Source organism: Globicephala melas, chromosome 1, assembly GCF_963455315.2.
Source record: "Globicephala melas chromosome 1, mGloMel1.2, whole genome shotgun sequence".
NCBI lineage: Eukaryota > Metazoa > Chordata > Mammalia > Artiodactyla > Delphinidae > Globicephala > Globicephala melas.
This window is the reverse complement of record NC_083314.1, coordinates 74,909,761-75,133,950: the sequence shown is the minus strand read 5'-3', so window position 1 is coordinate 75,133,950 and position 224,190 is coordinate 74,909,761. Positions and strand designations below refer to the sequence as shown.

General features: G+C 49.2%; 10 protein-coding genes and 1 pseudogene across 23 annotated transcripts; 7 read left to right on the top strand and 4 right to left on the bottom strand.

Moving 5' to 3' along the window:
* The first annotated feature begins 1,725 nt into the window (after positions 1 to 1,725).
* LOC132593643 (large ribosomal subunit protein uL23 pseudogene) lies at positions 1,726 to 2,185 on the top strand (annotated as a pseudogene).
* A 7,632-nt stretch (positions 2,186 to 9,817) lies between these two features.
* SLC25A44 (solute carrier family 25 member 44) lies at positions 9,818 to 28,273 on the top strand. 4 transcript variants are annotated; one of them, XM_060298128.1, is made up of 5 exons: positions 9,818 to 9,979; positions 11,300 to 11,486; positions 15,233 to 15,870; positions 22,004 to 22,131; positions 25,651 to 28,273. In XM_060298128.1, the coding sequence occupies exons 3-5, from the start codon at positions 15,246 to 15,248 to the stop codon at positions 25,840 to 25,842; spliced, it is 945 nt and encodes a 314-aa protein (XP_060154111.1). In that variant the 5' UTR covers positions 9,818 to 9,979; positions 11,300 to 11,486; positions 15,233 to 15,245; the 3' UTR covers positions 25,843 to 28,273. The 4 variants fall into 4 exon arrangements, with proteins under 4 accessions (XP_060154111.1, XP_060154121.1, XP_060154117.1 ...); XM_030842275.3 differs by lacking the exon at positions 11,300 to 11,486 and having other exon boundaries at positions 9,819 to 9,979; XM_060298138.2 differs by lacking the exons at positions 11,300 to 11,486; positions 22,004 to 22,131; positions 25,651 to 28,273 and adding an exon at positions 21,493 to 21,977.
* A 207-nt stretch (positions 28,274 to 28,480) lies between these two features.
* PMF1 (polyamine modulated factor 1) lies at positions 28,481 to 55,610 on the top strand. 3 transcript variants are annotated; one of them, XM_030842276.3, is made up of 7 exons: positions 28,481 to 28,659; positions 48,900 to 49,005; positions 49,758 to 49,858; positions 51,076 to 51,271; positions 52,795 to 52,921; positions 55,312 to 55,350; positions 55,555 to 55,610. In XM_030842276.3, exons 1-5 carry the CDS (start codon positions 28,499 to 28,501, stop codon positions 52,846 to 52,848), a joined length of 618 nt encoding a protein of 205 aa, XP_030698136.1. In that variant the 5' UTR covers positions 28,481 to 28,498; the 3' UTR covers positions 52,849 to 52,921; positions 55,312 to 55,350; positions 55,555 to 55,610. The 3 variants fall into 3 exon arrangements, with proteins under 3 accessions (XP_030698136.1, XP_030698137.1, XP_030698138.2); XM_030842277.2 differs by lacking the exons at positions 48,900 to 49,005; positions 55,312 to 55,350; positions 55,555 to 55,610 and adding exons at positions 36,471 to 36,488; positions 43,224 to 43,312; positions 45,921 to 45,925 and having other exon boundaries at positions 52,795 to 52,920; XM_030842278.3 differs by lacking the exons at positions 55,312 to 55,350; positions 55,555 to 55,610 and having other exon boundaries at positions 51,137 to 51,271; positions 52,795 to 52,920.
* BGLAP (bone gamma-carboxyglutamate protein) lies at positions 54,941 to 56,061 on the top strand. Its single transcript, XM_030842279.2, is given in 5 exon segments — positions 54,941 to 55,078; positions 55,312 to 55,350; positions 55,555 to 55,624; positions 55,778 to 55,895; positions 55,897 to 56,061. Coding segments are annotated over 5 exon segments (447 nt in total). The 5' UTR covers positions 54,941 to 55,014; the 3' UTR covers positions 56,053 to 56,061.
* Positions 56,062 to 56,742: 681 nt separating this feature from the next.
* PAQR6 (progestin and adipoQ receptor family member 6) lies at positions 56,743 to 61,290 on the bottom strand. 3 transcript variants are annotated; one of them, XM_030842272.3, is made up of 8 exons: positions 59,977 to 60,279; positions 59,521 to 59,596; positions 58,947 to 59,074; positions 58,609 to 58,814; positions 58,357 to 58,483; positions 57,866 to 57,962; positions 57,509 to 57,659; positions 56,743 to 57,165 (listed from the first exon to the last, which is right to left on the bottom strand). In XM_030842272.3, the coding sequence occupies exons 2-8, from the start codon at positions 59,569 to 59,571 to the stop codon at positions 56,891 to 56,893; spliced, it is 1,035 nt and encodes a 344-aa protein (XP_030698132.1). In that variant the 5' UTR covers positions 59,572 to 59,596; positions 59,977 to 60,279; the 3' UTR covers positions 56,743 to 56,890. The 3 variants fall into 3 exon arrangements, 2 of the variants coding, with proteins under 2 accessions (XP_030698132.1, XP_060154078.1); XM_060298095.2 differs by lacking the exons at positions 58,357 to 58,483; positions 59,521 to 59,596; positions 59,977 to 60,279 and adding an exon at positions 61,043 to 61,290; XR_009563703.2 differs by lacking the exons at positions 56,743 to 57,165; positions 58,357 to 58,483 and having other exon boundaries at positions 57,519 to 57,659; positions 59,977 to 60,982.
* Positions 61,291 to 61,439: 149 nt separating this feature from the next.
* Positions 61,440 to 91,697, bottom strand: SMG5 (SMG5 nonsense mediated mRNA decay factor). Of its 5 annotated transcripts, none has more exons than XM_030842266.3 (22): positions 91,676 to 91,697; positions 85,823 to 85,921; positions 85,175 to 85,298; positions 84,652 to 84,808; positions 82,682 to 82,771; positions 81,642 to 81,731; positions 80,852 to 80,930; positions 77,182 to 77,307; positions 77,008 to 77,076; positions 76,338 to 76,546; positions 75,497 to 75,634; positions 74,732 to 75,331; positions 72,836 to 73,011; positions 71,615 to 71,690; positions 70,733 to 70,908; positions 69,574 to 69,732; positions 66,404 to 66,463; positions 65,843 to 66,002; positions 65,329 to 65,419; positions 64,409 to 64,483; positions 63,837 to 63,975; positions 61,440 to 63,655 (listed from the first exon to the last, which is right to left on the bottom strand). In XM_030842266.3, the coding sequence occupies exons 3-22, from the start codon at positions 85,271 to 85,273 to the stop codon at positions 63,572 to 63,574; spliced, it is 2,853 nt and encodes a 950-aa protein (XP_030698126.1). In that variant the 5' UTR covers positions 85,274 to 85,298; positions 85,823 to 85,921; positions 91,676 to 91,697; the 3' UTR covers positions 61,440 to 63,571. The 5 variants fall into 5 exon arrangements, with proteins under 5 accessions (XP_030698126.1, XP_030698125.1, XP_060154046.1 ...); XM_030842265.3 differs by lacking the exon at positions 91,676 to 91,697 and adding an exon at positions 89,857 to 90,083; XM_060298063.2 differs by lacking the exon at positions 91,676 to 91,697 and adding an exon at positions 89,857 to 90,083 and having other exon boundaries at positions 76,338 to 76,453.
* Positions 91,698 to 91,783: 86 nt separating this feature from the next.
* On the top strand, positions 91,784 to 97,480 carry TMEM79 (transmembrane protein 79). Its single transcript, XM_030842269.2, has 4 exons — positions 91,784 to 91,918; positions 92,712 to 93,514; positions 93,795 to 94,008; positions 96,437 to 97,480. The coding sequence occupies exons 2-4, from the start codon at positions 92,755 to 92,757 to the stop codon at positions 96,648 to 96,650; spliced, it is 1,188 nt and encodes a 395-aa protein (XP_030698129.1). The 5' UTR covers positions 91,784 to 91,918; positions 92,712 to 92,754; the 3' UTR covers positions 96,651 to 97,480.
* On the bottom strand, positions 95,624 to 100,724 carry GLMP (glycosylated lysosomal membrane protein). 3 transcript variants are annotated; one of them, XR_009563709.2, is made up of 7 exons: positions 100,595 to 100,724; positions 99,842 to 100,099; positions 99,438 to 99,638; positions 99,095 to 99,313; positions 98,365 to 98,621; positions 97,937 to 98,250; positions 95,626 to 97,636 (listed from the first exon to the last, which is right to left on the bottom strand). XR_009563709.2 is itself a non-coding variant. In XM_030842270.3 (6 exons), the coding sequence occupies exons 1-6, from the start codon at positions 100,670 to 100,672 to the stop codon at positions 98,085 to 98,087; spliced, it is 1,179 nt and encodes a 392-aa protein (XP_030698130.2). In that variant the 5' UTR covers positions 100,673 to 100,724; the 3' UTR covers positions 95,627 to 98,084. The 3 variants fall into 3 exon arrangements, 2 of the variants coding, with proteins under 2 accessions (XP_060154103.1, XP_030698130.2); XM_030842270.3 differs by having other exon boundaries at positions 95,627 to 98,250; XM_060298120.2 differs by lacking the exon at positions 99,438 to 99,638 and having other exon boundaries at positions 95,624 to 98,250.
* Positions 100,725 to 108,321: 7,597 nt separating this feature from the next.
* CCT3 (chaperonin containing TCP1 subunit 3) lies at positions 108,322 to 123,272 on the bottom strand. Its single transcript, XM_030842074.2, has 14 exons — positions 123,116 to 123,272; positions 121,183 to 121,244; positions 120,414 to 120,464; positions 120,262 to 120,324; positions 119,470 to 119,566; positions 117,057 to 117,174; positions 114,687 to 114,873; positions 113,626 to 113,775; positions 112,726 to 112,858; positions 112,464 to 112,545; positions 110,788 to 110,968; positions 109,784 to 110,029; positions 109,377 to 109,508; positions 108,322 to 108,652 (listed from the first exon to the last, which is right to left on the bottom strand). The coding sequence occupies exons 1-14, from the start codon at positions 123,144 to 123,146 to the stop codon at positions 108,548 to 108,550; spliced, it is 1,638 nt and encodes a 545-aa protein (XP_030697934.2). The 5' UTR covers positions 123,147 to 123,272; the 3' UTR covers positions 108,322 to 108,547.
* TSACC (TSSK6 activating cochaperone) lies at positions 123,145 to 146,860 on the top strand. Its single transcript, XM_060292520.1, has 7 exons — positions 123,145 to 123,274; positions 123,427 to 123,564; positions 128,093 to 128,215; positions 129,153 to 129,194; positions 133,199 to 133,250; positions 135,083 to 135,163; positions 145,549 to 146,860. The coding sequence occupies exons 1-7, from the start codon at positions 123,145 to 123,147 to the stop codon at positions 145,568 to 145,570; spliced, it is 588 nt and encodes a 195-aa protein (XP_060148503.1). The 3' UTR covers positions 145,571 to 146,860.
* A 3,501-nt stretch (positions 146,861 to 150,361) lies between these two features.
* Positions 150,362 to 162,000, top strand: RHBG (Rh family B glycoprotein). Its single transcript, XM_030842078.3, has 10 exons — positions 150,362 to 150,564; positions 155,614 to 155,800; positions 156,298 to 156,448; positions 156,571 to 156,718; positions 158,778 to 158,944; positions 159,247 to 159,384; positions 159,468 to 159,601; positions 160,162 to 160,283; positions 161,286 to 161,359; positions 161,558 to 162,000. Exons 1-10 carry the CDS (start codon positions 150,378 to 150,380, stop codon positions 161,624 to 161,626), a joined length of 1,377 nt encoding a protein of 458 aa, XP_030697938.1. The 5' UTR covers positions 150,362 to 150,377; the 3' UTR covers positions 161,627 to 162,000.
* The last annotated feature ends 62,190 nt before the right edge of the window (positions 162,001 to 224,190 follow it).

The following is a 224,190-nucleotide window of genomic DNA, read 5'->3' as shown; positions in this document are numbered from 1 at the left end:
GCCACATCCTTCCCAATATCTGACAAACACTCTGTCCACGCCCCCTTATCACCTTCCCCCTCTCCCTCCTGTCACGAAGGCACATGTCCCTCCTCCAACGAAGGCTAACAGGTGCATTTGCCCCTTCCGCTGTGCCAAGACCCCCTGCATCGCCCTCCCCACTTTATTACTCCCTCATCATTAACCTCCCTTCTTCCACCCACAAGTGTGCTCTCTGTACCGAAAAAGAAAACAAAGCAATAATCCTTCCCACAGCTCCACCCTTTCAGTCTAGCCCCTCCACCCTCACTAACTCTTGCCTGTTACCACCAATCACCAGGCAGGGTCCGTTCTCGCTGCCCCCCACCCCACCCCACCCCCAGTGTCGCCCTCACCCTCTTTAATGCCCTGTGGTCTGTCTGGCTTTTCCCCCACCTCTCTGCTCAGATGACTCTCCACAATTTCCCAGAAGCCCCTCCACTGGCCTTGACCTCTGTGCAGTCTTTACACCTTGGCCACACTATTCTTCTTACAACTCTCTTCTACTATGGCTTTTTCTTCAAAAAAAAAAATTTTTTTTTTTAAATTTTCAATTGTGGTAAAAAGCACAAGGTGATATAACATTTGTCTCCTTAACCGTACAGTTTAAGCATACAGTTCAGTATGTTAATGATATTCACATCGCTGTATAACAGATCTCTAGAACTTTTTCCTCTTGCGAACCTGAAAGTTGATGTCCATCAAACACCATTCCTCCTCCTCCCAACACTGGCAACCTTCTGTCTATTAGTCTGACTACTTTAGGTGCCTCATATAATCATATAGTATTTGGCCTTTTGTGACTGGCTCATTTCACTCACCATACTGTCCTCAAGGTTCATCCATGTTGCTGTATATGACAGGATTTTCTTCCTTTTTTGAGGCTGATTAATATTCCATTGTATCTATAGACTACAATTTCTTTATCCATTTGTCTGCTGATGGACATATGGGTGGTTTTCACTTCTTCACCATTGTGAATAATGCTGCAGTGAACATGGGCGTGCAAATATCTCAAGATCCTGTCTGCTAGGTCTCCTTTATTGGCGTTATTTGGCTTCTCTTGGTATTTCTCCCCTTCTGGTTCCTTTTCTTCCTCCCATTACCCAATGCACTTTTACCCTGAGGCCTGGCTTTCACTGTTCCAAGCACCCTTTCCAGACCTTCTCTCTTGTGGCTCCCCATGACCTCTAGGCCAACGGCTGTGGGGTAGTGGAAAGGGAATGAGGCCAGGGTTGAGCTCCTGGGGCCTTCGTCTGCTGTTAATAGACTTGGACAGCTCTTCCTGTCTGCACCTCAATTTCTTCACCTCTCAGAGGAAAAGGATGCACAGGAAACTTCCTGCTTTAAGCATTATGGATCCCTCACTGTCAAATACATAGCTCCAGAGCTGAACTTTCTCCTGTCCTCCAGCCAGTTCAAGGACAAGCCTGCTGGACATCTTTATCCAGGTGACCCAAAGGCTCCCAGAACACCTTTTCTCTGTTTCCCTTCTCAGCCTCCCACCAGCACCACTCTGGAATGTACTCTTTCCTCATCTCCCTCTAAGGTATAATTTAGAGGTTATCTCCTCCGTGCCATCTTCCCAGCCTGCCGCAGTCCTGGCTGATTAGTCTTCTCTAAGATTTCCCCAGCACTCACTGTCTACATCATTCATGAGGTACTTAGATCCAACCATAAGCATGTAAAACACAGCTTTTCACGAAGATGGCGCTGAAGGCGAAGAAGGAAGCCCCTGCCCCTCCCAAAGCCGAAGCCAAAGCAGTCTTTAAAGGCCAAGAAAGCAGTGTTGAAAGGCGTCCACAGCCACAAAAAAAGAATGTCTGACGTAATCTACCTTCCAACGGCCCAAAACACTGAGGCTCCGGAGGCATTCCAAATATCCTCGGAAGAGCGCCTTTCAGAGAAACAAGCTTGACCATTACGCCATCATCAAGCACCTAGTCAGCCATGAAGAAGAGTGAAGACAACAACACATTGGTGTTCAATACGGATGCCAAAGCCAACAAATACCAGATTAAACAGGCTGTGAAGAAGCTCTATGACATTGACGTGACCAAGGTCAACACCCTGATCAGGCCTGATGGAGAGAAAGAGGCATATATATGTTCGACTGGCTCCTGACTATGATGCTTTGGATGTTGCCAACAAAATTGGGATCATCTAAGCTGAGTCCAGCTGGCTAATTCTAAATATAAAAGTTGTCAGTATATATAAGAGAAAGAATATAAAACACAGAAGGGGATGACACATGCAGTTACCCCTGCTGGACTCTCAACACCCTGGGGGCAGGAGGTATCTCAAGCCCATCTCCACAGCCTAAAGCGTGAGGCACTGTGCTCTAGTGAGAGGAGGCACCTGGGAAATGCTTACTGTTTATGAGAGCAAAACCTTTTCAGTCTCATCCTACCTGACTTCTCTGCAGCCTTTGACCCTGGTGACAATTCCTTCTTGTAACACTTATGCTTTGGTCTCTGGCTGCAGTGCTCTTGCTTACCTTCCTAGCTCTCTAACCACTGCTCCTCAGGTCTTTTAAGCACTTCTCTTTTCTTATTTCCCTTGAAAATTCCCCTTGGACAATAGCTTCTGTGCTTATTGCTTCCACTCTCACCTCTCAACCAAGGATGCCCATTTATTCATTCAGCAAACATGCACAAAGTACTTGCTATGGTTCAGAATCTGGCCTAGGGACTTCCCCGGCAGTCCAGTGCTTCCACTGCACGGGGCTCAGGTTTGATCCCTGGTCAGGGAACTAAGATCCTGCTTGCCAGCGCAGCATGCCCACCCCCGCCCCGACCAAAAATAAAAAAGAATCTGGCCTAGACAGCTGGGGAGAAACCTGAATCAGACCTGCTTCCTACCCTCACAATCTGGCAGTAGGGACAGACCAGCAACAGTCAGAGCCCAGGGTGGGGTGGGGAAGAGCTATCGTGGGGGACAGAGTACTGCAAGCTCAGGCTTCCTGTCTTCCCCTCTAGCTACTGGTTACAGCCACCTGGATACGCCACAAACATCTCTGATGCAACGTGTCCCCAGCTGAATTTATCAACCCTTTCAAACCTACTTGCCCTCCCTTGTTCCCCAGCTAGTTAACCTCACTGCGATGGAGAAGCCTGGGACCTCTTCTCTCTCACCCCTCCACATTTAGTGGGCCACCAGTCTCATCCCCCCTTCCTCCTCTCTCTCCCTGGAATTCCTCAGCACCTCTCCATTCCCACAGGCCCAGATCACTGACCATGACGGCCAGAGCTGACCCCTGACCAGCCTCTGCCACCTTCTCCTGCTCCCATCCTGCATTCCACTCTCTGATAAAGGGTAGTTTACTTAAAAAAAAAAAAAGGGTTTCCCTGGTGGCGCAGTGGTTGAGAGTCCACCTGCCGATGCAGGGGACACGGGTTCGTGCCCCGGTCTGGGAGGATCCCACATTCCGCGGAGCGGCTGGGCCCATGAGCCATGGCCACTGGGCCTGCGCATCCGGAGCCTGTGCTCCGCGGCGGGAGAAGCCATAGCGGTGAGAGGCCCGCGTACAGGCAAAAAAAAAAAAAAAAAGAAAGGAAAAAAACCTGCCTAAAACTCTAAATGGCTTTTCATTAAATCTAGAATTAAAAAAATGAAAACCCCTTGGTATGGCATGGCTTGCCTCCAGCTCCTCCATCCACATCTAGGCACTACTTGTAAATCCTGAGCCCCTCTATACAGCTTTCTGGAAAGATTTATTGAGTGCCTAGCACTATTCCAGGCCTTGGGGACACAGAGATGAATAGACATTCTGTGTAGAGGAACCAACAGTGAGGTTCTTTGGGTATGCTGTGTCTCCCTTCTAGAACAGCATCTTATCTATGTGTTCTTCTCTACCCTCCCATGCAGAGTGAGTGACCTATGCACACTTCAGTATAACCGTTTTCATACAGTGCTGTTTTTTCATTGTGTTTCTGTGAGCCTGACATATGGTAAACACTCTCTCAGTGCTGAAATCCATTCATTTATTCAACAAATATTTACTGAACACCTACTATGTGACAGGCACTGTTGGGTGCTGAGGGCAGATCAGTGAAAAAAACAGACACTATTCTTGCCATCACGGAGCCTACATTCTAGTGTAGGAGAGTGATAAATAAGTAAAATAAATAGGGTACTTTATAAACAACTTTTTTTTGTTTTTTTGGCTGTGTGGCTTGCAGGATCTTCCCCAACTGGGCCACAGCTGTGAAAGCCCAGAATCCTAACCACTAGGCCACCAGAGAACTTCTGATAGGGTACTTTATTTTATTTTTTTTAAATATTTCTTTATTTGGCTGCATCAGATCTTAGTTGCAGCATGTGGGATCTTTGTGGTGGCATGTGGGCTCTTCATTGCAGCACACGGGCTCTCTAGTTGTGGCATGCTGGCTCAGTAGTTGCAGCACGTGGGCTTAGTTGCCCCACGGCATGTGGGATCTTAGTTCCCCGACCAGGGATCGAACCCACGTCCCCTGCATTGGAAGGTGGATTCTTAACCATTGGACCACCAGGGAAGTCCCCTGATAGAGTACTTTAAATGGAGATGTGCTATGGAGAAAAAAATTTGAGTTGGAGAAAGAAGGTTGAGAGTGGAAGGAGTGTCTACAAGTTTAAATAGGGGATTCAGAGTAGGTCTCATTGATAAGATGATGTTTGAACAATGAAACAATGAAGTAAGTGAAAGTAGGAGCTACGTGGATGCCTGCAGAAAGAGCTTCTAGGCAGGACCAACAGCCAATGCAAAGACCTTGAAGCAGGAATGAGATGAAATGAGAAAGATGCTGTGTGTGCATGGGGGAAGATTGTAGGACCCTGTAGGCCACTGTAGAGACTTTGGCTTTTACTGTGAATAAATGGGGGAGCCATTGGAGGATTTTGAACAGAGGAGGGACATGATCTGACTTAAAGCTTAAAAGTATCACTCTGGCTGCTTTATTGTGATTGGTACATAGCAGAAGCAAGGGTGGAAGCAAAGAAACCAGTGAGGAAGCTACTGGAATAATCCAGGTGATAGATGATGGGGGCTCTGATTAGGGTGTTAGTATGTTGGTGATGGGAAGTGGTCAAGCTCTGAACATTTAAAAAAATTTTTTTAATTGAAGTATAGTTGATTTACAATGTGTTAATTTCTACTGTACAGCAAAGTGATTCAGTTACACATATACATACATTCTTTTTCATAGTCTTTTCCATTATGGTTTATCACAAGATGTTGAATATAGTTCCCTGTGCTATACAGTAGGACCTTGTTGTTTATCCATTCTATATACAATAGTTTGCATCTACTAATCCCAAACTCCCACTCCATCCTCTCCCCACCACTCCCCAGCAACCACAAGGCTGTTCTCTATGTCTGTGAGTCTGTTTCTTTTTTGTAGATACATTCATTTGTGACATATTTTAGATTCCACATGTAAGTAATATCATGTGGTATTTGTCTTTGTCTGCCTTAGTTCACTTAGTATGATAATCTCTAGCTGCATCTATGTTGCTGCAAATGGCATTATTTTGTTCGTTTTTATGGCTGAGTAATATTCCATTGTATATATGTACCACTTCTTTATCCATTCGTCTATGGACATTTAGGTTGGCTAATTATAAATAGTGCAATGAACATTGGGGTGAATGTATCTTTTCGAATTATAGTTTCCTCCAGATATATGCCCAGAAATAGGATTACAGGATCATATGTCAACTTTATTTTTAGTTTTTTGAGGAACGTCCATACTGTTTCCTATAGTGTATGCACCAATTTACATTCCCACCAGCAGTGTAGCAGGGCTCCCTTTTCTCCACACCCTCTCCAGCATTTGTTATTTGTGGACTTTTTAATGATAGCCATTCTGAATGGTGTGAGGTGATACCTCACTGTAGTTTTGATTTGCATTTCTCTAGTAATTAGTGATGTTGAGCATCTTTTCATATGCCTATTGGCCATCTGTATGTCTTTTTTGTAGAAATGTCTATTTAGGTCTTCTGCCCATTTTTGACTGGATATTTTTTTAAATTAATTAATTAATTATTTTTGGCTACATTGGGTCTTCGTTGCTGCACGTAGCCTTTCTCTAGTTGCGGCAAGCGGGGGCTACTCTTCGTTGCAGTGCGCGGGCTTCTCATTGTGGTGGCTTCTCTTGTTGCAGAGCACGGGCTCTAGGTGCGCAGACTTCAGTAGTTGTGGCTCGCGGGCTGTAGAGCACAGGCTCAGTAGCTGTGGTGCATGGGCTTAGTTACTCCATGGCATGTGGGATGTTCCCAGACTGGATAGAACCCATGTCCCCTGCATTGGCAGGCGGATTCTTAACCACTGCGCCACCAGGGAAGTCCAGGTTGTTTGTTTTTTTGTTATTGAGTTGTGTGAGCTGTTTGTATATTTTAGAAGGTAAGTCCTTGTCGGTTGCATCGTTTTCAAATATTTTCTCCCAGTCTGTAAGTTTGGACATATTTTTAAGATAAAGCCAATGGTATTTGATGATGGATTGCATGTGATATACAAGAAAAAGAGAACCTTTAAGGATGGCTCCAGGAACTATACTCAATATCTTGTAACAACCTATAATGGAAAAGAATCTGAAAAAGAATACATGTATATATAGTTATCTGAATCACTTTGCTGTACACCTGAAACTAACACTAACATTGTAAATTAATGATACTTCAACTTAAAAAATCGGTTAAAATTTTTTTTTAATAAATAAAATAAATAAAAAAGAAAAGGATGGCTCCAAGATTTTCAGTCTGGGCAGCCAAAAGGATGGCGTTGCCAATGAATTGAGATGAATAAGAGAGCAGGTAGGTCAGATTTCAGGGACAAACAAGAGTTCCATTTCTGACATGCTAAGTATCAGTCAGGATTCTTCAGAGAAGAGAAACAGAACCATTAGGATATATATATGTATATATAATATATATTATTTATATATATAATGTATATTTTTTCATGGCTGAGTAGTATTCCATTGTATGTATGTACCACATCTTCTTTATCCATTCTTCTGTTGATGGATATTTAGGTTGCTTCCATGTCTTGGCTATTGTAAATAGTGCTGTTATGAACATTGGCGTTGATGCTGCCGTCTTTATTTATTTATTTATTTATTTATTTATTTATTTTTGTCTTCATTGGATCTTCTTTGCTGTGCTCGGGTTTTCTCTAGTTGTGGCGAGTGGGGGCTACTCTTGGTTACACCGCACAGGCTTCTCATTGTGGTGGCTTCTCTCGCTATGGAGCACGGGTTCTAGGGGTGCGGGCTTCAGTAGTTGTGGCACGTGCGCTCAGTAGTTGTGGCTCAGAGGCTCTAGAGCGTAGACTCAGTAGTTGTGGCGCACGGGCTTAGTTGCTCCGCGGCATGTGAGATTTGCTCAGGCTAGGGCTCAAACCCGTGTCCCCTGCACTGGCAGGCGGATTCTTAACCACTGCGCCACCAGGGAAGCCCTATTTATTATTTTTTACCATTTAAAAATTGAAGTATAGTTAATTTACAATGTTGTGTTAGTTTCAGGCATACAGCAAAGTGATTCATATATATATATATATATTCTTTTTCAGATTCTTTTCCATTGTAGGTTATTATAAGATAATTGAATATAGTTCCCTGTGCTATTCAGTAGGTCCTTGTTGTTTATCTATTTTCTACATAGCAGTGTTAATCCCAAACTCCTAATTTATCTCTCCCCCCACCCTGGCCATGCTGAAGTCTTTTTTAAAAAATTAATTAATTAATTTATTTATTGGCTGTGTTGTGTCTTTGTTGCTGCAAGCGGGCTTTCTCTAGTTGTGGTGAGCAGGGGCTACTCTTCGTTGCGGTGCGCAGGCTTCTCATTGTCGTGGCTTCTCTTGTTGCGGAGCACGGGCTCTAGGCACGCAGGCTTCAGTAGTTGTGGCATGTGGGCTCAGTAGCTGAGGCTTATGGGCTCTAGAGTGCAGGCTCAGTAGTTGTGGCGCACGGGCTTAGTTGCTCTGCAGCATGTGGGATGTTCCCAGACCAGGGCTCGAACACGTGTCTCCTGCATTGGCAGGCGGATTCTTAACCACTGCGCCACCAGGGAAGCCCCATGCTGAGGTCTTGATGCAGAATTTCTTCCCAGAGAAACCTTAGTGTTGCTCCAAAGGCCTTTCAACTAACTGGATGAGGCCCACCCACATTATCAAGGTAATCGTTACCTAAAGTCAGCTGATTGTGGATGTTAACCACACCTACAAAATACCTTCACAGCAACACCTATTAGTGAATAACTAGTTACTTACTATAGCCCTAGCCAGATTGACATAAAACTAACTTTCACACTAAGCTTGAAATGTCCATTAGATATTTTGAGGCAATTGTCAGTACAAATCTGTTGTTCAGGAGGGACCTTTCCTAGAGGTATCAAATTCTTTAATTGCAGTAAAATCACATAACATAAAATTTACTATTAGTGATATTTAGCCATTCACAGTGCTGTACAATCATCACCACTATCTAGGTCCAGAACACTTCCATCACTCCAAACGGACACTCTGTACTAATTAAGCAGTCACTCCCCACTCTTCCTCCCCCCAGTCCTTGGCAACCACTAATCCACTTACCTGCTTTTTGTCTGTATAGATTTGTCTGTTCTGCATATTTCATGTAAATGGAATTACACGATATGTGACTGTTGTGTTTGGCTTATTTCACTTAGCATAATGGTTTCTAAATTTATCCACATCATAGTATGTATCCATATTTCATTCCTTTTTTTGTTTTTTTTTAATTCACTGTGTAATATCCCATTGTATGGGTATACCACCATTTGTTTCTACGTTTTGCCTATCGTGAAGAAGACTGCTGCTGTGAACATTTCTGTACAAGTTTTTGTTTGAACTCTTGTTTTCAACTCTTTTGGGTATATATTCAGAGCGAAACTGCTTGGTCATATAGTAATTTTGCTTAACATATTGAGGAACAACCAAACTGTTCCCACAGCAGCTGCACCATTGTACATTCCCACCAGCAATGTCTGAGGGTTCCAATTTTTCCACATCCTTGCTAACACTTGTTACTTTCTAGGTTCTTGTTTGCTTGCTTGCTTGCTTGAATTTTAGCCATCCTCGTGGGTGTGAAGTGGGATCTCATGGTTTTGATTTGTTTTTCCCTAATGATATTGAACATCTTTTCATGTGCTTTTTGGTCATTTTTTTGAAGAAACATCTATTCAAGTCCTTTGCCCATTTAAAAAAATTGGATTGTTTGTCTTTTTGTTGTTGAGTTGTAGAAATATCTATTTTGAAATGAATCTCCACCCCCAGCCTCCCAGTCCCTTATTTAAAAGGCTCTGCCTCTTCTTTTAAATCCATGCAAAAGCAAATAGTTTTAGAGCTGGAAGAGACCACTCCGCCTCCAGGATGTTCCCTATTCCTGCAGTTTTTTGAGTTCCCAAACCTTAAAATTGGTTGTCTAAACTTAGTCCTTCCTGCTGCACACTGGCCTCTGTTTTGGCTCTGTAGATGAGAAAAATTACACAAAAATTTACAGATTAGATTTGAATTTAAGGATTCCAATAGATCGGAAACACAAGGTGACCCATTTAGAACAAGATCTTCAAGAAGCGCCGGGTGACTTTAAATTTCCAAGAATTAGAAAGACAACGCATGCGCTGTAGAGCTAAGGGCATGTCGAAGCCAATGAAGGCGTGGCCTCTGCCCGCATTCAAGATGGTTCCCAGGACCTTCCACCCTTGCTGCGGGGGCGGGGCGAAAGGCTAAAGGCTCAGAACGCCATTGGTGGAGTTGCACACCGTTCATCCCCGCCCCCCGCAGGGGGCGGGAGTGACAAAGTCCCAATTTCCGGTTCCGTCAGTACCGGGAGCCCGGTCGAGATGGAGGAAGATGCGACCGGAGGTCATCAGTCGCCCGAAACAGAGGATAGAGTGGGAGCTGCGGCCTAGAGATCCGCGCTTGGAGTTCACCTCAGACGGGGCGGAACCGCCCTGATGTGAGAAAGTAAGAAACCACCGGCTTGGGGTGCCTGAGGAGTTTGCCACGCAGTTTGGGGAATGAGGGGCGACTCTAACGAGTCATCTTTTCCTGTCGGAGGAGCATGAGTTTCGCTGACAGCGAAAGAAGCATGGCGAGAGGCATCTCGGGGGCCAGGACAGAAGCAGCTTAAAGGGGGTGTCATGTGGAGTAGGTGAAAAGGACTGTCATGTGGTGTCTGTCATGAGGGATCACGTGGGCACCTATGGAAGACCGAAGGAAGGCTGGATGGAAATCGCTTCATGCCCCAGAGGGGAGGTTGTCTTGAAGGGAGAGGTTAGAGGCATGCCAGGGAACTTCCCTAAGGAAATGCATGTTCATTAGGACAGGTGGGCAAGCATGTAAATATATTCACATTCATGTGGTAGATAGCTCCCAGGATGCAAAGCCTTGATGCAGTTGCAGTAAGAAGTACAGAGGAACAGAAGGAGGAAGCAAAGATGTTTCCAGCACAGAAGAGGGGACCAAACCCCACGGATGTCTTGTCAGGAGTTGTAGGTGGCTATTTGACTTGGGGGGGGTTGTTGACTGAAAAGATTTGAATAAGTCTAGAAGTCATCACTGAGCCCAGTCCTGGTGACAAGTCAGGATGGAGTCAGAGGGCTCCTAACCTAGTCATAATGGTCTGGACTCCTAGAGTAGTTGTTATTGTTATAATACTGACAATCCTTAATATTTAAGGCAATACTTTCCAAACTCTGATATATGTATTAACCACCCAGAGATCTTGTGAACGTGTTGGTTCTTATTTAGCAGGCCTATGGAGCATCCTGAAATTTTGTATTTCTAACAAGCTCCCAGATTATGCCCATGCTGCTGGTCTGAGTAGCAAAGATTTAGAGCAGCACTGTCCAGTAGAGCTTTCTGAAATGGTAGAAGTGCTTTGCTGTTAACAAAGTGCTTTCACACATTAGCTCATGTGAGTTGCACCACAGTGACATAGCTATGGCAGGCTTTACTAGCCCCATTTCACAGATGAGGAAACTGAATTTCAAAGAAGTGACTTGGTTCCAATCCTACTAGTAGGTAATGGAAGTGGAACTCAGACTTGGCTCTCCTGACTACTAGTGTTCTTTTCATCAAATGACCTTACATTCCAGGTGACACTGCCTTGTCCTGAACCAGAATCTTATCTCAGAACCTAGTGAACAGTCTGGTGTGGTTTTTCTGGTACAGGGAGAGGGGAAGTGGAGAAGGAGGTATACCTACTTGGGCCAGTTTGTCCCTTTCCTCTGATGGGCTCAGCAGTGGGGGTTCTGCCTCTGACATCTCATTTGATGATTTCAGGACATCCTGGGTCATCTGTTGGGTCTCCATATGAAGCACTTTAACCTTTGTGTCTAAGCTGTGTTAAAAGATGGGGGAAAATTCAGAATTGGAGCCATGAACACAAATAAGGATCTGGGAAAGAGCCATAAAGAAGCTGGGCTGATTGAATTGGAAGAAAGGAAGGCTGAAGGAAGTGAGCATACAGGTATCTGCATGGAGGATTTTCCAGAGGGTGAAACACAAGGAACTGGTTTTGATATTTCAGCGGGAAGTTTGGAGGTTAAATAACAAGGATCAGGTTGAGATCCCAACTTTTAGGAGCAACCCACCTTTCAAAGGGATAGAGGGGGTGGGTGCAGTGCCTTCCCCTTCAACTGTAGAGGCTCAGCCCTCTGTGGCATGACCTTTAGTGGCTTCTTCTGTCACCATGGTAATGATAGAAATTACCTGCTTTGGCCGTGGAGAGTCCTCCCTTCTTTCTGGGAATTTAAAATAGACTGGCACATGTGAGAGATGGAGGAAAGTGGGGAAATGGGGCGCTGGGTGCTGCTGTAGAATTTCTCATCAGGAGTTGTTGGCACTCTGTCATTCAGTTTGATAAGTTGAGACGGTGCCCAGAAAACCAGGTCCTAGAACAGAGTCCTTCGTGGCTCTGGCTCTCTGCCCTGCTCAGCACACAGTATCCATGAGCTGGGCAGGAGTCCTTGCTTGAGCCCTGCCGTATTTGTCCTGTGATGACAACAGGCCTGCCCAGCCACTCAGCTCAGTCACTCCACAAGCACGCTGGGAAAGCAGAGGCAGCTCTTGGTTTCAGTGGAACAAAGCGGAGAGAAATCCCTGGGCATCTGCTGCCGGGAGCTTATGCTTAACCCTTGGGTGACTGGCAGTCATGAGGGCATTAATTCTGCCTCCCAAGGGTGGGAATGACCTGGCTTTATACTGAACAGAGTGATTTGTGCTGGAACTCCTCAACTCCCATGGAGTAGAGGGCATGATGGAGTAGAGGAGCAAACTTGGCTCATATCCTGCCTCCGCTAACCAGCTGTATGACCTTGGGCTTGTTCCTTTTAACCTATTTGTTGTACCTCAGTTTCCTCAGCAGAAGTGTCTTAACTGTGTAGAGGTTAAGTTGTAAGGATTACTTGAGGTAATAGGTGTCTAGGTGTCTCTCTCTCTTCTCCTCCTCTCTCAGTGGAAATGGACACATAACCTTGGGACCCTGGATGCCAAACACCCTGTTTGTCAGTGATACAGTGATCCCCTTCTCTTGAAGGACCTTAAAGGAGAAGTTTGCCACACTGGACTTGATGGGTGTCCTGGGCTGAGGCTGGAGGAAGGGCCACTTTTGCCCACAGCAAGTGGCACATCAGTGTTCCAGGGGTTCTCCTCCTAGAACCCCATCTCTAGCTCATTTCCCATGGCCTAGATTCTCTGTTCTGGTCAACCCAGTTGTTTCAAGCCATTGTTTTCTCCCTTTCACTGTCCACATGTATTCCTCCATTCAAGCTGCTTTGTCCTCCTCCAGGAAGCCTGTCTTGGTTACATGTGCCTCACCCATGCCTCACCTTGAAGCTGAGGTTTTCCCTCAGCTCACATGTACTCAGTTTGCACTGCAGGTATCTTATACTTTAATGAAAGTGATGCAGTCCAGCTCAGGAAATTCCAAAAAGCTAACCTTGCTTCCCCACTGACTTATATGGTAAACCAAGAAGCTACTTAGGCTGGTTGGGACCTTTGGTTGGGGAAGGTGGTTGAGGATGAACTCTGGTTATACACTTGACATGAGATTTGTCAAGGCTTTGGTGCTGGGACTGCCTGTGTAGAACACTTCACCTCTCTAGAGTTGTCCTTTTGATGTGGCCACCTCCTTTCCCATCCCTTAAGGATTTCTCTCAGAGCTTAGGGAGGCCCTGATTTCCTGCTTCCTGGACTTTAACTTCTCACTTTCCCCTTCTGGCTGAAAATGTCCAGTATCCTACACAGGAGCACATTACATTGTCACTATGTGTATGTCCAATATATGATGTCCTCTCATTTGACATTTCTTTTTTTTTTTAATTATTTATTCATTTATTTAATTTTTGGCTGCATTGGGTCTTCACTGCTGCACGCCGGTTTTCTCTACTTGCTGAGAGTGGGGGCTACTCTTTGTTGCGGTGCGCGGGCTTCTCATTGTGGTGGCTTCTCTTGTTGCAGAGCACAGGCTCTAGGCACATGGGCTTCAGTAGTTGTGGCACACGGGCTTCAGTAGTTGTGTCTCAAGGTTTCTAGAGCACAGGCTCAGTAGTTGTGGCGCACGGGCTTAGTTACTCTGTGGCATGTGGGATCTTCCCGGACCAGGGCTTGAACCCAGGTCCCCTGCATTGGCAGGCGGATTCTTTCTTTCTTTTTTTTTTTAAAATTAAGTTAATTTATTTTATTTATTTTTGGCTATGTTGGGTCTTCGTTGCTGCATGCGGGCTTTCTCTAGTTGCGGCGAGCGGGGGGCTACACTTCATTGTGGTGCACGGGCTTCTCATTGTGGTGGCTTCTCTTGTTGTAGAGCACAGGCTCTAGGCGCGCGGGCTTCAGTAGTTGCGGCATGCGGGCTCAGTAGTTGTGGTGCACAGGCTTGGTAGTTGTGGCACACAGGCTTAGCTGCTCTGTGGCATGTGGGATCTTCCTGGACCAGAGCTCAAACCCATGTCTCCTGCATTGGCAGGCAGATTCTTAACCACTGCGACACCAGGGAAGCCCCTCATTTGACATTCCTTAAGTTGAAAGCTCCTGATTTTATGCAGTTATTACAGTTGTAACCTTATTAGTTTTGTTTGAAACTTTAGTCAGTGGATACACTTAACATGAGGGCCACATGTACATTAATTTGCCCTGGTTTCTTTATCTCTGTGTCTTATATCCGTTCCCCAGACGGATACTGTGTCCCCTTGAAGAGACTGAGTTTCTCAAAGGCAGAGTCTCTATATCTTTTCTGTCACTTGAATCTCCCTTCGCTACCTAGGGGCTGAGGTTATTATTTATATGCTTGGGGATGAAAGAGGCCAAGCACGTTCTCTACCCTGTAGTTAAGACTCTTCAGGGAAACTGCTTAGCTCTCAGGTGGTTCTCTTCTTTCTCTAGAGTGAGTTATCTAATAACCAAAGAGGACTCTGACCTTTGGCTTGTTCCTAAATTTCTAACTCCTTTCATTAGAAGGAAGGGAGGTGTGGGGGGGTTCCTGTGGAGTGAAAGCCCCACTTGTCTTCTTCCTTGCACTTTCTTCTAATGCAGACTGGAGAAGGTGTAAGTGTAGTGAATGTGGGTCAGGAGGAGCTCGGAGGGGCCAGCACAGGAAACCAGAAATAAAGTGAGGTGAGTCAGCTGGTAAATGGTGGTAAAAGAGGCACCCTGCTGAGGCTCAAAGGCCCAAGGCCAAAGGCCATGGCTCCTCAGTAGGCCCAGGAGTGTCAGAAATGGAGCACTTCCCTTTAGCCTTTAGGAACCTCCAGAATGTCACTTAGTGACATCCCATTAGCCCACTTAAAGGCCAGGTGGTTGGTTTGCCCACAGCATCCTGAGCTGTCTGGGTGAGCTAGAGAAGGAAAGGGAGAATGGGCCGTGACACCAGGGCCTGGGCAGAGGCAGAGAGACCAGAATAGCTGATCTGATAAGCTGGGGGTAGGGAGCTGAGGTGGGAGTGGGCCCACGGGAGTCACTGAGGTGAGAAACAATTTTCAGAAGAGGGGTCCTGAATTGGGACAGACTGGTAAAGGAGAGAGAAGAGGGCACTATCCCGATCCATGAAGGAAGAATCAGGCAGGGGTTGGCAGAGCCAGACTGGGTGAAGTCTAAACTTTGGAGAAGTGAGTACCCCAGGAGCTGAAGCCTGAGAATGGGGTTTCAGAGCCCATCCAGGAGGGGAAAGTGCAAATTCTGATCTCCTTCACATTCCTTCCACCCTGCTTAAATCCGCAGGTCTCCAGACACAATGGAGGACAAACGTAACATCCAGATCATCGAGTGGGAACACCTGGACAAGAAGAAGTTCTACGTGTTTGGTGTGGCAATGACAATGATGATCCGTGTCAGTGTCTACCCATTCACCCTCATCCGCACTCGCTTGCAGGTTCAGAAAGGCAAGAGCCTCTACCATGGGACCTTTGATGCCTTCATCAAGATCCTACGGGCAGATGGTGTGACTGGCCTCTACCGGGGGTTCCTGGTCAACACCTTCACCCTCATATCTGGCCAGTGCTATGTTACTACTTATGAGCTCACCCGGAAGTTTGTAGCTGACTACAGCCAGAGCAACACAGTCAAATCACTGGTGGCCGGTGGCTCGGCCTCTCTCGTGGCTCAGAGCATCACAGTGCCCATTGATGTGGTCTCCCAGCACCTGATGATGCAGCGCAAGGGTGAGAAAATGGGCCGCTTCCAAGTGCGAGGGAATCCAAAGGGACAAGGGGTAGTTGCCTTTGGCCAAACCAAGGACATCATCAGGCAGATCCTGCGGGCTGATGGACTTCGTGGCTTCTACCGGGGCTATGTGGCTTCGCTGCTTACTTACATCCCAAACAGTGCTGTCTGGTGGCCCTTCTACCACTTCTATGCAGGTAAGCAGGGACCAGGAGGGTGGGGGTGGAGGATGGTCACTAATAGTCAGAGATGCTTTTGCTCTGTGCATGTTGGAATGAGTGATTTAATGGGAGACTGGACCATTCATACAGCAAACATTTGAATCCAGGAGGATTCAGAGATGAGTAAGACATGGTTCTTCCCTTCAAGGAGCTAATATTATAGTGGAGGGAATCAGACAAGTAAAGTATATGACTGTAGGACGTTCTCGATGAATCAGGATCAACTAAGTTTAGTGGAATATTGGCAGAGAATCATAAGGTGGGGAGGGACAAAATCCATAGGATTTAAAGATGAAAGCAATGGAGCAATGGGTAATAGCTTTTGAGTTGGATGCCTTTCCTTACTATTTTTTTTTTTTACATTTTTTTCTTTTTTAAAAAAAACTATTTTATTTATTTATTTTTGGCTGCGTTGGGTCTTCGTTGCTGCACACGGGCTTTCTCTAGTTGCGGCAAGTGGGGGCTACTCTTTACTGCGGTGTGTGGGCTTTTCATTGCCCCGTGGCATGTGGGATCTTAGTTCCCTGACCAGGGATCGAACCTGTGTCCCCTGCATTGTAAGGTGGATTCTTTACCACTGGACCACCAGGGAAGTCCCTCTCCTATTTTTCTAATTGTACTTTTTTTTTTTTTTTTTGTGGTAGCTCTGTCTCTTCTTCTGTTTAACACAGTCTTTCATCTGGAGTATTTGGTAAAATTCAGATACATGGACTCCACCTCGACCCTTTGTATCAGATTCTTTGGGAATGGATGCTGGCAATCTTAATGTTAGAGAACCTTCCAAGGAAACGTGAGCATTTTCTCTGGAGTCTGTCCTCACCCCTCTCTCCTCATTTGATTTCATTTACAATTAGAGTTGTCCTTTTCTAATATGTCCAAAATTTCTATTTCTGTTCCCAAACTTACGTGTCCAGAGCTCTGGACAGACATCCTGGCTGTTGGACCTTTTGACCTGGAGGCATGCACTTACATCTGAAATTTGTTTCAATTAACCATTTTTCATCCCAAGCTGGCTTTCTCTTCTGACTTACTTTCATGTGTCAGTGGCCATGTTATTCTCCAAATCACTGAAACCGAGGCCTTGGGCATAGTGCTTGGCCCCTTGTCCTTGTCCCCACATCTAGTCCTAGTGACCCTGGAATGTCTTGTCCAACTTTCTGTCCATTCCCACTGCCTTTCCTGAAAACCATTCTCTGTACCTACCCTCTTGGACCATTACATCAGCCTTCTAGCTGTTCCAAGTCTCTTCCTTCCTATCTACACACAAGTCCCTAATGGATTAACTTTATTTATTTATTTTTAAAATTTTATTAATTTATTTATTTTTGGCTGCTTTGGGTCTTCGTTGCTCCGCGTGGGCTTTCTCTTGCTGTGGTGAGCGGGGGCTATTCTTCATTGCGGTGCGCGGGCTTCTCATTGTGGTGGCTTCTCTTGTTTCAGGGCACGGGCTCTAGGCGCGAGGGCTTCAGTAGTTGTGGCTCGTGGGCTCTATAACACAGGCTTAGTAGTTGTGGCGCACGGGCTTAAGTTGCTCCACGGCATGTGGGATCTTACCGGACCAGGGCTTGAACCCGTGTCCCCTGCCTTGGCAGGTGTATTCTTAACCACTGTGCCACCAGAGAAGTCTCCCTAATGGATTAACTTTAAACTCCGGTTGTGATGTTCAGTGGCTCCCACTGCTTACTCAATAAAATCCAAACTCTTCAGCCTGGCTTCACCTTCCCTTTTCAGTGAAACATCTTGCTGTTTCCCTATGTATAGTCTATGCTGCAGCCAGGCCAGTTCACACACCGTTCCTCCACCGTGCATCATCTCTCCCACCTCTGCTGTATTCATATCCCTCTGCTAGATGCCTTCCAGGTCCACTTACCCTGGTGAAATCATGACTCATTGCCTCCTCTCCCATCCTCTCCATGTATCTCTCAACTCAGAAATGATCTTTCCCTCCTTCCAACTCCCATGACATTGCTTCAGTCTTTCTTAAGGCAGTTAGAACATTTGCCTTGATGTTATTTGTATGTGCCTATCTCTTCTATTATTTGCACAGGTTCTTCTTTTTTCTTAATACTTTTTTTCCCCCAGCTTTATTTTGATATAATTGACTGGAAAGTTTCTTGGAAGGGGGTGGAAACTAACATTTACTGAATACCCACTGTGTACCACACTCTGTGACACTGTGTGTCTCAGGGCCTGGTGAATTGTAAGTGCTCAGTAAATATTTGTTGAGAGAGTAGACTGGTTTTTGTCACTCCATTTTGCTTAAAATCTACCAATGCTGCCTTATGGGTATTTACAATAAAATCTAATGCTTCTCACGGTCAATACAGGTCTATGTGATCTGGTCCCTGTCTGCTTCTCCAGCCCCATCTTGTGCTCCTCTGCCCTTACTCACTCTGGTCCATTCTCACTGCCCTTCTCTCAGTTCCTGAGACACACCAAGCTCTGTTCTCACCTCAAGGCCTTTGCAGATACTGTTCTTTCTGCCTGGAATAGACTTTCCCCTGTTGTTTGTGTGTCTGGGTCCTTCTCATGCTTCAAGCCTCAGCGTACATGCCATCTTTGCAAAGAAGGCTTCTTTTTTTAAAAAAAAATTAATTAATTAATTAATTAGTAAATTTTTGGCTGTGTTGGGTCTTTGTTGCTACGTGCGGGCTTTCTCTAGTTGTGGTGAGAGGGGGCTACTCTTCGTTGCAGTGTGTGGGCTTGTCATTGCGGTGGCTTATCATGTTGTGGAGCATGGGCTCTAGGTGCGCAGGCTTCAGTAGTTGTGGCACACAGGCTTCAGTAGTTGTGGCTCGCAGACACTAGAGCACAGGCTCAGTAGCTGTGGCGCACGGGCTTCGTTGCTCTGTGACATGTGGGATCTTCCCAGACCGGGGATTGAACCCCTATCCCTGCATTGGCAGGTGGATTCTTAACCACTGTGCCACCAGGGAAGTCCCAAGAAGACTTCTTTACCCAGTTGGAAAGAGGGCTCTTCCTGTTTTCTTTTTTTTAATTGATTTATTTTTAAATTTTATTTATTTATTTATTTTGCCTGTGTTGGGTCTTCATTGCTGCGTGCAGGCTTTTCTCTGGTTGCGGCGAGTGGGGGCTACTCTTGTGGTGTGTGGGCTTCTCATTGCATTGGCTTCTCTGGTTGTGGAGCACAGGCTCTAGGCGCGTGGGCTCAGTAGTTGTGGCTCATGGGCTCTAGAGCGCAGGCTTAGTAGTTGTGGCGCACAGGCTTAGTTGCTCCGTGGCGTGTGGGATCTTCCCAGACCAGGGCTTGAACCCGTGTCCCCTGCACTGGTAGGTGGATTTTTAACCACTGCGCCACCAGGGAAGCCCTGTTTTCTTTTGTAGCACCTTGTTTTCCAGATGCTGCCTTCCAGTGGTTGTGAAATGTTTTCTTCTCAGGAGCAACAAGACACCCTTGAGGCAGAGCCACCAGTTCACTTTGTTTCTTTCTGTATGCTGACCCTGGGGAAGAAAGTGATTAGAAATCCAGGGGAGAGGTGGTTCTGGTAAGGCTTAAGGAATTCTGTCATGCCTTCGGACTTGGAAGCCCTCGCTTCTGTCCTGCCAACCTCCACCATCCTACTTGTTTCCTAATCTTTAGTTGCCTGGCGGTAAATTACCAAAACTAGGAGCATAAGAAAAAAAAAAAATATATATATATATTTTTAAATTGAAGTATAGTTGATGTATAATAGTTTATAAATTACAGGTGTACAATATAGTGATTCACAATTTTTAAACGTTATACTCCATTTATAGTTATTACAAAATATTTGCTATATTCCCTGTGTTGTATAGTATATATCCTTGTAGCTTGTTTGTACCTCTTTTTTTTTTTTTTTTTGAGGTATGCGGGCCTCTTACTGTTGTGGCCTCTCCCGTTGCGGAGCACAGGTTCCGGACCCGCAGGCTTAGCAGCCATGGCTCACAGGCCCAGCCGCTCCGCGGCATGTGGGATCTTCCCGGACCAGGGCACGAACCCGTGTTCCCTGCATCGGCAGGCGAACTCTCAACCACTGCGCCACCAGGGAAGCCCTTGTTTGTTCCTCTTAATCCCCTACCCCTATATTGCTCCTCCCCGCAAGAAGAAATTCTTAAAGGTATTATGGTGACTGAATTGTACAGAGAAAAGTGAGAGGGAACCTTGGAGATGATAAATCTATTTTATATCCAGTCTCACTCAGAGTAAGAGCCAAAGTCCATGCAATGGCTTCAGGGCCCTACCTCTTAGACTTCATCTACTGTTCTTTCCCTCATTCATTCGGCTGCAGGCATACTGGCCTTGGTGCCAAAGACCTCAGGCATGCTCATGCCTCAGGGCCTTTGCATAGGATGTTACCTCTGCTTGGAAAGTTCTCGCCACAGATCTATAAGGCTTATACTATCCTTTAGGGCTTTGCTTAGACTTCACCTTCTACCCTTTCTGCCCTTGGCATTCCTTATCTCCTTTTCCTGCTCTATTTTTTTCTATAATTAGCACACAACATGTCTGACATAGTTGTATATTTTGCTCTTTATTTATTTATTGTCTGTTTTCCCCCACTAGAATGTAAGTTTCATAAGGACAGGGATTTGAGGCTATTTTATTCACTGTTGTATCTTTAGAACCCAAAGTGACTGGCTCGTGGTAATCACTCAATAAATCTTTGTTGAATAAATGAACGAACTCTTGTCTCTCACCTCCAGAGAGGGAAAAGCAAAATAATTCAATTGCAGGTGAACTTCCTAGTGACACTGGGATTGGGTGGATCGGGGTATTATTACATCTTCTTCATCAGCATTTTGAAAAATGAATTTTCCTTTCTTTTTTTTTTAATTAATTAATTTATTTATTTTCGGCTGTGTTGGGTCTTTGTTGCTGCGCGCGGGCTTTCTCTATTTGGGGCGAGCAGGGGCTACTCTTCCTTGTGGTGCGCCGGCTTCTCATTGCGGTGGCTTCCCTTGTTGCGGAGCACAGGCTTTAGGCGCGTGGGCTTCAGCAGAGTTGTGGCACTCAGGCTCAGTAGTTGTGGTTTGCAGACTCTAGAGCTCAGGCTCAGTAGTTGTGGCGCACGGGCTTATTTGCTCTACCGCGTGTGGGATCTTCCCTGTCCAGGGCTCGAACCCATGTCCCTTGTATTGGCAGGTGGATTCTTAACCACTGCGCCACCAGGGAAATCCAATTTTCCTTTCTTGATATAGGCTGAAGAAAAGTTCTCACTGTAGGATATGATTTTCTCTTTTAATTGTAATTGTTTTTATTTTTTAAAACATTCATATGGTTCAAAATTCAAAAGGTAAGAAAGGGTATGCAGTGAAAACACTCCTCACCTACCACAGTCACCCAGCTTCCTTCCTTAAAGACAATTAGTGTTACCGATTTTTAATGTATCTTACCAGTTATCCAGTGCATGTATAAGAAAATATGTGGTGTGTGCTTTTCTAGCCAGTGAGTTGTGAAAAGTAGAGCATAAGCATAAGAGTTTTACATCAGGAGTGATTTCTGAAAGGAGTCAGCAAGCAAAGAGGTTTTGAAATCCCCTTCTCCAGAGGAATTTTTGTCCTATGCAAAATGACTTCTGGAAGGGGCCTGAGATTTAAAAATTTTTGTTGGTTCAGGGCTTCCCTGGTGGCGCAGTGGTTAAGAATCCGCCTGCCAATGCAGGGCACACCGGTTCGAGCCCTGGTCCAGGAAGATCCCACATGCTGCGGAGCAACTAAGCCCGTGCATCACAACTACTGAGCCTGCGTTCTAGAGCCCGCGAGCCACAACTACTGAGCCCACGTGCCACAATTACTGAAGCCTGCATGCCTAGAGCCCGTGCTCCGCAACGAGAAGCCACCGCAATGATAAGCCCGCACACTGCAACGAAGAGTAGCCCCCACTTGCCACAACTAGAGAAGGCCTGCGTGCAGCAACGAAGACCCAGTGCAGCCAAAAATAAATAAATAAATTTATTTAAAAAATTTTTTTGTTGTTGGTTTAGATGGAAGCAAAGATGGGAGTTATAGGGTCTAAGGTGGCTAAGGATGGAGGGTTTGTCATCGTTGGGCCAACTGGTAGAAAAGGTTTGGGGCCGTGTGGAGTGGAACCTCATGTCTTGAGGCATTATCTTTCCCTTGATTCCAGAGCAGCTCTCGTCCCTCTGCCCTAAGGAGTGCCCTCACATCGTCTTTCAAGCCATCTCGGGGCCTCTGGCTGCAGCCACTGCTTCCATCCTCACCAATCCCATGGATGTCATCCGAACCCGAGTACAGGTAAGACCAGTCTTCTCCCCTACCCTCCTCCCAGATAAACCATTAGAAGTGTGATCTTGAGGCCCTCCAATATTTCCTGACCTCTTTGTGTCATGGCCCTCTAGTCTAGCCAGCCTTCTCCTGGTCATCCAAGCCTCTTCCTTGTGGTTATGCTTACCATCTGCAGAAACCAGCTGAGCACTTTGAATCACCTAGAATGTTTCTGTCATCCTGTCTGCTACCTTGCATGCCTCTACTCCTTTCCTTGCCCATGCATCTAGGAATTCTTACTGCTTTCTTCTAGGCTTTCATCATAATAGCATAGCCTATCAACCACCTTTTCCTTACCTTGTAGCTTTGTGGTTATTAGAAATATGATTTTAGTTAATTTCGTAAGTCTATCTAGCTTCTCCACTTGGCTATGTGCTCTCTACAGTGAAAATGACTGTCCTTGAACAGGTTTCACAGATTGTTCTGTGTGGACTCAGCACAAACACAGACAAAGCCCTGGGTGGTGTTGTCCAGAAGTTATAGTCCCTGTCTTTAGTCAGCTTAATGACAGTTTCACAGCCCCGAGTCCAAGGAAATAAAATCTGAATGATAATGTATAATATACACATGGTAGGTTTTGCTATATAAAGCTTTAGGTGGAGGGACTTCCCTGGGGTCCAGTGGGTAAGACTCCGCGTTTCCAATGCCAGGGGCCTGGGTTCAATCCTTGGTCAGGGAATTAGATCCCGCATGCATGCTGCAACTAAGAAGCCCGCATGCCACAACTGAGAAGCCCACATGCTGCAACTAAGACCCAGTGCAGCCAAGATAAAAAAATAAATAATAATAAAATTTAAAAATAAATAATAATAAAAGAAAATAAATAAATAATCATAAAATAAATAAATAAATATTTTTAAAAAAACTTTAGGTGGAGAGAATGGGGGAATTTTAATATCTGATTTGAGTAACTTAACAGGACAGCTGTCCAGGAGGGTGTGGTCATTGAGTTACAGTGAGGAGAGGGAAGGAAAATAACCTTAGCAGATGGAGGTGAAGTCAGCTTCCCTGATACCAGGATGTTGGGATGGAGGTGGCTGGTAAATCTAGGTACAGTTGACTCTTGAACAACATGGAGTTTAGGAGCACTGACACTCCGCATAGTTGAAAATTTGAGTATAACTTGGCCCTCTGAATCTGTGGTTCGCCATCCACAGATCGCATAGTACTGTAGTGTTTTGGGTTTTTTTAAGTATAAATAAAAATGAATTTTTACTTAAATCATTTTGGTATAGATTATAGTCAAAGATATTTAAACACATTGTGGGTAATATAAGCAGGCAGTTCAATTTTAAATTCAATTTTTTATGTAGTAACTCTGCTACGTATGTACAATTTTTTTTTTTTTTTGTGGTACGCGGGCCTCTCACTGTTGTGGCCTCTCCCGTTGTGGAGCACAGGCTCCAGACGCGCAGGGTCAGTGGCCATGGCTCACGGGCCTAGCCGCTCCGTGGTGTGTGGGATCTTCCCGGACCGGGGCACGAACCCGTGTCCCCTGCATCGGCAGGCGGACTCTCAACCACTGCGCCACCAGGGAAGCCCCCTATGTACAATTTTGATTTATTTCCAGAGAAGTAAAATAATCTCTTTAAATTTAATGTTAGCGTAAGCATGGAATTCTTAAATTAACCAAGTGTGTACTTTAGAGAAACAGGAATATATCTTGACATGTTTAGAGAGATATGCAATCCATAAAGGTTAAATAGCAATGGTAAAGTCTTCCCGGTTATTATATTTATTTTATTTATTTATTTTAAAAATTTTTATTAGTACTGTAGTGTTACTTGTTACTGCTGGAAAAAAACATACTGCATATAAGTGGACCCATGCAGCTCAAACCCGTGTTGTTCGAGGGTCAGCTGTGTATTGGTCCCTAGGAAAGTATGCGCCCCCTCCACGACCCACACATTTGAAAATGAGTGGCATCTGATTGGTTTGCAAATAATAAAGTGTATAGGTTCCATCCTTATTCTCTCCTGAGCCTTGTTCTGGATGTTCCATGAGGAGATTCAAGGAAAAGGACAGGTCCTTACTTTGAGGAGTTCCCAGGCTGGAAGAGACAGCACATATGAGGACCAGGGCCATAGCTAAAAAAGCCCTTGACGTGGCTGTGGATAAGTGGAGGATTAGGGGAGCACAGGTGGTCAGAGGAAGAAGGGAAAGGGGGAATGTGGAGGAGGGCGCTAAAGGAGGCAAAGAGGAATGGGGAGACGTTCTTAGTCAGAGATGGGACCACCTTGTGAATAGAGGGAAGTATAACAAGGAGTGTGTCTGTCCTGCATTGGCTGAAGGTCTGAAGGGGGTAATCTCTAAAAGTGTAATTTGGTGGTAGGTATGGGGGTGGGGGGGAAGAAGAGGGCAAGACTATTAAGAAAAAAGAGAGAAAAGATTCCAGTATGATAGGGAAGACAGGTCACAGGGTGTGTGGGAGATGACAGGGTTGGAGGGGGAGGACTCTAGCCATGGGGCTTCAGAGGGATTGAGATGATCAGAATCAAAATCACTGGTAGAGAGAGCTGAGACAGGCTGGGACCTGGGCCCCTTTGCTGCAGTGCTGCAGGGCTTGCACATGGACACACCTCTCCTTGAGCAACGGAATATAAAGAAACTATATGGGACTAAAAACAACTGTGTGCATGCCCAGTTGGGGCAAATTCTGGACCCAAAACATACAAAGAAACCAAAAAACCCAACTGCCACTTTTGAAGTGCCGGGAGCAAAAGCAGGGTACTGTGCATGCTCCCTGCACACACCACCACCTAAGGGGCGGCGAAATACCTAAGCCACCCCTCTGGCCAGACTCCTGGACACACCCCTACCCTCACCCCATATAAGAAACAAGCTTACCTCCCTTTGGGGAGTGAGCAAGCAAAGGAAGCTCTTGTTTGTTCTTGCTCCCCTCTTGTGCAGCAAGGGCCCCAGTAAAGCCTTGCCTGAATTTCTTGTCTGGCCTCTAGTCGATTTCTATTGCTTCGGGAAGGCCAAGAACCCTGGCCCGTAACAGAGCTGCAGAGGCCCTTAGAGGTGATTTAATCCAGCCTCCCTGAGACCAGAGAGAAGCACTTGGTCCAAAGACTCATCACTATGTAGTTTATCTAATGATATGAATTATAACTACCATTTATTGAATACTTACTGTCTGCCAGGCACTGTTCTCAGCATTTACAAGTATTCTTTTGTTTACTTCGTAGAACAACCACACAGGGTAGGTATTATCATTACTATTTTATATTTGAGGAAACTGGGGTGCAAAGTGTTAAGTAAAGTACCTGAGATTATGCTGTTAGTAAATTGTGGAGCAGAATTCATACCAGGCAGTCTGGCACCAGAGCCCATACTCAGTCACTGTGCTGAACTGTCCCGCAGAAGCAGAGTCCAGCCCTCTGACTCCCAAGTCTAATTCTTTCCACTTTAGCCTAAGGCAGAGGGAGATTGGGTAGAGGGGCTTTGACTGCAGACCGTCGTCCTCCAATGCGTTGACTTTTCCAGGTTGAGGGCAAGAACTCCATCATCCTGACCTTCCGACAGCTGATGGCAGAAGAGGGGCCTTGGGGCCTCATGAAAGGCCTCTCCGCCAGAATCATCTCAGCCACGCCCTCAACCATTGTCATTGTGGTGGGCTACGAGAGCCTCAAGAAACTCAGCCTCCGACCTGAGCTGGTGGACTCAAGACACTGGTAACGAGTGATGGGGAGAGAAGCCTGCTGTTTCCCACACTACTCTGAGTCAGGGGCAGAGAGGAGAGGGTAGCACCCTCTTCAGGTGCCCCACCAGATACCGAGTCCGGCCCTGGATCAGGGACAGAGACTTTGAACTGCTCTTGCTGAAGAGGCTCCACGCCTGGATCCCCTGCTCTCATTTTTAAATTTTCTTGCCAAACTCGGCTCACTCATTCAGTACAGGTACTGTCCTGCCCTAAGGAAATCCACTCTCCCTGCCAATCCCACTCCATCTATCCCCTGCCAACCCTTCTCTGCCTTCCCCCTCCATCTGTGTCCCTGAGATCCTGAGAAAAGCTGCACATAGAACTTGCTTACTACCACTGGTTCTTCCTCTTGGGCTTTCAGCCCAGATTCCAAGCAGTTGCCATCAGCCCTTTCCTGCTTCATCTCTTAGGCTTGCTTATTTTTATTTTGGGACTGAGCTGCCCACCAGACTACTCTGCTTTTCCCTGCCACTGGGGGCAAGGTGCCAGGCACTTTTGCACAGGGAGTGGGAGCAGCAAAAACCTCTGGTTCTCCAGAGCACTCATCCTCTGTTTGGAGAGTTATTAGGTTGGGGAGAAATGTTGATACTTTATTTTGTGTGTGTATTTTTCTGTGAACCAGGCTACTGTCTTAGTCCTGCTAAAGCACCAATCCTGCAGTCAGAGCCCACCCCTTCCTCAGACAGGTGGAAAAATATCATGTAGCTTTTCCCTCAGTCCCAGTTATCTATCCCTCCCAGTCCCTTCAGTCCCAGCAGCCTCAGGATATATAAGCTGTTTTTTTCCTCCTGGCCCAGATGACTACAGTGGTGGGCACAGCTCTAAATAGATCAGACTGTCTGGGACACACTGGACTTGGAACACTACCCTGAAAAGTCTGGTTTAGAGAGTAGTTGGTTTGGAAAGTGACAGGAGTATATGTGTGCCCTAGTGCATCTCCCTCGACCAGCTGAGCCAAACCTAGGAGAGGGCAGTGGAGGTTCTCAGCCCCAGGCAGTCATGACACACATATATACCCCAATCACTTGGGACTCACAGAAACAGATGTTGTCTCATCTCTGAGATGTGGAACTGTTTGTGTTTTTCTTGTCTCCGATCTGAGGAGTCATCCCGGTCATGGTACCCTCTGGAGGGATGCTTGGAGGCGGGTAAAGGGCGGGTCAGGAACTCACCCAATACCAGGACCACTGCATTTACCAGCCTGATACTGCCGAGATGATCTGTTGAAGCTCTCAGGAGCTAGATGATGAGTGCTCCTTCCCTGCCTCATCCTTCCCCCACAACACACACCTCCTCTACCAAGCTTGTGTTGCAGGTGAGGAGAGGTGCAGTAAATGGAATGACAAGAAGGCATATCAAACCCTGCACTTTTACTTGAGACATCTGGCTTGGATGACCCTTCAAACTTTCTTATTGGTCCCACCCCCTGGGAGAAGCCATGGTGCCAATTTGAAAGGTGCTAGCTACCTGAAGCCTTGATATTTCTTATGGCTGCCCCACATTCTATCCCCCAGGCAAGATCAGAATCTGAATTCTCTACCTTCACCACCACCACTGCCCATCTTGGGCTCTATCTTTGAGGGTTATTTTCTCTTTCACTTATTTTTATTTTTGACTGTCCCTTCTTGCGCTTTGTCAGGAGTCCTCCAATTTCTATTCACAAATGGTCATCCAAAGGGTTGGGCCCACAGATCATGAATCTTCCTGCCTCTCAGTCACTCCTTTACCCTAAGAACCACCAACATAATAGAAGCCAGGGGTCCCTCCTTTCTCTTTAAACTCATCCTAGTGAGACCTTTGGAGGTTGGTTTTCTCAGCTCCACACCTTCCCCTCCCTACAGTCTTGTCTTCAGTCCTTCCCCACCATTGCAAAGTGGGTAAAGTATCAGGGACAGGAGGTAGTCTCCTGCTTCTCATGTCTTAGGTTGTTTCCATCCCAGACTCCTCCAGACTCTTTCTTCTGTTTTATTTTATTGTACAGTATTTCAGCCTTTCACCTGTTTCCTCTGTCTGTCTCTCTGTCACACACACAGTTTTAAAGGACGATGGGCATTTACTAAAAGGGACCCCTGGCCCCTACTTTCCCATCTAATATTTTAGGGACTGGGATTGGGTTTGGTTAAAATGCCTTGGTGGGGGTGGGATAGTGGGCTTCCATTTTCCCAGGACCATGGATCGGGACCAATTGGAATTTTTGATACATTGGTCTGTAGCCAAAATTGGAAGAAACTTTCAGGGGACTGGGCAAGACGGGAAACCTGATGGGAGTATTTAAGGACAGGGGAATAAAGTGCAGATGCAGTTAACATTTGATAAAATGGACTCGTGAATATTAACAGCGAACATTCACTGTTGCACTGTATGAAGTCTCCGAAGTGTAATTAAACGTTTTTATTGAGTCCTTGAGCTTTGCGCTTATTTTGCCCGCTTGCCGAGAAAGTATGTTACGTAAGTGTATCGTTCTTGTATTAATACGTGTGTAACCCTCCGCCTCGGCAGTTTCCCCGGTGTTTGCTCGGTGATAGACATTCGCTGCTTCCAATCGGAGGCGCGCAGTGCCGGGAGTGGCCAATCGGGGGCTTCGGTGGGCGGAGCGGCCGGGCCAGTTAGCTTTGGCGGTTTTATTTCAACATGGCCGAAGCGAGCGGCGTCAACTTAGGCAGCGGCTGTGAGGAAAAAGGGCCTGAGGAATTAGCTCAGGAATCTGCGCGACCCGGCACTACCATCTCGAGGGTGAAGCTTTTTGACACCATGGTGGACACTTTCATCCAGAAGTTGGTCGCTGCTGGGAGGTAAGGTGGAGGAAGTGAGGCTGAGTGCCAATCTCGCAGTAGGTTGAGGCGGGCGAGAGGCAAAAAGAGGGTTTGTCCCGCCAGAGTCTAAACCCCGCGAGACCAGGACGGCCCCAGGGAAGCCAGCCCAGTCACGTGGGTCTGGGGGGGGGGTCTGGGTTATTTATCGGCAGTCATATTCTACCCTCAATTCCTAAGCCGCCGGAAATCACGTGATGTTTACTAATACATAATTAGGTAATGTGGAGCACATTTAGGAAAAGTAGCTACTCCTTCCAGTAAACCTAGTTTTTGTTTTGTTTTTTTTGTAAATAATGGATGCACTTATAAATTTATTTATTTTATTTATTTTGGGCTGCGTTGGGTCTTAGTTGCTGCCTGCGTGCTTTCTCTAGTTGCCACGAGTCCGGGCTGCTCTTCATTGTGGTGCGCAGGCTTCTCATTGTGGTGACTCCTCTTGTTGCGGAGCAGGGGCTTCAGGCGCACGGGCTTCAGTAGTTGCGGCATGTAGACTCAGTAGTTGTGGCTTGCGGGCTCTAGAGCGCAGGCCCAGAAGTAGTGGCGCAGGTCTTAGTTGCTCCGTGGCATGTGGGATCTTCCTGGACCAGGGCTTGAACCCTTACAGTTTCTTAACCACTGCACCATCAGTGAAGTCCCCAGTAAGCCTAGTTTTGATTATAGGTGGTTGAGAGGAAACACACTGGCTTTGGAGTTAGATTTAGGGTTCAAGTCATGGCCCAACTTAAAGTGAGCGAGACTTAACTGCTCTGTGCCTGCGTTCCTCATAAATAAAATGGGAACAATAGTACTTTTCTCATAGGGTCGGTCTTTCTGAGGTTTAAATGAGTAAAAACTCGGAAGGCTCTTAGAACAGTGCCGGCTACGTAGAAAGCATTAGACTTCTAGCTGTTGTTATGGAAATAGTAATAACCTTCACTGGGTGGTTGTGAGGACTAAATGTATTGCCATAGAAAGAAACACTTCCTCTCTTGATTTCTACTTTATATGCACAATATTCTGACAATGCTGTTGACCTGAATTGTTGGATACTTTAATCAATAGAAATTGATATGGGCTTCCCTGGTGGCGCAGTGGTTGAGAATCTGCCTGCCAATGCAGGGGACGTGGGTTCGAGCCCTGGTCCGGGAGGATCCCACATGCTGCGGAGCAACTGGGCCCGTGTGCCACAGCTGCTGAGCATTCTCAAGCCACAACTGCTGAGGCCCGCATGCCTGGAGCCCGTGCTCCGAGGTGGGAGAGGCCACCGCAGTGAGAGGCCTGCCCGCTGCAGCGAGGGGAGGACCCCGCTCTCTGCAACTAGAGAAAGCCCATGTGCAGCAACAAAGACCCAACACGGCCAAAAATAAATAAAATAAATTAACCTCCCCCCAAAAAAATGAATAAAAGAAAAAATATTTTTTTTAAAAAATAGAAATTGATAAGAGGCCAGAGGAGAAATTCAGGCAAGGCTTTATTGAGACTCATGCTGCTGCATGAGGGAGTGAAAACAAGTTACAGGTGTCCTTGCTCATTTTTCTGAGGGGGAGTGAGCTGGTCCCTTAAATGGGGTGAGGGTAGGGGTGGATCCATTGGTCCGCTGGAAAGGTAGCTTAGGTGGTCTGCCCACCCCCTCAGTGGTGCTGTGTGCAGGGATCATGGGCAGTACCCTGCTTTTGCTCCTGACACCTCGAAAGTGACAGTTGGCTTTTTGGTCTTTTTGTATCTTGATCAGAATTTGCACCAACTGTGCATGTATGTAGTTGTTTTTAGTCCCTTATAGTTACTTTGTATTGTTGTTTGAGGAGACATTTGCCTAGGTGCAAGCACTGCAGGAAAGCGTCCCAGGTCCCAGCCTGTCACAACAGTATTGGACACTTTAAAGGAAGAGTTTTGTCCATGGTCCCATACCCCAGAACATTAATGCTGAAACACTGTTATCAGAACTTTAAGGGGTCTGACCACAGCCTGTTTTCCATCCACCCTCTATGTCCCCACTACCCCTGTTCTTTAACATCATCAAGACTCTCATCTGCTCCCTATTTCCTTCCCTCCTGGTTTTAGGACTTTACCTTTCCTACAAAAACCTTATGATACATCTCTTCACTCACTGATTCACTCAGCAAATATTTGAATGACTATTCTGTACCAGGCGCTGTGTCAGGTGCTGGGGATATGATAAAGCAGACAAGGCCCGTCTTATATTCAGTGGGTAGAGACATGAAGTAAACAAAATAATCATAGAGTTTGGTAAGGTAATGAACGAGCAACTTGAGGGAAAGGAAAACACTAGATAGGATAGTTAGGGGATTCCACTCTGAGGAAGTGACATTGATATGAAAAAAGAATAGGAGGGCACCAGCTTTTCAAAGAACTAGAGAAAAAGCTTATAGGAGGGAAGGACAGCTTGTGCAAAGGTCCTGAAATGGTCAGGGCGTTCTAGGAGCTGGCAGAGTGAGAGGAAATCAGAGGAGGCCGCACAGGCAGGTGACAGCCTTATCAAGCAGGGCCTAGTTTCCATAGTAATAAATTTGATAAAATAATTTGTAATCATTTTTATGGCCCATTCATGACACACCATCATTTTATGTCCAGGCAAGATTTCTCCATTGATTGATTGATTGGCTTTCCCTTACTCATTCTTACCCTCCTCTCTCCTCCCCACAGGCCCTGCTTTCTGTTGGCTATATGTCCTCCATTTATTCATGTATTCATGTACAAATGTTTTTTGGACATCTCCAGTGTCTCAGGCTCTGTTTTAGGAGCTGGAGATACAGCAGTGATCAAGATAGGAAGGTCCCTGCTCTTGTGGAATAGACTTTCTTGTGCCACAAAGAAAAATAAATCAGCGTGAAGGAACAGAGAGCAATGGGGAAGTGGTCTGGGTTAGTGTGAGTGCAGGGAGGTGACATTTGAATAAGTCTGCATCCTTGTAAAGTGTGTTGTTTTGTCTGTGTATTTTTTTTAATTTGTTTATTTATTTTTGGCTGCGTTGGGTCTTCGTTGCTGCATGAGGGCTTTCTGTAGTTGAGGTGAACAGGGGGCTACTCTTCCTTGTGGTGCGTGGGCTTCTCATTGTTGCAGACCACGGACTCTAGCTGTGCAGGCTTCAGTAGTTGTGGCCCATGGGCTCTAGAGTGCAGGCTCAGTAGTTCTGGCGCACGGCTTAGTTGCTCCGCGGCATGTGGGATCTTCCCAGACCAGGGCTCCAACCCATGTCCCCTGCATTGGCAGGCGGATTCTTAACCACTGCGCCACCAGGGAAGTACCCTGTGTATGTTTTAAATTTATATGAATGATAGTTGTGCTGCATATGTCTTTTTTCACTTAATAGATTTTTTTTTTAAATATCTAACCATATACTATAAATGCATATGGTTCAGAGCTCTCAGTGCTGCTTGTCATTTCATGATATGCATCCAGCACTTACCCGTTCCCTATCATGGCACCTGGTTGCTTCCAGCTCCCTCCTCCACAAATTATGTCAGGGTACATCCCCTCACAGACTAGTGCTAGAATTTCTCTGAGGTATATAATGGATTGGAATCACGGGATCCAAGGGTTTATATTTACCTATGTTTTGTCAGATTGCTTTCCAGAAAAGCTGTTCCTTTCTCCTGTGTCCTCACCATCACTGGGTATCTACCATTCTAATATTTGCTATTCTGAAGGTGTGAAAGGGGTATTTCATTATTATTTTAATTTGCACATTTCTAATTCCTCATAGGTGTGGGCAGTTCCTTATATACCTCATTAGTCATTTGGCTTCCTTTTCTGTGAACGGCCTACTTATTTTCTGTAGTGTTTTTTTTTTTTGGACCTTTTTTTTTTTTAAATTGGGTTTTTTATCTTGATGATTTGCTGGAGTTCCCTGTATAGTCTAGATATCAATCCTTTGTCTGTTTCAGACTGAAGAGGAAATAGCTGTCTCTATTAGATGTTAACTTTGTCTATGATGTCCTTTGAGTAACAGAAATCCTTAATTAAATAAAAAATTACACAGATTTTAGTTGCTTACACTTTACCCCAGGAAGATGAAGCAGAAAGAGAAATGTAGTCATCCCAAGGGACCTTCTCCCAAGCAGTATGGATACTCATGACTCTTCTCAGCCTTTGCACTAACTTCGCATCCTTCAAACAGTCATAATAAATTGCTAAGTATTGCCTAATCAATTTGTATTTTAAAACCCTTAATTTTCATGTAATTCATGTTTTTCATTTTATGGCTTGTGCTTTTGAGGTCTTGTTTACAGAGGCTATACCAATGCCCAGGTCACAAAGATAATCTCCAGTGTTTTCTTCTATTGGCTATTTTATCATTTTACTCTCTGCTCTAAATCTGTGATCTGTCTGGATTCAGGTGTAAAGTGGTCTCATTTTTTTGTTTTCCCAATCATTGTCAGCTAAACAGTTCGTTCGTCCCCATTGCTTTAGGGAGCCCCTTTTATCGTATGGCAAGTCCCTCTGCCTATTGTGTCCCTGGGTCTCTCTTCTGCCCCAGATCTATTCACCTGTCTTTGTGCCAGTGCATATGGGTTCTTAATACCAAACCTTTGTAGGAAACCGTAAATCTGGTACAGCAAGTCCCTCTTCTCTCTTCACTTTAAAATTGACCCAGCTATTTGAGAACCTTGATTTTTTTCCTTGTAAACTTTAGAATGAATTTTTCTGGATCCTCAAAACATTCAGCTGCAATTTTTGGTATGTATTTTTGGCAAATTAAGGAAGTCCCTGTCTCATTCTAGTTTTCTGAGAATTATTAAAAAGATCATGATTTGGTGTTGAACCTATCAAATGTTTTCTTCCCCAGTTAAGAAGATCATATAATTTTTCTTCAGTTCATTAACGTTGATGATCTACATTGGTAGATTTTATGGAAGTTAAACTATCTTTGCATTCTTGGAATAAATCTACTTAATTATGATGCATTTAAAAAATACAGTTGGATTTAGTTAGATCAGTGTTTGTATGCCATAAGTGAAATGGGCCTATGGTTTCTTTTCTTTCACTGTCCTTATCAGCTTATAGAACCAAAGATATATTAGCCACATATATCCCTCTTCAGGAACGATTTATATAAAATCAGGATTATCTAGTCCTCAAAAGTTTGGAAGAGCTCATTTACGCCTATAACTTTCTGGGGTTGTCGAGGACTGCCAGTATTATGTTAAAGAGCAATGATGCAGTAGGCACCTTTGTTTTGTCCTCAAAGTGTCCCCATAGTGTTTGTTGCAGATTTTTGGTGTTTCTGTTCTTTAACGGCTACAAGTCTGTTTAGATGTTATTTCTTCTTGCGACAGATTTGCCATTTTACAGGTTCCCCCCCAGAAATTTGTCTCTTTCACCTGTTATATTAACTTGTAACTGTTTGAACTGTTTGAAATTATTAATTTAATTTTCATTATTTCCCTTTTTTCCATTATATGCTGTTTATTTTGGACTTTATGTAGCCAGAGTTCTATCTTATTAATCTTTTTAAAGAATCAGCCTTTTTTTTTCTTTAATTTCTGTGTTTTGAGGTTACTATTGGTCTCTTTGTCTTTGTATCTATCCTTATTTTTTTAAATTTATTTAGATTTATTTTATTAGTCTCTTCACAAATTCTTTCTTTCTTTCTTTCTTTCTTTTTTTCTTGGCGGCGCCATGCAGGTTACAGGATCTCAGTTCTCAAACCAGGGATTGAACCCAGGCCACGGCAGTGAAAGCCTGGAATCCTAACCACTAGGACACCAGGGAACAGCTCCAAAATTCTTGAGTTGAACATTTAACTCTTCTTTTTCAATCGTTTTTGTTTTCTGAACAATGTGTTTAAAACCATAAATTTTCATATAATTACTGCTTTTGCTGGTTTCTACAAATTCTTATATCTAATATTTTCATAGTCATTTATGTTTTTAAATTGAGATTTAATTCATAAAACATAAAATTCACCTTTTAATGAGTGAAATTAGTATATTCAAAAAGTTGTGGAACCGTCACCATTATCTAATTCCAGAACATTCTTTTCACTCCAGAAACGTTGTACAGTATTCATTAGCAGTCACTTCCCATTTCTCATCCCAGTCTCCCAGCTCCTGGTACAGGCCTCTCATTGTTGTGGCCTCTCCCGCTGCCGAGCACAGGCTCCGGAAGCGCAGGCTCAGCGGCCATGGCTCACGGGCACAGCCGCTCCGCGGCATGTGGGATCTTCCCGGACCGGGGCACGAACCCATGTCCCCTGCATCGGCAGGCGGACTCTGAACCACTGTGCCACCAGGGAAGCCCTGGATTTGCTTTCTCTGGACATTTTATATAAATGGAACCATATAACATGTGGTCTTATGTGTCTGGCTTCTTACACTTAGCTTAATGATTTCAGGGTTCATCCGTGTTATAGTATATATGAATCCTTCACTCCTTTTTATGACTGAGTAACAATTCCATTGTACGGATATACCATATTTCATTTATCCATTCATCAGTTGATAGACATTTAGAGTTGTTTTTAATTTTTTTTGTCTATTATGAGTAATGCTGTTATGAACATCTGTGAACAGGTGTTTTCAGTTCTCTTGGGGATATACATAGAAGTGAAAATGCTGGAGTGTATAGTAATTCTATGTTTAACTTTTTCAGGAATTGCCAAACTATTGTCCAAAGCAAGTGTACCAATTTACATTTACACCAGCAGTTTCTGAGGGTTCTGATTTCTCCACATCCTCACCAATACTTGTTAGGTCTATCTTTTTAATTACAGCCAATAGTCATCCTAGTGGGTGTAAATTGGTATCACATAGCATCTTGGATTTGCCTTTTCCTAATGATTAATGATGCTGAGCATATTGCATGTGCTTATTGACCATTTGTGTATCGTCTTTGGAGAAATGTCTATTCAAATTCATTGCTCATTTTAAAAAAATTATTTATTTATTTATTTATTTTTATTTAGTTGTGCCAGCTCTTGCAGCAGGCAGGCTCCTTAGTTGCAGCAGGCAGTCTCCTTAGTTGTGGCTCACTGGCTTCTTAGTTGTGGCACATGGGCTGCTTAGTTGTGGCAGGCATGTGGGATCTAGTTCCCTGACCAGGGATCGAACCCAGGGCCCCTGCATTGGGAGTGTGGAGTCTTAACCACCGTGCCACCAGGGAAGTTCCTCATTGCTCATTTTCTAATTAGGTTATTTGTTGTTTTATTGTTAGCTTGTAAGAATTCTAATTTTGAGAAGTCCAATTTAGATTACTTATTAATTTTATTTATTTAGGTTAAAATTGAGAAGAGTTTTTTCTTGGGTTGCTTGAGCTTTTAGTGTCATATTTAAGAAAACATTGTGTAATGCAAGATCACAAAGATTTACACCTATATTTTCTTCTATATAGTTTTAGCTCTTACATTTAGGTCTGTGATCCATTTTGAGCTAGTTTTTGTATGATATGAGAAAGAGGTCCAATTTCATATTTTTACATATGGGCATTGTCATTTAATTTTATGTACTTTGTAATTTTCCTTACCATTTCCTCTTTAACCCAATGATTATTTAGTAGTATGTCATTTGGTTTCCAGACATGTAATTTTTAAAAAGTTTTCCTTTTGTTGCAATTTCTAATTTTATAGCATTATGGTGAAATAACAGTTTGTGGGATGCTGATTTTTTGGGAATTTTTGACACTGGCTCTATATGGCTAAGTCTATGGGCAGTTTTTGTCAGTGTTCCGTGTACACTTGAAAAGAGTGCAGTTTCTGTTTCTTGGGTATAAAATTCTATACTTATTTATTAGTTTGAGCTTTAAAATTTTATTATTAAAACATTTTAGGAATTCCCTGGCAGTCCAGTGGTTAGGACTCCATGCTTCCACTGCAGGGGGCATGGGTTTGATCCCTGGTCCGGGAACTAAGATCCCACATGCCACGAGGTGTGGCCAAAAAAAAAAATATATATATATATATATATATATATATATTTTTTTTTTTATATGCTCATTTTAAAAATCTTCTTGATTGAGCCATTCATTTCTTTTTAAAATCTTCCATCACAGTTGTTTATATCTATTTTTCCCCATAATCTATCTTTGTTGCATTATATAGAGAGGTTATTATTTTTACTAGGTGCAAGGGAGTTTATTATTCTAAGAGAAATGGAAAGCCATTGATATTTTTTAAGTCGTGACTGATCTTTTTTTTTTTTCCGTGTGTGGGAGATGGCTCTCCACTGGCTTAAAAATCTATTTATTTGAAATGCTCTGAATACAGTGACTGATCTTTAAAAGGTACTCTGACTGCTGTGCAGATGATCGATTGTTGATAGGATTCTTTTAAGGTCTTTCTAGGCTTCTAGACTCTGATTTTTTTGAGACCCCAGCCCACATCATGACAAATTTATTTATTTAAATTTATTTATTTACTTATTTATTTTTGGCTGTGTTGGGTCTTCGTTGTTGCTTGCGGGCTTTCTCTAATTGTGGCGAGCAGGGGTACTCTTCATTGTGGTGCACGGGCTTCTCGTTGGGGTGGCTTCTCGTTGTGGAGCACAGGCTCTAGGGCACGCAGGCTTCAGTAGTTGTGGCATGCAGGCTCAGTATTTGTGGCTCACAGGCTCTAGAGCAGAGGCTCAGTAGTTGTGCATGGGCCTAGTTGCTCCACAGCGTGTGGGATCTTCCTGGACCAAGGATCAAACCTGTGTCCCCTGCATTGGCAGGTGGATTCTTAACTGCTGGACCACCAGGGAAGTCCGACAAATATATTTAAAAAGCATCTAGTATCTTGACTGAGGTGGTGGTTACACATGTGATAAAGATACACAGGGGCTTCCCTGTTGGTGCAGTGGATAAGAATCCACCTGCCAATGCAGGGGACACAGGTTCGGTCCCTGGTCCGGGAAGATCTCACATGCTGCAGAGCAGCTAAGCCCGTTGCCACAACTACTGAACCTGCGCTCTAGAGCCCGTGAGCCACAACTACTGAAGCCCGTGTGCCTAGAGCCTGTGCTCCACAACAAGAGAAGCCACCGCGATGAGAAGCCCGTGCACCGCAATGGAGAGTAGCTCCTGCTCGCCGCAACTAGAGAAAGCCTGGGCGCAGCAACGAAGACCCAATGCAGCCAAAAATAAATTAAAAAAAGATGTACACACACAAACAAATGTATGTGTAACTGTTGAAATCTGAATGAGATCTTTGGATTGCACCAATGTCAGCTTCTTGGTTTTGATATTGTTTTATAGTTGTGTAAGATGTTAATAACATCGGGGAGGATACATTTCTTTGCAGCTTCGTACAAATCTATAATTATTTCAAAAAAGTTTACATACAAAAAATATTCATCGTAGCTCCATGTTCAGTGGAAAATAGTTGAAAACCACCAAAAATGTCCAATATTTGAAGAATGTGGTTATGTAAATATAATAACTATCTAATAAAATACTACGGGGACTTCCCTGGTGGTGCATTGGTTAAGAATCCGCCTGCCAATCGAGGGGACACGGGTTTGATCCCTGGTCTGGGAAGATCCCACATGCCACGGAGCAACTAAGCCTGTGTGCCACAACTGCTGAGCCTGTGCTCTAGAGATCACTAGCCACAACTATTGAGCCCACGCGCCCTGGAGCCCATGCTCCGCAACAAGAGAAGCCACTGCAATGAGAAGCCTGCGCACCGCAAGGAAGAGTAGCCCCCAATCACTGCACCTAGAGAAAGCCCATGCGAAGCGAAGACCCAACACAGCCAAAAATAAATATAAATAAATACATTTTTTTAAAAAAGGTTAAAAAAAAAAGAGTGGTTTGGAGGGGAAGATGAGGGAAAGGGGAACTCCAAGAGGATGCTGACTCTTCATGATAGTGGTTTAGTGGAGGGTTTTACCATCTACTGAGATGGGCAAGAAACACTCCCTGCTGAGAGCTGCGGGAGAGAAATGGGTCTGGGGTTGGAAATCAAGACATCTGTTTGGATAGGTTCAGTTGGAGATGCAAGGCAGCCACACTTCTGTTTCACAGCTCTTTTGCTCCCTCATCCTTCCAGCCCACCGACTGTCAAACCGAACTTCAGTATCCTGTCTGTACTCCTCTGCCCCTACACTCAGCCTCCGCGCAGCACTGTAGAGTCTCACCCATGGTGGAAAACGGTGCCTCCACAAAGTCATGTTCTTGGAATTCACGTGGACCCTCAGTGAGCCTATGATCCTCGTGTCTCCAACCAGTTCTCTTGCCCTTCTCCACAGTAGCTATTTAAAATCTTCATCATGTCCCTCAGGCCCTTCCTCTGCTCTGCTCCCTGTACCCTCTCAGTGAAAATGACCCCAACACCTGGTTCATAGAGAGAATTGAGACCACCAGGCAGGAGTTTATACATTTACAAATTTGGCTGAGAGATGCCCAATCCTGCATCCTCCTAGCGACCTCCGCATCAATTTCCTTCCCTTTACCTCCCAGGTTGTGGCTTTGGGTCTTTGCATTCCCAGGTTCTAGTTCTCCATCTCCAGTTTTTTCCTCAGCTTAGGGCAATTTGCCACCATTCCCCTAAAACCTTCCTTTCAAGGTCACTAATAACTCTTTGTTGCTAAATATTTTGGATATTTTTTCATCTTTAACCTACTTGCTTTCCTTGCAGCATTTGACTGTTAACCACTTCTCTGTCCTTGATATTTCTCTCTTGGCTTGCAACACCATTCTCTGTCCCTTTACCTCACTAGTTAGTTGCTCCTTCTTGGGCTCTTCTTTCTCCACTTGTCCCTTAAATGTGTGAGTATTGCCCTTTCCTTACTTCACCTACACATGTTCATGATCACATCCCATTTGATATCTTGCTGCTGCTGAAAGTCCTTTGTGACTGTTCATTGCTCCTTACCGTGGCTTCCAAGGCCCCACATGTTCTAGCCCCTGCCTACTTCTTGTTCCCCTCTCTAACTATACTTGGTTATACTAACCTCATTTCCTAGAATGTCAAGAGCTTTCTCACCTCAGGGCACTTTGCACTTGTTGTTTGCTCTGCCAGCAATGGTTTTCCTCCATCTCTTCCCTGACCTTCTCTAAAGCCACCTTTCTCCCCTGGTTATTCTTTATCATGGCACCGTATTTTATTCCTTCATAGCACTTATCACAGTATATAGTTCTACTGTCTGCCTGTTTGTTTGTGGTCTATCTTCCCCACATAAAACGTAAGGTCTTTGAGGACAGGATCTTATCTGTCTTGTTCACCACTCTCTACTCATTGCTTATTATGGTGCCTGGCACATAGTAGATATTCAATAAATAGTTTTGGAATAAATGAGGGTTCCCAAGCCACATCTTCCTCCTGAGCTTCAGACCTCTATCTCTAACAGTCTACTACTAGAAATCTCCACTTGGTGTCCCTCAGAACCATTAAGTTCAGCAAAACAGGATTTCTCCTCCCTCTGTGGTCCCAAACTTGGTTGAAGATACCACCATCTACTCATTCTCTAGGCCAGAGATTTGGGAGTCCTCATTGACCCCTTACTTACAGTCAACCACCAAGCCCTGTTGGTTCCAGCCTGTCTCCTCAGTGTCCTCTCCATCCTTTGCAAATGTTTTAGTTCAGCCCCTCACTATCTCTCATACGATTGTTGCACCAGCTTCCAAAATGGCCCTCCAGCTTCAGTCCTGCCCCCTCCAGTCTACAGCTCAGATTTGAGCGTGTCTTTCTCCTGCTTAATTGGCTCAGGGTTGCTTCCAGAATCAAATGTCAGCTCCTTAGCTTAGTGTAAAAGGCCATTAACTCCTTGGCCCCTCCTGTCTCTCTAGCCATGGTCAGGGCCATGGGTATGCAGCATATGCACACTTGCGTGCAGGTGCAAACGTACACGCACATAAGCTCTTCTGCATTGAGTGCTGCACTGTCCCCCCACCCTTGCCACCTGCTCTTTCCACTTACTGCTTCTCGCTAGAACAGCCTTCCCCTCATTTTGTTAAGTAGGAACTTATGGCTGGTTTCCACATAGAAAGGGCTCAGTAAAATGTCGTATGAATACAGACTTTTAAAATGTATCCAAATGCTTGACCCTCTCCCAAGTCATTAGAAGTCCTCAGTCCCAAAGACCAAGTATTTATAGCGAGGACAGGAATCTTTACATAGTAAAAGCTAGTTTATTCACATGTCATTTATCCAAACGGATATTTTAAACCGCAGGTTGGTTTTCCCTACAGCTCAGCATATTTTTCACATTCATGTTAGCTTAACTAGGGGGGCAAATTATATGATGCACTCCACAGTGACTGGAAGATTATTGGCCTCGCTGGGCTATCAGATCTCACAGACCCACAACCCTATCTTCAGTTAGGGTGTCTTCATTTCATTGGACCAGCTGACGCAAAGACGCCTGAATCTGTCCTTTCTCAGGCTTCAGAACATAGAAACGTGGCCATGTTGGAACTTACCATTTGCGACCTCTCCCTTGTCCTCTGAAAATGAAGGATTCTTTTCTGTCCTTACAGCCTCCTGGACCTTCTGAGAAACAGCTATTCTCTTAAAGCAAGCAGATGAGGCTTGCTATGTTTTGTTATAAATCAGGACCCGCCAAGAGAGGCAGTTGATTAGAGTTGGTGTTGGTGGGGCCCCGGTTGAAGTTTGCACTGTTTGGGGTACCCGTGGCACCTGGCAGCTGTGCCACATGTGTTGTCAGTGCTGGGGGGGCTGAAGGGAGTGAGAGGTGATTGACAGTTCCTAAGTTCTTAGATGCCAGACTGGTCCAGTGCCTTCCTGGTCCAGTCTTGCAGCCTGAGATGTGCTGCAGAGTGTGATTCGTGTAAACTGACTTAAAGCCTACGTCTGACAGTGACCAAGGAAGGAGAGCTGATTGCACTTGTACATGAACTGGTAGAGTTTTAAACTAGTGGCAGAGACTGTTGGTGTTCATAGGAAACAGTTTTTCACAGGAAAGAGTGGTTTGATATATAAAATGTTCCGATTAAATAAGTGTTTCAGAAATGTCTCACCATCTTTGAATGTGCAGATGATGCGTGCTACTGGCAGTGATTAGTTTCTGAAGTGTGGTATGACTCACCAGACTGTGGTGTGCGGCTTCAGCCCCATCATGCTGATTCTCTCTTCTTTGTGTGTTTCCAGGCCATCTACCTCACTCTATCCCCACTGTGTCTGCCTTGCTCAAGTCGGCAATCACCTCAGCTGTGCCTCCTGAGTCTGCCCTCACACAGCAGCCGGAGGGAGCTTCTAACATACAAATATGATCTTGTCCCACCCCTGCTTAAAACCCTTTTCTAGCTCTTCCCATCATGATATGGTCTAGACTCTATGTGTCTGGCCTACCAGCCTGCAGACTGTGTGTCTTGGAGGTCAAGGCACCTGATCCAGAGCAGATGGTTCCACATGTCCCAACTCTGTGACCTTCGATAAGCTTCTCTCTGCCTCAGCATTCTCATCTGAAAAATGGGCATGGTGATAATAGACCCTACTTCATAGAGTTATCGTGAGGACTAAATGAGTTACTTCACGTAGAGTGCTTAGAACAGTGCCTGGTTCTAGTCAGTGCTCAGTACACATTTCTTGTTATTACATCTTTATACACAGGCATGTCTGTGCACTCTTCAGCTGCGCTGCCAGGGCCTTCTGTCCTCTGACCGACTCCTGCTACTCTCATAGGTCTCAGACGTTGCTTCCTCCAGGAAGCCCTTGTTGGTTGCATCACTTGCAAATATTTTCTCCCAGTTCGTAGGTTGTCTTTTCATTTGGTTTATGGTTTCCTTTGCTGTGCAAAAGCTTGTAAGTTTGATTAGGTCCCATTCGTTTATTTTTGCTTTGATTTCTATTGCCTTGGGAGGCTGGCCTAAGAAAACATTGGTACAATTTATGTCAGAGAATGTTTTGCCTGTGTTTTCTTCTAGGAGTTTTACGGTGTCAGGTTCTATATTTTAAGTCTTTAAGACATTTTGAGTTTATTTTTGTGTATGGTGTGAGGGAATGTTCTAACTTAATTGATTTACATGTGGCTGACTGATCTCTTATTTTCATCAAGGAACACTTCTGCTTTCTTTTCCCCTCTTGCTTTCTCAGTCCTGGGGCTGAGAAAGGGGGGAGGGGGAAAGACCAAACAGAGAAACCCCTTCCCTCCCCTCCCCTCCCCTCCCTTCCCTTCTCTTTTCTCTGCTTTCATTTTTTAAATAAATAAATAAATTTATTTATTTATTTTTGGCTGTGTTGGATCTTTGTTGCTGTGCATGGGCTCTCTCTAGTTGCGGCAAGTGAGGGCTACTCTTCTTTGCGGTGCGTGGGCTTCTCATTGCAGTGGCTTCTCTTGTTGCAGAACACGGGCTCTAGGGTGCGCAAGCTTCAATAGTTGTGGCTCGCAGGCTCTAGAGCGCAGGCTCAGTAGTTGTGGCGCAGCATATGGGATCTTCCCTGACCAGGGCTCAAACACATGTCACCTGCATTAGCAGGCAGATTCTTAACCCCTGCTCCACCAGGGAAGTCCGAAAAACATTTCTTAATGAAACAGGGCAGCTGTACAGGTGGTGGTTGGAGGGTGGAGAGCATGAATTTCTGTCACTGCGCTCCCCAGCTTCTATCCCCAGCTTCTATCCCCAGCTTCTATCCGTCTTGGTCTGTCTTTGGCCTCCACTCCTTTACTGGTCGGAAACGCCAGTTCTCACCCGCCCTCTGGCGGACAGTCTGTGGAACATGCGTTCAGTCGGGCAGCAAGCCGGTTACCATGGAGAAGCCAGGGCTTCCTTTGCACTAGTACATGTGTTTACTTGTCTGTGCCTCTGTCTTTCCATTCTTACACAATTTATCTGCGTATATAAACTGACAGATTGACTAGCCACCAGAGTTTGATTCTGGCCTTAAGTACTTTAAGTTAAACTTGTGTGATAATTCAGTTTACAATGAGTTTTTAGTGCAGTAAAAGACATGCTTTATCAGTGAGTTCAAAAACAGTGATGGGGCTTCACTGGTGGCGCAGTGGTTGAGAGTCCGCCTGCTGATGCAGGGGACACGGGTTCGTGCCCCGGTCTGGAAAGATCCCACATGCTGCGGTGTGGCTAGGCCCGTGAGCCATGGCCTCTGAGCCTGCGCGTCCGGAGCCTGTACTCCGCAACGGGAGAGGCCACAACAGTGAGAGGCCCGCGTACCGCAAAAACAAACAAACAAACAAACAAACAAAAAAAGTGACGGTATCTCAGATATTGCACAAGAAGTATTTAAGAGAAAAAAATAGGTTAAAATCAGTTAATGTAGTCATCTCTGTTTTGAAGCAGTAAATGCAGCTTTTAAAAGTTACTTTCGGGAGGGAGACGCAAGAGGGAAGAGATATGGGAACATATGTATATGTATAACTGATTCACTTTGTTATAAAGCAGAAACTAACACACCATTGTAAAGCAATTATACTCCAATAAAGATGTAAAAAAAAAAAGTTACTTTCATTGATGACAAATGTGGTCCTTTTTGTGGGACCACAGTGTAGCCTTTTCTTTGTAGTGGGGGCCAATGGGTTCTTCCTGCATATGCAGTTGCAACCAAAATGCTTTTACTAAGCCCCTGCTTCTGCAGACTTCTCAACCCTGGGAAGCCAAGTTACTGACTGTGTTCTACACTTCTCAGGGGGTGGTGAGGACTGTTCCTTTGAGAATAGTAATAATAATTGTAGCTAACATGGAGCATTTCCGGGTGTGCTCTGCACTGTACTAAGTATTTATATATGTAACCTCATTTCATCCTCACAGTAATTTTGTGACTTATGGATAGTTATTATCTCCATTTGACAAAGGAGGAAACTGATGCTTATAAAGGTAAAGAAGTTGTCCAGGATCACTCAGCTGATGAGGGGTAGAGGTAGGATTTGAACGTAGGCAAAAGGACAGGCAGTCTTTAGAGCCGTACACTTACCCAGCACAAAGCTGGATGGCCCCTTGTGTACCCTTGGAAGGCCGAGGCCAGGAGACCGTTCCAGCAGAGGGCAAAGGGGGGCTTGGCAGAGGGACCATTGGGGATGCTCTGTGAAGAGGACTGCTCTGTCCAAGTAGCCCAGGCCCTGGTACCCTGGAGTCCAGGGTAGGGGAGGTGGCTGGGAATGGACCAAGCCTGAGGCCAGGCAGCCCAGGTCTCAGCTCAGCCCCAGTCGCCTGGTCTACAGCATGTCTTGAGTGTGCTATGTATCTAACACTGTTCTGGGTACCCTGGAAATCCCAGCACCATTGCAGATGGCGTCCCTATCCACAAAGACATTAGAGTTTACATGAGAAGATAAAAGTTGACATTTGGAGGGGGTGGCAATGAATGTTTTCTAAAATGCATCACTTTTCCTGTTTCTCTGTGAATGTATGTTTTCAGGAAATTCACAAGGGCATTCACAGCATTCCCAGGTCTGCATTGTCTCCCAAGAAAGGAATCCCTGGGGGCTGGGGGGAGAGGGAATTGCATGAAGTTGATCAAAAGATACAAACTTCCAGTTATAAGATAAATAAGTACTAGGGATGTAACGTACAACTTGATGACTACAGTTAACACTGCTGTATGGTATATGTGAAAGCTGTTAAGAAAGTAGATCCGGTCTTCCCTGGTGGCGCAGTGGTTGAGAGTCCGCCTGCCAATGCAGGGGACATGGGTTCATGCCCCGGTCCGGGAGGATCCCACATGCCGTGGAGCCGCTGGGCCCGTGAGCCATGGCCGCTGAGCTTGCGCGTCCGGAGCCTGTGCTCCGCAACGGGAGAGGCCACAACAGTGAGAGGCCCGCGTACCGCAAAAAAAAAAAAAAGTAGATCCTACGAGTTCTCATAACAAGAAAAATCCTTTTTTTTCTTTTGTTTCTTCTTTTTTGTTTCTATTTGAGATGATGGATATTAACCACACTTATTGTGGTAATCATTTACCAATATATCTAAGTCAAATCATTATGCTATATACCTTAAACTTACAGGGTGCTGTATGTCAATTATGTCTCAACGAAACTAGAAGAAAAGAAAAGAAACCTAAATGTCCATCGATAGATGAATGGATAAAGAAGATGTGGTAAATATATACAGTGGAATATTACATAAAATATATACAGTGGAATATATATATAAATATATATACAAATAAATATATACATATAAATATATACAGTGGAATATTATATAAAAAGAAATGAAATTCGGTCATTTGTAGAGATGTGTATGGACGTAGAGTCTGTCATATAGAGTGAAGTAAGTCAGAAAGAAAAACTAATACCATATATTAATGCATATATGTGGAATCTAGAAAAATGGTACAGATGAATATATTTGCAGGGCAGGAATAGAAACGCAGACGTACAGAACGGACCTGTGGACACAGTGGGGGACAGGGAGGGTAGGATGAATTGGGAGATTAGGTTTGACATAAATACTCTACCATGTGTAAAATAGACAGCTAGTGGGAACCTGCTGTATAGCACAGGGAGCTCAACTCAGTGCTCTGTGATGACCTAGATGGGTGGGATGGGGGGGAGGGAGGTCCAAGAGGGATGGGATATATGTATACATATAGCTGATTCACTTCACTGTACAGCAGAAACTAACACAACATTGTAAAGCAATTATATTCCAATAAAAAAAGAAAAGAAAAGAAATCACTTTCCTCCTGGCCTCCAACCTGGCCGTTCTCCCTCCATGTCCTTGGAGCATATGTTTCCCATCTTGCGTGTTTGTAACAGTGTACATGTTTCTGGGTCCTTCACTTTCACTGAAGTCTCAGAAGGGTTGACGGCAGCACTGGTGGGCAGAATTATCCTCACCCCTGCCCTGGGCCCTGTCTGCTGCCAGCCGCCTGAACTGGGTGGAGATGCACCCAGCTCAGATGTGCCTGGCGAGTGGGCTGGGAGGAGGAACAGGATCTCCCGTGTTTGAGCCAAACCCATTTCAAGCCACAATTACCCGGTTTCAATTCCAGCTGTGCTTTGTCAGGTGTCATGTATCCCTCCACATTCCTCCATGTAGCCACATGGCTGCGTGGCTCGTGGGGTCAGTGGCAAAACAACAAGATGTCTGGGGCTCTGCTGCAGGTTGAAATGATGCCTGTCATCTTTGTATTGTCCTTTTGGTACCTAGGTTTAGCCTCCAAGGGGTACTGATGTCTAATGTGTACCCTCAGAAGGATGAGAGACTGTCACCCTTACCCAGAGGTGTGCTGGTAGGTGCATACAGCCAGCTCTCCTGAAATAAAGCCCTGGCTTGCAGTGTTTGCCAGTTTCTGAGGTGTAAATACTCCTAAGCTTACCAGCGTAGCATCACTACACACAGTAGAGAAGAGATGGGCAGCAGCACACCTGTTTCCACAGATCGAGACCATAGATGGAAACAGCTTCCAGAGCAGAGTAAAATGTGTAGAATGATTAGGAAGTCATATGTTTTGAGCAGTTAGTATCTTTTTTTTTTAATAAATTTATTTATTTAATTTATTTATTTTTGGCTGCGTTGGGTCTTCGTTGCTGTGTGTGGGCTTTCTCTAGTTGTGGCTAGCGGGGGCTACTCTTCGTTGCGGTGTGTGGGCTTCTCATTGCGGTGGCTTCTCTTGTTGCGGAGCACAGGCTCTAGGTGTGCGGGCTTCAGTAGTTGTGGCACGTGGGCTCAGTAGTTGTGGCTCGCGGGCTTAGTTGCTCCGCGGCATGTGGGACCTTCCTGGACCAGGGCTCGAACCCGTGTCCCCTGCATTGGCAGGCGGATTCTTAACCGCTGCCCCACCAGGGACGTCCCGGTACCTTTGTTTTTAATATAATTGATTGTAACTTTGTATAATTTAATTTTCAGTAATGGCTGTGTTTAACAACTGGCTCACAGATTTCCTGGAAATTGAACGGTTATCTCTTACAAGCCACAGTGAGCTGGCCTTGGCACACCACTGCTCTCACACTGCACCTGTTTCAGAAGACATTGTTTTGGGGGTAGGAATTAGGCCAGGAGGCCCAAAGAGCCATGAGAAAGGGAGGACCCAGTAGTGACTCCCTGGGTGTGGTGGGGGCTATGCATGGGGTTCCAGGTACCTAACCCCCTGTTTGTCCAGAGCCCAGCAGCCTGGCTCACATGGCTGAGGGGTATCTGGGCCCATAGCGAAGCGTCAGGGTGGGTTTTTTGTGTTCCAGGACTCCTCCTCAGACACTTTTTGCAGGTCCCTTGAACATTGCTTCATCAGAGAGGGCTTCACCGACCACCTCCCCACTTAGAGGTGATGCCCATGGTACACCCTCTCAGCCCCATGACCCTGGTTCTTTTCCTTCCAGGCACTCTCCACAAGTAATCTCCTCCACATTCACATGTGAGTTTCTATGTTTGCTGCCATCTCTTCCTCTACTGGAAGCTCTAGGAGGGCCGTGCCAGTCTCACTGACCCGGAGCACCCAGCACATAGCAGGTGCTCAGTGAACACTTGTGGAAGGGAAGGGCCTGAGAGAGCAGGCTGAGAGACACGCACAAAAACGAGGAGGGAGAGGAGACAGCCATTTACCTTATTTGAGTTTCTTTTTCCAAGAAGAACAAGCTGTTGGCAGTGTACTGGGTACCCTTTGACCTTTCCAGCTACAAGGGGTGTATCTGCTGCCAAGTGACAGAGACCTGATTTTAAATGGTGTGAACAATAAGAGAAATCCATTAGCTCACTAACAAGAAGCCCCAAGGTAGGGTTGCTCCAGGTGGGTGTTTTCAGCAGCTCGACGATGTTCTCAGAGACCCGGCTTCTTTCCCTCTTTCTGCTCTGCCTCCTTAGGGTAGAAACTTTGCTCTCAGACCAGGCCCTCCATGGTTGCCGGGAGCTAGAGGCATCACCTGGATATAGTCATGCCCTACAGACATCAGTTCCTTCCGGTGTGGCTCTTTTTAGGAGTAAGGAAACCTCTCCCAGAGACCACATGTCCTGTCTTAACGCAGCCCTGCAAGGGGACTAGGATGACCAGAGATTCTCAAAGTGGAGTGCCCAGACCAGCAGCACCAGCAGCACCTTGGAGCTTGTTCAAAACTGAGGAGGTGGGGCCCAGCGATCTGAGTTTTAACAAGCTCTCCTGGTGATTTGGTGCTTGGTAAGGTCAAGTTGAAGAACCACGGCTGGCCCAATTGTGACCCACCCTTCAGAGGGTGAACTCAACTGGGGCTCTGCTGAGAGGAAGTGGGGAGACTGGTGGGGCTGAGCCATCCTCAGAGACTGGAGCTGCAGATGAGACACTGCATCTACTGCCTTTAACCAGCACCATGAAGGAGACAAGGCTCAGAGTCCTGTGATGAGGGGCAGGGCTGCCCAGGCAAGAAGAGCCTATGACTCTGAACCCCCCAACCTTTGCCTTCTCTCCTTACCCCCAGCTACCAGAGATTCACTGACTGTTACAAGTGCTTCTACCAGTTGCAGCCTGAGATGACACGGCGCATCTATGACAAGTTTGTAACTCAGTTGCAGACATCTATCCAGGTGAGTGGCAAGAAGCCCAGCAGGTACTATTGGCTCGGGTCCTGCCTCCAGATCGTCAGCCCCCTGAAGGCAGGGACCCTGCCGTCAGCCCCTCTCTACCCTCAGTCCCCGAAACTGTCCTCTGTGCCCCCAGGCTGCAGTGGCCATCATCCGTTCCCTCCAAATGACAGGGGTGTCTTGAATGCCTCTTGTCTCATTGCCCTGTGTTGTAATTGAGTTTATAGTTGTTGTCCCACCTGACCTTGTGAGCTCAGCGAGGGCACGCCTGGGTCCACTCCTCTGTGTTTCTCCAGCACCTGGTGCAGAGCCTGGCACAGAGGAGGCATTTAGCAAATTGTTGAATTCATTGGAACTGCATACCAGAGGGGATACAGAAAAGGACAGGATTCCATTCCTGTCTTTAAGTGATCCCTCTTGGGAGTTTAACTTCCATGCTGTCACACTCCAGAATGGGCTTCGTTAGGCATCAGAATGTATGTGTGCTGTCCGCAAAGGGTGCTCAGCTGTGGGGACAACAGCAGGGATGCAGCCTTCAGAGATGATGTGCAGGAGGAGAGGCTTGCTGCAGGCTCTTTTTAAATGTATTCTATTTTATACTTTATTTTCTTAATTATAAAAGTCACATGTAGAAAAGTTGGAATGTTTGTATAGAGACAGAACTTAAATTAGCTAAAATTTTACTAAGTGCCGTTAGTAGTTCAGCGTCTGGAGTTGTCTGGTATTACTATAGCTCTTTCCTCTTTTCTCTTCAGGAGGAAATCTCTGAAATCAAAGCGGAGGGAAACCTGGAAGCTGTCCTGAATGCGCTGGATGCGATTGTGGAAGGAAGCAAGGACTGCGAGGAGCCGGCTTGGTGAGAAGGGTGATGCCTGCCCCCCGGCACGGACAGGTGGAGAGGACCAACACCAAACAGTGACCCAGAACAGAGAGACAAATGCATAGCCCCTCTGGGGCAGGAGAGCTGGGGGCAAGCGCATGTAGTCCAGGGGGTTGAGGTGACTGGGATGAGAGAAATCTTCCCAGGGAGCTCATTTCAGGACCCATCTGGCCTGCAAGAGAGAGGGTAGAGGGAGTGGGATGAGGCATAATAGTGAGGTTTGGAGTCTTATGTCGATTAGTCTGGCCCAGGCATCTGGTTTTTATTCATTTGTTCATTCAACAAACACTTAGAAGCACTTACTATACGCCTAATACTGTTGTAGATGCCAGAGATTCAGCAGTGACTAAGACACGAAAGACCTTCTCTCCCGGGGCTGTCATTCCAGTGGGCAGCCCTGCTGCCAGGTTGTTCTGGGCAGGATGGAGAAGGAGGCCCTGGGGACAGGAGTGGAGAGTTGAGGCCACCGAGATGGCAAGTGGCCTGAGCTCCTGCCTCCTGCCTCCATTCCCTGCCTGAGTAGAATCCTAGGTCAGGAGGAGTAAAAACCTTTTTTGTGCTTTTCAATTTGCTAATGCTTTGTGACATTCATAACTTAAGAGAATTAACTTTTATAACTGAGAAAGAATTTTTAAAGAACCTACAGTGGCTTCTACCCCACTGCCCATCAGAACTGGCCTATCTCCTCACTCTGGGCACTCAGCACCCCCTAAACTCTTGCCTCCTCAGACCTGTCTTTCCTTTATCTTCTCACATTAGCCAGCCAGGGCCTCTTGGGGTCTGGGCCTGCTCTCAGGCCGCCACCTTCCCCATCTCTCCAGCTCACAGTCCCATGGTGTGGATGCACCAGCAAGGCACATGGTCACAAGGACTGAGGAAATCATCTCCAGCCCTGGAGGTTTACAGCTGGAGGGAGTGTCTGTGGATGAGGAGGAGGGCTAAGGTGTGGGTTGGTGAGAAGAGGAGAGATGGGTTCCTGGGAGCTGAAGCTAAGGGACAAGGGGTTAGCGTCCCCTCAGGAGCAGGAGCCATGCGGTTGGATCTTGGGAGTGAGAGGGACTACAGGAGAGTCCTGGAGAGCCAGCCAGCTGGAGGCTGAAGGTGGGAATGCCACTGGCTGGGTTTGGAAGGAGAAGCCTTACCCCACACGACGACTCTCTGTCCCCACCCCTGCGCCCCCTGCGGCCCTGCAGGCGCCCTAGTGGGATCCCAGAGAAGGACCTGTGCAGTGCTGTGGTGCCCTACTTTCTGCAGCAGCGGGACGCCCTGCAGCGCCGTGTGCAGAAACAGGAGGCCGAGAACAGGCAGCTGGCAGATGCCGTCCTGGCCGGGCGCAGGCAGGTGGAGGAGCTGCAGCTGCAGGGCCAGGCCCGGCAGCAGGCCTGGCAGGTGAGTGTCCCGGCCCTGCCCTCAGGCACGTGCTCCCCTGCTGCAGCCGAGGAGAAAACGGGCCCAGGGAGGGCAACTGACTTGCCCAGGGATGGCTCCTCCATGTCAGGATCAGGGTTAATCCTCTGTAGCCATGGTGGTTCTACTCCATGTGATCACTGCCCAGTACTTTTAAAATGTGTACAGAGAATGACTTCTAGAGCCGTCAACATACCTAAGATATATCCTCCATGCAACAAATACGTGTCCTTTGAGGGTGAACTCAGTTTCTGAAAGTGGCCCACAGTCACTTGGGGCCAAGTTGTTGAATAAGGGGGAAGAGAGTAATCAGGCTGGGTGACGCAGATAGCACGTGTGGCTACAGAGTGATGAGATGGACTTTCTCGCCGGCTCAAAATGTAGTTCCAAAAGAGGGTTTCTAGTGGGGCTTGAATGGTGGCCCATTATTGGGTTCTGCTCATCATTTAGATGTCCAACTTATGTTTACCTGTGGCCACTCGACAGCTCCCTTCCTGGGGCAGACCCTCCTATTCCCAAGGGGGATAAGTCCCCAGATCCATGGCTCTCAGGTCCCCTGGTCTTCTTCCCAAGACCAGTCAGGGGCAATCTGAAGGCCCTGCCCCAGCCTCAGCAAGGCCCCAAGCCTCAGGGAGGCGGCAGCAGGAGAAAGGCTGGTGCCTTGCTCTGCTTCCTCTTATCTTCACCCCCTCAGCCTCCTCCTGTAACACACTGGCCCTGGGGGTGTGTAGTGTAGTGTAGTGTAGTGCAGTGGCCCAGGCTCTACACAGCAGACACCCAGGTGGTATAACCGAGGCCTCAGCCTCGTGCCGTCTCCTGGGACAGGTTCCACAGTTGAGAGTTGTGTCTCGGGTACTCTCGGGGCTGCCTTGCTGAGTCCTCCGGCTGCTCTGCCATTGGCGCTTCATCACCATGAGGCCAAGGGTCACTCCCCTGTCTAGGCTTTGGCTTCCAAATTGGCCAAGTAGTGATCCCCAACGCCCTGCCAGCTCTGACATTCAGTGCTTCTATTTTAAGAGGAAGAAGGAAGCCCTCTGCTCTTATAGCCACACCTCTCCCATTACAGCTACAGATGCTAACCATTGTTTGAAGTGGGTCAGCTGGATTGAGTGTTGAGTGCTGAGCCCTGTGTGGGCTCAAAGAGCCCTTTTTCACTACAATTCCCATGTCTGTAGCCCAGCTGCAAGTCCACTTAATTTAAGAAAGTTTCTCTGCTAGAAATCTCCAGTGAGGTCAGAGGATCGGGGGACACTTAAGGGGCCCTTTTTGAAAATCGGCTCTTCTCTGGGGAGGCCCAGCCTAGGTGGCCATGGCACCCAGCCTGCCATAAACAACTGCTGAGTGGGGCGGATTTCCTAATATGCCCTGCTGGGCCTGTGATATGAGTTTCAGACCCCTTCCTTATCATCCTGGGGGAAACCCAGGCCTGGAGTCAAGGACAGTGGAGGGAAAGCATTTGGATTTTCTCATCTCCCAGTCTGTCTGTTCTCTCTCATTGGTGTCAGGCTCTACACAGAGAACAGAAGGAGCTGGTGGCCGTGCTGAGGGAGCCTGAGTGAGGAGGAGAGGGCCCGGCCTAGGAGCAGAGGGCAGTCAAGGTCAAGGGCCTGTGGTCCAGGATGCTGAGCCTGAGTGAGCTGCCTCCGAGAACAGTCCCTAAGCAGTGATGAAATTTGCCGGAGAAGGAGGCCTCAGCTGTCTCCACTGCCGTTGTGCCTCTGGGGCTCCTTTGGGGTCAAACACACACACTACCTTCAGATTCCTCCCTGTTTTCTTCTAACTTTAGGATTCTTGGCCAGCTTCCGCCCTGGGAATTAGGCACCATGCTGCCTCTCCTTTAGGTTCAGGCCAACCCCCCACCCTACCCCCATCATACATATTGCCTATTCCTGAGCCCTCCCTAGGACCTGGCTTGGGGAATCTGTATTCAGTTTCCACTGATTGCCCCCTTGCTGGCCAGCCCAAGGGCCCCTGCCATGTTCTCCCCACATCCGCAAATAAACTTCCTTCACTACACTGTAATCTGTGAGGATGCTCCCTCTGCCTGGGCCTCTCCCAGGACTCTCCTAGGCCAAGATCCCACCCTGGACTCCAGAGTCCTGGCTCCAATCGAGGCCCCAGTTGCAGGGCTCTGAGAGCCTCCAGGCTGGGGAGGATTGGTGGGGGGTGTATCTGACCATCTGTATGGAAGGGCAGTGAAGCCCCTTGTCACAGAAACCAGGAGCCTTGGGTTCCCTGAGGCCAGGACAAGCTGCCGGGGGGGGGGGTGTCACTGTCCATGCGCCTGCCCTTCTCTTTGCCTTGGGTTGATTCTGAGAGGCTCTATGGTGGGCCTCCCTAGGTGTTTGTTTGCGCCTGGTGAGTGCTCGAACATGGAGCAAGTGGGCCCTCCAAATGGCTGGGGCTTTGTCCTCTGGCTTCTCACAACCCCCTCTTCCCCAGCCAGGGCCACAGGGCATCAGGAGTGACTTAGCCAAAGGCAGGGTGGGTGTTTCCTCCAGACTGGAGGGTGAAAGGAGTGGGTGTGGGTGGGGGCAGAACTTTCTTCCCTGGCGAGGGCTTCACCCTAACTCTGTAGAGAGAGGCCTGGTTGGGTCTGTCTAGGAGCAGCGGGGACACTCGGGAAGATGGCAGGGTGGTCCCTGATCATCAACCCCACCCCCCCAAGTTGAGCCTAGTGGCTCCTCTCTCCTCCTGGACACGCCTAAACATCCAGCCACCGGCCGTGGGGTGGAGGCAGCAGTGCTTCGTCTGGCAGGTCTCCACCTGGTGAGTGGGTGGTGGGGGAGGACACCCTCCCTCTTCTCCAGGCTGAGCTGAGGCAGAAGTGGCTTTCAGGTCTGGGGTGGCGCTTTTCAGGCTGGATGTTCTGCCCCTCGGAGGACAGGTCCCCAGGGTTGTTGGCAGTGGGGAGGCTGTGAGGGCAGGAAAAGGATCGGGGTGGGGCGGTCAGGAGCTCAGAGGTGCGAGGGGCATGGGGAAGGGGGTTCCCACCTCAGTGCCCACCTGGCCAGTCGCAGACAGAAGGGCTGTCCTTACCTCACACCTGGCCACACCTGTGTTGGCTTTTGGCTCTTGGCCCTATGCTGCCCCAACCCCTTCCCCCGTCCCAAGGCTCAGGGCCTGAGCAGAGTCGAGCCGCCCCCATGCCAGGCCTGCTGTTGAGGTCTCTCTGGGGCAGAGGCCCTCGGGGTGAATGAGGGCATTGGCCCTCCCTCACTGAGTTTGGCTCCTGCCCACAGGGCTGACAGTGGAAATCAGCCTGTGGGAGGCTGTAGCCCAGCTCTGTGCAAATCTATTTTGGACCTCTGGGCCCCCCTTCCTCTCTAGGCTCCCCCTCCTACCCCTCCCCGTCTGCCCCGCTGGTGCTCAAACTGAGGCTGGGGCTCCGAGGGAGAGTGAGTAGGGGCTGGGAGACCTGGGGCAACCCCCTTGAGGAGGGGCTGGGGACCTTGTCTGGAGGCTGGCAGTCTTGGACTGAAGCCCACCTTCCTCCATCACTCCCAGAGGCCTGCCCAGGCAGCCGCAGCTCCAACCACAACATCCTTTGGGGTTTGGCCTAGGCAGTTGACCCCCAAATAGCCCTGGTAGATTCCCCCAAGACCCGCCCGCACCCTTGCCTCTGGGGCACAGCCCAGAGAGTATAAAACAGTGCTGGAGGCTGGGAGGGGCAGACCAGCTGAGTCCTGAGCAGCAGCCCTAGCACAGCCGCTGACAGACACACCATGAGACCCCTCATGTTCCTCGCCCTACTGGCCCTGGCCACACTCTGCCTCGCTGGCTGGTCAGGTGAGTGCCCCTACCCCTGCCCCAGCCCGCGGGAGCTGCGAGGGGAAAGCACCATGGCCTCACCTCTCCTCACCCCTTCCACCGGCAGTCCCTATTGGCAGTCTAACCACCTTTCTGTGGGCTCAGTCCATTTGCCCCCACTGCTGTCCTTGTGGAGGGAGAGGAGAGGAGAGGGGAGGAGAGGGAGAGCCCTAGGGATGAGCAGGGGTGAACTGGGCTCCTTTTTCTTGCAGATGCAAAGCCCAGAGATGAGGAGTCTGGCAAAGGTGCAGGTATGAGGCAGGGCCTGATGGGAAGCTGTGCCCTGTATCACTCAATGGTGCTGCCCACTCCCAGCACCCCTGTCTCACCCTGGTCCCCTCAGTCCCATTCTCCCCTCCTGCCCCCTCCCATCTGGCTCTCAGGAAGGCCAGCCTACTCCCCACCTTGTCCACCCAAACTTGGAATCACCTGACCCCTGACCCTCTGCTCCACAGCCTTTGTGTCCAAGCAGGAGGGCAGCGAGGTGGTGAAGAGACTCAGGCGCTACCTGGATCATGGGCTGGGGTGAGAGAAAAGGAGGTGCTGGGCCAGGGCCCTGCATCTCCAGGATGGGCTGGGAGGAGCGGCCGCTGTGGGAGGACTCTGGAGCCCCAAGTGCGGTGGGAGGAGGGGCGGGCATTTTGCATGGAGGCTGACGCCAGTGTGTTGGGCTCTCAGAGCCCCAGCCCCCTACCCAGATCCGCTGGAGCCCAGGAGGGAGGTGTGTGAGCTCAACCCCGCCTGTGACGAGCTGGCTGACCACATTGGCTTCCAGGAGGCCTATCGGCGCTTCTACGGCACAGCCTAGAGCTCTCAGCCCCGCCGGCCTGGCTGGCAGCCCCCAGCTCTGGCTCCTCTCCGGGACCCCTCCCCCTCCCCTCTCCCTGACCTCCCTGCCCGGCAAGTGTGAGATCCCAGCAGCTGGGAGCATCATCCCAGCTGCTCCAGAATAAACTCCGGAAGAGGAACTGGTGGGGCTGTGATTCTTTGTCCATCTATGGAGTGTGAGGAGGAGGTGTTGGGAGGATGGGGAGTGGAGAGGTTTTATCTTTTTCAGTCCCAGAAAGTGCTTCCCAAAATCTGTTGTTGAGTTATTTATTTATCCCTGCCTCAGTCCAGAAGCATTGAAGGTGGCTTCCTAAAGTCTAAATAGGGTTCTCCTCTCTAGCCCAGCACCCTCCCCCACCTCAACCCACTGCCCCATCCGTGACACACCCAAATAGACCAGATCCCAAAGGCCTGGACGCCTGGAGTACACGGCTGTGACCAGGACAGACAGCCTCATCGCCATAGGCAAAGAGCTTCCGGTAGATGGTACTGCCTGGTTTGGGGGTGGGGGCAGTAGCGGGCCTCCTGGCCTGGTTAATAAGCATTCAGGATGGGCCTGGGTTAGTCATGTTAGTTCTTGCCTGGGCTGAGCAGAAACTCCAGGAGCACCAGAGATGGGACCAGATGAAAGGGCCCAACACCTCCCCATCCCAGCCTTCAATGGCAGGTGGGGCAGCTCCAGCCTGGACACACGCACCTCCCCTCTCAGACCCTCAGCACTTCCCCCAGCCCCATCAAGAGCACCCTCCCTGACCCTCCTACTCTCTACCAGCCTCCCAGCCCCTCTCCTCTCCTCTGCCTTCTGATCTCCGCACTCTCTCCTCAGCCACTCCTCTTGGTTCCAGGCTCAGAAGTGCCCCTGTCTTATCAGGCCTGGGTCTGGGCTCCTCCCCAGCACGGGGCGGGGGCGGGGGGGGGCACCTGGCCTCTGCTTCCCTCCAGGGCAGGCTCAGAGCTGGGGCCTCACTGTAGTTTGGCCTTTGTATTCCTCTCCAGCGGGCCACCCTGCAACAGGGGGCACGTACTGGGAGCCTGAAATAGGGAAGCTGTGAAAGCAGCAATGATGAGCAGGTTCCCAGCCACTGCCAAGCCCAGTGTGGCCACTGTGCCCGCCAGGCCCAGCGGCGGTTCCTGCATGGCCAGCCAGGCTCGGCGAGATCCCATATCAGCCAGCACCGCCTCCAGCTGGAAGTGTGTGCCCAGCACTGCACAGATGTGGAATAGCTGGTGGCTGTGGCCTGTGGGGAGGATGGGCGTGTGAGGGCACATACCCCATCCCCAGGGCTGCCCCAACTCATCCTGTGACCCATGGTGAGCACCACATCCTCTGGGCCTGCTACTCCCCTAAAACTGGGAATAAGAAACCCAATTCCCAGAGTTATTGGCAAGAGTGAGTGAGCTGCTGTGCACAGAGCCCCTGGCCTACAGGCTGCTGGTTTTGTTGTTATCTGAGGACTGGGGCTGGGCCTGGGCCTGGACCCTGAGGGCCCTGCCAGGAATACTCTCCTTTACTCAGTTCACTCTGTGCTCTGGGGAGCTGTCTCCCCATCCCCTCCTGGGCCAGGCCAGGTCTGCTCTCACCGATGTAATCAAAGCGTCCTGGTGCCAGCCGCTCAGGCAGGTGGGAAGCAAACAGGAAGCCAGTGAGCAACGCGCAGAAGAGGTGGTAGCCGTGGCTGGTGCTCAGTGCCTCCTGCCCACAGCTGTGGCCCCTGCCCCAGCACAGTCCGAGCTGGCAAAGGAAAAGCAGGGTTGACGGGGAGGGGCTTTGGGGGTGGACATCATGTGTCTGGGATCTGGTGAGGATGAGGAGGGGGAGGGCACAGCTGGACTGGGTGCTGGGCTAGGAGGGTGGGCAGCAGGGCTGAGTCAGGGATCGAGGGGGCAGGGCTGGGAGTGGGCACTGTGAGGGTCAGGACAGGAAAGCAGGAGCCTTACCCGATAGAAGAGCGGGAGGTTGTCGAACAGAAAGGGATAGGTGAAGGCAGCCGTGCGGAGGATCTTACTGAGCGCAGGGCTTTCTAGCTCTGGGAACCTGGGAGGCGGGAGTGAAAGGCTGGTCACCATCCTTATGCTGGGGTGGGGGTCAGAGGAGGGCAGGGGACCTTTGGCCAAGATGGAATGTCAGTGTAGCTTAGTGGCTATGAAAGCCCTTAGGCCACATGACTCCTCTGTGAGTGACAACAGCTGTTAGACGGGGATAGACACCTGCCTCTTAGGTGGCTTGTGAGAGTTAGAGACAGCGCAGGGATGGTGCTGGTGCACAGGGTCTGGGCACAGTAAGTCCTCAATAAACGGTCCCATTGTTACCAATGTTGTTCAAGAGCAGTGAAACGCAGGCACACCCCAGTGGTCCTGGGTGTCCAGGTGTTTGTGGGTGCTCTGTCCTGTCCCTCCGCCTTCCCCTTCACCACTGGCCGAGAACCCACCGGGAGTAGCAGGAGAGGCCGGTGCACAGGAAAGAATTGAGTGCGGCGGCGGGCACAAATAGCTGGTGCAGGCGGCTGTGCAGCCAGGAGGCCGGCATGGAGTAGGCGGCATAGGGGAAGGCGCAGCCTGGCGGGGGGGAGGGGGGAGGGGAGCTGAGGCCCCGCCCCGGAGACCCCACGCCACACCCCCGCCCCGCCCCGGAACGCCCCCGCCCCCCTGCCCACCGCCCCAGCCTCCGCCGCGGGGCTCACCCAGGCTGTAGAGGCTGAGCGCGCCGTAGTCCAGGAAGTAGCAGATGTGACGCGCGCGGGGTGACATGGAGCTGAAGGTGTGCGCGCAGCACGACGCAAACGGGTAGAGGCAGGCGGGCAGCAGGAAGACGAGCAGCGGCCAGTGGTAGGGCTCCGACCGGAAGCCCTGGCCTCCCGCCAGCGCCAGGAGGCGCCACAGGAAGTACCTGCGGCAGGCACGTGCTCAGGCCACCGGACCCCCAGCGACTCCCAGTGCAGCCCGCGGGCCCGGACGGTCCCGGTCCGCCTGAGTACCCCCTTGAGCTCGAGGCCCAAGCCTGGGACAGAGCCTCCCTCACCAAGTGGGCAGGAAGTGAGTCCAGATGTTGACGGTCTCGTTGGTCATCTGGAAGGAGCTGAGGACACAGTCCAAGGCCGAGCTGGTGGGGCGGCGGTAGCCAGACATGATACCATCTTCCCAGAACACCTGGGGTTGTGGGGGGCAAGGGAGGAGAGGAGTCACTGTGTCCCACCCTTTCTCTCCAAGGGACTCCACTGTGTCCCACCCTTTCTCTGGAAGCAGGGTGGAAGGGAATGGGCTGGAGATCACAATGGCCCCAAAGTCAAACTAAATCCAACCCCATCTCACCACAGTTTCCAGTACCCAGAGAGCAGGTGAGAAACAGAAGAGGCAGAGTAAGGGGACAAGATAGGATGGACACAGGGTGCTCTGAGGAAGCCGACTCTGGATAAAAGAGTGTTCTGGGCTCTAGGGAGCAGGTCACAAGCCTGTTCCTTAGAGAGCAGAAGAGTCCCACACTGAAATGGCAGGGATAAGAGTTAGCCTAGAGCAGGGACTTCTGCACTTGCAAAAAGAGAAGAAACTTTGCCCCAGCCAGTCCCCTGAGAAGTAGGAGTTGGTGACTCCCTCACCCTGGGGACCTGGTGGACGCGAAGGAGTTGGGGCAGCTTGAGACTGAGCATGGTGGCCCGGCACCTCCACGTTGACCTAGAGACAAAGGGCGGGGGGGGGGGAAATTAGGTATCTGCCCCCATCCACAGGTCCCTTTTCGCCCAGGTCCAGGCTGAACCTGGTCACTGAGTCCCAGGGTAGGCTGTGTACCCGGGCATGCATGCGGGTGGTAGCTGGCCACCAAGCTGCTTCCTTCAGGCCAGGGGAGGCTGGCCCAGCTTCCCCAGTGGTCATAACCCCAACCCCTCCCCAGCCTAGCCTGGGGCTATTTAGTTCCCCCATTGAGAGGGGCTGGTCAGCCTCGACTCAGCAAGGAGTGGAGGGTCCTCCTCAGCCAGAAGGCTGCCTCAGTAACCCTGGACCCTGGAGCCAGGTCCCCAACCCCCAGTTTTTGTCTCAGAAGAACCCTGACTTACGGAGGCCAGCACAGAGAGCGCCTAAGCACACACCACCACCGCCATCGCCAGCACCAGAAAGCTCCTTGGCTCACAGTGCCTGGGCTGAGCACAGAAAACTTAGGGTGCTCAGGGAGAATTCTTGGAGAGGCCAGATGCCTACCGGTGGGACAAGGAATTAGGGGGATGCCTGGCTCTTCTCTGAAGACTACACGTGTGCCCCGGGGGGGGGCATTTGGGGTCCCTGCCCCACCTGAGCCCCGGCCCCTCAGCCTCAGACCTGTGTGCTGCCTCCGGGTGGCCGCAGCTTTGCTGCCCCGCCCGCCCGCCTCCCAGGCTGCCTCTCCCAGGCACATTCCTTGGCACAAGTGGATGGGCTGGGCCACCAGGGCGGGTGGAGCTGCCCCAGGAGGAGGGAGAACAGGACACTCCTCCCACCTCTCCAGGCCAAAACTTTCCAGCCCCGCCCCGTGCCTCTTCCTGTCATCGCTTTGCCTACTCTCTGTGTGCATGTTTGCTCCGCACACACTCTGGGCCCTCACACCGCCAGCCTGAACCCCAAGCCTCTGTTCCTGTCTTTCAACATTTTGGGGGCCCTCTGCCCTTGAGCTGGGTGCTGGGGACCCTGCTGGGCACAAGGCCGACCTGGTCCCTAGTCCCTGCACCCTGGCTGAGATTTGATAGATGACCCCGGGAATTCCCTGGCGGTCCAGTGGTTAGGACTCTGTGCTTTCACTGCCGAGGGTCTGGGTTTGATCCCGGGTCGGGGAGCTAAGATCCCACTACCACAAGCCTCGGGGCGCAGCCAAAAAACAAAAAGAAACTAAGATAGATGACCCCTCCCGGAAGTGGGATGGGGGTATTCTGACCTATCCTGAGTGCGGCCCAAGCTGCCTGGGGGAGGGGTGGACCAGGAAGATGCTGGCGTCTAGCTCCCCTCAGGGTCCCTTCCCTCAGCACTGGGGTTCAGAGGTCTCTGAAGTAGTTTGTGCTGGAGCCATGGAAATGGGGGAGGGGCCGGCCGGAGCAGGCGAGTGGCCTCTAGTTCCCCAGAACGGGCGTCTTGGCCCCAGGTGAGCTTCCTTACCCAGAGTTTGATGGGCGCTCCTAAGCCGGTGGGTCGGCAGGCCCCGGGCTCCACGGGTGGAGTCCCTGGCTCTTGCCAGCCGGGCCAATGGGAGGGAGAAGAGAGTGGCGGGCAGGCGGGCCAGGCCTGGGCGGGGAGTGGGAGACAAAGGGGAGCCAGAGAACAATCCCAGCCTTGTCCAGCCTCCAGAGCGCCGTGCGGGGTGGCCCAGCCCCATTAGCAGGCAGCTCACTCGGGCTCCAGCGCACAGCCAGCCCCTTCAGCTTGACCCCACCCCACTGAGAGCAGACTGGCCGGAAGAGGCCAGGGCCCTAGCCAGGATGCAGCCAGGGTGGTGCAGAGCGCCCCCCTCAGACCAGGCTGCCCCACGGCTCCAGGGTTCCAGGCTCTCCCAGGAGCTGAGAGTGGCTCTGCCTCAAGCTGGGCAGAGGAATCCAAACCCTGAATATGAATTCTCCAAAACCTCTTCTCACTGTGCTTCGCTGCCTCTCAGCGCCTGGTGCTGGGCAGAATCCAGAGCAAATGCATTTGGTAAATGTTGGTTCAACCTCGAGGGGTTCACCAAGCTTCTCCACTCCCCAGACACACTTGAGGTGTCAGTGCTTGCGGAGGGATGGGGTTGAATACTCAGAGGCTGGTTTCAAGGTTCACCCTCACCTCTCCACTGAGGAAGTTTCTCCCTGATTCAGAGGACCCAGCTGAAAACCGCAAACCACCCCCAGGGAGCAACGTAGCCTTCAAAATAGTTGACCCTTGAACATAGGTTTGAACTGCGTTTATATGCAGCTTTCTTTCACTAAATATGTACTCAGTACTACACGGTCCCCAGTGGGTTGAATCATGGATGTGGAACTGCAGATACAGAGGGCGGACTGTAAAATCAAGTGCAGATTTTTGCTTGCATAGGGGTCAGCGCCCTAAAACCACATATTCTTCAGGATCATCTGTATATTGTTTTCACCTATCACCCTTGTGAAGGCAGCAGCTCAGTTCAATGAACTTCACATCTATCAAAACCGTCTCTGGAGTTTGTGCTCCAGCTGCTGGTTACTTGCTTCAACTGGGCCACCTCAAAGAAACCTTTCCAAACTGCCATTTCAGTATGTAATCTCCAATGTCCCAATAAAACTGTACAGAAAGGCACCAGGAGACAAGGAGTGGGCTTCTGGGGGTCTTTATTAAGTGATGCTTTAGTCTCAGCCTCTGCCAGGGACTGGAAGTGGGGGTGATCCCACTCCCCCCAGGTTGTCCCAGACTTGCTGTCTTAGAGGAAGGAGGCAGGCAGCCAGTTCTCCTCCGAGAACAGTCTGGGAAGCTAGGCTAGTGCTCTGGGGTGGGGAACAGCAGAGCTGAGATCCCCGACCCTCAACCCCCAGCCCGAGCTGTATGTGCAGCCCGAGCGGGAGGGGCCGAGGCAATCCTGGCCAAAGCCTCCCACACTCAGCCCCACTCTTGCTGCTCCACTCACTGCCCTGAGCTATTCGTGATCTCCGCTCTCACATTCACCTCAACACTCCAGAAGCTAGCCCCATGCTCAGCTCCTCCAGGCCTTTAGTCCCGGGGAAGGACAAAAGTAGGGAAGCCCATCAGGGCAGAGGGTCCCTGGCCGGGCAGCTTCAAGAGCCTCTCCTTTCTGCTGTCCATCCGAACACAGGCCCCTCCCTAGGTAGTAAGGGGGGTTGTGGCCTCAAACTTCACCCCTCTCTCCTCTTACTGGCATCCCACTCTGTCCCAGCACAGCAGCCCAGAGCACAAAGCGCAGTGACCATGGGGCTGGCAGGCACAGAAGCCCTCATTGGCATATAGGCCAGACTGCCTGCAGCCGTCGTGGGCCTGCTCCCTGCCCTGGAAGCTAGACGAAGGGAGACAGAAAACAGAAGTGGGGCAATGGGTGTGCATCCCCTGCAGCAGGAGGAGGGGATCTAAGCCCCGCCCTGCTACTGGCGCAGGCAGCTCCAGGCCCCTCTTCCTTAAGAGTCCCCAAGGCTCCAGAGCTGCCCAGCCCCTGCAAAGGGAGATGAGAGGGGGATGGGTGGTCCTCAAGGAGAGGAAGGGTCTGCAGAGAACCACCCAGACACCTGGTGTTACCCAACTCTACCCCCAGGCCCAGAGGGCCCAAACTCCTGGCACCAACCACCCTGCGTCTTGGGTGAGGAAGAAGGGCCCCTTCTGCTGTCCCTTCCCCTCAAGAGGTCCAGGAACCACTCCAACGAAATGCAGACACCCGTGCCTGCCACCTGCCCCTGGGGAAAGCAGGGGGGCTGAGGCAGGAAGGCTGGCTAGGGGCCAACAGGCCTCTCCTGCTCCAAGCACTTTCCTTGCTTTCCTGACGTCGTCTTGGCAACAGGGGGACCCCGCCCTCCCAGCTGGCTCCTGGGCCCTCCCTGCAGCCTGTGTGCAGCTGGGCTTCCTTCCTGTGTGCGTGCGTGAGTCTGCGTGTGGTGGGGTGACTACAGGTGGTGGTCCTGGCTGCCAGGGAGGGCAGGAGAGATCTGGAGTCAGCCCCGCTGCAGGGCCTGGGGGTCGGTCTCAACCAATCTCCTTCCACTGCTTGTAGAAGTCCAGAACATTCTTGATGTCCACACTGGCATGTGCAGCGGCCTGCAAGGCTGCCTGTAGAATTGGGGGGAGGACAAATGGAGGAGGGTCTGACCTCCCAAACTCTGGGACAAGTCGTTGAGGGGCTGGGGAAGGGGTGATGGAAGAGGAAAAGGGCAGCTGTCTGGTCTGAGGGAGTCGACACCGGTACCTCCTCCCCATTCCACACTCTGCCAAACATCACCCCATGACCCACCTGCATAGGGCCTGAGAGCGTGCTGGGGTTGTCCAGTGGAAGGCCTGTGATGATGGTCACCATGCCACTCGGGTCCTCCTCACCTGCCCCCTGGGCCAGAGTCAGCTGTTTGCAGCTGTCCAGGATCTTATAGAGCGTCCTGGTGGGAGCAGGGGGAAGGCGGGCCAAGCCCCAGCATTAGCACAGCCTGAACACCAGATCTCCAGGGCACAGGGGAAGCTGGGGGTGAGGAGGGCACCAGGAGAGAGCGAGAGAAACCAGGCAGCCCAGAGGAGAGGGTCCTGGAAGCTGGCCCCAGAGGACATGCTACAGGGACTGGGCAAAGGTTCAATGAGTGAGGAAGCTGAGCCCAAGGATCTCAGGGCCACGGGGGCTCAGATGCTGGAGCAACTTCTCACTCCATCTAAGGTGAGACCTGCAGGAGGCCTCCGGCAGAATAAGCCTGGCCCCGCGCTGGTCCTGCTGCCTGTTACGGAATTCTCCGGCCTCGTCCCTCTGTCCTGGGGAGTGCCCACAGAGGAGCAAGGTAGGCAGCCTATCTGAGGTTCTAGGGGTGGGGGCTGAAATTTTACCAGGCATCTGCATCCTGCCTCTTCAGCTTATGCCGCTCAAAGCTCTTCCCCACCTCTTTCTGGCAGCGAATGTACCTGCAAAGGAGACGAGAGAGTGAAGGTTGGGGGCAGGGGAGAGGGAGGGCACCTCATACAAAGCAGGCCATTGTGGCGCAGGGGACCCAGTTTTATCGGGGGGGGCACGTCTCCCACATCACAGGTCTGTTTGGAGTCATTCTGAAGTGGCTTCCTAGCTGCTGAGCCCAGCTTGCTTTTCCTCCTGATAACATCAATTCTTTGGTTCCTCCCTGGGGAGGAGCTGGGAGGGGAGAAGCAGCAGGTGCTTTTCAAGTCAGTGCTTCTGGAGACAAGGTCCAAACAAGCAGGCTTTGTGCAGCTTTCTGACCAGGCAAGGGCAAATGCAGAGGAGGGGTGGGCCAGCCAGCAGAGAGCAGGGAGCTTTCTCCCTCTTCCCTACACCCAGTGTCTAGTCCTTTTCTGGCCCCAAAGGCCAGAAGGAAGGGCCTGTGCTGGGCTGAGCACCTATACACTGCCATCTGTCCCCTCAGCCCCATGGGAAGCCCCTGGGCAGCCCCGATGAAGGCACTCCCACCTTGGTCAACCTGATCACCTAAAGCAGGAGAACCTCCTGCAAAGGAGTCCATAGGTTGGAGGTGGGGGCTTGTTCCCCTCTCCCCGGTCACAGTGATCTCATGTTTGCCCCAGAGGTAGATGGACAGCAGGTCACTGTTCCCCAACAGGGCTCCTAGCTCCTCCAATCGCTGTCTATTTCAGCACCTAAGACCCTGACTTCTAATTATGTCTTCGGCTTCCCTCCCCAGGCAGTGAGCCAACTGTGACCAGGGGCCACGTGTCTTACACGAGGAACACACGCATTTGTTGTCTGTGCTCAGCAGAGGTCCAGCCAGGCCTGCACTCACCTGTTCCCTTTTTTAAACTCTGCCTCCAGGTATCGGATCCCATCCCGGGCCCCGGGGTGTTCCTTCTTCAGCAAATCCAGGCCATCGATCACTGGTGGGCAAGATGGGGGGTGGGGGAACGACAAAACAGATGAGCTCAGGCTGTCGTGACATGGGGCTCTGCAGAAGCATCTGCACTCACTCCAGGACACACTGCAGGAAAAGGGGCCGTAGCTCCTACAGGAATCCTGAAGTTCTTTCAAAGACTGACCTTCTGCCAACAATGTATGTTGGCAACTTACCAACTGCTTTCACTTAGATTTTCTCATCTGTTTCTCCCAACCATCTTGTGAGTCAGGGTTTAACAGGGATTGTCATGCCCACTTCGCAGATGAAATGACTGAAGTTCAGAGAGGCGGCAGGACTTGACCAAGGCCACTGTGTGTAAACTGGGCCCCAAGTAAGGGTCTCTCAATCCCAAAGACAGATTCTCTTTTAGCCACACTCTCTGCTCCCACCTCTCCAATATACTCACCTGTCCTTGGGATGATGACAATGAAGCGGCCACTGGTGGCCAGCTGGCGGATGACAGGGAGGTGGTGGCAAAGGGCTTGGGTGTCGGGGACGAGGTAGGGAGACATTGCTGACTGGGCCTTGGGCTGCTGCAGGCTCCCTTCCAGCTGAGAGACCTCGAGCTGTTGAGAGAAGGCAGAGTGGGTGGAGCTGCGTGCAGCCTGGGCAGGGGAAGAATGGTACTCAAGGTGGCTCTTATGGGGCTCCTCCTGCTGCCAATGGGAACAAGGGACCCCTTCGACGAATGGCCTCATAGGAAAAGTAGACAGAAACAAGTGGTAAAGGAAAGAGGAAGAGAAAGAGAAGGAAAAGAGACAGAAGTGAAGGCAGAAGGGACCACAAAAGCTCAGTGACAAGTCAGCAGCTGGAAGGCAGTCTAGGAGGCTGGGAGGGTAGCCAGGGCAAGGTAGAGAGCCACAGCGGGCAGAACAGGGGCTGAAGCTGGAGGGCTGAGGACGTGCCAGGGGGCTTCAGGCAATAACCAGATCAAGAGCAGAAGGAGCGCGGGGCCCCAACTTCTTACCTGAAGTCGTAGCTGGGCCATGTCTCTCATTAGCCTGTTCCGCCGAGCTTCCTCCTGTGCCTACAAGGGGAAAATACCAGGTGCTAAGCTTGGGACAAGAAGCTGGGGGAATGAATATTCCTTTCTCCAGTGATCAAGAAGACCAAAAGGGATTCCTGGGGTCTGAAATAGGTACGGCCTCATATAAAGTCAGCTCTCTATCACTCCTGATAAGTGAGGGGAAGGGAGGTGTGGGAGAAAAAATATCCCTCCTGTGTAATCTGAACACACTTCATTAGCAGCCCACAGAAGCTCACGCCTCCCAGGGAGAGAGGGAGGGGATGGCACCTGTCTGTGTCTCAGGGTTCCACCTCTGCTCCTCTCAATCTGTCCTCCCTCCCAGGGGATACCATCCATGCACCCCTTCACTTTCTATCATCATCCACTTGCCAACTTCTTCCAAAAGCTGCAGCTTCAGCCCAGACCTGACCACTCCTGAGTTCCAGACGTACATACCCAAATGCCTACTTGACAGCCCAACCTGTTTCTCAGAACATGCTTCTCATCCTCTAGTGTACCCCAGCTTGCTAAGTAAACCACCATCTGCCAAGCCAGAAAGCTTAGCTAGCTTTGACTTTTCCCTCTCTTTCAGCCCCAGAAGCTATCAGCCTCCCAGTCCTGTCAACTGTACCTCCTAAAAAATCATTCACATCCCTCTGCATCCCTCCATCTTCAACATGCAACCCCAGTCTAAGCCAGTACCTCCCACCTTGACTATTATAACCACCTTCTTTTTGGTCTCTGCCTCCAGCCCAACTCATTTTCTCTGCCTGCAACCAAGGCAATCTTTCAAAAACCATCTGCTGTCCACCATGGCCCTGACTAAAAGTCCTGTGATGGTTTTCCTTTGTCTTCTAGATGAAGTCCAAATTCCTTAGTACGGTCTAAAGATGGGGACTTATTCTGAAAGACATGGGGAGCCACTGAAGGCTCTTTGGCAAACTGGCATCATCAGAGTGATGCTTTAAAATATTAATCTGGAATGTATAATCTCATCCTCATCCTAAGAAGACACCAGACAAAGCCAAGTGAGGGGCATTCTACAAAACAACTGCACAATACTCCTTAGGACTGCCAAGATTATAAAAGACAAGGAAAGGGACTTCCCCGGTGACGTGGTGGTTAAGACTCTGGGCTCCCAATGCAGGGGGCATGGGTTCGATCCCTGGTCAGGGAACTAGATCCCACACGCATCCCACAACTAAGGAGCTCGCCTGACTCAACTAAGATTCAGTGCAACCAAATAAATAAATAAATATTAAAAAAAAAAAAAGGACATGGAAAGACTGAGGAGACATTAAAACAATCAAATGTAATGTGGGATTCTGGAAAAGAAAATAGACATTTACAGGAAAACTAGTGAAATCTGAATAAAGTCTGTAGTTAACAGGATTGTACCAATCCTAACTTCTTAGTTTTGATAATTATACTATGGTTATGAAGTGTCCACCTCTTACCCGCCTGTGGAGTGTCCCCTTCGAGAAACTCTGGTAGAGAAAGCAAAGAAGGGAGGCAGAAGACCAGACCCATCGGGAAAGAGGGGTCCCTAAACCAGGCAGACACTAGAGCCCAGAGAGTAGGAGCAGCGCCCCGCCTGGCTTGCAGAGAAGCTAAGCTCCCACAGCAGCTTAGAACAAGGACAAGAGCCTGGTCTTTCCAATTCCAGAGCCCTGGCTCTGCCACTGATACCTCCTCCTTTGTCATTCTGAGCCTCCTTGTCTATGAAATGAGGCTGCAAGCACCCACCTCACAGGGCTGTTACAGAGTTAAATGAGATGTCACATGCAAAGCAGCTTTGCACATGGAAAACTCTCGGTAAATGATGGGAGAAGGCAATATGACAAGGACCACGCTGCTGCTGCCAGGGGATAAACCCCTTGGGGTGGAAACGTGACTCAGGCAGAGCAGGAGGCAGTCCCAGCAGGCAGTGTGGCCTGAGTCCACCGTGGCCTGTGGTGTCTAGCACCACACCAGAGGGGCTTTCAAGTATTCCGTGCCCCCAGGAGGAGTCTTCGGGAGGTTTAGGCCAGAGGAAATGCCTGCAAACACTCTAACATTTTTTGAAGCTGTGTGACTTCCCCGTAATTATTTTTGTAACCCCCTGTGTTTCCCCCTATGCAACAGCAATGAAAGCCTTAACACAAAAGGTTAGTTTTTAACAAAACGTGCTTGCTTTTAAGGCAGCAAGGAGGGGGGTTTCTGGGGAGACTGTGCCCCTTCCCATCCGCAGGAAGGGGGTGCTCATAGGTCGGGGAGCCTGCGGCTGGGGAAAGGAAGAACATGGGGGAGGAGACTGGCTTGAGATGAAGAAGAACCCCTGGGCTTGCCAAGACACGTGGGCCGTGCTTCCCGTGCCAGACACCACCCCCCCAAATGTACTGGTGCCACTTAGCTTGGGGAGGACAACACGCCCAGGGTTGTGCAGGCCCCACTAAAGAACCCACAGTGTTGCTCACGAAGTATTAGCCTCACAAGAGAAAGGCCTGTCTTGTTTGCTGCTGTAACCCTCATGCCTAGGATACTGACGGGTCTGGCATAGAGCAGATTCTCAGTAAATATCTGTGGAATGAATGACTGACTGGAAAAGAGGTAACACAGGCCACCTCCTACTCTTTGAGGCTTCTGTGGGATGGAAGGGTTCCTGCATGGTGTCTGATGCCAGGATCCCTCCATTCCTCAGTCTTCATCCCTCGAAAAGGAAAGGGAAAGGAGCATTTTGCTGAGCACACGTACTCCACAGCACACACTCCATAATGCAAAGTGCAAAGTGCCTGCCATTCTCTATCATTGCACAGTCACAGCAACCCCATAAAGCTGATTCAACTATTCCTGTGTAACCGATGAGGAAACAGACTTAGCAAGGTTAAGTGACTTGCTCAATTCAGACTAGGAGCTGACAGAGATGGCCCTCAATCCCCAGTCAGTCTACATACAGGCCGGTGCCAGGCTGCCCCTGCTCAAAGCAACTCTCACTCCCTATCAGCCCTCAGTTCCCTCCCCAGGCTCAGTCTCCCCGGCCCCAATGACCAGGTTCTTCAGTCGAGGGCCACCAGTGTGTCTAAGCCTCTGACCCTGGGTTTCTCAGTGAGCCCATGGGAGCAGAGCAGACAGGGAGGGGAGGCCTGACTCACCATTCGGAACTGGGCCTGGGCCTGCTGCAGCAGGCTCTCCTGCTCAGACTGGGCGATGCTGACGAAGATGCCAACCTCTGGGTTGAACTGCAGGATGCTGCCTTGCAGGCGGGCAACGAAGTGGCCAAAGCTGCGGATGCAGCAGATGCGCACGACCGTCTGTGAGGAGACATAGGAGGCGGCCCGGCTGAGCAGGGCCCTCCAGGCCCGCTGGCCCCCGCTCCTCCCCTCCGCCGTCCCTGCCAGTCCAACCAACTCAGCAACACGGGCTCCCTCGTAAGGCCTGTGGTCTATGGGGTGGAAAAGAGGAGCGCCGAGGCCCAGGGCCTCTAGCTAACGGAAAAGGAGTGGGCAAGTAGGGCGAGGAGACTCCCAGAAGGACTAGAGAAGCAGGACTCAGGGCTGAGAAGAAAGAGACAAGGGCATGGGCTGGGAGTGATGAGACCTGGGTTCTTATGCCATCTTTCTCTGGGTCTCAGATCCTAACGTGTAAAATGAAAGGACAAACTAGATCACCATTTCCAACTTATGTTTTTGGCCAGCAAAACCCTTCTTTCCCCATCAAACAAAAATCTTATCTAGAATGCTAAAATATAAAACAGACTATCAAGCCAAGCTGGAGAAGGAGGAACCAACGAGGGGGTGGGGGTGGTGTGTGTGTGTGTTGGGGACGGGGGCTGGGACGCCTGTCCACTTGGCTTCCCTTTGCTGCCCCAAGACGGCCCATGTGGTGACACAGATTCAAGGGTGAAAATCACTGGACTAAATGGGTAGCACATGCCCTTCCAGCTCCAACTTTCTGTTTGCTGGTCAGCTTAGAGGAGGCTGGGCTCAGAAAAGAAAAGAGACCAACAGAGATTTCAAAGCCCTAATAATTTACTTGTTTGGTCCTCTCCAAAAAGCGGAGAAAGGGGAAGGAGGCTTGTTCTACAAAGGGAGACACTACCAACAGCAAACCTGTGGAAGGACATCCTGCCAAGGAGGAAAGGAAGTCCAAATGGTTCACCGAGTGAAAAAGGACTCACAGCTGCAGCCCCAGGGACATGCTCCCTGTCTGGATGGAAGGGGTGCCTGCCCGTCCCCTCCAGCCCTGAACCCCTGCTTTGCTACTGAGTCTGATGAACAACAGAGCTTGTGGCGTGAGAAATGATATCCCCACCTCCTCTGAGGTGCTGAGCAAGAGCCGATCCGTGTCGAAGTTAAAGCGTCTGTGGGCAGCCCGGAGGGGAGGCAGGTTGCGAAGTGCCATGTCCTCTGGGAGCAGCAAGCTAGACGGGAGGTCAGGCAGTTCACAACCTTCAAGAAGATCCTGGACCTCAGGACACAGGACCAGGCCTGGGGAGAAAGAGGACACATGAGGCCACCTGCTCTATGGGAGCCCCCAGTCAGAGGAACACAGTCCTTCCTCAGAGGCTGTGAGACAGGACATACTCCTCGGACACAAAGTGGGGAGAGGTGGCGGGGAGGAAAGGAGAGATGGGTACACAGGGCCATCAGGCAGAGCTTTAGGAGACCAGAGCTGGGAGGGTTAGAGGACCGCTCAGACTGGGATGGCCCCCTGACAGAGGGACAATTACACTAGGATGGATGTGAGAGGAGGAGCTCTGGAAGAAGGAATGGACTGCCCTTGGGTGAGTCCAGAGGTAGGAGAAGGCGATTTCTAGCTGGAAGGTGGCAGGAGGGGATGACCCAGACAGATGGGCTCTGAAGGTCAAGGTCAATTCTCAATGAGGAAGGCAGCGGTGCCACACCAGTGACTGGGGCTGGCTCACAGGCTCCCCTCACTCTGCTCTTGCCACTCCACTGCCTTCCCCAGGGAGCACACTCCCTGGTGGACCAGGCCACCTGCCCACAGTGGGGCAGTGTTGGGGCAGGAAACCAGAGAGGCCCAGACCACAATGACTGCTGTGTGTTAGGGAGGATAGGCAGTGAATCCCATTAACCTCCTTACCCTAAGGACCAGGTTACCAGGAAGGGGGAGGCGGGCTTTGTGGGGCCAGTGAGGGAGAGAGAGGGAGGACAGTGCCAGGGACTCACTCACCAGACTCTTGGAGTTCGCCAGCAGCTGGCAACAGATTAAGCAACACAGAGAGGCGGTTCCACAGACTTTGAGAGCTCTTGAGGGAGAGAGAGAAGAGGAAGCCTTCAGCTGGGGCAGTGCTGGAGGCTGGCAGTGAACAAGAAAAGCACTATATCTGAGGGGTCTGGGGCTATGGTCACAGGCCTAGAAGCGTTTGAGAGAAAAATTAACAAAAGAGGCCAAGGCGGGGCTCACGGAGGACTTGGAAAACAGGGAGGAATGAAGAAGGGGACCATGAAGCCTCACTGAACTTCATCAACCGCTGAAGGCTTGAAACCACAGGAGAAACTCTCTGGATCTTGGTAGTGGAAAAAGCTAGAGCGCTGGAGGAAGCTTCTCCCTGTCTAGCACAAACTTTTCCTTTCAGCCCTCCACGTGTCCACACTGGGCCACCTCTCTGGGGATATGATCATCTTCACCACACCGCCCTCGATGACTAACAATGACTAACTAGCTGTCATCAGGCACAAGCACATGCCCAAGGCTGTGCCTGGCCCTGACCTAAACTCCCTCATCTAGGGAAGAGGGCGACCTGCAGAGAAAAGGGTCTTCCACAGCAGGCAGGTGTGCTACTGGAATAAAGGAACACTGAAGAAAAGCCTCAGGGCACCGGAGGCTCAAGATTAAGACTCTGAACCTGAGAAAGGAAGGAAAAGGTCACAATCACGCCAGCCAGTCTTCATGGCAGCCCGCTTCTGACACCACTCACTCCAGCTACAGGACTCTCTTTAAGCCGTTTCCCTGCTCACAACACCTGCACCTTGTCTGAACATCCTGTCACTTCCCAGTCTCATCTCTCTTGTCACTACTCAGTGCTCTCTCCTTTCTCTGGACTCCGGTGTTTACCTATCAAGGTTAGCCCTTGAACACATACTGTCACAGACGTTACTCATAATGGCAGGCATTATGCCTAGCGTTGGGGACACAAAGCAGAATAAGCAGTGCTATTTTCCCAGTCCACAAAATTTGTATCCCAGCCCAGGCCACAGACTCTTTGAGGGCAAAGGTCATGCCTAATCCTTGCCCTGTAAAAAGCATAAGGAGCCAGCACAGAGCAGGTGCTTGACAATAACTTTTGTCTTGACCAGCCCACCTGAGGGGATTCCCACACCCCATCCTGGCTGGCACCCTCCCCTTACACCTTGGGACCTGACGGAGAGCAGTGGGAGTGGAGTGACGCACCTGCGCACACACTATGATGAGGTCGGGGTTAGTCCGTAGCCAGTCCAGGAAGACTTTCACAGCAGGAAGCAGGCCTTCCGCCATCAGGACTTGCAGCTTCTCCTGGATGCTGCGCTCATTCCGACAGGAGCGCCCACTAGACTCACTTCCCTCCGACTCAGAGCCCTCTTCAGAGGCTGGGGATGGGTGACAGAGAACCAGGATGAGCGACTAGTAGGCACATGGCAACAGGCTTCAGCTCTGTGCGGGGAGCATGCCCCAACCTGCTTGGACTCTTCTGAAGAATTCTGATGTGAGAAGAGAGGACTCAGGCTCCTGCCTAACTTTTCTAGGCTCACTAACTAGTTGCTATTTTTTTTTTTTTTTTTTTACTAGTTGCTTTTAAGCCAAGAGCCTGGCGCCTTTTAAAATACGAGCTAAGGAGCTTCCCTGGTGGTGCAGTGGTTAAGAATCTGCCTGCCAATGCAGGGGACATGGGTTAGAGCCCTGGTCCAGGAAGATTCACATGCCGCGGAGCAACTAAGCCCGTGCACCACAACTACTGAGCCTGCGCTCTAGAGCCCACGTGCCCCAACTACTGAAGCCCGCGTGCCCTAGAGCCCGTGCTCTGCAGCAAGAGAAGCCACTGTGATAAGAAGCCCACGCAATACAACGAAAGAGTAGCCCCTGCTTGCCGCAACTAGAGAAAGCCCGTGCACAGCAACGAAGACCCAACGCAGCCAAAAATAAATAAATTAAATAAATTAATTAAAAAAAAAAAAACACGAGCTAATTTGTGAGGTCTACAGCTACTCACTCAACTGATATTTATGATGTGCCTATACTGTGCAAAAGGCAGGGCAGACAGTCAGAAGTGAGCTACAGGTGGGGAGAAAAGGGGTACAGAATTAAAAGAACTACTTCCAACTCCTAGCTCTTCAAGTCTGCAGGTTAGAACACTAAGTAGTTCACACTCCAACTCTGAGCATCAGCTTCCTCATTTCTTTTATTCATTCAAAGTCCCAACCATGTGCCAAGCACTGTGTTAGGTAATGAGGATACAGCGATAGACAAAACATGGACTGCCCTGCCCTCAAGAGGCTCATGGTATTGCGGGGGAGGGACAGACAAGTCAACAGGCAATGTCACTCAAGTGGGAAAAGGCTGGAAGTTGCCAAGGTGCAGAGTCTACAGGAGCCCACAGGAAGCCTACCCTTGGAGGAATCCCAGACCAAGTGACTTTTAAGCTAAAATCTAAAGTGAGAATTAGGCAAGCAATTGGCGAATTGAGAGGCTCAGGGCAAGGGAGGAAAAGTATATTCCAGACCAAAGAAGAACCGTGCACAGAAGCTTGGAGGTAAAGAACAGAATTTAGAATAGGGATGATAACTCTTCCACCACAAGACTGCAGTGAAAATTAGATAAGACCCCCCAAAAATCCAACCTAGTGCTTGGCATAGAGTAGATGCCGCAAATGCTCACTGCTGCTGCTGACCAGGTGCCCGCTTTGCACCTCAGGGGAAGACCCTCAGGGAAACAGTCTCATTCTAATCCACCTGCCCTGGTGGGTGTGGTTTTTCTAGCTTCCAGGAGCCCTGGTAGGACCTGGGATGGCACGGGAGGGAGTTACAGCTGCAGTGCTGTGTAGGGAGAAAAGCCCCAAACCCACGGGGCAAGGTGGGAGTGGGAGGAGAATAAGACCATGAAATCAGTTGGGAACTGAGAATAAGGAAGTGAGCAGCAGAGGGGATTCCCAGGAAAAAACTCCAGGCCACACTACAGGCAGAAGCCGAAAGCCAGGCAGTGAGGGTGGGGATGAGAGGTACTCAAACAGAGAAAAAAGTGGCCTCTCTCAGATGAGTGCCGATGGTATAGAGGTGAGGACCAGAGCAAGATGATGAAGAGAGGCCCAAGTACCTGGCTCTGAGGGCTTGTCCACATCCCCATTGACACAGGGCCTGCGGCTGGCCAAGGTGGGAGCTTCGGTGGCGGGCTGGAGGAGCAGGTTGCTGAAGGTGGGGGCCAGTCGGAAGCAGCGTTTAGTCTGGAACATCTGGGTGGACATGGCTTGTAGATTGCTGGCAATGCTGGCCTCACTGGGGCCCAGTGGGCCGTTGAGGGATTCAGGAGCCTCTGACCTGGCCCGAGGTGGCTCCAGGGCTGGGGACCGTGTCCCTTCCTCGTCCTCCATATCTTCCAGGTCTGATCGGGACTCTTGGCTGTTCATTTCTGAATCTGTCTCGGCATCAAAGGCTGTTCCCCCACCTTCAAGGCTCTTGTCGGAGCCACTGTCTGAGCCCTCACTGGCCCGGGGTGAGTCATGGCTCGAGTCTGAGTCAAAGCCTTCACTCAGGTCACTGTCATCACCAGCTTTGGGTGGGTGGCGCCGACGGCGGAGGCAGGAGAGGCGGGAGAACTTCCGGCTCTTTCTGACCTCGCCATCTTGAGATGCTGCAGGAGGAGGCTCAGGACCCGGCTCCTCCACGTTCTCCAAGGGTTCCTTGGACTCTGCTTCATCTGTGGAAAGAGGATGGTCAGGTGGGGCCTTAGGGACAAACCGGAACGAGGACACTGGCAGGTGCTCTTCGACAGCACCTCCCCTGCCACAACTGTGTTCCCCTCCCACGATCCCCACACCCCATGCTAACCTTTCCACAGTCACAACCTCCCCCGTGCCTGCACCTGTGCCATCACTCTGGAATGCCGGGACGGGATTCTCGCCCTCTTCCAGCTCAGCTTGCAGCCGTATGTTGACATGATTGACAAGGTGGGAGAAGAGGGCCAGGGTGAAGGCAATGGCTGCACTGTACTGCTTGGATCCTAAAACCAGGAAAGCCAGCATTAGGGGCCCAGGGCCCTGAAAAGGAGTAGGCTCCACTAATTTCAACCTCATCTCACCTGTTCTCAACCCTTCCAAGGATCCAACTACCTCTGAAAACTTCCTCTAAGGTAAAAAAAGACTTCTCAGGTCTCTTCACTCGCATCCTGTAATGTGGAATGTGCCAGCTCATCCTGCTTCCTCATGTAAGCTCATGGATGCTCTTGTCCCATCTCATCCTCCCTGGCTTTGATGCCTTCACGCAAGCGTCTCCCCATATGCCCCAAGCATCTTTGCACCCAGCCCTGCCTCCCCCTCCCTTCCATCCAACTTTGCTCTACATACACCTCCGGCAGACAGGTTTCCAGAACTGCCTAACTGCCCCCACCCCCAGCAAGTCTGAATTCCGTCTGGATCATCAGCTAAGCATCTCAACCACTGTGTCTGCCTGGGTCCTGGCCAAGGGTACGTGTGTTTGTGGGTGTAGGAGGGCGGAGGGGGTGGGAATATGCTGTCGCCTTTGTTCATTCACTAGGAGCTTCTTTAGGGCAGGGTTCCTTGCCCCTATCTCCCACAGCCAGGCAGCGACACAGGTAGTGAAGGGACTGCTTGTGGAAGCAAGTTCATGGATAAGGAGCTGCAGAAAATGGTAGTGAGGATCCCAGAAGCCAGTCGGGGAGAAATGAGGGACAGAGGGAGAGTTACCTGCTCTCTTCAAGCTGTGCACACCCATAAGGCAGATGATGACCATCTGAAAGATGAGAAGGTCCGGGAGGAAAGCATATCCACTCTCATACTCCTCCTCATCCTCACTGGCCAGGCTGAGGTTGGGTGAGGAGGGCAGGTAGAAGAGACAGAGGTTGAAGTCCTCCAGGACTGACTGGCAAAGTGATGTCAGCTCTGAGTCCACAGAGCTATGGAAGGGCAGGATAACAGGGGAGGTCAGTGATGGGGGCTGGGGCAGGCAAAAAGAGCTGGGAATACAGGATTCAGAGAAAAGACCACAGGATCCTTAGCGGAGACTTCAGAAAGAGGAGCAGGGGGAATCAGTGCTTGCTGGTCTCCAAAGCAGACAGAATAACACGGGAAGGGCAGACACGCAGTGGAAGGGATGTGGGTAGGCTTCCCATTCGGCCACTCCTTCAACATCTAGTAAGCACCCACTGTGCCAGAGGGTAAGCCACCCAGAGAATGGGCACAGAACCTAGGGTGAGACAGTGAGGGATGCCAAGAAAGGACTAACCAGCTAAATAATTTCCAATCAAAAGGCAGAATTCACCAGCCCACTCCCTCCTCTTCAAGTCCCCTGCCAGAAAGAAGCCATCGTGATGGGGCTCACAGGACACAGTTCTTGCTCACACTCTCTTCCACTCACCTGCTTTTGGGCTGCAGGAGGCTTTGCAGATACATAAAGTTCACCAGCAACCTCTTAATGTCTTTACATCTGAAATGAGAGGAGCCCAAGGTAAATGGTGAACAGCTCCAGGGTCCCTATGGTCCTACTGCACCAACTGCAGAAAGACCCCCTCTTCCCACAGGCCCCACTCACCGCTTCTTGCTGGGAGAGAGCTTCCGAGTCTCGCACTTCTTCAGCTGGTGGTACATTTTGGCTGCCTTGTCATACAGCCGCTTGAGGTTCCCATAGGCCCCCTCAAAGGACACTTCCGACTGGATGCTGAAGGAGACAGAGGTGAGCTACTGAGTCTTGGCAGAGGCAGAGGGGGAGAGGGGAAATGTCAGTCTTCCAGGGATTTAGGGAGCACTGTTTCTAGTCAATACAGGCTGCTCCCAGCCTCCCCTTCCATGTATGTACTCAGGGTGAAAGCTATCTTTCCTAATAAAATACACACATACAACTTCCAGATTAATCAGAGTAATGATGACATCTGCATCTCCTCTGTATCTAGAAATGGGACAATTAATCTCACTGAATGTTACAAACTTAACTTAGTTACCATCCCTGAAATACACTATCCTTCATCTTAAAGCACAGGCACTTAATAGGTAGCATTTAACAAGCATTTACTATGCGCAAGGATATTTACATACACTACTTCAGTTAATCCTCATGATGTTCATTCAAATGCAAATATGTACTGAGCACCCGACTCTGTGCCAGGCACTGTACCCTACTATTGTCCACATTTACAGATGAGGAAGTAAAGCCTGAGAGATCAAGTATAATGCAAAGGTCACATAACGGACTTCCCTGGTGGCGCAGTGGTTAAGAATCTGCCTGCCAATGCAGGGGACATGGGTTCGAGCCCTGGTCTGGGAAGATACCACATGCCGCGGAGCAACTAAGCCCATGCGCTACAACTACTGAGCCTGAGCTCTAGAGCCCACAAGCCACAACTACTGAAGCCCGGTGCCTAGAGTCCGTGCTCCCCAACAAGAGAAGCCACCGCAACGAGAAGCCCGTGCACCGCAACAAAGAGTAGCCCCTGCTCACCACAACTAGAGAAAAGCCCACGCGGGGCAACGAAGACCCAACGCGGCAATCAATCAATCAATCAAACAAAGGTCACATAGCTAAAACATAGTAGAGTTGAGTCTCCAACCCAAGTCTGTCTTACCACAAAGGCTATGACCTTAAGAGCATGCTATACTTTTTAAAAAATGTCTTGTTTTTCGAAACATCTTTTAATTACAAAAAGCAGTGATAGAAAAGAAATACACGCCAGTGGTGAATTAAATATAGCTACAGGGCTTCCCTGGTGGCACAGTGGTTGAGAGTCCGCCTGCCGATTCAGGGGACACGGGTTCGTGCCCCGGTCTGGGAAGATCCCACATGCCGCGGAGCGGCTGGGCCCGTGAGCCATGGCCGCCGAGCCTGCGAGTCCAGAGCCTGTGCTCCGCAACAGGAGAGGCCACAACAGTGAGAGGCCCGCGTACCGCAAAAAAATAAATAAATAAATAAATTTTTTGATACTCCTTCCACTGAGAAGTGGGCTCTGTGTCACCTCCCCTTAAATCTTGGCAGGGGATGAGGGTGGGAGACAACGACTATGCAACTGCTTTGACCAAGAGAATACTGCAGGAGTGACTCCACCAGTTTCCAGGCCCAGGCCTTAAGGGATTGGCAGGCTCTACTTCCAAGTTTCTTGGGTCATTATCTGCTGTTGGAGCCCTGAGCCACTATGTAAGAAGTCCATCTGCCCTGAGGAAGATACCACATGGAGAGGCCCTGAGACTACAGGGAGAGGGAGAGGGGTCCAGATGAACCAACCCTCCAGACATATCAGACCCCCAAATCAGCCAAATACCACTGACTGACCCTAGACAATGCCACCAGGAGGAGAACTGCCAAACTGGGCCCTAGCCAAATGCCTAACCCACAAACCATGAGATATAATTGTTTAAGCATAGTAGAGGAGGACCTTATTTGGCACCTCCCAAACCTGGATGTGCTTGGCTCTCTTTGAAAGTGATTCACCCTAAATCATGATTATGAATGTGATGAGGGATCCAGGACAAGTAAGGGGGGCATTCCCTGGAAGGCATGCAAGGAATGGGAAAGATGCAATGGGAGGTTATAATATAAAACCTGGTAATCATATTCAAGAATGAATACACAAATAACAAAGGCTGGACAGGGTGTGGAGAAAAGGGAACCCTCCTACACTATTGGTGGGAATATAAATTGGTGCAGCCGCTATGGAAAACAGTATGGAGGTTCCTCAAAAAACTAAAAATAGAGTTGCCATATGATCCAGCAATCCCACTCCTGGGCATATACCCAGACAAAACTATAATTCAAAAAGATACATGCACCTCTATGTTCATAGCAGCACTATTTATAATAGCCAAGACATGAAAACAACCTAAATGTCCATTTACAGATGAATGGATGAAGATGTGATACATATATATATATATATATATAGACACACACACACACAATGGAATATCACTCAGCCATAAAAAAAGAATGAAATAATGCCGTCTGCAGCAACATGGATGGAACTAGAGATTATCATACTAAGTGAAGTAAGTCAGACAGAGAAAGACAAATACCATATCATATCACCTATATGTGGAATCCAAAATATGACACAAATGAGCTTATCTACAAAACAGAAACAGTCTCACAGACATAGAAAACAGACTTGTGATTGCCAAGGGAGAAGTGGGGGTGGAGGAGAGATGGAGTGGGAGTTTGGGGTTAGCAGATGCCAACTATTATATGTATATAGAATGGATAAACAACAAGGTCCTACTGTATAGCACAGGGAACTATATTCAGTATCCTGTGATAAACCACAATGGAAAAGAATATAAAGGAGAATGTATGTATATGTATAACTGAATCACTTGGCTGTACAGCAGAAATTAACACAACATTGTAAATCAATTATATTTCAATTAAAAAAAAAAAATGAATACAGTGGATGGGAGGCCAGTCTGTAGCGATCTAGTAACAGACCAGGGTAAATATTTGTTGATACAGGAAACAGGTTTCCTTGGCCAGGAAGGCAGAATTAGGTTATTTTACTTGACACCTTAGTAGCTGACCATTTAAGCTATGAAGACCACCCTCATTCCCTTTAGGCTTTGAAGCCCAATTCACTATATAACTTCTTCTGAGATAGATTTGGCTTCTCAAGTAGAGAAGCCAATCTGGCCCTGATTAGGTGGCAACAGTGAGCTTCCTGGCAGTTTATGTCTCACTAAGACTTAACCAACGGCATTCTCATTTACCTGTCACTCTCATGTGCATTTGGTTATGGTGACTTAGTAACCTAAGCCTAATCAACTTTGGGTGCCCTGAAAAAATTGTTTTTTCATTCTAAGAGCTAAGTGTGAGATCCAGGGAAGCAGTGATCTACCCTGTTAAACTTGTCCCCCCGTGCTGTCATCTCCGTCACCTCAAGACACTGAAGCTCTATAGTTCTGAAGTTCTTGTCAGAGGCTACTTTGGTACCATTTTATCAACTATATCAAATTTATTTCCTTCTTCAGGAAGGCGGCAATCCTGTTATTTTTCATGACAGCAGACAGCTACTTCAGCTGCCCAAGTATCTACAAGTCCAGGTGGCTATGTGAAAAGCAGCAGGGCTGTGTCAGGATGCCCCTGAGAGAAGGGACGCCCTCAATCTTAGCATTCTTCTATCTATCTCACTCAGGAGCTAGAGAAGGGAGAAAGGGAAGAGAGAAAACAAAGGAGGAATTGTGCAGACATGAAAGTAGGGCTGGGGAAAGAGCTGGCAAATACTCACCAGCGCAGGTAGCAATACGTGGCTTCCACGTTATAGTACTTGCTGCCGGCAAGTGTGCCCAGCTGGTTGAAGGGCATTCCTGGAGAGGAAGAAAAGTCACACAGTCTGTAGCCGTAATACTCACCGAAAGCTGCAAGGCCCAACCCACGTTAAGCATCAGAGAACTCATGGGGAGAACAGCGGGTCTGCAGGCGACACTGGTGTCTCAGGTGATCAGCAGTTTAATCGTGCTCCTCCAGGCGTTATCTATTCTAGACTCACTTCCTATCAGTCTAAGCCCACCTGGACCACCAGGGATTTCAGCACTGACAGCTGCCATTCCTTCAGCAGCAGCTGTGCCTCTTCCAATGCTGACTGAACTCCATGGAGCCCTCTCCTCTATCCCAGCTCAGTCTCTCACCTCTGAGTTCTCCTTCCTACATGCTAATCCCCATCTTTCCCTGTAATGGAGCCTGATCCGTTCCCTCACTGTGCCTCCATGGGGGCAGCTGAAGTACAGTCCCCTCTTTCTACAGAAACCTCAGGGACAGGGAAGCCATCTTGTCTCTCCCTCTTCTTCTGCCTCCTTCCTTCTTAGCTCAAGACTTTCCCATTTCTCTTCTCCTTCCACCATCTTCTGAGTGTGTGTTACAAGGGTCAGAATGCAGAACCAAGGTGAAGTATGAAAGAATTGAGAGTGGGTGGGAAGGACCCAGGGGGAAGTGAGTATGGCCTGCCTGCCATCTCAACATTGTCTTCCTCTTGGAAAATGCTGCTGGGTTGGGAGGCCCCAGTGGAGGGGTCCACTTACCAATCTGGGGAGCCACTGACAGGGCTTGGTAGTAAAATCTCTCAGCTAGCAGCTCAGTGTCTACGCCAGCTAATTCATTCTGATATCGTGCTGCAGGAGGGAGAGGAGGAAAAGAAATACAATGATTCCGTGTTTCAGAAAAACCTCCCCTCATCTGGGAGTCTACTCTGGAGAACTGTAATAAGAGCCCGGGAGGAAGATACCTGAGCTAGAAGGCAGGCTGCTTGGGTCTCTGGCACAGTCTTAAGTCTGCATGACTATGGGCAAACTGTTCAACTCTCTCTTCCTTGCTGGTAGGTCCAAAATGTAAAGAATATTTAGTGTTTGTAAAGTAAAGAGGCTCTTCTTGATTATCTCTTCCCAATGAAGGGGCTGCAGCATATATAAATGCTTGAAAAGACTTCTGATATTTGGTTCTGGAATTCAACTGCTCAGTTCTAGAGAGAAGACATTACTAATGACACTTGGTCAATCTACTGTGAAACAGCTGATTCTCTCTGTGCCCCTTGCCTATAAAGGGTCCAGGAGTGGGATGGGGGCAGGGAGACGAGCCTCAGATCAATAAAGGATAATGCATCTGACAGCCACACACCGGCAGCCTAATGACAGAACCATTGTCTATCAGGACTAGAGACCGGGGGCCATAAAGCAAGAGTACTTTTCCATTCTGAGAAACATATTTCAGGCAGGTAAGTCCTCCCTGAGGTCTAACTGCAATTCCTCTAGGAATCCATGAAGAGAAAACCCCAAAGGAGAAAGACATCAAAAAATCTTCCTAACCCACCGCTGAAACCAGGTTATCACCCTGACTTTCTTAAAGAGCAAAGACATTTTCCTTCTTCTTGTATTCACCATCCTTTTCGACTCATGCACGAACAGTGAAAAGAAGGAAACACTGTAAACAGACTGGAGGAGAAAAGTTATCAGAGGCCACACTGCGCCTCCTGCTCTCCAATCACGTAAAGGGTGGTACCAACAAGAGCAGTTGGAGCCTGTCCTGTAGCCCAAAACAGAGAAAAATGAAAGGTTCGGATTCTTACACAAATCCCCCAGGTACACTAGACATCGGTGGCATGCCATCTGTGCCCAATCCATCTCCTTCCCTGAGGCAGACACTGGCTTCTTGCATCCTGAGAAAGAGAGAGAGAGAAAGAGAGAGAGAGATATGTTTATAAGCCCATTCCTCTGTCCCTACCTTTGGGGAAACACCTTTCCTAGGTGGAGAAAGGAGATAAAGAATCCAGGGCTAGTTTTAGAACACGGCCTTATGGGGCAGAGAAGACACCCATCCAGGACACAGATAGAGACACAGGCTCACAGGTAGACAGAAGTAGAGACACAGAAACTCATAGGTAGGGGTCATTCATAGGACAGAAAGGAACTAGAACAGATGGGCTATGGTCCTCAACCTAGGACAGCTCCCTGGGGGAAGGTCATGTGAAAGGTCAGCATAGGAAGGCTTCTAGAAAGTAGAGGTGAGGCTCAAGTGTCAGTACAGTTGTGGGTGCCTTGGGTAGCAGCTCCCCACCTAAAGGTAAAAGGTTTGGGTAAAGATGGGAAACTTGCCCAGGAAGAATGGCATTTGAATGAGGCCAAGGTAAATGCTCCTGGCTTCTGCTTGGTGGGAGGTCCACACAGAAGGCAGCCTATGGAGAGTCTATTCATGAGGGAAACGAGGTCATCTTGCCTGACCTGAGGACTGGTGGTGGCCAGAGCCAAACATGCATGGGCTCTCTCCTCTCCCTTCACCCAGGCAGCCTTGTAACTTCAGAGAGCTCCGGCTACTTGGCAGGCAGTTTTCCCATGTGCCAGGTACTGTTCTAAGTGTATTAAAATATCAACTTAAGTAATGCTCAAAGCAACCGCATGAGGTAGTTACTCTTGTTACTTCCATTTTACAGTTAAAGAAATCAAAGTTGCACAGCAGGTAAGTTGCATAGCATCCTCCTATCCATTCCACTTTGCAGCCACACTCCTGGGTGTGGAGCTCCCATTCTGAGCAGCCTTTCCTAATATTCTTTATAGAGACATTGCTGAGTTGGCTGAATGAGAAATATCAATAAGGAGAAAAACTAAAATGATTTGGGGAACTGACCCTTTGAAATAAGGGTTCTTAATCTTTGTTTAAGCTACGGACCCCTCTGGCAATCTGGTATAACACCTATAAATATTGCCTTGGATTGACGTTGTTTTGTTTTATTTTTGGCTGCGCCACACATCTTGCAGGATTTTAGTTCCCCAACGAGGGATTGAACCCGGGGTCCCAGCAGTGAGACTGCCAAGTCCTAACCACTGGACCGCCAGGGAATTCCCCATTGTTTTGTTTTTAAATGTTTTTAAATGTACAAAGTACAGTGCTCTGCTTCTGACCAGAGAATGCTGCCACATAGGGGTGCAGACACAACCTCCATCTCTGACCCAGAATGTCTTTGTCCTGGTGAGGGAAGGGGCATGGGGCTGGGGGAGGGTAGGGGGTATAAAGAGCAAGGGGAGTTGGAGGAAGAGGGAAGGAGCTCTAAAGGATAGCTGAACTGAAGAGAAAACCACCATAGCTGCCAGTACCTCAGAAGGCCAAAAAGAGATTTGCACTATCTTGAAAGAATGTCCATGATTTCCCCAACGTTTCTAAAAACTTTAATACTTTCATCAAATACTAGGAAACAATCTCTAAAGTTAAAACAAATGCCAGCCAAATTCAACTGGAAGAAAAAAATGCTATTAATAACATCTTTCAGTGTCAGACCTACTCTAGATCATTCCATTCCCTCCCCGACTCCCCATCGGTCTACAATCCCAGACTGAAGAGGGCTCTCTCTCTCCTTCCTTAAGATCTTTACCCCAAGTCATACGGTTGTTTGGGTAAATCCAAATTTCATGAAGCATTTGTAGGTCTTCTAGAATGCTCTCTGCCTGGCTGGGTCACAAGGTACATGGATCCTGAGGGATAAGAAGGCCAGAAGTAGAAGCATATGAACTTGCTCCTCGAGCCCACCTTTCAGGTTTCACTGACCTATGAGGGGGTCGGTGACATGGGTCCAGTCGATGCAGCACTGCAGTTCTAGCTGGTAGTGGGACTGGATATAAAGAAGGAGATGCTGGTAGAAGCCGATACCAGCGACCAGGTGTGTCCTGTAGGCACATTCCAAGGTGCTCCGGCTGTGGATATGCTGGAGATTGGGAAAGGGAAGGGGCTAGTTAAGCAACAAGATCAGAGTTCTGCTCCCCCATCCCTAATCATATTCACCTCCCTGAAGAAATAAACTTATCTTCTTGGCTCTGGAACTTTATCCACATCTCCTCTCACTCACAAGTTACCCCTATACCCTTAGACCTACTTCTCTGGTCTCCCCATCTGGGATCAGGCTCCCCTCCTTCCCTGATCCTAATTCCATATGACTCCCTCCCTTTCTGCTATCTCTTCCTTGGTTTCCCTATCTACAACCATACTCTGGCCCACTTGCCTCGCTGTCCTTTTCTTCCTTAGCTTCCCCTCTTTAGACAAACATCTTCCCAAGATCTTGACCTCCCCTTACCTTTTTGTTAGTCTTGATAAGCTGGATAACTTCGTAGTACACCTTTCTCCACAGCAGCTCCTCTGCCTTCCTCCCATAGTCCACCGGGTGCAGGAACATAAGCTTGACGCAGAGCTCACGCAGCCTGGGAGGGTGTAGAGGAGAGCATGAGAGGGACTGCCCATCCCTTGGTGAGGGACACAAGAACTGAGGACAAGAAGGCATTTGCCAACACCCCGACTGACAAATCTCTGTGCCTCGCAATAGACATCCAGGGTCAGTCAGTAGGACCCAAGACAACAGCAGTCCTGGAAGGCAGTGGGAGCCCCAAAAGACAGAGGCAGGAGCAATAAGAATTTTAATAATCTTCATTTCTTTCCCTGCACCTTTCTCTCCTTTTTACTCTGCCTCTGTATCTCCTCCTTCCTTCCTTCATTATGCAGTATGGCCAACTCCTCCAACTCAAACACCATTCTAATGGTGTTAGATGTAGAAGCTGCAGAGAGTGAGGGATCCCCTCTCCCTCTTAGGAAGGCCAGAGACTTCATACCCCATTATTGTACCATGAGGTCAGGAGATAAAAGAGAACATGTGTCTATATGTGACAGGGTTCCAGGTGGAAAGGAATAAAGAAACTGTAAGAATGTGTAGTTTAGAGTCTCAGCTTACTTGTTCCTCAAGCTAATGTTCTCTGGTTTGAACACTTCTTGATAAGCAGTTTTGTTGCAAAGGATGAGGTCAAGTCGATGCACAGCCTCCACCACGGCCCTGCAGGGAAATATAGGCAAACAGCCTCTGAGCCACGTGTATGGTCCACCTATGATGCTGGAACACTGATCCTAGAGGAAAAGCTAAAGAATTTGGGGTGGGGAAACTAAATGGCTGCAGATTGAGCTCCGTACAAAACAAGATGAACACAGTCTCCATCCTGACACAGCAGTCCCCTCAGGAGACATCTGGCAATGCTGAAGACATTTTTGATTGTCACTACCTGGGGGAGGGGAAGAAGAGGCATGCTATTGGCATTTACTGTGTGCTGCTAGACACCCCACAATACATGGGAAAGTCTACCACCATAACTATCCTGCCCCAACTGTCAACAGTGTCAAGGTAGAGAAACTCTGTGATATGGAAGGTAGACTCTCTCGATGGAAAGAGCATAGGCTGTGATGCCAGTCAAAACATCTAGGGTTTGAACCTGGCTGTGTCTTACTAACTCTATAACTTTGGGCAAAATTACCTACCTCTTTAAGCCTTAGTTACCACATGCATAAAAGTGGAAATAATAGCAGTTACCTCAAAGGGCTGTTGTGAGGATTAAATGAAATAATTTATATACAGCACTGGTATACAGTAGGCATTCAATAAATATTGGTGGAAGGAATAAATTATTATTATGCAAAAGCTTATTATCTCTGACATAAAGGAAAGGCATTCCTAATATAAAATTCTGCTTTGGAATAATGGGGTAAGAGAAAGGGGGAGGGTGTCCCTAAACTGCTTAGTTATAAGGTCTCCTGGATCCTGCTGAAGGAACTGTTTCTTTAATATAAAGTGCAGGCTCTGGAACCAGACAGTCTGGGTTCAAATCCTAGCTCTACTTCTTACAAGCTATGTGGTCCTGGGTAAAAAATCTAACTTCCGGGACTTCCCTGGTGGTCCAGTGGTAAAGAATCTGCCGTCCAATGCAGGGGACATGGGTTCAATCCCTGGTCGGGGAACTAAGATCCCACATGCCGTGGGGCAACTAAGCCTGCGTGCCTCAACTAGAGAGCCCATGTGCTGCAAACTACAGAGCCCACGCACCCTGGAGCTTGCACACCACAACTAGAGAGAAAAAACCCACACGCCACGACTAGAGAGAATCCCGCACGCCGCAAAGATGCCGCATGCCTCAACGAAGATCCCGTGTGCCACAGCTAAGACCCAATGCAGCCAAAAAAAAAACCCTTAAAAAGAAAAATCTAACTTCCTTATGTGTCAGTTCTCTCATCTCTAAAATGGGATTAATATCATCATCTACTTTGTAGGGGTTAAATTAGCTAATATATAAAGCACTTGTAACAGTGCCTTGTACACAGTAAGTACTCAAAAAATATTAGTCTTCATCCTGAGGAAGATATTCCAGACCCTAAGAGAAAAGTTCAAGGAAACTCTACAATGGATGGCCAAGAGGTGCCTGGGTAAGTATCATCTCTGGAAGGGTAAAACCCAGAGGACAGACAGCAGCTGTGAGAACAGGTGAATCAGGCACAGCTCTGGACACAAAACAACCAAACAATAGGGAGTGATGATTCATAAAACAGTCCAAAATTGTTTCAGAACACTGAAACATGCTCCTGGGCTGGGGAAAGTGGGCCACAGCAGGCTAGCATCTTGTGGTGGCTCAGGTGGTACACCACTAAAAGCTGTCCTGTACAGGGCGAAGTGACCGCCAACACCCAGCTGAGTGGGTGGGATGGTAATCAAGGCCTTCTCACAGGCAATCTTAAGAGCCCAGCATTTCTCCAAACACCTCCTGGGCTGCCTAGAGATGGAAGCCAAACCCTTTCAGCCATCCTGGCCCTCAATGCCAAGGGCAGCACCAGGCAGCCATCAGTGATATGCCAGCTTAGCCCCCAGGAAAGGGCTTTTAACTTCAGTGCCATGCACAGATGTAAGGAGGCTGTGTGTGTATGTATTTTTATGGACAGGCCCCAGAGCTTTCCTTAGATTCTCAATTCAAAAAGGTTAGTAACCACTACTCAAGGAAGTTCTAATTGCAAACTCTTAAACCTGAGAGGTCTCCGCACTTTCTTCCACATTTCCCATCAGACCCTAAGCTCCTCCACTAAATTGTAATCTCTAGAACAAAAACTACAAAAAAAAGTCTTGTGTCTCATTCACTATTGTAATCCTAGGCCTAGCAGTGTTAAAAAAAAAATGTTTTTAAAAAAACAGTTAAAATTGGCCTAATTAACTGGTGCTTGTGTCCCTTCCAGCATCCCTTTTCCAGCTGCCTTTTCTGAGGGGCTTAAAACATTTCAGAATTTCATTTCTGTAAACAGACCGTGGGAATTTCCCAAATTTACTGAAGGTCGGATGACAGTTACATAGTCTAACAACATATTTACCTTGGGCCAAGAAATCAGACCTTCCTCCCCCAGTTCTTCCACCAATCAACACTGCTATAATAAATAATAAAGAGAGATCCGCTGCCTCAAATTTCCACCCTGCCCAAAGCCAACAACACAAAATTACCAGCAGAGATACCCACGTGCACACATGTAAACCACACATGCAAACATATCTGCTTAAGTCAGTCAGTTCTGTGAGGACAGTGGCTTGAGAAAAAACAAGATTTGTGAATGATTAGAAGGATGACCAGAGCCATTTCCAAAAGCTGGAGACAAGTAAGGAATCTTGCAAGCACTGCCCACTCTCTGTCTGACAGGCAGCACTGACAATCGGCTGCATGACAAGGCACACGTGCCATCCCAGCCAACTGCTCACCCACCTGGAGACTGCTTGGGGCAGCCCACAGTGAGAGCCCTGGGGCTGATAGATTGGATCACTTTTCTATTTTTGCATCAGCCTATACTCCCCTCTGCCTTCTGGCTTAGGAAGCCAAAGCAGGCAGGATGCCTACTCAAGGGAGGAAAAGACAACATGTTCTTGACTCTTTCACTGTCAAGATGAGGCCCATGGCTCTGAAGCTGGTCTTCTCATGCAAACACCTCTGGTTCTATAGAGCCTGAGCCGAATGAAAACCCCAAACCCTACTCCCTATTAGAAAGCAGAAAACTCAATTTGGTCTCTATGCTTCAACCTACTTTGATCCAGTTCAAGAGCCCATGTTTCAGCTGCCCCACACAGAAAATCCTCGACTCGGGGCAGGAGGAGCTCACTCTGGATGGGAAGAGCTCATACTGGCCTGTTCCCAACAGAGGGCTGAAAGGCTGAAGATGTGAGTGGCACTGTGGAAATCAGAAACCAGGAATGGAAGTTGCCTGGCAAGAGACTGTAGTCATGAGGCTGGAAGGAAGGCAGAACTCAGGAGTCCCCAGGTGCCCTGAAATGGGCTCCTATGACCTAAGAACATTCTGGACTCAAAGTCCTTCACCGCCCTTCCAGTCCAACACAAATAGTCTTCCAGCCTCTTTCTTTTCATTCCGATTCCCAAAACTTAGAGTCATAAGGGACCTCAAAGCCTATCAAATCCAAACCTCTCCTTTTAAGGGTGAGAAAACTGAGGCCCAAGGTTAAACTGTGAGAGAATGGCAAAGCAAGGAGCTGAACCTGGCTCTCTTGATTTCAGTCCAGGCCTCTTCCCTGTAAGTCCTTACAGGGTTCTAAGCACCATTCCCTTCCGGGTTTTTCTCCTATCTGTGACCCCGCCCTCACCTTCCCAACCCCTGCAGTCCCCAATTCCCACCTTCTTACCCCAAATCCGCAAAGCTCGGTGCCAGCCCCAAGCTCACTGCGGAAGGTATCCCTCCACGTGCTTCCCTCCCAACCTCCCACCCACCCAATTCCTTCTTTCTGCTCAATCCAGCGTTACGGGGCCCCGAGCCCTCTGCTCCCTCCAAAATTGCACCCCCCCTCCCTCGCCCGCACCCCAGCCCGGCACCAGAGCCCGCCCGCCCGGGAGGCCCCGCCCCTCGCTGTCCCCCCCCCCCCCCCACTTCCCTTGGCGGCTGCACTCACACCCCGGCCCCTCTCACCGGTAAAGCCGCTTAGTGTGGAGGACCTTTGCTTCGGGCTCGCTGCTCTCCCCTGTGGGGGGGCCTTGGCTCATGGTGCCCGGGCCCGGGGGCGGATCCCGGTCACAGACCCCCGCCACCTACCGCTACCGCCACCACTGCCGTCTCCGACCGTAACCGCAGCCACCACCGCCGCCGGCCCTGCTCGGCCGCCATAGCTGCGAGGCAGCTGCCCGCGACAGCTCCTCCTCCGCCTGCCAAATATCGCGATACAAGCTGGAAGTTGCGGGCCATTGGCCTGCCACTACCAAATCTCGCGAAACTCGTTTTCCCTCCCGGGAAGTTGCCAGAACTAACTGTGGGCAGCATGGCATCTTTCTGGCTTCTGCAAGCCCTTGCGAAAAACTTTATTGACAAAGCTGTCAGAGAACGAACAGTGAACTCTGCGGGGGAGCTGAGGCTAAGCTGGATCCGGGCAGATGGACTCACAGCTAGGAGTATGACTTTGCTTTGTCCGACGGTGGTCATTTGGTCCATCCTTCTGCCCGCACCCCGCACCCCCGCCACATTTGAGCCGAGCCCCTTTCAGATTACTAGTTAGGGTGATTCCACTTCTCCCTTTTCCCCCATTATTTAAACAAACAAAAAACGTGTATGTGAAAATTTTCTTGGAAAGAGTCAAGCATAGCGTAAGAGTAAGGCCCTCCAATACAGGACTCTTGTACAGGCACCTCGGCCCTTCAGCTCCCGCACCCCAACCCAAAGATTTCCACTTGCATGTTCATCTCTCACCAGTCCAGCAAACATTTATTGAACACCTGCTGTCTTCCAGTCACGATGCTGGGTTCTGGAGACACAGAGATGAGCAATCCAGACACTGTCCCTGCCCTCACAAAGCTCAAATAACTTCAGGGGAAAAGATCCACAGGACTGAGAAGGTACACCCTTAAGCGTTTCTGCCCCCGGAAAGATCACCTTGGATTCCAATTGCTTTCTTAAACCTTAAACCTAACCTAAAAGGCAAGGTGTTCAGGGGACCTGTGTACCACTGTAATGGGAACATAAATTCCTTTTCCAGACACCGACCTTCTTTCTGTTCCTGAAACAACCTGTCTTTTCCACTTATTGGCCTTTCACCTGCTGTTTCTCTGCCTGGAACACTCGTTCTCCTGATTTCCCATCAAGTCTCAGCTCAAATATCATTCTGGCAAAGAGGTTTTCCCTACTGAAATTGTCATATTGGTTTAGTTGCTAGGCTTCTTTATTATCTGTTATCCCAAAAGAACAAGCTCTTTAAGCGCAGAGGCTTTTTTTTTTTGGCCGCGTGGGGTCTTTGTTGCTGCACGTGGGCTTTCTGGCTTTCTCTGGTTGCAGGGAGCGGGGCTGCTCTTCCAGGGGCTACTCTTCGTTGTGGTGCGCGGCCTTCTTATTGCGGTGGCTTCTCTTGTTGTGGAGCTCAGGCTCTAGGCGCGCAGGCTCTAGAGCACAGACTCAGTAGTTGTGGCACACGAGCTTAGTTGCTCCGTGGCATCTGGACTCTTCCCAGACCAGAGATAGAACCCGTGCACGCTGCATTGGCAGGCGGATTCTTAACCACTGCGCCACCAGGGAAGTCCCAAGCACAGACACTTTGCCTGTCATCTTGCTCTTTCCTGTGTCTGTGCCTAGCTAATAATAGGTGCTCAATAAATATTGAATGAATAAGTGTAGAAATTCAACCTGTTTTTGGGTATCCCAATCTACTCCAAGCACCCTCTGATGCCCAAACCCACTTCTTCCTCCTTTGCTTTCCTGTGCTGAGGGTTCCTACGCATTCCATGTTGCTAGGACACACACTTACCTCTATGATCAGCTGCACCCCCACTTTCAGAAAGGATGACGTCCTCCTTTAATGCTTTTTCTGTCGGCAGATTCAGCAGGGCGGGGCCTGCCCCTTTAAACTGGGCCACACCTGCTCTGGTCAGACTGGTTTGGAGACACAGGTAAAGGGAGGGAGACTGAGAGGAATACTCGCAGAGCCAGCAGGGAGCTGGGCAGCTCCTTCCCGGACACTGGGAACCCTCTACCTCTCTCCAGATGGAAAGTAAGTGGGTGTCATGGGTCCAGACACTAAGGGTTAGGAGGTCCTTGAGGAGATGGAGAGAGGGGAATCAGCCCCATCCAGAAGCAGTGAGATGGAAGGCGGCAGGGAGGGAAGAAAGACCAGCGAGGAGGCACGGGAAACAGTCTTGATTAGACTTAGAGATCAGAATGAACAGACTCAGGCCCTCCGGAGACGTTGTGGGTGGGTTACTGAGAAGTTTGGAAACTGACCAGGTATCCAGATTGGTGACAAAAGAACAGGATGCACTGCTGTTGCCAGTTCCTTGGGACAGATCTCTTGGCAAATCATTGGTATCAGTTGCCAGGAGAGTTCCAGTTGGGGATCTGCAGGGGAATGGGAGGTGTGGAGGTGAAGGGGCATCTTCTCTGTCCCACAAGAATATCCTTAGTGGGAATAAAATCCTTGGCAAAATTCTAGACCTCTCCTTTTCCTCCCATTCCTGCATTAGGGTGGCCATGACCCCAGGGGTTTTGGTGGAGGGGGTAGAAGGCGTGGGTGGAGGCTGGCTGAGGCCACAGCTGCCAGCACCTGTGCCCCCTGACTCACCCTCTCCTGCTGAATAGCATTTGATGTCGAAAGGGTGCCTCCATTTCGGCTCTCACTTCCCTCCTGCCTCCCTCTGTTTCAACACCTTCCTCCGGACCATGTTCTCCCTAAGGTCCCAGAAAGGACTAAAGTCCATGAGGCTGGCTGCCCTGGAGACTTCCTGTTCTGTCAGCCCTTCCTGAGGGCCAGAGGATGGCAGCTTCTGAAAGAACTTTACTCCCTCCAGGGTGACATGACCTTGCGGTAGACCCCAGAAGTGAAGCCCCAGGATGACAGAACCCGAGACCCTGGCCCTGCTGGAAGTGAAGGGGCCAGAGGCCCTGGAGAAGAGCCCACCCCAGGCTTTGGTCCCCAATGGCCGGAAGCTGGAAGGGGAAGATGGGGTTGAGTCCCCTGGAGCTGAGTCCTCCAGAGCGGGATCTTCAGCTGGGTCTCCCACAGCCGGAGAGGGGACGGAGGATGGTCTAGACAGCACAGTAAGTGAGGCTGCCACCTTGCCCTGGGGGACTGGCCCCCAGCCCAGTGCCCCGTTCTCAGATCCCCCTGGCTGGAGGAACATTGAGCCTGAGCCCCTTAAGTCAGAGCCACCCAGCAAGCTAGAGGAGTTGCCCGAAGATGACGCCAGCCTGCTGCCCGAGAAGGTGGCCCGGGCCTTCGTGCCCATCGACCTACAGTGCATTGAGCGGCGGCCCCAGGAAGACCTCATTGTGTGCTGTGAGGCCAGCGAGGGTGAGCGCCGCCAGACCTTCCTGCCCACCCGGGCCACCCACCCTGAGCCCCCGGAGCGCAAGTGGGCCGAGGCAGTGGTGAGGCCGCCTGGGTACCCCTGTGGGTGCTGCAGGGGACGTGGAGGCCATGAGGGGCTGAGGGCCATGGCCTCGGTGGGAGCCGCCCTCATCCTCTTCCCCTGCCTGCTCTATGGGGCATATGCCTTCCTGCCCTTCGATGCCCCGCGCCTGCCGACCATGAGTTCCCGCCTCATCTACACGCTGCGCTGCGGGGTCTTTGCCACCTTCCCCATTGTACTGGGTGAGCCTGGGCCCTGCAAGAAGGGAGGGGGCATGTGGGAGCTCGGCTGGAGGGCAGGGCCTGCCTGGCTTGGGGAGCAGGGGAGTTTCCCTTCACTAGACCTGGACCCTCAGGGCCTCCCACACCCTGTCACCCCTGTGTGCCCACCTCCTCCCAGGACCACCTCAGCCCCACCCACGGTGCAGAGCCCATGCCCATGAGCTCTCTGCTACGAACCCTGCCTCCAGCTTCCTGCCTGCCGCTCCTCTCCTGACCCTATGTGTCCTCCAACCCTACCCAGGGATCCTGGTGTACGGGCTGAGCCTGTTGTGCTTTTCTGCCCTGCGGCCCTTTGGGGAGCCACGACGGGAGGTGGAGATCCACCGGCGATACGTGGCCCAGTCGGTCCAGCTCTTCATCCTCTACTTCTTCAACCTGGCCGTGCTTTCCACCTACCTGCCCCAAGACACCCTCAAACTGCTCCCTCTGCTCACTGGTCTCTTCGCCATCTCCCGGTGAGCTGGGGCTGGGGGTGGGGCAGAGGGAGGTGCTGGTGCTCAAGAGGCCCAGGCATCTGAATGTCTGGAGAGCCAGGGAGCTTTCTGGATTCTGCAGCAGCCCAAATGTGCACCCCGGAAAGTTGAGTCACTTTCTTCCTTGTACTTTACCTCACCTGGTAGCAGGTGATCAGCTCATATGTCTTTCATAAGAGACATGTATCAACCTAGAACTGGAAAGGCTTTCAGGTGTCACCTAGACCAACCTCCCACCCCTTGCGGCCACTCCTCTGTGGCACTCTGATCAGGTGGCCACTGGCTGAACACTGGTTGAACAGCCCCTGTGACCAAGTGCTTAGTTCTTTGTAAGGCAGTCTTGTTTCATTTTTCAGAAGTCCTAATTATTAGAAAGTCCTTTTTTATATTGTGCTAAAAACTGCCGCCCTGACTCTGACCTCTGTAATTGCCTAGACAAATTCAGATCTTTGAAAACAGCTCTCAATTCCCCCACTCCAACACTCTGCTTCCCCAGTGTTTACTTTGCTAAATGGCCCTGGTCCCTTCACTATCCTGTGTCCTTCCCTCTAGGCAGGAAATTCTCCTGTCAAATGGGAGGGATGGGGGCTGGTCAAGGGTATTGTCCTGTTCATACAAGCCAAGGCCACATAGGTCTCATGGCAGCCTCATTACTCTGCTTTCATTTAGAATTTGTAGGCACCTGAAATCCTTAGGGGTGTTTTCACATGAACTACTGTTAACCCAGAAGGCACCTTGGAATTTCTGAAGCCAAATGCAGGCTTTCCATTTTGTCCCCTAATACATTTCCTTTTGTTATTTTCCATAGAGCATTCCAGGTAGCTTTAACTGCTAAAGCATTCTTCCTATTTAGCTTAAATCTGTCTTCCTGTCACTTCTGACTGTAGTCTAGTGGTCATTTGTCCCACCAGCCTCCTGACCATCATTCAGCCCTGCAAGTTCTCCCAGTAGATGTTTCCCAAGATAAATATGTTCCTGCTCATGTAACTCAACCTCCCATCTCTCTCTCGGGGAATGCTGGTCTCAGACAGAAGTTGGTTTAAGCACCAAGAATCATCAGGGAGCTAAAGGACCAGCAATCGTCTGGTCCATCTCACCCATTTTACAGAGAGAAAGTGACTACAGATTGGGGGAGAAGACTCGCATAGGTCAGTCAGCAGCAGAGGCAGGACTAGAACCCAGGTCCCTTCCTTCTCTCATCCAGGGTCCTTCTTCCCTACCATGGGCAAGTTACTTAAGTATTTTGTGCCTCAGTTTCATCATCTGTAAAATGGAGTTATTGTGAAGATTAAGTGAGTTAATTCATGTAGAGTGCTTGCAACAGTCTAGTACTTGGTAAGTGTTCACTAAATGTGAACTTTCATATTATTATTATGCTATGCTGCCTCCTGGTGCAGTAGAAAAGCAGCAGTTACTCTTTCCTCCGTTTCCCAGGTAAAAAAAAATAGAGACATCACAATTTTGTAATAAGTGATCCTTCATATATTAAGAGGAAGCTGCTGCCCTCCCGCCACTGAGGAGTGTGTATTTTGAATGGATCTTCCAAGAGGGGAAATTTGGTTGTGCCTAGTCCATCCCTCTGGGCTTCAAGCTCTCTTGAAGCTGGTTTCCCTACTCTCTCCCTTCCCTGAGGGGCAGGAGACGGGGTGATGAACAGGCATGGGTTCAAACCATGGTTTTACTATTTCCCCAATGTGTGACTTTGGACCAGTCTTACTTAACCCTTTTGGAATCTTAGTTTCTTCATCTGCAAAAGGGGAAGTAAATACAATGGAATGTACTGCAGCTGTGAAATAATGAAGCTGTTTATATACTAATATAACACAATCTCCAAGATACATTAAATGAGGGAAAAAATCAATGTGCAGAACAATCTCATATTTAGTATGCTACCAAACTTCCAAAAAAAAAGAGAAAAGGAAAACATAAATCTTTTTGCTCATATGTACAGAAAACATCACGATGTACAAGAAACCATAATACTGGATGTCTGGGGTGGGAGTGGAAGAGGTGAGAAGGTGAAGGACGAGAATAGGGTATCTGGGAATCAGTAAAGGAAGACATTTTACTATACTCACTGGTACCTTTGAATTTTGAACCATGTAAACGTATACTGCCTACTCAAAATTTTTTAATTAAAATTTGAAAAGTACACAAAGAGGGAGGTGAACAATATTCACACTTCATAGAGATGCGGGGGTCTAAATTAAATTAAACATTGCCCCTAAAGTAATTGGTACCATGCCTGGCACATGGTAAGTACATAAACACTGGCTGTCTTTAGAGGTATCAGTTGTGCTGACCAACACCCAGCTACTGCCTTCACTTTGTATTCTCCCCATCATCAGCCTGTTGCCAGTTAGCTCATGTACTCCCCTCAAGGAAAGCCTGATCTTTTCTTGCCTCCCAGGCTGATATACTGGCTGACCTTTGCCGTGGGCCGCTCCTTCCGAGGCTTTGGCTACGGCCTGACATTCCTGCCCCTGCTGTCCATGCTGGTGTGGAACCTCTACTATATGTTCGTGGTGGAGCCCGAACGCATGCTCACTGCCTCCGAGAGCCGCCTGGACTACCCTGACCACGCCCGCTCAGCCTCAGACTACAGGCCTCGCTCCTGGGGCTAAGCCGCCCCACCCCCTTGCTCCCAGCCCTGGTACCTGGGTGGGATGAACCCACCTACTGCCCCGGCAGGGGTCCCATCCAATCAGAGCCTGGACTGTCCCCTGCTCTCCGAGCTGGGGCACTCCCCTTCACCTTTGGAGCCTGGGACAATTAGGCGGGAGGGACTCAGACATTCTTTCAGGGAAAGAGGTGGACAGCCATATTCCTTAAGGATGCTGAGGACACAGGACCAGGAGCAGAGGCTTGGTTCCTTCCTGAGCAGCCTCCCACCACTGCCGCTAGGGCCCACAATGGCTGGACTCTGCTCCACTCTCCAGCCTCCTGTAAGGCAGCCAGCAGAGCCACAACCAAAACTCTGACCATTTCTGTGCTGGGTGTCCAAGCAGAGGGCCTCAAAGAGACTAGAAACCTTGCCCATGCCTAAAGGTAATGGCTGGCCATCAGATCAAATAGGACGTTCATGTCTGGTGAAAACCTTCTTGGGGACCTGTATTCAGGACCCTCCATGACTGGCCATATAGGCCCTTGAGCCTCAGTCAAGTCAATTACAGCTGTCCCAATCCAGTGTGGCTGCCTCCTCCCTTCCAACCCTTTAGGTCCCTGTAACCTTGCACCTCCATACTGCCCAGAAGTCATACCTCTCTCATGGGAAGAGGAGCAGACAGGGAAACCTGCCTCCCAGGAGGCGTGTATGTGTGTGTGTGTGTGTGTGTGTTTGTGTGTGTGCGTGAGTGTGTGCGCGCACACACCCACACCTGTGGTGGCTGGGAGTGGTGGGAAGACATAGTGGTTGATGTTAACCCCATGTGAATGTGTGTGTAACAATAAACAACTACCACTGTCTTCCTTGGCTCTTCCTTCGTGTTTGCGCCCTCGTCTCAAGTGTCCCATCCTTGTTTGATTCAGACTGCACCAGGGACCTCCCAGCTGCACATGTTGAAGAGTGGCCGGCAGGAGCCTGGTCCCATGGCAAGGGAGAGAACTGGGCCTGGGGAAGAAACGGCGCTGCAAACAAGAAATTGCCTTCCATGCCCACCTCCAACCCTTTCATTCCCTGGAACCAGACCCAGCAACACTCACACACTGGGAGACAAGCCCTGGGGAAAAACTTAGTCTATTTCATGCCCTCCAGGGTAGCAGACAAGTCAGAAGGCCTCTCATTTAGGCCTGTGAGTCCCATTCAAGGGAAATGGGGGGGTGGAGGGGCGGGGAGGCAACGAGGAGGGGACCCTCCCTCTAGCAATCACTCTGTCCCTGGTCCCTCCTCAAAGTTTGAAGGAAGCCCCACCTGGGTCCGCAGGAAGTTGAGGCTGGTCTCTGAGGTTCTGCAGAAAAGCAAGATGCGAAAAGGGAGCAGCTGGCTAGGAATACTGACCCTCAAACCTGCAGACCAGCAAGGCAGTTCCAGTAATGTCCTTCCCTCTAGAGAGCAGGCCTCAGTTTATAGGCTGATATTCTGAGTACCGCTTGTGGCCCAGCAGCAGAAACACGCCTCCTGCCAGCAGCATGAGCGCTGGAGCACCCAGGGCCACTGCCATGATGCCTAGGACTAGCGAGGACAAGGCATCTACTGGAGGGGTGCCCACACCCAGGAGCATGGACCTAGAGCGAGCAGAGTGAGAAAGAGAGGTGAGCAGGCTTAGCGGGGAAGGCCGAGAGGCCCAACCCTCCTCCACTTCGACCTCCCAAACCCTTGGCCCAGGCCCTGACTCTCACCAGCTGAGGTAGTGTTTGTCCCAGTAGCCAGGGCCTGTGGAAGTCCCAAATGTCAGATTGAAGGCACAGAAGTTGTTCTGGGACCCAAAGAAGGCTCGGACAATGGGTGACTGGGGGAGAAGGTATGCCAAGGTGGGGTAAAGAGGGGAAGCTTGGCAGGGCATGGCTGATTCCCGGCCCCCCTGCTTCTGAGAGAAAGCCACTGGTCGCCATTGCATGAAGCCTGATGGGAGGGAGCCCCATAGCAGCTGGTCCAACTGGGGAGAAAGGCAAACAGGCAAGATGAGGAGGACCAGAAAGATGCCCGACCTTTCTGTTCCCCCACCCTTTCCCAGCCTCTGTCTGTCACGAGTTGTCCTGAATCCTAGGCCTGGTTCTAGAACTCACAGGCTGTTTGCATCGATCTCTCCTCTGTAGAAAGGGGAGCTGGACTGGATGGCACTGGGTCCTTTTCCAGCCTCAACACTCAGCAAGCCTGCACTCAGCTCCCTCCTTTGGGCCCCCGGGCCCTTGCAAATCCCATCTGTCAGAGCACTAGTCACACTGTACTGCCTTCCCTCTGGCTCCTCCACTGAGAGCAGAGACTGGGCTAATTCATTAGCACAGTGCCCAGCACTTAAAGGAGCTGAGTGAAGTGTTGCTAAATGGTAAATGGTTGAATTATTCTCTGAGGTCCTAATGGGGTCCCCCTTCACCCCACACCCATCTGCTTCTCTGCTGGAAGCCTGACCTGGAAGACGGCAGGTGCATATTCATCATCGATGGAGTGCTGCTCCTGCACTGAGGGGCAGTCAGGGCCATGGCCCAACGTGGCTACCTCCAGCCCAAACAAGGAGTGGTTTCCCCGGGGAGAGGCCCCAACCAGGTCCACCTCTAGCTGGCAGGTGTCCGCTGTGTGCAGGAGGCGAGGGGGTTGGGCCGGTCGGCCAGATCCGGAGAAGGCCTGAACCTAGGATGGAAGAGGCATGGGAGGTGTGGGAAGCAGGTGGATGCCTGTGTTTGAAGGCAACCCCCATCATTAACTCCCACCCTCGTAAACCAGCCTTTTGAGTTCTGATTCCCCATACCCTTACCCTGAAGGCCAGGCTGCCACTGGCAAAAGCCCCAGTGGGGTCGTGAATGGGGTGGCCTCGAAATGTGGCACTCAGGGTGGCAGGATCCAATGAGTCAGTGATGTTGTCCCAGGAGAAATCGGCCAAGGAGTATGGGGGATATGATTTTCCTGGAGGCTTTGCGGCTGCATCGGATGTGTCGGTGCTGTCAAACTCAAACAGCTGGCGGGTGGGGGTGCGGAGGGACTAGGCTTGCCTGAGTCCAGCTTTCTCCTGAATCACCACCACCACCCGTTCACTGGCCCCACCCCAGGCTCTCATACCTGACTCGACTTCACCTACCCCCAGTCTTCAGTTTCTCCCTCTAACTCGAATGAACCCTCACCTCTGCACTCTTCCCCTTGGTTCTCCCCCAACCTCCTCACCCTGGTAAAGACGATGGCAGAAGAAAACTGGATGCTCTCCTTGGGGAGCACCATGAGACCCCCGTCAGGCTCAGAGGAAATCAGGAGGTTCCAGTTGACACTCAGGGTGCTGTTGGGGGTGTTGGTGGCCACCAGCAGCACGGCTGGGGGTCCCAGGCTGCTCCACACATAGTGCAGGGTGGAACTGGCACCCACTGCCCGGATATGAAGCAGGTTCTGGGAAGGGTCCAGACAGTCAGAGATGACCTTCAGAGACACCTGGAACATGGAGCAGTGGAGGGTCAAGCAAACAGGATCAGGGAGAGACACAGAGCAAAGAAGTTTGGGGATAAGGAGAGGGGCCTTGGAAAATGATGAGGAAAGGGTGGGACCTTGGGGGCCTAGGCAAGAGGAATGCTTGTGGGAGCTAACAGAACCTTCTTGTAAAGGGCAGAAGTGGGTAGAGCCAGAACTGCCTTGACCCTGGTGGAGAGATCAGGGCACAGGGCTGAGAGGAAGAAAGAAATCCAACACTTGTTTGGACCTGGCTCACTCAGAACTAAGTCAAGGTCCAGGTTTCACCAGAAGACAGGAAGCTCTCACATCCACCCTGCTCCACAATCCTGTCCCGTGACCCATGGCTGCTCCGACCCCCAGTTTGAAAAACTCTTTTGTCAATGCAAGCACACTCCACCCCCACCAATTGTTTGCCCTAGATTCCAACCACCCTTCAAGGTAGCATATCCGGAAACACCTACTGCTCTAGCCCCTCACCTGGCGGGTCTCCTCCCCCAGAAGGCCAAACGGAGCTGCTGTCAGAAGTAGGCTCAGGAGGAGCACGGCGCTCCTCATAGCTTCTCATGCAGTCCCAACTTCAGAAGGCGGAAGAGACGCTGAAATCATGTGACTCACAGATTCAGCTGATCTCTTTAAAGGGCGGGACCATCACAACAGTTCTTAAAGAGACCGCCTCCCTTAACCCAGATTTGTGAGTGAGAATAGAATCAGAAAGGTTAGGAGTTCGTCATCCCCAACTGACCTGGCAAGCAAGTCATCCCAGGCTAGATCTGCAGACATCCTCCCAACCTCTCCTACCCAACTGGTCCCGCTAAAGTTACCTATAAGCAGGCATGATGTCTGGATTCAACATCCAAATGTAATCTATAGAATGACTCTGTGGCAGGGAAGGCACTGAGAAGAATTTGAAGGAATTCGATGGAAGAGACAGCACACCTCAGAGGGTTCTTTTTGTCAGTTTTTAATATTTATTGAGCCCCCAGCTATGCAGGTTCTTGTCCTGGAAGAGCTCACTATTTTATTGTGGAGAAAAGAAACCTCAGAAAACAGGACATGAAAGTGATACATAATTGTCATAGGAGGGAGTTCATGTCTGGCTGAATGAATGCACTTATTATTTTTCTTGGTTTTTTTCTTTAATTTTTAAATTTTATGTATATTTTGGCTGCGTTGGGTCTTTGTTGCTGTGCGCGGGCTTTCTCTAGTTGCGGCAAGTGGGGGCTAATCTTCGTTGCGGTGCACGGGCTTCTCATTGTGGTGGCTTCTCTTGTTGCGGATCACAGGCTCTAGGTGCATGGGCTTCACTGCGACGCGTGAGCCCTAGAGCGCACAGGCTTCAGTAGTTGCAGCACGTGGGCTCAGTAGTTGTGGCGCACAGGCTTAGTTGTTCTGCAGCATGTGGGATCTTCCCAGACCAGGGATCGAACCTGTGTGCCCTGTATTGGCAGGCGGATTCCTAATCATTGCGCCACCTGGGAAGTCCTTTCTTGTTTTTTTGTTTTTGGTTTGTTTGTTTGTTTTGCCTAATCCTAAAATTATTCTGGCTAATAAAAAATGCATACAGTACAATATTCATAAGGTACCAAAGGGTACCACCCCTATTCCCCAGCAACCTGGGTCCTTCCTTGAGACAACCACTATTATCAGTTTCTCATGTGTCCTTCATAAAATATTCTATGCATGCTCGAGTGTATGTTTTGTTGGGTTTTTTTTGGCCGCGCCATGTGGCATCTGGGATCTTAGTTCCCTGACCAGGGATCGAACCCGTGCCCCCTGCAGTGGAAGTGCAGTCTTAACCACTGGACTGCCAGGGAACTCCCTCAAGTGTGTGTGTGTGTGTGCACACTTGATAATACATATATACATATACATATATACACACATATATATGTATAATAAGATACAACGGAATCCACTGTTCTGCAGTTTGTTTTTTCACTTATACATTGAGGAATGTTCTGTATCAATGCACTTGGAGTTGTCTCATTCTCCAGTCTTTCATTGCAGGGTGGACGTTCCATGGGTATATTTAGCCAGAACCTTGATAGTATCCAACATTTTGCTACGGCAAACAACACTGAAAGGAATATCCCTGTATGAAAAGCATTTCATACATATTTGTAACCAAATCTATAGGATAAACACCCAGGAGTAGAATTGCCCAGTCAAGTTGCCCTCTATGAGGTTCATCAATTGACACTCACACCATGTCTGAGAGCCCATTTCCCCCACACCCTGGCAAGTGCTTACCAAACTTAATTTGCATTTCCCTATGAATAAGGTTAAACATCTCTTCATGCTTTATTAGTCATTTATTTTTTGCTTCTCTGGAGCTATTTATACACTTTGCCTATTTTTCTGAGGCCCTATCTTCTTTTTTTTTTTTTTTTTTTTTTTTGCAGTAAGCGGGCTTCTCACTGTTGTGGCCTCTCCCGTTGCGGAGCACAGGCTCCAGACACGCAGGCTCAGCGGCCATGGCTCACGGGCCTAGCCGGTCCGCGGCATGTGGGATCTCCCCAAAACGGGGCACGAACCCGTGTCCCCTGCATCGGCAGGCGGACTCTCAACCACTGCGCCACCAGGGAAGCCCGGCCCTATCTGCTTAATGGCCAAGTTCTAAAAGTTCAAGGAAATCAACTCTTGTATTGTTGCAAACATCATCCTCCCTCTCCCATTTGTTCTTTTTTTGCCATGCAAATATTCTATGTAGTTACATTTATTATTTTTCCCCACTCTGATAAGTCTTTATTTACTTACTTACTTACTTACAGCCACACTGTGCAACTTGCAGGATCTTAGTTCCCTGACCAGGGATGGAACCCGCGCCCTTGGTAGTGAAAGCGCAGAGTCCTAACCACTGGATTGCCAGGGAATTCCCCTGGTAAGTATGTTTTTAAATCTCCTGTCTTCTTCTAGTACTCTTATATTTAAATCTTTCAGTCACCTGGAATTAATTTTGCTGTAATAAATGAAGAAAGGATCCAATTTAATTTTTTCCCCAAATGGCTACTCTAGGATAAACTAAAGTTTCCTTAAAAACTTTCATTTTTCTGGCCTTACTACCCAAAGCAATCTACAGATTTAATGCGATCCCTATCAAATTACCCATGACATTTTTCACAGAACTAGAACAAATAATCCTAAAATGTACATGGAAGCATAAAAGACCCAGAATTGCCAAAGCAATCCTTAGGAAAAAGAACAAAGTAGGAAGCATTGCCTTCCCAGACTTCGGACAATACTACAAAGCTATGGTAATCAAAACAGTGTGGTATTGGACTTCCCTGGTGGTCCAGTGGTTAAGACTCCATGCTTCCACTGCAGGGGGCGAGGGTTCAGTCCCTGGTTAGGGAACTAAGATCCCACAATCTGTGCAGTATGGCCAAAAAATTAAAAAAAAAAAAGATACCAGTGTGGTATTGGCACAAAAACAGATGGAACAGAATAGAGAGCCCAGAAATAAACCCGCACACCTATAGATAATTAATCTTTGACAAAGGAGGCAAGAACATACAATGGGGAAAACACAGTATCTTCAGCAAGTGGTGTTGGAAAAGTTATACAGCCACGTGTAAATCAATGAAGTTAGAACACACCCTCACACCATACTCAAAAAAAACTCAAAATGGCTTAAGGCTTAAATATAAGACATGACACCATAAAACTCCTAGAAGAGAACATAGGCAAAACATTCTCTGACATAAATTGTACCAATGTTTTCTTAGGTCAGTCTCCCAAGGCAACAGAAATAAAAGCAAAAATAAACAACTGGGACCTAATCAAACTTACAAGCTTCTGTACAAAGGAAACCATAAACAAAACGAAAAGACAACCTATGTACTGGGGGAAAATATCTGCAAATGATGCAACCAACAAGGGATTAATTTCCAAAATATACAAACAGCTCATACAACTCCATAACAAAAAAACAAACAACCCAATTGAAAAATGGGCAGAAGACCTAAATAGACATTTCTCCAAAGAAGACATACAGATGGCCAATAGGCATATGAAAAGATGCTCATCATCGCTAATTATTAAAGAAATGCAAATCAAAACTACAGTAAATCAACCATACTGCAATAAAAATTAATTATACATAAAGAAAAACCTACAATGAGGTACCACCTCACACCAGTCAGAATGGCCATCATTAAAAAGTTTACAAGGGCACTTTCCTGATGGTCCAGTGGTTAAGACTCCGTGCTTCCTCTGCAGGCAGCACAGGTTCGATCCCTGGTTGGGAAACTAAGATCCCGCATATCGCACAGTGTGGCTAGAAAAAAGAAAAAGAAAAAAAGTCTACAAATAATAAATTTTGGAGAGAGGGTGGAAAAAAGAGAACCCTCTTACACTGTTGGTGGGAACAGAAATTGGTGCAGCCACTATGGGAAACAGTATGGAGGTTCCTCAAAAAACTAAAAATAGAGTTGCCATGTGATCCAGCAATCCCACTACTGGACATACACCCAAACAAAACTATAATTTAAAAAGACACATGCACCCCCTATAGCAGCACTATTTACAATTGCCAAGACACACAATGGAATATTATCCATAAAAAAGAATGAAATAGTGCCACTTGCAGCAACATAGATGGACCTAGAGATTACCGTACTAAGCGAAGTAACTTAGAAAAAGACAAGGACCATATGATATCACTTACATGTGGAATCTAAAATACAACACAGGACTTCCCTGGCGGTCCAGTGGTTAAGAATCTGTGCTTCCACTGCAGGGGGCACGGGTTCGATCCCTGGTGAGGGAAATAAGATCCCGCATGCTGTGTGGTGTGGCCAAAAAAGAAAGAAAGAAAAAAACACAAATGAACATATCTACGGAACAGAAACAGACTCACAGACGTAGAGAACAGACTTGTGGTTGTTAGTAAGGGGTGGGGGTCGGGGAGGGAAGGATTGGGAGTTTGGGATTAGCATATGCATACTATCACATACAGAATGGATAAACAAGGTCCTACTGTATATAGCACAAGGAACTACATTCATTATCCTGTGATAAACCAGAATGGAAAAGAATACGAAAAACATGTCACTTTGCTGTACAACAGAAGCAGCCACATGGCACAGGGAGATCAGCTCGGTGCTTTGTGACCGCCTAGAGGGGTGGGACAGGGAGTGTGGGAGGGAGAAGAAAGAGGGAGGAGGTATGGGGATATATGTATATGTATAGCTGATTCACTTTGTTATAAAGCAGAAACTAACACACCATTGTAAAGCAATTATATTTCAATAAAGATGTTAAAAAAAATTTACAGAGAAGTTATAATGCCATGAGAAAATGCCTCTGACCCCAATGCTAAGTGAAACTAACAGATGAGAAAAATGTTCTATATGTGTTGAGCTTTTTCTGTTCCTTTTTTTTTTTTTTTAAGATGTTAGGGGTAGGAGTTTATTAATTAATTAATTTATTTTTGCTGTGTTGGGTCTGCGTTTCTGTGCGAGGGCTTTCTCTAGTTGCGGCAAGCGGGGGCCACTCTTCATCGCGGTGCACGGGCCTCTCAGTATCGCGGCCTCTCTTGTTGCGGAGCACAGGCTCCGGACGCGCAGGCTCAGTAGTTGTGGCTCACAGGCCCAGCTGCTCCGCGGCATGTGGGATCCTCCCGGACCAGGGCTCGAACCCGTGTCCCCTGCATTGGCAGGCAGACTCTCAACCGCTGCGCCACCAGGGAAGCCCCTGTTCCTATTTTTTTTTTGTTTTTCTTTTTCAATAAATAAAGTTTGCACAGAAATAAGACTGGAAGTAAAAATAACAAAATACTAACAGTGGTTGGATTCAGATAAAGGGGCTTTGGATTCTTTAGAAAATCATTTCTATTTTTCTGTATTTAATAAATATTCTTCTGGAACTTTAAAACAATCTTAAATCAACTATACTTCAATAAAACTTAAAAAAAGTCTTTTCACTTTTCTTGAGAAAAAAAGTACTTGTACCCTCTGAGGTTATCAACTCTGGACTTGACAAGCAAGGATATAAGCAAGAGTCTTGGCTGAGTTCAAAGGGTTTCAGTAAATAAGAATTCAAGTCTCCCCACCACCCCCAATACACCACTTTTGGGGGGCGGGGTGTGGAATAGGACTTACTTGAATCCAGGAATTTGCCAGGGAAGAACCATGACAAAGTCAAGGTGGCAGCAAAGTTGTGTTCATGGAATCATTTAGAGTTCACGCAGGCAACAAAGTGGCTTGGATAGCCTTTAATCACTGTTAAATTTAGCCTTTGAACAGCACAGAGGGGCTCTGAAAGCTAGACTGAAGAGTACAGATTGATCTAACATGCCAGGAGGAATTTTCATAGGTTCAGGAGACTTTTTAAGTCTTAAAAGAATAAAGAGGCACTGATGACAGGAGGGAAGACTACTATGTACAATTATCCAAGTGCTTAACCATTACAGCTGAAACCAGAATGGACCCAGAAAGGTGTTAAGGAACAAATGGGAGGCAATTCCTCCCTCCACAACTTCCAAGCACTACTTCTTCAAGATATTTTTATCTACTTGAGAATTAACTCATCTTTCTTTAAGGTCTTAAAGCTATAAGGGAATTAACACTGCAAGTAAAGACGCAGGGATTTCAGCAAAAGATAGGTAGGCTTATTTCAGAGCCTCTCATTGAAGAGAAAAAGCTGAAGACTTCATTTTTTTTTTTAATTTTATTTTTGGCCGCGTTGGGTCTTCGTTACTGTGAGGGCTTCCTCTAGTTGCAGCGAGCACGGGCTTCCCACTGCAGTGGCTTCTCTTATTGTGGAACACGGGTTCTAGGCACATGGGCTTCAGTGGTGTGGCACACGGGCTCAGCAGTTGTGGCTTGTGGCTCTAGAGCGCAGGCTCAGTAGTTGTGGCGCACGACCAGTGTCCCCTGCACTGGCAGGTGGACTCCTAACCACTGTGCCACCAGGTAAGTCCCAAGCTGAAGACTTTAGACTGGGTTAAGCAGGAAGCTGAATACTAGGCATGAACAGAGTCTCCAGAAGCCCTTTTCCACAGCACACCTCTGTTCAGGCAGCACAGCCGGCTGTGAATGCACTTATAGAGGCAGACTGCCTACACAGGAATTCTAGGTCTGCCATTTATCAGCTTTGGGACCCTTGGACAAGCTACTTTATGCTTTGGATTCCCCATCATAAAATGGGGTTATTACCTACCTTATAGGGTCCTTTTGAGAATATGCAAAGTGAACAGAACGTATCTATTATACAATAGGCAATGTGTGCTAGCTATTATTATTCTACCTAATATTCAGCTTAGTAACACTAAGTCCCGTGGTCAGGGAGGAGACACAGTCTGATTGCATGAGTCATGAGGACAAAGGGGACAGTGGAAGGCCCAGAGGAAGGACTCCAAAGAAATCAAAGGCTAGCCCCACCTAGCTTCCAGCATCTCAGGGCCACCACATTTTTTTTTTTGTCTTGATAAAAACAAAGCACAAAATGGGACTTACATCTTTTGTTTCTGCTTACAGGGAAAGCAGAGGTCCTACTGTGACACAAGCATGCCAGGAAAATAAGCCAGCAAGCCAAAATAGACTGGAATCAAGAACACCACTGGGGGCTTCCCTGGTGGCACAGTGGTTGAGAGTCCACCTGCCAATGCAGGGGACGCGGGTTTGCGCCCCGGTCCGGGAAGATCCCACATGCCGCGGAGCGGCTGGGCCCGTGAGCCATGGCCGCTGAGCCTGCGCGTCCGAAGCCTGTGCTCCGCAACAGGAGAGGCCACAACAGTGAGAGGCCCGCGTACCGCAAAAAAAACCCCAAAAAACAACAACACTGGGAGAGGGCAGAGAAAAAGAATTCTAGGTATGATAGGAAGGATTCTGAAAAGTTACAGGATACAGTACAGAAACAGATGCTCTGTGTCCTTTAGGATAAATGCCTGAGCCCTAGCATGTACTGGGTGTTGCTCTACGTACAACCACATACAAGGAACACCCGTGGTTTGGACAGGTTCTTCCTGTTCTTTGAGCGGTGAATGCAAGGTGGTACTTTTTTAAGCTTTACAATATCATGCTTTGAACTCCAAGAGCCTTCGCAACCAGCATCTACTGAGAAGTCTGAAGAATACCCTCTCAAGGAGGCAAAGATACTGAATGACCTCATTCCCATCTCTTCCCAGTAAGGTTTTTTGCCTCTTCCCTCCTTGCCAGGAGGCAGAGATATGACCCAAGGTTGAAAAACAAATAACCACCATCTCAAATGACTTAGATTTAATCATCGGAAGCAAACTAAATGGAAAGCTTACAATAGAGAAGAATTACATGTCAGTGCCTTTTGCAAACTGAGCTGGGACAGAAAGGGACTGGGGCTGCCCCTCAACCCAATCTCTTCCAAACAAAGACATCCACAGTGTCCCTGGCAGTCTGGCTCAGGGAAGGGGGAGACCGTTGGCTCTGTGCGTTGAGGTTGCCTTGCCACCGCTCACTCCTGGCCAGCATCAGGAGCCCCGCCTTGCTGGCTCTGGTCATCACCCTTTTTTTTGTGGCCTGATACGATGTCATCAATCCGCAGCAGTAGAACTGCCGTCTAGGAGAAAAACCACAGCCCCAAAGAGGTTAGCAAAGAAGGGAAGGACACTTGTTTTCTTTTAGACGTATCACCTAGCTCCTCCTATATAATTACCATTTTATCTGAAATCTACCCTTTCAGAGTCTTGAATGTAAAATGCAGTTCTCGGTCAGCAAGGGATGCAGCCTGTGCTACGTTACCTTGCCTTTTTTTTTTTTCCTTTTGGCCATGCTACACAGCTTGTGGGATTTTAGTTCCCCAACCAGAGATTGAACCCGGGCCCTCAGCAGTGACAGAACGGAATCCTAACCAATGGACTGCCAGGGAATTCCCCTTTTTTTTTTTAATTAAAAAAATTTATTTTTGGCTGCACCAGGTCTTAGTTGTGGCATGCGGGACCTTCTTAGTTGTGGCATGTGGACTTCTTAGTTGCAGCATGCAAACTTCTTAGTTGTAGCATGCGAACTCTTAGTTGCGGCATGCATGCGGGATCTAGTTTCCCGACCAGGGATCAAACCCGAGCCCCCTGCGTTGACAGCACGGAGTCTTACCCACTGGACCAGGGAAGTCCCCCTACCTTGCTTTTTAAATGAGCTAAATATAAGTAGGGGGATGGAATTCCTTGGGAGATCTTTTGGGGAATACTCTGCCTTCTATCCCCCCCTCCTCAAGACTGGACCAAACACAGTTTTCTGGTTATCTGGAAATTAACAGCACAGCATATGTCTTAAGAGTGCCTCACCTCCACTGCTGTCTTATACGTTTGCAGCTTTACAGCCAATGGTTCCCAGATGCCCAGTTCTTTCATGTCCACCAAAGTACCTGTCTCACCATTTACGCCCCAGGTCTCACAATTCTCCTGGGTGTGCTTGGCCTATAGTTGGAACAAGCATAAATAATTAAAGGGGAAAATACTAGGGACAAGTAAGCTGACAGAGACCATTACATAAAAATCAAATACACTGCACTGATAAGGTAGGGATAAGAGGAAATGGCAATGACAACAAACAAATCAAAAATTAAGAAAGAGAAGAGATTTTAAAGGAACAAGCTACCAGGAGAACCTGGAAAGACAGACATGAACTACCCTCTTAGGCCAAACACAGTTTTTCCTACCCCATCAAGAGAAGAGCATGGAAAGGAACTCACCCGAAGGGAGGTAAGTAGACGGATGGTGCTGGCCCCACAGTTTTGAATAAGGGTACGAGGGATGACCTCTAGGGCTTGGGCAACAGCCCGATATGGCCATTGTTCCACACCAGTCATGGTCTTGGATTTTTCTGTCAAGGCATGAGCCACAGCCATCTCAGAAGCCCCACCTCCAGGCACCAGCTGAGGGTCCAGGAGAACATTGCGGCACACCTGCATGGCATCCTGGAGGTTGCGTTCTACTTCCTTGGGAAAGCAAACAAAGAGTATAAAGCCAGAGCTTGACGACTCAAAGACAAATCAGAAGCACCAAAGGACTTCCTGACTGCCAAATTCGGTAAACCACCAAGGAGGGCAAACTAAGAAAGGTCCTTCAAACCTTTTGGGCAGGGCAGATGCTACTAACTCTGGAAAAACACATTAACTACAACTGCAACAAGGCCAGGGGGAATGTGGTATCACTCTGGGATGTTAGGCTTTTGTCCATTGTGCTTGACAGACCTATAACCTTACTCTGTCCTGTCTAGCTGTGTACTCTAGGAGGCTGCACAGTGTAGTGGAAACTCTCTGCTTACTAGCTATATGCCTTTGGTAAAATACTTAACCTCACTAAGGAAAAAAAAAGTAATATTTATAATTTCAACTTAAAAAACAAGGAAACAGTGGTTGCTAGTGGATGGGGAAACGATGAGCCATTGTTCAATGGGTATAGTGTCTCAATTTTTTGAGATTAAAAAAAGTTCTGAAGATCTGTTGCATGTGAATACACTTAAAACTGCTGTAACTGTAAACTTAAAAATTATTCAGATGATAAATTTTACATTAAAAAAATTTTAAACCATGATTAAAAATAAAAATATTTAAAAAATAAGAGAGAGATTTGTGGCTTCAGATGGTAATTAAATAATTATAAATGGGCAACTGGATAATTTTAGGCTCTCTGGGAAACTCTCAAGAAATGGAACGACCTAGATCATTCAGTCACACTTCCAAGGCTGACTCACCGAGAGAATCTCTTTGCTGGCCCCCCGTAGGAGAATGGTGCAGGCCTTGGGGTCTCGGCACTCAGTGATGAATGTAAAGTACTCATCTCCAATTTTCTTGATTTCCAACAGGCCTGCCCCTGTGCCAACATCTTCTTCTCTCAGTTCCTCTGGTCGGCTGACTATTCGGCCCCCACAGGCTCTATTGATTAGATGGGGAGAAGGGGGACAGGGAGAAGACCAGATGTTGTCAAATACTTTTACTCATCTTCCTGGTCCTTAGGGTCTGTGGTGGGGTGTAAGGGTTAAGGGCCAAAGTGGACTGCTAGCAACACTTCTACCTAACTCGAGACGTCTTGGTTGCCTGGTGAAATAGATTTCCAAATATATAGGTGAAGTTTCCTTAAAGTAATATAGCTTTGTAAGTGAAAGTGTGCATACCTAAGGCAACTACTGTAACGAGATACAACTTAATTCAAAGTATACTTAGTGGACCCTAAAATTGGGACAAATGAATTCTTATGCATATCTGACCAAGTGTATAACACATAATGGTCATTTCTAGATAGAACTCATCCTATAATGCCCAGTTAGATCTCAAGGCCAATAACCGGACTGTACTAAAGACAATGTAAAGGTCAAGCAAGAAATAAGGTGATTAGGTACATAAGTATATGTCTCACCCAGTTTTAATAAATATAGGGCTAATTTTTTTTTTCTTTTGCGGTACACGAGCCTCTCACTGTTGTGGCCTCTCCCGTTGCAGAGCACAGGCTCCGGACGCGCAGGCTCAGCGGCCATGGCTCACGGGCCCAGCCGCTCCGCGGCATGTGGGATCCTCCCGGACTGGGGCACGAACCCGTGTCCCCTGCATCGGCAGGTGGACTCTCAACCACTGCGCCACCAGGGAAGCCCATGTAGGGCCAACTTTTTATTTGTCACTTTTTCCCCACTCATGGGCATGTAGAGTCAACTATGTATATGTATGTATGCTGAGCCATTTCAGAGAAAGCGTTTTAAGTATAAAATTGGATTTGGATCTATGGCATATTATGTGATGTTAGGATAGACTTAGCTTTTAAAAAAAAATTACTCTTAAAAATAGATGGTATCTGAGCCTAGATATTTGTGCTGAAGTAGTGAGTGCAATCTAAGGTTGCATTAACAGCAGCTGAGGATCCAATCAAGGTAATTGTTGGATCTGCTATATTCTGAGCTAGTTAAAACAGACTAATCTGAAATGGATCCCTACACCAAGGTAGTGATCATAGATATCTAAGCATAAGCTGTTCACTACTGGTTAGGAGCAGCAGAGTCTCATGCAGCAGATAACTGTTACTCTAGATAGAGGACTTCTTCTTCTTCAAATACTTATTTACTTACTTGGCTGCACTGGGTCTTAGTTGCAGCATGCAAGAACTTTAGTTGTGGCACACGGGATCTAGTTCCCTGACCAGGGATCGAACCCAGGCCCCCCGCATTGGGAGTATGGAGTCCTAGCCACTAGACCACAGGAAGTCCCTAGACAGAGGGCTTCTGAAGAGGGCAGATGGCTAAACCCAGGTTATTTCCATCTGTAAATAATTTGGCTGGCTTTATCCTATGCTAAACTTTTTCAGGTAAAGATGACTACATTATGAAGCTACAAAATAAAAACACGTGGGAAGGAGAATCTTATTTTTACCTGGCCTACTCACCTAGCAATGCGATTATTGTCTGTCTTCCGGACTCTGCGGATGGCTGTGATATTGGCCCGCATGAGGTAGTGCTGAGCTAAATCTGCAAGAATAGAGGTGTCAAGCTGGAAACCAGAAACCCTGGGTTCTGAACAGGTTTTATCCTCCACGTACCCTAACCATCACATGTTAATTATGTTCAGTGTATGACAACATGCGAGGAAAAAAATCACCGACCCTCTTCTACCACAACAAGAGTCTGGAAAAATGAATGTAGTCCTACCCGAGATGCCCTTTTCTGTGATGACCACGTCTGGCTTCAGATGGATAATGTCCTCACAGAGCTGCTGAATGTACTCTTCTTCCATTTGGAGGATTCGGGTGAAGTCTTCCTCTCGTGTGATCTCAATGTCAGTCTATGTGGTGAAGAAAAGTCACTCTGAATTAAAAATTTTGGATTGGTGAAGCTCTTTAGGGTCATCCCACCTACCATACTCCCTCCATCCAGCACTCTCATGTATCCCAGAAAGCATGAGTTAGAATAAGCCAGGACCCAACACCTCATAAGCCACTTTAGCTCCAGCAGTCATCTAGTTTAACCCCATTTAATTACAAAGCAACTGGAATGCTAAGTCACAATGTAATTAGTGGAGTTTGGCTAAGGTCTCTAGCCACTTAGTTCAATGTTTCCTCTGACCTGTCAGTGTGCATGGTAACTCAGTGTCTTAATTCTTCCCACTAATAAATCGATTCTTGTTGCCAACCACTGTTTGATAAGCTTCAATTACTTTGTTTTATCCAAGGGTGATGGAGCCTTGTAAGCTTCCTGCCCTCTGGAAATTCTTTGGCACTTCAAAGCTCAATTAACTCCTACTCTATGTTCTACTGATGCATTATGAAAGGTGGCATGATAGTGTGGAATTGAAGCCGAACAGAGCTGGGTTCAAATTCTGATTTGGCCAATACCAGCTGTGTTCCTCAAGCCATTAACCTAACTTCTCTGAGGTGTAGATCCCTCATCTGTAAAATGGAAGTCAGTATCATCTGCTGTAAAGGGTAGTTGTTAAGAATCAGAGATTACTTGTAAAGGTCACAGAGTAAGCATGTAACAAACTTTTTAATTCCCTTGCCCATATTAACAGATTCTTACATCAAATTTAAGGAATAGGGCCAGGAACATTACCTGGCTTTCTCCTTTCTTGTATTCCAGAGAAGAATCCAGCAGCACAATGCGAGGGTTCTTAATATAGCGCCGCATCCGCGGATGGGTCACATCCTTGTTAATCATGACTCCACGTAACACACACGAGTCTTCAATGATGCCACCGGGTATCTGAGCAAAAGAACCACTTCAATCCACAACGAGGAGACAATTTCTCAACTCCCTGCCCAGACATTCATCTTTCCCAAATAACCACCATTTCAGATTTTTAAAGTATCTTTTTTCCATGAACCTCTAAAACAACTACAGTTGCAATCATATTTCTTTCTCTCTAGGAAGCACATCAATCTTAGCACATGATACACAATTTGAAGGTTGGCTGAGACAGAAATTCAGTGATTGACAGATTTAAAGGGGCACAGGGACTTCCCTGGTGGTCCAGTGGGTAAGACTCTGCACTCCCAATGCAGGGGGCCTGGGTTTGATCCCTGGTCAGGGAACTAGGTCCTGCATGCGGCAACTAAAAGATCCTTCATGCTGCAATGAGGATCCCGCGTGCTGCAACTAACACCTGGCGCAGCCGAATAGATGAATGGAGAATCACGCAATACTTCTTAAAAAGAAAAAAAAGGGTGCAGATCTCTACTTCCTGAAAGATATTTCCATGAATTTTAGACATAGGGCTCCATCTACTGGCCACAAGATATTAATGCTACTTTTAAATCTTAAATTAATAAAGATGGAGAAAGCATTCTGGGGCTTATTAGCGCTATGCTGTAGAGCTCTTGTTTATTTCCTGACCCAGTGGCTGATATGTACACAAATGCACAAATACAGACACAAAAATAAGCCTTTCTCTTGCCCCTGTAGACCCTGTGTAGGGACAGCAGTGAAGCTAACAGAATTATTTCAGATACCTCTTTGGCACCCTCTTTTTCAAGTTTTTTTTTTCCAGGTAGCAAATACTCTTCTTCCTGGTTCTAATAATAAAAATATCTTGCTCTGATTTAAACTTATTTCCTCCACAAGTGTCTCATTCTAGGAAATAATTTGTCTCCAAAGTACACACTCGAAGAGTTTACCTTTTCTACCCTTGCATATTTCTTGATGTCAATCTCCTTCCGACCATTCTCCTCCAACTGTACAGTTTTGACAGCATCCAGGGCAATGTTGCAAGCCAAAGAAGACCACCGACTGATTACTTTGGTAGTAATGGAGCTGTTGATGATGTTCAGCATCGCATCTCGGTTACTGGTGTCAACAGGGGTACTGGAGAAAAGAAAAACGAATAATATGCTCAGTGGGATCTTGGATGTTTATGGAAGTCCTCATCTGTATCTTGATGACTATAATAGTGGGCCAACAGGCAGAACAAGGGGAATCTGTTCCTTTGTAGGAAACAAAGTGTTATCAAGAAGTAACTTTGTCCACACTCTGCCTTTTAGCAAGATTATAATTAACCCATCCCTGAAAGGTGTCTCAAATCCCTGAGTAATCTGTTCTCATGTCTGACAACTCTCCACACTTAGAGTTTACAGTAAAATAATTTCTTTACCTTCTGCTCCAACCAAATAAACTCTATTACTTTCACAACTTGGGTCAAGACACATTTTATCTTTGAAACCTCATCCTGTAACTAGCAAATTCTGAGAGCTCCTCTTGAGAATCACCATCGGTCTGTGCTATCCATTTGGACAACTGATTCTATTTTACCTAGCATCATAATACATGGTGCGCCACAGTGTTTTTATGTGTTTAGTCTCCTCCAACGAGACTATAAATTTGTACATGGCAAGACTATCTAGTAAGAGACCTTGGATACCATCTTGTCCAAATTTTCACATACTGTTGAAATCCCTTTTATTAACACAGTGAGACACACAATAAGCAATCATTAAATAGTTGCTGAATTATGTATTTTAGGGAAAAAGCAATAGCTCCAAAAATATTATCTAAGATATACAAGCAGTTATTGCTTGATAAAAAAAAACATTAATGATTCAGCTCCAAATATTCAATAAATCCTTTGTGTACTCTATATTCTCACAAAGTTTACTTCATAAAAATGTTTTTTTTTGTTGTTGTTGTTTTTTTTTGTAGTACGCGGGCCTCTCACTGTTGTGGCCTCTCCCATTGTGGAGCACAGGCTCAGCGGCCACGGCTCACGGGCCTAGCCGCCCCGCGGCATGTGGGATCTTCCCAGACCGGGGTACGAATGCATGTCCCCTGCATCGGCAGGCGGACTCTCGACCACTGCGCCACCAGGGAAGCCCCATAAAAATGTTTTAAATCAAACACCTCCTTCTGTTAAGAGTGCTAGACAGATATTATCATATACTTTGTTTCTTAACAGCAGGAAGTACAATACAAAGCTCACCAAATTGCTAGGTGCTTGTGTACCCGACAACCTAAGGATACGAGTAGAAAATGATACGTTTTAATTAATTAATTAAAAATGAATTTATTTAATTGATTGATTTATTTTTGGCTGTGTTGGGTCTTCGTTGCTGCGTGTGGGCTTCCTCTACTTGTGGTGCACGGGCTTCTCATTGTGGTAGCTTCTCTTGTTGCGGAGCACAGGCTCTAGGCGCGCAGGCTTCTGTAGCTGTGGCTCGCGGGCTCTAGAGCGCAGGCTCAGTAGTTGTGGCTCATGGGCTTAGTTGCTCCACGGCATGTGGGACCTTCCCGGACCAGGGCTCGAACCTGTAACCCCTGCACTGGCAGGCGGATTCTTAACCACTGGGCCACCAGGTAAGTCCCAGGTTTTATTTTTTAAACAACCTTTTTAATCAGAAAAATTTTGCATTCTGTATCATGTTCTTACTTAACTGACATTTCCTCAAGTAGAAGTCACACATTCCTATATTCCTTTTACTACCTTATAGCACTCAGCAAACATAGACTAACAGCAAGCTCTGTGATACTAGAGAGGATTCAAATAGCATTTTCAGTACCAGTCCTTTTGATTTTAATGAAAACCCCTGGCTACCATCCTCCACAGTACTTTAGAGAGAGTACTGACTGAATTAGTTATAATCATACACGATGGTAGGGTATTTTAAGCCCTGAATAATTATCTAACTCCTTAACTTATTTCTCCCACTAGAATCTAAAACTTTGCAGAGTAGCTCTATTTTACTTACTACACATTTCCCATAGCAGTGCCTAACATGGAAACTAGCAGACTGCATATAACCAAAATATATTTTGAAGAATTAAACCTAGCTTCTTTTATTTGTCTGCTTTGCATGCTTTGCCATTTTCTAAAAACTTTTATTTCTCTTATCCTTCCCTTCATTTTGCTCCCCTCTTTGTTTCTCCTTCTCACAAAATAATACCAGGGTATAAACTACTGGTAATGTGCTCGGTCTTCCTTTACCATCTAAGAACAGATTAGTCTTCCAGGCCTCCCATAGTTGACACTACCCATTTCCGGTCCCCACCTCCAATACCTTATTTTCTTAAGGGTGCTGATCATATCGTCCAAAGCCCTGCGGTAAGCACTGATCACCACTGTTGGGTGCATCTGCTGCTCTAGGAAGTGCTCAGCCACAGATAACATCTCCCCTGCTGAAAAAAGATACATACACCATAACACTTTGAAAAGTACCTGGATATCAAGGCAACTTCATTATGCTTCTAAAAATACCTCTTTCAAAAAAAAGTAGGTTTTTCTAAAGTAGGTTTCCCCAAAAGTATGCAAATACTATTCCAAATTTTATACTTTGTACAAGCAAATTCGGAAAAAAAAATTCTCATCAGATATATTTTAAATGATCAAAGATTGATCCCAGGGTTGACTTATTCTTGTGATCTTACTAAATATTTGTTCCCAGTTTCCTAAACAAATGGTAAACATTTTCCCGAAGACTCTAAAATTGAAAGAAAAATAAAGGAAAATTGACTTGCTTATTATTTCAATACCTAGCATGTAGTCAAACTGCTGGAACTGAAAACAAACAAAACCCACAAAACTTTATATCTGCAAGAATACCCATAAAAATTTATAAAATTTACCCTCTGGAAGAGGGATTATTGGTAAAATGTCCCTTCCTTTTAAAAACTGTCCTTACTTTCTAATTCTAATTGACACACACACACACACACACACACACACAAAAGCTTGTTTCTAAAAAAAGTTTTAAAGAGGAAAAACGATTATTTTGGTCAAAAAAGGACCTTCTGCACAAAGGGCTTGTACTACCAGGTCCACTGACACTAATTTTTAAAATGTACACAAATGTGTAAAAGTTCACATGTATACTCTTTGGCATGTGCTCAAATGTTTGATTTCAATACTTTAGAATTCCTAAGTGACCATCATGTATATTAAAAGAAAGATAATCAAATATTTTGAAACATGCTCTAATAAGTTAACTTAGAAAAGACTATACCCTGTTAAAGAAGAATCAGAACAGTATCACAGAAGAAAGATATCTTCAGAAATGGCAGTTTTGGTTTTTTAAAAGCTACCTAAGTCTAAGAAACCTAGACTCATGGATACTTACTTAATATCTCCACGAGATTTAACTAAGATTACCAGCTAAAAAATTCTGCCTGATACCTAAAGCTCTTCTACCCAAATAAGTGAAAAAGCATATGGAGTCTTACCTACTTCTTCCATCCTCCAAGTTTCTCTTCAAAGTACAGAACTAGCCATATGTAATTAATTCTCAATCCACAAAAGAACTGGATCTAAAGATGTGATCAGTTGGTGGTGACTCAAGCAAATTTCCACCCAACTCACCATTCTCAAAATGCAATACAAAGGCATTTAAAAATTAATTTTTAAAAAGTTCATATAATAATAATTTTGTTAAGGATTCTATTTTTAGGCCTGTGGACCAACACTATAAATTGGCATCTCTTAATTAGAAAATAGTTTTTTTCTCAATTCCTAAAAACATATTGCTACAGATTTTCATTTTCTTAAATTAATTAATTTTTTAATTTTAATTTTTGGCTGTGCCACACGGCTTGTGGGATCTTAGTTCCCGGACCAGGGATCAAACCCACCCCCTTGGCAGTGAAAGCGTGGAGTTCTAACCACTGGACCACCGGGGAATTCCCATGTAACACATGTAAACAAGTGTCCTTTACGTGGTATATTTAGTGGCACGTTTTCCACATTTTTTGCACATTTTCTTGTTGATTTCACTGTTTAAAATGGCCTAAGTATCGTCCTAAAGTACTATCTAGTTTTCCTACATGCAAGAAAGCTGTAATGTGCCCTGTACAGACAATAACTTACTACATAAGATTTGTTCAGGCATAAGTTATAGTGCTACTGGGCATGAGTCCAGTGTTAATGAATCAACAATATATATTAAATAAGGTATCTTTAAAACAAACATAAAACGTATATATTTATGCACTGATAAATATGTGACTGGAGGCTTGAGGAACCTAACCCCATACTCCCCCCGGAGTGATGGTTTAGTATTCACTAATTCAGTGTTTGTGGTGACTTTATAGAATATAACTTATTGTGAGTAATGACAATGGACTGTATTTTATTCAACCAGATTTGCAAAGCTCATCCTACACCACGATGAACATTTTATGCTCAGCTGGAGAGAATACACAGAAAATTAGCAAAAAGTTCTTTAAACATTTATAATTAGTGGATTGGTAAAAATGTTCTTCTTAAAATATGACTCAGGGGACTTCTTTGGCAGTCTAGTGGTTAAGACTCCATGCTTCCACTGCAGGGGGTGTGGTGGATTCCATCTCTAGTCAGGGCACTAAGATCCCACATGCCACGCGTTGCGGCCAAAACAAAACAAAAATATCTGACATTATTTCTGGCAAAAATCTTAATGTTTCAATCTAATTTTCCTTATCAACCTTCCATTCTTTTCTTACCAAGAATAATTACAGATGTGGTCCCATCTCCAACCTCTTCATCCTGTGTCCGGCTAATTTCAATCATGGACTTGGCTGCTGGATGCTGTACTTGAATCTGAAAGAAAGACCTCTTAACCCATTCTGCTTGGTCCTAACTCTTGAGCTTCTTGCTTCCACACTGACTCCCTTTTATTGTTTTACCACAGCTTTAAAGATTAAAAGTGGCCCCTAAGAGATCTAAGTAAAACACCTTTCCAAGTCTCTCTTTTTGGGGAAAAATGCATTAGGACAACTTAACTACTGAAGTTTCTTGAGAACAGAACAGTATCTTTTAGCTTATTTATTGCGAACACCATTGTTGTGGTTGAATTGTGTCCTCTGAAAGAACATGTTGATGTCTCATCCCCTGAAAACTGTATTTGGAAATAGGGTCTTTGCAGATGTAACCAAGTTAAAATGAGGTCACAGGGGTAACCAGGGTACGTTCTAAACCCAACCACTGGTGCCCTTATGAGACACACAAGAAAATGCCATATGACAGAAGGGGAGTTTATAAGCCAAGGAATGTGGTCAAGCATCAGAAGCTATAAGAGGAAGGATTCTTCCCTAGAGCCTTCAGAAGGAGCATGGCACTGCTGACACCCTAAGTTTGGACCGCCAGCCTCCAGTCCATGTGAATAAATTTCTGTTGTTTCAAGTCACACAGTCTGTGGTAACTTGCTACAGCAGCCCAAAAAAGCTAATCATTATTTACATTATCTCTTTATGTATCCTTTATAAAATGTTAGAAAGCAAAACGAAAAGTCAAACCTCTCGAAGAATAGCATTGCCATCATTGGTCATCACGATGCCTCCCATTGGGTCCAAAAGCATCTAGGACAAAAGCAAAAGTTATATTTAAGTGTCCCAGAAAACAGAAAGGGAAAATCTGTAGTCGAAGTTTCAGTATGAGATAAGCCTACCTTCATCATAGACTTGGGTCCCAAACATGTTCGGATGATATCTGCAATAGTCTATGGAAAGAAAATACAAAACATGTAAGCACAAATCAGAAGATGGTGAGTGTGTTAGGGGAAGAGGCATGAGTAACCCACAGAGCCAGTGTTTTAACAAGGACACTTCCAAAGTAGGGTTGGCGACCACTTTAAATACAGCACGCCACATGGCTAGATTCTGTTCTTTGCTTTTTCCACTTTGGGAATGTTTTCTGGATGCAGAAATAAATAACTTTTCACAAGGAAAAAAAGAGACATGCCTTCCAGAGCTTCAGTTTCCCAGCAGTCCAGATAACTGAAGGTCCGTGTATTTGTATTTCTTTCCATGATAGTAGCCTCCACCCCACGCTAATTAGATCTAGGGCTTTTTCATTCTTTCATTCAAAAGATATTTACTGAATACCTACCTATCCAGGATCTACAATGAGTACTAGGAATACAAAAGGGAATTAATACAGTTCTTTCCTTCAACTAACTCAGTCTAGTATGGGAGACAAACACAAATAGAATATTATGAGACAACGTACAGCAATAGAATATGCACAAGTTAACATGAGAAGACCATTAGGCCTAGCTCAGAGAGGGAAGGCTTTCTTCTCCTTATCACCGAGAGGGAAATATCCTGAAGGAACGGAAGTCAACTTTTCCTCTGCCAAATTGCAAACAAATACAGAAATACTAGGGAAGGCAGCTACAGGCAAACTATTATAAACAACTTAAAAGATGTGCTACCTACCTTGGCAGCATTGATGTTTCCAGATTGAACTTTTCTTCCAGATTCACGCTTTGTGTTCTGGCCTAAAATATATAAAAACAAAAGGCAACAGCTCAGGACTGCCACACTGTATATAAGCTATTTATTCCCCGATCTTTGAAAATAAAAACACCCAGGTTTCATCATGTATATATGAATTAAAGCTTATCAACTTGTACTCTTTAAATATGTGCAGCTTATTGTATGTCAACTATACCTTGACAAACTGTTAAAAAGTAAACGTACATACTTATGGCTACTTACTTCTTTATTTACTTCAACCCCTGGTATATGAAGAAACAATCCATAAAGCTTCAATTTTGGAATCCTGGTCATCACTTTCCCTCTAGCCAAACATTCATGTATTTACAGCAAGAATTCATAACCTGAGATCTGCGATCCGTGAGATTCTCAAAGGGCTGGTGTCTCTAAAAGCATCGATCTCTCCTTTATGTAAAAAGGGAGTTTGGGAGTTCGTATTCTCCTACTTGGATATGGGGAATCATACTGACAGTCCTAGCATAATTACTGATAGTGCCCCCCCCCCGTGCTGTGGAATGAGAACACACACTCAAGTGTCTGGGTCTGCCAAGATAGTCACTTCATGCTTGGACATAACAAGAATGCCTCAGTTACCCATTTACCATTAGGAAGAGCTGACTACATATTTTATAAGGAGCCTAACTGGATAGAGCCACCAATGCCAGAGATTAACGTGGACCTCCAGAGGGCTGCACAATGCACCACTCAGTCACCCCAGGGCCCTCTCAATGGGAGACAAGCCAATGACTATAATTGAACCGAAGTAACGTCTCACTCCTCTCTCCAAATTATATTTTCCCTACAATTTGCTGTAAAATTTTCGATCCAGTCCCATCAAAACTAAACACAATTCTCAGGATTTCGATTCCTATTTCAGACAGTGATAACTAAAATCCTGCATGGACCTTTCTGATGGATTCATCAGAAAAAACAGGGTTTTTTTCTGGGTTAAGTGAATTCTTGTCTGAAAACAGTTATTTTCCAGGTATAGACAAAATAGATAAAATCTTGGAATAGCATTTCTCTACAAAGAAGATGGTGAGGGAGGGAAAATGGCTAGTCAGGCAGCTCAAATGCTCTTGCAAATAGGATACAAAAGTTACACAGGTTGGAATCATACCAAGGGAAGACAAGGGAAATGGGACTCATAAGTAAGGAAAGAAATCTGGGATGTTCCCGAAGGGTAAAGAGAACCAATCGAGGAATCTGGGAAAACTCAGCTGGTAAGTGGGAAAGATTACAACGGAGGGGACACTTGAGGGAATAATTACATCTAAGCCAGACCAGTGAGGGAAGCAGGGTTACTTCGTGAAAAGGGGTTGACTAACAGAAATTCAAGAGGATGGCTACCGAAGAGGAAGTGGCCAAGGATACCACTCACTGTTTTGACAGACCCTCTTTTAAACAGTTGTATCTCCTTATCTCATTTAAGCCTCACAATCCTATGAAGAAATACTGTTAACCCTAATAACAAAGATGGAGCCATTTTCAATCAAGCAGTTTGGCCGAGGCTACACCGTTACGAAGGGATGGGCCAAGATTATAAAGCTAGGCCAAACTAAAAAATCTTTATTCATTCAGCTACACACTGAAAATCGCTCAAGGAAGAGTGCAAGGGCGGGGGTTGGGGGTGAAGAACGGAACGCCGTTTCGTTCAACAGGCTCGGCGACAGGAAGGTCAGTTTGCATTTGCCAAGACAGGGGAATGGATTAAGAGAAGAGAGGAAAACGGGAGAAGGGGCTTCCAAAATTAACGACTGGAAGGCTCAGTGGCCGGACCTGAGCGGGACTGGGCTGAGGCAAGGCTGTAAAGTGCGGAAAAAGAAGGGTGGTGAAGAGGGAGGGTCCCTTCCCCGGCTTTCCCACAACTCACTAAGCACGAGTACCGGACGATGGCCCATCATGGCGGCGCGATGCAGAGCCGGGTACCCCGAGCTGGGGGAACCAGCAGAACCTTCTGGAGAGAGAGAACCAGCGAAGCCCAGAAAACGCTGCCTCCACAGGGCTCACACGCAAACCCGCTACTCTCCGGGTCGCCACCAATCACCGCACCCACCTCACTGACCGGCACGCACACAGACCAATTGACATTCTTAGACCCGCCCCCTACGTAAGAACGCAGGGAAAGCTAGATAGAGAGAGCACGATGACGGCAGTGAGAGGGCACAGGCGCTTGCGCAATAGGGTGGCCGCTCCCGGCCGCGTGCAGCGCGAACCTCCGCGCAAGCGCCAAGGCTGGGGCAGTTGGCCGACATGCCACTGCGCATGTGTACCAACTACAAGGGTTGGTGCTGGGGTTGAGGCTTTCGATTAACACCGCAGGTGAGGTCCTTAAACTCTTGCGTCTCAGCCCCTCTCGGGTTCCGAAGGTCAAGAAAAGCGTAACAGTTTCCACGCTTTAGTTCCAGCCTTAGCAACCGGGAGGGATGGAGGGGCGGGGCTTAAACCGGTGGTTGAGGGAAGACCCGGCCCGTGTGATGCGGGGTGAAATGGGAGTTGTAGTCCGATCGGACTGGGCTGGGCGGTTAACTATTCTTCCGGGCACGCTGGGAATTGTGGTTTATTGTCTCTGACTCGTTGCTGTGCGTGGACCTTCACCTTCTTAGGTAAATGTGTTCTGCTGAGGCTGTGAACGGTACTGGAGGGTGATGGCTTACTTTTTCCCCGAGTTATCCTATCTAAAACACTTTTTCAAGTGTTCCCTGTAGTGCTCTAAGATCTTTTTTCACCACGCCCATTCCCTCCTCTGCCCTCCTCATCTCCTCAGCTACCGGTGCGTTAGAGATGTTGGGAAGCCAGAGTTTTTAAATTACCTTACAAGACAGGAAAAGGACGGATATTACAGAAATTAAAACGAGGAGAGAACACAGAATATTTGCCCGTTCATAGGAGATTCTTAAGGTTTGAGCATGGTTACAGTACTATTTTGTCCGGGAAAAAAGGCTGCAGTGCTACCAGAAGCAGCTGTTTTCCAAACTAATGAAGGGGCTGTGAGACCAAGATCAATTCAAGAACAATTACTTATATTTGGCCATGAGATAGAACAGTACACCCTTTCACATTTTTTCCTCCCCAAATTGGAACAGCCTGAGCTGTGCTGGGGAGAACTTATGAAGTTGTTAATAGTAAAATAATAGCATGGGTTGTCAGTGGTCATATGATTCTTTCCCAGGCACCACACTTCAGATGGAGCAGCATTCTAGTCATCCTACTAACAGAAGAGGTGTGTCAGAGGCCCTGCTTCCTCTCCCTTAAAACCAGATCTCCTTGGGCTTCCCTGGTGGCGAAGTGGTTGAGAGTCCGCCTGCTGATGCAGGGGACACGGGTTCGCGTCCCGGTCCGGGAGGATCCCACATGCCGCGGAGCGGCTGGGCCCGTGAGCCATGGCTGCTGAGCCTGCGCGTCCGGAGCACAGGCTCCGCAACGGGAGAGGCCACAACAGTGAGAGGCCTGCGTACCACAAAAAAAACAAAAAATAAAACAAAAAAACCCAGACCTCCTTAATTGCTCAGCTTGTGGGAAAATGAAGCTAGTTGTATGTATGTTTTTTCCTATTACTTATTTAATTGGAAAGTATTTGTATTTGTTCTGCATTTCCCACTAAATGGAAACATTCCTGTATTCCCAGTGGCTAGAACTGGATCTGTTAAATAATAGATGCTCAATAATTTTTTAATATATTTTAATAAATTTTTAAATTTATTTTTGGCTACTTCGGGTTTTAATTGCTGTGGACAGGCTTTCTCTAGTTGGTGGTGAGCGGCGGCTGCTCTTCGTTGCCCTGTGTGGTCTTCTCATTGCGGTGGCTTCTCTTGTTGCAGAGCATGGCCTCTAGGCGTGCGGGCTTCAGTAGTTGTGGCTCACGGGCTCTAGAGCACAGGCTCAGTAGTTGTGGCGCACAGGCTTAGCTGCTCTGCAGCATGTGGGATCTTCCCAGACCAGGGCTTGAACCTGTGTCCCTTGCATTGGCAGGCAGATTCTTAACCACTGTGCCAACAGGAAAGTCCCAGATGCTCAATAATTGTATGTTGAATGAATATATTAATTATTCCTTTGTATCTCCTCTTAATACTTACAACAGAAGACATATTGTTGGCTAGAGTGAACAGATACTCAGACTGAGTGGGACAGTCCCACTTGGTGGCCAGGGAAGTGCCTGAGACCATCTGACTCCAGAGCCTATTCACTTAACTGTTAGGTGGGGTAGATTACTCTATCTGAGAGGCTTGCTCTCTCATAACTTGAACATAAATGAACTAGCTCTTCTCACAGATTATATTGTGCAGTGGTAAGGAGCATGACTGGAGTCTATAGGCCTGGATTTGATTCCGCCATTGGCACATACTCATTGTGGAATCTTGAGCAAATTTCCTAACTTAAGTTTTCTCAAAAAAAAATGCAGATAAAGCTACCTACTTCATAGGGCCATTATGAGAAATGTATAAGATAATGTATGTAAATCACTTTTTATTATTTTCTCTCTTCTGCTTCCTTTTGCTGCTCCCCAACCTCATCCTCTGTTATACATTGTCCAGTCAGAAATATGGTTCCTTTAGTATGGACTGTGTGTAACATACTCATCAAACCTTAGAATTCAGTAGAAAATGCATCCTCATACACCTAGGAAGGGCCCAAATTAGAAGTGCATTTGCATGGAAGTTCACAAATTTTTCAAATGGCGAGAAGAATCTTGAGGCCTGAGTTTCACCTTCTAGCTCCTTACCATGCTGAATGAGCCATCAAATGTGGTGATGACTCTGGAGCAGGAGTGAGGAGAAGATGGAAGACCTACGGTAGGGCTCAGAAAAATCCACAAACCCAGGGCAAAAACATGGATTTCCCTCACCAAGAGTAACTGATGGTGCTTGATCACTTAATGACTGTCTAAACGGCAATGCTGTCAGTTCCATGAGAATAGCAACCATGTCTGTTTAGCTCACTGTGATATCTTCAGTGGCTGATACATTGCAAGCACTTAACTGTCTCTTACATGTATGAGTGAATGAATTCAATTTTTTAATCCTTTTTTGATCTCATTATGATAGTGAATAATGGATTCCCCACTGTCTCAACCCCTTTAATTCTTTCATAGAACCAACTGTTCTGCCTTTCCATCCATTGCTCCTCTGTCTACTTTGCCACTTCCTTTTCATCTTCCAAACTCCCGAGGAGGAGTTCCCCAAAGGTCCAGTTTTCTCTCACAGTCTTTGACCTTGGAGAGCTAATGTATTTTTGCAGTTCCTTCATCACCTCTTTGTGACTGGCCTGGCAGTTTGACCTTTCACCTGAGCTCAGTGCCTTCTCTCTGGCAGTTTTTCTAGGCATTTCTATTTGGACTGTCTTGTCTCACCTCAGATCCAATATGTCCAAAATGTGATTTATGTTAATATGACATTACCCCAGCTCAGATTCCCTTGAGTGAGAAAGGAAATTCAGAGGCTTGTGCAGTTGGGAGGTTGCTGAGGTAGTCAGAGAGTAGGAAGAAGAGCTACCAGTAAGTACCACAGGGACTGGAACTGGGGATTCAGTGCCTGTAGCTATCTGCCCATCTCTCCATCTTTCTCCTGCACTCTCTCTTCTCTCTAGTCTCTTGCTTGTATCTGCTTCTCATAGCATGCTAGCCAAATTCAGTAGCTTTCATTGACCCCAAATTTACGTCTTCCCAGCATAGCAAATCAGAGGAAAGCAAGCTTTGACACAGAATCTATATATCAATGCCAAGGAATGACTGGCCCAATTTGCCTCATGTGCTTACCCCTTCAATCAGTCACACTTGCCAAGGGGGATAGGATACCATGATTGCCCTGTATTGGGTCACATGCCTATTCCCGTTGGAATATGGAGAGGGGTCTGATGTATGTATGACCTGGAATCTGGGGAAAGAGTAGTTTTCCAGAGCAAGGGTTGCCCAGTAGACAGAAATGACATATGTCTCCTATAGGACTCATGATTTTCTCCCTACAAATCAAATTTTCCTTCTAACGTAACTATTTTTGCCAAAGGTAATCTGTTTTCCCCTTTGAGAACTTCCATGTCCAACCCATTTTAATCCCAGTGGATTAATTAAAGTAGAAATTTTATCATATTTTCTAATCCTAAAAGGCTCAGTGACTTTCTGAGAAAGTCTCAGATTTGCTATTGGAAAGGGTCTTCCATGACCCATCCTGCTTTCCCACTCTCCACCCTCTAATTCTGGCCACTTTCTTAGGGCTCCTCATCCTTCTGGCCATATTCTTGCTTCCTTGCCTTTGCTCACGCCATCTTTTTTTTCTCCCACTTGAAATATCTTTTCCACTTATCCAAAGCTTCCTGTTTTCAAGGTCCAATAAATATCCTCCACCTGCCTGGAGTCTTCTCTGACTGTTGTACTCATATTGATATCTTACCCCATTTCAAAAACATTCATTTTTACATTTAATCACATCTTAGTGTAACTAAAAGATAAAAGGACTTACTTTCACCCAAGACTGTCAGACTCATTGTTTATGTCCTGTGTTTTTATATCACCATTTCACCAGTGTCTGATTCGTCTCCCTAAGTAGGTATTAAACACCTAAGAAACCATATCTTAGATGTCTTATGTATGCCCTAACATTTAGCACAGTAGTCAGCATGTAGCACAGATCAATAAGAACTTGCAGAATATAAGCAAATTAGATTTTAGCTTATCCCAACCCTGCTTGGTTTTCCTCAGTCCCATTATGGTTTCTCTTTTGTCTTATATAACTTTCTTTGAAGGTATTCAGGCCAAGGTCTCAGCACCTGAATGCATAGACCAGGCACAGGGATCTAATTAGGCTGTCCCTTGTCGGAATGAACTCTGACTTAGTTGCCTCTGATTTTGTTCCAGCCAAAGAGGAAGGTAATGCTGTGCCTCTTTGTCGAGCCAAACCCACCCCCAGCTTTATTAACCTTCAAGCAAGTTCCCCACCAGCCACTTGCCTGAAAATCCCGGCAACAAAGCTGTCCTCAGGTAAGGAAGGATGCAGGGTGGATTTCCCAAATGGACTCCGCAGGGGGAAAGGTTGTATGGAGGAGGTGGCTGGAGCTGGCTGAAAATTTTATTGCTTGCTAGTAATGTTAGTTGAAAAGTGGCCAGGGAAGGAAATAGTAACAGTTAGCTCAGTTTCTTTGCATTTCAGTTATTCATCCTCCCATGGCGACATCAGTGGGTATTTAGCATACCTGTGGGAAGCCACACAGCACACTAGACAGTCATGACTCCTGTTTCTGAGGACCTCAGAGTTTAACAAAGAAGTCAAGACCAATAAATACACAAACAATGGATAAATAACTACCAAGGTTAACTAAGAGCTGGATGTGTATAATGTAGTTGAAAACATTAGAAAAAGAATTGATTTCAGCAAGACTGGTGAAAGTTAGACAACAGGAAGAACTTTGGGTCACTGCTGATGACCTTACTATGTCAGGTAAGAAGAATGCTGAGGCATCCCCTGAGCTCTTGAAAGGGAAGTTAGGCCTCACTCTCAGACCATTTCATTCACTCATCAAATATTTGTTGAACACTTATGTGCCAGGTACTTACTCTTCTAGGTGCTGGGGACACAACAGTGAACAAATCAGACAAAAATCTGTGCCTTCCTGGAGCCTACATTCTAGAAGAGGGAATTAGCCAACAATTATGTAACTAATTATGAAATATGCCAAATAATCATAAGTACTAAGGGAAAAATAAAGCAAGAGAGTGGGTAAAAAGTTCCAGTGGATTGGTTTCAAATAGGGTAGCCCGATAGGCTTCATGGAGAAGGTGACAGCTGAGCACAGCTGCATCTGGGTTGAGTTGTGCCCAAAAAGATTAGAGCAGTCATCTTATTAGAGCCCTTCCCACCTCAGTACAATTATAAAATCTCTCTTTTGTCTCCTTTGCACCTCCATTGCTCTTCCTTCAGGAACTGACCACAAGCCCAAGGAATGCCTAGGACTCCTAGAATGTATGTATGCCAGTCTCCAGCTTGAGACCAGCTTTCCCTGGGGAATTATTCTGGTAACAACTGTTAGAAAACTGTCTGATTTTCATTCTTTTCTTTTTAAATTAATTTTATTTATTTATTTATTTTTGGCTGTGTTGGGTCTTTGTTGCTGCACATGGGCTTTCTCTAGTTGCGGCGAACAGGGGCTACTCTTCGTTGTGGTGCACGGTCTTCTCATTGCAGTGGCTTCTCTTGTTGCGGAGCACGGGCTCTAGGCGTGCGGACTTTAGTAGGTGTGGCACGTGGGCTCAGTAGTTGTGGCTTGCGGGCTCTAGAGTGCAAGCTCAGTAGCTGTTGCACACGGGCTTAAGTGCTCCGCGGCATGTGGGATCTTCCTGGACCAGGGCTCAAACCTGTCTCCCCTGCATTGGCAGGCAGATTCTTAACCACTGCGCCACCAGGAAAGTCCCAGCTCTGATTTTATTTGAAGCACTAGAGAGCAATTGGAGGCTTTCAAATAGCAGCAAGGCACATATAATGGGCAAAACATTTTGGGGTGAAGGGAGAATGGAAGTGGAGAGGCCTGCACTAATTAATAATAGCAATCTGATACAATACTACCAGGGTCTGGATACAGGGTTTAGAAATAAAGACAGGCAATGGGTAAATCTGAGCTAAATTACAGAGAAGGACTAGTCTTGAGCTTGAAACACCAAGAGACTGCATCCTGAGATTTCTAAGTTGGGAAGTCAGTTTAGCTTTAATGAGGGTTCAAGTCCAGCCATAAGTTTTCAGTGTTTGAGAAGGGGACACCTGAGTTTGGCTTAGCCATTTGAGCTAAGGTTGAGGAATTGGGGTTGGGCATTGAAAAAATTCTGATTAAGCTATTACCCATGGAGAAAGAGAAAGAAATAATTTAAATAATTTTACAAAGATATTTGTGGATAAGTTTGGACCAAATTGTGGTGCATGGGCTTCTCGTTGCAGTGGCTTCTCTTGTTGCGGAGCACAGGCTCTAGGCACATGGGCTTCAGTAGTTGCAGCACGTGGACTCAGTAGTTGCAGCACGTGGGCTCTAGGGCGTGCAGGCTTCAGTAGTTGTGGCATGCAGGCTCAGTAGCTGTGGCTCACAGACCCTAGAGCACAGGCTCAGTAGTCGTGGTGCATGGGCTTAGTTGTTCCGTGGCATGTGGGATCTTCCTGGACCAGGGCTCGAACCTGTGTCCCCTGCATTGGCAGGCGGATTCTTAACCACTGCGCCACCAGGGGAGTCCCCAAAATGCAATTTTTGAATGAAGTCTGAATGGGGTCCCCTATTCCCTTAGCCAGTGATCTCTCCATTCACACTTAAAATTTAAGAGTCATGCTGCCACTAGAATGGCTGTCATCAAGAAGACAAAAGACAACAGTTGCTGGTGAGGATGTGGTGACAAGGGAACCCTTATACCCTGTTGGTGGGAATGTAAATTGGTCCAGCCACTATGGAAAACAATATGGAGATTCCACAAAATATATCTGCCATGTGATCCAGCATTCTACTACTGGGTATATACCCAAAAGAAATGAAAACAGTATTTCGAAGAGATAAATGCACTTCCACGTTTATTGCAGTATTTGCAATAGCCAAGGTATGGAAACAACCTAAATGCCCATCAGAGGATGAATGGATAAAAACGATGTGGTATGTATACACAATGGAATATTTATTCAGCCATGAGGATATCCTCATAAGGATATCCTGCCATTTGTGACAAAATGGATAGACCTTGAGCACATTATGCTAAGTGAGATAAGTCAGATAGAGAAAGACAAGTACTGTATGACATCACTTATATGTGGAATCTAAAAAAGTCAAACAAAAAATAAAGTAAAGTAAAATGGTAGTTTTCAGGGGATGGGTGTGGGGCGATAAAAAAGTGATGTTGTCTAAGGGTACAAACTTGCAACAAATAGTAAAATAAGCCGTAGTGATCTTAATGCACCCTATAATGAATTTAGACAACAATATTGTACTATAATTGTGTAATGTGGTAAGTATCACTACAACAGCAATCATATTACAAAATATAAATATATCAAAATAACACATTGTACACCTTAAATATACACAATGTGATTTGTCAAATATATTCAATAAAAAAAAGTTATAGTCACGCTTAATGAAAACAAATTTCATGTTCATGGATAGGAAGACTGAACCTTTTTTTTTTTTTTTTGGCTGCACTGCCCAGCATGTGGGATCTTAATTCCCTGACCAGGGATGGAACCCACGCGCCCTGCAGTGGAAGCATGGATTCTTTAACCACTGGACCGCCAGGGAAGTCCCAAGGGAAGACTCCATCTTGTTAAGATGTCAGTTCTTCCTGCCACTGCAATGAGAAGCCCGCGCACCGCAATGAAGAGTAGCTCCCTCTCGCTGCAACTAGAGAAAGCCCATGCGCAGCAACAAAGACCCAACACAGCCAAAAAGAAAAAGAAAAAAAGACAAATTGTACTGCCAGGGATAAAGAGGGACATTTCATAATGGTAGATAGGTTAGGATAAAATGTTATATTCAAGCAATGGAGTGCTACTTAGCAATAAAAAGGAACAAACTACTGATACATTCAACAACATGAATGAATCTCAAAAACATTACATTAAGTGATGGACATCTTGCAGAAAAGAGCACACATCGTACCATTCCATTTATTTGAAGCTCTAGAACACACAATATTAATATATGATGGAAAAAAACCTAAAAACAACAGTTGCCTCGGGGGATGGAGTGGGAATAAGAATTGACTGGGAACGGGCAGAGGGAACTTTCTGGTTGATGGCTTTATATTTTGATATAGGGTTTGGGTTACACAGATGTATGCATTTGTCAAAACTCATCAAACGGTACACTTAAGATTTGTGCGTTTCATCAGATGTAAATTTTACCTTAAGAAGAAACTAAACAAATATTGACCTCTAGTTAATGATATGCATACAGAAGGTTTAGGAGTGAAGTATACTGATGTCCGCAACTCACTCTGAAATGCATCAAAAAAAAAAAAAAATAGGGGCTTCCCTGGTGGCGCAGTGGTTGAGAGTCCGCCTGCCGATGCAGGGGACGCAGGTTCGTGCCCCGGTCCGGGAAGATCCCACATGCCGTGGAGCGGCTGGGCCCGTGAGCCATGGCCGCTGAGCCTGCGTGTCCAGAACCTGTGCTCCGCAACGGGAGAGGCCACAACAGTGAGAGGCCTGTGTACCACAAAAAAAAAAAAAAAAAAAAAAAATAGATGGAAGGATGGATAGATAGTTATGCAACAAATAGAATAAAATGTTATGCTTGAGTTTAGGTATTGGTAGTCCATGAGTTTTCACTGGAAAAAATTCAACTATTATGTATGTTTGAATATTTTCATAATAAAATATTGAAAATAAGGGTCCTTATGTTTAGAGATACATACAGAAACATATACAGATGATGTCTGTGGTTTGCCTCAAAAGAACCTTGGTAGAGGGGCCTGGGTTGGGGTGCGGATGAAATAAAATTGATCATAGGTGGTTAATTGTCTTATCTGGGTGATAGGTACTTGAGACTCCAGGATAAATTCATCAATGGAATTGTTTTAAAAATGAGGTGTTTTACAGCATCGCTGCATTCTTCGTGATGAGATAATCCTAAAAATGATAACATTTGTTGTTCCTTTTTTCTTCATTTCTTCATTCATTCATTCACTGGGTGCCTCTCATGTGGCAGGCACTGATCTTGGAGCTGGGGTTAGAGCAGTGGACAGAACAAAGTCTCCATCTCGTGGAGTTTTCATTTTAATGCAGGGAGACTGACAGTAAGAAAACAAGTAAATACATAGTTATGTTGGATGACAGTAAGAACTATTAAAATATAGTGTAGTACATAGTTCTGCAAATGGGGCCAGGGACTCCTGAGTGTTCCTAAAACCCTTTTAGGGGATCCTTGAGGTCAAGACAATTTTTGTAGGAAGTAATACTAAGACATTATTTGCCTTCATTCTCATTCTCTCATGCGTATACAGTGGGGTTTTCCAGAGGCTACATGGATGTGATATCACAACAGATTGGATACAGGTATGAGAATCCAGTTATTTTTCTATTAAGCCAGCCATTAAAGAGATTTGTAAAAATGTAAATAGTGCTCTCGCTAATTTTGTTTTGGATAATATAGTTATTTTTATTAAAAATATTTGTTAAAAAAATATTTGTTAACATGAGGTTGCTAATGTTTTTAAATGAATACATGAATATTTTTAAATGTTCTAATTTCTAACAAAGTAAATATAGAGAGATATAACCCATATAAACAAAAGCTGTTTGGGGTCCTCAATTTTTAAGAGTGTAAAGGGGTCCTGAAACCAAAATTGTGAAAACCCTTGGTATAGTGTAATGGAGGGAAGGGGGAGATTGTGGGAGGTAAGGGAAGCCTTACTGATAAAGTAGCATTTGAGCAGAGACCTGAAGGTAGAGAGGGAATGAGCCATATAGGAGTAGAACATTCCAGGCCAAGGGAACAGAAAGTGCAAAGGCCATGAGGTATGCCTGGAATTCTGGAAGAACAGACAGATATTTGCAATGGCATGACTGCAAGGAAGAGTTGGAAGGAGGTGAGATCAGAGAGGTGATGAGAATCCCAGATGATGTGTAGGGCATTGCAGGATATTTTAAGGGCTTTGGCCTTTTTTATTTTTATTTTTATTTATTTATTTTTGACTGTGTTGGGTCTTCGTTGATGCGCGCAGGCTTTCTCTAGTTGCAGCGAGCGGGGACTACTTTTCGTTGCCGTGCGCGGCCTTCTCATTGCGGTGGCTTCTCTTGTTGTGGAACACAGCTTCTAGGCACTCGGGCTTCAGTAGTTGTGGCACAAGGGCTTCAGTAGTTATGGCACGTGGGCTCTAGAGCTCAGGCTCAGTAGTTGTGGCGCATGGGCTTAGTTGCTCCGCGGCATGTGGGATCTTCCCAGACCAGGAAGATGAACCTGTGTCCCCTGCATTGGCAGGCAGATTCTTATCTACTGTGCCACCAGGGAAGCCCAGGACTTTGGCTTTTACTCTGAGTGAAATGGGAAACCATTGGAGGATTGTGAAGAGTCATGTGATCAGAAATACATTTATTTTGACAGGATGACTCTAGCTCCTGTGTTGAGAATAGATTGTGTAGAGGCAAGGGAGGAGGAGGAGGTTATTTTAATAATCCGAGCAAGAGGTGAAGGCAGCTTGGACCAGGGTCGTAGCCACGGAGGTGGTGAAAAACGTTTAGAGTCTGAATATATTTTGAAGGTATAGGTCTCAGGATTTGGTGATGGATGGATATGATGTATGAGAGAAAGAGAAGTCAAGGATGACGCTAGATTTTTGACCTGAACAGCTGGAATGATAGAGTTGTCATTTATGAGATGGAGAAGCCTGGGGGAGGAATAGGAAGGGGTGGATGCAGAAGCAAGGTTCTGACTGTGTTAGATTTGTGATGCTTGTTATGTATTTAAGTGGAAATGTCCACCAGGCAGTTAGATACATGACTTAAATTCAGGGGGGAGCCTTGGGAGGAGATAAAAATTCCATAGACATCAGTATATTAATGGTATTGAAAGCCACAAAACTGGAGGAGATCACCTAGAGAATGAAGAGGCAGAGAATAGAGCTCTGGGCACCACAAGGCTAAGAGTTCCATGAGAGGAAGAGCTACTCTCAGGCTCTGCTGTCCTTAGCTTTGACTGGAAAGGCTAAGGTAGTGTTAGATGAAAACATCTTCAAGAATGAAAGAACCAAATTACCCTTCTTTCACTGTTAGGAACATAATTTGATTACTAGAAACAAAAGTTACTTTAATTATTTTCCCAAATTTTCCACCAATATTTTCTTTCCCGTACTTCCTTATCTCTGATTTTCCAATCTTTCTCCTTCCAGGCCCCTGATCAACCAAGCCATTCACCACTACCGTCCAGAACTCCATGTATACTCGACCTCAGGCCACTTCTGCCATACAAAGTAAACGACTGACTAGGTGTGATGCTCAAGGCTCTGGTCCGGAAGGATCTCCCTCCATGGTGTCCTTTAGGGCCACCCCTGAGTAAGGCTGTGATACAGCAGCAGCCCGTTTACAGCTAACCCCAGTGTATCATGTTGACCCATCTCTGGACCAGACTGGGTTTTTGTTTTAACTTTGATTTACAGAGAATTTAGAACATACACATAAGTAAATAGAATAGTATATGAACTCCCATCTATCCCTAACTCAGGCTTAACCATGGCCATTTCTGTCCCATTCATCTCCCCTCTCATGATATTTTAAACAAGTTGCACACATTACATAATTTCACTGTAAATATTTTAGTATGTATCACTAAAAGATAAATGCTTTTGAAAAATGACATTATTATTACACTTGAAAATAGCAGTAATACCTTAATATCAAATATATAGGAAGTGTTCAAAATCAGACCTGAGTTTTTGTTCCTCTGTCAGTTGGTCTTGGAAAGTTTCCCATGAGGCCATAGATATAAGTTGAGGGAAAAGCACTGGAGCCAAGAACATAGACAGTCTGGACCACCAGTTGATGTAATTAGCATGGGTCTTTTGGCTCTGCTCAGGCCTAATCCCAAATATGCCATTTTCCCATTGTACAATGGATTGCTCCTGTGCCCCCTCAACCTTATGACTCAATGGATCTGATAATACCCAGTCAAGATGAGTAGCTCTGGATGAATAGTCACTCGATGTCCCATAGTCAGTGCTGGGTCTGTGCTCAAGCCCTATAGCCTATTTTTCAAATGATAACATTCTCTTTCACAGTAGGCAGAGTTTGGCTCCAGAACCCTGAGTCTGTGTTACAGCCCTCCTATTGGGGCTTTTTAGAGACTCTCTACAACGTTCTAATCCACTGTAGAGGCCTTTGGATTCATTATGTTTTTTTGTGTGTCATGTGGCTTTAGTGGCAGGACAGCTTCAATCATAGCCTGGACATGCCATAGAGCTCTCTCTTGCTTTGAACCCCACTCAAAACTGATAGCCCTTCAGGTCACCTAATAAATGGTTTGGAGCAATATTCCCATGTGTGGGATATGTTGCCTCCAAAATCTAAAGAGTTCTGAGGGCTTCCCTGGTGGCGCAGTGGCTGAGAGTCCGCCTGCCAATGCAGGGGACACGGGTTCGTGCCCCGGTCTGGGAAGATCCCACGTGCCGCAGAGCGGCTGGGCCCGTGAGCCATGGCCGCTGAGCCTGCGCGTCCGGAGCCTGTGCCCCGCAACGGGAGAGGCCACAGCGGTGACAGGCCCGCGTACCGCCAAAAAAAAATAAATAAATAAAATAAAATAAAGAGTTCTGCCAGTTACCATTCTTCTTAGTGGTAGGGGACACAAAATGCAACTATTTGTCCTTCACTTTAGGGGAGATGTTCTGGCATACCTCAGATTATTGGATCCCTAAAAATTTCTTCAATGTTGCAGTGTTGGAGGACAGAGGGAATGAAAAGCACCCACCAAACTGAGAAGGCATCTTGAGACGGAAAAACGAGGCAGCTCCGTATAATCAGTGGATCAGTGGGTGGGATTGGGATCGAGCTGCTTTCCATACCACAGAGGGGCCATTGGGATAATTTTATAGTTAACCTAGGGTATGGGGGTATGTGCTTGGAAACAGGACGTACATTCCTAAGTTAAGATTTGTGAATGGGTAACTAGTCTTGTGGGCACTGGGAATATGTCAGGGAAGGTTTTTCATCATTGTTTGGGGACTAACAGAGCATAGAGGCTACCTAGTCCGAATGATCATTAGGAAATATCTATTAACTACAAAGCCCTTGATGACAGAGAAGTGATTCACTGCACACTACAGTCCTGGGTAGGGTCAGCGAAAGGTCAGGAGAAACTGTAAGGGCCCAAGATGGCGTCAGTCACACTAACAGCCATACAGTCAGGAGCCTGAACCTTCTAGTCTTACTGAACTACTTACCACTTCATGATCATCAAGTCCAATTAGTAAATCATCAATATAGTGGACAGGCATATGTTGGGCAGCGCGTCAAGACAATTGATTTCCCTTCAGACTCTATTGGTTAGAGAACAGGAGAGTTAGCATGATCTTATGGCGAGACAGTGATTGTGTACTGCTGTCCTCATATAAAGGCAAATTGCTTTAAACCATCCTTACCAAGGAGGATAGAGAACACACTTGCCAGACCAATAGTCACAGATCAATGCTAGAAGCTGGCCAGTAAATACACCACATTCAGTATGGCAGCTATGATTGGGGCTACCATGTGGTTAAGTTTATGGTAACCCATTATCGTCCACTCTGTTTGGCTTCTGCAGGAGCCAGACAAATGAATTGAATAGTATATGAACCCTTATGTATCCATCCCTTTATCCCAACAAAACTACCATCCCTGTATCCTTTACGTATTCGATGGTGGTGCTGATCGCTGCAAGGGGAGAGGATTGCTTCTGCTGACCTGGAGCGTTCAGATGAAGCTGGAGGTTCAGCATTCTCAGGTTCACGTGCACAGATGTCTCATTCCAGGTCTTTGAGTCTTACTCTTTTCCTATCAGGGTCCTGACTTTGATATAGGAGACCTGTTGGTGCTGTGCATTCAGTCTCCTTTGCTGTTCTGCTACCCTCAGTTAGATCCCGTATCTGATTTTCTCACTGTCTGCCCTGCAACTTAGATGAGAGTCTCCTTAGACATTGCCAAAGAGGCCCTCTGACTTTCGTGGTATGCCTTGAGTTGTTAGTTAGTTGACCTGAGCCTATAATTTTCTTTTTTTTGAAGCCTTCCAAAGCAGTTAAAAGCCAGCCAATCCTTATAAATTACCATTGCCCCCATGCCATTAAAGGGTCATAGCTATCACAAATGCCAACACTTCACCTTTTACCACATCCCTGTCCACCACGGGTGAGAATCTTAGTTATTTGATGCTGTCATACACCAGGAATTACCAGCAATGGAATCCTTTTTGCCATCTGACTAAAAAGTGATCCAGCTCCAAAATCCCATCCTGATAGTCTTCATTCTAGTCTGGAACCAGTTGTTGTAGCCAGTTTCTCCCCAAAGCAAAGCCTGAATCAAGTGTTTTTCATGCAGGTAGTTTAATTGGGAATGAGATCCAGAGAGAAGGTATGCAGAACAAGCGGAGTGGACAGGGAAGAAGGGAAAGATGATATAAAGATGCATCATTCAGTTGGCCACCACTACAGGTGACTCATGCTCAATCCCACAGGACCTTTTGAGGAGCCTCATGAAATGGATCTCAGAACCATTTCTGAGAAATGAAATGAAATGAAAAGAGGTAATGAAAAGGGGAAATGTATCTATTGGCTCCTGACCCCTGCTGATCAAGAGTGCCCCACTCTTGTTAACTCCCTGTCTTAATCAGTCTAGGATGCTATAACAAAGTACCATAGTGGTGATCATTTTGTAATGTATAAAGATACCGAGGGAATTCCCTGGCAGTCCAGTGGTTAGGACTCCATGCTCTCAGTGCCGAGGGCCTGGGTTCCATCCGTGGTCAGGGAACTAAGATCCCGCAAGTCACACAGCATGGTCAAAAAATCAAAACAAGACAAAATAAAATAAAATACAAATCGAATCACTATGTCGTACACCTGAAACTAATATAATATTGTAAGTCAGTTATACTTCAATAAACAAACAAAAAACAGAAAAACAAAGTACCGTATACTGAGTGGCTTATAAAAAACAAATTTAATCTCATAGTTCTGGAGGCTGGAAGTCTAAGATCAGGGTGCCAGCCTGGTCGAGTTCTGGGGAGGGTCCTCTTCCAACTTCTTGTATCCTCACATGGTGAAAAGAGGGTGAGAGAGCTCTGTGAGGTCCCTTTTTTTTTTTTTTTTTTTTTTGCAGTACGCGGGCCTCTCACTGTTGTGGCCTCTCCCGTTGCGGAGCACAGGCTCCGGATGCGCAGGCTCAGCGGCCATGGCTCACAGGCCCAGCCGCTCTGTGGCATGTGGGATCTTCTCAGACCGGGGCACGAACCCGTGTCCCCTGCATCGGCAGGCAGACTCCCAACCACTGCGCCACCGGGGAAGCCCTCTGGAGCCCCTTTTTAAGAGAACTAATCCCGTTCACGGCGGCTCCACCCTCATGACCTAATCAACTCCCAATGTACCACCTCCTAATACCATCACATTGAGGGGGTAGAGTTTGGAGTTTCAGTTTCAACTTAGAGTTTCAGTTTCAGTTTAGAATTTTGGGAGGCTACATTCAGTCCCTAGCACCCCCATGCTTTCAGTTTACACATGCATAAGTCTTTGTAGGTTCTTGCAAAGAAACCCCAGGGCAATAAATGGGAGGGGTGGCACAGATTCCAAGGAGAGACACTGACAGGTTGTACCTGCACTTAGCTGGTTGAAGCTTGTATGAAACTGTCACCGCAGCATTAGCTGGAGCAAGAGGTAGGGTCCAGAGGATTTACAGAACAGTTGCCTGTTATAACACATGATAGTGCCTTTGGGACATCCTCATGACAGTGTCTCAGAGGGAATTGCAGGGAGGGGTATGGGAGAAGGAAGATGGCTGGTGTGCCTGAGCGGCGTTCCCCCAGTGTCCTTCTCCTCCTGGCTTTCCCCTCAATGGAGCTGAGATTTCACTAACTATTGTTCTTCTTCCTTCTTACCTGACTGTGTATCCTAGATTTTGCCATTACTTCCTCTCCAGGGCTTGATTCCTTTTTGGGTTCTGGGGCCTTTCTAATTGCTCTGAGGCCAAGAGAAAGGCCCGGAGAAAAATCTCTGAGGGGAGCCTGGGTCCCTCCTTCTCTTCTACACTGGGGCAGAGGGGGTGGGGTGGAATTGACGGATGGAAACCCTGGGATCCTCACAGCCTTCTAGTCTCATCCAGAACCTCCAGCGCAGAGTGCTAAACTACCTCCCTGCAAATAAGCCCTCTGCTGTGGGCTTCCTCTGACACAGGGTTTTGGTTTTCCCTTCCCTTTACCACTGACACATAGGCATTTTTCCACTGAATGAACAGTGGTGCCCGGACTGACATCTTCTGCTCAAGCCTGCTTTGCCACCACTTTCTTCTCTGGGTGAGCTGGGCCAACTCTTGCCTGGCAGGTCCTTCCCTCTGTGTACTGACACTGACTCCTGGGGATGGGATGAAAGCCAAGTGGATGGCAGGGTCCCATAAGTGAAGACCTCATAAAGCAGGCAGTCGGGTCCTAAGGACTCAAGTAGTCGATTTTCTGAGACAGGAGGTGATGGGTGCATCTGATTCAAGGACTACTGTTTGCTGCCAAGCTGAACACTTACTGAAAAAGTCTGAAGATGGGTAGTTTTTGTTTTGGATTTTTCAGGAAGTGAGACACTAACAAAGAAGTGAAACCATTCTGTGATCTCAGGTTTGACTGGTTTGACTGGTTTGCTCTCTAAGCAGGTTAAACCATGAACGCACATCCTTGGTGAAGAGGGTAAGCCATTATCGACCTTTGTTTCCCTGAGGTTCTGAGACTCTTAGAGCTAGAAAAGGCCTGAAAGTTCGTTGTTGTGCATCAGAATCACCCAGAGGGCTTGTTCCATGCAGACTGCTTCTGGAGTTTCTGATTCGGTAGGTCTGGGGAAGATCCTGAGAGCTCTCCTTTCTTTCTTTCATTTATTTATTTATTTAATTTTGGCTGCATTGGGTCTTTGTTGTCGTGCGCGGGCTTCCTCTAGTTGCAGCGAGCAGGGGCTACTCCTCGTTGCGGTGCACGGGCTTATCACTGTGGTGGCTTCTCTTGCTGTGGAGCACGGCCTCTAGGCGCCCGGGCTTCAGTAGTCGTGGCACGTGGGCTCAGTAGTTGTGGCGCACGGGCTTAGCTGCTCCGCGGCATGTGGGATCTTCCTGGACCAGGGATCAAACCCGTGTCCCCTGCATTGGCAGGCAGTTTCTTAACCCCTGCGCCACCAGGGAATTCCCAGCCTCTCCCTTCTAACGAGCTCCCCGGTGGCAGGGGGCTGATGTGCTGGTCTAGATCAGCGATCCTCACCTCTAGCTACTCATTGAAATTGTCTGGAGAGCTTTAAAAGAAAAATACTGGTGCTGAGACTCCACCCAAACCTATTAAATCAAAGTCTCTGGGGGTGGGGGCAAGCACTGGTATTTTTTCAGAGTTTCTTCCCCAACCCAAATGATTCAGAGGGACACTGATCCAGTGTCTCCACCAGGCCAGCATGTTTCACTTGAGGGAGTGGGTGCTGCCATACGGGGTCTCTCACAATCATCTGCTGAGCCTTTTCAACTTTCCCGCAGTGGCTCTGGTGAGTGTGCTTTAGGCCCCCTACCCCTCTGTGTCTATGATTCTCCTGCCAGGAATTACCCAGCTACCTGCCTAGCTGCAGGAAGCCCAGTCTCCTCCCAGGGCAGCAGGTCTGGGTGCTAGAAGGCTCTTGTACCTAAACCTGGGTCTGACTCCTACAGCTTTCTCCAAGCACTTAGTAAGCCAATTCCGTGGTGAAGACAGGAACCAATAGTGCCATCCCCAGCCCCTGCAATCTCAGACCTCCATTGCCCAGATAAAGCAGCCCCAGTTCCTGTAACATCCTCCTGTGGTTTTCATCTGAACCTGCTTCTCTGTTTATTGCTCATCTCAGATGTGGCAGTTCTAACTGAATCCAGAACTTCAGGTATGTCCAGAGCTTGGAAAAATGAAGATCGGAAGGGGAGATTCAGAACCCTGGAGGAGTTCTCTGGGAGCATTTCCCCAAGACACTCCTCCACCCCACTGGCCCAGCTTCTCCCTTCCTGAACCCAGGATCTTCTGGGTTTTTTCATCTGATATTTGCAAACCACTTGACAGGAGTTTGATGCCGTCAGACCACCAGTTTCAAGGAGTGACACATTTTATTATTATTATTCTTTGGCCACGTGGCGTGGCTTTCGGGATCTTAGTTTCCCAACCTGGGATTGAACCGGGCCACGGCAGTGAAAGCGCTGAGTCCTAACCGCTGGACCACCAGGGAACTCCCAGTAGTGACACATTTTAAAACAATACAGTTAAAAAGAACTTTAGTAAGTTTCACATTCGTGAAGAATCAGGAGTTTTTTGTTCCTGTTCTTGACAGCTTTTCCCGTTGCTGTGTGACCAACGCATAGAATAGTGCCTGGCACATAGCTGGCTCTCAGTAGCCATTTGCTGCATATTTAAATGGCTAATAAAATGAAATACTTAAATAGATAAGTATTTATTGAATGAGTAAGTGGGAAGGATGATATTGTTTACAAACTGATCTGGCTAAGAAGATAGGACAGTGAAGGGCACACTGAGAGCCAGCCAGGGAGCCTAGCCCAGCCAACAGGGCGGGGCCCCCCTCTTTCCTGTCCACCATCGCTGCCCACGCCCGCGGAGATGGAGGGGTGTGGCCTGCCCCCTCCATGGGAGCTAACCTGCTACTGGCTTGAGCTATGAGTGCTGGAGCTGCAAGCCTAGGGTGAAGGTGTTGTTGGCAGAGAAAGGTGGGGACTGGTGTGATGACTTAGCTCCATTGCCAGCTGACCAGCTCTCTCAGGGTGGAGGGCCTGGCAGAGGAAGCAGTAGAAAGGGCGGGCCCTCGAGGATGGAGATCTGGAAAGGACTCCCAGCGGCGGGAAAGGACTCACCCTGGTGGAGTCAAAGTCCTGTCTCCTTTCAGCCCAACATTTCAGTCAGCAATTGGGTGTGGGGACCATGCCATGCCCAGTAGAGGGGTTGCCCTCAAGGTGGCCCAGTCCAGAGAAGGGGTGGAGGTATAAATCCCAATGGGGCATCCAGCACTCTAATTTGGGGAGCACACAACAAGGAGCCCAAAGGCAGGCAATCATACTTGAGGTGGGCCTCGAAGGTGAAGTCCTGTTTTAGTTGAAAAAGGGGCACGCGGGTAAGAGCCTGAACTAACTACCCGCCAGAACTAAAGTACAGAGTCTGGAAAGTGAATCTCTCAGCCTGGAGGGAGAAACAGGCTGCATTTGGGAGGGGTCTTCTCGGCTCCCTGCTGGAGATGGGCCCGCCATCAGTGGCTCAGGTCAAAAACCTGGGTACCATCCTTGACTCGTACATTAGTCAGCTCAGGTTGCCATAACAAAACACCATAGACTGGGAGTTTCAACAACAGAGCTTTATTTTCTTACAGTTCTGGAAGCTGGAAGTCTGAGATCAGGGTGCAAGCATGATCTGTTTCTGGTGAGAGCTCCCTTCCTGACTTGCAATCAGCCACCTTCTTTCTGTTGACCTCACTTGGCAGAGAGGGCGAGAGTGAAAGCGAGAGCAAAAGAGGTGGGGGGAGCTCTCTGGTGTCTCTTCTTATAAGGGCACTGATCCCATCATGAGGGGGCCACTCTCATGACCTCATCTAAACCGAATTATCTTCCAAAGACCCCATCTCCAAATACAGTCACCCTGGGGGTTAGCACTTTGACGTATGACTTTAAGGGCACACAATTCGGTCCATAACAACTCCTTTCTCTCTCCCCTCATATCCAATCCTTCGGTAAACCTTGTCAATTCTACCTTCCAAATATTGGGCTGACCAAAAAGTGCGTTCGGGTTTTTCATAAGACGTCAAGGAAAAACCCGAACGAACTTTTGGGCCAACCCAGTACGTCCAGAATCTGACTGCTTCCTGCACTGTTACTGCTACCGTCGGCTCTTGCCTGGGTTGCAGCAGTGGCGTCTGGACTGGTTACTTGCTCCCCAGACAGCCAGAGGAATCCTTTAAAATAATACATCAGGTCATATTATTTCTCTGCTCTTGACCCTTCAAATTTCTCCCCGTTATCCTTACGGTAAGGTCCAAACTCCTCACCAGGGCCTTGAGCCGTCTGTGTGCTGGCCCCCGCTACCCCTCCTGCACTGCCCCATGTCTCACTGAGCTCTTGTCACACTCCTTGCTGTTCCACCTCAGGGGCAGTGCATTTGCTGTTCCCTTGGCCTATCAGTCTGTAAGATCCCCTCTCACTTCCTTCCATCCCTCCTGAGGCCTTCCCTAGCAATCCAGTCTAGCAGCATCCCTGTCACTCTATCCTCTAGCCCAGCTTTGTTTTCTTCAACAAACCTCTCGTGACATCTTATGTATCTATTTGTGTGTGTTTATTGTGCGTCTCCCCCACTAGAACAGCAGCTCCATGAGGGCAAGGACGATACCTGTTTGTTCACTGCCAGGTCCTCAGGGTTGAAAGCAGGGCCTGCTTGACCTTGCAACGCATGGCTCAATAAATAGCTACGAAATGAACGGCTGAATGGTCATGAGCTTGCTTAACAGCATTAAGAGACTCAGATCCCACATTCTCCTCTGTGTCTCAGGAGCTTGGTACGCTGGTGGGGCTGCAGGAGGGAGATCAGAGCAGACAGCCCACGTCCCTAGATGTGCCCCAGGGAGGCTGAGTCTGATCACAGCCCAGTCTGATCGCTCTTCTGCAGCTCCTGTCAAACCTTATGGAACCATCTTACCACCTCCATCCCGGCTGCTTCAGGCCCGGGGCAGAGAAGATGTGCTTCCAACCTTTACAATTGTCCTGTCCTGGGTCGTATGTAAAGAATATTTCTATCCAACTGCTCCCTTTCCAGAGAAGAGAGGTGTTCATCACAAAGTGTCACTCACTTTTGGGGAGGGGAGGATGGGACTGGCCTAGGAGAGCAAGGGTCCAACACCAGGATGCCTGAACAACAGCTCCCGGCAGAGGGAGACGTAGTAGGGCTTGAGCCGGCTTTCCTGGCTTGTCCAGGGCGGAGTGTGGTTTTGGTTGGTTTGGTGGCGGCAGCAGAATCCTTAGGAGAACTGAGGAAGGGAAGCTGGGGTGGGGATGTGGCTTCTCATCTCCTCGCTCCCTTTAACTGCTGTCACCTCCACCTGACCCATTTCTAGATGCAATTCCACTGCACCCTAGATTCCCTCCCAGCTTTTCTCTCTCTATCTCTTGTTTTTGTTTTGTTTTTTTTGCCTGTGCCACATGGATTGTGGGATCTTAGTTCCCCGACCAGGGATGGAACCCTGGCCCTCGCAGTGAGGGCTGAGTCCTAATCACTGGACAGCCAGGGAGGTCCCCCCTGGCTCTTCTCTTAAGTGGCTCCAGTCAGGCACTTGAGAGTTAACTGAACACAATTATATTTTGAAAACTAAGGACTGAGGGACTTCCCTGGCTGTGAGTGCTGACCAACAGTCACAACCATGGCTGTACTATTGAAGACGTACTACATGTCACGTGATTTGTGGACCTTAATCCTCACAACAACCCCTGTGGGGTTATTACTATTCTTATCTCCATGTAACAGATGAGGAAACTGAGGTTCAAGGCATGGTAAGCAACTTCTCCAAAATCTCTTTTGGACAGAGCTGGGACTCTGACCTCTGTCCCTCTCATTCTGAGGCCACACTCTCACCTTCTGCTCTTTGCTGTCTTTCAGAATTTTACTGTTCAGGAATTGATCACAGACCCCCAACAGGATCGCAAGAATTGCACCACTGAAGCAGAGCTGCTGTCAGGCCTTGGGAACTGAGACTACATCTCATCCATCTTGGCATCCTGAGAACAGAGCATGATTCTGCTCTGTTTGATGGTGATGGAACGTGGAGGATATTCCTCCAGAATCTAGCCCGTAGCGTAGCACCTGGCACATAGCAGGAATGCAAACAAAATGTATTACGTGAGTGGAAAACATTTTAATTTGATATCACTGCCTTCTGACAAACTTTTTTCCCAAGGTATTGTCATTTTCATTTTACAGATGAAGAAACACAAGTAATCTGATTTTGGCAATCTTTTACATGGAAGTTGTTTTGGTGAGCCTCTGGGGACAGAAAGCCATATTTGATTTTACCGTTGGCTGTATGTAAACACAACAATATTTTGTATGGTGCCACTGTGGCTGTGGTTTTTGGGGAAAAACGAGGTCTGGGATTTTCCACCCCCAGAAAATGGGTGCTGAGGAGTTCTCTAGTATAGTTTCTTTTTCTAGTTTCATACCAGACTGTTAGACAAAAAGGAATCCACCTGTTCCACCTTACCTGTGAAATTAGGCCAGATCTCACGGTAAGCCTCACTTCCTCTGGGAAGCCTTCGCTGATCACCCCCAGCATGGGTTGGATCCCCATAGGACCTGTCTCCCCCACTATCACCTTGGCAATGCGATTGCCTGCTGATTCACTTGCGTCCCCCCCAGATAGACCTCCCACCCCCACCCAGGGATATATCTCGTTCCACTGTATCTCCAGCCCCTAGCACCGTGTCTGGCACACAGTAGGTGCTCAATATATGTTTGTTGAATGAATGAAGGCTCTGCCTTCTCCCAAATCTCCTCTATTCAAGAGTTGTTGTGTCACAGGGGCTGCTGGTCTGATGGCCCTTTCTGAATATGCTTGTCCTAGGCCCCAGACTCTGCTGGTCACTGCCTCCAGCCGATGACAGGAAAACACATCAAGTCTGTGTCTGCCCCCTCCATCCTTTCCTGTCCCCAGAGGCGCATGTGCCCATAGTATGTTGGAGTCAGCAACCCATTTGCCCTCTCTGCTCAGCCAATCAGAACAATAATAACCATATCTGTTGACTGCTTATGAAAATGCCAATGCTCTACATCAATTATTTGTAATCTTCGTAACACTTCCACAAAGGGAATATTATTACTCCTATAGATAAGGAAACTGAGACTCAAAGAGAGCTCAACAATTTGCTGAGGTCACACAGCAAAGATGTATTGAATGAAGGAAGGAATGAACAAACAAGTGTCTTACTGATTCTGGTGCTTTGCTGTTTTTCTCTTTTGTTCTCCATAAACACTGGGGATAGCTTGATGGAGCAAAAGGACCCAATTGGCTTTGGGGATTCCTGAGCCAAGAGAGCAGAGAATAGGGAGGAGGTGACCCCAGTAGAGAACAGCTCCAAGCAACCCCGAGTTACTCAGTAACCCAAACCCTGGTCCCCGTGGACAGCCTGGCCAGGCTGGGCCAGGGCAAGCAGCAGACACCAGTTCCCCTTGGCCACCCTCAAGTGCCCAGCTGGTCACAGCTGGAAACTGGAGATGGAAGGTCAGAGATTGGGCAGACCCCAGGCCGGGCAGGATGGGAGCTGGTGACAAAGTTTGGGCCCTGAGAGGAGGTCAGGGGTGGAGGAAGGGGTGAGAGGTGAAGCCCCCCCATTCCATCAGAGTTTTCAGGGCCAGAGAAGGCAGGAGGAAGGGCCAGGGGCCCTGACAGCACTTGGCAATCCAAAAGAAAACCATGGACTGAGATTCTCCATAGTGGGTGGTGGGCCAGGGGAGCCCTCACAGGTGTAGGCCTGCCAGGAGAGCCCTCAGAAGGGACGGGTGGGCCAGGGGGACCCTCAAAAGGGGAGGACTGTCAGGGTTTTGCTCTCTGTTGGACCAGGGGTGATACCAGATGGTACCCATTAGTTGTTAAAATACCAAGATCCAGGGCTTCCCTGGTGGCGCAGTGGTTGAGAGTCTGCCTGCTGATGCAGGGGACACAGGTTCGCACCCCAGTCTGGGAAGATCCCACATGCCGCGGAGCGGCTGGGCCCGTGAGCCATGGCCGCTGAGCCTGCGCATCCGGAACCTGTGCTCCGCAACGGGAGAGGCCACAACACTGAGAGGCCCGCGTACCGCAACAAAACAAAACGAAACAAGATCCTCCTATAAAGATGGTATTTAGCAGTTCCCCAAAGGTCTCCAAGTATGCCCTCAAGAGGTTGGCCCAGCTATCCTGGCCCTTCCAGGAGGCTCCCTCTAGACCTCCCACAATCCAACAAATAAAGGGTTGACACCTGCCAGGTCTGGAGGCATCCAGGACCCAACCATGTTACACGTGTGGCTAGAACCTCAGGTCACAGCCCCAGGACCTGGCTTAGCGTTGACGCTAAGTGAATATTCATTGAATGAATGACTGAGCAACAGAGGAGAGGGAAAATCAAAGATTCAGAGGAATTCAGAGAGACTAAGAGAGACAACAGGTGAATAGAGATGGAGGAGGCTGGCATCAGGGTGGAGGCTCCCAGAAGATGCTGGGAAGGCCCAGCTCACTCCTTCTTTCTCTCTCGCGTTCTGCTGCTTTTGAAGACTCTTCCCCTTAAGGGCCTGTCCAGTGCCTGCCTGTGCAACCCAGGGCAACCCCTGCTCCCAAACAGGGCTCAGGAAGCAGGCTGAACTTTTGGGGCAGAAGGCTGGACCTGGGAGGATACCCCAGATGATGAATTATCTGAGAATCATTATCCAAAGGCTGCTGACCAGACATCTTCTCCTCCCCCCCGCCCCACGCCACCACCTGCAGAGGAGCTAGAAAACAGCCATCTTGCTGACCAAGAAGTGAGAGAGAGTCTCGGGGCCAGGGGCCACCGAAGGCCAGAGAGGCTGCTCAGCCTGGTAGAGCAGTGCTATCAGAGGCAGCTACCACCCTCCCATGCCTGCCTGGCTGGGCACCTAGAATCCAACTGTACCCCAGAGCCCATGCTGGGCCAGAGGATCAGGACCCTGAGGGGAGGTAGGGAGGAGGCGAACTGGGGAGAGGGCAGAAGGGGAAGCAAGGAGGAGGGTCAGGGACCCCTGTCACTCCTGTCCCTTGCAATTCTTGAGAAGGGGCAACCCCCATTCCTAGGAGGAGCCCTACCCTGCATCAGTTCTGGGCAGTGGCTGGTCCCTATGGGCCTAGGCCACATCCCCTAAGAATGGCAGCTCTTCCTTCAGGCCGAGGTCTGAGACATCTTTGCAAATACCCACAAGTCCCTCCCACACAACAACCCCTTCAGACAGCTGGGGTTAGGCTACGGGCAGTGTAGACAGAGGGCCTTCCCCACCACCAGCCCCACTGGCCTTCACGTTTTCCTCTTTGAAGCCCCTTGTGGCCTCTGGGAGTCAGAACCAATAATGTGAGGGTCCTCCATCTGTTTAGAGGTCTCCAGGGGCCCAGCACCCACTGGGTAGAGGCCACGTACCTCTGCCTGCTGATACCCACCCCTGGCCTCAGTTCCTGAGCACCCTGAACGTGTGCACGGTTTCTGCTTATGTGGGTCCCCTTCTTGAAACATCGCCTCTTCTTTCTTTCTTCACTTACTCAGTTTCTAGGTTGGCCTTCCAGGCTGCCTTCAGACACCACCTCCCGGGAAGCAATTCTCCATCTTTGTCCCCTCCGTCATCCCCACTCCTGTGGGTTCTGCAGCCTCTCCTCTAGGCCCCCAGAGCCTCTGTGATTCCCAGGGTCACACATTTACCCCAGTGGTAATTCAGTTCTCTCCTAAGTGTCTCTTTCCCAACTGGACAGTGGCTCCTGGAGGGAGGGGTCATCTGGTTCATCTCTGAAGCCTGGTTCACAGTAAGTGCTCAATTAACAGCTGCCTCCTCGCTGTCTATCTACCAGGACCCCAGCGGATGCAAATCTTGCTTGTGTAACAAGGGTCTCTTGACTCTTAACTGAGAAGATCCTCCTGCCATCTAGCTTCCCTTCTTTCCAGCTGCTGGGGCAGCCCAGACCCTCTCATATCCACACTGGATGTGCAGGGAACCCAAGTGTCAGTTGGCCCCTGCCCAGCCTGCTCGCAGGTCCAGCCTTCTGACCTACAAGTGTGGTGGGATGCAGACGCGGGTGAGGAGGCTGAGGCTTGGGAGTGGGGTAAGGAACTCAACTGTGGAGGCTCAGACCTCCCCGGCCAGGTTAATCATCAATGCCTAGAGAGCCGGCTGTTCTTTATCTCCGTTCCCTATCGCCTTTTCAGTTGGGCAAAAGATTGAGTAATCCCTCTCCTCTCTCTTGTATTAACCCTGGAGGGGTTCGGCCAGGGAAGTCTGAGCCTATAAGGGCGCTTATTCTTTGGGAAACACTCTCTAACAGCATGTTTGAGGGGGCGGGTGCCCTCCCTTCTTCCTCCCCCCCACCGCCCCCTGCGGTCCCGCAGCTGCGCCCCAGCAGGCAGAACATAGGGCGCCTCTCTAGGGTCATTTCCAAGGACCTGTCCCAACCGGAACGGCGCCAGGGTCAGCTGGCCCAAAGGAAAGAGGACTTGGGGGTACAAACGCCCCATCGCCTTCCACTCCTTGCCCCACCTCAGGCCTGGGACGCCGCCCACCCTTCCCCGCCTCCCGGGCTGGAGCCAGGAACTGCGGGCAGGTAAGCCACCTTGTGGGCGGGGCCTGGCTCCAGTGGGCGGGGCCTGGCTCGAGTGAAACCTGCCCGGCCCGCCCCGTGAGTGTCTCCCAGAGCCGCGCGCCAGGAGCCCTAGCCGGAGACGGAGACTCGCAGCCTCTATCCCATGGCCGGGTCTCCCCGCCGCACCGCGGGCCGGCGACTGCAGCTGCCCCTGCTGTGCCTCCTCCTCCAGGGCGCCACCGCCATCCTCTTTGCGGTATTTGTCCGCTACAACCATGAAACCGACGCTGCCCTCTGGCACTGGCACAACCACAGTAACGCGGACAATGAATTTTACTTTCGCTACCCAAGTGAGTGCGGGTGAGGGCACGGGGAGAGCTAAGGCCCTAAGCTCCCCCGATGTCTTGGGAGGGAGCACTTGGATGCCTAGATCTAAGGTGCCCCAGATTTATTATAATAACACCCTTTCACTAGCGTCTGCCACGTTCCAGGTATTATGCTGAGGGCGGCACATGCATTTTTTCTCCTTTAGTCTATGAAGTAGGCAAAGATGGGGAAACTGAGGCTCAGAGAGGCTAGGTGGCTGGTTCAGGGTCTTGCTGTCAGAATTGAGGGAGCTGGGATTTGAACCCAGATCTGAAGCCCCAGCTTTACCTACTCTCTTGTTGGCCTAGTTGGGCTTTGCTGGGCTGTTCAGAGACTTTGCCTTTCCTGGGGCCTCCACCCTGATCACAGGGAAAAAATCATCTGGGCAGGGGAGGTAGGGAGTGGGGCGCAGGGGGCAGTGATGGTATTAGCTGTGAAGGCAGCCAAGACTAGTGGACTGAGACATTTCTTCCCCAGTCCCCCAAAGCTGGTCCTTCCAGAGCCAGAGAGAAAATGATGTAACTATCCACCAGCCAATCACAGAGTAGCAGCCCCCCAGCCCTGCGAAGAAGGCAAGGCAGGGTCATTAGCCCATTTCACCCAGGAGGAAGCTGAGGCTCAAAGGGGTTGTGATTTGTTCATGATCACCTACCATGTGAGTGACAGAGCTGGAACTAGGACTCAGCCATCCTCAGGTCCTAGCACCACAGCTCACCTGCCTGCTGACAAGGCCCAGAAAGGAGAAGGTTAAGCCCCTGCCCCCTGTTGTGGACAGAGCCTTTCCCTCAAGATTGGGGACCCAACCTTGTGACTCAGGCCCTGGGCAGCTGGGACCAGATCTCCCAGACTTCATCACAAATGTTTGACCAGGTCTCTAAGCCTCAGTTTTCCCCATCTGAGCAAGGGGGAGAAAGATGCCTCCATTTGAAGGATGCCTCCATTTGAAGGATGCCTCCATTTGAAGGATATCCAGAATGTGAGAATCTCCTATAAAAATCCCAGGCTGTTATTACCCTACTTTCTGTATGCAGAGCTGGTGGCAGTGTGTCCCCACCTGACCCTCTCCCAGCCCCAACCCCAAGAAAATGAAGCTCACAATGCTGAGGATAGAGAGGGTGAGGTGGAGGCTTGGACCTGGGCATAAAGTGCCAGAATACCGGCCATCCTAGGCCGAGGGAGGGCTACAGCTCCTCCCGCCCCACATTTCACCCCAATTCTGGCTGCATGAGGTGAGCCATGGATGCTGGAATCAAAGTCAGAGCCACAGAGCTGGGATGGCAGACTCTTGGGGTCATACGTTTGTCCACAGAGATGGGGAGTTGGGCAGGGACAGTCCACAGGCTGAGAGAAGTAAGCTCTTGTCCTAGGGTCTGACCTGGCTGCCTGCCATGAACCCCCATTTGCTTCTCCCATGGGCCTCAAGGCCTCCAAGCCCTGCTTGCTTCACAGTCCTCCCTGAAACCCCCAACCTCTTATCCCTCTGCTGCAATGGTAGGCTCTCCTGGATGCACAGTTTTCCGTCCCTGGATTGCAATAAGAGGAATAGCAGTGGGAATCCTACCTCTTTTTCTGCACTAGGTTTCTATCCCTGTGGACTTGGGACCCTGGTGCAGGGATGGGTTGGGGAGGAGGGAGGTGTGAGGTCCCTGGAGCGTGGGGCTTTGATGAGCCAAGTCTTCACCTATCCCTGTGTCCTGGAGAAGTGGTCAGGGCCAGAGGGTGGTGTAGCCACTGCCCTTTGATTTGGGAGATGAAAGAGAGTTTTGCCGCTGTTGTTTAGCTGTGGGACTAGCCAATGTCAAATGCGTGACTGCTCTGAGTATCTGTCTGTGACCTCTATAGGAAGGGCCTTTAGAGCTCATCTGATCCACTCCTCTCAGATGTGGAGAGAGAGCCAGAGAGGTCATGTGACTGCCCAAGATCACACAGCAAGTTAGCCAGCCTAGAACCGGGTCTCTTGACTCCCCATCTGCAGACTTTCCCCCACATTACAAACTTCTATCCTATGAGGCAAGTAATGGAAAATAAGAAAGGGGGAAAACTAATACAACATGTAAAGCAACTATACTCCAATAAAAAAAAAAAGAGAGAGAGAAAGAAAGAAGGGGAGAAACTAGGGGAAAAGACTAGGCATACAGGGGACACAGAAGCAAAGATGAGAAAGGGTTCTAAGAAAAAATACGGACAGGTTCTTTTTTATATATCTCTGAGACCTGACTTGCAAGGAGAGGGATTTAGGACAAATGGAATCAGGATTTTCTTGAGGTGGGGGCAGGGGGAAGTGACTGGGACCAGAGTGGTTTGTGACTTTTCTAGGAGAATACAGCCCTATCTGCCCTCTTAAAGGCACGTGGGGGTAGAGTGGTGGGGGGAGATGGCCTCCCCAGCTTACCACTCCCTTTTTCCTGCTTCTCACATTTTATATCCCCACTTTACAGATGAGGAAACTGAGGCTTAGAGAGGTTAAGTGGCTTGTCCAAGATCACACGGTGAGAAGTGGAGGGGGGAGGTGCTGGAATTTAAATCCAGCTCTGTTAGATGCTAAAGCCCCAGCTTTAACTGTCCCCTTGTCCCACAGTCTGACCTTGTTCAGGAGTCATCTGGTGCGGTTGGGGAAGGGCAATAAGGGAAGGAGGGAGGGTGATAGGTGGCCCTAGAGGGCTTTTATCTTCTCTCCAACCAAAGGTGCATGGGTTTGGTGGGGGTGGGGATGTGATGGAAAACAGGCTCCATCCTGCCCAACCCAGGGATCCCCTGAAGGGAATGTTGAGGGGTCATCTCATCTATGCCCCTGCCTCCAGCTGGAATAGCCCCTTACCCACCACAGTCCATGGAGAATGTCTGTGTGGAATGTTCCACAGAGTGGAATGAGTAAAGGAGATTTCTTGATGTTTAGACTCCAGGTGAAAGACCAAGGGATTGAGTTTTGATTCCAAACAAACCCGGGGTGGGAGATGTAAATATTATTGCCTTTTAAGACAAGTTCTAGAGCGGTTTCGGCATGAAATGGGCACGACCCAGCCCCTTTTGTTGCTTTGTTATCCTTGGGCAAAAGGACAGACCTGGCACCCCCTTTACCGTTTGCACAAGGAGAAAACAAGTCAGGCCATGAGGCTAAAAGAACTAAGGCTTCGGGCTGAGTTCTAAAAGATACCTCTCCTTTTCTGTTGGGTTTTAAGATCTGAGAGGGAAGAGAGATCTGGGTGATTTGGGGAGTGAGTTGGGCTGGAAAAGTGGCACAGTGGTGGAGACATTTAGTGAGGCCAGCGGACCTCCAGACCCTCACCCACTTGGCCACTGGGGCTGGCAGCTGAGCTGTAGACCTCCAGTTCCAACATGCACCCCACCCTCTGCCAAGGGCTTGCAAACTCATTTCCTATCAGCCCATACACAGCACACACACACACACACACACACACACACACACACACACACACACAAGCAGAAAAATTTGCTTCTCTCAAAGCTGTTGATTACATTCTAAAGTTCAGTAATAAATTTTTGGCTTGTTGGTCCTTCATCTTTAAACAAAAAAGGTGATTGTGATTTTCTTTCTTTGTGATCTGCCTCTTTCTACAAGACACGCGGTCATTTACAACAAAAACGTGAATAAGAAAAGTATAGAAGCAGTACACAAATAAGGAACACTGTGAAGGCCTACAGTTGTTATAGTTGAAATTCCTGTAGCTCTGAGCTTCCAGGCAGCTAGGAAAAAGGGGTAATATGGTCAGTTATATGTTCTCATCAGAACCAAGGAAGCCTCACATATGTGATTCTTTGATCTTTTGATGGCTGTCCTCCACCGACAGCTCTACATTCGCAGAGCCTGGTGCATGACTGCTTAGTAAACATCTATCACATGAATGAGGGAAAGCAAACCAGCTCCTGGTTCCTCAGGGGAAATGACATTTCCTAGTACTAAGTTCCAGGAGAAATTTCTCACATGGAGCTATGAAAGGAGAGTTTATGGTCGTGGTTGACCCTGTTTCTCAGTAAGTTATTTACAACAAATGCAATAATGCACTCAAGTGTTTCTCTAGTATTTCTCAATTAAAGCCAAAGATAGCACAGCATTATAGATACATAGACCCAAGACGAAGGAAACAGGACTAGATGCACTGGCTGAACATCATAGTAGGTTGTGTTTCAAACCCTATTTACAAGTAGATGGGGGGAGGGGTACAGAACAAACTAATACAAAAGCAAATTGTTGTATTTATCTCATTTTCACTATTACTGTTTATTATTTTAGATCTTTTTACACAGAATAGAAAGCAAACAGAAAAGACCCCAAATCTCCCTGCCCAGAAACCCCACCGACACTTAAAAAAATTCAAGTGATTCATCTATAAAATTAAAACATTCAAAGTATAGAAAGAAACAAACTATAGGGTAAAATCCTCCTTCCCGGAGTGGCCATATTGCACACCTCCAGGGGGCATTATTTGCTCCAGAGTTGTACAGCTCAGCAGCCCTGCCCCCTCCCTTCAATTTCTTTTCTCTGAGATAATCTCTGTTAACAATTTAAAGTTATTTTTGTAAATTAATTTATAAAATTTAAAATCCTGAAAATGGAGAGGTATAGATTCTGAAGTATGAGGAATGGAGGGTAGACATCAAGAAGGACTTCCGACAGAAAGGGAAAATTTAAGAAAACCCGGCAGGGGAAGAGAATTTCCAGCACAGAGGGCAGGGACTGTGCCAGGAAAGAACACAGGAAATGTTGGACTTTTCACTGGTTGTAAGCAACCCAGGGATAGGGCAAATGAGTGGGGCAGAGAAGAGAGCGGAAGGCTCTACTCTCTTGCTCTGACCTGGCGACAGCAGGGATGGTCTGGGTCCCACTGCTCCAAGCTGGCCAGCTCTGCATGGGGGATCCGGGCTGGGAGGCCGGCCATGTCCAGGGAGTTTTATAGGCTCGGCTCCAGCCTCAGGGCGGCCCTGGCTTGTGAGAGCTGGGGGCGCTGGCAGGATGGCTGATTGGTGGATGGGTGGCAGCCTGAGCAGCCCTGAATGCCCCCTCCACCCTGCAGGCTTCCAGGATGTACACACCATGATCTTCGTGGGCTTCGGCTTCCTCATGGTCTTCCTGCAGCGCTACGGCTTCAGCAGCGTGGGCTTCACCTTCCTCTCGGCCGCCTTTGCCCTGCAGTGGTCCACACTCGTCCAGGGGTTCTTCCACTCCTTCCACCATGGCCACATCTATGTAGGCGTAGAGAGGTGGGCAGTGGCGGCCACCCTGGCTCCCCTGAGGTCTACCTGGGAGGCCCCTGTCCAAGGGACCCAGCTCAAACCCAGTCCCTCAAGTCTGCTCCCTGACCCAGGTTTTTGACCCATCCGTTGATTTCTTTTAGGAGCCCTGCCTATTCTGTTGCCTGATATCTTCTCCCATCCTCGAGCCCCACCTCCCCATTTCTTTAGGCCCCTTATTACCCAAGAGATGTTGGGAGGATAGATAGTGTCATGGAAAAGGGCAGGGTTCAGAGGAGCTCTTGATTCAAGATCTGGTTCTTCCACCTGTTGTGGGCTTTGTTTGCTAAGGCCCAGAACCTCCCTGAGACTCTGTTTCCGCATCCACAAAAAAGGCGAGGTGATACCTTCCTGCCTACCAGGGAAGAGCTTAGGTGGGTAGGCTCATTGCCTCCTCCCCTCCCCCCACCCCCCAGGGCTGCCCTCGCTTCCAGCCCCCTCTCACCCTCCCCATCCCAACCCCCCAGCATGATCAATGCTGACTTCTGTGCTGGGGCTGTGCTCATCTCCTTTGGTGCCATACTGGGCAAGACTGGGCCGGCTCAGCTTCTGCTCATGGCCCTGCTGGAGGTGGTGCTGTTTGGCCTCAACGAGTTTGTGCTCCTTAGTCTCCTCAGGGTGAGTCTGGATGGGGATGGGGTGAGGAGTGGGAGTGGCCAGGGCCAGGCCCTGAGCAGGGAGGGCGTGGGGTAGGGGCAGGGGCGAGGGGCTGCCCCTCCACCTCAGCTCCACCTCCCCAGGTGAAGGATGCAGGAGGCTCCATGACTATTCACGCTTTTGGCGCCTACTTCGGGCTGGTCCTCTCCAGGGTCCTCTATAGGCCCCAGCTGGAGAAGAGCAAGCATCGCCAGGGCTCCGTCTACCATTCGGACCTCTTTGCCATGATTGGTGAGGCCTGCTGAGGTGTGGTGGGTACGGGGCCGGTTCATCTCCAGGCCTGGTCTTGGGGTGCCACCTAGAATCCTTGGGGCTCTGGCTGGGAACTCCCTTCCAACTCGGATTCTTCCACCAGAGCCCCGGGAATCCGTGCTCACCATTCTCAGTAGTTTTATGACAGGTTCTTAGAACTCAGCACTGGGGTATGCACATGCCCTGAGATCCATCCTAGGGGCCTTTCTCAATCGAAGTCTGAGGGCACCAGTCTCTGTTGAAGACCTCCAGGGTCCCCACTACCGACAGTTAGATACCAGACTCCTCAGCCTGGCGCACCCACCCCTGCAGGATCTTGGCTACTCCTCCCCCCCTTGCCCCCTCCCCACTCACTCTCCCCACGCTCTCTCTCCAGCCAGACTCAGCTTCTCCCCATCTCTAACCTCCAGGCTTTTGTCCCTGGGGCTGCGTCCCCCCTCCTGAGGTCACGTCCTCTCAGGGGATTTCCTGGAAGCCCCTGCACTCTCAAGGGGGAGGAGGAGAGGTCGTAGGTCACGCCGGCGAGCAGTAGGGTCTGACCTGCAAGCCCCATCATCACCACCTGTTTCTCCTAAGCGCATACCTCTGCCTTGGCCTCTGCTCCTCTCTCTTTATTCACTAATGAGTCAGGAAAGGAAATCCATATTTTATGGGGTTTTTTTTTGCGGTACGCGGGCCTCTCCCGTTGCGGAGCACAGGCACCAGACGCGCAGGCCCAGCGGCCATGGCTCACGGGCCCAGCCGCTCCGCGGCACGTGGGATCTTCCCGGACCGGGGCACGAACCCGTGTCCCCTGCATCGGCAGGCGGACTCTCAACCACTGCGCCACCAGGGAAGCCTTATTTTATGTTTTTGAGGGTAGTATTGAGTAGTGACCGAAGTGCCCGTTCTTACATTAAAAAGAGACTGGTTTTGTATTTCTTGCTCACCTCTGGGTTTGTTGTGAAATAGAGCATGTGGAATCCTAGGTCAGCTGAGGCCTCCTTGCCCTTTGAGACTCAGATAAGTTTAGCTTGAAGTCCAAAGGCTTCCCCAAGATGTCTGTGCTTTCCTGCGAGGCTTACATTCTCAGATCTCCTCTGCCTCCCAGCTTCTTCCAGACAGGAAAACTGGCCTCTTCCTCGATTCCTCCCAAAACTCTTCTCAGAAGATGCATGTGTATGTGTGGTAGATTTTAATCAGACTGTGGAGGTGCAGAAGTTACATCGCAACCCAAGGACCACTCAGGACTAAGGGGCAGTCTCTCAAGCCTCTTTGCTCTGCTGACCCTACCCTACCGGGTCCCCAGCTCCCCTTCACCTGCCCTTGGCCCCTCCCCCTCTCCCTCCAGGACTGACCTGGGACCCGCAGGCAGGGCATATGTCCTTACCCCAGATGCGCAGGCCCAGCCCATCGGTGCTCATGGCAGGGCCCACCCTCTCCAGGGGGCAGTTGAGGTTATAAAACAAGTGATTTTCCTCTTATGTATATCAAGTACCAGATTAGTGCCTGACATGTGGTGCCCTTTGCCTTTTTTTTCTTTCCTTTTCTGTTACTTAAAAAATCTCGGGCTTCCCTGGTGGCGCAGTGGTTGAGAGTCCGCCTGCCGATGCAGGGGACACGGGTTCGTGCCCTGGTCCGGGAAGATCCCACATGCCGCGGAGCGGCTGGGCCCGTGAGCCATGGCCGCCTGGCCTGCGCGTCCGGAGCCTGTGCTCTGCAGCGGGAGAGGCCGCGGCAGTGAGAGGCCCGCGTACCGCAAAAAAAAAAAAAATCTCAACCCCCTGTGGTTTTCAATCAAGGAGCTCCCTTTTGTGCCAGTACCCTGCGATAGCTACCATTTGTTGAACATTTAGTACTGGCTAGGCCATGCGCTATGCACTTGGGATGTATCACCTCATTTAGTCCTCACTTTATAAAGTGGGTATCACTGTCCCCACTTCACAGATGAGAAAACTGAGGCTGCTGAGGGTAGGTGACTTGAGTGCAGTTACACAGCTTGTGCCTTGTGGGGGAGTCACCTCCTTCCTCGCATTCTGCCTGCCTGCCCACCATTTAGGGACCATCTTCCTATGGATCTTCTGGCCTAGTTTCAACTCTGCACCCACTGCGCTGGGGGATGGGCAGCATCGGTCGGCTCTCAACACGTACTACTCCTTGACTGCCAGCACCCTCAGCACCTTCGCCTTGTCAGCCCTTGTCGGGAGGGATGGGCGGCTGGACATGGTATGGGGGAGAGGCTTGGGAGAGGCAGAGGGAGGGACCGGGAGGCGGGGGAGAGATCGGAGACCCTGCAAGGAGGATTCTCCAGGGGAACAGGTAACGGCACAGGCATAGGGGGCTCCATCTGCACTGGAGGCGTTGGGTCAGAGCATGAGGTGATGACAGGATAGCAGGAGAGTTAGAGGGTTAGATGGTGGGGGGACTTCAGAAGTAGTAGGTGCCACTGTGGTGGGCGGGGTTGGGTTGGGTGTGGGTGTGACGATCTGAAAGGGCCTCCAACGCCTTGTTCTTCTGTGCTCCCTTAGGTCCACATCCAGAATGCCGCACTGGCCGGAGGGGTTGTGGTGGGGACATCGGCTGAAATGATGCTGACACCCTTTGGGGCTCTGGTAGCTGGCTTCCTGGCTGGGACCGTCTCCACACTGGGGTACAAGTTCTTCACGGTACAGATGCCTCTTGGGCCCTGGGCAGAAGAGGGGGTCTTCGGAGTGCACACGAGACTCATTATTGTTGTCCTGTTCTCCAGCCCACCCTTGAGTCAAAACTCAAAGTCCAAGACACATGCGGTGTCCACAACCTCCACGGGATGCCTGGGGTCCTGGGAGCGCTCTTGGGGGTCCTTGTGGCTGGACTGGCCACCCATGAAGCTTACGGAGATGGGTGAGTTCTCCCCACCCTCACCCCCCATCCCCAGTGGAATCGTTATCCCCCTTGAACTAAGTCCCTCACTCTCTTCCTCCTATTGTGGACCAACAAGAAAAAGCTGTCTATTTTCTTTCATTCATTCATTCATTCCTCTACCTCCTGGGAGCTGAAGAAACTGGAGTGAACAAGACTGGGGACTGCCTTCTTGGTCCTCACTCAAGTGCAGCAGAAGGTCATTGAACAAATGATTTCAATAGTGTTATTACTAAAGGGTCAGGTAAGAGATACTGACCCTTAGGATAGATTTTTGCACATCAGGGCTCAGAAAAGAGGGCAGGCAAAAGTGACCCTCAAAGTGAGCCTTGAAAGGTGTGAGGGTGTTGCTGGCACAGGGGAGGTGGGAGGGTGTTCCAGGCTATGGGCCTGACTGGAGCAAAGGCCCGGAGGTGACTCAGCCTGGCAGCTCCCTTGAGGCCCTTTTGGCCGCTGCAGGAAGCGGTGCAGTGCACTGATGCACTGACCAGCCCTGGCTCCATGCTCCATCCCTGTCTCCCCCCACTCTCCCCTCCCTGCAGCCTAGAGAGCGTGTTTCCACTCCTAGCCAAGGGCCAGCGCAGCGCGACGTCTCAGGCCATGCACCAGCTCTTCGGACTGTTTGTCACACTGATATTTGCCTCTGTGGGTGGGAGCCTCGGAGGTGAGTGACCTTGGCCTGGGGGGGAGGGGGGGGATGGGCGTTGTGAGGAGCTCCAGGGAGGGCAGAAGACAGAGGAGGGGGTTTCTCTGGAGGAAGGGCCATTTCATCCCATCCCCCTGCCATTCATTTACTCACAGGTATCTGTTGAGCGCCTACTTTGTGCCAGGTGCAGGGTGGGGTTGTACATTTAAGGGGTAACTTCCTCCAGATAAATAGGACAAAGTGGGTACTTGCTCCCTTCCGATGCCAAGGGAAGGTGGGAAGCCTGCTAGGGGCTGACAGATCCCTCTCCTCTGTGGCTTCCCTGTGCTGCTCCCTCTGCCCACTAGAGGGCAGCCCAACCTCAGGCTGAGGCCCTGAAGCGTGTAGGGCTAGGGGCAGGGAGGGAAGAGCCCTGCCTGTCTCATCACTAGACTGGAGCACAAAAACCTTCCACAGAGGCAGCCTGCCCACTGACGCCAGGTCAGGCAGTCCTTCCTGATATCTGGCCTTAGTCCTTTTGGCCTTCAGAATAAAACGTCTGATTGAGTATCCCCACCCTCCTGCTCCCACCCTGAGATTTTCATTCTCAAACAAGGTTCAGCTCATTCATTCATTTAATTACTTACTCAATAAACGCTTTCTGCACCCCTCCTGGATAGGCGGCCACAGAAGGCTTATGAGCTGTGGTTCGTGACAGACTCACTATTTGGTCCGTTCCCAACTGTGCCAACTTGAATAAGTTATTTAACTTCTGTAAGCCTTGGCCCCCTTCTCTGTAACAGAGGGATCATATTCACCTTGCAGGGTTGCTGTGGTTGCTTAAGGAGGGCAATGCACGTCAAGCACTTTGCATAGGGCCTAGCAAAAGTCGGTGCTCGATAAATACCACTGTGATATGCCTGTGCCGGGCATCGCGTTGACCTCATGCCTCCTGGCTCCTCTGTGCCTGGTGGTATTGAGTGGCAGTCTCCCCCATGGGGTTGGCAAAAAGCCTCACACATGATCCCCTACTGCCACCAGGGCTCCTGCTGCGGCTGCCCTTCTTGGACTCCCCGCCAGACTCCCAGTGCTACGAGGACCAGGTTTACTGGGAGGTGAGATGTGGTTGCAGCCCCTCAGGCCCATGGGGCTTTCTCACCCTCCAACCTTCCCTTCCCTGCCGCACCTCCTCTGATCCAACGTGCCTCTTTCCTTCCTCGCTTGTCTCTTCTCCTCTGGGGTCCCTCCCTGAGCTGTGGTCTCCAGCCCCCTGGAGCTGCCCCTTCACCTGCTCCTCCATCCTTGCCCTCCAGGTGCCTGGGGAGCATGAGGATTTAGCCCAGGGACCTCTGAGGGCAGAGGAACTGGAGACTCGGGCCTAACTTGCTTCCAGGACTTGAAAGGACGCTCTCCTTTTAGAATATGATGGCTGGCTACCGTTGGGAAGCTTTTCTTTTCTAGTTCCCATCACTTCTGCTGCAAGAAAGAAGACAGGAGCCGGAAGGAGCCTCCTTACCATAGGCAGCATTGGGGAAGGGGCTGTAACTAGTGTGGTGAGGGGAGAGCCTCACACAGCCCCACCCCACCGCCCCACGCCCTGCAAGTGAGGCACCCAAGTGACTGCTGATCCACTGGACCAGCATCACTCCGTTACAGTGAAGCCTGAGCCAGGGCCTGAAGGTGATAAATACCACGGTCACCGAGGACTCTCACTCCTTTTTTCGTGCACTTGGAATTTGGGGGGCTCCTCCTACCATCTAACTCACAATTTTGGAACCTCGGGTGAGAAAGGACCTTAGTGGTGACAATATCCTGCCTCCCTGGGTCCATGGAACTCGCCCTAGGATGCCGTGTTCTGCTAGGTGGATGCCCAGACTGGGCTTACCTGCCTCCAGAGACAGGAAGCTCATTCTCCTGCAGCAAGTGTGTGTTTGTTATAGGACAGACAGCTCAGGCTCCTGGAGAGCTCTTCCTATTCCAGAACGGCTGCCACTCTGACCCTCAACTTGGGTGGCCGCTGAACAGAGTAGGAAGAGGGCCCCTGCTGGGACTAAGAGGGGCATAAGGAGTTCTTTGCCACTAACTCCTCAGAAGCTGGAAGCAGCCAGCCCCCAGGCACCAACTTATGTCCCTGTCCCGAGTCTGAGGAGTGGGGACTAGGAAGGGCAAATGAGTTGCTGCAGAGAATGGGGCTTCCGTCAGCCCGAAGCCATCTGATCACCAGAGGGCGCTCCAGACCCAGCAGAGGAAGATGCGGCCTTTCTTGCCCCTCCATCCTCTACCAAGAATGGGAAGTCCTTCCTACAGCCTAACGGCATCTCTGTCTGCTTCAGCTCTGGTCCTCACTATTCATGCCACAAGACTTTTCTGAGCTCCCAGTCCCCACCACATGTCATTCCAGATCTCTCATTCAACAGAGAATCCATCCTGCCAGTAGACCAGAGCTCCTTTCCCAGCCCTGAAGTACTGGGACCCCCCTCTGCCCTCTCCTGCTCTTCCCTTCTGGCAGGAGTGAGCATGACTAGAGACCTCTTTCTCAAAACCAAAACCCATGCACACGTAGGAACCCAAGGAGGGATTGCTGAGGCCTAGTTCTGGGACAGGGGCAAAAGGTGCCCCCACAAGGCTCCATCCTCACTGTAGCTGAAGGGAGTGAGTCTGGCTGGGGAAAGAGGTCAAGCACAGAGTTGAAGAAAAGCTGAGGAACAAGGAGGGAGGTTGAGAGAGAAGTGCCCCATGGGGACCACGCCTGCCCATGTGGCCCAAATATATTTGGTATATCCCTCCCCTTGAGCTCCCCTCCTTCCTCCACAGCCTCCCCTGACCATTGCTGGCGGGGGTAGGTATGTTGGAGGGAGATCCTTGTGCTGAGGCAGGATGACTGCTGAGATTGCAAAAAGGTACCCTGTCCTGTCAGCCCCTGCTGGGAGGGAGTCTGGGCAAGCAGAGGCCCATCCCCCATTTCACCCTGCAGAGCCATGGCTCTGCCTCTGCATGGATCCAGGTACAGCCAGCTGACCTGTTCTGCCCCTGAGCTCTCTGAGCAGTCCTCAAACAGAGATCTGAAAGACTTCTAGGAAGGAGAGACTTAAGGATAAGACCCTCCCTGCCCTTGCTTATCCTGGGTGGGAAAGGCTATGAGTATTCATTTATTACGCATACCACCAACATTTTCCCACTTGATCCTTTCCTTCTACTCTGGTTCTTTCTTGACCACAACCAACTCTCCTCCAGGCTTGACAGAAAGGGGCTGCTCTAGCCTAGGCTGGTCATTGCTACCATCTCAATCCAGGGAGGCTTCCTGGAGAAGTGACAACTGAACCCTCCCTGGGAGAGGGCAATTACCCAGCCAGCTTCTAAGGGAGGAAAGGCTACAGTTCCTAGGGTGGCCCACCAAGAGATCCCTGAGAAAGGGTGATGGCTGCCCGACAGGAGATGGCCCTGAATATCCCCTAACCAGACAGTTCAGGCTCCATCACCCCCATAAAGCCTCTCACGGCCTGGGAGACGCTGCTGAGCTCTACTGCAAGATACAGCACCCTAGGGCTTCCCTGGTGGCGCAGTGGTTGAGAGTCCGCCTGCCGATGCAGGGGACACAGGTTCGTGCCCCGGTCCGGGAAGATCCCACATGCTGAGGAGCAGCTGGGCCCGTGAGCCATGGCCGCTGAGCCTGCGCGTCCGGAGCCTGTGCTCCGCAACGGGAGAGGCCACAACAGTGAGAGGCCCGTGTACCACAAAAAAAAAAAAAAAAAAAAGATACAGCACTCTGGCTTCATGGCTCAGGGGACTCTGTCCTGGACTGAACTCTCCTAAACCAGGCCCTTGGTTTTTCCCTCTGCATTTCCTCCTCTCCCTCCCCCAGCTTTTCCTGCAGTGCCTAGCACCCTGGCGGGCAGTCCATAGATTGTTCGGTCCAAATGATGGACTGAGCCATCATTACTGGTTTGGGTCTGGGGGGTGATCGTCCCATTACTGCTTTCAGGCAGGGAGCTCAGAGGGCAGGGAAGGCAGGTATCCTTGGAGCCTCTCTGCTTCACCAAGGCTAAGCCCCTCCCCCATCTTTCCTGTAGCCCCTGGCTCAGCACCATTGGTTCCCCACACGGTGGCCCATCCATTCAGGCTGGGTTGACAGGGTGACAATGAACAGGTCAAGGAGATGGCGGGGACAGGGGCAAAGGGAGCTCCTTCCTCACCCCTTCAGGACAATGAGGCCTCTGCCCCTCAGGGACAGCCCCTCTGATCACCGCCATTATCACTCTCAATGCAGGACAATCAGACACTTGCCCACTCATGAACTCCGTCTGTCCAGCCCCAGTGCCTGAGCTCGGGGGACAATGATGGACGAGGACACTTGGCCCCTGCTCGCCTCCCAGGGCCCCACTGATGGGGAAGGTTGGCTGCGCTGGGGTCAGTGTCAAGCCAGCAGAGCCAGAGGCATTAGGAAAGGGTTTCTGGAGGTGGAGCTGTACGGGCTTGGCACAAGTATGTGTGGGCGACAACAGAGCTTCCTGCCCAGACATCTGGCTGGGAGGTCCAAGGTTCCCCACGCGCCTCAGGGTGCTTCTGTGCCTGTGTGGCCAGAGCCCCCTGGGCCGGGCCGGGAGCTAGAGCTGCTCCTCTGACCTCTGGAGGACCTGGCGCCCTGAACCTGCATAGCCTGGGGAAGGCCTGAGATGCCCCGTTATTGGGATTCAAATCACGGCGCATGGTGGCCCCAGCTCAGGGAGGAATTAGACACGGCGTGGGTGTCCGAAGTGGGGGTCGGTGGCGGTCCCGGGACAGACTAACTCGGCAGCCGCGTCCCCCGCCCCACCTCACCCCAATATTTCTCTCCCACCGTCCCGATCTCCCCCGCCCGGCTCTGCGCGCCCCGTCTCCTTTGTCTGGTCCTCCCGCCCGCTCCCAGCCGGGTCCTCCGCGCCGCCCCGCGCGCCCCGGCCCGTGCGCCCGCCGGCGCTGCCGCCGCCGCCCGGGAACAATGCGGGCCAATGTCTCCGGGCGGGCGAGCGGGCTATGCAAATGTCCAACGGCCTGTGAGAATCCCCCTCTGCCGCCGCCCCGGCTTCCACCGCCTGAAAGGGGCTGGCGGCCAGGCCCGGGTGGGGGAGGCCGTCCCTGCATAGGGATGAGCTGTCTTCCCGGAGCGCCCGCCCGGGACAGAGCGCTATTGTCTCCGTGCCGCCGTCTGATCGCCGATCGGAGTTCGCCAGCCCGGGGAGGAAGGAAGAAGGCGACCCAAACCACGCCTTGGGGCCAGGCAGGGGTGGTCACCTGTTCCCTCCATACCTACTCCTCTCCCCAAAGAGCCTTGACTTTGGGGTCAGACCTTGGTGGGCCCCCAACTTGGCACCCCACTCACACAAATCAGTTCATTTCTGAGCCTCGTCTCTTGGAGGTTAAACCTAGCCTATAGGTGATGCTCTTCCCATCCTCCCTACCTGTTAACTGCCCTCTCCATCTCCATCCATTTTTTCACATTACATTGACCAGAGGTGTCTCTGGAGCCAGTTCCCTTCCAGAACCTTGAGGGAAATACTCATAGTTTCCCCAAAGCAGGTTACTGGACAGAGATGCCCCCGAGGGATCCTCTGTGACTCGTGAGCCCCAGGCCCAGTCCAGGCCTCCTTCCTGCTTCCTTCTGCTGCCACCACCAGTTAAGAAGGCCCACCGTTTACTGGGAGAAGCCCTAGCCATGCAGGACTGAAAGAAACTTCTCCAGTGATGTAGAGGTGCGGGGGAGTGGTTTGCCACAGAAAGTCCCCTCCCACAAGTGAAACGTGCATCCCTCTACCCCCAGCCCAGGAGCTTGTGCCCATCTAACAGGTGGTATTGGCCCAACACTGGATAGTAGGCAAGGGACCCTATGCGGGAAGCAGAGTCCGTTCTAGCTGGGAACTTGGCCTCTGCTCTTGTGTGCTTACAGGCTGAGCTCCAGTAACTGGGCTTTCGACTCTGCAAGGTGCAGGACCCGATTCCACCTTTTCTAAACTCCCACACAGGCTCATGATCAAGGGCTGATGCCACTCAGGTGGGAGCTATTTCAGAGATGGTGCCTGGGCCCTTGAAACAGTGATGCTTCTGAGGCTTATAAGGTTTTCGGGGCAAAATCAATCGGGGCAACATCAAAATGAGAACTGTCCCAGGAAGTCCAGGTTTTCAGTTCCAGTAAGGCAGGAGAGGGTTGAATGGGGAGAGGAGGGAGGAGACGCTGGTAGGGCAGGCAGTCTTCCGGGAAGCAGGGCTTCTAGTGCTGCCTCAGAGGCCTGTTCATTTCTGGTTTGGCCCAGGCTTTTCCTAAGACGGAGCACTTCCTTCTGTCCTCCTGGCCTCTGTGACGAGATCCAGGTACAACATGCGTGGCAACTCCATTCTGGGGAGGTGGAGGTGCAGTGCGGGCAGTGGAGCCTGGCCTCCTGGGATAGCAGTTGGGAGACAGATAAGAGGAAAGTTGGGGTCAGGGGATGTGGGCTGGGAGCTGAGGCATTTTATGGTGCCAGGGAAGTAGCCAGAGTCCTGTCCACCCCCACTCCCCACCTTTGGAAGTGGGCCCCCCTCCAACTCCTCACTGCATCTCTGCTCCAACCTGGAACCCTCCAAAACATTCTGACCTGGGGCTGCCCAGCCTCATGGAAACTCCTCCGGGGACCCCAAAAGCCACATCTGAAAGAAGCCAAACCCAGGTCCCTGCACGTCTCCACACATGGCTAGAGGCTCCACCCGCCTGAGCCCCAGAACACATCCTTCCTCCCATGACCCTCCCTCTTCTCTTCCAGGACATTTGCAGGTTGTCCCCAGAAGAGGTTGGACCAGAGATGCCTGCTCTGAAGGGGGCCCTCTCTCTCTCTCTGGCCTGGATTTCTGGAGCTCTCTGGGCCTGCTCTGGATGGTCTTTGGAAGGTCCCTGGGCAGGACCCAAGCAGACCCATCCTGGCTCTGAGGCTGAGAGAGGAAGTGGGCTTTGTTGTGCTGGGGCATCGGCTGGATTCTTAAGTTCGCTTTTCCCACCCTGCTCGTCTTGGCAGGGGAGCCCTCAGCTGGAGAAGATGCCCCCCCCACCCTAGTGTCCCCTCCTCCCCAGCTCAGCACCATCCATCTCCGTCTCCCCAGAGCGAGGAATGTGGCTCCGGGACACTGCGGGGCTTGTTCCCAATCCCCTTCTAGCTCATTTCACTTGGGCTTTTACAGGCGCGCCTTCATCCCACAGGCTGCTGTCTGGGTTCTGGCTCTGACGGCGCAGACAGAGATCTCCCCTCCTCCCTGCAATTCCTCACGCTTCATTTTGTCCCAACACCATCTGAGGAGGCTACGCCGTGGGGGGTCAAGGAGCCCTGGTGTGGGAGCCGGTGGGGGCAGTGTCCCCCTTCTTCCCAGCCCTCCAGCCACTCAGCTGGCCTCTGCTGGACCCTACAGCTGCACCGTATCTGCAAGCTATGCACAGGGTCTGCAAGCCATCCATCCCCTCACTAGCATTCCTGTCCGCGCCCCGCAAGCCTCGATTATTGGTGGAATTAGTACCGGGCTTCTTGTTGGCAGTTGCTAATTAAGACCATTTTTAAACGTGGTTATTAATGCTGCAGAGGGCTGTAGCCGCCGGCATCTATCACCCGCACCACTGGCGAGGTGCTGGCTCAGGATGGCTCCCGCCTGCCTCCATGTTGCCCCACCAGGCTTCAGGTCTTCGAGGCAAGGGTTGGTGGGTACAGAAGTTCGGAGGGGGTTTAACTGAGCCTTCCAGAGAAATGGAGGGGCCGCCTTCACTCCAGGGTGCCCCCAAACTGGAACCGTGAGTGTGTGTGTTGGTTGGGGGGGGCACTGTGTGAGCCACGTGCTGCCAGTATCTTTCTTCCCCAGAATGTTCAGGGCTGCGTCAGGATGGAGCTCATGAAGACTCTAGGGAGAGCTTGGGCCATCCCCTAACGTGCCCCTCTGCTCTCCAGCAACCCAAATACCGGCTCTGCCTTGAGCCAGGTGAGGGGGACCATTTCAGTGAGACCCTCCGTATAAAAGGGGGTGATGCATCTGAGTGGGGCACTTACCTCACAGTTTGTGAGTACCTACCAGGTGCCAGGCCTTAGGGATCCTCTCATAAATAAATCACCCTTCCAGGGCACTGTCCCAAATCACTCCAGACTTCCTGAGGTCTGCCTCCTCTGTAGACCCCCTTTCACGCTTCAGCCAGCCTCACAGTGTGTTGTAACGAGCTATTCATTTTTACCTGCTCACCCCCACAGGACCACGCCTTGCTCAAGGACAGCGGCTGCATGTTGCTTACTGCAAACAGTAAAAGTCTTTGTTGATTCAGCCTTCTGGCCCCGCTCCCTCCTCTCTGACCTCCAGCCTTGGCCTTCCAGAGCAGGATGTGTGGCACGGAGCCTCTGGCCCATTTTGCCTCGGTTGGACCCAGTCAGCCAGGACTCGGAGGAGGTGTATGTGGCCTGGCGTGCAGGGCTGGGCCTCTCAGGGGCCTTCCAAGGGAGCCGGTCCGCTCTCAGCAGGCCTGTCTGGGCTTCCCCTCCGGCCCAGCCTGGCCGCTGCACCCCTCCCTCTCCACCCATGTCCGGAGAGGCGGCCCAAGGCGGCTCAGGAGAGCTTGGGAAGGCACCTCCCCCATACACCTGCTCTTCCCCATTCTTCTCCATGCGGATTTTACTGTCTTGACCCTTTCCTGCAGCTTTTGAAGGAAGGATCCACCAAGACTCTAGTGTCCCCCAATCCAGGAAAAGAGAAGAGGAAAAAGAAGTCCTGGAAACAAAACCCCTCCAACAACCTTAAAGTAGGAGAGATTGGTTGGAAGCCTTTTAATCCCTTAATCCCTCTCAGATGGGCCTTGAGACGTTAATGATTTTCCTAATTATTCCCTCCCATTTTCCCATCGCTCTGTAAGGACTTTCGAGAGGAGTGAAATTCCGAGTGAGCGGGTGTGGGATGAATGGTGGACCCACCTCCCCCCGAGATCGAGCCCAGAGTCCAGGCGGCTGGGGAGGTGGGGGAAGTCGAGGAGCGCTCCAGCTGGGGGCTAGGGCTTCCCTGCCACTGACACCCGTGTGCAAGGCGGGCCTGGGACAATGGGGCTGTCGGGGGCTGCCTGAGAGGGCCAGGTGTGGGGCTGGGGTCCCCTCAGTGTGAATGGCCCATTATCCTGCCTAGAGGATGGGAGTGGAGGGTCTCTTTGTGTCCCCCAGGAAAGGCCCCTCTGGGTGATAATCACCCTGGGAGGGAGGTGGATGTGGTGATAAGGGTCTTTGGAGGGGGCCAAGCCTCCTCAGAGAACAGTTGGCCATTCAGGCCTTTGGCCCTTCTCTTGTTTCCAGCAGCCTGGGATCCTGTGGCCCATCCATGGGGGTGGGGGTGAGGGGGAGGCCAGCAGACATGGCCTGGCTCTGAGCTCAAGCCCCCTCCCCATCACCGTAGTCTGCTACACTAAGTTTGGGGGTAACCTTCTGCAGGAAACCACCCCCAGACCCCCTTCCCAACCCCTACCTAGTCTTGGGTACCCTGGGGCCTTGCCTCACCTCCACCAAGACACTGAGTTTCTGAGAGTAGACCTTGATCCTGGCGTGTTGCTCTACTGTATAAAGCACTCACAGAGATTCTCATTCCACCTCTACAAACTCCCTGTGGGGTGAGGGCATCAGCCTCATTTCACAGATGACAAAACTGAGTTTCGGAGCAGTGAAGGGACTCGTGTGAGCTTACACAGCCAGTAGAGGCAAAACTGAGATTAGAGCCTGATCTTCCGATCCTAGGTGCAGGGCTTTTGCACTTGCTCCCTCTGCCTGGAATGCTCACCTCCCTAATGACCACGTGGCTGGCTTCCTCATCTCCTTTGGTCTTTGCTCAAATCACATGCTCCATGAAAGGAGAAGTCTGGAGTTTCCTGAAAAGTGACACGGGAGGTGGGGGAGAGTAGGTGGAGGTGCAGATGGAACGACCGGCCGTTGTTGAAGCTGGATGAGGGGTAGATGGGGGTTCGTTAGATTAGTCTATTTTTGCATCTATTTAACATCTTCCACAAGAAAAGTTTGGACAAAACCTGGCCTTCCGGAAGCACCTTATTTTAAGTTGAATTCACCACCCCAACTCCAGCCCTTATGTTCCCTTTCCCTTCCTATTTTTCTTCAGATCACTCATCAGCATCTCTACCTATTTTGAGTATTTGCTTGGATTCATGTTGGTCTCCCACAGTAGCCTCGCACGGCCTGAGGTCCTGGGGTCTGTTGGTGCGGGCTGGTGCCCTGGCACACAGAGCGGCACCTGGCACTTAGGGGCGCTTTGTCCATTATTAGCGAAGGCCCGGATGACCTGGGTTTGCGGCTGAAGGCTCTTGGCCAAGCCGCCTTGAAGCAAAGAAAGGGCGGCCCATCGGCTTGGGTTTCCGGCCTGTGGGGTCCTTCAGCACCTGGAGCCACAGCCGGAGGGTCCTTCCCAGCGCCCCCCAGCCTGGGCTAAGCCCCTAAGTGTCCCATTATGTACCATTCACTTCTCACTTTGTCGGGCCCGTCCGCAGCCGCTGCGTCCTTTTGTCAGAGGGGCCTGGGAGTGCGAGGGGCTATTACCACAAGGCCTCATTATTCCCAGCCAGAGCAATAATGATGAGTCCCTTCCCCAGGCTAGCACATTTTGCAGGGTCCCTCCCATTTAATAACTATAATAACAGCCACCATTTATGAGCCCCCACTTCGTGCCCCGCCGCGCCAAGCACTTTACATACATTATCTCATTTAATCCCCCCAACAGCTCTGGCAAATAGCTACTGTTTGTATCCCCATTTTTCAGATAAGAATGCTAAGACTGGGTGCCCAGAGCTCCTTTATCCTCAGCTCAGCCATACAGGGGGAGGAAGGGCAGGGATACACCCATGCCCCAGATGGGACAAGGAGGCGCAGAGACAGGAGGCGGCCTGGGAGAGAGCACACAGGAGATAGCAGGGCCCATGGCTGGGGCTGGGCAGCAAGCGTCCCTCGGGCATGTGCAGAGGAGGGCGGGCAGCCGCCCTCAGACCTCTTCAGGGGAGAGCAGCCAGGCCGTCACTGTGTGTTCACTGGGGCAGCTGCTGGCTTGGGGAGCTTCAGTGACTTGCCCTGTGCGGGGCTAGTGAGAATCCAGGGGCTCTGCCCGCAATGCCCACCCGATAGGGAGGGGGTGCTTCTGCTCCCTGGGCCAACACTGAAATGCTCTTAGAGGACCTGGCGGAGTGTGGGGCACAGGGACCAGGCCCTGGGAGGAGGCAGGAGCAGGGTGAGAGAAGGGGGAGGTAGAGGGAAGGAACTGAAATTGCACTGTTTCCTCCCCAGTGAAGAGTCTGAGGGGTTCTCTTTATGCTCTGGCCTTTGGGGTTAAACACTGTCCTTCCCAAGCTTTCAAAAAAGATGCAGTATTTATTATTTTAAATTAGATTTATTTCTGAATAATAATTTCTTCACTTTTTAAAATGTTAATTTTATTTATTTATTTATTTGAGGCTTCCCTGGTGGCGCAGTGGTTGAGAGTCCGCCTGCCGATGCAGGGGACACGGGTTCGTGCCCCGGTCTGGGAAGATCCCACATGCCGCGGAGTGGCTGGGCCCGTGAGCCATGGCCGCTGAGCCTGTGCATCCGGAGCCTGTGCTCCGCAATGGGAGAGGCCACAAGAGTGAGAGGCCCGCGTACCGCAAAAAAAAGCAAACAAAACAAAACAAACAACAACAACAAAAATGTTAATTATATTTATTTATTTTAGGCTTCCCTGGTGGCACAGTGGTTAAGAATACGCCTGCCAACGCAGGGGACATGGGTTTGAGCCCTGCTCCAGGAAGATCCCACATGCTGCGGGGCAACTAAGCCTGTGCACCACAGCTACTGAGCCTGTGCTCTAGAGCCTGTGCTCCGCAACAGGAGACGCCACCGCCATGAGAAGCCCGCGCACCGCAACGAAGAGTAGCACCCCCCTTGCGGCAAACAGAGAAAGCTCGCTCAGCAAAGACCCAACGCAGCCAAAAAAATATAATAATAACTTATTTGGCCATGTGGTATATGGGATTTAAGTTCCCTGACCAGGGATCGAAGCCGTGCCCCCTGCAGTGGAAGCGAGGAGTCTTAACCACAGACCACCAGGGAGGTCCCCAGGAATTTCTTCACTTTAAGGGCATAAAACTTTAGAGGCCCAAAAGGGTGTACCACACAGTAAAGTTTCCCTCCTGCATCTGGGTCTCCACCACCCAGTTCCCATCCCAGAGGCAACTAATGTTCCTGGTCTCCCCTGTATCCTCCCAGAGCTGCTCAGACATTTCGTTATAAAAGTAAACACCGGCCCCTCACCAGGCCATTCATCTGTTTCCTAAATGCATGGTAAGCACCTTCTCAGCCAGGCTCCAGGCGGCCAGAGAGAACCCTTACCCCTTAGGGGATCTAGGGGGTGCAGGGGAGAGGAAGATCTCTCAGAAGGGCAGAAACGGAGCAGAAGGGATGGCCTTCCAAGGAGAGGGAACAGCATATGCAAAGGCATAGCGGTGGGACACCTGATGTGTGTCCAGGTCCCTAGTGTGCCTTCTGCATGCGAGGCAGGAGGGGGTCTGCACCACCTCGGTCAGGCTGGACTCCCAGGGTCCGGGGTCTTTGGGCTACAATCGGCATGCTCTTGCCCCTCAGCCTGAGGTCTCTCAGAGTCTACAGAGGGTTTGTTCATCCGTCCCTTCCTAGAAAGGAGCCACCCCTGGCCAGTGGGACCCCTGGCGTCTGCTTAGCCAGGGGGCTGGGCCCAGCCCTAGTCCCGAGGGGGAGACCTACTTTACCATGGTTGTGAGGGTGAAATCAGTTTATAGAGTGTTTTGTACAATGCTCGACACAGAGTACGTTTGCAGTTCGTGTTGGCGTTGTAACTGTTCCCAGGACACCCTAACCGTCCCTGTCTCAATGTCCTCTCTCTGTGGGAACGTAAGTATTCTCCTTGCTCACTCCTGGCCCCCCAGATTCTTCTCCAGGCTCCCAGAACTCCACTGAACCGCAGCCTTCCCCTTGGTTTCTCAGGGAGGGCAGTAGGGGGAGCCTCGCCGGGGCACAGGACCCTGTGAGCTGAGGTGTTCACAGTGGAAAGACTGCCCCTCCTGGCCCCTCAACTCCGCCTCTTCTCACCCACCCTCCTTTAAAAGGAACCCACCCCCACTCATTACCGAGCCCCAGCAGCCAGGCCCTGGCGAAAGCCCTGGCTAAAGGCAGCAATTAGATCGTTAGCACCAGCCCCAACCCACCTGCTTGGAGTCCCTCAAACGCATTTTAATTATAATCCCTTAATCTCCCTCAGATGGCGAGGCTGGCTCTAGGGCTTTTGCCCCAAATAGCCCCTTCCCTCACTCTCTTCCCCCAATTAAGGGGTCCTCTCAGCAGAGAGCCCCTCTCCCAGCTAAAGGCCTCCCCGCCCAGGAGCAGCCGCCTCACGGGCTCTGTCGCCCTCTCTACGGGAAGTGGCCCCAGATGGCCGGCTAGTCCGCCTGACGTTCCCATGTGTTGTGGCTGCGCCCCCTCGGATTATGTGCCTCCTGCCTGGGCACGAGCTGAGATGCCTGGGACCACTTGTCTCTCCCTTGGTCTCCTCTTGTCCTGGTTTCTTTGTGTCCTCCGGGTAGCATCTCCCCCCCGACCCTTTCACAATGACTTCTATTTTCCTGTCAACCCATCCATGCCACCCTGTCCGAGCCAGCTGTCTCCTTGGCAATTCCATGCAGGAGCAGCCAGGTTCTGTCACAGGTGGAACTGAGGCCAGGGCCCTGACGGGACGTCTCCTGGTGGCAGCGCTATAGTGACCTCCAGCTGACCTCAGCAGAGTGCAGCCTTGCCCTCCTGCCCCTCGTTGCCCATCAGGGCTCTGAGACCCTCCGCCACGTAGGGACTGGCAGAACATTGGGCGGCCTCTGTCCCTGAGCTCTGAGCAGGGCAGAGGCAGGGGGAGGGACAAGATGACCCAGCATGTGGCCCTGTCTGAAGCTGAGCCTGGATGAAGCTCTTTCCTGGGAAAGTTCTGTCACTAATTGACTTGCAAATGCCTTGTTTGTCCCCAGATTCATAATTAGTGCTAAGGATTTCTAGGGCCCCATCCCGGAGGGGGCTTTTTTTGGGGCAGCCTGTTCCTCTCCCCTCTCTGAGGTCGGCCGGGCTGGGGGTGGGCAGAGCCGGGCACCGGTGCCCAGCTGCCGTCCAGCGTTCCCACGGCTCTGGTGCCAGCGTGTGAAAGGCGAGGTGCGGGGGACGCGGGGGCTGGGGCTCCCCGCCATCCTTCAGCCGGGACCAGGGCCAAAGCCCTGAGGCTCCAGGAAACGCCAGAGCTGGGGAGCGGAGCGGGCAGTGGCAGTGGGTGGGGGCTGGCTGGCACCCCCAGGAAGAAGAGCCCAGCCGGTGCCTGGGCTGGCATTGGCCGAGCCTCCAGCAAAATGAATGGGCCAACAAGGGGCCTCTCTTCCCCACGGCTTCCCCACAAAGGCCTTGGCTACACCATGGGATGTGGGGGACCAGGGGCCACCGAAGGAAGAGGAGAGGCTATTCTCCAAGACGCCCCGACTCCCAGCCTCTGCATTCCCAGAAAGGGGCCCTGGGCTGGGGGCGCAGTGCCTTGGGTTCAGGCCCAGCTTGGACCTGGATCTGCTGAGTGAGGAGGGCAATCCTCCCAATCCCTGTGGGCCTCAGTTTCCCTCACCGTATTATCCCTGGCGTCCTTCCCAGCCCTGATGTCCCCCTCCCGGCTTCTGCCCACTCAGCTACCCTCACAGCCACACCCTACCTTCCACCGCCAGTTCCCAGCCCTCGGCAGGCCCTCTCTGGGCCTGAGACCCAGCCAGACCTCCCCTCAGCGGGCAGCAGCACTCCTCACTCAGGCACAGCCTCCCAACCCCTAAGGCCCTTCAGTTCCCCTCAGGTTAGGAGGAGCGGCTTACCAGAAGGGAGGAGTAAGGAGATCCTAAGCCGTGGCTGCCTGCCATGGAGTCAGACAGCCCAGGGCCCTGCCATTTGCAAACTGCGTGACCTGGACCTGTCAGTCTGTCTGGGCCTCATCTGTGAAAGGCCTCACAGGGTTATCACCGGGAATAGTGAGACAGTGGAAGACACTCCATGTGGGACCTGGCACAAAGTGGATACTCAATCGAAATTCTTTTTTTTCCTGCCTCCCTTTCAAAGCTTTCTGCAGTCTGCCTGCGTTTCTGGGTGACTGAGATGTTCTTTCACAGTCCACCCCCATCTTTTTTGCCTGGCTCTCTCAGCAGCCCCTCTATATTCCTCATTTCCTCTACAGTTCATTTCACAGGACTGGCCATTTTCCTTTGGTAAGTTCTTCCCAAAGTCTAACCTTCTATTGCAGGTTGCTCCTCCCCAGGCCTGGCCTCTTCGCAGGCTGCCCTGCACCTGGGGCCCTGAGGGAAGGGGGTAGGGATGGGCTCTATGGTAACCCTGAGAAGAGAATGCCCTCTTCCCTCATCTGCATACAGACGGTCTCATTTGCATACAGACAGACCTCATCTGCATATGCTCAGTGGGACTCTGAGAGCAGATTCTTAAGTGTCTGCCTGGACACTCCCAGCCCAGTCCTGGCATCCCTGTCGAGGGAGGGGTCCCTCCCCACCCCTTCTGCCCCTGTCTGGGTCTGGGCCTTTCTGTTTCCAAAAGGCAGCCCACCCTCTGTGGCTCCTCTCCCACCTGCTGTCACTAGTGTCCGGCTTTCTTTTCCTGTGCTCAGATAAGTCCTTCCTCCCACCTCCTCGTGCCACCCCAGCTCCTTCACCAGGAGCCTCCCTTCCAAGCCAGGAGGCCAGGCCGCTAATGGAGGCAGAGGGCTGCTTTTCCCTGCCCAGGCCCCCCAAAACCCAGAGGGTAAGGAAGCCATAGAAGGTTGATGCTGAGGCTCCAGGGTCCAAACAAAAGCAGGGGGAGGGGGAGGGCAGACCTGGGCAACTTCCTTCTTGCTGAACCCAGGCCAGACCTGGTCTCCATTCACCCCCTCCTCCTCCTCTGGGGGCTGACCCCAGGGCTGCAATGGGTCCTTGCAAGGCTGCGCAGTTGGAAGGATCCTGAAAGTAGGTCTGGGAACTTCAGAAGCACTTGCCTGACCTGGTGAGCCCAGGCTCCGCCCCTTAAATATGCCAGATTGTGATACAAATGGAACTGCCTTTTCCTGGGCGCATCCTTGGCCTCAATCAGCCCTCCTAGACCCTGTCCTTGTGGGGGGTCCTGGGGCTCCTTGGAATGTAGGTTAGGGGAGCTTGGAATTCTCCTCATGGGCCTCCACCATGCTGAGGACCCGGGACACAGCCCTTCCCCTCTCTGGCCTCAGTTTCCTCTGTAAAATGAGGAGCTGGGCTAGAACAGGTGGCTCTTACTGCGTTCCTTCTTCCTGGAAATCATGCCCAGGTGCCTAGCCAGCATTCTGTATGCAATTTCAGCAGATGCAAGGATCCCCCTGTGGTTCATCTTGATCTGAGGCTAGGAGCCCTGGTCTAGAGGAGCTAAAACTGCTGTGGTCAGTGTTTAAACGGAAGGGGAGGGGTGCGTAGACATACGTGCTTGGATGCGCAGAGTATCTCAGGGAGGACATAGGCACCAGTGGTTGCCTCTTGGGAGAGGAGGTGGGTGGCTGGGAACAGGGGAGGGTAAGAGGCATACTTTCCCTCTTGTGCTGTTGGAATTGAACCATGTGTATTATCTTAAGCCTTTTCATTTAGAAAAATCCCAGGATTCCAGCTATAGTTCCATGGAGGGATTGTTGTTAGATGGGAGGAAGGACTTTTTAGGGAGTGGTAGAAGGCTTAAAAGGAGCTGGCACTCTGGACTCTGCTAACACTTTCCAGCAGGAACTCTCTAGAGATTGGGGGGGGGGACGCTATCTTTTGGGGGAGCATGTTTTATGCAGGTGTGTTATGGGGCAAATGAGGCCAAGAGCACAGTTCCTTCTTGCTGTGGTTCCCCTGCTCCCTCAGGTTCCCTCCCAGGTATTGTTGGGAAGTCCTACCTGCTGTGTAACCTGAATCCCTTTTGTTAAGCATATTCATCCCCTTCTGCCTCTACTGAGGGTGGACAGAGAGGAAGCAGGAGTGGGTGGCCCCGTGAAGCAGGGATGCTCTTTATCTCTGGTCTGTTCAAACCCTGGAGGACATTTCTAAGGATGTGTCCCTTGGTGGCTGAGACAGAGGGCCATCCAGTGACCTCCCACACAGGCACTCTGGGGGAGCAACCCCACCCTGTCCCATCCTCTTGGTCCTTGGGGTGGTACCTAGGGGCCTCCTTGGCTGGGAGCGTCAGCCCACTGCTCTGAGTTGGGACTGACCAGATCATGGATGGTGTTCCCAGGGGCCTTGGGATGGCTCAGAGAGGTGGGAGGAGCCAAGGAGATCTTTCCTCCCCAACCCATCCCCCACAGATGGGAGTTCTGTCTTAGTGAGGCTTCCCCCTTTTGTTGCAATGGTGGCTTTTATAGCATTGGTCTCTTAGAGGGAGCCCGGTACTGCCCTCCTCTCATTCAGCCCCTCCCCTGCCCAGGTACATCCACTACCACTAGTACTGTTGGTCAGTATTCAAGAGTCTTTATTAGACAGGAGATGGGACTTCCATCTCAGAGGAATCTCAGCTCAGACAACACAGGAGAAACCAGGACGGGTGGGATGGACAGCTTGTAGACCCGGGAGCAATGGTGAAGCAAAGTGTTATCCCAGGTGGCCCCAGGTATACAGTGGGCTGCCCAGGCTGGAGGCTAGGGCCTCCCCACTTCTCTCTGGCTCAAAGGCTTCTTGAAAGAGCTCTTCAACTTGCTAGAGTTTAGCCTTATCTTTCAGTCAATCAGGACGGCTTCTCAGAGGGAACCCAAGCCAGCTGGGTGAAGTAGGTTCTTCTTTTTGGTCTGAAGAGAAAAAAAATGTCAAGATTGAAAAAGGTTCTCTTTGGATGGAGACCTTAGCAGGAGGCAGAGGGCACGTGTCCAGTGGCCAGGAAACGCGAGAGACCAGGGAGGGCTCCATGTAAGAGGGGGCCACCATGACAATGGATGAATCTAGGAGCGTCTTCTAGGTGCTCTACGCAGGGCCATGGCAGGGGTTGTGTGTGTGGAGGCGGAGGCAGAGAGGGCATGCCCAGGGCAGGAGCTCAGATCCCAAACAGGTGAGAGGCTAGGCAGTGGCCCAGGGCACTTGCTTCAGGAAGACAGAAAGCACATTTCCTTGGCTCGGGACAAACCCGGGAAGATTTTGTTGACTTCTACAGCTCCCGTGGCCTCTTCCCCAGTCCTGTCTTTAACCTGCAAGGACTGTTTCAGCATTCCTCAGACTTCACTCCTGCACCTGAGAAGGAGCGCCCCTTCCTCCCCTGAGAACACGCAGAGAAGGCCTCCCCCCCATCTGGCCGTCTCTCCTCTCAGTCCCTCCGACTGTGTTTGGAACACGTTCTGCAGGAAGTCAGCACAGGGGAGGGAGACAGCATATGCTGTGGGAGCCACCAAGTCCCATTTGAAGCCCAGCCCAACTTACTAGTCCTGTGACTTGGGGCTCTGATTATGCCTTTGTAAAGTGGGGACAGTATCACCAGTTTTCAGGACCGTTGGAAGATTAACTGAGACAATGGCTAGGAAAGGGCTTACACAAGCAAGTGGGTGCCAGATCAAGGTCAGTCCCTTCCTTCCTGGGGTGGAGGGAAGCTGTGCCTAGGAAAGAATAAAACCAATAGGGGCTGCACAGAAATCAGGGGTCAGAGGCACAGCTGTGGGCACAGCATTCCTTTCCTGCCCCACCCGGAGTGGGGAGCCCCCAGAGTTCTCCTCACCCGACTTCTCCAACAGCTTTAAAATCTGAGAAGATGGGCTTCCCTGGTGGCGCAGTGGTTGAGAGTCCGCCTGCCGATGCAGGGGACGCGGGTTCGTGCCCCGGTCTGGGAAGATCCCACATGCTGCGGAGCGGCTGGGCCCGTGAGCCATGGCCACCGAGCCTGCGCGTCCGGAGCCTGTGCTCCGCGGCGGGGGAGGCGCGACAGTGAGAGGCCCGCGTACCGCAAAAAAAAAAAAAAAAAAAAAAAACTGAGAAGAGAATTTCAGAAAGAAATTCTTTCTGAAATTCTAGGCCACACCGCTGCGCTGCCCATCTCTGCTCAGATCAGTGTCACCTTCCTCCTACCTAGACTCTCAGACTTTCCAGACTTGCCTCCTTCCTCCCTGTCCCACCTCCTCCTTCCCTGCCCTGCCCCCAACCCCACCTTTGCCAGTCCCTAACCTTGACCTTGACCATACTATGGAGGGGTGGGGATGGGAGGTCTGCCTCACCCATCAAACTGGAAGCTCCCCAAAGGTAGGGACTCCGTCTCCCTCAAACCTGGGCTCCTCGAGGCCTGTGTCCCTGACGCCCTCTGGCCCTATTCCCAGCCTGGGCTGGCTCCCAGAGGCCCAGAGGTGAGCCAGCTGCCCCTCAGTGCCCGCTAAGTCTGTTAGCATCTCCCTCCACAGCTCTCTTTCCCCTCCTTGCTCCAGATCCTCAGCCTGTCTGGGAACCCTGCTAGCCCCAGGCTGGCTGGATTTAGGGGAACAGCAGAGGAAACTGGTGTCTGTCAGGGCCTGGGAAGGGGTGGTAGATGAAGCCCAGCACAGGGCCCTCCTCTGGGTGGGGGAGGAGGAGTCCAGATGGAACAGTCTCCGCCTGTTACACCCTCCCAGCTCCAGACAGAGGGAGCATCTCCTAGCAACCGTACAGTAGCAGGGGGCTGGGAAGAGGGTGGGGGCTGGGAAAGCAGGGCGGAGAACAGTGATATCGTAAATTATCCCTAGCCCCTCCCTGCCAGCCCACCCTTCCTCAGTTGAGAATGGCCTTCTTTCTCTCTCCACCTGCTCCTCATTCAGGATTCCCTTGCAAAGCTGGCCCCTGCTCAGTGCCCCTTATAGGTGCCCCTCTAGCTCAAGGTGACAATTCTCAGCCTTCTGCTTGAGCTACAGAAGGAGGGAATTCTTACCCTCCCGGGATCTCTCAGGGACCCTGCTGGAATGTCCCCAGTGGCTGGAGGGGGAGATTGCCTTCCACCCCCACTGCACCCGAGCTAGAAGACTATCACTTGCCAATGGTCTCTGGCTCCTGCCTCTCTCTTTGGGTGGGGATGGGGGCAAGGAAGGGAAATTTCAAAGCATTTGTGACATTGACTCCACTTCTCTAAACAAAAGGTTTTAGACTTGGGACCTCCAAGTCTTTAAGGGGCACTTGGGCCCCTCACCAATCTGGCCAAGTCTCAGTTTCCCTATCCCAACAGCTGGAGTCCGGGAAGCTCAATAAAGTGACTAAAGCTGGGTGGCAGTTCCTTCCTTACCTCTCCAATTAGCCATGTCAAGCCAAGGGTCAAAGAACTGGTACTTCAGCAGTACAGATCTTGGTTAGACACTGGAAAGGACTTCCCAAGACAGCAGTAAGCAAGATCATGGAATTTCCTGGTTGGAGAGAGGAAAAGTCTGTCAAAGAAACAGGAAACTGAGTGGGAACCCCTTAAATTTTGTCTCATTAATGCTTTCTTAGCCATGTTAACTAACATATTAGAGAGTATTTAGCAGAGCCTGACATATAGTAAGCCTTCGTTTTGGCTATTTTAAAAAATCATATATTAATATGATTTTTTATTGGGTGGCTATCAAGAGGAGAGATAAATCCCCTGGAGACCTATCTCCCATCCTCCAGGAGCCCCATGGGAAAATCCAGATATGAGATAGTGCCCCAAGTACAAGATGGCAGCCAATTGCCATGGTAACAGCAGAAGAAGGAGTCTGGTTGGTTGCGGGGGCAGTGCCGGGAAGCCAGCTGGTGCCAGATGGACAAACCCAGCAGAAGGTAGCCCCAGCTGGGTGAAGCTCATGACCCTGTGCCCAGGGCTCTCCCTCCATATGCCAGCCTCAGCCTGTCCCTTCCCTCCAGGCCTAAAGGCTCCATTGCTATCTGTGGGGATTCCTCCTCGAGACTCTTGCTTGTACAACAAGGGATGACTGCTCAGAGACAAAAGACCCTCCTGCTCAAAGTCTCCCTGGCCCACCAGCCAAGAGGTCTAAACTGGTCTGAATTTAGCTCACTCCTGACAGTGCTGAGGAACCTTAAAATCAGGGACTTGGGAGGGTCCTAAGTGGCAAGGCTTGGAGGTACCATTTTGTCCTCATTCAGTGGAGGGTCACAATGTCTGGCTAAGGTTCCCCCTGGAGAGCATTGAGACGAGCGAGCAGAGTGGGTTAGGACAATGAAGGGAAATCGAGCTTCCCTCCACCCCTCCTCTCTTCCCGGAATGGCTGGACAGTATTCACACAGGGCCAGTGAGAAGTTCTTCCTGAGAAGGACGAAGGAAGCCGTGGTCATGGAGTCCATTTCACCACATAGCTGTTAAAAACAAGTGCCTCCCAAACCTGTCTCAGCAAGATGCTCACCTGCCTGAGACCAGAGAGCTCCAGCCAGTCCACGGAGCCCAGCCACGCTTCCCAGACAGGGCTTCACCACGTTCTGCACCCAGAGTCCCTTCACTCTCCTCCCCAGCAACCCACTCCCTCATTTCCAAACTCTGGAAGCCTTCCTAGATTGTCCCCATCTGCCTATCGTGGCCCCTCTAACTCTGTGTCCCTCAGCATTTAGAATGGGCACTGGACATCTGCACACAGGCTTTCATCCACACCGACATATTTGATCCTCAGGATAACCGTGGAAGGAAGTTGGGATCCAAAGACGTTAAGTGACTTGCCTAACGCCACCCAGCTAGTAAGGGAGGGAAGATAGAATTTGTATCTTGACCAGCCTGTCCTATTCCAGAGTCGAAAACCAAAACCTCCTTCTTTTGTTGTTCTTCCTATGGCCGGAGCCCCTCTATCAAATCTGTGAGCAACCTGCCAGCTGAGGTGTGTCCACTGTCATTCTACCGCTTCCAGTGCCCCAAATCCAAACTTTTATTAGCAGGGACGGTGTACCCAACGGAGGGTTGGAGGTAGGGGAGAAGGTCTACCCACACTGCCAATTAGCATAAGTGACACTGAGGCCAGGCAAGGAGAGAAACCTCCCCTCGGTGTGGAGACCGAGGGGACCTTGGACTCCTTTCTGGGCTCTGGTCAGTCTTGATCCCAACATAGCCCTCCCTGGACAGGGAGCTCTGTGCAGAGCTGGAGGGGACTCTTATGCTGGAAGAAGAGAGAGGCTCCGGCCGGGGCCAGCCGCAGAGGTACTACGGGAGGGCATGTACAGTTGGGGAAGGGAGGCTAGACAGGCCTGGCAGGATCGGAGATACACCTGGAAAGACATGGGGAGGGAGCAGGGGCAGAGCCTTGGTGCTGGAGAGGAGCCTGTCCTGGGAACGGCTCTACCATGGATGGCCTCACTGTGAGACCTGGCCAAATCTCAGCTTCTGTTTCCTGCCAGGACCTGGCTAAAGCTTGAGGCCACCCCTCACCCTCCCCTCCTCCAACCCCATTCCAGCCCACTCCCAGTGGGCCCTGGGAGCTAAGCCCCCGCACCTGACATGGCCACTTCCACAGCTACTCACAGAGAGGTCTTTGTGCAGAGGCTGCGCCTGGGGGAGGGGCGGTAGGCGGCACACCCACTTACATTCCACCCTAGTGGCCGGCAGTGGCATCGTCATCTCCTCAGCTGTCTCTCCAGCCTCTCACCCCTTCTCTAGGAAGAATCTCCTCAGAGCCTTGGCCCACCCCTGGACCCTCCCTTACCCCTTCTCCCACTCCCTCCTCCAGGAAGTTTCCAGGACTGAACTTCTCTGTTCTTCACTCCAGTCCCCAGAGGTCCATCTCCTGTCCTGACCTCAGGGCACTCACTGTGCTGGGGACCAACCTTGGCTTCTCCACGTCTCTTCCCAGGGAGCTCCCCTGAGCCTGCCCGACCGTGCAGGTGTGTGTGGCCTAGAGGAGTGAGGGTGATTCTAGAGGGGGAGAGGCAGAGACCCTTCTTCAGGTGGCTCCCACTCCTTTCACATTCCTCTCTTTGTTCAGAACCAGCCAAGAGCCAGGTAAGTATCTGGTTGGTGCTGGGCTCAGTGGGCAGCCAGATTCGGGTTTCCTTTCATCCTGGGGGTGGTTATGTGCTGTCCCCGAGCCATACTCTGCACTCAGCACCTCTGAGGCTGTCAGCTAACTGCCCAGTACCCCCATCAAATCCAGTCTCCCTGCTGAAGCACATAAGGCTCCTAATAACCGAACTTCTGCCTCCATTTCCCATCTCCTCCCAGTCAGACTCCCTCCGAGGGACACGCTAGTCGCCTGACACAACACGCTCTTCCCTACCTCCTTGCCTTCACGTACGCTGTCCACTCTCCACCACGCACTTCGTCAGACGCCTTAGACTGTTAGCCCCTGCTTAACTTTGATCACTTTTATCCCCTTTATTTTATCACTTATCTTTTGGCTCCCTCCAGGAAGCCTTCCTTAACTCACCTAAGGTGTCCCAGGGCTCCGGCCCCCATGCGGCCACAGCACCTTGTATAGGTCTTCAGGACAGCAGCCTTTACACTGTCTTGTAATTATTCGTGTCTGCCTCCCCCACCAGGCTGCTAGGCCCTCAAAGCAGCTTTCACCTTCCTCTTCAACATAGCATCTGGCACACAGTAGGCACCCAATAAATGCCTGTTCAGTGAATGAGCTGACATGGAGATATGGGTAAGGGGAAGGAAGGCAGGGATGTGAGAAGCGCTACTGAGGACGAAGTGATGGGTTCTGATGTGACTGGTCTGGATGGAGGGGAAAGGAAGAAGGCAAATCCAGGATAATGCTCAGGATTTGCACCTGAGGACCTAGAAGTTTAATGATGCTATTGATAGAGGTGGGGAAGCAGGAATGTAGCTCAAGACTCAAAGCACAATGCTGAGTGGGTAAGCATCTGAATGCCCTCCCTGTGTTTGGGGAATGGCCATCTCATGAGTTTTGGAGGGAGGTTGTACTTATAAGCCACTCCAGAAGCCAAAAGCACAGGTACTTTCCCTGGTTTCCTTGCAGCTAGGGCCTGGTCATGAGGTCCAGGCTTAGCCAATCAGATGCACCACTCCAGTCTGATCTGGGAGCTAATGACAGGACCACAGTAGTTAGGGTGGAAATCTGGAGTTTAGAGAAATGAGTGAGCGTTTATAATTCCAAATGATGGTTGAAATGATAAAAGTGAAAGAGCATGAGTGGAAAGGAAAAAAAAGAGCTGATAGCAGAACTTTGGGAAACAATTCTGACTGGAGAACTGATCTACCCAGAGGACTGAATGACTAGAACCCAGAATGAATAATCAGGGATATAACAGAAGAACCAAAGGCCAAAGGAGAAGACATCAGTATGAAATGGATATCAGTAGGAAATGTTCCACAGAGTCACCAGGCTTGAGCAAGGGCCATTTGGTCCAGTTGAAGAGTCTGTGTGAGAGGCTGGAGAGGGCACAGGTTTCACCAGTTATGAAGGTGGAAGCCAGACTGATGGGCTGAGGAGAGAAGATTTGGAACTTCACCTCAAGTACATAGCGAGGAGCCCTTCACAGACCCCAGAGAAACCCTCAAACTGACAGATAATCCTGCCTGCCCACACCTTACCCTCTCCCCCTCCTTTTCCTGCTGATACTCCCAGTTCTGATTCTTCCTGTATTTTTTTTTTACACTCTTCACAGTCCTCCAATTTCTCTAACCACTGGCACCCATGAGGGGTCTGGAACTAAACTCAACACAGAGGCCTCTCTACCACCTCTGATCGTATGTGAGGTTCATGTCTCTTCTGGGGCTGCCATCCCTCATCTCTCCCTCCTTCCTTCTCTCCCCATCCTCTTCTCACAATTCCACTAGTAGGAAGATCCAACAATGTTCCTGGTCAGCCAGAAAGTCCTTCTTATGGTCTCACCTCCCTCCCTGTCCACCAACCAAGGCTGGCTCTCAGCCCACACCTGTCAGGGGCGGCCATTTTATAGGCGCCAGCTACCTAAGATGGTGGCCTCCCTCTCTCCCTCTGCTTCCGTTCCCACAGCTTGCCTCCTACCCTTGCCCCTTTCTTTCTGAAGCCTGAGCCCAACAAGGTGGGGGGCCAGGCTAGGGAGCCAAGGCCGGAGGAAGCAAGACAAAAAAGGACAGAAAAGCCGGCCCCTTGGCATCTCTCTTTGGCATTTGAGTCTAGCATAGGGAGGGAGGGCAGAAGGGAAGAAAGAAAGTAGTGTGAGTTTTTATTTCTGTCTTCTTCCTGCCACCTCCCCCTCCAACACATACACTTTGATGAAAACAAAATCTCTCCCCTTTTCTCTCTTCTCCAACCCCCCTCCCCATTTTTCCTGGCTCCTACCAAGAGCCTCCTGGAATGCAAATGAGTTGTATTATGCAAATGTATGCAAATCAGGCTTAACAAGCGGAAGGAGGGGGCAGAATGCCTAATGAGTAATGGCGGAGGGTACAGATGGAGGGTGGCAGGAATGACCCCATCTTCTCTGTTCCCACAGCCTGGGGGCTTGCTGGGGGTAGTGAGGTGTCCTTCACTTCTGGGAAAGAGTAGGGGAAGGCACCGTTGCTTCAGCTGAGAAGGCCTAGGATGGCCTTGGCTATAGGTGAGGGACAGGAGAGCTTGGGAGGAGACAGGGTTAAGTACAAGGGACTCACTTATACAACCTTGCCCAGAGACTCTGGATGTACCAGCCTCCCTGCCTGTATGGTCTGCTGATGGCTGAACCTTCAGCTGAAAAGAGGGTGATGCTTATGCATGCCATGGCTTGTGCATCAGAAAGGAGGATTCCCAAGGGAAGATTCCCAACCAGACCCAGGTTCTTCCTGGGTGGGGGGGTGGGGGGTGCAAGCTGTCTCTCTTTGTGCTTTGGAAGGTGGGGGTTGGGGTGGTTGCCATGGCAACATAGCATGGAACACCCACCTCCCCAACATCCAGCCCCAGAGGACCTAGAGAGTTGGGAGGGATAATGGATTGACACCCCCTGATGCCCCCACCACCTGGCACTGCCAGCCGGAGATGGCGGCATCAAATCCTAGAAAGAATGGTCCCTTTGTTTCCAGGCTTGCGGTGTTGGGGGAGCAGGACTGGGCACACAGAAGGGCCTTTCCCAGGCCCCATTCCAGTTTGCGTGACTCTTGCCGGCCTCTGGAGACTCCTTGTGGCCATCCACTGGCCTCTTTGCCCTGGCAGGTTGTTGCCCCCTTGCCTTGTCTCCCATGGGCTTACCAGTTACTGCTAGGTATGCCTTCCTCTGTGCTTCTCTCTGAGGCCTCCCTTCCCAGCCTTCTCAGACAGAGAGCAGTCAGTTCCATTTCTTCCTGGCTTGTGTGGACACACCTCACATGTCTGGACATGAATCCTGTCTTTTGTATGGGGGCAACCTGTGAACTCTACCTACCTGCAGTAGGGCTGCTCCACCCAACGCAGGCAGGGAGACTCCTTAAGGAGGTATCAGACACAACAAGAGGGCCAGGCTGGAGACCGGGAGCCTGGATCTTGGCCTTTCCACTAACCAGCTGAGTGACCTTGGTCATACCTCTTGCACTCTCTTGGGAATCTGTAAAATGAGGGCTATAGAGCTGATGCTATCTAAGGCTCTGCCTGACCCATACACTCTGTACCTTACGTGAGCTTAGGTTAAATTCTTCCTGAAATTTAACCCTCAACCTCCCTACTGCTGGAGCCCTCTCATTCAGACTCCCCAAAGTGGACAAACCCAGTTTCCTGGAGACGGAATGGCAACTGCCCTCAGCCTTTTCCTCTCCCTGAGACTCAACAGCTGCCTGCGAACAACTCCCCCAAATTAAAAATTCTAGAGTCTTTGCTATATAACCGTGCAGACAGGATCCCCTCCTAACCCTCCCGAAGGGGGTCAGCACAGCCACCGCACTCACCGCCTGGGAGCTGTCCGTGGTGCTGGATACGGCTCTGGTGCCCTTGTGGAGGAAAGAGGGCGGGAGGGTGGTGGAGATCCCACCCACCCACCCCAGACGAGAAGCTAAAGGGAAGAGAAGAAGCAGAAACATTTGGAAACAGCAAGGAAAGGGGCAGATGTATTTCTGAAGACAGTTTCTCCTCCCTGAAGATCTCCAAATAGCCAATACTACTTTGGGGGAGGAAGACATCAAGAGTCAATGAAACTCTGAAACTCACACTCCTTCATCCCTAATGATTTAAGTGTCCCGGATTAGATCAGTCCTCATCTGGATCCTACTTGGAAATCCACATGGAGATGGAGTCATAGTTTCTGCCCTTGGGGTAGAGCTCAGGCTGAAGTAGTGGACAGGTTACAGACTTCGAAATTCCATCCTAAATTCTAAGACTCCTACGAGGAATCTAGTAATAAAGATGAGGAAGATACACAATCTGCCTGATAGTATTATGGCTCTTAGGAGCTTGTGTGTGGGGGTAATAGAAAGGTAGGGAAAGTAGGAAAGGGTGTGTGTGTGCCTGCTTGCATGTGCACAGGTGTGTGTGTGTGTGTGTGTGTTTGCGTGTTTCCCAGGCAGAGAGATGAGCCTATATCAGTGGTTCTTAACCTTAAATGCACATTTAGAAACACCAACGGGCCTTTTAAATGATACTGATGCCTAGGCCTCATTCTCAGGCACTCTGGGATACGCTGGACCCAAATATCGGTATTTTTAAAAAAGTTTCCTAGGTGATTTTACTGCATAACCAAGTTGAGAATCCCTGGTCTGGAAGAAAGCAAATAAGAAAAATTTCAGGGGTTAAGCCTGAGCAGCTGGAGGAAGGGGCAATGCTAGGCCCCCTGGAGAAGGGAATGAAGGGGGAGGAGAAGGACAAACATATAACCTCTCCTCTCCTAGGAGTTCCCAATGGCCCCAAGCCTGGCCTGGAGACCGACTCAGGTGTTGGGCCTGTCTCTTCTGTGCTGTGGGAGCTCAAACCATTCCAAGGCAATGAGATGAACTTTCCCCCCACCCCAGTCCCTTGTGCAGAGACAGGGAATGGGTGCAATGACCCTGAGGGCGTGCTGTTCTCCTTCACCCAGAAGGTCCCCAGGGAGGCAGTTGTGGAAGGTAAACAGCAACAATGGTCTCTTTCAGTGTCCAGATTCCAACCCTTCAGTCCAATTAGCAGACACAGCAAACAGCAATTCAGCTGCCTTCAGCCGCTGTCATAACAAACTCAGAGCAGCCTTAATGGGGGGATTAGGGCAAGAGGAGGGGGGGTGTCATTCTGAGCCCTGGGAGAGCCTGGGTGGCAAGGAAGGGTTCCCCTTTTTCTCTTACCTCTCTCCTATCTAAATATGCCCTGGCCCACACTTACCTTCCACAGCCCTGTTCCTCATTCTCCTCAAAGTTCTGAGAATGTTTCTATGGTTTCGTCTACTCTTTCCCTCCAATGATTTTAAAGCATTAACCTAAACTCATTTAACAGCTAAGGAAGTTGGTACACCCTGTCTCCGAATGAGACAGTGTTCTAACCACTCAAGATCTCTGAGGTCTCAATAGCAAAGGAAGGAAGATGGAAAGGTCAAAGGTCCCCAGAACATCACTGTGGAAAGGAGGTGAAGAAATAAATATCAGTATTCCAACTCCCAAACCTTGGGAAGTACAGGCCTCAGAAGGACTTCCAGATGTGGAAGAATGCAGAGGGGCCTGTGCTCTCTGGTGAGTTATCACCCTTGGGAATCAAGAGTCAGCAGTTGGGGGACTTCCCTGGTGGCACAGTGGCTAAGGCTCCACACTCCCAATGCAGGGGGCCCGGGTTCGATCCCTGGCGAGGGAACTAGATCCCACATGCATGCCGCCACTAACAGTTCTTATGCCACAACTAAGGAGCCCACATGCAGCAACTAAGACCCGGAACAACCAAATAAATAAATAAATATTTAAAAAAAAAAAAAAAAGAGTCAGTGGTTGGGAAGGTGGGGGGTTGGGAGACAAGAAGACAGAAAACACCCCCTCCCCCTTTTTCTTTTCTGGCTGCACTACGCAGCATGTGGGATCTTAATTCCCAGATCAAGGATTGAATCTGCACCCCCTGCATTGGAAGCACGGAGTCTTAACCACTGGACCACCAGGGAAGTCCCCGAAAACACCCCTTCTTAAAGTCTTTCTACGATGAAGAAAAGTCTGCATACTGATAGACAGAACTCTCTTTGGTTCGTTAATTATACCCACTACCTAACTGGTCCTTTAATTTAATAAACTCTTTTTAGTAACTCCAGAAGCTTAATAGAATAAATTTGGAATTATCATTTACACAGCCATAGCTCTTTATCTACATAAGTCAGTTTACCAATCTTAAGTACTCTTACCAATACATGGTAAGATCCATTAAGGAGAAAAAAATACAATGGTCATTCTGCCACGTGGACTCCAGCCACTTCCCTTAACGGGCTTCCCGGGGTCTGTTCCTCCTCTCCCCAGGCTTCAGGCACTGCTTCCTCAGGTCCCAAGAGTCCCTCTTCAACTCCAAAGCTGAAAAGGAGGAGGAATTTTCTCAAGTTTAAGTGTTTTGAGATCCTCAGTCGAGAATGTGCCAAAAAGCTGTCCTTTGGCACTCTGAGATCAATCACATGCTTTCCAACAGTCATTTCAAACTGTAGTCTTTAGCTACTCTGCAATCTAAGAATTCCTCTTTACCTGTGGGTATCATAACATATAAGATCTTTTATATAGAATTCTTCATTTGCTCCATGTAACAACCCTGAGGATATAAATGCTTACCCCCGCTGTACAAATATCTTATCTGAGGCTGGTTAATAATGGCACCTAAACATAGACCTTGGTTCAGTTACATTTGCTCATTCTCTTTCATTCCCTAGCCTTTCTGATTGTGTTGATTCCTGTTATTGTAAGGACCTTTCAACAAAATCTTTTTTGATGCCCGGATTGGGAAAATTTTGGCCCCGGGTGAGGGTGTGAGTGAAAATGTAAAACTTGAGACAAATATTTAGAAGAAAATTTCCTTTGAACTCCTGGACTCATAATTCAATAGGGGAAGGTATTGGGATAAAGGGATGAGGAGAGAAATAGGTAAAGAACCTAACTTAAAATTTGTTTTCCAGTAGGAATAGGTGGATGTAGCAAGATCCGAAGAACAGAACTAAAAATTCTTGGACACAGAAACGTGATGATACAAAAGAGAAATGGGTAAGGCCCCTCTGTGCCCCTTTCAACCCAGCCTCCACGCATCCCCATTCCATCGGTTCTCCTATCGGGTTTAGCTGGAGGAAATGCTATCTGGTATAAAGGCTGGGGGAGGCAGAAGGCAGGACTCAGTGGTGTCACTGTGAGGTCTGCATTTGGTAAAGCCCCCCAGATCCCAGAGTGTCTCTTCCTCTAGTGGCTTTATAGCTATATGTAGCCAGGAATCCCTAATCCCACATCTGAGCTTCCTACCCACCATGGATCACGCACATCCAATCTCATACCAGGTCACACATCACTCAGTTTCTCACCCTCATAAGCAGACATACACGGCCCACAAACACTGTCACCCATCATTCTCCTGACAGCCCTATCCACACACCCACACACCGTATGTACGCATGAGGCAGACAAAAACCCTCACTCCCACATCGCTCCTGCCTTCTATTCCCCCTTTCCATTGAGGTGCTTGTTTTGTAGGATGTAAACCCTCAACCCGCCAGTGCCCTCAGGCCCTCTATTCTCCTTCGGAGATCCTGTGGTCCAACGCATTAATGGGCTACAGCAATAATAACATAAAGCCAAATGGTGTGGCTAATAATATAGGTTTGAAGTCTCCTGCAGATGAGCAGATCAGCAGATCTGCTCAGCAGATCCCAAATACACATTTCCAGCTAACTACATGAAAAGTTAAAAAAAAAAGTCAGCCCGTGCTCACAACCAGGCCTTGCATCTCACAGTGGGGTTTCCCTCTCCGCTGATGCACAGATTCCCTCCCTTCTTAGCTCACTCCCATCTCAGTCTACCGACCTCACCCTCTCTAGTCCTTCCCTCAGGCAAGCATGGTAGAGTAGAGAAGTAGAGAAAGTATTGGATTTGAAACCACTGAGTGACATTAGCAACTCCTTTGAATACGTAGCTCCTGTTTGTAAAATGCGGTTAACAGCAGCGACCTCACAGTGTTGGAGGATCAAAGGAAGGCACCTAGGCAGAGTGCTGTCACTGGGAAATACGGTGCGGTGTTAGGGATTAACAGTGCCTGCCCCGAACCCACTCCCTTTCTTCCTAATCCTGTCTCCAGCTGCACACCCCCGCTCCAAAAAACCAGATTTCCAACAGCTGAAAAAAGCAAAAAGGCCGTGAATCTCTCTTTCCTCCAAACCAGGAAGAAGACATAGGCACTCTGGACTCTCTGAAGCCCAATTGTTTTAGTTTGAATTCCCAAATATTTCTCCCACGTAATATATAATTGAATCATAATCTTGTAGCTATAAAATCAGCTCCTGGGAGGAAATTTTAAATTTACACAGGCAAAGGGAGTCAGTACGAGGTCATTTGTCCAGTTGTCCTGCCCTGTGTTCTGGAATGCGGGGTGGGGTGGGGTGGGGGGATGGGGGGGAGTTGTCGGGATGGGGAGAAGTAATAAATGCAGAGGGGCCCACTTCTAGTTTTGCCACAGTTACATTTATTCTACCAAGTGACTAGACCATCCTCCACTCAACTGTACCTAAACACCCTTTTGCTTAAAATATTTAGGTCAGGCCAGATAAATGGATTCTTTTAGGAAAGGCCCTGATTAATCTCTCTAATTCTTTGCTTTCTCTGGGCAGCATAAATACCAAGCGACAAATTCCTTTGTGTTGGAGCTCCTTGAGGCCATTTGCTCTTGGAGATGATTTCCAAGACAGTGAGGATGGAGTGGGGAGGTAGGGTGTCCTGAAAGACCCCAACTCAACCCCTTTAGTCAGTGAAGACAAAGCTGGCATGAGAAGCTTTTCAAGACATCAGATTCGGGTCCTGAGTAGGAAGGAGGAAAGAATATGAAAACAAGGAGGCCGAGAAATACTCTGCACTCTGTCGCCCCGGACCCAGGCTGGGCAAAGAGGTTCCCCAGCCACCCTGTCCTCTTTTTGAGCGACCCCGCCCCCACCCCCCGTACTTCCAGTCTACCTCCACTTATCTCCACCTTGCCATTCTCGGCTCCCGATCTAGCTGGATAGACTTACGTGGCTTCAGGGAGCCCATGAAAGCAAAGGCTAGCCTTCTCAGGTGACCTCCCCCAAACTCTCCCGCCCCAGCAATAGCTGTGAATAGCCTGCGGGAAGCTGTTCACCAGCGCCCACGGGAGAGGCCCGGCCCAGGAACCCCCGGCACCGTCCGGAATAACCCTGCAACAAGATTGCAACAGATCTCTCCCTTGGAGCAGCTTCCCCGGCAGTGACCCAATCCGCAGACTGCCAGAAAAGGCCCCATCCCGAGAAGTAACCACAACGCCCTTTCTTGCTACCCTCCACCCCCCGACTCGGCGGGGGAAGGTACTGCCTTGAGCCTGGCTATGGGGCCGCGACTCCTACCTGCGCGGACCGAAGTTGGAGGGTGGAAAGTCGCCGCGACTGTTGCGGTCTTGAGGCCCGAGGGCCGCCGGGTCCTCTTCTCGCCTACCATGGCCCGTGGGTCCTCGCAGCTCTAGCCCCTCGCTTAGGCCTCCCCCGCCCGCCCGTGCCGCCAGCTTTCCCGGGGCCCCTCCGCGCAGTGTATGGGGTTATTTTTACTTTCGGTTATCTAGCTTTATGAAGACTCCACACCACTCATACAGCTAGATAACCAAAGATAACAACCAACCCCGCCTCCTGGCTGCCGTCGCCGCCTCTTCCACGCAGCCTCTCGGCTGCCGCTGCGGACGCCTGTATCGCCGAAGCATCCTGGTCGCCCGCCGATGGGGGTTGGGGAAAGGGTACACTGGTAGAGGTGGGGGACGGGGAGAGAAACAGAGTCCAGGACGGAAAAAGACTCAGAGACACAGGGACACAGACATGACAGAGACCGAAAAAGGCGTGGAAAAAGACGCGACGGCCGACGGTGTCGAAGTCCGGGAATCGCCCCCGGATCCCCAAAGCTTGCGACGCCTCGTTTCCCGCTCCCCATTCGAGCCAGAAGCGAGAGAGTTCCGCTGGTCCCTGGGAGGAGGGACTCTCGGGCTTTTCGTGCCACACGGGAAGACTGCAGGGACCGAGACAGAGGCCTCCCAAACCTCACGGGGCTACATTGCCCTCCTTTGGGAGATCCAGGCGCATCCGATAGACCGAACCTTAGCTTCCAGCGGAGCCCAAGCCTCCGTGTGGGGTCGTAGGGGGAAGGCGCGGAGCCGGCCCCACCACAGCTTCCACCTCGCGAGGGCGGTGGAAGCGAAGCGGAGCTCATGCAGGGGAAAGGGCTGGATCCAAGCCTCCGACTAAAAGGGGGAGCGGGTAGCGAAATCCTGGGGGTAAAACCCCGGAGATGTCCCAGAAGGAAACAGGGAAATCCTAGCAACCCAAAGGGGGTGGGAGGAGGCGACCCAGGGACTACCAAGCGAGTCTCTCTAGGAGAGAAGGAAAAGGCAGAGACACACCCAAGAAGGGATCCGAGAGAGCACCCAGGAGATGGGGAAGAGGGAAGAAAGCGGAGGGCGGGCCGGGAAGGTGAGCCGAGTCCCGGGCCCCGCAGGACCCCCCAGAGAAATGGCTTTGTACAAAGAGGTCCAGAATCACCCAGGGCTGTGAAAATGGCCGGGGGTCCGAAGCGAGAGGCGCCCTAGGGGTTGGCGGGAGTTCCGATCAGGAACGGGAATCGTCTAGGAGGTCTCGGGAGCCCTGAGGAGGGTGTGGGGCTCGGCCAGCCCCCCTAGTGGTGGAGGCGCCGGCACGCAGGATTCTGAGGCTCTAGCCCACCTCGTGTCCCGAGCCAGCCAGGCCACTTACATCGAGCCTAGTGTGCCCATCCGTGCTCTCCCGCGCCGTCCTCCCTGCAGATTCCCGCCCACGGAATGCCATTGCCCTGGGTCCGAGATGCCAGGGCTCAGCGGGCGCCGGGGTGGAGGCGCCCGCCGGGATCTCAGCCTCCGCCGAGCCAAGGCGAGCAGGGCAGAGCGGGCCTCACCTCCCTAGCTCCTTCCGTAGCTTCTGCCGCTGCTCTGACCCGGGCGCGCTCCGGCTCCGGACTTTTCATTCATCCTTTCACGCTCCCTCCCCAGGCGAGCCTGTGATTGGCTCCCCCGAGCCTGACGTCACCACCTCGTTCCCCCGCCGGCTCCGCCCCTCCCCCTTCCCAGGTTGAGCCGGAGTGCGCAACTGGGGCGCCCTCCCCCCGGGAGAATGGTGAGTGGGGGAGGAACTACTATGTCTGTGTGCTGATTCCCAGCCTTTTGCTGCATCCCCGAGACCTGCCGGCCATCTCCAATCCATTGCCATTTGTGCTTTTGCACTCCAACCTCACTCTTTTTGTAGGTTCTACATTTTCCATTTTGGCCCTAGGTGTATTGCACCAGGTCCAGGGCTCAATGATGGGAAAAGAGATCGGGTGACATCTCAAAAAGAACCAGATGACTGGAGATTCCACCTCTACCTGCCTTCTCTCATCAGGGTATTCTTTGTGCCTCCCAGACTGTGATCTTAATCTTTTAGGATGGACGGGAACCTCCCTTGTTGGTTTTCAATCCAAAACAGTGAGGGAAAGATCCTGGAAGTTTGGGACTCCTATTGGGAGATGCAGGGTCTGAGCGAGGCTGGGCCTCCTTCTTCGCCGTGCAGAAATGAGAATATCTCTTGAACTTGTTCGCAGCACCAAAGTTCCAGGTAGGGGAGGCTGGGGATCCCAGCTGGCATTAGTCTGGGCAACACCTGCAGATTTGACCTAGCCCTGGAGGCCCTCGCTAAAGCTTTCTCTCCCTTCCCCCACCCCGTTCGCCTTGAACCGCGAACCCTGCACCCCCAACCCGGGTTCCATCTCCGGGTGTCTGGAGAGCCGGGGTCACAGGGAGAAAAATCATTCTCCAAGCAAGGTTTCAGGTTGCGGGCTTTCCCGACCCCGTTCCCCATGTGGCCGGGAGAATCAGAAGCGAATAATGCCGTGTCCCAACTCCCGGTGGCACACGTTGGTCCGCAGGCGGGATCCGGATTCTCCAAGGCTGGCGGAGCCCTCTGAGATCGAGCTGCGGACCCCCATTTGAGCCGCTGTGACTGACAGGGAGCAGTCCTATTTCCTGGTGCTGAGTTACCCCATCCCTCCACCCACTCTCCTCTGGGCCCCTTTTCTAAAAAATCCTATGACTTGGACATCGGGAGCCAGTCCCTCTGCCTAATATGGGTTGGGTCCTATCACCAGGGATCCTACAGCAACAGGGGTGCACTGGGTTTGGCCCAGTGTTTGGCCATCAGACGCAGCCAGGTGGTTTTATCTGCCCCAGGGTCCTGCCTCTGCATAGTCTAAGACAAAGCCCAGCCTGAATGCTATTTGCCTTGGTTAGATGCAAGCCCTGCCAGTGGGTTTCATCTGGTGCTCCCCTCAAAAACTGGAAAATGTATGAATAATTGCTGCATGGTTGTGAGGTGGGGGACACTTTGAAATAGGATAAAGCCCAGGGCCCTGCGTTTCCCCACCACAGTGACAGGAGGGAGCTGAAGCAGATGCCCTGATTTCCCCAGGTCTCAGGGCAGTGCTTGGCACACCTTTTCCCCCTCTGTCAGCCTCCATAGGGTCTCAAGGCCTCTACCCAAGGGAAAGGCTCTCTAGAAACTTCCACAGTGTCAATTCTTCACCCTCCCAGAACTGACAGCACACCAACCAGTGGTGGGGTATAGCTGCAGAAAAGCAGAGCCCTCCCCACTCTCACAGGTAGACATACCCTACTGGTGTGCTGCTAGATGCATTCCCTACATACATCCCCCATGCCAGGCCCCAGAGAAACTATACGCCTCTTCGTGCCTACAGACCTCCTCAAATATTTCTCAGTGTACCACCTCATACCCCTTTATAGGATACCCAATATCCTCTAGACATTCCAGCAATCCTAAATAGGGCCTACACTTCTCCGAACATACCACCAACTTCCCCTACAAGTATTTCTCCATTTGCCCTTCCACGACATCCCTTAAAAGCACCCTAACAAACCTTTCTGCTCCTCCATCCTACCCTCACCCAGCTCCTGGAGGCTGGGGCCAGCATGTGGGAAAGAGGCTGTCTTGCTAGCTAGCACACTCCCCTTTCTCCTCTGTAATAATTTCCAACCAAGTTCCCTGCCCTCTGTGGGGCCCAAGCTTATCTCCACAATTCCTTGCCCTGGCCTGGGCCATCCAGACAGCTTAGCAAGAAGCAGGAACCACCCTTCCCCTTCAGCCACTGCTGTATTTTTGTTGGGGAGGAAGGAGGACAGAAACAGTTTTTTGTCCAACAGAAACCCCTCAACCACACCTTTATTGCCCAAATTCAGACTCAACTGGAATTCCTGAAAAACCAAGGTCAGGACAGAAGTGGGTACATATCTAAATTTCCCCAAATAGTTAGACAAAGAACTAGATCCCCTTGCACCTTACTATGGCTTTGGCTCCTACAGAGGTACCTCAGTCTAAACAGAGCGTCCAAATATAACGGGGGGGGGCCCACAAAAGAAAATGGAGATTATTCTAAGTTGTCCTGGTACTATCTACTTGGAATCCCCCTCTCTGCCTAGATTCCTGATGAAGTAATTTTTTGTTTAGTTTTGTCTGGGTGGAGTTGACAACCTGATCTCCCACAGCTCCTGCTCAGGGATGACGATGAGTGGGGCACCGTCTTTATTCTAATGGAGATGGAACTGCAAGCCATGAAAGAAGCAGAAAACTCCCCACCATCATATTAACTGGAATTGGTTTGTATACCAAGCCATGTTGCTCCAGTTTCAAAAAAGAAACTAATTCAAGGGTAGCAAATGAGACAGCCCCTCAAGGGCAGAGGCGATTTCATACATTTTTGACTCTATGGTATCTAACACCATGCTTAAAACAAAGTGGGTACCCAGTAACTGATGAATTAATTTATTTTAATTTTTATTTTATATTGGAGTATAGTTGATTAACAATGTTGTATTAGTTTCAGGTGTACAGCAAAGTGATTCAGTTATACATATTCATGTATTTATTCTTTTTCAAATTCTTTTCCCATTTAGGTTATTACAGAATACTGAGCAGAGTCCCCTGTGCTATACAGTAGGTCCTTCAGTAACTGATGAATTAATAAAAGAATGTGTGTCTCTGTGAGTGTGTCTGCAAGTCTGAGTTTGTCTTCATGTGGATTGAGCCCATTGTGGATGCAGAGGGTGGGCATTGACAAAAGGTGTGTCCTGTGGGATCTGCGTATGGGGATGAGAGAGGAGTGTGGGGAGTTGTATGTTAGTGACTATTCCGCAGTTCCTTTGACCGGAAGGGACCGTTCTACTGCGGAGAATTGGATACAGCAGACCTGAGAGAAGCTAACAGCTGGAGTAAAATGGGTGCATTCGATCCCCCTTGCGCTTGGCTAACCAGCCTCAGTCTCTCTAGGAAGGCCTCAGTTGGAACAGAGCCCTCTGCTTCCAGCACACAGCAGATTCCGCTGCAGTGTTCTTAGAGCGATGGTCTGCAGACCCCACCCAAGTCCTTCAAGGGAAATTCTGGCAGACTGTGGAGAGAGCACACCAAATCCCTGGTGCTGATCTCAGTCTGTAAGTGTCTCCAATAGCCAAGGAGCATACATTCTTTGCCAGTGCCTGTCCCCACCCCCATCCCTACAGCCCTGATGCCCACCCATTGTCTGTGTCCCTGAAGAGGTCCATGTATAAAAAAACATGGCCTGAATTACGCTCTCTGGACGCAGCTTTTGGATGGATCTTTATAATTTGGGTCCCAAAATGTATTTTGGCATCAAGCAACTCTCTTGAAATATTTAGGTAATTAAATAAAAGGCGTATTTGTTCTTTGTTTCAATTATCAGGTTAATTTGCCTTGAAGATACAGATGAAAGCTGCATTTGGAAGAGGGTGGGTTCAGATATTTATTTCTGTCTTATAAGTGCATCATTATTGTGAACATTATCATACATTATTCTTTTGCTGTAGAATATTTGCATTTTCTATGGGATAGCGACAAATAAAGCAAGAATTTGCAGTAAAAAAAAACATGGGGAAGCTGTGAAAAAAAAAATCTCTATATGGGCAGATAGTTTAAAGGGCGTGGAGACGTAATCTGGAAGATTTCATCCCTGGGGACACCACCCTTCGCTCCCCACAAAGTGTTTTTCTCCCCTTGAGAGGCCGGCCTGAAAATTCCTCGGGTCTATCTAAGCACTGCCTCCCTGCCTGCTCCCAATTCTGTCCTTGAACTCACACACCGCTCACTTGCTTGAGAGCCCTGTGGAGTTGGAAAGGTGAGAACAAGGTGACAGAGGTGGTAGAGGGTTAGCCATCGGCAAATGGTCTCTTTGAGAGGCAAAAGCATGAGTGTGTAAGGGTGCTGTGTACGCACACATGCACGCGCACACACACAAACCTATCAACTAAGACAAATGCAATGACATATCTACAGATATTCCCAGCAGTGCCACCTCCCAATGCTTACACACCCTGGCACACACACCCACTCACAGCTGTTTAAGCTCTGCAGGTCCCCCTTCACCACAACCCACACTCCTTTCCTTTCTCACCTCTATCACCCATGTGCAGATATCTCTGCTCCTCTGCAACCCACCACCGCCCCCTGTGTCAACTGGCCTCCATCTCTGCCCTCAGCAGCCTATGAGAGAGGGGGAAAAGAGTCTCCCGGAATCCTCAGTGCCTCTCTTCTCCCTCACGGAACTGGGTGCAAGGTGGCCTTCATTCCTAAGTCTCCATGTACCATTCCCATCATCAATGACTATACAAGTCTTACAACAATCAGAATAGACCGAAATCGGGGGCTGAAAGCTAGAAGAGACAGGGCATGGGGTAGAGAGGTGTAGGGAACAGGAGAAAACCCAGATGATTGCAGAGCCAGCTTCTTTCTCCATCCTCACCCCCAACACCACCATCAAAAACAAACAAATAAGAAAATAAATACCCCCAAAGCCAAAGGGGGACACCTACGATGACACCAGAAACAAAGGAGGCTGCTTCTTCTCGGATGCCCAGCTCCTGTCAAGGAGGAGAATACAAAGGTTAAAGTCTTTTGAGTGGCTCCAGTCTTCTCTCACTAACACCTCTGTCTCCCTGACACTCTCTCACCAACTCCTTTTCTCCTAGACTTATGTTTTTAGGACCTAGACAGTCTAGGTTCCTCTCTTCTGCCAGAGCTCTGGGCTGCACAGGGAGATAGCTAAAAGAGAAAAGCCTAGACATGCAGGGAAGGCAGGGCCCCTGGCCTGAGCTTCTCCGGCTCCATCTTGCCTGGACGACTCTAACCCAGGCCCATCTTCACAACCTCCTTCCACCTCCCTCCAAAACCTTACCGGCCCAGGGGTTTGAACTGAGCCTGTGGAGATGTTGTGGACCTTCTGACTTAAAACTAGAGGAGTAATTCCCTGCCCAATGGCTACGATCCCCTCACAGATTCCTGTTGCTCATGGTGTACGAGAAAGCATGCTCAAGATAGAATCAAGGATCTGGGGTCAGACATACATTTTTGTCTCTCTAGCTGTAACTACATTGTAAACTGTAAAGTGCTATGCACTTGAGATACTGTCAATCATATTGTGTCTCCAGCTTTCTTCCCCCTTCTCATCATTACCTATCTACCTATCATCTACCCATGCATATCACTAAGGATCCATAAAGACATCTCCTGTAGCTATCAATTTCTCCCTCTCTCCTTCTCCTTCTCTTTCTCACATACAAAAAAGGTGTGAATACAAAGCAGTTTTTTAAAACAATTTTAATGTTGGGTATGAAACCCAGTCTCAATATTTTATAGTCTTACTTTCCCAGTATTTGCTTCAGGCTAAATTATGATTTTGAGGAATGACATGTGTACCACAGGTAACCCAGCTCCTAAAATACTAAGAGAAGTGTATTTGTGTGTGTGTGTGTGTTGGGGTAATTTGGTGATTCCTTCTACATCAAACTCAATTCCACAACGAATTCTTCCTCTTCTTTTTTTTTTTTTTTTAAGTCAGGAAGATAACCTACCTAAATGCAGAGGAAATCAGAAAAAAAAGGAAGGCTGGGGAGCAGAGATAAGCCTTAAATCCAAGCCTGATTTCTAGGAGGGGTGTTTTGAATGCCCCCCTCCCCACTTCTAACACCCATGAATACCCACTTAACTCCCAGCCTCAGCTCTGCCAGCCCATCCATTTCATAAAGGGGTGTCTCAGTCTGGAATTATCTTCAGACCAAAGAGGGGGCCAACTCCAACCCCCAACTTGATAGAAAATAAGCACAGGGACAGTTGGGGAGCCTAAGGCTCCTTCTCCCACCCTAATCAAAAAGCGTCATGGGGTCCCTGGAGCAGCTGTACCTCTCTTTGCTGACCTCTGCCCTGCACCCCACCCTACACCCCCACCCCCACACACAATGTCCAGGGGGATGTGGTGACAAGGACCACACCCCAGGATGCATGGAACAGGTGTGTGCTTGTTTGGTGGCGGCAGCCTCAGCCTCTCCCACAAACCTGGCCCCTGGGGTACCAGAAATAGCCTGCCGGCCTCTAGCCTCTACTACCCCACAATGGTCCCAGCCTCTCTCCCAGAAAGCACCATGTGGGTGGGGACTGGGGATAAGAATAGTGTTTTCTTTCTGTCTCCTCTGGCCCTTCTTAAAAAACAAGAAATTAAAAAAACCACCGTCAGATGGGCCGCATAAGGGCTGGAGCAGGGTTCTCTCCCCATTTGAACCTAGGCATCTGCCCCCAATACCTCGCTTGCCTTTAAGCTTTCCCACCTCCCAGCTCATGAGAAAAGCAAAGAAAAAGGGGAATAAAATTAATCTAAATGCTATCGCTGTTTTTTCCTAATTCTGGTCTCCACCTTTTTGGAGATGTGGCTCCTTCCCCAACCCCCAATCACCCCAGTCCCTCAGACTTTGTCCGCCCCTAAAACCTGAAGTCTTTGGGGGCAGAGGGGAATAAGAGTCAGAGCGAGGGAAGAAGGTCAGGAGTCCAAATACAGAACCATTTTTCCTCTTCCCTCCCATCTCCACTACAATCTGCCTTCCTGCCTCTCCTCTGGTGCAAGCATTAAGATGTTGGCCCTGTCTGGTGGAGAGAAGGGAGGGGCGGATTAATAGGATCAGTAGCACCGTGACCCTAAAGCCCCCCTGAATCCCATTGACAAACTTAGTAAGCTGTCTCCCGGTTGGCCTGGGCTGGGGGAAGGAGGGGGACCAAGAGGCGCTCTGGGACGGCTGGGCAGGGGCCTGCCTCAGCCCACCTCGCTAGGTAGATGGGGGAAGCAAGAGGTGAAATCCCACTCTGCCAACTACTGCTCACACACACGCCTCACCCCTTTTGGTCACCCCTAAATCTTTTATCAGCCTTTCTTTTCTGTGATTATGGCACCCGCCTCCATTAGCCAGTGGGCAAAGTAGGAAGGTAGGGCGCCCCGACTGATTTGAGGGGATCCCTTCCCACCCCCAGCTCAGATGTCTGAGGCGCTAGGACCCTCCCGAAAGAATGGCCACTTACCCGGCTGCTGTGAGGAGGACATCCTGCTCGGGTGGCCCCTGCCGCTGGACTGCCTCTTTCTCCCGGCTCCTAGCCTCTTGTGGAGTGGAGGATGCAGCTCCGATGACGTAGCATCTGTCTATCCATTCAGGAATTTCGCTTGCCTCTCTCTTTCTTTCTCTTGCTGCGCTCCCTGGAAAGGCAGCAAAAAGGGGGTGCTGCCCCTGTCTGGAGACACCATCACCACCAGAATAACAACCCACTCTGATGAAGCCCCTCCTTCTCCCATCTAATGCCTGTCTGGGAAGGGGTCTTTGTCATCTTCACTCTTTCCCACCTCCTCCTACTGCCTTTTCTAACCTGAGGCAGGAAGAAGGGGCTAAGGAAAGCTATTGTTCCTCCAGGCCACCCTTATCCCCAAAGGAAGCAAGAGAAAGTGTGTGACAGAAATACCCTGTCCCCAGTCTCCTTCCCCTTCTAATTCACCTTCGAACTTGAGAGCGTGATTCAATGATGTGTGTCTAGGGTGGGGAGTGGAGTTGATACGGAGTGATAGAAAGAGGACACAGTTTGCCATTTGGAGGTTCAAAGTATTCCGGTCTCCCCTTCCCAAACCTCCCCCAGCTCTCTGTCCCTGTCAGCTCAACTAATCACAAATCCAGATCTTAGCTGTAAAAGAGAAAGTGACAGTCAGAAGATGAAGGCTGAGAGCTGGAGGGGTGACCAAGATGGGGGGGGGCAGTGAAGGCCAGCACTTAGAAGCCTAGACAAGAGAAGAGGAGGGGTGCGACCACAGATCCAAAGTGGGAGATAAATTATCTTGTTCTTAGAGGAGGGAGAGTGAGTTGGGGGTTGGTTTCCAGGGCTGGGGTCCCGATATCTGGTGGAAGCTGGGGCCCAGAATGGTACAATGGTCGGGTCTCTTTTCTCTCCCTCACCCCCACCCTCAGCCCCTCCCTCTTCTCCCTCCCTCTCTTCCTGGCCTGCATGGGAACTCAGTCTGAGCTCGACGTGACAGACAGCAGGCCTGCATGCTAATGAAGTTTGTCTCAAGTTCATTGTCAAAGCCCCCCCTTCCCCAAGGCCCCCTCCCCTCTTCTCTCATACACAAATCTCCCTCCAACTTTTGTCCCACAGACCTGGAGGCCACTTGAGTCTCTGCTGGCTCCCCTCTCTCACCCTCCCCCACTGCTTTCAGTCTCCCCTCTCCTCACCACCTCCCTCAGCTGGGGTGGGGGGCTCTCTTCTCCCTGGTGCCTTCCCAGCCACCTTCTGGCCTGGCCATCCCTAAGCTCTGAAAGGGGGATTCTGAGGGCAAAGGTCAGAGTCTATAGACCTGGTCCTTCTTTGCCTACCCCAAAGTAGGCAGACTTTGGGGAGGTAGGAGAAGGTAACAGACTGCCCCCAGTCAAGGCTACCTGCCCCCCAATTCTCAGCCCTGTTCTGGCCCAGTCCCCCCATTCCAACCTCAGCTTCCCCCTCCCCTCATTCCTCCCATTATGATTATTTTGCTCTCCCCTTGATTACATCTGCTTCACTAGCTCAGAAATAAAGATCCTTTGAGACTAATTTTGCACCCCCCACCCCCAGCTCCCCACCCCTTCCCTCCTCCTTCCCTCTGGACCAGGGCTCCCTTTAGCTCCTTTCTCACCGGCTGAAGACATTGAGTTCCTTGTCTAGGGAGCTGGGGGGTTGATGGGAGGGGGTGCCAGTGGAATGGAGGGGGGGTCTCTCCAACTCTGGGACGTGTCCAGCAATCCAAACCTGTCCTTCCTTTGTTCCTACAAATCTCTTCATACTGTCACCACCCTCTGGAGTCTGCCTTTCTCCCAGTAACCAAGGGATTGGGGAGGAAGGGGAGGAGGACCCTGAACTCACTCCACCCCTCAATTCCAGAGAAAGGAGGGAGGGGGAGAAAGGCAGAAAAAAATTTAATCCCCCCCTCATTAGCCAGAAAGGAAGCTAAAGGGGATAATTATAATTAAAAGCAGACAGCTGTGGATTGCGTCTTTTATGTTCCTCCAGGCTTCCTCCCCACTTCTGCCACTATCACCCGAAAATCTGCACAACTCCATGAGCATCTTCCCCTTGGTTTCCTGAGAGTGGGAGTGTGCTAAGAGAGTGAGGCATGGGGGCAAATTCGGGGAAGAGGACTGCACTTCCTCTCCCATAGACAGCACTTTCTTAAACATCTCAAAAGGCCTAGGACATGGAGATATCTCTTCCTATCCCCCAACCTGTACCCCAAAGCATGGGCCTGTAGGAGGGGGGCATTCAGGAGATTAATTCAATAATTTGGGGAAATCTTTGATTTTCCTAATAAAATAGTAATAACTTATTCATAATGATACTAATTCTAAGAATTTAAATATAACCTAGAATGTTTTCTCATTCAGGCTTCTCTTTCCTCCTCCCTTGGAGTGGCCTTAAAACATAGGAGGGGTAACTAAAAGCCGGAAGAGCTAGGATCTGTAAGGGAGTGTGTTATATCAAAGAAAGGCTCATAGATCTAGAGTACACAGAAATGCGCACAGATACATACGTATGCTCGATAATTTTCAGGGTGGTGTGGCTAGGCCTAGCTCTGCTATCCTATGTATTTATAGAACTTGATCATAGGCCAGAACAGCAGGGTAATTATAACAATATTAGCATATATGCAAATCAGGTAACCTATATACACTGAATGGAAGCAGATTATTATTTATTTCTCTCCCCCCCCACCCCCCTCTCCTTCCCTGGTATCAGCTCTGGCTTCTCAGAGCTGCACACCAGCAATTATCTGACATTATAAGAGGGGGTTGTAGCCCTGGAGGAGGGGGCTGAGGGGAGTAGGACAAGAAAAAAAAACCTACAGGCGGGTTTTATCTCATTTTACTCAATGTTATTCTGGGAAACCTAGGGAGGGGCTCAGTGAGAACCCTTGGAATTAACAAAGGGAGGGGGTACGGAGAGACAGAGACCTGAGAACAGAGACAGATGAAGTCAGAAAAGCTGCGAAGCAGTGACAGAAATGGAGAGAGACAGATCCGCAGTTCAAGGGAGTAAAGAAGCCAGAAACAGAGTCGAGAGGCACGAAGAATCCAGATCTGGAGAGAAAACAAGGATCTGGAGGCGGGAGGGATGAGCTTTCCAGGTTCACTCGGGATGGGCTTGGGGCAGCCCGAGGACCGAGGCCTTCCCCAGTCCTCTGCTGGCTCCAGAGCCCAACCCACATTACCAAGCCCTTTGCCCTCTTTCCACCACCTGGTAAATGGTCAAGGGACCCCCGCCGAGGCTCTTGGCGCGTCATTTATTCTAACAACCACAGGATAAGCATAAATCGCTTGAAGCAAGTCCGACTCTCCAACTTCCTTTCTCCCACCAGGGCTGGGCCGGGACCCCCTCCTCTCCTCTCAGGGGCTGTCTCACTCTCTGGTTCCCCAGCTAGATCTCCACAGGGTGCGTCGGTCTCTAAGGAGTCAGCCATACCACTCCCTCCCTTTTCCTGTTCTATCCTTCTTTTACTCAGACACTATTTGTACCAGATCCAAGATTGGGAAGTGGGACCTTGACAGTTTTCATTGCTTTTCCATCATATTGTGCCCAGCGCTTGCCCTCATAAGTTGGGTACCTCTTCCTCTGCCTTGCGGGGTGGGATTCTGCTGGCCCATGGCAGCCATGGACCAGTGACTGGGATTTCAGAGCCTCGCCTATATCCTTCCCTCCACTCCACTCAGAAGAAGCCTCCAGCCCCAGGTGAATTAAGGAAGTATCTCTGTTTGGCCCCAAAACCCTTTTTATGTCCCTAGATATTCTTGTATCTCCATCATGTTTCAAATGTCTTTCTCCAGGTACCACTTGCAATATGGCAATCTAACTGTCTGTTTCAAAAAAAAAAACCTTTGCCCACCTGAAGCAAACTTCGAAGAAGGCGATATAGGGAAGGGGGGATTACCAAAACTGTGGCAGGGTCCAAGGGCCAAAATGCCTGCTCTTAAGTGATATAATGAAGAAGACGAAGGGTCCCTGAGAGAAATGAGACAGAGACAGACACCCAAAGAGAGTGCAGCCAAAAGACTGAAAGAAAACAAAATTTCAAGGCTCTACTTAGATTTTTACACAAAAATGAAAATGTGCTGTTACATAAATCTATATAGACCAGCAAGACGAATAGGCTTTATCACCAATGACCTCTGCATCTACGACATGAATTTGTTTTTGTATGTGCTCTTGGACCTGGCTGTGTTTCTCTGTGGCCATGTAATACAGAATAGTAAAAGAATTGAAGAGGCAGTGAGAGAAACACAGACAAACGGAGCAGAGAGAGAAACTGAGAGAGGCAGAGACCGACCCAGAGACAGCGACCTGCAAGAGTGAAAGAAAAAGGTACTAAGAGGCACCAGAAAGCCAGTTAAGGATCAGGGCAGATCCAGAGACTGACAGCCAGCCAGCCCCAAGGGCCACGCTTTCCATTCTCTAACCCACGTTAGAGACATGGGACGTGGCCCTCAATTCTGCGTGTTTCTCCCCCAGGCTCAGCCCAGAAATTGGTGAGTAGATTTGCAGCTTCATCAGGCACATCCCTCTGCGTGCATCTGGAGTCGTTTGGACAATGGATCCAATCCCTCCCGGGGCTGCCCCTTAGACACCCATCTCCATGCAGCCTGGCATTCTACGATGGGGATTCACCTGCCAGTGTTTCTCTTTTGCGCTAGGCACTTTCCTGCTGCTGTGGCTCTCCTGTTACAATAACCGAGCTCCAAAACTATAGAGCTCCCTGTGTGCACCTAAATATCTCTTATCTTCTCTCCTACAAAATTAATTTCTCTGGCAATCCAATTGGACATCTGTAACCGCACATTGCCTGGTGTGGTTCTCAGAGCTGTCCGTGTGTAGAGAGGGTTTGTGTATGGCATGAACAGGTTTATGTTTTTATCCAGCACAGTCTATGTGTACCGGCACCTACCTGCAGTCAGGCTCCACCATCGGCCAGGCATGTCTGGCCATCGCTGGTGCTGCTACAGCCCAGGGCACCTTTCAAACCCGGGACTTCTGGGGTGCAATTCAGACAGTTTTTTACCCCAAAGTTGCCCCCTAAAGCTGCCAAAATCTCCCCTTCTGCTGGGTTAATAATATGTCAGATACATCTGATTCTCCCACAAACCAGTCTTTCACCAAAGAGCTCCCATGGCACCAAATAATCGCAGCCGCCCTGGAGAGGAGACAGACCTTGCCACAGAGGCTTGGTCTAGCATGCCAGCTTGATAATGATACCAGTGAGCTAGAGAGAGATTTTCTACTTGACATCTCCCTAGTTGTGTATTGGTACCTATATTTGTATACATATGTTACTTTTATTCTTGGAACCATATACATCTCTTCTGCTCGTTTTCACAAAAATAATGGTCTCCATGTGGGCACCTGGCCAAACACCGGCACTGTGTGGGATACATGTGGCACGGAATACATACTGGCACACATATCGCATGCCTGCTTTATACGCTAACACAGTGCCATTTTCTTGGTGCAGTGCCCGCTTCTGTCGGCTTCACAGAGGGTTCTTTAGGTCCGATGCTCATTTCTGGGGCTCAGGCTCTGGGGTCTGGGCTGGATCCCTCAGCTAAAAATGCAGCCAGTATTCCCCACCTTCGGAGCCCCTACAGCCTTAGTCCAAGCAGAGCTACTGAACTCTGGGTGGCTGTGTATATTGGCTACGGCTGTGCCTGCTGGTGAGACCAGGCAGGTTCCCTCCCCACTGCCGGGAGCTCTCCCCAGGGTCACCACTGTGATGGGTTGAGTAGTCAGCACTGAAACCCCCTGAGCAGCAGTGTGTGCGCAAGTAGGTTTGTGTGTCTCTGCCTCATGTCTATATGCAGTGCGCAGTCATGTGTGTGCTGGTTGGTGTATGTGTACTATGATCACATATATGTCCATATGACCATATGACACTCTGTGACTGGTGTGTGTGTGTGTAGTTTGGGGCTATATGTGTGACATTTGTTGATCTCGGTGTTTGTGTTTGTCGCCGTGCGCTGTGCTTGCGCAGCGCACGCCCTTCAGTTGGCTGTGAGCCTCGGTGTCTTTGTAGCTCGTGGACCATGGTCTGCGGGGCCCTGAATCCCAGTGTGTGTGGACCTGTGGCTTCTATGTGTGAACTGCGGGTGCCCGGGCGCGGCCAAAGCCAGGGAGGAGCACGCCCGTGCGGCCCCAGCCGGCGCCCCTGCCTCTTCTCCGCGCTTTCGCGGGCAGCAGCGGTTCCGGCTCCCGCTTGCGACAAAGTCCAAGCTCCGCAGCGGCACGGGGCTCGGACCCGCCGGGCGGCGCCGAGGGGGCTCCGGGTGCGAAGGGCGAGGCGTGGGGGACACTCGCTTCTTCCCCAGGCCGGGACGACCGCGGACGCCTCCGACGCGAGAGCCGCAGGGCTGCGGGCGCCCAGGAGAGGAAATGAAAGCACGAGAAGAGCCGAGGAGAGAAGTGAGCAGAAGAAAACAGAGAATCGGAAAGAGAGAAAAGGGAAAAACTAAATCTATTTGAAAAGAAATAACGCGTTAAAACAAACGAGATAAAATAACACTAAATGAAATGAAAAGGAAACATACCAAAGGCATTTAAAATGTTAAACTAAATTATAGAAACGGCAAAGGAACAAAATGGAGAAGAAACGACTCCAAGGCGCCCGAGGGGAAAGGGAGCCTAGACGGGGCGAGTCGGCGTTTGAGAGCTTCGGGGATCCGGGCGGCTGCGCTCGGCCCAAGCCAAGCCCCCGGGGCCTCCTCTGCTCGTCCGCCCGCTCCCCGGACCCGGGTCCGGCGAAAAGCTCCGCTGGAGGGTCTGTTAGTCCCGACTCGCCCCGCCAGCAGCGATGGCACAGAGGACCACCTCTGCCCCCCCACCTCCGCTACTGAACTCACCCCCGGGGAAAATAAAACCAAGAATGATCCTCCTATCCCCGCCCCCACATCCCCCGACTGTCAGGGTCAGTTCCCCCCAGGGTTCGTGTTCTTGGCCGCGAGGCCCTTGTAGGCGCTTCTCTGGGTTCGTGGCGCCAAGCGGAGCCACGGGAAAACCGGCCTGTTGACAGCGTGGGGTTTGGGCGACGCGGCGGCGCCCACTCCCTGCCGGCAGCTCAGGGCCCCAGCCCCAGCCAGGAAGTCCCGGACTGTGGTGCGGGGCCAGGGGGGTGAATAATTAACAACCAGGAGCAGCTAGGGTGTCAGGGGAGCCTGGCAAGATGAGGAGAAGGAAGATGAGAGAGACAGAGGAGAAAAGACGGGGCCAAGAACGGGACGGATAAGAGAGGAAGAAATGCTGGAGAAAAGGAAACATGGAGATAAAGGGGAAAAGGGAGACGGAGAAAGGTGGTGGAAGGGCAGCCGAGACCCTCGAGGAGTTTGGCCGGAGGCGCTGATATCCTCTCTCCCTGAAGCACCGCTGGGGGCCCTTGACCTTATCTTCCAAAGCTGCTGAATTCTGCCCTGAGACCCTGGGCTTCCAGTAGCGGATGGGGAGACCATAACGTGGTAGCCTGCAACAGGCTTCAGAGAATTAGGAACGTGCAGACTCCGCTGAACACGTCGGTGGCTCTCAGAAGCAGAGAAAGGTGATAGAGAGAGTGTGAGGTGATGGGGAAGCTGTAACATCTTAGGGCACAGAGAAGGTGCCTAAGAGGTGCACCCAGCAAGCTGAAGTTCTCCAGATAAAGGTGCAGAGTCATTTCTGGAATCACAGCCACCAAGAGGCTTGGCTGAGTTCAGAGCTCACGCATAAGCTCCAGCTGACTCCGTGGCCATTTTACTCTCAGAACACCTGAAAAAATACCTACCGTAGTCTCTCTCCTGGCCCTCGTATCCACGGACCGGTGGGGAACAGGCTGCTAGGACCAACTATGTGGCCTTGGCCAAGTTATTCCTCCTTTATAAAAGGAGAGTCTGGGGCTAGGAGTCACCAGTCCTTCCAGTGGAAAGATGATCAGAGCCAGGAAGGAATGAGACCAACCCAGGTTTGGCGAGTCAGTCAGTCTCACCCCAGAACATTCTGGACTTCATCAGTAAACATACTGTGTATTAATTTTCAGCAGAGTGCGGGCCGACCTGAGAGAAAGGCACCAGCTGTGGGGAGCAAGAGGACTTCCCAGGAGGGTGAATAACCAGGCAGGGTGCTCTGGGCAGAGGATGACATAAGGGCCAGACAGCTTGATGGGAGAGCAAGGTGCTGGGAAGAGCACAGTCTGCAATGGCAGCCCTGCCACTTAGCTGGCTGTGTGACTCTACGCCAGTTACCTAAACTCTCTGAGCCTCTGTTCGGAAGAGGTAAAATGCAGGAGAGGAAACATAGTTCCTTGGGTTGTGAACTCAGTGCATTAATGCACCCAGTGTGTACCTGTTTGGCCCCTCATAGACACTCAAGAAATAGTACGTTTCTTCCAGTCCAGGATTGTTATGTCAACTGTTTGATTTTCATATTTGCTGGGGGGGAGGGGGGCTTGGGAGGTGAGGAATGGCTGTAACTTGCTGCCTTCTTGTTTTAACCAGTCTACACATCCTTGTGTCAGCCTCAAATTATCTCAACTAAACAAATACACACATAACAAAATGTCACCCTTTTAAAAAATGATACTAAAATCAAATAAAACATACCTCAGAACATTGAAATAGCCTGAAACAAAATGCTGTACAAGTGGAATTCCTCCTGGAACCCTCACCAGTGAACTGTTACATCTCTTAGAGTTTAATGTACTCAAAAGTGTTAGAATTTTTACTTGGAACTGAATAATTTGTGCTGCCTTTCTATCTGCCCCTCCCCACCACCAACTTTCCTTATTTACATACTTATTTTCAGAGAATTGTGGAGATTCTATGTATGGAAAAATGCATATTTGACTATTTGTGTTTTGGTTTTTAATCCCCCAAGTTAAATCTATAAATCTGATACAATTCCAAGCAGATGTCTGTTCAAGACTGATTGTAACAATAAAGTTTTGGAAATTACTTCAATACTGAAATAAATCAATAAAATGTTGTGCAGTAGTTAAAATAAAAATTTAGACCTCTATATCAACACGAGTGGATCTCACAATATAATGAAAGCAAGTTTCAGTTCTAGTTCTGTCACTTACTGAAGTGGGTGACCTTAGGCTTTCCAGTGTTTCGATTTCAATTTTCCTCACTTAGTTGTGAGGAACTACAAATAACTTACACACTACACACTACAAATAACTTATATGACCCTACCTACTGCACCACACCTCACACTGAATGCGTCTCCCATACGCCTCCAGCTCAGAGGCCCAGAGTCTCCAGATGGAGGGGATCCTAAGTCTGGAGGCACTTGGGCTCTGGGGGGATTGAGGTGAGTTAAAAGGATGAAGGGTTGGGCAGAGTGGCTCATTATCACCTTACCTCCCCTTTCACATTTCTCCCCCCTCCCCAATCCCTGCCCTTTCCCCCTGTCCTGGCTCTTTCTCTGCCTGGCTTTCAAGTCTGTGGAGAGTGGAGGGAGTCCCAGTGGAGGGAGTGGGAAATGGACTGAGATTCCACTGGGAGGGTTATCGTTTGGATTCTAAGAAGAATTTTCTGACCTCCCAAGGCAGGCGACCCAATATCTTTCCCCAAAGAAGAGTTCCTGGGAATGGAAAGTGTTGGAGGCAGAGGACGTTAGTGAAGATACCCCAGCACACCCAGGAGAGGGAGGAGGGAAAGGAAGAAAAAGGAGGCTCTGAGAGGGCACTGGGAGAATTCTTATTTCTGTGCTCTCTCAAGTGGAGAGGGGCTTCCATCGCCCAGCTAACGAACTTCTTCCCAAATTCTCTGTGCAAGATTCGGCTGCTCCCGGAGGGGGGTCCTTTCTAACAAGGTGCCCCCGGGCTCTGCCCCTCCCTCCCCAGGAGCTGAAGCCGCCAAAGGTTCCTGGAATATAATGGATCATTTTCCAATTTACCAGGGTCTTAGAGATTACGCCGCTAATCCCATCAAAGACCATCTGCTTACATTGTCCCTCCTGAGCCAAAATAAATAGATCCTTTACTCTCTCCACTTCAGCTCCTCTGGGGTATTGTAGCGGGAGAAAGTTCGACAAGGCCCATCCCATTTCCCCCTCCCTCCTGCTGCGGGCTGGACAGAAAAGGAGAAAACAAACTTAGCTTGTCTGAGGTGTGAAAGGTCACTTATGCTCCTGACCTGCATTCTTCTCGGGAGCCTGCGACGATGGGAATCGGGGAGAGGGGCGGGCCCGGGGCTCTGGGGGTCTCTGAGGATCAGCCCCCTGTGGAGGTGTGGGACAGCCTGTTCTGTGCCCCACTGGCCTGCTGTCTCAGCTCTGAGGCCACCTTGCCCCAGCCCACTTTTGGTCTCTCTTTCTCTCTAGTCTCTTCAAGTTTCTCCCACCTGTGACTGTTGGGAAATAATTATTGAAATCTAACTTTCATCCCTCCCTTGGCAGAACTGTGGGGAAGAGGACACGGAAATCCGCAGAAGCACTAATTTAATTCCATCTGAAAGTCATTTCTTCTATAGGCTTTTCACATTTATTCTCTTCTTTGTTATTACTCTGTTGTCAAAAGGGGCTTCATAAATGGTGGAGGGAGAGGCTTAGAGGAGCCTCACGGGAAGTTTATTTATGGCTGAACCAGGAGGACTATGTATGTGCAAATCGGTTCCAGGATTTAGATCATGCAAGTTATTTATTAAAAGGTGATAAGTGCCATAGAAAATAAATGAAATATAAAACAGGGTAAGGGAGTGAGGGATGGGGCCTCACTGAGAAGGTGGCATTTGAACAAAGACTTGCAGAAGATGAGAGAATTATTCAAGAGGAAATCAGGAGAGAGTTCCACACACAAAGAATAGCCGGTCTCTTCTCATCGTTTCCTGTGTCTTGGCCACATCTAACCCATTCTGTCTCTCAACCATTATTTTTAGCTGTTTTCTGACCTGCTCAAGAACCTAAAGGGGCTCCCAGCAGCCTGCTTTATCATCTCCAGGACAATCTGCAGAGGCAGGTCTCCCCAGCTCGGCCAACAACCAACTGCCTGTTTGGAGCGACTGCCCCAAACACACTTGGTCTCCAGAAGGGGCACATGTTTTATTTTAGAAAAGCAGCATAGTGACAGAAATAACACAGACATTGGAGTCAGGACGATCTCAGCTTGAATCATTCCAGCTCTGCGGCTTACTAGCTAGGTGATCTTGGGTCTGGATCCTCAACTCTCTGACTCTCCATTTTCCTCATTTGTAAAACAGAGATAATGCCAACCTCACAGGACTGCTGTGAAAAATCAATGAGGTAATACACAGTTCCTGGCGGGTGTTCTATACAAAACACTGTGCAAGACAGAGCAGGGACTGTGCCCCAACACCACAGAGAAGTTTGAAAGCCTTTGCTCAAGAAATTTAACAGCAGTGTGTAAAGCATTTGCACATTTAGGGACACAATGCTAATTTCCCAGTTATAAGATTTGTTCATTTGGCAAACGTGGCTGGATACTTCTATCTAAGAGACACAAAAGGGAATGAGGCGTATGCCCTGGTTAAAGAGTGAAGACAAGGACACAGATTACTGATGTACATAGCAGGACATGATATGTGCTCAGAAAAGGAGATAGAAATTCTAAGGGGAGAGCAAGAGGTCCTTTTTAAAAATTTATTTTATTTATTTATTTTTGGCTGTGTTGGGTCTACGTTGTTGCATGCGGGCTTTCTCTAGTTGCAGCGAGCGGGGGCTACTCTTCCTTGCAGTGCGTGCGCGGGGTTCCCATTGCAGTGGCTTCTCTTGTTGCGGAGCACGGGCTTTAGGCATGTGGGCTTCAGTAGTTGTGGCGCATGGGCTCAGTAGTTGTGCTCGTGGGCTCTAGAGTGCAGGCTCAGTAGCTGTGGTGCATGGGCTTAGTTGCTCCGTGGCATGTGGAATCTTCCCAGACCAGGGCTCAAACCCGTGTCCCCTGCATTGGCAGGTGGATTCTTAACCACTGTGCCACAAGTGAAGCCCAAGAGATAATATTCAGTTGGCATAATGTGGAATCAGGAAGATTTCGTTAAGGGGGTGGCATGAGCTGGGTGGGCTTTGAAGGATGAATAGGACCTGAACATGCAGAATGTAGGGAAAGGAGAGAATGGGAGAGACCATGCTTCACGATGATGCCTATCAATAAGACTTGAACATTTAGGTAATCGTAAGCTCATTATGAACCGATACCATCATGTAACTGGTAAAGGCTAACGTGGTCTTTGGCTTTATGAGGGGAAGAATCACATCCAGATCAAGAAAGATGAAGAATGTTACTGCTCTTTGAACTGGCTTCATCTGAAGTGAGATACTAACATATAAGATAGCACTGAGAAGAGGATTAGCTAAAAACAGGGGGCTCTGTGATATATAAGAGGTATGACCGTGGGCGGGTTACTTCACCTGTCTTGTCTTCAGTTTCCTTATTAGTAAGTAAGGTGAGAATGACATTGGCTGCACAGTAAGTGAGGATTAAATGAGATCATATGAAAACACCCACTAAAGTGACTGGCACATGGAAAACACAAGACATGATATCTGTTTTTAACTTTTAACTTTCAATGGGCCATCATGTAGAAGAGGGGCAGACTAGGGATTGACATATATACACTAATATGTATAACTAATAAGAACCCGCTGTATAGCACAGGGAACTCCACTTCGCTATACAGTAGAAACTAACAAAACATTGTAAAACAACTGTACCCCAATAAAAAAAAAAGAAAAGAAAGAAAAGGGACAGACTAATAGTGCAGGAGAAAAACAAATACCACATGCTAACGCACATATATGGAATCTAAAAAAATGGTACTGATGAACCTAGTGGCAGGGCAGGAATAAAGACGCAGACGTGTGCAATGTACTTGAGGACACGATGTGTGTGGGGGGAGAAGGGGAAGCTGGGGCGAAGTGAGAGAGTAGCGCTGACATATATACACTACCAAATGTAAAATGGATGGCTAATGGGAAGCTGCTGCATAGCACAGGGAGCAGCTGGGTGCTTTGTGATGACCTAGAGGGTGGGATAGGGAGGGTGGGAGGGAGGCTCAAGAGGGAGGGGATATGGGGATATATGTATACGTATAGCTGATTCACTTTGTTGTACAGCAGAAACTAAACAACATTGTAAAGCAATTATACTCCAATAAAGATATTTAAAAAAATAGTGTAGGAGAAGAATCGGTGAATGGGAATAAGGAAGCAGATTAGGGTTGGCATGAAGAAGGATGTATAAATGGCCAGAAAAGACCAAATATAGAGAATGTTTTGTTAATAATGGCCACCCTTCAAAGACATAGAGGAAGGAATTTCTGATTTGGGTAAGGGATAGAACTAGTTGTTTCAAACATTCCTTCCAATGCCAAGATTCTGACACAAAGCAGTGGATGTGTCAGCTTAAATTGAAAACTATAAGCTTCCTTGAAAGTTCCATGAAGGCAGGAATCATGCCCGTTTGGTTCATTTCTCTATCAAGTGCCCAGAAGAGTATAACAGGCATTTGATAAATAATTTGTTGAATGAATGAATAACTGAGTGTTCTGTTTCAAGTGCTTTATATGCATTATTACAAAGACAGTAAATGTTACAGTTCAAAGGAAAAGCATGGGAAGAAGTGAGGTCTGGAAGAAACAGGGAGAATCAAGGAGTCATAGCCCAGAGACAGAGAAAACAGGATAAGATGGTGGTATTTGTTGTACTGTGCTAAAGGAAATTTGGTGCGTCACCGGGCTGCACATCCACAGATGGCTGCTAAGATAGGATGTTGGACAGAGCAACAGGAGAAATGGAAATAATATAGAAAGTGGAATTTTGTCTTAGAGTTACAAAACCAAGCAGAGTGAAACTAAGGAGAAGGCAACATATTTCCACTGGGGTGATGTTCACGACACAGAAGACTTGCGTTGTGGTGGCAAAGATGGCATGATCAACTCCCTGCTTTGTACCACAGTAGCTTTTCAGGATTTCATGGCTGAGATGGGGGTTTACTCGATGGCCCCCGGCTTTGGGCAGAGCCTTCTTTCCTGTAGCAAAGAACCAATACTTGATGGGAGGATAAAATGAAGAGTCTCCGTTAACTACACTCCTGATCTCTGCTTTGCTTTTGCTTTGCTGAGAAATGCTATGGGCTTTCTATCTATGGAGAAATTGGAGGAGACATGTCCTTGGTGTCCTGAGGCAGGAATGGGTGAGGCACTCACTTCCTCAGAGTACCATTATTTGATTTTAAAAAAAGAAAAAAAAAAGATTCCTGCCACAGTTCTTTTCCCAATCAGTCTAGATTGGGAGTCCTATCTGAATGCCTCCTTACCCTGATCCAGATTTCTCATGCAGTGTTCTGAATTTTCCTTTTTCTTTTTATGCCCTTTTGAAAGCTGGAACACTCTAACCCCAGGGGCTATTTGAAAACGACCCTAGGAAACATGCATTTGGTTCCCCTCAAATTTTCTCTTCCCTGTCTGCATCTTTACCATTAGAGAGTGTCATCCTTTGAAAGAATGTAGGTAGAGAAAGGGAAAAGGTGCTTAAAGTCAGAGGAATACAGATGAGGTGCTCCGTCTCATCTCTTGGTTTCTTGCCTTGTGCTGCCACCTAGTGTCCCAAAACCTTAAATACCTTACCGTAGGGAGGGACCACAGTTCATTCATTCGTGCAGATTCATTTATACATTCATTCTCTCTTTGTTTGTTTTCGGGTTTTTGTTGTTGTTGTTTGTTTTTGTTTTTGGCTGCACCGCGCGTCTTGCGGGATCCTAATTCCCCAACCAGGGATAGAACCTGGGACCCCAGCAGCTGGAAGCACAGAGTCCTAACCTCTGGACCGCCAGGGAAGTCCCAATACATTCATTCTTTTTTTTTTTTAACTTTAAAATTTCATTTATTTATGTTTGGCTGCATTGGGTCTTCGTTGCTGCGTGCGGGCTTTCTCTAGTTGCGGAGATCTGGGGCTACTCTTTGTTGCGGTGCGCGGGCTTCTCATTATGGTGGCTTCTCTTGTTGCGGAGCACGGGCTCTAGGCACGCGGGCTTCAGTAGTTGTGGCACGTGGGCTCAGTAGCTGTGGCTCACTGGCTCTAGATCACAGGCTCAGTAGTTGTGCACGGGCTTAGTTGCTCCGCAGCACGTGGGATCTTCCCAGACCAGGGCTTGAACCCGTGTCCCCTGCATTGGCAGATGGATTCTCAACCACTGCGCCACCAGGGAAGTCCTACATTCATTCTTTTATTCACTGATGCCCTTAACCTTTTAGCAAAAATACGCTAAGCCTTCCCTCTGGCCAATTATGGAGCAAGTCACCCCATCCCTCTGTTTGTTTCTAGGTATCCCTGCTTTCATGCTGCTCTAGACAGTTCCCTCTCTGCCCTTTTCTCCCTGTTAAAAAAAGAGGCTCCAGCCTTTCAACCTCTTGCTATGGTTGAAACTCATTCCTTTTTGTTAGCAGAGGTAGAGAAGCTGTGCTCTGTATTCCCTTCCTGACCATGAGTTTCCAACTTGAGGCACAGGGTTGATGGGAATGAAGAGCATAGACTGCAAAGACAGTGGAAGGGAGCAATGACACTGTATGAGATTAGACAAAGGTATAACCTTTGTGGCATGTTATAGTTAATAAATAGTGTCAACATATGTCAGGATATTTAAGATTTATAGCAACCTAGTGAGGCTCACAGGGCAGGTATTAGTATCATTATTTCACAGGTGAGGAAACGGATGCTAAAGAAAGTCAAGCAGTTAGCTAATCAGTGGCAAAGCTGGGTAAGTCACAGGTCTCCTGGCTCTCATCCAGGGTTCATTCCTTTAGAACAGGCTGTCTGAAAGAAGAGAATGGAAATGTAGAACTAGAGAGCCCCATGTATGCCTGGAGGAGGAGGGGACAGGGAGATGGAAGTGGTGGCATCGCAAAATAGCACACTACCGAGCAACATGCCCTAGAGGGGAGCGTATGAGGCCAGGAGACTCAAGCTGACTTTTTCCTACGGGAGAGTTGGAACTCCTCCTTTGGCACAAATGCTCCTCCTGGTGGCCATGCAAGGCTATGGCAATATCCTCCTCCACACAGGAGGAGAGTGAGGAGAGAGGAAGGAGAGGGGCTGGAAGGGCTGACCTGGGAAGAGAAGCTGGGAAGTAGAGTCATTTAATCTACACTGATGTGGATTTCCAGAAAGGCAGGCACATTCATACTAAAGTATAAATAGATAAAACCCATTTTGGGGCTTCCCTGGTGGCGCAGTGGCTGAGAGTCTGCCTGCCGATGCAGGGGACACGGGTTCGTGCCCCGGTCCGGGAGGATCCCACATGCCGCGGAGCGGCTGGGCCCGTGAGCCATGGCCGCGGAGCCTGCGCGCCCGGAGCCTGTGCTCCGCAACGGGAGAGGCCACAACAGTGAGAGGCCCGCGTACCGCAAAAAAACAACAAAAAAACCCCAACCCATTTTGAATGTTTTTTATAATTTCTACTGTTACTATAACATCTAAAATTTATTAAACACTCAATCTTTGCTAGGCACTATTCTAAGTGCTTTACTTGCATTATATTGACTCCTCACAACTCTACGAGGTAAGTACTCACAGAGAGTCCAAGAGGTTAAGCAATATGTTCTGAGTCCTACTAGTAAGTGGTGGGACCTGGGCTGACTCCAAAGCCTGGAACACTGCGTCCCTCTACCTAACACTTGGAATAGAACTGACTGTGTAAAAGTAGGTAAAATTTATTTATGTAGGAATCCAATGGGAGAAAATAATCTCTCTTCCTAGGGGTATCTCTGATCTATTCCAGTTTCCAGGAATGACTCCCTCCTACAAGGCCACTCAGTCTAGAAACACAGCACAACAGCTCACCTGACAGAGCCTGAAATGTGGAAGTTGAAGGATTAACAAGAATGGACCAAATGTTTAGTTGATTGGTTCAAATCAGCCAAACTAAAATTTAACACACAGCACATGACTGCTTTGAACACTGCCTAGTGGGGGGCGGGGGGAGGGATGCGCGGGGGCGGGGTTAAGGTGAGAGGAGCAAAGATAGCTAAGAAACAGTCCATATCCTTTGAGAATATAAGAGACTAGTTGGGAAGACATACATTTACAAAAATCTGAGACAAGGAAAAATATGACAAAGAAAAGCAAAAAATACTAAGAGTGGGGGTTGGAAGAGGTAGAACTGAAATGTCCCTTAGAGGATTTGAAGGGGTTTTAGGTAGGAGGTGGCATCTGAATTGGGCTTTAAGTGTGGGTAGGATTTCAACAGACACATATTGGTGGGGGGGAGGGTTAGATAAGGAAGAAAAGGAATTAAAGAGGGAAGCAATAGCAAGAACAAACACTGGGTTAGGAGTGCGGGGCATGTTGAAGGCTCATGTTTTGGCTAGGTGGAATATAAGTCCACAAAGGGCACTTGCAGGATGAAAGGCTGGCATTAGAGGGTGGAGAGCCTTGGAGGCCAAGCTAAAGGGTTAGAACTTCATTCAGCACCAAGAGCAATTTCGGATTTTTAACCTACAAGGAGTGATATGTTTAAAACTATGCTTTAGAATGAAATCTGTCAGTGATCGTTGAAGAGGGTTTGCTAATTTCTAGGCAAAAAGAACAAAGGCTGACTGAAGGAGGTGGTGGGCAGATAAAGAAGGGGCAGATGTACAGTGAACATGCAGAGATTCAGGGGACCTGGAAACTGGCTGGATATGGTAGAGGAGCAGGAAGAAATTATGTGGTGAAATACCACACAGAGGCTTTACCACTAACTAGACTTGTGAATACCACCGCTTTCTAGTAGTTTCCTCATCTATAACAATGGGAATAGTAAATCAACTTTACACAATTATTGTAAGAGGATTGGATTTGACAGTGTATGGAAAGAACCTGGCATATAGCAGGTACTCAATACCTGGTAACTATTAGATTATGGTTGTTTTTTTTTTTTTTTTTGCAGTAAGCGGGCCTCTCACTGTTGTGGCCTCTCCCATTGCGGAGCACAGGCTCCGGACGCGCAGGCTCAGCGGCCATGGCTCACGGGCCCAGCTGCTCTGCGGCATGTGGGATCTTCCCGGACCGGGGCACGAACCCGTGTCCCCTGCATCAGCAGGCGGACTCTCAACCACTGCACCACCAGGGAAGCCCTAGATTATGATTTTGAACGTGACCATTAAAAGTATGGTGACAGCATTAACTGAAATGGGAAACATGGTGGGAGAGCAGATTTTTCTGTGTGGGGAGGGGAAGGGGTTGTTGGCTCAGGAATTCAATACGGGACTTGTGGAATCTGAGGAGTTACATCCAGGTAGAGCTGTCTAACAGGTAACTATCTCATTTGGGTCTGGAATTCAAGAGAGGCTGTGAGTCATCAACGTAAAGAAGATCACTGAAGCCACGGAAGTAGGTGAGAAAACCCAAAGAGAGAGGGGAGAGAGAGAAGAGATGAGGGTGGAGGCACACAAACACTTAGAGGGCATGAAGAATTACAGACGTTCTCTTGAGAGGAGAACCGGGAGAAGGCAGAGCCACACAGCCAGAAGAAGATGGCCTCAGGATGGAGGTCATGGTTCTGCGTCACAAGCTACTAAGACGTGAAGGAGGACAACAGAGACCAAGATTTTCAGTATGGCTTTGAGACTGTTTGGGACCTTGAAGACTACAATTTCAGGAGAGAAAAGGGGCTGGAACACATAATTCAAGGGGTGAGAGGTAAATGAGAGTCAATAGACACTTCTTGATCACTGTTTAGAAAAGTTTGATGATGAAAAATAGGAGAGTTTGAGAAGGTACAAGTTTGAGAAGGTAAAAAAGGTGATGGAACTCTTTTCTTGTATAGGAGAGATTTAACTATATTTGCTGCAAGAGGAAGGACATTAATACTCTATTAATGGAAGATACTGCTCAAATAAGGCAAAGGTTCTAGGGGAGGAGGGAAGGGCAGGAGTGCTTCGGAAGGGTCAACCTTCAAGGAGGGAGAAGAAACGACTTTTCAGAGACAGGAATTTAGGAAAAGAGGGAGATAAGAGAAAATACTAAAGAGTCACCAAAAACATATTTTGGAAGCTCATATAGAATAGTCTAGAAACCACTGCGCAGGAAAGCAGCAAAAATCGGGCCAGAGGCTTAAAGAAAGGGCAGAAAATTGAGAATTATCTCTATGGGAAATTTGGTGTAACTTTCCCCTCGGCCTTTCAAGTGAGTTGTGTATCCCGGGGGAGTTGTGAGAAACAAAGGATAAAGGATTTTGGGGAAAGGCAGGGGCTGAGAGTTGGAGGGCCAAATATAATCTATCATATCAGCAAAAATTAAAGGTGTTAACATCCAATGTTGGCAGAAGTACAGGCAAATGAATGCTACCCATATACTTCTAGTACAATTTTTCTGGAAGGCCAACTTGGCAATATGTGTTAAAAGCTTTTCAAATGTGCATACCCTTTGGCCTTCCACTTTCAGTTCTAAGTATTCAGTCTAAGGAAATAAAATACGTACATGCATGTTCAGTGCTATTTATAATAGAAAAAAAGGAAACAAACAGAATTTTCATCGGGGCAGTAGAATATAGTACATGTGTAGGAGATAATACTATGCAGACACTAAAAATATAGAAAATCATTTACTGACATGATAAAATGATTATGACATTAGTAAGTGAAAAAGAAAACATAATACACAAAATATAAGTGTGTTCCCAGTCTTTTAAATGCCTATCTACCTACGCACACATTTGGAGAAAGAGAGAGGAGAAGGAGAGAGAAAAAGAGAGAGAGAGATGAAGACATGTATCTGGCTTGGGCAACAGAGAAAGTATTGTGACCATTAGCTGTGATAAACAATTTAGGAGAAATTAACAGTTTCAGTCCTGGAGATACTGAGTTTTTGTTCAGTTTAATCCGTAAAATACCCTGGGGATATGTTATATAGGTAGCTGGATACATAGATCTGAAGCTCAAGAGAGAGATTTAAGCTACTGACATAGATTGGGAGTCATCAGCATTTACGTGCTTGCTTAAACCTCAGGACTAGATGACACTTCCCTGAAAAGGAGTAAAGAAGAAAAGGCAGCAAATACAGAACCCCCGGGAAACAATACACAGTAAGCAAAAGGAGTATAGCCAGTAAAGAATAATGTCTCTTAGATCACCAGCAATCTATAGTTCTTGTACACCACCCCATTACTGGAGACATGTAACCTTGCTTCCATCTGACTGAAAAAATCCACAGGAGCTCTCCTACACCACCTTTCCTACCTCAAGGGTCTGTATATAATTATGATTTGTGCCTTTAACCCTGCTGCCTACTTCAGAGGAGGAGACTTCTCACTTCCTTGCAAAAGCCAACCAGTCTCTTCAACTGGCTGATTTCTCAACTCCCTCCCATCCCCTCTGATGATGCATGTTCCCTTTCTCGAGCATTTTCAGTATCTCCTATGCTGCTGGTTTTGTCCCCTTTACCTACAAACATGCCATGATTTTCTCAATCTTAGGAACTCCAACTGGCATTATTTCTCCAGTATTTCCTGCTTGATTTTTCTTCCCTGTAGTGCCAAACTTCTCTGCATGATTTATATCCTCTGTCATGACTTCACAACTGCTTTCTTTATAAACCACAGCAATATGTTTACCAACTCCCTCTGTTGAAACTACCCTCTCAAAAGTTACCAACAATCTCCTTATCTTAAAATCTAATGGGTTTTATTTGGCCAACACAGTCTTTGATCTTTTCGCAAGTTTGATGATGCTGACCATCCTTCTTTCTTGAAAACATTTTCCAGTTTGGTTTAATAAACTTTGATGGAACACCTCTTACTTAGGTGCAAAGGATAATACTTGATCTCTGAGGAGTTTAGCCCAGTTGGAGCAGTTCAGTGAATTTAGCAACAGAGACCTTTGCCCCGGTCAGAAAGGCTTCAGTGGAATGGTGAAGGCTGACCTTAGACTACAGTGAGTTGAAGAGTAAAGCCAACTTATAATGGGAAAAGATAGAGTAGAAATAGCAAATGCAATTTATTCTGTTATGAAATTTGTTGGAGAAGGGAAAAAGAGATAAAACTTTCTAGAAAGTACCTAGAAGGGATTATAGGACAGTGGAGCAGTGGAGAGACTTAAACATGTTCTTACACTGAAGGAAAGATGCAAGTAGAAAGGGAAAAGTTGAAAACAGAGGAGGGGGACTTCCCCGGTGGCACAGTGGTTAAGAATCTGCCTACCAATGCAGTGGACACAGGTTCGATCCCTGGTCCGGGAAGATCCCACATGCTGTGGAGCAACTAAGCTTGTGCGCCACAACTACTGAGCCTGCGCTCTAGAGCCCGCGAGCCACAACTACTGAAGCCCGTGTGACTAGAGCGCATGCTCTGTAACAAGAGAAGCCACCGCAATGAGAAGCCCACACACCGCAAGGAAGAGTAGCCCCTGCTCACCACAACTAGAAAAAGCCCGTGCACAGCATAAATAAATAAGAAAAGAAAAAGAGGAAGAGAAGGGTATAACTGATGGGGCAAAGCCCTGGAAGTACCAAGAGGGTTGCGATTGATATTATAGAACTGCTATGAACAGAAACAGGAACCTCTTCCACTGAAATTATACTTAAGCATGTATGATTTGAGGGTGGGAAAAGAGTTCCTCTTTGCTACTATACTAGAGAGGCTAAAGACTGTGGCCCAACAAATCTGGCCTATAGATTGTGTGTGTGTGTGTGTGTGTGTGTGTGTGTGTGTTTACCTGCATAGAGCATCAAAAGAATCTTAATTGGTTGCCCACATTTAAAAATCATGAGATTTCAAACAAAAATCTGGATTTCCATCTTCATCTTAAAAACTAGAAGATGTGGCAACACAAGCTTTGGTAATCAGGGACTGCTGACTTCTTCGGATGGGCTGTGGCCTCTCCAGTCTCCACTGCTCCCTCATACTTACCACATGACCACTTCATTTATTTATGTTATCTGCCTGGCTCCTCTAGGCATCTGAATTTGTCACCCCTCCTATTATTATCTTTCCTACTTTTTTTTTTTTTTTTGGCCATGCTGTGCAGCATGCTGGGATCTTAGTTCCCCAACCAGGGATTGAACCCATGCCCCCTGCATTGGGAATGCAGAGTCTTAACCACTGGACCGACAGGGAAGTCTCTCTTACTTCTGAGACTGATTTTTATGTCACTTTCAATGGCTTCTCTTTCTTGTATCGGATAACTGGATGTTGCTTCTGTTCTCAATCTTCTTCTTCTACACGTTTTCCCTTCAAGAACTTGTTCAAGTTCAATCTATCACTTCTGTGCAGATTACTTGTAACTCAATATTATAAAATCTTTGAATATTGGAGTTGGAAAAGGAATTTAGAGATTGGATAGTTCAATCTTCCCAATCCATAGAACACAGTTGGATAAAAGACTTCTATAATTCAAAAGAACTTTAAAGATGAACTAGCTTAATCTACAAATAAGGACATTTAGGTCTCACAGAGATTAAACATTGCTCTCTACTTAACCACACAATTCTGCGCCAATTCAAGACACATCTACTACTTTGTGCAAGACACCTTGGGGGAATATAAACTTGAATTAGATAGGGTTCCTTCTCTCA

What these genes read in the sequence shown, in the direction of transcription:
- TMEM79 (XM_030842269.2), top strand. Translation starts at nt 92,755, where the DNA reads ATGACAGAACCCGAGACCCTGGCCCTGCTGGAAGTGAAGGGGCCAGAG. An exon ending in CACCTTCCCCATTGTACTGG is followed by an intron (nt 93,515 to 93,794) that starts GTGAGCCTGGGC and finishes AACCCTACCCAG; the next exon opens with GGATCCTGGTGTACGGGCTG. An exon ending in GGTCTCTTCGCCATCTCCCG is followed by an intron (nt 94,009 to 96,436) that starts GTGAGCTGGGGC and finishes CTTGCCTCCCAG; the next exon opens with GCTGATATACTGGCTGACCT.
- SLC25A44 (XM_060298128.1), top strand. Translation starts at nt 15,246, where the DNA reads ATGGAGGACAAACGTAACATCCAGATCATCGAGTGGGAACACCTGGAC. An exon ending in CTTCTACCACTTCTATGCAG is followed by an intron (nt 15,871 to 22,003) that starts GTAAGCAGGGAC and finishes CCTTGATTCCAG; the next exon opens with AGCAGCTCTCGTCCCTCTGC. An exon ending in TCATCCGAACCCGAGTACAG is followed by an intron (nt 22,132 to 25,650) that starts GTAAGACCAGTC and finishes TGACTTTTCCAG; the next exon opens with GTTGAGGGCAAGAACTCCAT.
- GLMP (XM_030842270.3), bottom strand. Translation starts at nt 100,672, where the DNA reads ATGAGGAGCGCCGTGCTCCTCCTGAGCCTACTTCTGACAGCAGCTCCG. An exon ending in TGGGGGAGGAGACCCGCCAG is followed by an intron (nt 100,100 to 100,594) that starts GTGAGGGGCTAG and finishes TCCATGTTCCAG; the next exon opens with GTGTCTCTGAAGGTCATCTC. An exon ending in CTGCCATCGTCTTTACCAGG is followed by an intron (nt 99,639 to 99,841) that starts GTGAGGAGGTTG and finishes CCCACCCGCCAG; the next exon opens with CTGTTTGAGTTTGACAGCAC.
- SMG5 (XM_030842265.3), bottom strand. Translation starts at nt 89,930, where the DNA reads ATGAGCCAAGGCCCCCCCACAGGGGAGAGCAGCGAGCCCGAAGCAAAG. An exon ending in ATTCCAGAGTGATGGCACAG is followed by an intron (nt 75,332 to 75,496) that starts GTGCAGGCACGG and finishes CTCTTTCCACAG; the next exon opens with ATGAAGCAGAGTCCAAGGAA. An exon ending in GAGTTTAAAAAAGGGAACAG is followed by an intron (nt 64,484 to 65,328) that starts GTGAGTGCAGGC and finishes TCTCCTTTGCAG; the next exon opens with GTACATTCGCTGCCAGAAAG.
- TSACC (XM_060292520.1), top strand. Translation starts at nt 123,145, where the DNA reads ATGGCGGCGCGATGCAGAGCCGGGTACCCCGAGCTGGGGGAACCAGCA. An exon ending in GCAAACCCGCTACTCTCCGG is followed by an intron (nt 123,275 to 123,426) that starts GTCGCCACCAAT and finishes CTTGCGCAATAG; the next exon opens with GGTGGCCGCTCCCGGCCGCG. An exon ending in GGCAACAAAGCTGTCCTCAG is followed by an intron (nt 128,216 to 129,152) that starts GTAAGGAAGGAT and finishes CTCTTCCTTCAG; the next exon opens with GAACTGACCACAAGCCCAAG.
- PMF1 (XM_030842277.2), top strand. Translation starts at nt 28,499, where the DNA reads ATGGCCGAAGCGAGCGGCGTCAACTTAGGCAGCGGCTGTGAGGAAAAA. An exon ending in GACTGCGAGGAGCCGGCTTG is followed by an intron (nt 49,859 to 51,075) that starts GTGAGAAGGGTG and finishes GCGGCCCTGCAG; the next exon opens with GCGCCCTAGTGGGATCCCAG. An exon ending in CCCGGCAGCAGGCCTGGCAG is followed by an intron (nt 51,272 to 52,794) that starts GTGAGTGTCCCG and finishes CATTGGTGTCAG; the next exon opens with GCTCTACACAGAGAACAGAA.
- CCT3 (XM_030842074.2), bottom strand. Translation starts at nt 123,146, where the DNA reads ATGATGGGCCATCGTCCGGTACTCGTGCTTA. An exon ending in GAAACATCAATGCTGCCAAG is followed by an intron (nt 120,465 to 121,182) that starts GTAGGTAGCACA and finishes TTCTTTCCATAG; the next exon opens with ACTATTGCAGATATCATCCG. An exon ending in CGTATAAGACAGCAGTGGAG is followed by an intron (nt 108,653 to 109,376) that starts GTGAGGCACTCT and finishes TTTTTCTCCTAG; the next exon opens with ACGGCAGTTCTACTGCTGCG.
- RHBG (XM_030842078.3), top strand. Translation starts at nt 150,378, where the DNA reads ATGGCCGGGTCTCCCCGCCGCACCGCGGGCCGGCGACTGCAGCTGCCC. An exon ending in GGACCTCTTTGCCATGATTG is followed by an intron (nt 156,719 to 158,777) that starts GTGAGGCCTGCT and finishes CCCACCATTTAG; the next exon opens with GGACCATCTTCCTATGGATC. An exon ending in TGTGGGTGGGAGCCTCGGAG is followed by an intron (nt 160,284 to 161,285) that starts GTGAGTGACCTT and finishes TACTGCCACCAG; the next exon opens with GGCTCCTGCTGCGGCTGCCC.
- PAQR6 (XM_060298095.2), bottom strand. Translation starts at nt 61,259, where the DNA reads ATGGGGCTGGGCCACCCCGCACGGCGCTCTGGAGGCTGGACAAGGCTG. An exon ending in GAGCGCCCATCAAACTCTGG is followed by an intron (nt 59,075 to 61,042) that starts GTAAGGAAGCTC and finishes CCACAACCCCAG; the next exon opens with GTGTTCTGGGAAGATGGTAT. An exon ending in ACTCACTTCCTGCCCACTTG is followed by an intron (nt 58,815 to 58,946) that starts GTGAGGGAGGCT and finishes TGCCTGCCGCAG; the next exon opens with GTACTTCCTGTGGCGCCTCC.